We start from the raw sequence: 286,843 nt of genomic DNA, 5'->3' as shown, positions 1-286,843 counted from the left end.
AAGTATCATATGGAGATCATAAATAATAACAAACGCAAAACTGATGCTTATGTACTAAAAGTAAATTAATTAGGTAACTTGCTTGTGTTGTTATGTATTAAGATATCTAAAAATTATGAGATGAAACGATTAAAATGAATACTAAATAATTAATAGTTCTATATATAAATTTTTAAAGCTGAGCACTTTTGAGAGTCTGGTATTAATATATTAAAATGAGTACAATAACTTGCTTAGAGGCATTTTCTTGTAGAGTATTTGGTTTTTTATGAAATATGCAAAATATACACAATAATTAATATCACAAAAGAATCATAGCATATACATAAATAACTTACGGAGCAATTAACCAATTTGTATTCGAAGATGTGCAGCTGACAACATTACGCTCGGCTAACTCTACTTTATTGCCCAGGCAACATTTTAGTGTCTCTTTGAAAGTGGAAACGAAAACTGCGCCCTAAAACTGAAATGAGGCGCGAAATGCGGTGACGGATTCGCGCCTTGGGAGGAGCTAAAAATGAACGTCGTTTGACTGCTGTCGTGTACGACAAATGGATGCAAATAGTTAGTTCTTTTTATTTGGATGTTGTTATAAGAACAACTATTACTATTACTAATACTATTAGTCATGAAATATAATATTAATAAATAGTATTATTAACCTGCGCCAAATTTAGTTAGTTAATTTTTTTAACTCACACAACAACAGGGGAACAATGTTCAGTAGCTTAAGTTTTAAACGACAATGCAGTATTTTGGTGGTTTCAAGCTGTTTCCTGTTTTCGAAAATAGATTACAAACCAATTAAAAAACCATAATAAAATGTAAAATAAAGGATGAAGACTCAGCAAAATACTTGTTTTTCTAATAATTTGCTATTTTCTGAAAAAATAAATAACCAAAGATGTAAATAGCCAAAGATATTTGTATTTTTAAGTATTACACAAAAAAAACATATTTAAAGTCTAATTTGAATTTATGTATAATTGTTTTAACTTTTTTACACAGCTGTAACGCCGCGGCAAACACAGAAACCCGCCCATATCGATATGTCAAAGTGACAGCTCGCTTCAGCGGAAGCGTTCGCGATTGCCGCTCGTTAGGCATTGATGACTTTGTTAATTGTTATTTAGCACCGAATTAGATTTAAAGGTTTCACTGACGTGTGAATTGATTGCTTCAATGCTTGTTTCCTCTGCGGTATGCTAATACGAATTCTTCATGTGTTAGCTGTCGGATTGTTCGCGGTGTTTTGTTTATTTACACATTAAATGATGACACGTGTTAGAAGTATTTTCATTTTACTTTATAAGATAATGTCATTCGAAAAATATAAATCTAAGTATCCCTAACATAAGTCTTCTAATAATCTGGATTTATCAAGCCGAAACTTCCGGGTGCATACACAATTTAAATTGTAATATTGAAATCTGAACATGTTACAGCTTAACAGCGGAGTTGGGCTTAATGTATATCTATTTAAAATGTACATATGATATTACATGTTCAAAACAATACTAGATTGATTGTCATAAAAAAACTAAGAATTCAGTAACCAAGAAAAATAAATGTCGTACCAAAACTACAGCCATTAATACGTTGCTACGACAGCCGACCTTTTCGGTTCTGTAAATGACCTATTAATTTTATTATCTTCCGTTTACTAATATAACTTGTTTTAACTGGCACCATGAAAATTTTAATTACGTTTAAATGCTTAATAACGTTTTATGTTTTTAATTTAAATTTAGAACAGAAAATCTAAAACAAACACTTGTGTTGGTTCAGTAAAAGACGATTAAAATTGACAACAATTATTTTTAATTATGATTATAAACCCGCGAATTTTTAAGGTTTTCTAGTATCCTTATTTGATAAAAAATCCTTAATACAGCTTTATGGTAATCCTGGTATATTTATATGTAAAGAAAGCATTATTAAAGGTCCAATTATTCTGAATCAATGGTACGTTTCAACAAATTTTGTTGATGCCGAATACAATATCAGTATCATCGATCGAAGAACCAAAATAAATGACTAACGTATCATTAAAGTCGCCGTGTCGGCTCGGTGATGGGGTGACAACCACCCTGAATTATTTACAGAGGGGTCCTACGGAACCCCAAACTCAATGCTTAAGCACGCTACAGAACCACCTATTAACAAATTATACGTATTATCCGTCCTGAATGTACTTAGAAGATATAGGAAATTTACAGAAGTGGGTTTGATTTAACGCCTTGTGATTTTCTAGTAATATTAAAGACTTTTTTGGCATAAATGGTTTGGGTTAAGCCATAGAGAACTATGTCCAAGATTTCTCTAGGATATCGATTCGAAAATAAGGAGTTCAGTAGACGAACAAAAGTAATAGCAGATTACTCGTCATCATTTCAGAGGTAGAACGTCCTCTACTATACATGGATATTCCGCATAGATTTCCAGTAGAATCAGTCTGAAGCGGCCTACATAAAGCATCTTCCGACAACCTTAACAAGGTTCTTTGTCCACCTGCGGGTTATCGTTCAACAATGCACTTGCCGACCCACTCCATTTCAACTTGCTAATTCGCTGAGCTATTTAATATAGAAATCTGAGTAAAAGATTAAAAACATTTATTTCAAATATACTATATACTCCATATTTTCATTATTGTAACTGTCCAATATAGTTTTGCGTTGGCCACGTCTGCAATATCTAAGGGCCACACGGTCTGTACTCACATTGAACTGTAACGTTCAATTACCAACAAATACACTGACAGGAACAAGTAATTACGTTTTTAAACTCTTTCTAATTGGACCTTATAGTCAATGTAGTTTACGCCGTATCAAACATTTGAACAAACACGACATTGTTTTGTTTCTGAATTTATTGACAATTACAATATTTAATCGTCTTTCGTTCGTGGTTAAAATTGGTGGTTTTAAAGAACTGTGTAATCCTTTGCAGTTATTTTAACTAACCAAAAATAGTATTTAGTCTTGCCATAGATTCTGTAACAAAGAAAATACCAATAATTAAAAAAAATATATCTTAAATTTTTTATGTGATTATGTATAGTGAAAAAAATATGATAGCTCCATGTCCTCATCTTTAACGCACGCTTTAAAATGGTCGGGCCTTTTGTCGATGGATTTACGAACGGTTTCCATTGAAAACTTGGTCGATGCTGCCTCCAAAGATTTCTCGACTTTTGAATACTTTTTCAGGCCTCCTTCATATATAATGAAAGTATGCGGACCAAGTTAATCCAGGAAAATACACGTTTCTATATGGTTAATGACAATGTGCCAATTTCTGGTACCGTACAATTTGCTTTTATAATCTCATCAATTTGTATTTCTAATTATTATCAAACATTGCCAAAAATTAATGCCATAGAAACAATGATTGAAATTCTCATTATTAATATAAGAAACTCCGAAACATACTGAGAATCACAAAGTCACGAATTTTTTTGTAAACATTGAATGAAATATTTGTTGTCACTTATTTTATTTAAATTATATTCAGGTCGTTAAAATGTTTGTCAATGTGGTATTTCTGTCAATGTCAATTTCCTTAAACACGATTTTAATACCTATATTCTTACTTTTCTTGTCTTATGTTGTCACTGCGGGCTGGTTTCCGGAACCAAGCATAAATTGTTACTTGAACAATGTTGTAAAAAAATACATGTAAACGCTTCTTTACAATTGTCGTTTATATTAACTCTGTCCTGTGACTTTAGTATAATGAAAAGTTTTTCATCAAAACGCCCTTAGAGTACTACCAAAGTTACCGTTATTTAAGCCAGGTGCCGTAGATGATGAAATTGATTAGTCTAACTTAATATGTCGTAAACGAGTGAAGAAATATTGTTATTATACCCGCATAGTTAGGGAACCAATCGGTCCTATTAGAAATCTCAGGGAGTGGCCTATGTTCGGCTGTGGATGTTCTACGACTGAAAATATGATGACGATGATTAAAGTCACTTGAAATTTAAATTGGTAATGGCGGAAATATTGAGTTGTTAAAACAGTAAACTTATGTAAAAATTAATATGGTGTCCAAATAATGTAATGAAGCATGAACCTTTATAACTTACTAAGGTACTAGATATATTAGAAAGTTAAGATTGTCAGAGACATATTTAGATGTAGAGTTATTAATTAGTAGATATTTAGAAGTTTGGAGTGAGAATAAAGTTTAGAAAGCACTGACTTAAAATAAAAAAAATCGGACGTAAAAGACAAAGACATGCATGCTTCAACAGTAAATATTAAAAAACCTAATGTATTTAAAAGTGATACTCAAACGTTTATACCGAACTTAAACCACTTGTATTTGTTTATTTAAACATACAATTTCATAATCGATTAATGTGTGACTGTTAATTAGATAATGGCAAATTAATTGTTGAATAAATTTTTGGGAATGATCCTTTGTTACTGAGGGTGTATTTTGAAATTTTTATTTGTTTTATTAGAAGCAAAATTTTAAAATTCTGCAACACAATAATTGTTGCGATCCTAACAGTAACATTTTATTTGAGAAAAATGGCGCCAATTTGACAGAAACTAGCATCAAATTGAACTCCCCTATATTGGCATCTTTAATCTAAATTCTACCGCGATACGATAGAGCTCACAAAAAACTTAGACGGGTTATTTTTTGTGGTCACTTTTACAACACACATATACTATGATAGAACAAATAATTCACAAGATTTATAATCACTTAAAAATCCTTCTCATTGTAATGGGATCTTTTTTAAAGTTTTTGTACAGTGAAGTTCTTAAGTTTATTACATGATTATTCAGATATATTAAATGGGAGCGTATTGTAATACCGTACAGAGTTGCCCACAAGAGTTACTAAATTTTATGAAGCCTTAAGTATTGATATCAAATTGTTTTTACTTTTCAGAATATTTAGAGCCTCTTTTTTGTATATAATGTGATGGATAACATTTACACACATAATCTTAAGTAATCCATAGATTTTTATAAATTATTTAAATAGTTTTCCTTGTTATTTATTGTAAAAAGAAAGTATTTTAGTTAATATTAGGTATTTATTTATAGTTTTAAAAATCGAAAGCTTAAATGTCTCGTTTCCATTTTATCTAGTATAGTAATACTAAAGAGGTTGCAAAATAATGCTATATAGACGTAAGAAAACATGATTTATTTTTCTCAATCCGGTAGCCACAATTTCGCGCTATGACACTGACTGTTCGCCGGAAGGGGCGTGGCTTCCGGTCGCGTTCCGTTTTACCTAAATGCGTGGTGGAGGGACGACACGATCCATTAAATCGTGACCAGATAAATGAGACCTCTCGGCATCTTTAGAGAAACTAAATATAATAAATCAAATATATTACAAAGGAAGAGATGTACAAAAATATTATTATTAGCAAATATTTGTAGTAATATCATATGAAAAAAGTTATAATAAGAAATGACTGGACGATAATAAAAATGTTAAAAACTTGACATTTGTTTTTTTTTATTGGGAACAAAATATTTAAATAAACGACAATGGGAACAGATAATGAATCAAATGTGACCTCTTTTAATGTCAAGTTAGATTATTTTATTAAAATACTCCATAGTTACTTCATACAAAAAATTATAACTTTGAAATGTTTCTAATCAAATCTCCATTAATGATATAATTACTAGTCTTTTTGTAGATATTAACACGATTATATTTATTTCAAAAATACTTTTTAAGTATAAGACTCCACGATTAACACATTGTAGTTGGATCGCATATTATGTCGTTATTGATAAACCAATTCTAGAGAACTGATCGCATATCATTGTTTTTCTTACACTGGCGGTAGAATGCGGATCGCTTATAAATATATGTCTATAAGCACTGACTGCACTTTTTGTGTGTCCACAGAACTATAACGAATATATTTCTATGTTTCATATGAGTATCTTGGAAGTCGTCGCAATTTACTCGGGGTTTAAACCCGCGGTAGGAAGCGCCCGCATATAATGTTTTAATTTGTGTAGTTGAAGATTGTCGTTATTTAAATAAAATCGTTTCGCTTTGTCTTCGCTTTTTTATTTATCATGGTTCAAGAAAAACTAGTCAGGTTTAACCTTAGTGCACATAACTATAATCTTTTCTTATAGTAAAATTCCTGAATGATACTAAGACTTTATAACAATATCTATATAATAAAAATATCACTGTTTAACTGTACATACACCTGATACATATCTATAAATGTTAAAGTATATTTAGTATACAAATAAATAATGTATGGTCATTAGCTCGCATATAAATTTACCGTCCAACTTACACTGGCCGTTTTACCTTAAGCACGTAATTAATATTGTCGCGATTTATTGCGCGCAACTGAACGCCAGAAAATGGCGCGTGTGGGGACGTGGATGTCGTTGTGTTAATACTGTCTGATAATTGACTTGAATGTTTAATATTTTAATGCATCGTAATTTTAAATTTTTATTGAAAATATTCGTAATTAATCCTTCTATGACTTGCTACGAGTTTTATTCATTTGTATATTTACAATTGTTCTAATAAATCATTTTACTATTACTTTCTAAGTATCTCTCCTAAAGATATTAACCTAGTTGTTGGCGACTGACTGGGTCATTTAAAACCTCTTTATATTTTCATTTATTTTTTATACTTTTTACATTGACAGTTTGCGTCGCGATGCAGTTTTGCTTGTACCGTCATTTTCATTTACTTATTCCGTTTATACAGTCCACACGCTCGCCAACACTAATCATAGAGGGCTTTAATAAGCTACTGGGAAAGAAAATTGAAGATTTATTAGTTTCGGAGTTTTTATTTATGCACATTCAGGTAAAGTTTATTGTAGCATATCATTTTTGGAAGATCATTTTTGGAGCATGCATTCATTTGGAATTTTTAGATACAAAAGTACTTTTCATAGTAAGCCAACGCGTTCCCTTTGGTGCCTTGGCACGGACCATAGAATTTTTTTTTCATCGCACTGTAAAGAGGCCAAACTCTTAAATTTTCTCTCCTGGAGAGATTCTCGGGATTTCTCTAAGAGATTAGAAATGAGAAGATCCTTAACAAAAGTAACCGACTTAGCACACAAAGTAAACAAAACAAATTGCCGCTGGTGCCTTAAGTTTTTGGAGTAGAGATCATAGACTGCCAAACACAGCGCAGGATGTACATTCGCAAGCCGTTGGATCTTGCTAAGATCATGGGAAGATTTTAAATGCAGGCTGCTTCCAACCGATTCTATTGGAAAGCTATGGGAGATAAAATTATGATGAAAATGTAGAGAGTATAAATAAAAAGAAAAAAAAATTAGTTTATTTTCATTATTCAGCTTAATAAGTTTTAATAACGTTTAGAGTTTGGATTTGTAAGGAGAAGCGTATTGATGTTCGAAGCCGGGCGGAAACTATTGCGACAAAGTTAAGTGGCGTAACGCAGACCAATAAATCAGGAGACAGTTGGCCGCGTCTGGGGCTCCGGAATACTTTATTGTACCGCTAGACTATATATCTTTGATTATTTATTTATTCATTTTTTACAATTTGCGTAATGGCGGACCTCAAAGGTATTCTCTGTAAACCAACCCAAGGTGGTACAGAGATAGCCTGTAGTCAGGTGTATAAATATCGTAGAAAATTCAAATAATGATATCAATAAATATATACTATGTTGTATATCATAATCATCATCATATCAGTAGGCAGACATAGGCCTCCCCAAAGAGCGCCCCGATATATATATATATATATTCACTACATATACTATTACTATATTAAGTACAAGTACAACCTTAACCTTGGTTTCAAAGAACCGTGGTTTATATAACTTTAGCAGCCTGCTTACTTTTGAAATTTGAAGGGTTATGAAAGTCGGTAATTTATTAGGTATAAGCATTAAATTTTTAATGTGTCTGGTATGTCTTATAGATATACCGAGGCATATGTTTCAAATTTAACGCTTTGCATAAAAATGCAGGAGTTAATAAAATTATATTAATAAATGACAAGAGTTTTTGAAACTTTTAACAATTTGATTCCCTTATCATCACTATCATTTTAGACATAAGACGTCCAATGCTGGACATGGACGTCCACTATAAATTTCTAATAAGACCGGCTTGCCTATTAGAAGATTACAATTATTTCATATTTTCGTTGTAAATTTATTACTATTCAAGTATAAATGAGGCAACGTTGTTTAATTTTCAAGTCATTTCAAGTCGATGCGTTGGCTAGAAATAAATCAGTTTTAAGGGTTTTTCGTTCAAATATGTATACATAATTGAGGACGTAATTCTTTATCATAGCATAAGACCTGATTTTTTTTCGAGATCGAATTAGCAACGAAAAGATCCGTAGAGAACAAAAGTAAGTGAGATTGACCAGAATACATATCGCGCAGAAAGAGATGGTCGCTGGAGCCTTAACATTGTGACATGGAGACCACAGACTGGCAAGGTCAGCGTTGGACGTCCACCCAGAATGCCTTGTTAAGGTCTAATTTAGTAATTTAATTTTCCAGCGTTATCGCTAAGAGGTAATAAAGTTAGCTGTAGAACTTCTCTTCTTAATTCGATAATAACAACAGTACAAAGCTCGGGCTTCAGGTGTTCTTTCTGGCACCTTCGAATTCTTAGTCTTGCGTGTTAGCCCTAGACATGGTCTCCTCTAGAGCCGCCTGGTGTCCAATGTTTTGCCCTTGTGTTACTTCCCGCAGAAACTATCATAGCAACTCAATTTTAGCTGCTGGGCTAATTCGATAAAATAAATAGTGTATCAGTCTGAGTTATTGTAATGAGGTTTATAAATTTGCAACCCTAAGCTACTTTAAGCACAATGGACAAATAGCATTTGTTAATAACAAGGAAGAGGTTGTTTCTGTTTGACGTTATTAAATTATTTAGACTAACGTGGTCTTTCACTTGGGACCACATAGACAAGCTCGCAGTCGCTCACCGAGCTATACTTAGGATTTAGTTCAGAAATCGACTCGTAATGTAAATGGATGTATATGAAATTAAATGTCATTGCCGAATGAATTGGCAAGTTGAAGTAGCAATAGGTAGATCGCATAATGCGCAGACGTCGATTGAGACGATTAAAGTTCGGAAGTGAAGACTACGGATCGGTAAGCGTAGCGAAAGGCGTTCCTAGAAGAAGAAGCAGAAGGCCGCTTCATATTGATCCTATAGGAAAAAAGAGGCCTATATTCAGCAGTGGATGTGCCGCGACTGAAAAGTTGAATGGTGATATAACTAACTTACACTACTTTGAGGGGCTGATACAGAAGCCATTATACTACTTATTTACTAATGACTTACCACTATGTAAGGCATCAAGTTTTAATACTCCTTAATCCCTACCGAATCCAATTATACAAGTTTGTCTAACGCAGTGTCGAAAGGCAAGTTATTTACGTTCGGCGCTGACAACACACCCGTAATTAGTCGCAGTGCATGTTGTTACGTGTTCGTTGATAGATATCTTTGCTTAAAACATTTTCGAGAAGTGATACAGTATTTTTGGCTATCGATAATCTTTTTAAAATGGATCCTGATCTAAACTAATCAAATTTGGTGTACTTATCTTTGTTATGTTCTCAGGGTTGTAAAATCAAGCGTCCTTTCAGATAGTGTAGAGTCGTAGTTCTCCAGTCGTAGTTCTTCTGTTCATTTTAGATTATTACGTATATATTCACGTGTTACCAACTAGCTGAAACAAAAACCAACGACTTGCTAAAGGTTTATTAAAAGGAATATAACTAAATAATTTACTTATTGTCTCAATGAATGGTTTTTTGTTAAGCTTATAGTTCCATATACTTTATATACATGGTAAAAACAAAGATGTGCGTATCTGTCATTGACGTATAAACAGGCTTTTAATGGGTATATATATACCTTATTTGCGCTGAGTTAATGTATGACACATCCTATAAAAATCGAAATTTTCAGAAATAACAAAACAACGTTACGATTTTTTATTTAGAAAAAACGTATTCGAAATTCGAAATACAGTATGTAAAAATTTATTATTGTTTAATATCAATGCTTTTGCAATGCAATAGGCGTTTATTTGCTGTCATGATGATAATCTGACTCCTGCAGACTTTGTACTGCCAGAAATTATAGACCCGTGAGCCATTTAAGGGTGATCACTTTATACAATGTAATTGAAAATAAGTGTCAAAGTTTTAAAAACTTTTTGATCACAAATGATCTATTTATTCTCCCCTTTAAAGTTTTGTACCTATAACCTAGCAGCCTGTATGAAAAAAGACAAAGTTAATAAATGTTGTTTAATTAACATTGACACAAAAGTGGCTTCTAGAATCGACATCTAGCAAGATACAAGTACAAAAGATTGACTTTAGAAGTAACAACATGGGAAAGCCCGATAAGTAAACGAAGAACAAGGCCGCCCAATAATGAGATGGAAGGACTAAATGGTAGCGGAGAAGGATTGGAGGAAGAAGGCGAAGAACAGGAAAATCAGGAATGAGCTTGAAGAAGCCAATGGATACAGATAAGCATGGTAACGCATGATGTAGCTAATATTAAAGAAAAATATGTTTTTAATTTGTTGGAAATAAAAGCGTATTATCACATTATTTATCGTTTTATTGACGATGTTTTGTTTCCTATAAAAAGTTCCATAAATTTACATTGAGCCAATGACAATAATTGGTAAAAATAAATGTAATCATTTAAATAAGGCGTAATTAAAAATATTACGACTATTTAAGCTTTTAACATTGTGCAATAAACTCCACTTTTGAAAATAATATAAATATACATGTCGTATTTACTTTCCTTGTAAAGTATTTTTTTTAATAATTGTTATGAAAAATATTCTTCATTCGAGAACATTCTTTCAAACGACACAAGTATATCGAAAACCCTGCAATTTAAGCTATTGATACCGTCTCATTTCTATCAGAATTTTGTTGCTTTAATTTAGCAAGTGATTATGGAGAAACATAAAACTGCTTTTGAAATGTTTTCTTAAAAAAATCGTAGTTTTTGTTTTAGACCATAGATGCTCACTGCAATGGTAGGGCTGTCCCTAAGACATCTATGGGAGGATATACCATAATTGCCAAACTTAGCAGGCGGTTTGGTGATCGTAGTGTGGTATTATGATACGCTGACGATGCTGTTGACCATCGTCTAAAAACTTGTTAGTAAGCAGTGGCAATCCTAACAGAACTGTTCGTCGTTTTAGCCCATAGCCGCCCACTGCAAGGCATGGCCACCTTCAAACTTATTTATAGAATATCTCCTATCCTCGCCAATCCACCTGTCCATCGTGGCGATTGTGGTAAATGTACTATAATCACCACGATGGACAGGTGAATTGGCAATTGCAGTGTGCTCGCTCATCCTCTGGAAACTTGTCTCTGAGCAGTGAAAATCCTATATAATTAATGCAGAAAGTGTGAATAGTATTAGATTGTATCCCGAAATCAAACTCGAGACCTACCGTAAGGGCATGGGCATCGTTGGGCACCAATGCTCATTAAAAAATCTGGACTTTGTGGTAGCCACTTCGATCACCATGCAAGCAGTAGATGTATGACAAGTGGCTCCATCCTGCTGGAAAAATCATAGAGTTGTACTCATTGAGCTCTTGAAGCTTTAGTTGAAAGAAGTTATTTAAAAATATAAAACTAAACTTAAATTTACAACATCAATATATGTTATTAAATTAAAACATTGCTTACAATTCATTGAAGGCGGTTTAGATATAGTCTACCTATCCATCTAGTTTATACGTGTCAAACTATATTACGGAATGTTCTATACTGTTTGGACTTTCCTAATAATCATAATGCGATATTAAGAAATTTATTTTTTTAACAGGATAAAACACGAAAACCATTATTTTACTTTTGCAAACATAGCTTTCTAGATACATCTATTTTTTAGTCTGATACACAAAATGTTTGAAAAGCAAAACGAAATTTCCATTTGATTATAAGGGATATTCCATCTTTTCCCCAAGAGGAAGACTTAAGCAAATCGCTTTTAACAGTTTTTAAATATACAATGACATTAACAAACAAATCACATTAAAAAGCGAAACGGAAGCGCCATTCCAAATTCAAATTCTCCATTCCCCTGTGTCGAATCTCGCACTGCGTCATGTCACATCACTACTTGAACGCACTTACAGCGCGTGACTAACGCTAATGAATATGGCAAACTTAATAATAATTCATTGTAACTAGAAATAATCTTATTTTCATTAACAAAGGGCACATATTACAGCAGCTTTCTTTATTTGCGAACGTAAAATAATTTTGGGGGTTCACAACAATACCGCGCACTCGATTTTGAAATATACGCTGCCTTTTGACGGTTTTGACAGCCCTAGACGAGGGCGCGAAAACAATTGTAATTCACTAACATTATGTATTTTTTAATCGATATTATTTTTATTATTTTTTCATCAAAATGGTTTTTTTTTAATTATTTTACTAACTATCAATAATCATCGCGGATCAAATATTCCAATGCACTTTACACTTTACACTCGCTTTATTTAGCAATTGGACTTTAACGGATCCTGCGCTGCCTATACCGAGCGACTTCTAACGACTTTGACAATGTCGTCTACCTAGTGGGGACCTTCCAGCGGCTGACACTAGCTACCCGAGATCCTTTTAGCCCTAACGGCAGCATGCTTGATACATTCTCACTTATAAACTAAAAAAAAGTGTTAGCTTATGTTAAAATGCACTTTAGTAACGAAAAAAATACGGCATGCGAAGAGGCCATTGAGATGACAGACATTTATTGGTGCGGAGGTACATGCTGCAAATAGGTAATTTATCAATGAGTAACCTGTTAAAACTACTTTCAAATATCTATAAAACAACTTATGATAAAAATCCAAATATTTGAAAATAAAAAATTTATATTCACTATATACTTTAACACTAAACAATTTTATTATTCGCATAATGTTTACATTATTTACTGTCAGCGTATTTAGTTTTAATAATATTACAGAAGACAAAAAGGTATTCAAAAGTTGAATTTATAAGACAATCCTTACACGGATAGAATAATTTTAGTGCAGTATAGTTTATTGCTGCTATCAATCGTTGCATTGAACAAATGACTGCGAGGAAGGCAGTAAGGATTCACAAAGGAGCATCCTCTTAATGCTCGGTACTTGCTTGCGTGGTTAATGAATGAAAATTGCTTTAGAAAAAAATTCGTTCGCTCGAGAACTTCAGACCCTATTAAACCCAACCAATGAGAGTATGGCGCCGTGATTACTGGGAGTGACCGTACTCATTACTCACGGAGGCACGAAAAAACCAGAACAGTGTTGTCTCTTTCGTTCAATCACTACCAACATTTGAACGAGAGGGACGTCGATAATTTGATTACGAGAAGCAATTTGGCCGGATCGTTGGGCAAAGCGTTCACAGCGTGTTTTAATATTTAATTTTATGGTCATATTAACGTTGTTATGAATAACTTGATTCTATTATGTAGGATTTATGTGGGGGTGCGTTAATGGTGCAGCGTCTATTCAGAGATTAATGGATGGAAATGGGATTGCCTGGGAAATTTGTTTGTTGTTTATACACATTGGTCTTTAATACGTCGACAAATTATTTCTACATCTTGTCATTACATGTTATAATTTTAATTAGGAGGTAAAATCATGTGATTTCTGTGTCTTTTTCTTCTTAGTTACATTATTATGTCAATTTCAAATATAATTTATTTGAATGATGTAGTTTAGTACGTTCTACCATAAAGTGAACAGATGACCTTGTAAAGGTCGTCGGAAAAAGCGCGACACTGGCTGCCTCCTACCGGCCTCATTAGAAATCTATGGGGTATGCCTATGTATATATAGTATAGAAGTGGATGTCCTATGGTTGAAATGATAATGACGATAATTAAAATGACAATTTTTTTTGAGTCGAGGCAAGCATTTATCTAAAACCATTCATAAAAAATTCTTTTGATATTATAAGAGTATCGAGGGAAAATTGTACTTTTAAAATATTTGATTTTATATTTCCTAAATAATACATAGAATTAAATTCGTATTTTTGATATAATAACTATTGTTACGTAAGTTTGTGAATAAAAAAGTTATTTTATTGTTACACAAATATCACAAATATCAAGAATTAAGAATAATGTATCTTTCATACGTATATAGAAAATTAATAACATATTTGCAAATGTAACAATAACGCATACAATTGTATCAACAAAACCCTTGCAAACACTTGCCTTGAGGATTTTCCTTTCGTCTATAATGATCTATTGTTTTTATTTTATTGCCTTCAAATAATAGACATTCCGTTCGCGACGTCTATTTGGGAGGCTAATTCAAGAGGCGATTCTTAGACACGTGAGAACTAAGAACGAGACCGGACTTGGAAAAGACAAAATGTCATGTGTCAGCGTCGATACGTTAGAATCTTGTCTATTGCTGAATTTGCGATACCGTATCGAGATGAAGACGAATTTACGACTATGGTAATTGAGATAAATAATGACTTCAAACCTTAAAAGCGTCGTTTAAAATTCAAATTAAAACAGACATGTCAGGTATTACTAGCGTGATGTACCCCGATAAAATTATTTAAAAAAAATGTTTAACAAAATAAAACTGGCTGTTAAGTTATAGCTCTTTATTCAAACAAAAGTATTTAAAATAAAATACTCTCAATGTAACTTAATGACTGTATACAATGATTAGTTTTATTTTTTTATGTAAAAGGATAACTGTTAAAGAATGTCAAAGAATTTTTATCATTTATTTATTTATTCAAATTATAATCCACATAGGATCATTTATTGGAACCACTTATGTGCATCATAAGAAAAATACACAAAAATATAGATTAAATTTTCAAAAAATTAATATCACGTTTACCTTCCTTATAATAGCATATTTTAACTTAAAGTTACGAGGGTTCCAAACGCATACTGATCCGAGAAGAGACCATAACTAACTCAGCTGAGTATTTTGTGATAACCTTTATAATATTTTTATACGACAGCAGAGCAATTCATTCTCAAGCTTTCTTATCAATTAAAAAAATCCTTCACAACTTTATAGGATTTCTTACATATTTTTAACATAATTTAGAGACATTACATAAAAATGCATTTTAATACCGTATGCGGTTGCCCATAAAAGAGTTACTAATTCAGATTCATATATTTTTTAAATAAAAAATACTACAGTGAATCAGTTATTATTCATATAAGTTTTGCTATAGTAAATATTAGTAGTAATATAAAAATAAATCGTAGTAATGTAAATGAGCGGTAGAGGCATGTGAAGTAATATCATCATCATCGTGCCAGTTGATGGATGCCTTTTAGAAGGCATAGGCCTCCACAAAGATCGCCACGGCGACTGATCTTATGCTGTTCAGTGTACAGCGGATTCCCAAGTACGTCCGTATGTGCGTACTTCTCTACTTTAAGCATACCTCTATTTTAACTAATTATAAAAACACGAAATATAATCCTTATAGCTCTTTTAAGCCTGTTAAATATGTAGTTTTTTTATATTAAAACGTTCATATCAACTATCATAAGCTATGTTTAATTACGCAATGTTGAAAATATCTACAATCAATTTAAGATAGACCTCGAGGCACTAAGCGACGAGGGTGATAAAGGACAAATTGTTCTCTAACGACAAGGATGACGCATTCACATCTACTAGTTCGGTGGTAAATAACATCATAAAACATAATTTTAAGTGTTCTGAAAACCCAAAAAGAATAGTGATCAAAAAGTATTAAATAATTTGATTCTTTTAAATAATTACTTCATGAATTCAAATTTATTTAAACACCGCCCATGACTTAGGTCCTTGCTTGCTCTTGCTCTGAGATGGTATATAGTTTGCAACTCATAGTCTATTGTTTGACATATTTATTAATAGTAAAGTTCTATACGAAGTAGATGTTCCATACATCTTGACGTTATAGTTTAATTCGCCTATGATAATAAAATGCTCTTCGATATTTAAAGGTTCCAATTATTCATCTAGATGAGGATTTTGACAAGTTAAATACATGAACACTTTGATATCAATGTAAATTATGTGATTGTAAATTGTAATGTCGTTTATTGTAATTACTTTTGGGTAATTAAAAAATCCTATTACAGTGCTAAGGTTTTTAAGTCATAATAAAGCTTGGCAATGAATTGTGCTACCACTGCATGAGGTATGTTGTAAAACTGACTACAAAAAACATGTCTGTTATTGTTGGCAATTTTCAAGAGTTAGAAACAATTTGGTCAAAAATGAATTAAAAATAGTCTAAAAAATTTAGAACTGTAAACATCTAAGATCAGAATTATACTAAACGCAGCACGAAGCAATGAATTTGTAACGCTGACACTGGCAAAATATTCTGATCACCGCCAATTATCCTTGTACTTTGGCGACTAGACAGATTAACATTGTTTTCTCGCTCTAACCTAGATCAAAGCTGGCTATTATCTTTGTTACACATTACACTTAAGAAACCCTAATAACTTTCGTTTTACACGTAAAACGGCATAAGACACTTGGATACTGATGGATTTGACTCTCTACAGTTAAGAGTTACAGCACACGATAAAACGTATTTGCGATAATTAAAACTAGATCTATTATCACACGAATCTAAGTCTTAAATATAAGCTATACTTAGGTTGAATTTAACGAAACATATCAAGGACTATAAGCTGTATGAAAGGGAGTGAAACTGGTAATAGCTGTGCTATTATCCAGATAGCAATAAAGCTTATGTTCGTTCAGCAGAAGCATGGCGTTAATAAAATGAAATTGCTTTGCGACAACACCCCGTATGTGGGCGTGGCGGGTTCGGACGCCGAAGTATGCGAGTACGACACTACGATGCCGCCTCGAACGCACGCGTTGCGCGTTCCGAAAGCATACTCAGTCGCTCATCAATAAAAATCGACAGTGGGACTGTGTCCAAGTGATATTTTAAAGTTACAATATAAAACAAGACGAAAAATTAACGAAAGCAATATTTACAAGCAATAAATTAAAGTGTGTGAAATGGAATCCGACGTCGGGAAAACTCAAACTAAGAAAAAGGAACCTAGACCATTTTCTATAGAGTCTATAATAGGCAACACGGATAGAAAATCACCAGAGATAGATATAGAAAATAGTTTGTCGCAACATTCAAAAAATTCAGAAGACGAGGAACCAGAGAGGTCCGAAGAATTAAACCGAATGAGATATTATTTGAATGCGCCATTTCTACATCAAAGTGGTGTTAGCTTCCCATTTATACTGGGTTATCCGGAGCCGTGGCTTTCCAGGGTGCTAGGTTCGACTGTCTCCGCGCAGAACACTGTAACTGAAACTAGAGAAAATGTGAGAAGAGAGAGTCCATTAAGTGTAGGCAGTGAAGTTGAAAGTGATGGTGCCGAAGATAATACACAGGGTAAAATGGTTTCCTTATTTTATTATTTTGTGCATATTATCATTTTAAAATTTATTATTAATAATATCGAAACTATAAGTTTTTAATACATTTTTACATGTTAAAAGTGTACATATACCATAATTATGAGTTAAAAGTAATTTGAAATTAAAATTTGCTTTGTTTATTAGTTTATGCCAAACATGATAGCTGGAGTCACGTTGCCGCGCTTCTTTTGATCTACCATGTGTTTACTGTAACGTACAACATACAAATATGTACGTCTAAGCTAATAAATACGTGATAACGAGAGAGAGAGATAGAGAGAATGTTTTGTATTCTATATAGAAATTTATTGCCTCTAATTATATTGTACAGGACGATTGGTAAGAGGTGTAAAATCTTTAGAGAGATAAATGTATGGCTAATTTGTCAGCAAAAAGCTTTAAATTTTTTTCCCCTATTTCAATCAGCCCTGCATAAAGTAATTTTTTATTAGAATACGACAGGCGAATAACTTCTGGTAGTACAAAGTCTGCAAGTACAGATTGTAAACAATAATTAATTTCGTTATATACTAATCCGAATTTAGAAAACGTATTACGCATTATTGGATAATGAAATACATTGATTGATAGCAAATAAACTATACATTCACCCTTTTGAAGCTTTTGCACCTTACCTCTCACTTCAATTGCTGAAGAAGTTTTGGACTTCCATTCAAAAACAGTTATAATAGATTTTTCAGTATTAAATTAACACTTCTTAAAGAATTCGGAATGACCTGAACCAGGTCATAGTTATATGCATTAAGACTTCCTCACCTACTTCTCTCAATGTTTATTTTATAATCAAACGACATCATTCCAGCCGTATTGACTTAACTTTCTACTTGAATCAATGATTTTGTCCCGCCGGCAAAAGCTCGTATTAAACGATTGCTATTCAATCATACTTATTTTCACACATTTCTATACTAATATACATTTTATCACCAGTGATAGTTTTTAAAAAATGGTTCGACTTCATTAGTTCTTAATAGAAGAGGAATAGAAAACTTATAAAGTTTCTGTCAGTGTGCTCATATGGCACCCAAATAACAAATTTCTACAAGTATTATGTATCCAAACTTATCAAAACTGTTTTATGCCAAACCTCTGGCTGCTATATCATCATTTCAGTCTCAATAAGTCCACTCTAATCCAAATTCAGAATATCTTAAGCAAAGTAGATATTTACCGGAGCTTATTTTAACACTAGAAATAGTTAGCTAAGAGCCGACCAGAAACTCAACACTTGCACCTTTAAATGAACTTTAACATTTTTTTTATGTGTAAATTACAATATCTATCATGTAAATAAATCAACCGAGTTCGACATATTTCGATCAACTAAAAACTCTTGAAAGCCATTATAAAATTTATTTAATAGTTTACTTTTAATTTTAGATTTAAAACCGAGAAACGGAAGGTCTAGGATATCTCAGAGAACTTTATTATATATGCTTATTCCCATACCCGTGAAGGATTTCTGAACTTTTTGAAACTACTGCAGATAGATGTCCGACAGAGATATCCGGTTGGAATCGACTTATAGACATTAACAAGATTATCTGTCTACCTTGTGGGAGGACGTCAGAGATATTTAGCTATATCGTATTTGATACTCTAATCTTGTTGCATTTTTCTAAATTACACTATTTGACATGTAAGGTCTAACGCTCTTACTGAAACTATAGATGCATCAAATATTTTTCATACTATTTTTAACGTATCCTAATTTCTTACTTTTCAAAATGTTTTAAATTTGTCAGTAAAATTCAAAAATTTTGACGGACAGAAATACAATGGATAAATAGCGGAAGGAAATTTATATTTTTAAGATATCATGTATTTAATGATAACAACACTAGCTATGCACAAAGAGGTTTTACTGTAACATTTTACATATATTTTTTAAGTTAAATAATATATGCGAGCAAAAAGGATATTAGTGTTACCTTCTACCGTTATAATTTATTCTATCCATGAAAGAAATATAACATTTGTTTTACGAGTATGTTTAATTAATCAACTCCATTATAATCGGCATTTTTACTTTTGTAAAAAAATATGATACGCATTTTAAATTTAATTGCAGAAGAAATCTATTATTTATTAATAGATCCTCACGGAAGTAGAAGTACAGCAGAGAAGGAAGAAAACTTATTTGAGAGCAGAAACAATGGGTTCTATCAAAAATTGGCCGGGTGAGCCCCGAGAACCGTTTCTCGGGGCTGACGTCCCACGTAGCATGTTTAAGAACGCTTCCTTGCAATGCAATGACGATGACCTTTACCGCCCAGACTTCTCTCCCTATCTAACCAAATTTGAAATGATCCTGCCGATGCAGTGGTAAAGTATAAAGATTTGCGTTCGTAGGTCGTTAATGTTAATTTTAACTTTGTACATTAATCATATAGGATTGCCACTGCTTAAAGTTTCCAGAAGATGGGCAGTAGCGTTCTCTGTATACTGTGATACATATGTATACTGTGAGCCCCAACCCTCCTGCCAAGAGTGGCGTTTACGGCATACCCAGTAGATATATTTAGGTGATGCCTATACCTTGCAGTCGCCTATGGGCTGTAACGACTACCAATGCTGTTTGGTTGTATTGCGATCGAAGGGATCTATAACGTCATAAGTGCTGGTAGTAAATATAGAACAATAAATTTAACAGAATGGTTACAATGTTATTGCTTTTATGATGATAATATTACGTTACTTTCTTAATTTACAAAATAACTAAGTTGGGTCTTTACGGCCTACCGCCATCGCAACATCGCACTTGCGAATTAAAAATACTTCACACCAACCATTTTCCAATCATCTTTATATAAAAATCTTTTAACAAAGTGATACCACAATTAAACTATGGAAACTAGGTACATGCAGTTTTTCTGAAAATCGAATAAAAAAGAAACAAATGTGTGGTGAAACACTTTGCATTATATAAATGTAATACATTCACATTTATTATGCAGTGGTGTATAAAAACAACTTGAATGTACATATATTAAATAAAAAAATAGGCATTAAGGACTTTCATAATATACCTCTAACGCACCGTGCTAAAATCTAGATTTGTAAATTTATCAAAAATTATTAAATGAATTTTTTTTTTATATTATGCTAACGAAGTTGACTATAAAGAAAAATAATAGTATCTTATACGAGAAACAAAAAAATCTTTAATCTATAATATTTGTTATCTTAATCGTATATTTAAAAAATATTGTACTGTCAAAATACAGTTAGTTATAGTGTTTCTGAAAAAAGGATTAACAATTAATAATAATTATCATAATTGAGCCGCCGGGTTTTAAGGATCTAGTTGCTGGAGTGACGACAAGCGTAGCGTAGGGCATCCCCCCATAAAGTGGATGACTCCCACAGATGACCTTTTTATTCTATAGAGGAAGAACCAACCGATCCTATTGGAAATATCCTACGACTAAAATAATGACAAATTTATAACAATGATTTATGGGTATTGAATATAGTTATAGAAGTTGATCGTATTAATACCTTTTATAATAATAGTGACGAGATAAACACGCATTTTAAAACAGTAATTATTTCTTAAAATTTTTGATTTTCAATTTATCAGACTGCTATATAATTAACGGTGAAATTTGATAACATAACGTTTTGTGATGATATAGTAAAATATTCTTATATAATATACAATTTGTGCATTATTTATATAGGATTGCCACTGCCCACAAACAAGTTTCCAAATACATCACACTGCGATTGCGAACTCTCCAGCCAAATGTGTCGATTATGGTATAACCTCCCATTAATATTTTTGAGGGAGGCCTATGCCTAGCAGTGGGCGTCTGTAGGCAACAAGGTTTTCCATAACTGTAAGTTACTCTTATTAAATAGTTTGGTAGTAAAACGATGCATGTTATGGTAAAAACATAAAAGGTCATAAAATAAACCTTTATAAAATTTAATACCCAGTATGTACATATATTTAGTTTAGTGAAGTAAGTATTCAATTGATAAAAATTCTGTGTATCACAGGAATAAAATATACAGAAATATGTTGTAACATGTACAGATATGTTTCTAATAACACCATATTTTTTATTCCAATAAAATATGCATTTTAATATGTCGCAGTTACAACTCTAGCATCGAGGTATATATTTAAAAATGAATGTATGTCTGTCTCCACTCGATAGATTAAATAACCACATATCTAACAGTAGTGAAATATTGGTAAATCATTAGATATATCACCGGGAACTTTTTTGACAAATTGTTTTCTTTTTGATAGTTTATGTTTGCGGAATGCAAACTGCGTATTTGTCCAGATTTTTAATTTGATGCATAACACAGCAACGAGTGAACGAGTACACCTAGTTACCTATAACACGTCCAGTATAATTTCGACAGACGTACGTACCATAAATCTGTAATTAGTGACGGCTCCTTGAAATTATAAAAAAAATATATCACGCCACTCTAGTACCATCTGTACCGTGAAATTGTCACATTTCCGAACGGAACGGTAATGTTTGGCGGGAATCTTTACTGACAGCTGTCTTCTTTGTACAGAAACTTGACAACCAAAATCGAAAGATAATAAAAAAAATGATTATAGTATTTGTAGATATACATTGACTACACATATATACTGTATTTGTTATTGTTTAAATAATGTGTAATATACTGTCTTTAAAGGTCTGAAGATAATTATAATTTGAGTCGTGTCTTAATACGAGTATATATAACAAATATATCGGCAGTCGATTTTTTACATATTTGAAAATAATATCTTACTAATTAAAGATGAATAGAATTTGTAAGAAATTCAACAACTCCATGCCGAAACCATACCCTGAAGTTTTGACTCTCGCTATGAGGTTACCTTTACTTGTTTTAATATTATCTGGACCATATCTAATTGGGCGTATAGAAAGAGACAAGAGTGAAAAGATCGCCGGTTAAGATGTCACTTAATTATTAGGTTTTCATGTAGGCTTTATCTTACAGAAAGTGTGTGTGTAAATATCCTATTGTATTAAGCATAATAATGCATAAAATGATTTGTTGTTGAGGAATTTCTTCCTGCTTATTCTGCACTAATAAAACACCTTACGAAGCAGAGTATAGTCAAAAATATAACAGATATTAATTTTTTTTTAAATTTTGCACTACAGTTCTAATGGTCGCATTTTCATCAAATGCGTAATCGAAGGATTAAAAATAATTTAGTAAGCACTTACTATGTTTATATATAATAAAATAGTTGTTTAAATAATAAATGAGCTATGGAAAAATAGTTTGTAATGTTATTGAATCTTTATTTTGTAAAACAGTATACAGTGAAATATAAGTATTTCGTGCATATAGCACGAAATACTTATATTTCACTGTATACATACCTTATTCACTTTGTATATTTATTTTCATTATGTTACTATAATTGCGTAGCTATGTTCATAGTAGGTAATGACGTTCGTGGCTTTGTTGTTAGGTAATCACTAAATATCACCGTAGTAACTAGCCGGTCCCATTTGACGTAGGTCCTGGAATGGAATTTCTACGACTACAATGATGATATTGTGATTTGCCCGACACATATTTTTTTATTGTTTATAGGCAAAGCATTTGACTGACATATCTCGCCTGATGTTAAGCAATGATGACGTGACATGCTTGCCTAGAAGATACCGATTCACTTTAGACTTAAAGATTCCCAAGTTATAGCTAACTATAGCTAGGAAAAACGACGCCGAGAGGTTGTTCCATTTCTTGACTGTTCGCACTGTTAAAGTAGTAGCAAAACGGTTAGTATGGATTGAAGAGATTACAACCTTGTATAGATGTGAAGCAGATAGGGGAATTAATTTATGTAACTTGGTCGCATACTCTTCAAAATACAGTCTATAGAACATGAAATCTTAGTAGTCACCTACACAGTCACATTCACAACCGTACCCAGATATTTTTAAAACTCCATGTAATATACAGGTTTCGACTGTGATAAATGGACGGTATAACTACGTATATAATAGCCATGTGGCGCAATTGGCCACTTAAAAACTCAAGAACCTTAGATTAAAAAATTGAAGCACGCTGCTTCCACGCACAATCTATAATTATCAATTCATATTAAATAATTAGTTTGTATAGATTGACAAACCAGTTGAGATAAATATAATTTTGAGAATATTTTGCTTCCAGAAATCAATATTACCGAAGAGTTGTGAGACGCAAAATATACAAAAAGTTTAGTCGAGATTACATTATGACCTGAATCTTCTGGAATTTTCTAGAAACAGATACCTTTTTGTACATTTATATTTCGGATAGATTATCATTAATGAAAAACTTCATTAATTACGACTCTATAAAAAATTATGAAAAGGGTTTCAAATTAGCAAGCTTAAAAAACGGATCGACGTATTTTAAAGACTATGAAGATCTTTTGCGTTCACATTTAAAAAACTACCTGCCGCAATGAGAGATATGAGTAGAGCCGAAAATTTAGCGTTTATTCCATAAAAAATATTAAATGATGAAAATGATAAAAATGAAAATTAATAATAGAATTATTAAATGTAAGAGTTCTTTAAATAGCTTTTAAGCTACTTTCAGGTATAATTAACTTGCAGGTATCAAATTTAATTCACTACTCAAGAGAACATTGTGCACATATTTTATCTCATTACAAACCGTGATTTTCAGAGTTTTAGTTTTAGCTGTAGGGTTTCTTTTAAAAATCCTCGTGGGGGCACTCTACCCTTCTTGCAGTGAGACAACAGATCATTTCATGTTTCCATTTCCCTCGGGTGCGTATGCACAGAATGAGTAAAATGTATTATTCATATTATTTATTTGTCTAAAAATCATAATATAGGCCTACATTTAGGAGTGAATGTCCCGAGGCTGAAACATTAATGATGACGAAGAAACATTGATATAATCAATCGTAATTGTAAATGACCACAGCATACAAGATCTCACATATTTTCATCAGATAAACCAATGAAAGAAGCGTCTAAAATTAAAAATCTATGTAACTGACACAAATGTGACTTGTTTATTATTTTTAATTCGATATTAATGTAACAGAAATACATAAAAAATTATGAGTAAATACAGCTACGTATCTCACAGAGAAAAGAAAATGATACCAGTATACATTATTAAACTTAAAAAAGATTTAATTTTTTTAATCGTATAGTTTTTATTTAATTAAAGATTATTTCCTTCTTTAATATAATTTTTATACAGTGTTATTGGTAATATGTATAAAAGATTTAATGAGGTGTATGCATAACATATCATCAACGCCATCTTCATCAACAGCTGATAGACGACCATTGTAAACATAAATGTATGGTTTATTTACTGTCAAATTATGTAATTATAGGTACAGGTTTTTAAAAATAATAAATACCGTAATGATAATAGTAAGTTAAAGCGCCTTCGAAATTCGGATTACTACATATTAAAATTAATTATTCTTTACTATCCACCCCTGCAGACTCAGAGAATATAAATAGTACATCAATGTAACACATTGCATAGTGATCACTATAAAAGGTAATTGGCGAATAGGTGTAAAAGCTTTAAAGCTTTTTGGTGATAAATGTACTTATTTTTTTTTTGGTGATAACGTACTATACGACCCTTTTTAAAGTTTTTGCAAATATAACCATCCAAAACCTAATAATTCTTTATAAAAAATGTGTTTATAATTTTTTAAGTCTTTATCATTATTTTTTTCCAATTCGAAAAAGCTCTAAAATTAAAGTTAATATCATTGTTTTTCTCTATTTCATTTTATTTTCTTGTTCTCTTGATGTGGTTTACCAGGGACATCGCTGTTTATACAATATTATCATTTAACTGTATTTATTTGGTTGGATCCGGCTCTGCTTAGAATTTCTTAATTATTTTAAACATGTGGCATATTTATTACAGCTTACAATTAAAATAAATGGGTAATTTTATTAGAATAATTAATATAATTCGTTTAACTTAATAACTTCCCTCATCACTGCGTACTTCCAATGTGTGTAAGTATATATAAAAATGAAAGCGTCTGTGTCTGTAAAATACTCGTAATGTTCAAATGAAGATAAAACAAGTGTAATTTATTTTTAAATATAATTAATTGCCATCGGATCCGTCGCCGACGGCGACTTGACTTTTGAAAATCGAATTTATTGCAATGAACTCGGTTTTACTCAAAAAAACTGTTACCTTAAATATTACGGATTCCGTCTTGAAGTGGCAGTGCGAAGAAGGCACATAGCCTAAACCTCGTTTACGTAACTTTTCTCGAGGGCTTCCTAGAGACCCATGGGTTGGGTAGTCACATCACGTGTAATATTACCGGGTCCCTGAAGGATTATTGGGAGGCCGCCGAACTCTTTAGATTCCTGAGGCGGGCATAAGTGACTTGACGCAAGGGCAAATATACGTTTAGCATCCCAACTTAATGGCACCCGAGAGGGCCGAACCCTGTCTTGTCGGTTGCTATTGTCTGGCTAATTACCTCTCAGAAAAACGTTAGATTTAAATTGTCTTGTAGGTGGTATATCCGATTAACGAATCTGGAAAAAACTCGTGATTACTCGATGATATTAGAACTCTTTTAAATTTGACCATGATGGGGCCGGAAAGGTCTCACACTCGATGATACGGCCCAGTCACAGCCCTGTTGAAAATAACGAAATATTCTACGTACGTACGTACGTACGGGTCTTTGCTTATTAACAAAAAAAAATGCGTGCTTGCCTAGTCAATTCACTAGTTCTACAATTTTTTTTTCAACATTATTACAAATAAAAGTAAACTCAGAAATCAATAATATAAAATAGTTTTACCTTTCATATAATTATTGCGGTAATTATTCTAATTTTTTTGTAACAATTTCAAATTTAAAAACTATTATTGTGGTGGTTAAATACTCTTAGAATCTGTAAACTTAGTTAATAAAATTTTAATACAAAAGTCATCTTAATAACATATCCTTATTTTTACATTAGATGGGCTTCTAGTAATTTTGTAGAAGCTAGTGGTGTGTATATTTATTTTAAATATGGGGTCTTTTTTTCTTACAAATCTTTCTGCCAAAGCTGTTGCCCAACCAGTTGTTTCGTCTTACGTCGGTTATATGATCAGCCCACCGTCTCTTTGATCTGCCTACTTCTCTTTCCTGCTGCTCTCTTCCATTTTGTTCTTCGTATCAATCTTCACAACGTGATATGTGTCTGGTTATTTTTTATCTTTTGGGCATGAATGAGTAAGTGTGTCAGTTTAGTTCTTTTCTTTTGATATCGATTCCCTTTTAATTTTATGTAACCTTACCTTAGCTACGCGTCGCTACATAGTTTTTTTGTGTTTGTAATATTATTTTCAGAGCTTTTTGTAAAGTGAAAAAATGTCGATAATTATTCTCAGAGATTTCACTTTAACTATCCGAAAAAAAAATGTATTGTATTCGTGTTGAAGGCGACAGCTATTTCACGAATTGTTTTATTTAACGTTCGAGGAAATTTTGTCACTAATACGGCGTGAAAAATTTAAACAGATTCGAAACGTGACAGCCATTTTTAGCGCCGTCCGCTTATCGAAATTTACCGATAAATATCCGATTTGAACGAGACTGCGTTTTAAAAGTTTACGAACGATTTAACTTCGCCGCCTGCGATCTCGCTAGGGCTATCATAAATTTGAAATGTAGAAAGATTTAAGAACAAGGTTCTTACTATTATTTGCTGCATATTATGTACTATATATAGACATACTATATGGTGTTGTATGTTTATATGTTATATTTAGTATCATTTTTCTAGGTTTAATAAAATTAGCAGCTCTATTGTGGGCAACTGTGTACGGTATTACAATATACTAGATATCTCTGAATGTAACAAATTTAAGAAGTCTATTGAAGGAAACCTTTGAAAAAATAGTATTTACGTGACGAAAAATATAATATAATAAAAGTTACGTAAAGCATTTAAGTGATAATTAAGCTTAGGAATTGGTCTACTATTGCATTCATAGTAACCACAAAAAATCCATTTGAATTTTATTGTGCACTCTTCTTCGACCAGGGTGCGTTTGGAATCGTCATAGCTTTAAGTTGAGGGATGCATTTATAGGGGAATTCAATGTGGTTCTAGTTTTTATTAAATCGGTCTCTTCTAGTATTATTCTTATTGCCTACTCAAGTGGTCACTGTTAATTATTCTGTACTGAAAATGATATGAAAAAATAACACAGCAAATTGTGTTTTTATTTATAATTAATAAAGACATGTTTGTTCCGAGAATTGTTTTTTAGGTTGTTTATGTATCTCTGTTATTATTTTATAACTTAAATTAAGTTATATTTAATAATAGCATCCCTATGTTTTGATCAATATATTGTATCTATTCACAAATGTGTTCTAAATTCGATATTAAAAATTCAGAGCGCGGTCAAATGGCGGGAACAGAGCTTAACGCCTTTACAATTTTATTATATCCATTGGTACCAGTTTTATCATCTCTAAAATCTACGACGTAAAGGTTACTTTTGCTTAGCTGCACGGTAATATGAATGTTTTTATATCCTTACAATTCATTTGACGCATTCGATAACTGTCGATCGTCATCGAGTCGGCCATAAGATGTAAATAAATATATTTATTTACCGAAGGGACCGACTTTATGGACGTTCTTTCATGGAAATTGCACAACTGCACACTCGAATACGTAAAATTTTGACAGTACCTTTCTTGTTTAGCACTTTGTGACCGCAACTAAAATACTAATGTTGTTTGTGGCGCTATATGCTCCAACGTGAATTTAAAACCTATGGGATATAGTCAACATTTACAACAATAATTATATTTTCACATTCAAAAATAATCATCATCATCATTATATTAATCGTAATACGTCCACAATTGGACATGGAACTTCTCCATAGATTGTCGACAGGAACGATTGGTAGCAGCTTTAAGTCTCTTCCGCCAACCTTAACAAGATCGTCAGTACACCTTGTAGGTGGACGTCCCACACTGCGCTTGTCCGTAGTCTTCTTTCCAGAATCTTGACATCCTCATCAGCCATCTTTTCCGCCCTTTTCTTCATTTCTGATTCGATCTTGTTGACAGATCCCAAGAGTTTCCCATCCTATTCATGGCTGGTAGAGCAACTGTGACCTTGACAATGAGTCCCAAAGAATCAAACCCGCAACTAATTTTTCATTTAGGTATTGAACATGGTGTTTGTCCACTTTATAAACAATTTTTTAATTCAAATCGTTACTAAATTCTTGTTTTTATGTTTCGAGTATATCAATTTAACCTGTTCAGTGTTTATTTTAAATATAAATATGTGGAACTCATTCTTATTGTTAAAAATATTGAACTATTTACATTAAAATTCGTAAAAGCAATTTGTAAAAACTACATTCAGCACATACTTAGGCTTAGCAAAAATAAGATTAACCTTTGTTTTTTTTTTCAAAATTTTATAATCAATAGGTAGAATATTTGAAAAATAGGATAAGATTCTGTGACACAATTACAGTATGATGTACTTTAAATTGATCAAGACTTGGCAAGCACACGGTCATTCAACGAGCCATTAAGAGAGCTATACTTAAGAATCTGAAATGAGGAGATCCGGAAACAAATGAAAGTAACCTACAATACCCAGCGGTTTGGCGAGTTGTAGTGGCAGTGGCCAGGTCACATAGCACGCAGAACAGACGCTAAATTTCTGGATTAGAGACCACGGACCGATAAGCGTAGCGTAAGATAGTCCCATAAGGTAGAAAATTAACTTTTCAAGGTAGTCGGAAGAGGTTGAGTGCAGATCGCTTTCAACAGATTCTACTGGAAATCTGTTAAATAGGCCCGGCAAAGCATGTCCTACGGCTGAAATTAAAATAATTATGACATTTATGTTACAACTACAGTGGTTCATTACTTTTACTCGTTAAAAAAATATATCAATTATTGAATATATGGTACATCCTATAAAAAATCGGTGGTTTCATAAATAATAAACAACATAATGAAAATGTAGTAAGTAGCATTATTTATTAGCAGTATTGCAGAAGTTATTAGACTGCTGCATTCCAATAGTAAAAAAATTAATGTAACATATGTCAGAGTGATTAACTAAATCATTGGAAAAACGTTAAGAAGCTTTAAAGATTTATGCTGACAAATAAACTACACGTATATTTTTCTAAAAGGTTTTACACCTATAACCAATCCTTAAAAATAAAATACGTAACGAATATGATTTTATTTATTCCGTCCACTGCCTATTCAAAGATCGTATCTAATCGATATATACACCAGATAGTATCATTTATTCTTGATGTGTCGTTAGAACGTCGCACTATTAGCACCGACACGGACATCACGGATCAAATGGACGATAAAAAACGATGGCCGAGAGTTGCGACGTCAGCGCTCCGCCCAGTAGCTGTTTCGGCCAGGGATTGCCGGATCGAAATGCCAAAACGTCCATGCCTCAATGAGGGGTTGTCAAGGGGCGATCATTTTGAGTCCGCAATATCATCTGCTACACTAACAAAGTTTTCCTGTAAATGTAAATTTTACTGAAATTTGAAACTTTTCTTGGTTTTTGCAGAAATAATCCTTTGTAAGATATTTTTACTGCTATAGTCAGGCATATATTAAACATATATAAAACTAACATAATAGTTTTCGGGTCTGGATTTTATTTGTAACACTGCAAAACCTTTATTTCGATTTCAATATATTTATTATTGTGAGGAAGAATGTAAACTACATATATGTTGTTTTGATTTTTTGGCTCAATTTGGATATAAACTCTTGTATTATACAGATTCCGTTGGTTCAGGAGTTCATAGCGGAAGGCACTTACTCTAAAGTTTGTTTACTTAACTCAAGGGCATCCTCAAGTACCTTGACTCAAGCTCATGCCATATGACCGGATTTTTGTCTTGAATAGCAATACTTTTTGATAACGGAAATATAATTGACGTTATCATGTAATTACTATGCATATAAGTACATAATTGTTATTTTAATTTTTTAAGTATTTATTCGATTTAAATATTTTTTTTGTCTGCCGATGCTAAGATATTTACATTAATCTTACAAAGCAATACAGCCCTCTTTTGCGATCAATTAAATATTATATTTTAAAAGCTAAGTCGAGTAAGAAAAATTTGTTTGGCGAAAATATTTATATCAGTTTTATTATCACAGGTAACGATTCGGAGCCAGATCTAGAAGATTCCAGCACGGACACTCCTCGTGAAAACAGTAAAGCTAGACGACGCCGTACTGCCTTTACTTCCGAGCAACTTCTAGAATTAGAAAGGGAATTCCACGCGAAAAAGTATCTTAGTCTCACTGAAAGATCTCAAATCGCTTCAGCGTTGAAACTAAGTGAAGTTCAGGTAAAATAATTCATTTACATTTTTTTCTAACTACGTCGTATTTATTCGTCATTAGCATTTAAACTGTAGCTAAGCACTGCTTGACATGGCCTTCTCAATAGATTTGCAAAAAGACCGGTCAGGGGCGGCCTGCATTCATACATCATAATTATTATCCACAAAAATAATTTACCATTCTATTGTATCTTTGAACTTAATTATGAAAATACAATTATACACTGATGAGGGAGAGAAACATGTAAATTTTCAAGATACAACATTATCAACTAATTATTATTAATATACAATATTAATTATTAAGGATTATCAGTACTCAACACCATATTGCGACCCCTATACCGCCTGCTAAGCGTGGTCATTATGGTATATCCCTCGATAAATATCTTTGTGGAAGGCCTGTCTTGCTGACGATACATAAAATAATACACTTACACGATTAATGCACTCTTAGTTAGCCTATATTTTTATTATTTTTCTCGAATTTTTTGTTACATTTTAAAAACTGTGATGTTCCTGTAAATAAATTTATTAAAAAATTCTTTCAGGTCAAAATTTGGTTCCAAAATCGAAGAGCAAAATGGAAACGTGTAAAAGCAGGTCTTGCATCAGGCAGCCATTCTAGCGGCAAGAACGGTTCGGGTACTAAAATAGTGGTACCAATTCCAGTTCACGTAAATAGATTCGCAGTTAGAACTCAACACCATCAAATGGAAAAACAAAATGGTTTACAATTCCGTCTAGATAGAACACAACCCTTGCCTGGAAGTTTATTGCAATCCCAAACGTCAGCATTTCTAAGCGCTTCAAAAGTAAATCCAGAAAACCGACAAGATCCAGTTATTCTCAACCCCGCACTAACCCGCAATAGTATTTACGAAGCAAGCATGTCTGCGAGATTGGCGACAATGACTCAAGCAACGTCATTAAGGCATTACCCAAGCCAAAATGGCCGACACAGTTAATCATTTTCAACGAAAAAATAATTATTGAGTTTCTAATGTAAAATAAATAGTTGATTTTTAAGTATATTGCCTAAAATATAATGTAATAAGTTTATGAAGATTAAAATTGTGTGATAAATTAAAAAGCTTTTTTTATAAATCTACTAATACCAAAATATTTGAAATTAAATCAAATTATGTTATATTAGCCTTTTGGAATATTTTATTGACTCTATTTATAAAATATTCCAAAAAGGCAAAATATATTCATAAAAAATAAATCATCAAGTACAAACTGACTAAAATATAAGGAAATATTTTTGTCATAAACTCTCTTTGATATCAAACAATCGTTGTAAATCAAAGTCAGTCAATATGTAATGCCTGTTAAACAATAATGTGTTGAATAAAAAAAATAAACAATGTTACGTTACCATATGCTCTATCATTGAGATTTGTGCAATAAGACGAGGCATGTTTTTTTACTAGATTTTGAATTTAAAAAATCTTGTTTGCATTTAAATGTCTTGGATATGAAATCATTAGTAATCATTTGCCGGTAGTTCTGCTTGGCTTGATATGAAAACTGTACTTCTAACGGCAGTATTTTTTATTGCGAATCAATCTAAAAAATAGAGAATTATTTACTCCTGCAAGTACACCTTTACCGACAGCAAAAAAATATGGCGATAAAATAATTTCTATCTTTGTCCCAATATCGCATGTCAAAAATAAATAAATTTTGTTATTGTTAACCCCATACAGCTAGAAGGCGTGAACGTTCAGTAATCGTTTATTTTTGACGATCTATACAAAAACCGAAAACAGAAATAAAACTACACCATACTAACAGTTCTATTTCAAGGCGATAAGATACAAATTTGTCAAGCAGCTTACCAGCAATTTATAAACTGAAGTAGACCGCAACGATTTCTGGACTCTGGATCAAAAATAGTAAATATTTGAAACAGTACCATATGCGTTTGACGTAAACTCTACTTTCCATTGCTAAATTCATTTTATGTTTATGTCATGTATTAAATAAAAATGATCTTTTTGCTTTTCACATACGACTTAAATTTAATTGTAACTCTAACTCTATAGGGCTGTCAAAGACACTAATGCAATTGCCCTTTGACATTTGACACAATAGAAATGAACGATGGCTATTACTATTCGTTTAATTTTGAAAAAAAAGTTGTACATTCGTGTTCAGAATCAATCTAAGTGGTTAAGATTACCTAGGCAGTGAAAAAGGCCACAGGATATTCAAAAGGTCGTACAAGCTTATTGCAGGTAAATTATTAATGTAACGGACCCTGTCAAGGTCTCAATAGGGAGACATTAGTAGGTGTAAAGAGTTCTAGAATAATTACAAAAAAATCCAGATGAAGCTGGAGATACCAAAAAAAAAGAAAAGATTTGTCTATAACCAAATAAGAAAAATTACGCATTAAGGATATTGACGCATTTTTATTACACAAGAAATAATTACGTTATCAAATTTATTTATTTTAAAAAAAGTAGCCAGCAAAAAAATAAGAATTGGAAGTACAAGTAACTACGAAATTTTAAATTTTAAATTATTAATTTTAAAAAAATTTGACAGACCAAACAATCCAAAACAGAAAATAACTTTTGACAAACATTACAGCTTTTAATTTTCATATACTCAATGATAACAAGGATTAGCTTTGAGTTATTTAATATCGTAATAAAACCTTATGGTTTATTATGTGCCAATGAAACATTTAACTAAATAATTGTATCAATATTCCAATTTATTGCTACAGCCGTTAAATTTTGTTAAAATTAAATAATTGTATTTAAAACCCACCGCCGTTTATCCATCTATAATGTCTGCATTGTACGCTCACACCTCTTTGTAACAAGCTTCGTTTTGGCGCTCGACTCCGCCCACAGATTAGCGCAAAGCGAACCTATTAACGACACATCTGTCGAATCCTATGCGATGCCGCTACTCATTGTTATGCGTATAATTGGCCATAATAACAAGAGAAATGTAGATAAAGAAAACTGGTGGTAGGTTTTTAAAAGACCTTTATCTCTGTCGTTCATATATCTGCCGAAAAAAAAGTTTTATGATAGTATTAATGACTTCCAGTTCAAATGCATCGGATCAGCGTGCATACTGTAGTGCTACCGAAACCGCTGTACCGTACTTGATATTAGCGCGTCGTGGTAAATGTTTAGAAAGAAAAATTAGCGCCGCAGCCGTAAGCCTTATCGGCAGACTGATGGAATGGCGACCGATACTTCTCAGTTACAGTAGTACTATAGGCTAATGCCCCCGTAGAATGTACCATGTCATATGTCAAGGAACGATTGCACATAAAGTACTTTTAAGTTTAAGGACCCTTCCGGTCAATGAACTTAGCTCCGTTGAAGTCGTTAAAGGGTTAACAGCATCAACATTAACCAAGAATAATCATAAAGTACAAAATCTCGTTTTGTAGCACCTATCTTATAGCAAGCTATATTACTTACTGGCCTACTTGTCTCGTCACTTTAGTGTTAAAAAGGGTGCTTATTCATTATTACTTCTTACGTAGGATATCCTTTGCGAGACATGGGTCTCCCGTGTAGATTTCCAATTGGACCTTTTAGGAGCGGTCTGGATTCAGCGTCCTCCGATAACCTCAACAAGGTCCTCTGTCTACCTTGTAGGTCGACCTCCCACCCTGCGCAATCTTGGTCTCTATTCCAGAATCTTAAGGCCCCTGCGGTTGTCTGTTCTGCGCAATGTGGCCTTCATACTGCCACGTGAATTTGCGTGTGATTAGAAGCAATTTAATCTGTAAAGCAAGGATCATCGCCTTTATGATACTATGAGTTTAAAATATTTTTGACATATGTACAATATTCAATGTATATTTCAAATTAAGAAAGAAACTAACGGCAAGCTGTTGCGACTACCCGTATTAAGTTGATTAACCTTACGGGGTATCTAGAACCCAGTCTTACTGTAACTTTGAAGTGAATATGTACTGTGGACTTTTTGTAGCTAGCTTAGTTAAGATAATAATGCACAACATGAGTTCATGGAACGCTGGTGAAACGTTAAGCAAGAAAATAATAAATATATAATAATCAAGACCCTGCTTCTGAATTGATGAAAAAGTAAAGTTGCAGAAGGATAGTTTGAAAAACTAAAGAAAGAAAACGTCGCAGCTTTTCATCTGCAACGTAACACCTAAAAGTCAGAAGTGATTAGCTCCGATAACTTTGTTTTACCGGGTGTGTACTTCGCACCTATGTTTGGCCGGTGATTTTAAACATATAATGCAAATTTTGTCAAAACTAAAAAGCAATCAAAAAAGTCGTCCGGGAGTGTACTAGACTGTAATAATAAAAATAAATATCTGGAATACTGTTTGATAGCTTATACAGGCGTTGCAGCGATAACTACGTGGACGACTTCATGCAAGAGTGCCGAACTAGTATTATCACTCATATAAACATTATAACATCAAGACCACAAAATAACTTACCTTATTTATCTCGACAATTTTATGTACTTATTTGTGATGCTAAAATTATTTAATAATAGTCTTTTTTTCTAATTCTACATCTAATATTATATATTCTTATATCACATTGATAACTGTTTTCAACAGATGCCTTAAATGAAAATAAACTGTTCTAAATTCAAAAATAAAATCCCACCTAAAACTGAATAAGTCAACTTGAAATAAACTATTGTTAATAGTACGGTCTCATGTCATAAGGGTGTGGCCACACCATTTGGCCGAATGACTTTTGGGGCGCGACGACTTTGCAACATTACATGCTGGCAACTGGCAAGCTGGTATTAACAATGACTAATTGTTGTTTATCCGACTAATATTATCGACGGTGCCGTGCATTGTTGCTCTCTTTGATGTGATGTCAAATTTATGATATCATGTTTTTATGATTTTTCGCTACTAATATAAAACATTAAAAATAAACAAATGGCGGTATTGTTAATGGTACTTTTATTCTGGCTAATCAGACAAATTGATTTGTTTGTTAAAACCTTTTTAATAAATCTAAATATTAATATTTTCAAGACAGACATATCAAATATAAAAAGGATGAAAAAACGTAAAAATATAAAAGCGTTTTAAGCAGCCCAGTTAGTCGCTAACAGAATTAACGCATAGATTATTTGTCAGCAAAAACCTTCAAAACTTTACACCTTTTTCCAATATAAAATATGGAAATAGGCGTAAAGTGAAAAGTGAAATATTTTATATTCATTCATTTTTTCTTTTTGAATAAAACAAATCAATAACTTCTAGAAATACAAAGTCTGCAGGGACAGATAGTAAACAATAATTAATTTTTATATGTTGTAATAGCAATCAATTTTACACATACAGTCTCTTAAAAGTTTTGCAACTATAACCAATCAACCTGTATAGCAGCTCGTACCAAGGCTCCAGAGGGAGCTGTTGAGCTTTGTTACCAAAAACGAGGTTTAAGCGAAACGCTACGTGTGTCCTGCTTGTTATAAGAAATAAGAATATAAAATGCTTTTGCTATGTTATATTTACGTATGTAATCATTGTATGCGCATTTTACATTTATATTTTTTAACGTCATATACCCTTTGATATTGTACTAAGGTTCTTGTAGAAATAACTAAAGCCCTATTTATAATAAATAACCTGTTTCTTGTTTACAATTCCCGCGACATGAATTATGAAACGTATATAATATAAAGAACTATAGAAAAGTAATTATAATTTAGTATAAAATCAGTGCTCAGTGCAGTCAATGTTATATCATAAGTTATATCCTATATTCAAACTGTATCGCTTACTGTATAACATTATCTCTCAAACCCGCGGAATCTGTAAACGCCAAAGGGCCACAATGACTGTCGCTAAAAAAAATTAAAATTCAGAAACTGTACAGAAATCTCGACGTTATAAGAGAATGAGTTTAATCTTATTATGTTTTTTTTAAGATAAAGCGTATATAATTTCTAACGTTTTTTTTCAATCAAAGTAGTCCAAGCCAAAATTGTCATAACGAAATCGTTTCTTGTAATAGCCGCGTATTTAGGAGGCCGCGTGTCGTTTTAAATCTATTTTCGCGTTGTATTTGTGATGCTAATGCGAGACGGTGCGGTGTGTTGACGCGACGAGACGGTCTCTGTTGACTTTAGTGCCGTGCAGTCTATCGACATTTTATCGTTTTTGTTTTACGAATGATAAACATTTAACACTTGCACTGAACTTACGAGGCATTTGTCGTAAGTTTAAGGTGGTTTAAGAAAATTTATTATCTTATTTTACCTTTTTAAAAAATTGTGTAATGGCAGACTTAATGTTTTAAGCTTTCCACTCAGCCCAACTTAATAAAAAAGAAATAAATCTACGTAGATCTTTTCTCTACTGCTAAGAGCCGTTATTTCTCTAATATTCTCGTTAGTATTTTATAAATATGTTTTAGATTATGTACGCAGAAAAATAGATAAGTAAACGTAGCAAGGTATAGACAAAATCAATGAACACGGTAATACATCACAAGACAGAATAAGATAAAAATAAAAGCTATCGAAAGAAGATTCAAAATTTAAAAAATTAAAAATATCATGCCGAGACTAATGGTTCAACTGTTTGCCAGTTATATCTAATAGTAACATTGTGAACTATTTATATCTTCTTCTTCTTCTTTTTAGCCGATAGATGCCCACTGCAAGGCATAGACCTCTCCCAAAGTTCGTCACGATGACCGGTCCTGTGCTGCCTGCATCCAGTGACTTACCGCGACCTGAACTAGGTCCACTTAGTTGGGGCACTGACTTCCCGCGACCTAAATCAGGTCCACTTAGCTGGAGACCTACTCACGCCGCGTCTACCAGCCCGTGGTCGCGACTCGTGTACCTTTCGGCCCCAACTGCCATCAGTTGAACGATCGATATGATCCGCCCGCTGCCACTTCAGACGAGTGATTCTTCGAACTTCATCGGTGATCTTCGTTCTTTTGCGTATCCCCTCATTTCTGATTTGAATTCGCAGCGAAACTGCAAGAAAACCCTCTTCATTGCTCTTTATTTATAAATGGACGATAAATTAGAGTTAATAGTTGGTATCGAATAAGTGTGCCAACCTTTTTTTTTCATGAATTGTTTCGCAATAATTATGAATACAATGAAAATAAAGCAATCTAATAATTCAGTTTAAATTAACAAAAAAAACTTTTTATGTATAAAAAATACAAATATATTACTTAATTATATTTTTAATACTGTTATATTTTCAATCAGTCACAACTCTAATATGTGCATGGCATTTGATGCGTAAAATTTATACTCTTGTCGAGTGCACCCTCGCCTCGAATCTGACAGCACAAATCACAAATTCGCTTTCGCGCTATGAAGCTTGGGTTTCGCTTAACAGTCTATGACTTAAGTGAATAGAACATGTCGTATAATTTACAAAATAGACTTTATATTTTTGATGACAGATAAATAAATATTAACGTTTTTTTTTAATATTACATTCGAAATTTGAAGTTCTTTATCAATAAATATCGCGATAATTTTCCATTATTTCTTTTAGGTTATAAAATATTAATCTGTATCAGATGATTAATTGTAATACTTTAACGTGTTCTGTTAGTGTGTCGAAACATCAGTCTTTAATCTCAAAAATTTCAATAATTTTTTTTGTAATAAAACGTATGTAAGGAATACAACAATTTAAAGTGGATATAATAATACACACACATTTTATCGGGAATACAATTAGTGCATTTCAAATACAGAATAATTGTTTATATTCTCTACCGTATTGTATAATGTTTCTTTATTATTTTATTTACTTACTTTTTTCATTACTTTATTCGTAGAAGTCATTTGTCAGTTTACCAGTGTTTGTTTTCGTTGGTTGTTGTCACCTTTAAAAATTATATACCTAGTTCTGACCTCTCTGGAATATGAAACATTTTTTTATGGGAATGCGATATGTCAATATTTTCGGACAGTACTAAATCTACAGGGAGAGATAGTAATCAATAATAAATTTTAATAAGTAGTAATTCGAATTTTTAAAACAATTTATTATTATGCTATTCTATTATTTCAGAAACCGTTAATTTTTGCATAGGACGTAATAGAAATTAAGTTACAGCTTTTATATCTATAAGCAACCATCATGTATGTTTTAGTAAGTAATAAAGATATTTCAATATACATTCTTGTTGTTATGCTAATAAAACCGAAATCGTGATATTTTTTAAAGAAACTATTCTATGGCGCCAGCCAATGGATTATTTTTGACAACACAATCGAATATTTTACTAGTATTGTTTCGAGTTTTTATTAAAATCCGGTGGCTAATGTTTTTTGACGGATTTCGTTTTTAAAAAACGCTGGCGCCAATGAATACGTGCTAGAAAATTTAATGACTAAACAATTCGGGTAATAATTTAATCTTTTAATGAAAATATTGTTATTCAAATTTAAAATTATTAATGCACATTACAAAAAGCGAAAATTTTATTTGCTTAAATATATTGAGTAGTTAGAAATTAATTATTGCAGCAACGTTAAAGCTAAATTAGGTTTATGTCCTCTATTTCTTTTACTTTAAAATTCTTACCAAATCGCATAATCCGAATACATGTTTAGACTTTTCCTACGGAAAAACAATCTTTTGTATATTTTCCGTTTATATAGTAGATTCACATTTTTTCCAATCAAACTTAAAATGGATTAACCTAACCTTGAATTCTTAGTTTTATTCATGTTGCTTATATGGTTCTTCCAATAATAACTGCCCTTATAAGGATTACGAGTACAACTATATGATTTTATTAACAACAATAAAACTTTATTATATTCGAAAGCAATAAACCAATCAATTTCAAATTACGAATTCACGGTAGCACCTCTTTGAAGCACCGACTCATACTCTATGCAATATACAGCATGGTCTATGGCCCTATTTCTTTTTAATTTCTTTACAATGCCGCCGATCATGCGTTCGGGGAATAATCGACCGATGTCACGGAATGCATCACGAAATTACGTTGACAGTATTTGTTTCATTATTTAATTACGATTCTCAAGAAAATAAATTCATGTTTTTGTTCATCAATATTTATAATGAATTATGTACATAATAATAACAACGAATGATAAAATATTTATGGTTGAAAGACATTATGAAATAAATTAACCACCGTTTAAATTAAATTACGAGTGTTCTAATTTAGTTTACTTACCCTAAAACATGGGCTTCAACGTCATGTAGTAGCAATAGAAGATATCATTATTTTATGTTATTTTTTTTTTAAAGGCGGAATTTTATTGTAGCCCGAATGACATTTGCTGATCTACGCTAACGTGTAAAGAGCGCCAAGCCTAAGACCTGGGAGTGAATCTCGGTTCGGATTTCTACATATTACTTGACATTATCATTATCATCATTATTATCATTATCTTCCATTAAGTTCTCAGACACTTCCGCTCCGTAAACTCGGCTCCGATGAAGTTGTAAAAGCCCCCGGGCTAACCACAACAGCATCAATCGAGAAAAAGTTAATACATATTACTATTTCACCAAATTGAGAGATTGACACAACCTCTTAAAAACTTTCAAACTGGTTAACAGTTTTTAAGAAGTTTTTTTGTACTGTTTTCATACAGGTTAAATCAACGTTTTAGTTTTTTATATCATAATTTGAGGGAGGTATAAGTTTTTTTTGGACCGAACTCTCACTGTTGTCCAAATGACTTTTGCAGACTCCGTTTCGGGGTTTCAGCGCCTAGCCGAGCCTTTGATCTTTTTTAAGAAGCGTAAGGCATTCGCAGAAAATTAAGAGACATTACAATACGGTGTTAATGACAATCGGAATACTGGATATACTTAAGCAATACTGTTTAGTAACGAAAAAAGATCCACACATCTTTTTTCCCATAAAATACCGCAGAACTCTTTCTGATATGTGCGACAGTTATATTGAACCCTTTTTTATCGTATGGTGTTTCTTTCGTAACCAGTTACTAAGGCTAATGAAATGCTATCGATTGGGTTATACACTAAAAAAAGTGACTTATGATGTCCAACTTTCACTACAGCAGCATATTACTAGTAAAAGAAGATTTCCATTAATATATAGATTAACCACTCAAAACTAATACAGCTAAAAGAACAACTGAAATAAACAGTTTAGAAAGCATTTAATTTATGCATTTAGTTATTTATTTACAAGGTATGTACACAACATAAAATTTTATTTTCTATTAACAATAATGATATATCCTTATTCGTCGTCATCGTTTCAACCTATACTTGCCCACTGCAAGTTAGACCTCCCCTAAAAATGTCTAAGGGGCGATAGACCTAAATCGCCACGTTTGGCAGGCGAGATCGCGATCCCAGTATGTGGTATTATGGTACGCAGAGGACGCTGCTGCCTATCTTCTGGAAACTTTTTTGTAAGCAGTGGTACTCCTGTATAGTTAATGCACAAAGTATGAATTATACATAAGACTATATCGCGAGATTTGAACCCGCAACCTATGATCGCACGTCTCACTGCGGGACTATCATTGCTCATGTTATTTTATTAATTATGCTAGGATTTACATATATTTTTTATAAAACGTAAAATATAAAAAAAATATTGGAACAAAATTGTAATTAAAATCAAAGTAACACATACCGAAGATGAAAACAATTAAGAATACAAGGATCAGTACATTATTCATTATATTATACGTTTTTTCTTGATAATACCTTACCAGAATTTATTAAACAAAGTAAAGCATATTTTGATACATTCAATTAACCCATTTCCCATAAAAAAAAACCGCTTAACTTAGACGGTGACGTAATACAAGGAAGAATTTCACTTGCTTACGTTTGATGTGTAGCTCAGGGAACAACCGTTGACAGTTTGACATTAATAAATGTCAATCAGGTAGGCAAATGATATAACCAGTGTAAAATGAGCCGCATATCGTCCGTAAATAACGCCAAGGTTTATTGCAATAAGAAAGCATCAGTTGTTAGGGAGGGGTCAATATATATCGACCTATTTGAAATGACCAGCGAGTCCTTATAACGATGTTATGCTAATACAATAATTGGAATCGTCGGGCCGTCGGTCGGTACGTCAAAGTGCAGTATTCAGTGCCGATAAGAGACGATTAAACGTGATTTTGTTCATGAAGTACGCTTCTTTTCAATTCGTATTCGTGGAACGGTGTCTGGGAAACTTTATACCGATATCCATCTTTCGGCGCAGTCTTATGAACTATTAGAAAGGTTCCACGGCCTATTTAATAATGAATACTTCACGCATACAAATTGCTTCGAAATTTGACCGAGTTCTAATTGTTGTCGTCACTCCGCTCGTATCGTATTAAACTAAAATATTATTAAAATATTAAAAGGAAAACCGATGTTATTTTTTTTTTTTTTTTACTATTGGACGCCAAAATAACAATTAAAAGATAGTAAAAAAAATGTAAAAAATGTATAGATAATACAAAAATTCGATAGCTTATGCAGAGGTGGTACAACAGGCGGTCTTATCACTTGAGGGGATCACTTGACCGATGGCTAAAGATGAAAAACAGTTTAGGGTGTACATAATAAAACATACTATATAATTCAGATTATAATACACTTAGTACATAAACAAACATATAAATACAAATATACACATACATGTAAATACACACATTACGATACAAACACACACACACGCGTGTATATATTTATATATATACATTTTTATGTGTATATATATATTTATATATAAATAAATATGTATATATATTGACATATATATATGTGTGTGTGTGTGTATGTGCGTGGGTGTAATGAAACAGGTATTATACATATAAACCGGAATAAGTAATAAATGAGACAATATCTTACCATCTTTTAAAAGCTAACAGCAATATAGAGTGTCTTTTTGCCACTGGCAATGCATAACCTAACAGTGACAATAGTGAAAGATTTCACCATAAATATATTAGAGTGAACGGGTATTATCTATTATTTATTTACAATATATACAGTGTGATTGGTTGTGTTTCAGGAGTTATTTGCTTGTCGCATTTTAAACAAAAACAATGAATTAGTGTAATTTATTTTAAAGCTATCATTTTAAACAGGATGATTGTAAATAGGCATAAAAGCTTAAAAGCATTTCGCTGACATATGACCTATACCGGAAGTATATTTGAAACTTTTACAGCTATAACCAATTATTTGTGTTTAGTTTGGGTAGACTTTTACATACCACCGATATATTAATAACAGATAAAAATACTATTGTTCATACATACGCTTTATGTACGGTACTCGTCTCTTTTTATATATACTAATAATAACAATATTAACACTAAATAATTATGGAAAACAGTTAAAGAAGGAATATTTTTAAATATGGAATAATTATGAGCGGCGCCCAGGAAATAGCATTCTAACTTATAATTTTTTTTTTAATTGCGGTCCCTTCAATGACGTTCGGCATTATGCCTACTGCGTTGCGGCGGCGGTATAAAGGAGGCAGGATAGCGTGCGTTGCATCGTAATGCAGTCGCAGCGAGCGACAACTTTAATTGATTTGTCTATGCCTCTTTTTTGTTGACGTGGCCTATACTCACGTCACTTAAAATTAAACACTCAAAAAAGTTAATGAACGTGTAAAGTTTTAATTATTATTTAAATTAAATGGAACCATAAACCATCATGATGTATACATGATTCTCAGTTATCCATTACATCACTAAATACCACATCAACGCTACACAAATATAAATAGAATATTACCTACTGTATTAAACTTAACAAGTTAATGTAACTTAGCTAATTTTGAAATTATTAATTAAGTTTAGTTTATTTTCTTTATAATTTAAATTAAAGTGAGCGCCAACACAACCTAGCTTGCGTTGCATTATTTAAATTTATTATAGAAAAATACACTACATTTTTTTTGAGATAGCAAAATTAAAAAAAATACTTTCCGAGTATAATAAATATACAACGATGGAGAAAGGTATGCTCGAAGTTTAGCTACGAAATTGAATTAGAAATAAGAAGTGCCGGTGAAGAACTAACGTCACCAACAAAGGTCTAAGAATTGCTCTTCTCAAGTGGCAGTAGGCAAGGCACATCGCTCATGCAACTGATGGCCGTTGGAGCAGAAAGACTATCGAGTGGCGAACACAAGCCAGTAGATGAGGCGTGAGAAGGTGCCCCAAGAGGTGGATGCGGGCAGCGGTACGGTCATTGTGCGATCTATGGGGGAGGCCTATGCCTTGCAGTGGGCGTCCGTCGGCCGATAAGAAGAATAAACTTTAAAAGAATTGAGACCAATTATTATAGTTCATATCAATTACTTCACTTCGCTATTTTGTCAGATATCGAGGAAAACTATCTCGTTAGTCCATGTTAGTAAATGTTATTAAATTTACTTGCCAAAAGTAGACAATAGACAACTTAGTTTACCTGGATAGGAAAAAGAAATTCTTATACATATGTATATTAGTCATCTAGTTCGAATTTCATTGTCAATTCACATATACGCAAGACGATTTTGATTTTTTCCTTTCGGTAGATAAATTTAAAAAAAAAGTTACGAAATATCTACCGTTAAAATATTTATTCATTATTTAAATGAACGATTTTTTTGTAATGAACATTAAAATTTTTAGCAAACTAAGGTTTTGAAGTGTAAAAGTCTCGGGGTAACAACACCTACCCACAAAGTGGACAGAAGATTTTGTTAAGGTCGTCGGAAAGCCCTGCCTTATGTCCAATATTTACGTACTTAGGATAAACAAACAAATTATAAATTTTCTAGCAATGAATATAGGTGAAATACTAAGCAATTTGCTATAGTCATAGATCAAATCGTAAATCTGTACACAAACAATAGTTTATTTATGAATTAAGTAGATTGTGTAATTATTATTTTAGAAGCGTGACGTCAGCAATTCTGACATAACTAACATTATTACGTTAATTACAATAATATACTTCCAATACAAAAATGTTTCAGAGAATCTTCTTAATTTAAAACTGACCGTCTTCAGAGATCAACGAGACAAATCTCGTGCCGTTTGTACGTAGTTATGTTTTACCTACTAACAAGCAACTTATATTCGTTTGACTTTAATAATTAATTTTTAATAATCAAGTGTTTACAATAAACGTATGTCTGTACTGTACAGTTATAGATTTGTATATGGTATGTATATTAAGTAGTTAAAACTGTATGTGTTGATACATCTATTGTTAATATATATTATACATATTTAATATATACATATTCCATGGATTTCATCCGAATCTCTTTCATTTTACTAATCACTTGTTACTTTGAGTAAAAATATACGCTCCTTTTATACGATTATAATAAACTGAGCCATGAAATATAACTCCGGATTGCTGCCCAAGTGGTTACAAACTTTAGGGAGTGGTATTGGCAAGCGCAGAGGACGCCTAATCTAAGACCTCTTTTATGGTGAAGAGGCTCGAATACTCCCGGAGAACCTTGGCTCGTGCCGCAATATACTATTACTTCAGACCTTGATACTATAGATCCATAACCTTATCGATCGATCATCAACTTCAACATTTCAAAAGTCAAAGCTTTACTCTCACCAATATAGCGACAAGTTATTTGAGTGGTCATCAATATAAGACCTGTTTACAACTTGTCACCGCACGCAGCGTGCAACAGGAAGTGATTATAAAAAATATGTAAAGAAACGTATTTATAAGTGTTGTTAATAAGTCGTTAAAATGAGGAATGGTGTTTCCACGCCCAAATGCCGATCTGGCGCTGAGTTACCGATGCACAATAACAATAATGTATCCTAATAGATTATTTCGTAACCGAGGCCTGCATGCCGTCACGAATGTACCGTTCGCAAAACACTCTTTATTACTGTAAAAAATAATTTTATTACATACGTATTCATTTACATACTTTATTATAACTAAGTACGACAGCAACCAACAGCAAATCATAATACACGTTTTTAAATGTTTCTATAATATCATAATAATTTCAACATGTTTGCCTACTGTAAGCGTACACAGCCGTGGTCATAATCTTGCCTTATCTAATATATGTTATAGACGATAACAATAAAAAAGGCTCTCCAAATAATAAGAAAAAGCAATATATATTATTATGTACATATTTTTATAAGTAAATATACATTGTCTTGTTACATTATATTATAATGTAACAAGACAATGTGAGGTAATAAAGCTGTTTATACTTGCATCACGTTGATATTTTAAATATAAATTAATCTACTAAAGTTACTAAAAATGTCTAAAATGGTGATTATTTCATTAAATCAATTGTACCTTCTGACAATCGAGTTGTATAGTCTGTGGTTGATAATTTTAGGGAACACTTTTATTGATATTCCCAAATGTATTCTACTTTATCATTAATGGAATATATAGTAGTTGTGAAATCAATACGAGTTAGTTTTTTATTAATTTTTACATTAAGGTCTTAAACATATAGCAAATATCTTCGTTTCCGGAGGTGTGCATAGTTAACGCCGACTAAGTTATACTTTATAGGGTTAGGTATATGTTCATATTTTTATCGATATAAGTTTATTTAAAGTAACCATTTGTGTGCGTCATAGTAAGAATGCTAGACTAAATGTTCTTAATTGATATAATATGTATCATATTTTGTAAAGTTCGCAATAAAACAAAAATATTAAATAGAAATAGTAAACAAAAAAACGAGCACTGCACAACTGGGCAAAGCACATCTCTGGCATGTTGACCTACAAGATTAAGAAGAAATGCATATTACATACTTTCGTCGTATAAATAGTCGATATATTCTAGGGATGATAATATATGTTATTTTCCTATAATGTCCAAATAGAACGTGGTGATATAATTTGCATGTAATGTTACGTCGGAGTTACATGAAATAATTCCCTCAATTCCTTTATTTCATCGGGCAACAAAACCCATCCATGCACAGTTGAAATCTCTTCAACCCGCAATTAGCAATTTAATACTAATTTTATAGTATGAATAACCAAGATATGGAACAACCTAACAGTGTCGTTGGTTATTGAAAACTATAACTTGAAAATCTTCAAGTCTAGAAGAGTAAACAGGCTTCTTTAAGGCAAGAACTTAGTATTGTAAACCTAGTCATCACTGGTCGTAAGTCTTATAAAGTTTATACTTTTTTTCAGTCGATGGATGTCCACTGCGTAGGCTTTGTCTGAAGATCTCCAAGATAACCGGTCTTGCACTGGCAGTCTCTTTATTCCGTATGTTGAATTTGTTGTTTGCTGTGCAAGGCTGTTACAACTTCGTCGAATCCAGGGCTCGCCGGTCGAAGCCCTGGTTTATCCATAGAACTTTCGCGACCTTGTCTATGTCGTCGGTCAACTAGCGGGTGGACTACCCATTATTGCACTCATTAGTTAAAATAAAATTTCGCCTACTTTTAAGAAAGATTTTAATAAAAATAGTTAACTAATTTCATTTTTTTTAATATTTTTATTTTAATTGAGCAGCGAATCGTAAACCTCATGGAAACTAATAAAACTTGCGTGTTTCGTGATTTGTTTGCTGTCGGTCGACTCTAGCGCCAGCGTCCGGTGCCCTCTCACCGGCGTGAACAAATCTTTTTATTATGTTAATAACCAATACCCGCATCCATTGTCTTTGTTAAAACGGAAATTATTTAACATACATTTATCGCCTAGTTTTTTAATATTACTTCTTAATGTTTGACACAATAAATCGATATCGGTCTTGATATGAATAGTGCCATTGTCCAAATCATATTTTTACTGTGATGATTTTGATATTATGTGATAATAAGCCGGTAGAGGAGGCGTGAGTAGGCTTCCTAGAAGGTGCACCGACGACATTGTCAAAGTCGGTCATCGTATCGATCTTTTGGGAGTTATGCCTTGCAGTGGACGTCTACCGGCTGTATAAAAACATAATAAATACTATTATAATGTAGACGATGGAAAAAATAGAAAGTGTAATATAATAAACCCATTTCGCTATAATAATAATAATAATAATAGGGTTGCGTTACAAAATGGTAACTAAGTACTAAATTATGATACTGTATTCTTCATGCTTGGCAATAGTCAAACAGTATTTAGTCAGGCTTTTTAACGTTTCTATGAGTATTTTGACTTAAGTCTATAAAAAAAAATTCTTCTTAGTTTGTACGGTACTGCAATTGTATATAATGTTACACGTATAAATAAGGAAACGATTAGTATTACTCCTATTTACTCTAGTATAATTAAAATATACAATATTTGTAGTACTTTTCTCGGGGCACGTAATATATGTGTGCATATTTTTGAAGTGATTTATTTTTGTTATAATTTCTTCTAAAATAATTTTCTCGTATGCTTTATTGATTAACATTTTTTTCACAATAATGAATATTTTCAAAGAATTTAAACACACTCTTTCTACCTGTACTTAGCAGATGCCTTTTTGGAGGTAGTTATCAATTTATAAATTAAAATTAATACTTATTTAAAATATTGCTATTTGAAAATTTTAAGAAAATTTAAGAAAAATTCTCAGAAATGTGTTAAAAATATTTTTTAACGTGTTCTAATTCTTTCAACAAACAACAAACAGGATACTAATTAATAAACAATAAATTAATTAACGCCAAAACCTATTGTTGTTACTGATTAGACTGTGAACAATAATGTCCGCCAGCAAAGGCGCGAACCTTCTCAAAATGGCTGACAATTACCAGCCGGTTGCGTTCCGAATACGATCACAAATCGATTGTATGCAAAAATAAAACAATATGTGCATTAGTTGATTGGTGTCGCGAATGTGCCGAATGCGAATTACATCATTATCTATCGATTAGTAATCATATTTCAAGAAACAATTTAAGCACTAACGGATATCTGACTTAGTGGTCGCCCATGACGATAATGAAGACACGTCATTCTATGCGCACGCAATACTCTTTGTTCCATTCCTTGCGACGTAGTGAAATCCTGTCGTTAAATACAAGGAAAATAAAAAAAAATATTAGGATACATTTGCACAAACTGATATCATTATTAATTTTTTTTATATACTCGCATATTAACATAGCCTTTTGTGTTTTAAAAAATATATACGACTTCAACGAGCTATTAGAAAATAAATTAACAAGAGAGATGATCATCACTTGCCTATTTGGCTCAATGGTTGCCAGCAATTCAACTTTAAGTTACATGCGAATATATGATCTTTGACCAACACACACAAGCCTGTAGTATATTGTATATTGCCAAAGAAATATAGAGATATATTTATATAGAGACATATTCACAATAAGTATTTAAGTTAATATATTTAGAGCTAAATATTACCGTTATATATAAACCGTAAACAGTATTTAAATACATTATTTACAAATAAACATAAAATAAATTGTGCAGAAACTTTCCTTACACACTACATTCGAATGTAGAACTGTTACAGTGTAGATGTGTTTCAAAAGTTAATTATTTAAAATAATAATAACTTATTAATAAAATGAAATATGTATATATCTAAAAACTCTTACTGGCCTAATATTAAAAGACTATTATCAAAAGTAGCAATGAGGAAACATGACGCAGTGGGAGGTCTACGCCAAAACGTGCTATATACCAAGCAAAAATGACAGATAATGACATTATTTAGCAATTTTCGTGACTCTTGGAGTCAGAGCTATATGGACGTTAACATAGTATACTCTCTTAACAGAGAACACGACGTATAGAATTTCCTAATAAATTAAAAAGTGAATAAAAATAAAACCTAATTAACAGAAATGTTTAATTTTACGATGACAATTTTGGCAAAATAAACAGTAGAATCTAAGTTGATGTAAAGGGGAGCCCGTCATACAGTAACTGCCCAAGCGGTCTAAGAGCGTGGCGGCCTACCAATCCAGTGAAATAGTGGTATGTAGCGGCCTGAGCCGAGGCACCATCAAAGAGCCTTCGTGCTGAAACAGGTCTTAGGTTAGGCGCTCTCAGCGCTCTGCCGTCTTAAACCTGTGAATTCTGCAAAAGCTATTTGGGCAGCAGTATAAATCCGCTCCAAAAAATTCTTAACGATACTAACTTATAGATAAATCATGATGCTAAGTAAACTTTTGTAATTTAAAAATAGAGTAGCATCGCAATGTTGTAGGTATCTATGTTGTAGTATCACTAAAGGAACAAAACGCTTGTCTTAGAACTTTTTACATGTACTAACAAATCTATAATAAGTATGTACAATATACTTGCAGCGATTTTAACTTTTACATAAATAATAATGTTTCCAATTTTTTTTACAATTCACCGATGTAAATTTAATTTACATTTCTATTATATTCTTTCTATTTCTATTATTATATACAATAGTAAGTATTAGCAATAAACTTGAGGGACAGAGATTTAATTAAATTATTTAATAACGATGAAGTTTGAGAAATAATTATGAAACCTATAATGTGACGTGTAGGCAAATTTTTAAATAGTTTTTCGTATGTCATGGATATGGCGAGCATTGGTAGCCTAGGACTGAACGTTAAGATCGTAGCTTGTGGGTTCGATTCCCGAGATACAATCTTATATAATTCTCACTTTGTGTATTAATTATATAGGAATGCCATTGCTCTAATAAGTTTCCAGAGTATGGGCAGCAGCGTCCTCTGCGAAGAGTAATTTTAGTATATCTCCTCATAGATAGATATATTTGCCTTGCGGTGTTCCCCTATGGGTTGAAACGAAGATGTCATACGTAACGCGAACGTCCTCCTTGGAATTTACAGGTCCACCTAGCTTGAGAAACAATGTTGAAGGCGCTTTGGCTAAACCTCTTTACAGTAACAACACTCAAACACTTCCGTAGGAATATGTTGGCACGAACCGTTACACTGTATGTTTCACAGGATCAGAAGGCCTTCAAATTTTAAGATCGCTCAAACGGACGCTTCCAGTGACTAGGCGCGAGGGACTTGAACTTGAATGGTCACTCGAATTACATTTCAAAACTTTAACAGTCAAAAATTCATTATTTAACATACGGTGGATTACATCTCTTATCAACGTCAAATTGAGTCTAAAACATGTGTGGACTATGTGAAGTTTTTTCAAAAGAAAATAAAATTGCAAAATCATTCTTAGGCTCGATGGTTAGTTATAGTATATATATATATCTTATATATATCTTTATCTCGATTTACACTTACTATAAGTATAAATGTTTGTAAAAAGAGATCGAAAAGTTCGTCACACTTGCAATGGCTCTATAAAATGATTACTCTACAGTTCTTAAAAATTCGACATCAAAAGGCGACTCGCGTGCGATGCCTTGTTTCTAATGAATCGACAATATCAAGTATATACTGACACCAGTCTGCGCCGACGTCTTAATTGGAATACAGGTCTACCACTAATTAATATTCTATTCCTTTGATTTTGTGTCGTAGCCAATTGTCATCGATTAATATTAGATTTCAACTTCTGTCAAAAACTATTCGTCTTATACAATTTTTTTCCTACTTTTATGTAGATTTAATATAGCCACTATAAAAAAATTGATTTGGTAGATAATCTTGTGTTCTATATACGTAATAATTATCACAATAGTTTATTTTAGACTTAATTTTATTTTAATTTATTGTTTACTAATTAGGGGCCTAATATTTTAAATAAACGCATACCATTGAATACGCTTTGGCAAAAACTGAACACCTTAGTGTAAGTCATATTTATAGATATTTTAACTGTTTTTATTTTTCATGATTATTGCTAGCAGAGCGTGAAATAAATCTTTCTTTTATTTAGTTAAAACTAAAAGCCTAAAACTTAGATTACATACATACTTAGTATCTAATAATTATTTATATTAACATCAACTAATAGACATATTAGTCTAATATCATCAAAACGCAATAGATAAAATTCATTCATCATCAGGAAGATGATGAAAATTGTTTTTTTTTCATTTCAGCCGCAGGACGTCAACTTCTGGAAACAAGGTTTCTCTAAACAATTTCCAAAAAGACTGGTTAGAAGCGGTTTTCAATCAGCGTCTCCCGACAACTTTCTAACGCAAATTCAATGTGTATGGTGTACCATTGAACACTATAGCAAAAGTCTAATCACATTTTTTTGGGATTTGGTAACCCTTTTGCTTTATAGACTAAAACGGTAGTCGATACGACACCACTAACCACCACTAACTTTAAGATGCAATCTAAATACTTTCTGGAGATTGCCAGGTTGAAACGAAAATTTTCTTACCAGTGCGATAAAAATTTTATTTTAAATATTATATTTTAATTATTTTCTACAGTCGTCAAATAATCTTTTACTACTTTGTCCTTTTCAAAAAACTAACTAAGTTTATTCCCGTTTTCCTATCCAAAACGTTATTTTGAAATATACTTCGGAATTAAATAATCGGCAAACCTTTACATGTTAAAAAAAAGCTCGAGGCCTGTTAGCGGAAATAAGTCATAATCCTCTTTAATAACGAATTATGCCTATTATATGCAATAGGTATATATGTATGTGCAATAAAGTATGGCATTTACCATGTACGTACATGTAATAACTTTGGTATAACCTTTTTGCACCTGCCTACCAATTATCTACTTTGGTTGACTGGTATAGAATTTTAAAAAGGTTAGTAAATAAGTAAATAAACCTAAAAGTTTACTTATTAGCTTTTTAAATAAAAATTGAACAACGTACATTAGTATTTTGACGCAGCTTAGCAAAAATAGAAATCAATGAAATAGTGGATTTATTAACTACAATAAAAACCCGCTGCTATAATTGAACCTAATTGATAGCAAATTCATAAGTTATACAGGGCAGGTATTGATTTAAGCAGTTATGAACCATAAAACTGATCATTGGCGATGACCGCATTGCACGCTGAATATTAATTACCACATAAAAAGCGACAGGGATGCTCCTAACCTAAAAAATAATTGAATAATAGTTATTCAAATAAGTGTAAATACGTAAAATAATGTACATAAAAAATCGTTTTTTTACCTATCCGATGCTATGTGAGAAACCAAACTATTAAAAAAATTGTAAAGGTTTATTTGATTTAAATTACGAATATTTTTTTTTGTGTTCTGTGTTTTTCGTTACCATTCTCATCACTGTTTGAATATAAAGTTTAAATTTTTTAAGCCGTTATAACTTGGAATGCTTTTGTTCACTGGAAAGGCGGAGAGGACCATCAGGCCGCTGCTCAATATGCTGTTCCGAATCCTATCTACTCTCGATACCATAATAGCTGGAGCAATATACACTGCCGAAGACGGACACAGGTGACGTAACATAGTGCGCTATAAACCTTCCAAAAAACATCACGATCATCAGTTGTGAGGGATACGGGACATAGAAGACGAGGACTTCTTAATAGTCTTGTAAAATTAGAAAAAAAAATTATTTATTTATTTGAATTTTTGTATCATAATTATGTATCAGGTAAAATTTCATTACTCTTAAAAGTGTGACAACAAATTATGTAATTTCCAGTAGTAACTATCAAAGACTAAATAAAATATGAACCTTAGCTATTTATTTGTTATAAAAGTTTCAGATGAAATCATCGCTATGAGAATTCACCAAAATGTTAATAAAACTTCACCAACATTGATTTTCATAATTGTGACAACCCTGTAACTCTAATATTCATTTCCTAGAATAGTAGAACTGGGAAGAGAAAAAAACAGGTGTAGAATTAAACGGTATTACTAGGAACTTACCTACGTCTCCGAAAACAAAACTTTAATGACTTTTACTATAGCTGAATGTTAAATTTAACGTAGGTAATTTTGTCTATTATATAATTCCTAACGTATTGCGTACTTTTTCATAGCTTAACATTAAAAAAAATTGTTCACATAAATAAAAACTTAAAAAATAATCTATTTAAAAAAGAAATTATCTGTATATATGTCCTAACTCGGGAACGACTCGTCTAATGCGGCATTTTATTCATGTTAATGTTAAGGCACGATATAATTACAATGTTCGTAAAGTCAAAAATGGTTGAATTATGAGGAAGATAAGAACAGTTCCTTTCCAACACTCAGTTAAGAGACGCATCTGTAGTTAAGGAATTAAAAAAACGGTATTGCGTATTATTAAACATTACGATTAAAATATAATCATATTATAACAATTTTTTTTTATTTTTTCCATGTTTACGATCAACCAGCATCAGTATATTTATATGTAATGATCAGTCTGTTTAATTTTATAGATAAACCTCTTCCTAAGACGTGACATCACATTCAAGGATAAAGGTTCATTTCAGATTAAACCTAGTCTTGATCTTTTAAAACGGAATACACCCTCGTTTATGTTCATCGAACTCAGATATTTAAAAAAAAATCCTTTTGACATTCCAATCCTTACAGGACTTTTCAGTCAGTTCATAAACAGTCGGCATTTCCAAATATTCGCGGACTTCTGTATTTCTAATAAACCATGTTGCTAACTATGAATTTCAAAGCTTTTTTCTGAAAGCGTTGGAGGTTTTTTTTTTATTTGGCCCCTGCTATTGGGTGCCTCTCGTACCCCTGTTTTGTTTGGGACAGGGACTTTATTTACAAATATTTTTTTCATGGTTTTATCTTTATTCTACACTCACTTTCACTCTTCTCAATTTCTTTTATTCTTTCCTTTTATCCTTCACAATATCTTGCTATTTTTTTTTGTTCTTTCATTCCTTCTTGCTTTCATCGCCTTCCTTTCCTCATCTTTTTTACTCTTAGGTGGCTAAGTACAATTTTATTTCTAATCTTTATTTTATATCTGTAATATCAAAAGATAATGATAGAAATGTAAGCGTTGGAGGTTGTTGGTGGTATATGAAATCAGATTTTTTTTTAATGATCCATGTTAACAATAATTAAAATATTACATACATAAATATTATTTATAAATAGAATGATCATACTGAATTACAGTTTTTAATTTTTTATTAGATTTCGTGAGGTCAATAACTCTTAATATTACGTAGTCTATCGGTGTCGCTAGTAATAAATAATAATAATTTCATTTCAAAAAATGACGTAAGCAGATTACCAACCTAATTGTACTTGTAGCTTAACAGTTAGAAAAAGCTTATCACTTTAGAGAGCAGTTAAATGAAAAGAAATTGAAAAAAAAAACATTTGTAACTTTTTTGTAAATGTTTGTTCCTTCACTGATGAGCGTGTGTACTATAAAACTGATGTGTAAAACTAACAAAGTAAATAAAAATGATTGTGGTAATTTTAATGTAATATTTTAATTCTAATTTGGAACTAGTGCGAAATACGTTAACTTAAAACGACACACAATGTCTGTAAAAAAGTATAAAAACAAACACAGATATAAAAAGATTCAACGCTCTAGTCAGTCGTCAATAACCCGTATAAAACGATCACTTTGAAATATGTTACATTATGAATATACACATGAATACGACAAACTAATAACTTCTAAAATTACAAATCTGCAAGGAATGATAGTAAACAATAATTAATACGCAGTAATCTGAGATTTGAAAACAGCTTTTCTCACAATATTATCGTTATTACTTGATCATTTCTGAAACCATCGTCCTTTTAATTGGCCGTTTCATATATTAATTGACAGCAAACGATATATATATACTGACCCCTTTAAATCTTTTTTACCTATAACCAGTTATCTTGTATATAAAAAAAAATAATGCAAACACACAATCTTTAATAATAAAAGATTATTTATGGTAAACATATACAGTATTAATTCATTTTCCTCTGTTCATCGAAGAGGTAATAATTGAGCCAATAATAGCGTGTCTACCATAGACACATCCCGAGCTAGAGCTTAAACACCCATTGTATGTATTCCGTACTCAGAATTAAATCTATTGTCTTTTTGAAGGAATTAGTCTAAAGTGACGAAACATGTGAATATAGTTTTATATCAGTCACAATACATATCTGAATTCACTGACTAAGCCTTTTATTATTTATTAACGTAATATTATTCAATAAAGTACGTTTAATAATCCAATGTAATTTCTAGAGCGCTGAACACTAAAGTCAAGTTCTCCGTAATATTATCTGGAGAAAAAAAATATCTATTATTTATTTAAATAAATTATCATCTGTGGGCGTACGAAAGTAAACGACATTATAGCCCAGCGAATTGGCGAGTTGGACGGGCAGAGGATAGGTCACAGCGTGTAAAACACGTGGTCGTTGGGGCCTTAAGTTTCTGGAGTGGTGACCACAAACCGACTAATGCAGTAACGGTGGTCGGAAAACCAACAATACATAACCGGTTATTTTGGAGTAAGAAACCTATGAAGTAAACCTATGCCCAGCAGTCGACGTCGATCGACGTCAGATCGTACGAATGAAATAATGGTGATGAAGATGGCTATAGATACAAAAAAGTAAAATAAAACAATTTCCCTCGTTCTAAATAGTCGTTTTTAAATATAGCGATGGTTAAAAAATTTGAATGTTACTTCGTTTGATTCAAAACGGACAAGCAAATCTATTTAGCAGTCTAAATAGTTCTATTAAAATTAAGCGATGGTTGCCCAGCGACCTACGATTAATAATTGCTATCGTAGGTTGCGGCTTTGATTCTCGAGATACAATCTTATATAATTTCACACTTTGTGCATTAATTATATAGGATTTTCACTGCTCAGAGACAAGTTTCCAGAGGATAAGCGAGCACACTGCAATCGCCAATTCACCTGTCCATCTTGGCGATTATGGTAAATCTCCTATAGATATGTTTGGAGGTGGCCAATGCCTTGCAGTTGGCGTCTATGGGCTAAAACGACAAACAGTTCTTTTAAGAATAAGAGTAAATATTTGGAGTTATATTTATAAGATGAAATATCAACTTTTATAAAAAAAAAATTAATTAGTAATTTTAATACACGAATCACAATAAAAAGGGTGTTACTTTTGTTATACAAAAAACATAAAGAAAAATTGTAACTTATTAAAATCATTTTTAAACTCGCTAATATGTGTCTCTAAATACTTGCGTAACGGTTCATATATATATCTGAAATTTATACAAATTTACAACTACGTATCGATTCATACAGTGCTTTGCTGTCAAATTTTAAATAATAAGCGATCGTGACTAGCTGAATAGCAAAACAATACAATAAACATGCTAAACTTCCAAACAAACGTTCACTTCTATGATAGTATCATGGCTTAAAAAAAAAACAAAGACTAATAAATAATAAAGTGGAAAGTGACAAAACAATATGTAAATAACATTATTTGGCGATCGTGCATCGTCATCGTACCAATTTGTTGTTTAGACTTTGTGCCGACATATTTGGATGGTTCCTACTTAACACAGAAAATGCATAGAGAGGTCTCTTATGAATAAATATTTTTTGACGTTTATTTTAATATTAAAATACATTTTTATCATGGCAGCCGATACAGGCCTATTATAAGGCATAGATCTTCTTCAAAGATCGCCTTGATGCCCGATTTTGCGCCGTATCGGTAGTCGCATTGCACGCGCGATGTTCTTAGTCCATTTCGACTTTAGACGAACAATTCTTTGAGCACCGTCGGTGACTTTGATTCCTCTGCGGATATCAACATTTGTGGTTTTAGCTCGCAGCGAAACACGAAACTTAGCCGGAGCTATCTTACAAGGCCCATCGTAAACGCCGACGTCTATGATCCATATATCATCAGCAGAAACACAGAAAGACATTCTGGTCAAAGACCTTTGTCTTCAGACATTAAATTTAAAATTATTTATAAACTAAATTACAGTACACGCATTATTCAGTTTGCAATTTTAATTCATAGAATTACAAAAAAGTATTAAGTAATAAGATTCCTATTATTGTTTTATATAACATAGCAATTACAATGGATAAATAAATAAAGTGCTCGTAATATAAAAAAAGTCGTGTTAACTCCTCTCCTTTTTTGTTCCGCCGTGCATTTTAAAATTAGAACGCGCGAGTCATAGACAATAATGATGGTATCGTTAGCCGTTTAGCATAGTACAAGACAAGTTTGGCAACGGAGCTCTCAGTCACTTGTGTGTATATTGTGCATTCAATGTTGCATTTCCATGATGGTTAGACCGCAACGTGAATTTGTATTTATATATACGTTGTCGCGACACATTCATTGAAATTAAAATCTTATACATTTAAATTAACCACTAATGACATTGTCCAAGAATAAAAAGCTCAAGCTAAGTACTTATAAAGTAGAATTTATGAAAATCACATACTATAGCATGGTTATATCTGTATTATGACAGCTACTTTTAAAATTATCTATAAAACGTTAAGCTAGAAATTGTACGCGAGTTGCTTCTAAACAAACAGTGTCTTCATCATCATCATCATTGTTATGTTAATCGATAGACGTTTAATGCAAAGCGAAGGTCTTCCACCAAAACGATTGATCCTGCACTGCCCGTAACCAGAGACTTGAACGACGTTGCAACACCGCCACTACCGACTCGTCAGTTGCACGCAGTCTCCGCTTGAGAACCTATTAATAGCCTATTCTATTTGCCATAAAATTGTTATCAGTAGACAAAAAATAATTAATTAAATACAATTTTATTGCCACAAGTTTAAAACAAGTAGAATATACTATATTATGTAGTATATTATGTAAGATATAAATATTCTTCTGTATACATATATAAACACAGTTGTTAACAAATGCCAATTTTGTTTGTTGTAACATATTACAGAAGTTCTTAAGCTACCATTTTAAGAAATACTGATAATACAATACAGTCTGTTACTTATTAAAAATTCGTTCCTACAAAATTAAAAATGTGTTTGCTTTTCAATTTAGAAGATTATGGTGTAATTTTATACCTATAATATAAGTTTAAAAGTACAAAATTGATTCGCTTTTACGGTGACAATTATGAAACAAATCAAATTTGCTCATTACATGTTTAACAGCGGAAAATAAAATCTCTAGTAAATAAAAAAAAAAAGATAATTTGTACTGCGTCCTTAACGTCAGTTAAATTTTATGTGCCTGCCAGGTTTTGGTTTTTTTTTAATCTAGATAAGTTACTAAGATTTTATTAAGTTATTTAATGTAACGCAGTGTAGGTCCAGCTTAGAACTTGCCCATCCCATTTCTTCCCGTGGGTGTCGTACGAGGCGAAAGAGGGATCAGTTTCCAGAGAATAAGCAGTAGTGTCCTCTGCGTACCGTAATATCACATATCTATAACCAACCCTCCAGCCTTTCGAATTAATTATAGCATATCCCATAGTAAATAGATAACCATACAAAGCGAGTACCCGGCGGCCCCACTGTTCCTGGATACGGTAGCAGCCTGGGCATCAACACCGGGGCTAGGGGTGATAAGACTCCCCGACAGAGGTACGACTTCAATTACCAATAATAATTGCGCAAGACAACATATTACTTTAAGAAGTTGCGGTTTCACCAGAAGCCGTTGGAACTAGAGGAGAAGCTTAGGCCTTCGACTTAGTGTATTCGCTGGATGCGGACTGCATAAGATCGATCTTCGTGGCGATTTATGCGGGAGGCCTAAGGCCTGGCAGTGGGCATCTTTCGGCTGACACGATGACACTTACTTACTATTAATTAGAGGCATAAATAAATGCTTCATAGGTGCCATCCACACGGTAAGAAGACTGTCGAAGAGTATTTACACACTTGTCCTTTACAACTTTATTGACCCTATTTTTCACTTACTTATAGATGATTTTTAAGAAGTTAGTTTCAATTAATAAAAGTAAATATTTTTTGCAAATTTTATTCGTTTAAAAAATAGTACATCTTTAATAATTTCAATACGTTAATTTTTATCTTTTTAAACAAAATAAGCGACAGCTTTCGTTATTTAATCTTAACTGTGTAATTGATTTTTTTTTAATATAACTTCATACAGACTTTGTTTCGTTACCGCTAGAGCCATCTAGGGACCGATAGTACGAGCTAAATCTATTTTTAAAATGCAACCTTGTCTATGGTATTTGGCACGGCCACTTGAGTGAAGTTCAATTTTGACAGTTGTAATGTAACAGCGCTCATCGTATTTTTTTATATCTCCTTGCATTTCGATACAAAATATTAGTAATTCGCGAAGTGGTATTACGTGAACAAGATGAAAATACGATCCCACGCACTCCGAGAACGGTGGAATGCGGTTCGCTAGCATCGGTGAGTGTTAAAAAACTACGCGTAATGTCCTTATTTTTAACTGATTAAAAAAACTGTAGTCAATTGGCTGTTAACCTTTTAACTAAAGGCGAGAGACGCGTAATTTGACGCTGTGCCGTGTATAATTTTATTAGGATTCGCATCGCGACTGAATACATTACTCTCCGCTCGTTTCGTCCTTCGTTTCCAAGTTTTCGGCAACCTGCATCACTAAAACACCTAACCGCCGTTACTTATCGTACGTAATTGTTTCGTTATCTCTATTAGTACAAAATTCACGTTTAAACCTTTGATTGGCTTTAAACTGCTTGATAATATATTAACTGACTTTGCAGTTATTATCATTTTTTTTAGAATTTAATCAGGTATCAAGTTGATTGTGATCTATTATTCTTATTGTGTAACTTTTGGTATTTTAACGCGGACGTTGGTGTATTTTTAAATAATTATAGATTCATGGTATTGCTAAATTCATTAAGTGCATTATAGCAATATGGTGTTTTTTAATAATTTTTTTACCATGAAAGTTTGTCTCTATATTTATGCAGAATAGTTTGTTTCCACTAACTAGGAATAAAGAAGATAAAGTGTGAGTATATTTTTAGTTTTTCTGCATGGATTGCTTTTAAACTTATTTTTTGATACATCTCAAAAAAATACTATCACGGTTTTAGAACAAACCAGTTTTGATCTCTCAACAAACTTTAAAAATAAAAGCAACATATTGGCATTTCCAGTTTAGAATTAATTTTAAGCAGTTGTAATATTTAAAGATTAGAGCTATAAATGCAATATTATTAATTAACAAATATCTTAGGAACTATGTATATATCATATAACTATTATTATATCAGTATACAGAAGTGTTTGTCTGTTACAGCTATTTTTAAACATTTTTATAAATGATTAAGATGTAGATTGTTCATGCATTGCTATTTAACAAATAATTTACCACAGTAAAGTTCATTCAGCAAATAGCTTGTTTAAATGAGTTAATTGAAATATGACCTAAAATTGATATCAACAGATAAAAAGTAACTGAATATACTATTTAATATACTTAATCATTTTTAAAACTAGAACACTTGCTGTATATTGTGTATGGCATAAATATTATGTATAAATATACATACGTACATATACTCTTAACAAATCCCAATTCTATTTGTTGGAGTATATTACAGTTGTTAAAAGTGACCAGTTAAATTAAGGTTGATGATACACTAGAGTATATTAATTAATAAATATAATTAATAAAGTTTTCCATTATAAGCTCCATATTTCATACTTAATCATAAGATTTAATATTTATAGCCATTTATTAAAGAGTAAAAAAAGATTGAAATAATTTTTAATAACAGAGGAAATCATGTAAATCGAGGACAAATAACTGTTCATTTTTTTAAGAAATAAAACATTCGTCAATCTTAATGACTACGTTATTTATAAATTATAAGAAGAATGTAAACAAGTAAGACATAGTATTTAATGCCGCCCGTTTTAGAGGGAGCATACGTCCTAAAAAGGATTCAGTTAACCAAAATATATCAAACACATTACGTGTCCCGTTTAATAATAACGTTTCAGTTTGTCCAATATCATCGTTCAATTGCGCAATGGTCGGTAACGGCCTAAAGTTCGTACGAACAAATTTAACAGCATTTATTGCTTGATGCGAACGAAACGATAAAGCTGTTTATACACTGTCTTCATTTTTATTAACGTTTTTAATGTACAATAAGAAAACCGTACTGTTTACGGTTATTTAATTGCAAGAAGGTGTCCGATAAATTAACGTCTAAGCGATTTCGAGTGATCAAGTAGTGGGTAACCATAGGTATTTAACTAAAATGTGTACACGGTTGGCCGTTGGAGCCGAAATCCTCGACTGGCGACCACTGGCCGGTAGACCCGTGGTTAGGCCCCTCCACTATGAGGACCGACGACATAGACCGGTCATTGTAACGACCTTTTGGGGAGGATTTTGCCTTTCATAAGGCGTTTATCAGGTGATCAGATTATTGAACTATCAATTTTTCTTTTTATCAACATCTGTAAATATTAAACCTAAAGGTTTTACAAATAATACTTCCGCAAAGATTCTGACTGCATGCTATAATGTATTCAGGTACCCTTAAACGCTTTACTGCGATTAGTTCCATTGGAAAGCTATAGTGGTGGGTGGTGTATGCCTTACGACTGAGCCTAGTTCACGAAGTGTCAGCCTAAGCGGCCTGAATCGAGGCTTTCCAGGGAGCCCTCACTTCACTATCTTTACTGAGGTTAGGCCTAGGCATTAGCGCTCTATCGTCTCGAGCTCGCGGAATCTGCAAATGTCACTTGGCCAGTAGTATTAGCCAAAAAAAACATACGACAAAAAAGCATGACTCGCAAAAAATTAAAGATATGTAGTCATATAGTCATTTAAACCTTTTTGTAGAGCGAAAATTTAATATGTGATATAAATTTTTCAAAACAAATTTCTGGGCTTTTCACCACCTGCTCACCGATTTCAGCTTAACTTATATTTGTAAAAACTATACATATTTATTGTTACTTGCATTTATATAATTTGAAAGATATTACTTTTTAAACTCACACTTGAGTACCCAAAACGGTTCTTATTGGCTAGAGTATATTCGTATGAAATACAATAGTCGTAAGTATATGGTATCTTATTATCAGTTGTTATAGTCATAATAGTAGATAATTAACCGACAGTAATAGATTTAATTATCATTAATACAATTTATGTACACCAACTATTATATACTCTATATCAATAAATATTATATATATATAATCACCGCGCTTGGCAAGCAGGTTAGCAATCGCAGTGTGGTATTATAGTACGCAGAGGACCGCTGCAGCCTATTCTTTGAGTGTTGTGTCAACTTTTTTGTGATCAACGGCAATCCTAATAAACGCACAAATTATGAATTATATAAGATAGCAAGGGACAATCCGCGACCTACGATTGCAAGTCCTCTACCGCCAGGCTACATCTACTCAAATCCGCTTCGTTAATTGAAACTCGTGTTATTTATCTGAAGCTAGAATAAAAATAAGTACATGAACAAAAATATAAAATTTGCAAATGTTTAGCTAAAGTATTAATTGTATGAGCTCTATGAACATCGTCTTGTATGTACCGATGCAAAAACTACATACAAGTTAATAAAAGAGCTGATAAAAAGCTAGCAATAAAAATGGTTTTATTCTACTCTTTAGCCTTTTTTTCTTATATTATTTAGCCTGCAAGTTCGTCGCCAAAGTGCCTGTAGGCTAAGTCTTTCGATTTTATTTTGACAGAAACATTCATAGAGTTTTACGGCTCAGAAGCTTCCAAATTCAATAAAATATATAAAATGAATGCGGGAACCCTGGTTTCCGGAGGAGGCCTCGAGCTAGTGACAAAATTATTGGTTTAAGATTTGCATACTAAGATCTGGAATTTGGAAATCCAGGGAAACTAAATGCTAATAAAACAAATAGAGACATCCTGTCACAAACCAAAAGAAAGAGTAATTTAATTAAAAAATTGGCAATTTTGCACAAAATTGTAAAATTATATTTATAGACATGAATTAACTAAGAATTGGTTTTCGTTATTTTTACAAACTAATATTAATTTTAATCAAAATAATATAAAATCAATTGATGTAACAGTTAGAAAAATACCATTATAATATTAATACCATCATGTAATTCAGAAGCTGTTAAAAGCTTTTGTGCGTGGTGTTACCATTGTGGGACAGTTTTGCGGTAGCTACCTTAATTAAGCTGAGCTGATTTATCTCATGATTTAATTAATATCACTAACAAAATAACTGCTATCCAACGGAGATTTAGAAACACTTGTACTACTCTCTTGTAAAATAAGCTTTTTGTCTGAGAAACACTACTCTCTTGTAAAAATAAGCTTGTTGTCGTAGAGTTGCGAATTTTACATTTTTTATTTTGCATAATCTTATATACCTAGACGGCGTCCTGTAAAAGGAACTGATAAACAGTTACCAGTTACGAAAGTGACATTTCAATCATACTTTGCAAGTAAAAAAAGTAGTGGTGTGGTAACTTTTTGTAACATGGGGCCACTAATGTCTTTTCGGTTTGACTATGTTTGGTAGTGGCAAATGATATTGTAAAATATTCAAGGAAAAAAAATTTATCAACAAAAAAACGATTGAAACGTAAGAGTAAATTTCGTGCTGACCTAATTTCTTAACGTCTTCGTCCTTTCGTTTTTTTTTCTAAATTATCTAGTAACGTTTTAAAAAAAACTCTTTAACTATTTTTAGGAGTTTATTGCAATTTGTCAATAGATTAACGCCATCACTATGTTTTTTAACTTTAATCTTTGATTTTATACGTATTAAAGTTTGTTTAATTTTATTGGAGAACATACACTCGGTTTAAACATCATTCTAAATCTATCCATACAGTCAAATCTAATTTTAATTTTTGCGTGTCCTTTATATGTATTCGAGCAGTTTAATGACTTTAACAAAATAGTCTATTATCGGTATTACACAATATACAATTGTCTTCTTAAATTAAAATATTCTTGTTTATGTAGATACAAATACAGTTAAAAGAGAAAAAATTTTAGTCGATATTTATATTAAAATAATTGTAAGTACGAGTTAGCTGAATATTTTAAAATTCGCAAAAGAGCGATGACGAATAAAAGCTCTCGCTCCGAGTTTTTTGCAGATCAATACAGCGTCGAGCCCCTGCCGCGGGGATTAGAGAGTTTGATGGGTCGCACAAGTAATCATTACACTTCTTTCCTTTTCCTTTGAATTCGTAATATCTACTAACATTTTCAAATTTACGAAGTGGAAGACCAATTCATATTTATACAGGACGATTGGTTATCGATATTAACGCGTTAAAATGGGATATAACAGAATGTACTATACTTTCATTTACATTAAATATGCCATACATTCATATAGAAAATTTACTATAAATTAAGATCAATTAATGTATGGTACACCATATGAAATCAATGGTTTCAGATAATATAACGTAATGATAATATGTGAATTAAAAAATTTTTGAAAATTCTGATCACATAGATCATATTAAAATATAATTATTGTCTACTGTCAGTGCCTGCAGACTTTGTACTGCTAGAAGTTATTAGTCTGTCGCATTTCAATAGAAAATAACGTAAATACAAGCAAAAACAGTGACAATTGTTATACATTCACTCCTTTAAAACTTTTACATCTACAACTAATCACTCTGTATATTCAAAATATTTGTTATTATTACTACACTATTTCACGAATTATAATATCCTATCTGGTCTTAGCAAGTGAAATTCTTGTTTTATCAAAAACGTGTCGTATGTTACACACATTTTCCTCAACCTCAATTGATGTTTTCTCTTTGCCAATAGTTTTAAGGCAGCGATTTTTTTCCATAATCGGTTTTCCACGTGGGATATATGAAAGAGCATAGCGCATGGAAATTTTTGTACATTGAGTAATAAGTTATGAAATATGGTCTTAGGGCCTCATTGGTAATCTCATAGTCCCTCAATGAGCCACAGAGAGAGTTATGCTCGGGATTTCTCCATAAAATCGAACTAAGGATGCGGAGATCCGAAATCCGCAAGAGAAAATCCGAAGCTACTCTACTGCTAGTAGTCTTTAGAAATCCAACACAAATCTTTATTAAAAATGTCAAATTCCCATATTTGCAACAGCTTCAATTAATAATTATTTTAAAAAACAATGATATTTTCCCACGTGATCGGTACATTCGTGTTTTAATATCAGTTAAGTTTGTAAAGCAGAAATAACTCGTATGATCAGTTAATTATCTAATTCGCTCAATCAAGGCCGTTATATATTTATTGATTCCATCCAATGAACATCGTAAATGACTTTTTTTAATTTATCAGATTAAAATGTCAATCATCTTTTATTAACTTCAAAGTGGCCAGTGTTTTAAGCAATATCGGGGTACAATATGACTGCTTTCAACAACTTTAAATGACACTAATAAAGCGTTCACTTAAAACCTTACTAATACTAAACCAGCTTCACGTAGACATTTGTAATTCTTTTGAGGTACAAAACAGCAAGGTTTTAAATTGCGTATAAGGCATGAATTTAAGATGTTATTTATATTATTATCCAGGTATTCATAACATAATGGTGTTTCAACATCTAATATAAAAAAAATTGCGGCAAAATATTTTATTGATTTGTTCATATTATTATCGATATAGGATAATTTGCAATGACCACTTGTGTGTCATAGTAAGAATGCCAGAAGAGCCTAATTTCAACCTTTAAACCTTTAAAGTTCCAAACACCCTTATGTGAAAAGAGACCACAACACACTCAGACAGGTTTTACTTTTTTTTAACGTTTACAACATCCTTTATACAAAAGCTATTCATTCGCAGGCTTTATATCACTTAAAACCTTACATACTATAATAGTATTTAATTACAAGATAATTTAGAAACACTGTATGTATTGTAATAACTTTTACATTTGCCTACAAAAGAGTTACTAATTTTAAGAAACCTAGGAAAACATATATAAATATGTCAAACCTAGTAATTTCTGGGTTTGCACTATGGTTTAGTTATGACAACCGTTGACTAGTGGTTGCAAATATTTCACGGCAATTAATAACAAAAATAGTTTATTTACAATAGTAACCTAATAATAAAACTCTTGCTGAACTAATTTGTTACGTCTTCTTCCTAAAATGATACTTTGTGTCATAATGAACATTTGTTATGTCATAAGAAGAATACCATAAAAGCCTTATTAGACAGAAGCAATCATAAAATTCAGCAACCCTTTAATGGCACCTACAACCTGAAAATGTTTCTGCGAAGGTTCCTAGCTCTAGATCTTCTAAGAGAAGCATTTAAGTCAACAGAAGCTCAATCGAGTTACTTTCTCAAATACTCTTCTTAATCGGCCGTGTTAAATCAATTCATAATTAGAACTATTTATGTTTTTTAATTCTTGTATATCTTGCAAAAGTTACAATCAAAGTAGTTACTTTAAAATAATCGAAAATCTGTTTCTTTCGGAATCTGACGCGATGCTATGTGACTTTTAAATTAAACACCTTTTGCTATTAGTTTCGCAATATAGAACATTGTCTAATTTATGCAGCCGTAACAAATGTTACCAGACGGCGTACGTGTGAATTTTCGTTAGCGCCTTTATTATTACGTTCGTATAATAATTAATATCACATCAAAGTAAATATTAGAATCGATGACTGGTTTAATTTTTTCATAACATTAGATAAAAGAGTTTGTACTTATTTTTTTTTAGCTTTTGTGAATTGTAATTAGATGTTGTTTGTTGTTACAAAAATGTTTTATTATTTAGTGTAACGGTTTAACTGTCGATGTTCTTACAATTTTTCTTGATAGACTCAACACTACGAACCTGGCAGTAGATTATCGAGAAAATAGGGACCTATACTATGTATAAATAACTATCTAAATGTACATTATATCAATGTTTTGAGGATTTTAAGATGTTTAGCTAAGCCTATGCAAGAGAATAAATATTTATTTACCGCCGCTCTTTTATATCAGTCGCGATACAACACTTTCGGTTGTACTTATGTTCAAAAGTCTTCAACTATGTTTTTATCTACAATACGAAACTTATCAAAAACCTTTTTTTTAATTAAACTCAAGGTATTGAAATTAAGAAATGCTCTAAATAATTCTTTGACGTGTCAAGAGTACAATATACACGATTAATTGCACAAAAGATTACGGTGCGGTACTATGTGTTCTTCCACTGTTTACCGTCAAAACTCATGCGACAAGCTGTACACACAGCATGTTAGATTCAAATGCTGGCCGCTATGTGTAGCAATAGCGTTATAAAACTCCGTTTTAACTATAGCACTTATTTGTATCGATATCTAGTGTTCATTTTTTGCAATACGAGTTTTAACAACAAAACAGGATGGCCTTAATATATGTTAACATTTAGAAATAACAGGTTTAGACACTCGGGTTATAAAATTTACATGCGAGAATGTTTGGTCTAGAAAAAAAAAACGCGTACAATCTACTTAAACTCAAATTTTATCTAACATTTAATGAAGTTATATATAGATTACAACTTGGCCTGAACTTTATGTCGGCTTATGTTTTGATAATGATACTAGCTGTTCCCGCCCGGTTTTCTTGGCCCGAGCTGCGTTTTGTGACTATAATTTACAAAATTCATTCTTGACAATTTGTAACCTGCCATAAAATATATTCAGACCACGGTTTACTTTTACAAGCTATGGTTTGAAAAAATGTATTTTTATTTATGAACGCTCTCACAGCGGGTGTAATTTTATAAGTTCTTAGCTGATTTCTACTTGCCGGAAGAAATATACCTAAAAATTTAACCACGCTAAGCTTTATGCCAGCAGAGATATTAGAAAGAGTCAGTGGAATTCTTTAATATATACGTATATGTGTATATATATATATATATATATATATATATATATATATATATATATACAAAAAATTACAATACATGAACATGGGGGTGGAATGTATAAGTATTAAGGCCGCTCCACCCCATCCCTAGGCCGTTGATAAAGTGTTATCCATCGGTTGTGTGACACCTGTATACATAAATATGTATTTATATTTTTATTCTAATATATATGTTAGTGTATTCCAAAATTGTATTGCGCTTTTACACGACACGCTTAACCGATGAATGCTTTGTTTGACTCGATGTTTCAAATCCTGTTATCATTGTTTTGTTTAATGTATGTAAGTTTCAATGCTTCCACGTAAATATATTTTCATATTAAAACTGTTAACAATTAAACTTGAGCTGTTTAAACCGAATTACGTTTGTAAAGAGTACTCCATTTTATAATACAGTTTCTTGAAAGATGATGTTATGTTAGAATCTGGAAGACCAGGTTTTAATCACATAAGACTTTATCACCGTCATTATCATTTTAGCCGTAGAACATCTACTTCTGGACTTAGACTTCTACCATAGATTTTCCTTTGTGACCGGTTAGAAGTGGCTGTCATACATTGCGCTAACCAGTCCGTGGTTTCCAACCAACCTTTAGATCCAAGCGGCCATCTACCTGATCCGCGCTACTGGAACTGTACAAAAAATAAAGGAAGTTAAAATTTGTATAAATTATCTACTTGTTTTTTTAGTTGAGTGGTCAATTTCAGACATATGCATATATAGTGCACAAATACTTTGGTTCTCCTTTTATTGATTTTTAACGGATACAGTAATACTGTGTAAATTTTTAGGTAAGCCAACTACTATCTTATGTTTCATAGTAGCTTGAGAAAATACGGTGTAGTCGAGGATTATATATTTCAGAACCATGGAAAGGTCCCCAAAACAATATTTAAAATACAACATATTCCCTGACAATATCCATGTTAATTAAATGTACGGTGTTTATTATATATATCTCTCTAATAAAACAACATTTAATACATTACGTAAATAACAATCGAATAATTAATATTTGATATATGTACCGGTTGATTGATTATAGGCGTAAAAGTAGTAAATAAGAGAATGTACAGCTTTTTTCAGCTGAAAGACGCCCACTGCGATGCATATTCCCCCATAGATCGTCACGATGACCTATAGATGGTCTTGAATTGCCCGCATTCTGGGACTTCCCGCCACTTTAAGTAACCTTAACTGTCAATTAATGTAAAGCCTATCGATAAAACCGACGGTTTCATAAATAATAAATAACCTTATAATATTATAGAAAGAAAAATAGTTTTTACAAATCGGCTCATTGCATATTAAAATAAATTATTGTTTATTATCTGTCCATTCAGACTATGTACTGCTAGAAGTTATTGACCAGTCGTATTCCAATAATTTCACATTAAACTAGATGATTAAAATATATGTAAAAACTTTTTGTCTGAATATTTATAAGCCAAAAACTTTAAATTTTTTACACCTAGTTTTTATAACTTGCTATTCACCCGTTCAAAGCTTTCTCGCCTATAAGCAATCAATTTGCATAGTAAAATAGATTAACTAGACTTATTGACACTATCAGTATGCCACAGTAAAAAGTTATTTCTTGTAAAGATTTTTTTTTTAGTCTAATATAAACTTGTGTTAAATTATAAAAATTAATAAAACATTTCCAATGAGTATAGAGATATGCAAAGATGGAATAAATACATATAGGTTTAAATTTTGCATAAAGATTAAAATTATTATTCTACATTATCTTATACGAAAACTCGTTTGAAGTTTCTTGTTTGATTTATCTCTGTTAATTAAGTATCTTTACGGCGTCTAAAAACAAGAAGAAATTTAAAAACGATTTCGAAATGTTTCACAAAATATTTTAACGATGTTTTAACTATTAAGTAATGGTATAAAGAATTCCACTTTACGGGAACATAAAGTGTATGATATACACAATGTCACGTAATACAAACACGGCTAAGTCAATATTGCGGGGATTTTTAATGGAATCAGGCGTTACCTCGCGGAAGTCCATCCTAAGTAAGAAAAGAACCAATATTCAGCCACTTCCAACTCTGTGAGGACTCTGTGTTTGGCACACAATCGGTGTAACATAACTCCTGAAGATGCCCCGTGGAGAGGTGAAACACGTGTTGAGTAATTTGGCGGTGGCGATTGTGTGATTCGCATTGTTTGCCGCATGCACGTTTATCAGCGGGCTGGCGGGCGGTGCACTTTATTGCACGACTACCTCTGCATGTGCGGAAGTGGCTGAATATTGGTCCTTTTCTTACTTAATATTGCGGGGAGTCACGGGATGCGGGCGGCATAAGACCCCGGCCATCGTGGCGTTCCTTAGAGGAAGCCTATCTTGCAGTGGGCTTCTGTCGGCTGACATAATGATGATGATGATAAATGTAAAGGATACTTCATACTTACACACAAACACATTATCTAATAAATTCGTCTTAGTTGGGCTGTTACCATATAAGCAACTAATATTGATTTATTCGATTAGGGGGACCGGAAACTAATGGAAATTCACACGAATACATTTTTAATAAGTTTTATTTCTAATCAACAATATATTAGTATACAAATTTTCAATGCTGGAGCGGTAAAAATTAATCGGTTTTTCTGTAAAACATGTCGACAGAAACGACTTAACTTTCCGGTCCTTCTAATATTTGTGTATGTGGCTCATAAAATTGGTAATTGTTTATTCAGCAGCTACATACTGTATTACAATACACTACTAAGTAATGTGTCTTAATTAACGTGTAATAAAATTAAGAGCGACAATGTTCGCGATCGTAGGTCGCTGGTTTGATTTGTATTGATTATATAAGATTGCATTTGCTCACAAACAAGTTTCGATAGGATGAGCAGCAGCGTCTTCTGCGTGCCATAATACCACATTACGATCGCCAACCTACCTCGCCTGCCAAGCGTGGCGATTATAGAATATCCCCTCATAGATATCTTTGAGTGAGGCCTATGCCTTGCAGTGTGTCTATGGGCTGAAACTGAATGATGTGTAATTAAATAAGAATGCGTCTGCAAACGACATGCTAGAATTACATATCGTAATAATGATACAAAAATAATAGTGATACAAATTCGAGCCCAAAACGAGTCTAGCGTTCAGTTCAATTTAACTGCGTGGGTTGTGCAAAAAACTAAATGCAAACACTAAGCTGACAATTTTGCATATACATACATTCGGAATGTCGCCCGCGGAATGTCAAACGTCGATCCACTAATAAAATCAAATGAAAAAGCGTAAATACTGGTTATATGGTATACAGAGCTATTCTAGAATTATTAATATTTCTAATATAATATAAGAAATGTAACCAACTATAAAATATCAAAGGAATTAATGATTCATATTCATCTCGGTCTGATGTATGCATTGTCCGCAATTAAAATATTTTTCTCGATCATGTTGTATATCTATTTACGATCGCCCTGTATAAAGATCATTCTGTAATATTTTGTGTTATTTTATTATTTCAATTGGAATGCGACAGGCTAATAACTTCTGGCGGTACAAAGTTTGAAGGAACAGATTGTAAACAATAATTAATTTTAATGAATCCGTAGTGTAATTTATCCGAAATATTAAACACGCTTCTTGCTATATTATCGTGTTCGTGCTACGACATTGTAGTATTTTATGTACTACAATGAAAGGTCACTACGAAAGTAATATTATAAACAGATTATTAAGTATCTCACTTTGTCCATAATCTGAGAATAACAACAGATCTAGTCATTCGAAATGTTATCATGTGTCAACTGAAGCAGAGGTCCCTTCTCTTGTACCCTTGCGTCGAGATAATGTGCAACCATCTATCCAAGTTACCTTGTTGGCCACCCAAACTGATAAAATGTGTAATGGAATAGCTTGAGCCTAGATAGATAGCTGATGAATTTATTTATTGAATTAAATCTGTGATCGAATCAATATGAGGCCGATCCGTAGATGCACAAAAGTAACCGCAGTATACTAGCAAATTGACAAATTAACCCTTTTGTGAAGTGCATTTTTATAGATAATTTATATGAACAAGAAAAATATTCACAATTTCCCTTATAAAATATAAATATTCATAATATTTTCTACATTCTCTTCAAAGGTTTCATACTGTGATAATAAAAATACAAAAAGTAAATACTACATATTTATTGACAAGGAAATTATGAAAGAGTGTATTGAAAAAGAACATTATTTATTTATACACCTCCTCGCGCCAAGAGTCATCTGTCAAAAGGAGCGCTATCCCGCCGCTAGCATTTTTCACAACTAGCGGAAGGGGCGCGAGGGCGCTTCTTGGCATTAAAATGGGTAAAGTAGCAGTGAGCAGGCCACAGGCGCTGGAATTATGGATCCATGGACAGGCAAGCGTAACATCTACTCAAAGTGGACAGACGACCGATGTTAAAGTCGTCGGAAGACATTAAATGCCTAAGTGCAGCACTAGACGTGTTACGGCTGAAATGATGTCGAAAAATGTAAACTAAAGAACATTAGCGCTCTACCACCTGTACTCGGTGCAAGCACGAGAAAAAATAAAATTGGATCTCATATTCGAAATGGTACAAGAAATCTTGTCACATAGTTTTTATTCAATGTTATACCATACCATATATTTAGTGATAATAATTACTATTGACTATTGTGTCGGCACTACGACCTACCTCGGTAACGTAACCAATAAATACGCGTAACAGACACAAGCACGACCATTTTAGTCATCGGATTATTATATCTTCTGGCTTACTGTTTGTCTTATGGTGATATTAAAGTTAATATAGCGAACCGTTCAGTATGGGTTAATTCACGCGTCTGTTTTAATCGTTATATTTAAAGTAAAGATAAAAATACTTTTAAATTTAACACATATTTAGGTAGCAAATAAACTTTAAAAATAGAAAATAGTTACTGGTATTTCTTTATTTCAATATTTTCGAAATTAAATCGTATCTAAAATGACTAAAATTAGGTATCTAGAAATTTTCCTAATTTAAACGAACTAACTATTCGTTCGGACCTTGGAGAACCAGACCGGTTGAATTTTATAGCGCCGGCCACCATTAAGACGTAGCTGATTACGCCGGTTAATTATTATTTAATTTTTACACTTACCTGTTAACTTTGTGTATATTACTAATAGTAATGCTTAATTTTATAAGTATTTTACATAATTTGCCGCCAATTTGGTTCAATACTACCAATTTTGTAGCTTAAATTACATTAAAAGTCTGTATCAATAGAGCGGTATACGGCTGCGGTTAAATTCGAGAAACGCAAAGGTTAAACTGTACGTGTAAATTTGTAACATCAACAAAACTCATTAAAGACTTAGAAAAACATTTTGAGAAAATCAAAATATCCTATAAACCAAAATTTGGTTTATAATCGGTCCTGTTGGAAATCTGTGATGAGTTTATCCTCTTACTGAAGTTTGAAAACTTTGGTGCAGACTGATATGTCAACGCGGAGCGGCGCAAGTGCAATCCGGGCCCGCCGTGGGCACAAGGAGCGCTCCAAGAACTTCACCGAGCTGGAGAAGCGCACTGTCCTCGAGCTGATCGCGCGACACCGCGACGTGCTTCGGCAGGGGCGCTCTAACAACGCCACCAACCGCAGCAAACAGGTAACACATTCTGGCCAGTGATGTTTTAGTCATGCACAAACGCTTGTACTGATCACGCTTCCTATTACCGGCCACTACGGCTATGACTCACTAGTTATAACTCAGCCTAATCACTACATGGAGCATCCGCTGAAGCGATCTTAGAGCGTGACAGCCTCCGAATCCAGTGAAATTCTAATATGTAGCTGCTCCTGAACCGAGACTCTCTCTTCTGCTAGTTGCCCTCTGCGCTCTATTGTCTTTAACCCTTGGAATTCCCCTGAAACGCCGATTTGAATTCAGATGCCATCATTGAGATAGTTGATGCCATTGTGTTCGGATAGAAATTGTAAATAATCTCTGTAAATATGTAAATACACTGTCTTAGTCTCATCATAGCTCTCAATTTCCTTGCCGTCAAGAAGGAACAAATACGTGCTCGGTGCTCTACAACTCATTCCAAACCGTTAAACACGCTATTTGACCCTCGACATCTAGTTTCACCAGGTTTTTTTATGCCCCCTCCATTATTAGGGACCTCTCGTTCATCTTAGGAAGGGTAGAATTTTTAACAATTTATCCACTTCTAGTTTTTTACTTTCCTTTTTTCCGTCACAATCTCAATCATACATTACTTACTTACTTACTAGTCTTCTATACATTACCTTTCTTGCTTCTCTTTCCCTCCTAAAATATCACAGAACGTTTCCTTTTATATCACAGTACAATTTAATTATAACTTTTGGTTATATACATCCTATTTGTCTGACTAATTACATTCTTGTACAGTTTTTATAGGTTTTATACCTTTATTCACATTTTATATATTTCTGATCCTAACCGACCCTTACTGCTTTGTTTTATTTTTCTCTATTACAACCTGTACGATCTCTGTTAAATTAGGATCGTAGGGCGACGATTTTCGTCGCCCACCAGGAGCCGGTATTCCTTGCCTCAATTCTTTTCTATTTCAAAGTTTCACATGGTTTAAGGTGACTGAGACATGAAGGCACTTAGCGCAGCCTGTTATTTTATTTTCTCTACCGTATTGAGAGGCCGCCAGTCTTAGTTCGTCTTGGCGGTATTATGTAAGTAGGCCCAAAGGCCCCAAGGTAGGACCTAAGCTAGAGTTGTCACTCGTCACGCATTTAACTTTCGAGGGTGCCCATGAGGTGAAAATCATGTCTAGCGATCATGTGATCATAGAGACAATGATCGTAAGTTAAATGAACTTTCAGTTAATTAACTTGTTCCTTATTATACGTCAACAGTAATACTGTCATGATTGATAAAGACTAATTTTTAGCCAAAATTAAAAGTTTTGCATTGCATTCGTAATTTTATTCTTAGTTAATTTGTAACGTATAGGTTATTAAATTTTTGTACACTATATGTCGGCGTCACCGTATAGTGAAATCGCGTGATTGCTAAAAATCGATTAATGTAGAATATGATTTTTCGAAACTGTGTTGTATCAGATTTGTAAGATTTCACTCTTTTAAAAAACATGGCTATGGCTATTTCTTCGACATAATGCAATGAATGTTTGTAGACCAAAAAAAAAGGCTGCAACAGATGTGATTTTAATCAAATTATACCCGAAAAAATTAAGAAATATATAAATGCTACAGCATTTATATTTCTTAATACCGTGTCTGTCCGAGCCCTTTTGCCATCGTACTTATAGCGCGCAGTGTTAGCTTTTGATAAGAATCACATAATGCTCGTAATAATAGTGGATAATCCAGTGGGGACAGAGAGATTGAAACTTTACCGAGTCCAAGTGATTTATTTTAAGTTGTTATAAGTGAATAATTTAAGTTTACAAGTAAATATTTTTTTTATATAATGATAAGGCGCATTCATTATTAATCAGTTTAGTTTATAAATAAACGCTTTTTTAATTAGATTTACTTTATGTATTTATCTAATATTTATAGATGAAAGACACGACCAATATAATTAGCGAAGATTTACGGCTATCAAACGTGATCTCTTACTTCAGCCCTCATTGGCTCTCATTTCGACCGAGGAGTGGGATTGAAATTTCTCTACAAGATAGTATCAAAAATTAGAGCATCTGTGCATGATTGAAAGTAACCGAGAAAGTCCGCCAATTTGAACGGGCACAGAACTGATGGTCTCTTGGGCCTTAAAGTTCTAAAGTGGAGACAACGAACTGGCAAACGCAGTGTAGGACATCGGACGAAGCTGAATGCAAGCGGCTTCCACGCAGTTCTGTTGAAAATATATGGGAGAGGCCTATGCCCAGCTGTGGACGTCCTGAAATTACAATAATGATATTTATTTGACAGGATTTATGTCATATTAGAGCTGTCACGTTAGAGCAGCGCCTGCCCAGCGGTAGAGGATTCGAGTTCGATTCTCGGAATACAATCTAATATTATTCATACTTTGTGCATTAATTATTTGGCCACTAATTACAAACAAGTTTCTAGAGGATGGCCAGCAGCGTCCTCGGCATACCATAATACCGCACTGCGGTCGCCAACCCGGCCTGACAAGCATGGCAATTGTGATATAGCCCCCCTTAAATATCTTTGGGGCAGACCCACGTTTTGCGGTGGCCCTTTATGGGTTTAAACGACGATCTCATGTTACCAATGTGAACGAGCTGTAATATTAATTTTTTAATGCGTTAACAAGCGCATACATACTATACTGAACTGTCGTTGTTCCTATGAGCAATTGCCTGTTTTACATAATTATTCCCCAATTTTTTTAACCTTTCTTAATCTATCACAACATAATAGGATTGGATGTATATTTAACTTCAATCCAGTGAATTATAATGCTAGTATCCAAGCCGCGACTCATGAGCACATGAGCTTAGTTCCCACTAAGAGGTATAAGCGTTCAGTATTCTGTCGCCACAAATCCACATGAACTGATTGCAATGAGCACACAGACTTTATTGTTTAGATAAATCGTACATCGAAATGTGTGTTTTAAGAATAGTAAAAGAATCATAAATTACATGGAAGTCAAAGAGGTACACGTTTAGCTATCTCAGCAAGAAGTTGGTTGGCTTCTGATAACTTGTGTTGAAGTCATGCGTAAGACTACTGCTCAAGTTTTTGTATTTCAAAAAGTTTAATTTTACGCTCATATAGACAGAACGTATTACGTAAATTTAACGCCTAGATAGTTACATTTTGTTTTTAGTGAGGCCAATTTGTGCGAGATGTTTTTCATTTGTAATCATAATTAAAATACTAAATAAAGTATGTTTTTAAACAGCAGCGATTAATGATTTCAAAGACTGGTCATTACCGACTGTCATTTCATAGACCTACCAACAATGTGGAGAATCTTTTTGGTGACCATCAACGATTTTGTATTCCAGGAATCGAACCCGCCGTCCACGATCCCAAGTCACAGTCCTCCTCCGCTTAATTATCACTGCTCGCTCTTAATTTTATCACATATTAATTACGAGACTTTACATTGTAGTGTATTTTAAGTATGCAATTGCTCACAAAGTGTTACCAATTTCATGAAGCCTAAGGAAAAGTATAACAAGTTAGTAGAACAGAGTGTATTGACACATGGATTGCAATCCACGTGGATGGAAATCGCTGAACGCTTGTAACATGAGACCTCTGCTTTCCCGCTGAGTTTGCACTCAACGTCGACTGGTGCACTTTAGATGTAGGTCACAGACGGTAGTGGACCTCAAAACTGTTAACATGCTATTTTATATAATATAAATAATCATTTTAATGTTTAATGCACGTGCAAAAGTATCAAGCGTACAAAATGTCCGTTAATAATATTTAATGCTGTCTAATTTATTAGAATTTTTGTGCACAACTATACCGAATTCAGCATGGACAGAAAATTTGGCGAGTGTAAAACTCTTACCAATAAAAACTTCATAATAAACTAGTTTAGTTTTTCGTTTGTTTGAGTAAATGTAATATCAATTACTGTAATGTTTGTTCAAAATTAAAACATCATTAATCATTTCACGTTTGAAAGGATATAATCTGTGAACTGGATTTTTTTTTTACCTGTGTAGCCTTTTTTGTTACTAAGCAATTAGATAATTAGTGCTGTTTTTGCTTGCTAAAAATGGAACCGTCTTGCCAGCTTTACAATTATGTAAGTCGTAACGGTTTCAATATATTAGTGTAAGTTAGAAGTTGTCATACTGGCTTTACAAGCTTTTAAATTTTATACGGTGTCCAAAGGCTTCTGTCTTTATATAATATAGAATGTAATGATGTAAATATAGAATTTAAAAAAATAAATGATTAAACATTAACGCAGTATTCAATGTTTTATATATTATCATTTCATTGGACAACTATTGTTAGACATAGGCATTCCACATAAGTTTCCAAGATCGATCCAGATTGATCAGCCTGCATCCAATGTCTTCAGACGGCCTTATCAAGGTTGTCTGTTCCCCTAGTGGGTGGGCGACTTTTGCTGCGATTGTCGGACCGTGGTCTCCGTTCAAGAATCTTAAAGTCCTGGCAGCTTTTAATTCAGCACGCTATATAGCCTGCCGACTCTGACTTTAATTCGCAGTGCTATGTTGGTCACTTTCGTTCGTCTACTGATCTTCTGATTCTTGATTCGATTTCGTAAAGAGATCCCAAACGCAGGCTCATTGAGCAACTGTGAACCTGCCAACGAGGTCCCAAATGAGATAACGCACTGTCATCCATAGTAATAAACAGATTAGTTGTTAACCTTCGTCTTTATGCACTGAAAGATGTTGGACGAAATATATCGTAGTTTCCCTAATGCTGCCCAGACAATTTGAATGCGATTGTCCTCTTCCTCAAGTAGAACTTAATAATTAAAAATAAATGGTCGCCACTTGATACTGATCTGATGAGGTTGTTCTTATGGTTACAGCTGGTGTGGTCGACCATCTGCGAGGAGGTGAACAAACGGTGCGGCGGTGAGCGGCCTCGCACGCCCGCGCAGGTCAAGATGTGGTACGAAAACTACAAGAAAAAGTGTAAAATGCGCGCCCACGACACACAGGTGCTGAACACAATTACTATGTTATCTATAACTTGATGGAATTAAATGGTGTCTAAATAAATAGTTGGAGAAAATACTTGAGTAACTTAAGGATTAATAAGAACAAGTAAACATTGTTATAAGAAGATGTCAAAAAGAATGAAGGAAATAGTGCAAAAATAAAAGATAAATAATATATTTTAATTGTAACAAATTAAGGTCCAGGCGCTAATATCTGTGGAATAAAAAGTAAAAAAAATTATCTACGACTATTTCGAAATTTAGAGCAGCTATCATTATTTTTATCATCTAATCAGCCATAGAGCATCCAGTTTTTACATTGATTTCCAAAAGGATCGGTTAGAATGGACCTGGAACCAGGTCTTCCGGGGACTTTAACGAGGTCGCTTACTCATGGCTCGTTGAACTGTTAGCTTGCAAATGAAGCCCGCAGTTGGTGACGACTTTACTGGTATCGCACATTAGTCATTGGAATCAACATAAACTGCAATCAGTTTCTTAAAAGATACCAGTTCAAAGCATATAGCTCTGTCGGCAAAAGATTAATTTATTCTTAACGCACAGTCCGTCAATATTGTCACAATATTCCCACGCTACTAGACCAATCAAATTAAAAAAGCGGTTCGTAAATTACAGGAGACTCCAATCCTCGATCATATTTGATAGAAGTGTCGCTGGAGTTTCTTCTGCCATTTATTCTACCAGAGTTAAGGCTGTCTTTGTTGTAATGTTTGCCCGGCTATGGCAACTGATAATGTCGACGGTCGGACTTTCTAAGCGCTTTTGAATCGGAATGCTAAACGGTTATTAAGTGACAGCCCAGGCTGCGATCCCCTCCGGAGGGCCTTTCACCTTCCACCAAGAGATTGACGGCCTTACAATCCGTTAATAATGTAGTATGTGACGACCCGAGCTAAAGCTCCTGAGAGAGCCCTGGAACTTAGGTACCTATAAAAGTAATTTAAGGCAAGCGCCACCTCTTTCCTGCACAATATACTATTTGCTGTAAGTCAAGTCCAAAAACGAAACAATGCTATAAATGTTACTAGTACTTACGTAAAGACATACTAATAACGTTAACTAACGTTCTAATTTTGATTAATTGATCATTACAATACGAATTATTAATGATTTACAACTATTTAATCTATGTAAAAGAGATTTCTATCTATATACTGACTCACTTTATCTTTGGAACCATAAGGCTTAAGATACTTGAAATTTATAGAAATATTTCTTACGCTGAGTAGAGGTAAATTAAAAGAGTAAATTCCACTCGGAGGGCGTTAAGAAGCAGGCGGGGGACAGCTAGTTGTGTCTATAATAATGAATTCCATTGGGGTAACCATAAATCTAACTAATAACACTTTATCAGATAAGCATGTGCCTTTGTTCCGCTTATCTCTCATATAAAAACAATTCAGATATAATAACATCCAATTCCATGTATGGATAACAGTAGAAAACATGTCCTTGGCCATACAATGAGGAAATTTTTTATACAAATTCGTCGAAAGTAACCAAACGAACATAAAACGTCGATGTAGTTACTTGTCTCAGAAACTTATTAAAATCTATAATATTTTGATTAGGCATAGTTGTCCTTATAATCGATTAAAGGTAATCAACCGGTCCTATCAGAAATCTATGGTTCAGGATGTTTCTGATATAGATCCAGCGGTGGACGTTCTGTGGTTGAAATATTGATTTTGTGACTGCCCCAGATAAAGTAATTTAATAATAAATATTTTTGAATTTTTTGTTTGTGTAGTAGAAATAATTGTCTTTATCGTTTTCAGCAACCGGCCGCCGACGCGCCCCCGGGTATCCTCGACGGTATGCTCTGGCAGAGTATACACCCCCTCGAGCTCAAAGGTATTTTTTTCATAATTTTTATTATTAGGTCGCTGGACGCGGGCCTAACGCTGCCCGCATTGTCTGATCATTGTGGCGGTCTTTAGAGTCTGGCTATATATGCCTTGCAGTGGGCGACTAACAGCCGACATGATGGTCATTAATGTTATTTTATTCTTTACTCCTTTAGTCGTCGCTCTGTCAAGTGCTCTCAAATAAGAAGCTGGCCAAAAATACTGTTACAATTTAAAAAAAAAAACTTATTACTGTGTATAATGACTGTGTTTTAAACCCAATAGAGATATTTATTTTAAATGAGATATTTAATATTATTATATTAATGAATAAACTAACACTATAGTAATTAATGGTTTATATAAAGGATTTTTACTTATTACAATAACTATGGCTAGACTCTTTTCTCACTGTTGAAGTCGAGACTGATAAACTTTGCAGGCTGTTACAGTTTCGAAATGAGTTCAAAACAGGATGGTCCACAGACTATAGTATAGCTAGATTAGACACTACGTATACCCAATAGAGAGAAATCAATAATTTAATGGTGCACGCTCAGGCGTCCAAAGAAAAACTCGAGCATAGTTACTGTAAAAACGTTTGGGGTAAGCACCATCAAATCTCTGCCGTCACAAACCCATTAGCATAGCATATAGCATAACCATAGATACAATTAAATATATATTTACTGATGTTGTATTCTATCTTAGCTATAAGAATGCTACCAAAATCTTTTAGATTTCGCTTCAAAAATGCAATGTCATCCTAATGTTTTTTTACATACAATAAAATGAGCGTAGGCAGTTGTCTTTTCGGAATAAGTCACCAATTTTTTCGAAAATAATAGATTTCGTGCGGAATATGTCGGTTAAGACATTTATCCAGTATCAAGTTCAGCACTATAAAAACGGGCACCTCCGAAACGGGATGCTAAACATGTGACAATAGCAAAGAGTACAAGTCGAGGTTCTCTCTTCAAGACATGCAGAACATACGCCTTATAGTAAAACATTAGTGATATATTCTTAAATCTAATGCCTGACATATGATTAGCTTCATTTTAAAATATGAACTAAAAATAGTTATGGTATTTGTTTTTTTTTTTATATTTGCATAGATGAAGAGGGCGAAGCCACCACCAGCGTCGAAGGCTCCCACAGCATCAAGGACGACGACTGTGTCCCCGTCAACGTAAGTTATTCACTTCAAATTTAAAAATGTCTACACTTGATCAAATTCATCGACACATTTATACGAATTAATTTATTTATGACTGTTTGATAAAAGATACATTTTATACGATGTTAATATGTCTAAATGCCACTAGAACATGTTTTAATTTGAAATTAGCTCAAGCTAGTATCCTTATTTTTTACTTTATTTTAAAATTTTTCCTCGTTCTACACAAAATATACATAATAACATGATATAATTATTCTATTACAAAGATAATATGTTGGAGAGTAAACATTATTTTTTTAATTACTGGTAACTAGTAATGGCTCTTTGAATATGTATCTATAAGATGATGACATTTGCAATATGATAATGAGATTCAATGAACCGAAGTGTAATACATCGATTCATTAATAAGATCCATAGACGATCAAAAGTAATTAGTTAGCCAAACAGATTAGCAAGTTGAAGTAACTATCTCTGCCTGCAGACTACTCCAAGAGATTATTGGCCAATTCAAAAAGAAATTATTTTAATATTTTTCAGAATGATCACTTTTTACTTGGTGATTAGGGTGATAGGTCTGAAAGCTTTGACCTTTTTTGCTGACACCTCTTTAAAGTTTATTCACTTATAATCAATCATATTAATTTTTAACAATACATTCCGTTCTCTGCAGATGTCCAATGGACGACTATCGAGCACGAACGACAGCGACGACACGATGCCGAACGTACTCGAGCCCCAAGTGCAAATCATCCCCCAATCGTCCCCCACGCCGCCGCCCCACAAGACAATACCCAACCCCACCATCAACCCGCTCACCCTAACCTCGCACATACCGATGCTGGCGAATCCTTTACAAGCGCTGGAGCAAGCGAGAATACAGCAAAACTTCCTGCAGAAACTAAATGAACTGTCAAATACTCCATTAAATTTAAGTCATCTCGACGAGGAGAAGAGGAAGAATGGCCACGACAGGCATGAGAAGACTGAGGACCCGATCAAGCGCGACTGCGGTGCGGCCACGGAGGAGGAGAGGCTGTACTTCTCCGCTAAAAGGCAACACGCGATATGGGAGCACGAAGCCAAAATGAAAATTTTGAATATGGAACTCCGACAGAAGGAAGAGATATTCTCACTCCAGAAGCAATTGTTTCTTATCGAACTGCGATTGAAAATGGATTTTCTAGAAAAGGCGAGCGCTAAATAGCGCCATTTTTCTTAGCTTTGGGATTTCAATCTTTACCCCTTGGTAATTAATGGCCTTAAGTGACAACAGTCATAACTGTCACTGCCAGAACACCGTAGAAGGCTGTGAACAAAAGCGCCTTTTGAAGCGATTGCAATCAAATTTGTATACAGTGGTCGATATCGGGTGTTGCTGCAAATGAAAAATAAATCAACTTTTGAACCAAGTTTTTGTTCAAGTTACCACATTAGTTTAATTAAAAATATATACATATATCCACTGACAATTCTGATTCAGGCTAAAAAAATATTTCGATTATTATTTTGGCTGCAGCAAAGCTCGACTGAGAATTAATGTTTTTCACGATGTGCCATCATAATTGTTATCGATTTATTGCGTCTTTTTTTTCCCGCTTTATAACTTAAATATTAGCTTTAGTCGAAAGTCTCTGACATTTCAGTTTGTAACGGAATGTTGCCATGTATTAACGGCTTTGCACTTCGACAAAAATATTTCTGTGAAAAAATATAATATTTTGTTTTTTAAATTTTAATGTCGGAGATTTGTGAAAACTGTCATTTATTTACGTATTCTTATATCGCTTTATTAAAAAATATTTTTGTTTTCTTAAGAGAGTCAAGAGATTACTGTAGATGGAATATTTTTGGTACAATTTATTAATAGGGTCAGATTGTGTATTAATATTTATGAACTCGTGCAGAAACTTAAATAGTATTTAAGAATATTTTTTAAACAAAAAGTATTTCTTTTTTAAATACATAGTTTTTTATATACACTAGATTATTATTTCTTTGCGCAAATTGTACCAAATGTTGGTCGGAAATGTGATGAAAAGAGAGATAAGAATTATTTTTGTAATCGTTATTTTGCGTAGCTTATTTTTTTAACTTTCGTTTAGTTTTAGTGCATAAAATGTGCTTAAATATTAGTCCGCCATACATCATGGCTTGAGTTATTTTTGTAGTATTATTTTAAGTTTTCTTGATACGGCAGCTGAGCATAATTTATGTATATCAACATGTACTGCCAAATATTTTCAAGTTCGTGTAATTGTTAATTTTTTAGTACTTAGTAGGGGAGTCCCATTTATGGGGTTCGCTAAAAGATTTTTTTTTCATTTTAGAGTAGTTATATTACACCCGCTTTTTGGGTGAACGTACTTGATATATGTAAAGCTCCTGAACAAAACTGCAATTTAGTCTAAGTTTTTGATGTCGTTGTGTGGAGTAGATGTTGTTCGGGAAATGTAATGGCAGAGGAGCGGTAAATACAACACGAGACAGTAATGTGTTCGTATCTCAACACGGAGATTTGTCCAACCCATTTCCCGCCACTTTAAGCGCGTGTAGTGGGGGAATTGTCGCTATTTTTAAAGTAGCGACAGTATTGTTACGTGACTATTGTGTTTGATTTATATATCTATTGATATAAGTACTCGTAACACAATCCTTCACAAACAAACCGTCCCTTAACAAAAGTACTTGTGATAAACTTTTGCTGGTCACTCGACACAACGTCTATACCACACAACTGGAAATTATTCGAGTCAGCGACGTGCCAACAAACGCAAACCATTGTTATATAATAAATAAATAAAATTTATAGTTGTTACATACATAAGATATTACTATGAAGTAAAATACGTAAAAACGTAGTCAAATATTGTGAATAAATGGTTCGACACATTGATATTATAAATATTTTAGAATCTTAAATTGTAGTAGAAAATAAATTTACAACAGTACAAAGAGTTTATTAGCGAAAGTCATTACCTCATTCTGACAGTGTATTGTAAATAAGTAAAATAGGATTGATAGTTGTAATGGAAATTTTAGAAAACCTTTTATATGAAGACACATTTATTTTTGTCAAGTTTTGTTACCCTAAATAAAAAATAAAGCTGTGTTGTCATTAACAATACACATTGGCAATAAAATAGATAGGATGTTGAAGATTTTTAAAAAATTGCTCGAATTGTTTTTTTTTTCGTTTTATGGCAACTTTGGCAGCTTTTTTGATAAAACAATATTGTGATGTTATTTACTAAGATCTCAGTACAGGTGTAAAATAAATTTTTATCAATTAAAAAGAACCTTTTCCTAAATTGAAAAACAAATTGATTGAGTATTGAAGTGTTTTGTAAAATGTTTTTATTTCGAAACACTGTTGAGTTAATCTGATAAAATTGGATATTATTGATATTGAATAAAGAATTTATTTTCTGTTCCGATGTTTTTTATTTCCTGGCATGTTTTTTTTTACTAAAACGCACGTGTGGTATAAAAGAAGAATGAACTAAATTTAAAGTATCCCAAAGAAATTAAAAAATGCAAAAACTTTGCTAAATCCGTTGAAAAATTTGATATATAATTAATTAGCCACTTTAAATTTAATTAGTTCGATATTAAAAAAAAATTATTTGGTTGGCCTATGTCAAAATTAAAAGTCGACTAGTACCAATTTTAAAATGGATGTTCCCTAATAATATTTTTATCATACTTTTGGAATTGATTAATATGTACTAAGAAAGAACCTTTGGTTAATATACATATATATGTATTTAATACGAAAAGGTCTAATATCTATCTTTCTATGGAAAAATAGTCAGCAATTAAAAAAGCGCTGACTTCCTTCCATTGTCAAGACTTGTATTCTTTAACGCCTTGACAGTTCACCTAAAGATAGCTATATATTTAGATATATGATGCACGATGATAATTTTTTTAATTACTTAAAATACATACTATTATATAAGAAAAAGCCTCCTTCTGAACATCTGTTCACTATATTTTGTGACATCAATTGATCACCATTCTAACACTGGTGATAATGGTGAATAATTGAAATGCTCTTGTGATTTAAGGATTTTCCTAAAAATTCATAAAAGAAAAAGAAAAAACCTTCTCAGAAATGAGGAACTGTATAGTCAATTTATAGTACGTGTCGAATGAACTCATTTCTGTGTTCGAAGCCTTACAACACGAGTTTAGAAACTTGTTACATCACCGTATTCTGCACGAAACAGTGACTTTGGGATTCTAACAAAATACATTCCGAATATAGACTGGTTGGACTGCACTGGACGTCCTGCACGGCGCTTGCTAGTCCGTGGTCTCCACTCTAGAGCTCAATACTTGGTCTACGCTCCTTGTAAAATATAATCTCTGTAATAAATATAATATATATGGCATAATGTTTTCTATCCACGAATTCGGATTCAATAAATCTTTTGGTCTAACTGTTAAATTCCTTAATGGAACAGCTACTTAGATCTCTAATCGGCTACGACGTCATAGGCAATCAGGTGACTGAAGTATTTGCCGTTGACAGTGATGCCTAATCCTTGCCCGTGGACCAGGCCGTGGCGTACCTAATCACCGGTTTGTCAGTATTTGGCGTGCTGAGGATAGAATTCTTTTTCACACGCGCGCATTCCGTGCGCCAACACATGCTCTCATGAACGCATCTCGTTTTTAGCCTGCAAAAATGCTTCCCCTCGTCTTCCCCAGACCAGACTGTTACATCTGATTACCTGCTGCCCAAGGTATAGCAAGTCTGGGTATGAAACTGAAAAATGATTATTTAAAATAGTTACCAGTTAAAAAAACTGAAGTCTTTCATTTCACAATACACGAACAGCCGGCTAAGTCAATGTTAAAATAAATAAGGAATGGAAAAAATCATAAGAGAGAGTAGAGGATAGCATAGTATTAAAGAAAAAATAGTGATAGAAAATAGTTTATTTATTTATGCAGTTCGATTAATGAATAATTCAACAACACTAAAAATTAGCCATAAGAATTCCTTAAAATGATTAAATGAGAGCTCCAATCTAAAATTCCAAGGCACAGTGTGTTTTTCAGCGAAGTCTTATGTTTATTTCAGGTACAGATTGAAATACTTATTATCATCGTGATTACAGAATAAATATATGTACATTCTTCCAATAATACCAATAAATACTTTAAACGTAATATTAATTAAAATGCGGAAATATTATAATTAATATTAAAGTTAATTACACTTGTATACATAAATACAAGCGTAATCAACTTCCCACCAAAACATCTACTTTTGACATATTTAAAATAATCAATTATTCGTCACGCGCATTTTTAAAATACTTAATTGATATTTATTTTTTTTAATTTTAATGTCGTCACTAGTGTTGCATAAAATAAAAATTTAAAAGACATTTTTTAAATTTTTTATTAAAATTTGGATCCCGATATAACATGTAGATTGCTAAACATTTAGATATTTTAAAATTTACTCATAAAATAGGGAAACCAGACGAAAATAGCAGCAGTCTCACGAGGCATATACAAACAAGAAAACTTGTAAAGTTTTTCATAAATCCCTTAAGATTAGGGTGACATACATTTTAAAATTTCAAGTCCATAGATTATCTTAGTCGATATGAAATCGCTACAAACATACATTATTACATTTGTAAGAAAATAGTTGAGGTAGATAACACACAGATACACTTGCAAGAAATCTGCGAAAATTTTATATCTATTCCTTAAATATCTAATAATTGCATAAGAATAAAACAGGCTCGCTGCGCATTATAGATTTTATCTTATAATGTGAGTTTAAGTTGTAAAATATTACACCTAATACTATGAAATTGTTAATAAGAACAAATATGCGGACGTTATAATATTTATCTATGCAAAGATCATTTCTTTAGAGTCCAGTCTTAACACACAACCACCGGCTTCGCTGTTGGAATTTGTTACACTTCAACGTCGAAATAAGTCCTCAAAACCTATAGTGCGATGCCAACCTCGTAGAAAGTATCTGACATTGAACATCTCAAAGATTCATTAATATTAATTATTAATATCTAAAATTCACGCTAGAAGAAAAATATCAATTAATTAATCAAACTGTAGGAACGACGTCGACTATCGACATTAACATTTAGATAATTGGACAAGTAATACTTATATCTTATACATAAACACGATGTCAAATTTAATCAATAATGAATATAAGTTTTCTTAAGTCGCAGTATACAGTAATCCTCCTATAACAGGATATATTTAATGTGTTTTCGTATTAAGAGATTTCATTTCCCACGTATAACCAGCTTCCTCTTATAACGAAGGGGTTTCCCATTTTATATTTCTATATTGTGGAATCACTATAAATTTGTACAGGTCATAATTAATTTCTAAGGTATCTTGTGCATGTTAATTTTAAAAAATTAATAATAATTATTTAAGACTCCGTGGACGAGGACATTTTAACGAGATTCATTATATATACCGCCTTATAAAGGGTAAAGTGCGTTATATGAGAATGTCAGAATAACGCGTTTTCTTATAACGCGGTATTAATCTAATGTGCTATAGAGAGTATTATTGTAATTTACTTTGTCCCGAATAAAAGGCTCACGATTGGGAAAACTACTAAAACATCCATTGTCTTACAATTAACGTCTAATGTTTGATTTCTAAATATCCAATTCATAAAAGTATATTGATTTCCCTAAAAATAGACAAGGTAAAAAAATTATCGAACAAAAATATCAGGTAGTTTATAAACTAGAAAAAGATACCAAACGTCTGAATTGTCAAGTAAAATCTAATGTTTAACTGCTAATAAGATCGTGGACTCCACTGAGCAATGCATTAACACCGTGTAGAACGGTGAGACTGACATCCTTCTGCATAGGAATAGGCTCCTTGGCGTGCATTTTAAGGTGGCCTTTTAAAGCGGCGGCTTTCCTGAATGCTTGTCCGCAGTTGTTACAGACGAAGGGACGCTCGCCGGTGTGGCAGCGGATGTGAGAAACCAGATCTTGCCGTTGCACGAAAGCCTTATCACAGTGTGAACACTGGTAAGGTTTCTCCCCGGTGTGTATCCGGCGGTGGTTCTTCAGAGTACCAGATGCGGTGAACTTCATGGAGCAAAGGTCACAGGCATACGGCCTCTCCCCCGTGTGTATTCGGCGATGCTTCACCAACGAACTGGACGTGGTGAACCCGTTGCCGCATTCATCGCAAACGAACGGGTGAGCGCCGCTATGCTTACGATTATGTGCGACCAACTCACCTTTCGAAACAAACCTGTCAAAAAGATTCATGCCATTATACAATTTAAATTTTAAATGTTAATGTCTTTGATAACGTATTAAAATTCGACTAGTTTATTTTTTAATTATTTTTATGCGATATATTACCGACTGTAGTCACGTGATCATGGTACTTTTACACTTAAATATTATAGTAAAATTATAACAAACTATTTGACGAGAAATATTTCATGCTATGGTCAATAGAGGCGTTGCTAGAATTTCATCTTCTACCAGCTTTAACCATTTCCGTGGCACAGTACTACCGAAACCGCTGTACCGTACCTAAAAGTGCATGAGAGCAGCCGCCGCGAGCATTGACGGCAATACGATAGAACGAAGAGGCCGGTACTTCCCCGTCTCACCATGTGCATTTCCTATAAATCTCTTGGTAAATTGACGTATTTTGTAAACTAATTTCTTTTTTTGTGCATATTCAGTCAAAGGCATGGCTTCGATGGAGTCACCCTTATTATGACATTTCCCACACAAAACATCTGCTTATTGTCACCAGACTGATTGTGGATTAGCATAGAGGGAAAAAAAGATTTTTAGTTAACCAACATATTTCCGACAAGATCTAACCTAAGTTTATTGTTTTTTAGTCTTGAATGCCTAACCACATTCTCGATTGTCGATTACAATGTTTGCTTGCAAGTATTTTCCTTTAGGAAGTCAAAATTGCTCATATCCTGAATGTCATGTCCATACCAAAAATATAATATTGAAACACTACATTTCACAATTTTCATCAAAGGCATAATTAGCTTAAATAGCTTGTTTTGTTTAAGCTTTGCATTACATGGCTTTGCACCTTAATGTGTTATCTGTTCATTATTTTTCTTTCCATATCAACCATTTTTTAACTAGAAAACCAAACTAATTTGTATTCCTAATAAATATCTCAAGTTGTCAAGTAAAACAATACCGAATGAATAGTTTTCTTTTTTCCATAATGACTGAATTTTCTAGGCAAAATATATCTTGGTTTGATAGTAACCAGTTTTTTTTTTTTTTAAATCGATAATAATGGCTTATAACAAAACGCATAAAATAAGCTAATTCTATCATAATAAAAGTAAATTGGAAGCAAGAAATTTAACTTTCAAATGTCAGAAACATTTCTGTTCATGCTCAAAATTTACCAATTTTCTGTTAAAACTAAACGATAAGCAAAATTTGTGCCCTAACAGTATATTATACAAAACCAGATTAGTAGCATTGTGCCATTACTAATTCGAAAAGAAAAAATGTTTATACATAAATTAACTATATATATAGTTAATAATATAATATATGGCAGAAATTAATTAAAAAATGTTTTTACCTTTGGTCACAATTATCACACTTGAATGGTTTTAAGCCTTGATGTCGTCTCATATGCTGTGCTAAGTTATTTTTTTGACTAAATCCCTTGCCACATGCTGAGCAAAGATATGGTTTCTCACCAGTATGAATCCGTAAATGATCTCTCAATGTTGATACCATGAAAAATGCTTTATTGCAAACATGACATTGATGACGTTTCTCAATTTTATGTGCATCAAGGTGATTGTCCAAACTCTCTTGTTTAGCAAAATTCTTAGAACAATATTTGCAGGTATATCCAGTCTCTCTGGTGTGCATCGCAAGGATATGGTTATCCAAATGTGCCTGATGCTGGAACTCCCTCTTACATGTTGTACAAATATATTTTATCCCAGCTTTTATTTCATGTGTCTTCAAGTGTGAAGTGAGTGATGACTTCCTGGTAAATCTTCTCATACACAAAGAACAATGAAATACCTCTGAAGGGTCAACATTTTCAAATCTATGCTTACGTAGGTGCATTTTATATCTTTTAAGAGTATTAAATTCAATGTTACATTTTTGGCAAAACAGTTTTTCCATTGCAATATCTTTTTTCGTTTTAATGGATCTTTTTTTTTCAACATGTTTATTTGCTGAAGTGTTTCTAGCATTGATAATAATCTGTCTACAGTTATTTTTATCTAAGTGTTCTTTGTACAAAGTAAAATTATCATAATCAAGTCCACATTTACACTTAAAGGTATTTAAAGAACTTTCTCCGTCCAACAGCTCCACATCATCTTTATTATCTAACAACGGACTGGATAAGTCACCTGTGCTTTCTGTAAAATTATATTCTTCTTCATTTTGTGATTCCTTTTTCTTACCTTGAAAATCATTTGAATCATTATCACTTTGTAAAGCATTGTTAGTACATAAAGTAGTATTTTCAGGATAATTAGGAGAATCTACAATATCTTCTGTTAGCGTGACATCTTTTACTATAGGCCCATTGGTGAAACTATGACCAGATATTACGTGTGATTCGAGAAGAGGCAAATCAGAGAATTTCTTTGAACAGACACTGCATTGGTAGGGTTCCTCCATACAAAACTTATTAATGGACTCGTCTTTAATTGATTTATTCACTTGACTCTCGGAACATTCGACTTTATCTTCGGTATAAAAAGCATCGTTTAATGAGCCCTCCGATTGAATGCAGCGCTTTTTGAACTCATCAAATTTAATGATATTAGCGTGACACTCTTCACACACATGTTTTGCATATGTATCACTCACAGAAATATAAAGATTTAATATAAAAGACAAAACTTCTGCTATTGTTCTATCATCACTTTCCATTTTAGTCATTAACATTCTCATATTTTCTCCTTCAGAGAGACATATCCTACACACTATATCTACTTTATCAATGTTAACCGTAAAATCCATTTTATATTTTAAAGATAATTCAAAATTTTAATTAAATTATTAGTAAAAACAAAAAGTTACAAATCAAATACTGGACGAGACGTCAATGTCATCTACAACATTTTTTTCTACTGTTATGGCAATAGCCATAAACTTTTTGCCAAAGACAAAAGATTAATAATTTATTTTTAAGTTTATCCTTTTGAAAAATCTCAAAATTGAAATCAGTAATCCTCTGCAAAGTATCACATGGATAATGTTAAATAAGTACTTAACAAGATTTAACTTTTTACAATCGTAATGATTAATTCCGTCAAGAGATATATTTTATTGCAATAAAAATGTATTGATAGGTAAAGGTTGTACTTAATAATTTAGTTACAACTTGTACATCACATCAACTACTGTGATATACCAGTAATTGGGCCTTTCATCTTGTGGGATTCCCTCCATGTGATCTTCAAGCCAGACTACAATTTTGCTTGGAGGAACGAGCTGCACTCAACAGTAGCTGTTGGAATGTGAGAAAAAAAAATGACCAATTCAAGAACAGGACGCGGTTCGTTTGGCCCTAGAAGACTAGTTGAACAGGTGCCACGGTTCTCTAACCTCCAAATGCTTTCAGGGTATGGATGTTTTGGTAGTACCTGAAGCGGATAGGAAGTGAGCTGTCAATCATGTACCACAGTTGTGGTAGCGAAGAAAACACGGCTCAGCTCACGCTTGGGGGAGTGTACAGCTTAGGCTGAGCTGCACCGAAAACTCACCAATGTTGTGGGGAACGACCTCTCATTGTCAGCCTTCTTCAAGGCAATGGTACAGAACGGGCCATAATGTCACGAGGGTAAAGCCTTTTGCGAAAAAAAAAATGTTGCAGGAGGCTGCAAAAAAAGAACAACTGAACTCCTCATTCATACCGAGCATCTGGACATCAGAGCGGGTTATATCGCCAAGGTCTTGGCGACAGATCCGGGATGATCCACCGCACAAAAGTCCTGGCTCTATAGGTCACCGACGGTTTTAATAAAAGGAAAAAAACCTCGACGAGGGGTTTTAGTCAGTAGAAGTCCGGCATAACTCCCTCATTGCCCACGCAGCAGAGGGGTATCCCATACAGTATTTCCAAACGAGATAAAAGTTATTGCGCCTTTCATATAGGAACAAACTTCATGTTGAACTTAAATTTGAAAATGTATTCTTAATGAAAGTTGTTAAACTTTGACTTTATTTTTTGAAAGTATTAAATTCTTTAATCATGATAAATTAAATTCACTGTAACCAGTTAAAAGTATTTTAAAAATGTATTTCACATTTAGAATCAATGTTTATTATTAAATATATTTAAAAGTGTTGTGTTAAAAATAAAATGTATTGGTTTTTCAATATAATTTCATTTATTACTGGTACACTTAGTTATATAATTTAGGGAGATCTTTCAGTAGTTTATAACTCATTCATATAAACATACTGAGCAGTAATGAACACATATTTTACATCATAATACTTACATGTTAATCTAAATAAATATTATAATGGTTATGTTATGGGTGTCTGAAGTATGTTTTATGCATTTAATAAAAATTAAGTAAACCACAGCAATAAATATTTAAAAGCAGCACCGCAAATATTGCTCAGGAGTTATTACAAAAAAATTTTTGCTTCAATTATTAGATACAATTAATTATTTTGTAAACATCATTGTAATCTGACAATAAATAATAAAGATCCAAAATGTAATCATTCAACACTCCACACGCTGGCATTGTATATTTCAACTTTACAAGATAATTTTTTTAGACCTAACCTTGTGCTTTACGGGTCCTCACTTCTCATTTATCTTCCTGACTAGTCCTTTTACCACGGTTAGAATAGTGATGAACTGATTAGATGGATACAGTTCCTAAGAACGTGTTGTAAAATGTCAATCTATTTATAGCACTAGTCAACCAGAAATTATTGAGACTCGTTTTCCAAACATTTAATTTAGTATAACAAACAAAATTGGAATAAGTAAGTGCTTGTGTTTCTTATAATGCAATAAAATCTAATGTGAATATTATTCAAATTGCTATACTTCTTAATACAAATATTTTTTGGTGAAATATAATAAAATTGGAGGTAGGCATCTCATAGATCCAATGCCAGCATTCATGAGACTTATAAGGGTGCCAGCATCAGAGTGTTAATGATTGAGGTGATGATTTAGATTATCAATAGCCTTTTGTAATTGTTCTCACTGACGATGGCATTATTTTGAACTTGGTATTATTACTTGGCGCTTTGTGCTGCTGCCAATTGTTTTTTCAACTGCAACAACTTTTCGACTTCTGGTTGCCAAACACTTTTATCTTTCGTTGACGCTTTTAACTTTCTTACTTTGTCTCCCTGAAATTAATATTAATTGTTTACTATAACAATCCAATAATAAATGTCAAAAACTGACATAATGCTTTAAATTTGTAGAAGGCTTCATGTTTTAAAACAGTATATGTGGGACTCTATTCTTTGAGGGACAGATGTGCGTGTCGTTAATGGTGTAAAAGGCCAGCCCTGTAACTGCATTCGATTGTCAGTCAGACTGGGCCTCGCATACCACGAGTATTACCATTAGCATTAAGTGCAACTGCATCACAGTTTTGTATATATTGTAAAGAGCATCATTTGGACGAGTACATTTATTTGTTAAAGTCGATGTTTGTCCCCTACAATCAAATCTTTCACAATCAATATGTGACTGTATGCATGTTGAGATCCGTTTAAACTTTGGTAATTTTCACAGTATGTTGATGTCAAACTGGCAATCGAGTGCAGGCAGGTTTAGAGCCGCTACCTGTACGCCCCCTGGGACACCCACATAAGTCATTCAAACAATAATCTTTAAGTTTTAAAACACCAAGCCTCTATAAACAATTTTATTACCATTACGTTCAATATGTTTCATACTTTAAAAACATTATATTTTAAATTTATAATCGATATTTTAAAAGTATAATATTATATACAACACATTACGCATATTGTTAATTTTTTTTTACAACAAACTAGCAACCATTTTTCCTGGCTTGAATTTTAGTTAATTTAGTTTTTGGCTGCTATATAATGTGCTGGTTGAGGTATTGTAGAGGAAGTAAAATGAATTAGCGGAATATACAAGAAGGATGAAATAAGACCATTAACTTTTACATCTAATAAAAATTGAGAGAGTAAAATGAATTGCCATAACCTTTTTTACCTTTTACACTATGTAACCATTTACTTTTTGACCTGAGCATGCTTCTATATTAAGTTTTATTAATCTAACTTATTTATCTGAGTTCTTTAAATGATGTTTATAACATACCTGTACAGCGACTTCTTGCTCTAAACTCGCAACATCATTGTTACAGGCCGCCGGTGCAGATTTTGCTGCCTCCAACTGCTTCTTTAAGTCAAGCAATTTATTTACTTCGGGTTGCCATACAGTTTTGTCCTTTGTAGATGCTTTGAGTTTTCTCACTTTATCTCCCTTAAACAATAATAATTTATTTAGAATATTATTTATTCTCCTACTAATATACTGAAAATGTAATCTGTAAATAATGTATATTAATAAAATCAATTTCCAGCAATAGTTATTGATAAGATGATTATTTCCGAATTTGAAGTTAAGATTTAGGATTTGTCTGATAAAAGAATATATGTAGTTAATTAGTACATAAATAGAGTATATTTTGTAATACATTGCAATATAATAAATTTGATGATATTTAATTAGATAAAGATTATTGAACTTCCAAATAACAAACTTTCTTTTTTAGAAAAATAGATTTGTTTACAAAATCATTTTTGGGTGGGTTCTATCTATTGTGTACTCACTTGGGCTGCAACAGCGGCTTCTAGATCTGTTACAGTTGCTTTCGGAGATATCGATTTAACATCACCATTTTGCTGTAAATAATATTTTGTAAGTAAATAGTAGAAGAAAGCAATCTTATTTATAAAATTAAACATTTCCTTTATTATTTAAGTACTGGAAAATACCCACTTTGCCATGAATATTTATCAATAATAATTCAGAGGTCAAATAGCTTTAAATTTGTTGAACTTCTGGGATGCCCACGAATTGCAACATCTTTTGTGAGAGAGTCCTAGGCAAGGTCCTTTCCAACAGGCCCGGAACTTCCACATAATCTACTTAAGGGCTCAGCAGCCTCCATATACAGAGAGACTAAAGAAATTTAGGCTAAGTGCCTAAAACAAACTGCCTCTTCAAACTCACTTAATTCGTTAAGAAAAAACTCATAACAAGTATTTTTTTTACCTTGGCTCTATCACTTTGCGTGCCAGCGTATTTGGCACGAAGCTTATCCAAAACATCTTGCTCAATTTTAGCAAACAATGGCTCTGGCTTTCCAATGATATGACCCGCTGGTAAGTATTGTACTAGTGTTGGATTTCTGTGAAGTAAAATTTATTAGTTGTATTGTTAGTTCGAAAACTAATATGACTTGAAGCACGGCCGTGAGAAAAAATCTATACTCTGAAGTATTGTCATGTAAATAATTAGAATTTAAAAATTGTTAAAAACTTTTAAATTTGGAATGTCAATAGTCTCTGTTTAAATAATTAAAAATTATTTTGTTAAATTCATTCTTTATAATGTACCTTATTTTGATGTCTTTAATCCATCAATGTGAAGTCAAAAACTGGAGTGGTCATATAACTGATGTATTTTATTATTTAACTGTTTTTTAAAAAGGATATAATAACATATATACATCTTTTTTATATTATTTACATAAGCACAAGTCTATGAAAGACCAGCGTGCGATGGCTCATCTGCTATCCCTCTGGTAAAGAGGTCCGTTTGCATGCTAATTTATAAGCGCCAATAAACACTGACCATTCAGAACAATTACGGAATGAATACTTTATTTTTTTCTTTTTAAATGACGAGTGTATTTATATATAGTTATACATTCTTAATCCAGTTTAGTTAATACTTTAGTTTTATTATATGTGCAATAAATATATTAATTATTATTTTAATACTCACTCTGGATTGATCCTTAAGGATACAGTTTCCAAGTTAAGTTGCTCCCGCAGACGACGGCACGCGTGGGGCATGTAGGGCGCTAGTAACGCACATAGCAATGCAACTAACTGGCAACACAGACCTATTGCAGTGGCCCCTCGCTCCCTATCAAACAATGCAATAATATTATAAATATTACTTAAAATCAATTATTTAAAGAAATTTAATATCTTATCCATACTAATAATTAATTTCCAAAGTAAAAGCTTGCAATCATATATGTAAATTTAACAACATATATAATTTATTGTTTTAAGTCTCAAGATAAACTTTTAATATATTTAGCATTTATTCTGTTATCAAGAATTTATTCGGTGGTTAATAGTATTATTTTTAGTGTGTTATTTTTGTTAAATTTAAATAAATATGGTCGTTATGTTTGTTTAAAAAATTATATTCCATAACAGAGCTGTCGAAAATTAATTCGCCAAAAATTATTTCCAACGATTAAATCTATTAATAAGAATATGAATATGTTAAAGCAAATTAAAATGTTTTTATGGTTAAAATTGGTCCTCATTAATTTTTATAAACAGTGAACATTTGATGTAAATGAATTTGACTTACTTTTGTTCATCAGATCCCTTAAGCAACACCCATGGTTGTTCAGACTGCATGTGTTGGTTACCAATACGAGATATCGACATAACGTTTCTCAGCGCTTCCCTTAGACGACCCTTTTCCATATTTCTGACATATGCTATTTCAAACAATTGTAATACAAATTACAAACATTAATCAAAAACAATAAAATATAACCTAGGAAGTTGTACTATTGACAAAACTAGCCTTTACTGCCATATTTGATATAATAGCTTGATTTTTAAAAAGAGCCTTTCCAAGTTTTTATTTATTTGACTAAACTTATCTATCCAGGTTTGTCTTAAGTTTTTATATTGTTGTTCATATTTTATATCATATTTCGCAACCTTCCGTTTTTTTTGGGGGGCTTTTCCGATTTGATCATGAAGAAAAAAATTCTTTTATTACGTTTTAGACAATAATATTGCACTCACGCCTTTCAAGAAAAACAATAATAGCTATAATAGCTAGTTAACAGCTTACCAGTCTGACTGCGTAACAGAAGCTTACAAACAAGCATAGACGCGATGGGTTCGTTGAACAAGTCGCCGACAAGTGAATGACTTGTCGCAAAAAAACTGTTTAAGTTTAGTATGTATTACCATTTTAGTATAATTCATTTTATAACAATATATTGATGAAAAAAGTCGATAAAATTTATTGAATTTTAGAAATGCTTGGCGGGCCGCAAAATCCTGTTTAACGGAACGCGAGTAATTTATAACTGGCCAATACTAAAGACTCCATAGTTTTAAGTTATAAAAATGCACAATGTCACATCCACTACTTAATATGGGACAGACCGTAGATATTCAAGCAATTTGTGCTATTATAATTTAAAATTATATATATAAATTTAAATGTAGACAGGAAAATAATGATTAAGTAATTTTATACATTCATATAAACCTGTCTCTGTAAGTAAAAACCCAAACTCCTGATTAGACATCAAAAATTTAAGTTTGCTTATCTAGCGGCCTTATGAATAATTTTTTGAATAAAAACTTATCTACGTAAAAGAATATTAAACAAAATGTAAGAGACATTACTCACATATAACTTCTCGATTGACTAATGCAACAAGTTCGAAGTCAGCTTGAGTCAATTTAGCTTCCGGCACTTTGCCCTTAAAGGCATTTGCGCAGAAACTTAAGGAACGATGGCAGAAATTACCCAGGTTGTTCAAAAGTTCCGAGTTGTTTCTATTAGAAATAAAAGAAAATTATTCATAGCAAGTAAATTAAACAAAAATATATTAAACTATGTTCTTGTATTTTATTATAACATATTCTTTTAAATATTTAAAAACCAAGCATTTACATATACTTTTTAATCGTCGATTATCTTTACATTATATGTACTCGGCTACCGCCGACTCGGAATGCCAATCTACTATGAGGAGCCGGCTAAAAACTCAACAATTGCTGTTTTAAATGAAATTATTGATGGATAACGTATCCATAATATCAACCATGTAAATGAGTGAACAAACCAAGTTCCACACATTTCAATCAACCAAGAACTCTTGATTGCCAAAATATGATTTATTTAATAAATATACTGTTAATCTTAGATTTAAAACTAAGAAAAGGTCTGAAATATGTTGTGGAACTATATTATATATATGCGTACATCTAGACCCGTGAAAGATTTGTTGACTTTTTGAATGCGAAATTTTGGTGTTACAAGTTCATTTTTATTTCTCGTGTTTATCTTACGTGAGTCACTATTTTTTTCATAAAATTTTAAATATTGGCACCTTAATAATAATTTATTGGATAAGTATTGCAAAACAACCGTTAAAATACTAATTTCTTTAGAAAACATCTGACAGGGCTTGAGTTATAAATTTCAGTACCTGGTGCCAAGTTCAGTCCAACTGAAACTAGAGTCGGATGTTTCAGGTCGTATACTCGCCAGGTAATATCTCCAAACATCAGAAGGGATGCCAGTTTCCTGCAAAAATAATATGCATTTATTTTGCTACGAGTTAAAATAGCATTAAATTATGTTATGTGCTATATGTTTATTTATTATTAAAATGTCCATGGTGTATTTATGTGCCACCGTGAAAAACTGGCTATACCAAAATATCGACTGCAAAAATCCTCTAATTCATTTCTAATTAACGGAATCAAATTTTTTATTAAATTTCCTCGAAATGTTATTAAAGTACTTTTTTATTAAATTCAAAACACGCATTAAAAATTTGACTAAAAAGACTTATTATTGAATAAACCAATTATAGATGACAAGAATACTTGTATGAATGTCGCTAAATTATTTTGTTTCTATTTAGGCTATATCTGACATAAAGTATGTGTAAGATTAAAACCAAAAAGTACCTGTGCATCTGTGCCGAATACACCCACACCTCTCGATTTTGAAAACTTGCCCTCTTCGTAATTTAAATACTCTGCCAAATAAAAATTAAAAAAATTTAAATTATATACAATGCTACCGAAACCGCTTTACCGTGCCTAAAGAAAGCGGGGTAGACGAAATAACAGTATAAGCATCAGTTGACGCTGGATTTACGAAACAAAGCAGGCGATACTCCCCCCCCCCCCTCTCGCCGTGGGTATACCTAAGCGGTACAGCTGTCCCGGTAGCAATATTACTAAATGTTATTTTATAAGTATAATACAAGATAAGAATTTTAATAATTCCACATAATAAATACAAAGAAGAGAACGGAAAATTGGATGTAGGTTTTAAAAGAAATTTACTAAAATCAATTTTTTTGAGTCTAACTCACATAAGCATATATGTTATAATCCCATATTACCCGTGTATTCCCATCACAATGGAATTTTCGATTTAAAAACACCTTTGAAAACAATAAGCCACTACTTCAATAAAAATAATAAATAATTCTATCTCTGACAATAACTAATATAATCGTAACTATTAATGGAATCACTTTACCTTTTAATTATCAGTATTAATATGAAATATACAATAAGTTATTTCGCTCTATATAAAAATTGATACAATAAATGAGCTATTCCTATTAAGTCATTCAAGTAACATTTCTAAAGTATCATCGTTGTTCCAGCCCTAAGACGTAAGACATAGGCCTCTTCCAAAGATATCTATGAGGGATTATACCATTAACGCTAAATTTTGTAGGCGGGTTGGCGATCGCGTTGTGGTATTATAGTACTCAGAGGATGATGCTGCTCATCCTCTAGAAACTAGATGAAATGAATGAGCAGTGAAAATCCTACTTAATTATATAAGATTCTAAGCAAGTCCCAGTGCTCTACTGCTAGGCTCCACTGCTACAAGAGTTTTGAAATATATATATAACATGTAATAGAAAGCTTGAGTATTATTTGTCATTTAAATACCTGTGGCAAATATGTGATCGACCAATTTATGTCCTTCATTGACACCTATCACTGTAGCCGGGAACATTATAACATGGAACGGGACATTGTCTTTTGCCATAAACTGATACAGCTTCACCTGAGAAAATATACAGAAAATTTATTTTTACATATATATACCTTTTGGAATAAATTAAGATACCTTATTTTTTGTTTTATTGTAAATATGTAGAAATTATTTCATTATTGTGCCATTTACAGATACATTTATTTAAAAAAAACTAGAATAAACTTACGTCGTATTCTTTATCAGGCTTCCACCATTTTTCATATTGTTTTGTTGCAGTTTCAGTTATGCTCAAATACCCGATGGGAGCGTCGAACCACACATAGAAGACCTAAAAATTATTATTAAAATAAATCAATTACTAATTATTAAATTAGAATTATCATTATTGTAAAAGTATTATTAACAATATTATTGACATATAACTACGGTAAACGCTCTTTGTTTAATATGTGCCTGAAAAAACAATCCAAAATTTCAAATATTTTTTTATGGTTAGTAATTATAGCAATTTATTAATAAAATATTTATCTTAATAACCAAAAGATGACACTGCAATAAATAAAAATTGATGAGGTCATCTCTTTAAAAGCCAACGCCTAACAAAAGTAACAATGTTCTATAACAGTGGGGAGAATTATTACCTTGACTACTGTATTAAAAATATTGCAAGAGTGACCACAAAAATACTTCGTCTAAATTTGTCAGAGCATTTGCAACTTTCATAGCAACAAAAATATCATTATAGTGGAGTTCATTCTGATTTTAGTTGTTATCAAATTAGGCTCTTCTGGCAGTCTTCTCGTGATGTAAACAACAGGTCACTTTAAATAAATAACCATAAAGTAAAAATTCATTGACAAAACAAATCTTTATAATATAACAAAAATAATTACTAATAATAAATACCTTGCTGGCGTATTTTTCCAACGGTACGGGAACTCCCCACTTAAGGTCCCTGGTGACTGCACGGGCGCGCAGCGAGTCCCTCAACCATGCTCGCGCCACTGCTCTAGCAGGAGCAGACCAACCTTGTTCCGCACTATTAATCCAAGTGCGAAGCGATGGCTCCAACTGTAATTATGATCAATATTTCAACAGTCGGACTTACTGAGCTTGACTTAGCCCTTCCAAAACATTTTCAATAGACCCTGCTAGAAGCGACCCGCGTTGTGCGTCTTCCAACTACCTTAACAAGGTAGTTTGTCAACCTTGATGGTGGATATCCTGCGCTCTTCGTTAGTCACTGCTCCAGAACCTCAAGACCTCAACGGCCATGAAATCTGAGAGTTGCATGGCTTATTGCAATTCCGCTGGAGTATGTCTTTTGTTCGTCTACATAAGTCCCGATTTGATGTCGTAGAGATATCAAAAACACCTTAGTTCTCGTTGAGTGATTGTGAGCTTGCTAACAAGGCCAAGGACCCGAGTAAAATTTATAAGGTTATTATGTCTTACTCATTAACTATAACCATAATAACTATAACTTACATATATTTAATTACACTAACAGACAAATTCCATTTTAGTTAGACAAACAATAAGTGTTGTTTTTTCAGTAGCAAATCAAGCAACTAGTCTTATTGAATCTATAGGGAAGTACTACACAATGAATGCTGTTGTTAATTGAATACCCGACCTTGCTATATAATACTTTATTTATTACATTAATTATTGTGAGGCTATGTTAAAAATAGAATTTACATGAAGCAAGCGAAATTTTAATCATATAAAAAAAAACTTTAGTAAATATACTGTGAAACAAATCAATTTTTACCTGTCCAAGTTCAATGAACAGCTGTTCGCTGGGCCTCACCGTGGGCTTATGTGAACAGACTTTACATTTAGGCTCTACAAGCTCTATGGCGTTGATTAGTTTCCCGCACTTATCGCACTGATCGCCGCGTGCGCTGTCGTACAGGCAGCCAGGATGAGGACACACGCCTTCGACAAATCTGTAAAGCGTCAAGTTTTTTTTATAAACAGACGACTTTTTTCATCATTGAAAAATTGTTTGTTATTATCATTTCAAGCGATAGATAATAGGCTCCCAAAAATCGTTTGACAAGGGCCTACCCACGCTGCATAAATAAATACACATACAATTACACATTTCTATTATTTGCTAGTATAGTGCTACCGAAACCACTGTACCTCACCTTAGGTACACCTGCGGCGAGACGTGCGGAGTATCGGCCGCTGCGTTTCTTCAGACAACTTTCGTGTTGGCGGCGCTCATAATCTTCTTCTCTCGGCCCTCACTAAAGCACTTTCCTAAGGCGCGGTACAGCGGTTTCGGTAGTACTATAATATGACTTTTTAATACCACCAGAAATGTTCTACAGCTTATGAACATTATCGTACCACTAGTTTTCCCCTGCCTGTTTCGCATGACCTTAAATATTTAGAGAAATATTATAAATCACACTACCTATTTATTATTTATCATGAATATGTTCTGCCCGAGTTTTATGCCTATGAGACATACAGTTCTAAAAAAATATTTTTAATAAACGCCCTCTCAGCTCCCGCTGGTGGAATTTTATTAAATGCGTTCTTAGCTAACCCCTACTCGGCAAAAGCAATATTCTTATCAAATTTCAAATATCTAAACCTTATATTTCTAGATATATCGTGATGAATCAAATCAAGGAAAAATTTTTACAGGCATAGATATTAAAAAAAAAAGAGTATTAAAATGTATAAACAAAACAGTAGAAGACATACCGATCCGCCAAAAATCTCTCGCATTTCTCACAGTACAATTGTTCTACTGACTGTGTACTGACGAATCCATTATCCATCAGTTTAAGAAACAGCTTCTGGGCTATTCTGAAAAAAAAAATAATACATAAATATTTAGTTTAAATTAAATATCACATTTGTTATTTTTTTCGTTGTCATCGTTTATACGAGTATATAATGACGACGAATATATATATACCTTTTGCAAACGCCTACTGCAAGGCCCCAAAGATATCTATTATCGGGGTAAATACCATAATCGCCACGCTTGGCAGGCAGGTTGGCGATCGCAGTTGAAGATTTGGATGGAGTTGGAGGTATGCACTTTTTTTTTAAAAGGCACCCGCTATTGGGAACCTCTCGCTTTCCGTTATCGTATTTATGGAACAGGACTTTACAATCTTATTTATAACACAACATCCTTTAATGAAAATACCTATTTATAATATGTGTATGGTATGTACTGTGTATATGGTATGTATACACTTGTCATTGCATACGAAAATTAAAATTATCTCGCGTTTAAACCGTTACCACAACCTTCTTGGTTTTCTTCGTAACTTGGGTGCAGGCAGTGGCAATCCTATATAATGAATTCACAAAGTGTGAATTATCTAAGATTGTTTGTAGGAAATAGAATCCGCGACCTACGATCGCAAGTCTCAATCATCTAGCACTGAGCAACCAGGGCTCGCTCTATATTTATTACATGTTAATGAGAGTCATACAGTATACTGTTGTTCACAATAGAGTTGTCAATTTTATAAAGTATACACAAAAATACATCAAAAGTGGTTTCTTCATATAGTATCAATTTTAGGATACTAGCAGGAAATTGTGTATTGAAATGTATATAGTTACGTATAGGTACGTAAACGTGGCGACTGGAGACGTTGCAATGTATGTATATAGCAGGGGTGGCCAAGCTACTTAATAGCTCGTGACATTGTTCGAAATTTGAAATTTTTCACGAGTCGCAATTTAACACTCATTTAAAACAAGCAAACGATTTTTTTTTACAAAAATTTTATTTAACGAAATATATGACAAATGTACAAAATGTATATTTAAGTTGGATAAAACGGCACACGTATATAGCAGCACTCCTAATAATACTTTAGATGCCGGTTAGTTAATTATGATCAGCGTTTGGATTTTGCTAATTTTATGGTAAAATAATAATAATTATTATTTACACTAGTAATTTGTTTCCATTTCTCAAGAGCTGACATAGGATATATAAATTTTAAAATTAAAATAATTCGACAATAAATCGGAGCCAAAAATAATAGTTCAAAGAGCCACATGTAGCTCGCGAGCCACAGTTTGGCCACTCCTGGTATAGTGTCGAACAAAAGACGATCTAAGAGTGATCAAAGTGATTATTCACTTTTCGCATATATTAGCAAAAACCGTTTTTTTTTTCGCTGATTGATCGCTTCCAAAATTTTCTCTTCGTATTGTGTTTTAAATACGTTTGACCATCCGCACAAGTCGCAGAGCTTTTATATTGAACAAATCAAGTTTCAGAAAGTTTGATCTTCTTTATGAATTGACCAATCAACAAACGGCATACATAGAAGCTTCTCGAAGGTTTTTATATCTTGCAATGGATGCCTTTTGACTTTGTAGATAATTCCGGGCGCCAAGTGATAAACACAATTAATGCTATCAATGTAAAATAATATATATATACACATATATGTATATAAAATTAATGCTTTACTTAAGAAATCTTACGCATGCAAATCATTGAAAATCTATGGGTTAGGCCTATGTCCAGCAGAGGACGTCCTATGGCTATAATTATAATCATCATGATTTCTTATTTAAAAAACAACTTGCAGGACATATAATATATATATATATATATATATATATATATATATATATATATATATATATATATATATATATATATATAATAGGCTACTTTTGTAATGTTAAAAATAGAAGAATAAAAAATTACTCAGTCTGTTCCGCAGTACTGGTCCGACCGAAGTAATCAAAACCGATGTCGAACCAACGGTACACAGCATTGTGGATGTCGAAGTATTTGTCGCAGATTTCACGCGGTGTTACACCTTCTTCTAGAGCCTAAAATAAACATTTATTTGTCATTTTATTTGAAACTTTAACAAAACTTTAAAAACTGTCTTAAAAGGATGAACAGACATAGAATCCTGTAACTGGTGATTTGGCAACATAAAATTTAAAATTGTGAGCAGATTTTTAGCGTAATTTAACGTAGTGAATGTGATTATTTTTTAATGTTTTAATTTTTTAATTTAATTTAAAAAAATGACGTTAATTTTTTTTGGAAGTTAATGATTTAATTGGAGGTAGAATCACATATGAAAAATATTATAAAGTTACAATGTATTTACTTTAGTTTCAGTCGCCGTTCCGTATTCGTCTGTGCCGCATATATACAACGTGTTGTAATCGCATTGTCGACAGTATCTGAAATGTATAACAAAATATAATTTTCCTTCAGTCTGAAACACCCTTTTGTAGTACTCTTTCAATTAAATTAAGAAATATAAACAAGACGCCGGTTGACAAATCTACGAATATATTCAGACACAATTTTTAACAATATCATTATCATCATTTCAGTCACAGGACGTCCACTTCTGAACATAGGTCTCCCTCGTAATTTTCTATTAGGATGGATTGAAAGCTGCCTGTATCCAGCATCATCCGACAACCTTAACAAGATCTCAACTTGTGGGTGGAAGTGTTACGCTGTGCTTGAACATGGTCTCCACTCGAGAACTTAAAGTTGCCATCTGTTTCCCGCTATATGGTCTCAGCTCTGCCACTTTAACTTTCTAATAATAAGATACAAAAATACACATAGAGAAAATCAAAGTATGTATCTATATTGATTTCAATACGTGTCATTTAGGGTAAGCGAGCCGAGTTAGTAATGTGTAATTATTCCTATCTACATTGATTATAAGAGAAACCGTTACTGGTACATCTGTTCGTACAACTGGCACGTCTTTTTGGCAATCGTTAAGACAATCAATACATAGTATACTAACAATACCATTCCTTCTTCCGTTTTAATATTTATTTATTTACATTTTACTAAAATGATGATATTTATTGTACACTAATGAACATAAACCAGGTGGACTGATGACATAGTCAAGGTTGCGAGAAGTTGCTGAATACGGGCAGCGCAAGACTGGTGATCGTGGCTAACTTTGGTGGCTTATGTCTTGCAGTTATACCTATCGACTGACATGATACTGGTAAATAAACATAAAAAGTCATAAGTAAAAAAATGAAGTACAATAGGCGGTCTTATCGTAAAATACGATTTCTTCCAGACCACTGGTCAAAAAGCAAAAATATCGTGGGCGGTCACAAGTAATAGGTGTTGAAAATGAATTTACATATATCATCATGTCACTGCAAAGTATAGGATTCTAGATTGGTTAAGCGTCGTCTACATCCAGCGCTCTCCTGGAACCTTGTCTATGTTGTCGATCCTCCTACTTAATGGCCCACCCACGGCGCGTCTACCAGCTTGTGGTAAGAATGAAGAAACTTTCAGCCCCAATGGCCGTATTGCAAGAGCGATTTACAGATTACCAACATTAAAAACTATAAACTAATGAAAAATAATAAAAAATTAAAAAAAAAGTATAAAAATAGAAAAGATAAGAGTTAAAAAGCTGTACCGTGATATAAAGAAGTGATTTAGTGTAGTATTTTATGAGAGAAAGAGAAGGAAGGTGGTGTGTGTAAAGAGACAAGTAACAGGAGAGATATTGTGACGAAAAATAGATGACGAATAAAAGAAATTGTGAAGAATGTAAGGAGAGTAAAAAAATAAAAATAGCAAGTGAAAAAATTATTTAACACATTGAAAATACCCTGTCGCTTCCTAGATAGGGCCAAACATGTAAATAAATGAAATGCATATTACTTATAACACAAAATACTTATACAATATTAGGGAGATCGGAAAGTAATGTCGCTTTATTATGTTAAATTCACACGACCTCATTTTTAACAAGTTTTTATTTCTAATCAACAATAAATTAACCTTCGGTGTCAACAACCTTTTTGCCTTCTAGTATACAAATGACGGAGCAGTAAAAATCAATCGGTTTATCTGTAAAATATTTCTACAGAAACGATATTACTTTCAGGTCCCCCTAATATATACATAAACATATACATCTACATTATATTATATACTACTCAAAACAAAATAGGGCCCACCATCATTTTGCCCCTTAATTTATGTGCATACATGATTATTAAATTTTTACAATTAGTCGATGTTGAATTAGGGTTTTACACATTAAGTAAACACAAAATAACGTTTGAATTGTTTAATTTTATCGCAATACACTCAAATACACATTTTTAGAGAAAATGAGCACTAAGTAGACTGTCAATAAAAACTTTTATAGTCACTGTTTGTTTTTGATAAACTTGCCGGGTGCTATTCTTTAGTATCGAGTAGGACCTCCTTTGCTCCGTATGCACTCTCTGAGCCTATCTGGAACACTCTCAATCAGATGAGTGATGTTTTGGTCGGGTATTCGTTCCCAACAGAGTTTCAGCGCGTTTATGAGGTCCTGTTGGCTGTTAACATGGCTATGGGTCTCCTTAAGACTTCTTTTCAATTGATCCCATAAATGCTCAATCGGGTTGAGATCGGGACTCATTGCTGGCCAAGGTAAAACCGAGATATTGGCATCAGAAAGTGCCCTTTGAGTGACCCTAGCTGTATGCGCACGAGCGTTGTCTTGCATAAACACAAAATTATCACCTACTCTTTGTGAATATGGGATGACATAAGGTCGGATTATTTGCTCGACGTAACTGGCTGCAGTGACCGTCCCTTCGTTCAAGATCACCAGCTCTGTTTTGCCTAACAAGCTTATACCGCCCCATATCATCACACTTGGGCCCCCAAAACGATCAGTACCGTGCATGCATGGTTCAGTAAAACGTTCTCCTTCTCTTCTCCACACACGTACACGTCTGTCATCGCTAAAAAACTTAACTTTACACTCGTCTGAAAAGAGTACTGTCCTCCAATTGTCCATGGTCCAGTCCAAATGCTCACGCGCAAACCTCAAACGTGTTGCCCGGTGAGCCCTTGTTAATTTTAAACGAATAACACGCATCCTAAAATGTTGCCCGTCCTCGTGGAGTCGATTCCGAATGGTTTGACCACTAACGCGTGTGCCAGTAGATTGCCTTAGCCGGGATTGCAAGGTCCGGGCGGTTGTCGTGCGGTCCCGGCGCGCAGTCAATCGAATGTATGTACCGGTCTTCTTGAGCAGTTGTGGCTCGAATCCTTCTTGATCCAGGTCTTCTAGCCACACTACCTGTCTCCTGGAACCGCTTCCATAAGTTTCGAATAGCTCGCCGTGACACACCAAGGAGAGATGCAACCGATCTTTGAGATTCTCCCTCTTGAAGCAAAAGAACTGCCCTTGTCGAAGTTTCCACATCCATATGACGACGAGAACCTGGCATTGTAATCGGGAATAATGCCGAAACGAAAAAAACACAGCTAAACAAAGTGTGATCAAAGTATTGCGCTTAAAGCAAGACTGAGAACACAAACGATTGAAAATTTAAGAAATGGATAAATTTTGAGCACTTTACTTTTTTGTCTACCCACTTGAAATCAACAAAAAAGTTAACTTTTTAAACATCATTATGAACTAATAAACATGTGTGCTAGAAGTGGTAGTGCTTCATTCTGTCAATGATTAGTATATGAGTTATTTATAAACACGATTAGAGACAAAGTTGCGGTGGGCCCTATTTTGTTTTGAGTAGTTTATATAGTTAAAAGTTAATAGTTGAGAGACAAAATTATACACGGCATGTTAAAAAACCCGTCATTAATTAGTGTATTATTTTAATATATACACAAACCTTGCAAATATGTCCGCAGAAAGGACACAACCGATGATATTTCCCAAGTGTGGTACATTATTCACGTACGGAAGGGCTGATGTTATCAATATGTTTTTTCGATCTTTTACTGGTAAACTGTAAAACATTTAACGGGAAATTAGGTAAGATTACATAGAAAATTCAAAACCAGCAAATTTACAGTCAACACTTACACTAATTTCTCTTGCGGTAATGGTGATTGCATATTTTTAATGCCATTAATCCATCCATTCTTGGCTGCTTCAACTTCCTCGGGTGTAGCACAAACGGCTTCAGAATCATCATCGGGTGACCTGTAATCATTTTAACATTTAAACTATTTTTTTCTCATCTACGAAATTCTCATTATTCGTCGGAAAATAGATAAAAATTAAATTTTACCCTACAGGAGAGACCACGTTGACTATTTGCGGATTACCAAGTACTGATAATGTTCCAAATGGACCTTTCGCTGATCCAGCCCACTGCTTAACTGCTACCTAATCAAAAAGAAAAAAAAACAAACCTCAGCATCAAATGACATTTTACATATAATATGGGGGAGGGGGGGGGGGGGGAGACTTCTATATCTATGTCCATTTCAATACGTTCGATAGTCTGATTCATTGAAATAGTCTGTAGCAAATTTGGAATAGTTATAACATGTCTATCAGTTTCTACAGCTAGAAGAGTAGGATCATATTCGCTGTATTTGTCGAAGATCATGAATTTTGAACAGTGCGTTAACATAAAATTTTGTATTAAATTGAAAGAGGTACCAAAGCTGCTCATGAAATGTTTAAATTAATGTATAGTGTTAACGTAGTGTCTTTGAAGACTGTTTATAAGTGGTATAAGCGATTCAAAAGCGATAATGAATAGGTCGAGTCGTCCTTCGACCTCAAAAACCTATGAAAACATGCAAAGGGTAGCAAAAATGGTTCGATCAAACAGGCGATTGAAGATTCAAAAGCTGCGCTAGGAACTAAACATCTCGTATAGGTCGGTGCAAAGCATTTTAACCGATGAAATATAAATGAGACGAGTCATTGCTAAATTCGTTCCGATACTTTTGAGTCACGAACAAAAGGAAAGTCATGTGTCAGTTTGCTTGGAATTAAAGTGCAGTCTTGATGTAGGTCCGAAATCCATGAGTAAAATTATAACTAAAGATAAATATCGGGTGTATGCTTATTAGAATGAAGACTTCCTAATGGAAGAAGAGTACTTCTCCTCGCCATAACAAGGCACGTCGGTCAAAGTGAAAAGTTAAGGTCATGCTCATTGTTTTCTTTCATAGTGAGGGCATAGCGCGATCAGAGTTCGTTCCAAACGGAACAACTATAAACTCCGAATATTGCCAGGGCTTAATACAACGTTTGCGAGATAATGTACGGAGAAAGAGACCCTGAAAAGGGCCAAAAGTTTCCCACTCATTAAGGCTGATTTTTGGTGAAAAAAAAATAAGGCCGTCTGTTCACTTCCGCTTTTCTGTCCGGATTTAGCACCACGAGATAACTGGTTATTCCTTAAAATGTAAACTGTGTTGAAAGGAAACTGTTTTGACACAACTCCGGTCATGAAAGAGCTACGACAGAGCAGCAGAAGGGCCTTCCGAAAGAAACATTTCATAATGGTATAAATGCATCGCTAGCCAACGAGAGTACTTTAAATTAGTTTGATTTACATTTAATGTAAACTTAATAATTTGTTCGCAATTAAATTAGTCAGTGTATCTTTTTATCATACATCTACATACATGCTATAGTACACTAAATATACTGAATAAATTTTCATCATTAAAATTACCTGAATAGCTTTAGCCACAGCTAATTCATTGAACCAACGTAATACATGTTGATATTCAGCCACATAAGTTTGTTTAAGAGATTCTTCATAACACAAAGGATATAATGTACTCCAAATTGAAATATCTGCTGCTGATAATTTCTCCTGCGAAAATTGTAAATACAATTACTTAATAAACAGTGTTACCAATATGATATTAAACTAATTATAAAGAAGTTATATCACACACAAAATGAACTGATGCTGTGGAATAATTCTAATAAGAATCAGACAACACCAAATTGCCAATTCTCAATGCTTTTAACTTAGAACTTAGTGTCTGCCATTGTGATTTGAAATTCCACATTAAAATTTATTTAAAATCAATGTACACAGAAATAAATTTATTTCTAAAATAACTTTGACATCAATATGTTATAGCTGGAGTATAATAAACCATCTCATAATATTTGAATATGAGCTCCACTAATGAATCAACACTGCTCAACAATAATGTTTTTCATAAAATTTATAACTTTTCGCATTTAAAGAATTTTTTGAATAAGAGATGATTTTTTTAAAGATTCTTTTCTTAATATTCAACCCATCTTGAAAGAAATTACTAAGTTTATGTATCACTTTCATATCTTCAATTTTTTTTTTCAATTTGAAATCACAATTTTATATGTCTTACATACCCAATAATAGAATTCTTGAAAACTATGCATAATCTACTATATATTAAGAGACATACTTATAAATTGACACAAAGCAGAGATTTATAGTAAATTTTGCTAACATACCCCAAGAATGTACTTGTGCCTCTGTAATAATGAATTAAGCACTTGCAACAATGACTGAAGCACTTGTCGGAGGTCAGGGGCTATTGATTTGCCTCCAACAACAACAGCCACAACTGGTTGAAGTCGTGTAGCCTCCCACTCTTGCATTTGCTGACTAAAATAAAAAAAAACATTTTTAGATTATACAAATTAAAAGTAAATGCTTATATAAGAGACATTATTAATGAAACAATTAGTGTAAAAATTCTAATGTATTTTAATATTGTTACTGAGCTATTTGAATTTAGACCTAAGTCAAGCTTATCATTAAAAATAATTCATGACTAAGTAATACAAAAATCTTTTCATAATAAGCTACATTAACTGTTATATGTAAAGGTCATTTGATAACAAAAAGTTTTAAAACTTTCTCAACTATTTTGAATGAACCTGCGTGAAGTGATTACTATGAATACACTGATTTATTTTCAAAGTCTGCAGAGGCAGACAGTAAGGAACAAATAATTTTACCAAGTAGTAATCCATATTTTGGAAATGCTTTTTCTTACAATACATTACATTATTTAAAATTTCTGAAATAATTGATTCTTGGTTAGAGTGACATTAACAAATTGATTGCAAATGAGCAATATTTCATCACTCCTTTATAGCTTTTACATCTATTTATAACCAATTACATGTGTAATACTTACCATTGTCCATTTTCTGACATATCCAAAATAGGAAACAAATACTGTACAGCTGCATTACTGGAGAAGAATGTCAACTGGTCATCCACTTCCAGCAATGGCAGCACTTGTGGTCCTGTGAAAATGTTGTCTGCAATGCAAGACAAGTGCTCAGTACCAACCCCCATATGTTAGTTGCATGCATACATGTTACAAACTTAATCATTACATGTTTAATTTAAAAAAATTCTACAACTTTTGATTTAAACATTATTTATTAATAAAAATATTTAATGCTAACAAATATAATATAATACAAATATTATGTAGTGTAAAAAATGATCACGGTACATAAGTATGGGATATACTTAACATATATGCTATAGATTTATTCTGGTGAAGAGCAATTTTTAGCTACATTTAAGATGGAGACAAATCAGAGAAGTAAAAAAGAGTTAGTGATGAGGCAAATGTTTATTAATTTAGGATGAAAAACAATTATTGTTGTTATATTGTATTAGTACTTCAGTAAGCAAGTAAAAGGTACAGATAATATGCTTGTCAGTAACAATTATATTTGATTTTAATATAATCCAAAAATGTAATCATTTTCTGATTCACTGTCAGTTTCTGGTACCACGCCTCACATTAAATATAAAATTTAAGGTCTTCCTTTTTGTATATTGTAAATATTTTTTGTTACACATCCACAGAAAATATCTTCGATATATATTTTTCACTATCCACTTGTTATTTTTCATTAAAGTTTATTCAGTAGTTAATTATGTAAAACTTGATTTATTTATACCTTTTTACCAGGACCTACAATAGCGCTTTGAAACTAAGTGCTGTGTAATAATTTTAAATAGTTCAACTTGATTTTTAACTAGTTGTAATAAGTCTGAGGTTAGATTTACGGTTGTTAAAAACAATAACTTGAGCTAAATATAGTCATCAACAATGTCCTTTTAGATGAGGAAATAAAACCAGAACTTGCATTATTTATAAACAGACGTAGTAGTATATTTTATAACCAATGTAAGGTCTTTCTTACATTATTCTTTTTAATCAATTAGATTAGTAAAGAATAGACATATTCTGGTACGGACTCTGCCCGGTGAATACGGTACCCGTTATTAATTTGCATAACTATATAACTTAAAATAAATATAAGAAGTACTAACATCCAGGTAATAAAACGAAAGTATAAACTGGGAATTTATGTAAGCTTTGTAAAAAAAATTAAATGTAAAAGATTTAAATACCTTCGAAAGTGGCTTCGCATAGTTGAATTTTTTTGCCGGCTAAATTAGCAGCAATTAATAACTTTAAAGTTGCTGTATTATTTGCATTAGTATAGATCTTCATTTTCGTATGTGAATTTATTATTCTTTATTTGTTAAAAGTTAATTATTTCACACATAACCTAACCTGCAATCGGTTGGCACTTTGCAATATTGATGACATGAATCAACTTGTAGAATTGTCATTTTCGTTAATGTCATTTTGCGACTGTCATCGATATTTAATTCGCAAGTTGCAGCCGTGATTAAATCACACAAAAACAATTAAATTATTAAATTTTGATTAACATTGAAGTACTATTTAATTAAAATAAACAAATATTATTACTTAAGATGATTGCTTGCTTTTTTGAACGGACATATCCGAACGAACTAGCAAAAGGAAGTCTGAAAATTTAAAAAAGCTGAATGTGTAGCGATGACAGATCAATCGGATAATGTAATAAAACATAGCGCCAAAAGCCAAGACTCCCGGTCAACCTTCGAGCTTTACTGCCAATAAAGGCTACAGTGATCCTTTCTGCCCCCTATCCTTTCTAACCTGCAAAAACTTTAATGCTACTTGGATAGCAAGTTCAGTCTGAAAAAAAAAACAAGATGATCGATAGAATTAATTTTGAGCGAGCCTCATCGTATTTTACGATACGGAATTATTGCTCGTCCTAAAATAATTATCTTATTTCATATGATTCACAAGTTCACATCAAACATTACTATTCTTATACAACGTTTGTATGATTATTTTGAAGAAAATATTCTATTACATACTATCTAATGAACGCCCACGCAATAATTTATATGGTACGTAAATAACAGATCGTAAGTATATACGAAAATTCAAAATAAGGGTAAGAGAACACGTCAGTACCGCGTAAACAAGAGATGTAGACTGATGTAATGTTGTCATGTCAACACATCCCTACCTGGCTATCACTAACTAATAGCAAGTTGTTTGTTCCAGTTTTAACTTTCTCTAGCGAACAAAGTATATTTCGTCGCTGCTACATGAACTGGGTTGTTTGTCCCTGTTTAAAATACGTACTTCTAAAGAAACAGGGATTTCACGTGTAATGTTTAATTAGTACTGCCTCCACAATAAAATTTAGTTCTTCTCAAATCTTTTTTTATATAGTAATCTTCACCCTTAATAATATTTGAAGGATGCTTGGGGTTTAAAAAATTTCACAGATATAGGACTCTATTTTTATGGGACGGGTGTGAATGTCGTTAAGGGTGAAATGTATCTGCACTCGATTGCCAGCCCGACTAGGCTACGCGTACCACAAGTGTTGCCTTAAGTTTAACAGCATTAGAATATTGTTTGTATATTGTTAAAATGGTTCACTATATACATGAAGTACCAAAAATAATTGTTTGTAGTTTTATTCATTAAAAGCATGTTGAAATAAAAAACAAAACATGATTTCGTGAAGTTCATAATTATGATATATTTTTTTATCTAACACATTCCTACATACTTAATTAAATATATAAATGTTGTCTTGGAATAATAACTTAAAAATGCATCTATATTTCGAAATACAGATTAAATAACTCATACTTAATATTACCTTATTTCACATATACAATGTCAATATAAAAATGAATTTAATTTTATAAAAATTTGCAATTAAATTATAAATCATTTTCCTCCTGCCGGAAATTTGAAGTATGAAAATATTAAACATTATAACATCTGATACTTAATTAAGTTTTATGAATTATATTGACATAGTTGACTTAATTACAATAACTAGTTCGGAACTTAAAAATGTGATGTTTCATTTATCACTGTTATACATATCACATGTTCATTCAAAATTTGTTATACATCAGAAACTTTGTGCAAAACTATAGGTATTTAATTATTTCACTGAAATAATTCAGAGTACCAAAATTAAAATATCATTATGGTAAAAGAGGGCTAATATTTAAACCTGATGTCATAAAAAAGGCCCTAACCCGACAATTAAGCTTTAAATAAAGGTCTTTCATTGTAGCGCTGCAATTTGTTGAAATTATTAATTGATAATGCACATAAATTTAAAGAAATACAAAATGAAAACGCCTTTTTTAAAAAACGATATTTTTTCTTTTGAAGTCATTTTTTCTCAATTTATTTTAGCCGGTCTTTTTCCTGTTTCATCTTTCGTAACAAAAAAAATAATCCATTTGCATCATAAGTGAACATATAGACCCAATAGTGCCTCTATGTTTAGCATTGAAACCAAATATTAAAGAATTATCACACATACGATATTTCATATCTTTTTTTGTACACTGCTGCCCATCGTCTATAAACTTGTCTATAAGCAGTAGTAATCCTTTATAATTAATACACAAAGTGTGAATTACATAAGATTGTATCCCGGGAATTGAAACTATTCACTAGTGGTGATACCAATGGTGAATTTTTTGCACAATTTATTTTATACAACAAAAGAAATTGGTAATATGTATTGGCCTTTTTATTCCAATATGATGCAAATGAGTTTAAAACTGAACCAAAGGAGTCAATGTAAAGATTTTCTTTAGACTTTATGATTTCTGATTCCTTAGATTCCGACAAAAAAGATTGCGTGGTGGTAACATCGTAATGAACAAAGTTCAACAAACTCGACAATAATTTTTCCTTTTTCGATTCTTGGCACATTCCATCAATACATAATATACAATCTCTTCCACAAAGCGAATGGACTATAGAGATACCGATTAATTAAGTCTTAATACCAAAAGAGACAATTTTGAAAATATTTCTTCGATATTAGGATTTAACAGAGAGAACAATATGTTCAGATAAAGTTTTATACATAGCTTATTCTACTATAATTAAAAAAAAATAGGTTAAGTTAGTTAATTTAAATAAGGAATACTTAATATCTATTTGTTAACACTTTTATGCTTTGATTTATTATAAAACAGTAAAGTAAAAATGTTTATCTTTACTTATTAAGCTTAGAACTGTTAAATGACAAATGTCAGGTTGTACTCTTCAACTTAACATTACATATTTATATTGTAAAACTAACCTTTCCACATTACATTGGATTCATTCTGCAATGCAATTCTGCATTTTTAAATAATTATATACTATAGTGAGTATCACATGTGTAGCATAAACATATAATAAAATCAAGTCACACGCAATTGCAGTAAAATATTTGTAGATCTGAAGCATATGTAACATTTATGGAGATAAATGTAACATTTTATGGTTCTTACATCAAAAATTTGTACATTTCAAATCACAAAATATTGGAATCCAAAACCTTTATAAAATCATTGTTACATTTAGCACAATTTTCATTCATTCATTATCAGATAGAGATCGGATATTCTGATACATATTTACCTAAAGTTGTAGTGTTAGCTTATTATGGAGACCAGTTTCGAAAATCATTATGCGAATGAGCCAGATTAAAATTACATGCACAAAATGAGAGCAAAAATAGTTACTATCATTTATCAATTACTGATTCACTTTAGATAAAAATAAATCCGATTATTCGATCTCTGGTCATAAACATCGATTCTTACTTTACAGAACTACAGATAACAGAAAATTTCTATGAAATTTACACTATTTACTGTGAGACTTGCTAATCACCTTAGGAGTGGGAATTTCTCTTTCATAGTCCATGTGAAAGAGACGGCGATAGTTTCTCTCTGTTCTTTGCTCGTGCACACTGTGAGTTGCTTCCGGTGTTGGGAGAGCCCGACCAATCGGCGAGCGTCGGCACGGGTCGGTAAAATTTAGTCGATGTTCTGTTGAACACCGGCAGGAGTTCATTCGCTTCGTTTGACAACGCCTGGAATCATATATTGTGTCAATATGATTTTTGTCGTTTAAACGAAATGTTTTAAAACACAGTAATGATGCAAACATATGCATAATATACTGGTAATAATAAATAAATTTAAATTCAAAATATTATAAGGACTTTTTAATACTATTAATAATTTATTTTCCTAGTTTTTATTTAATCTTTAAAATTTGGATAATATTATTATATTACCTCGGAGTATGTTAATCATCATCATTATTAATTACCGACCGCTAAATGTCCACAGGAAGGCGTAGACGTCACTCAAAGACCGCAATAATGACCGTTCTTGCGGTATCCACATCCAGCGACTTTCTGAGACTTTAACTATATCGTCGGTTACCTGATAGGGGGCAAGCAGCATGTTAATGATAAATAATGAACTTACTTTTAAGTAAATAACAGCATCAGTGCCGTAACCTTCGCACGACATAAGAACCAAGTCTCCATGGAAGTAGCGAGCGTACAGCCTCGAAATCGGCAACCCGTAACCGTAACCTGGGAATGATAACAAATAATCAATTGTTTTAACAAGTTGTATATTAAGCAGTCTTTTTATGTCCGATAGGGCAACAACAATAGAATATTATATTTTTTTTTTTAAATTTCAATATTCATAATATAATTAAATATCTCATAATTATTTAAAATAATATCTGCCAATTATTTTAACGCGTATAATAAACACCTTTCATAAATCGTATTTCCATTCTGCTTCATCTGCTATAGCAGAGGCACTTTTACCTTAGAGTAATTTTTTTGTAAATATACCTACTGCGTATTTCAATGAATATTAAAGACGAATACAAACCATACCTTGAATTACATTTGTTTTTTTCCAATCGTAATGTTGATGATGCATTTATCACAGCGGCTAACGTCAATGAATATTAATAAGTGATATTATGATACTGTTTGCAGAATTAATGCGTTGTAATTCGATCGAGTAAGTTAATTATATTGAATTTGCACATTTAGATATTTTTTTAAAACACTGGCAGATATAATTCATAGACATATCCCCTTCATAGATATTCAATAGGACCGGTTGGAAACTTTGTATTATAAACAAGGATTCCGCACCTTTACTATAGATACAAATTTAAGTGTTTACTTAGTCTGAGAATTGTTACGTTTATGTAAAACATCTTTAATATTACTGTTTTTAATATTTTAAAATTATTCAAGTTATATTCCTGTTGGGATCTACCACGCCATCCGTGTGAACTTTTTGGGATCAGGGACTTCATTGTTCAATCATTTTTTCAGTCTTTTCTTTATTTATCACTCTCTTTCACGCGTCACAATATCTTTCATTCTTTACTTTTGTCCTTCACAATATCTTTCGTTTTGCTCTTTTATACCTTCTTTCTTTCCTCGCCTTTCTTCCATCATCTTCTTACTCTAAGGTGGCTAGGTGCATTTTATTTATTTTTATTCTTTAATTTTATTTTACATTTATTTTATCTTTATTTACACATTTTACTTTCTTAATTCTTTATTACACATTTCTTTTTCTATTTCTTATTATTAGTTAACAATTTATTTTGTGATAGAGTTTATTAAGTACCTTATTCTGTACAGTTTTATTTCTTTCAACCATATCACTCGCCACCCCACGAGCGAATGATTGTAACGTTGCAAGTTAACGTTCCATAATTCTTAGTTAAAATTTTAACCAAAAAAATATAATCACGAGAAACGTCTCATAAATCGCAATACAGCAAAAAATTGTTCAACCCTTAGCGGGTAACGGTACGTCTCAAGTGGCGTGGGGTCGTGGGAGCATGCTATTGGTTTAACGGATCTTTGTTTTTATAACAAAAATTCCAATGCGCCCGCGCACCAGCACACAGAGTTTACACCAGTGCTCGGAAGAAGGATCCTGGCCTCGGTCGCGTTCACTAGCTAGGTGTCGTCTCACGCACCGACGCACACTCTTTGTGTCGGTTGCGTACACCAACTATGTGTCTTCTCACGCGCCGGGGCCAATTAGAATTTACGTTATAAATTCACGCCTTGGTCCTATTCATTCTCTGGGCATCATTTAGTTCACGCCACAACCTTTACATCGCCTCGCACCCCAAAGGGGTAAGTGTTGAACAAATATTATAAAGACATCATTATTAAGTAGCGTTCATCTATAAGTTAGAGATTTACTAGATTTTGTCTGTGTCCATAGTTCCATCATTATGTATTCATTATTACTTTTTAATTTGTTTAATTGTTTAACTCTCCTATTATTGTTTTACATGCTTTACATTTTGTAACTCCGTTCTGACAGTAAACAATCACATCAACTGCTTTCGGTTTCTGCCCTTACTTCATCGCAAGCCATCTCCGGGTTTACTGTCAGCGGAGCAAATTGTACATATATAAGTATATGTATATCATAACTGTGACATTTATTCACAGGTGCAAGTTTTATGCTGCGACTTTTACACTGCGACTTTTATGCTGCGACTTTTACACTGCAAGTTTTACACTGTTGAAATTATATCACCGCGCACCGGAACCAACACATCCTGCAACCTACCGGCGCTCCCTGCTCTCGACTTGCAGCCGCCTGACCAGTCCTGGGAGATCGTGCGGCTGACCACCACCACCATCAGGGGAGTACCGAGCTACGGTGCAAAATTAGACCAGGCCTTCTGCTCACTACCCTTAATTAATTAAATACATATATATTATTCTTTTTTTGCCTTTTGTTGCCACCAACCTTTTTAATCATATGGAAATATTTCCCTTTTCAACTGCTCAAGATAGGAATGATGGGCTAAGGGTTTCGTCGCCCATCATAACGGCGATGCTCTCTATGTCTATCTTTAGCTTTGTTTCAGTCTCTAGGGCACTGCGCTTCCGTGCATGTGCGGGACAGTAGGCCACAAGGTGGGCCACTGTTTGGTCCACGCCCGGTTTTTTTTTTTTTTTTTTTATAAATACCTCCGCTATTGGGGGCCTCTCGTACCCCTATCTGATTTTTAGGACAGGGACCTTTTTTTACAAATATTTTTTCACAAAGTTTTTTATTTCCATAATCATCTGTCATTCATCTTATTATCTTTTATTCTTTTCTCTCTATCATGTTATATTTCTTTTCTTTTATGCCCTTTTACTCTACTCTTCTTTCTTTCATCCTCTTATTTTGTTTTACAAATCTTATTTACTAGGTATGTTATCACAGTTGTTTACTTATAGTTATTATTTATTTTACTTCAGTCTTTTTTGTTTTCTTTTACCTAGTTTTGTTTTTTTGTATTGCTTGTGTTATTATTGTTTTGCAATACTTGAGGAATTCGTTCCTAGTTACACTTTCGCCTATCAGGGAGGCTATTGACTCCTCCCTGATTTGAACCCCAGACCGGCACTCGAAGCCGAACCGGAGTCCCCCGAATGCGGGACACCGGGCCACAAGGTGGATCACGGTCTGGTCCACACCCGGTTCGCAGTAGCACGAGGGATCCTCCTTGAGCTTGAACCTATAAAGGTACTCAGAGAAACCCCCGTGCCCCGTGAAGAGCTGGGCCAAGACCGCGTCCACTGAGGTTTATATTGGAATTCTAGAACATTCCGATTTCTTCCTTAGCTGTCGGTTGACATTGACATTATTTTAACTTACAAAGTGTGAGGCCTGCCGTGTACCGAACACGAATCTTATAATCGTAAATCTGATCTCTAGGCTTCCACTACCACTCCTAATAATATAAGAACTGACATAAAAACTGATTACATACATAAATTTTTATAAGAATTTTTCTAATGTGTGAACATTTTTATAACTATAAGACCTTCCAAAAGCGCAAAAACCTGCACTACCGTTTACGTCGATTTTGAAGAATACATAAGGTTATTTGACAGCCAGCAGAGGTAGCGTAGATTGGCCCTCCACTAGGTGAATCGACCACAAAGTTAATCACGAGAAGTCTCTGGATGCAGGCAGCGAAAGACCTATCATCGTGGGCGATCTTTGGCCGATACCTTGCAGTGGGCGTATCGGCTGACATTAATGAACGGACTAGGTTATTTATAGCCTGTTAGTTATATATGAAATCTTACCGGCCAGAGGTACAGTATGTGAGTCGGACTTCGATGGCTGTGGCGCGGTGCTGTACATGTACTTGAAAAGATGATCCGATACACTGCGAGGAATGCCGCCACCCTTATCTGACATCTGTGAAAGCATACAAAATATATATTTAAAGTTATAATGTTCAAGTTCATATGTAAATTGGAGTCTTGTAAAAAGTATTTTTTTTTTACTGCAGAAGCAAGAACTGGTAACAAACAGTTTAAATATATTTAAAAAATCTAGGCGCTACGACAGACTGCACTCTCAAAAATTATTGACCAAAATGTGAATATAATAACTAAAAATTTCCTTTGCAATTTTTATGAAAATCCGAGTCATATCTTTTCATAACTGTTGAGTTGTTAGTAACGCAATTGTTTTAAATAGTTGCGTTGCATTTTAAGAGGTATTTTTTTTAAATTATCGAATTTCTTATTTAGATTCACTAATTTTGATAGAATCTAAAACAGATGTATAGTAACATAATTTTATGACTAGTAACCTATTTTCTTTTAACGTTTCTAATTACATCAAAATCAGTTAGATACAAAGAGTACAACCAAAGAGATTTTATAGAAAGTATATGTATACTATTCGCAAAAAAAAATTTTGCCCCAACTATAATTTAAAGACTATGCTGCGTGAAAACTGTTTTCGGTCTTTATTCGAAACAATGCAAACAGATGTAAGTGTACCACTCTATTGTTTTCTTGTTTTCAAAAACAATCGTTCCATAACAGCCTGTTCGACCGGACAAGATCATCGTTTTTCCCAGGCTTTTTACGCTCTTAATTTTTGTAGAAAACTTCTGAAGGAAACACCTAATGTGAAGATTGTCTATTGTTTTCAGAATCTTAACAATAAATCAATGTTTCGTTTTAAGCTTCGGTCAATACATCCATCTAGCACAACTCGTCGTAATATCTATATGATCGTTCAAAATATTCTTAATTTAATCCAGTTCAATGGCCAGGCTTGTCTAAATGTGCTGGTAGGTTGTTCGCTCAACAGAAGACAAACAATTTCATTAGTCACTGTTGAAAGACGTCTCTGACACGTTGGAAGTCGTAAAACCAGTTATTAACAGTGGAACAAGATGTACGTTCATCACCATTAGCTAACAGAAGTCTAATGTGATTATTATTATGAAACCGCATCGAATATCGTAAAAAATAATACAACGGAACTGTGGACGTATTAAACCCATTACGATGCTGAAACTTATGCTTATTTCTAATTAGTCGTCGATTTGTAAAAATACAAAAAATAAAAATTAATAAACAATTATTAGTGAGTTCTATTTTCGATTTTAAAGATTATAAATTACATATGAAAAAAGTTATTTTTAATATTATTATTAAAATTGGCAATACTAAAAACTTACAGTGTCACCAACGAATTTGTATCTTTAGTTACCTAAGACAGGAAATTTTTCATATCGAATTTAAATGTGCGCAAGTTACACATATCTCAATATAATAGAAAAAAGTACGGAAAACATATATAAATGATGACACTCGATCATAAACAAGTCACTTCCTAGGAAAACGACAAACGACGTAACTTATTATCGTGTATGTTTAGCGCGATATTAACAATACAGATAAACAAGTTTAAACTTAACTAAAACGTTTCGAATTTAAATGTTCCTCTACATTATATATTGACTTGTCTGTTTCCAATCACCGTGTATAAAGTGATCACTCCTGAAATAATTTTCTATTGAATTGCGACAAGCTAATTACTTCTGAGACTAAACAGTCTGCAGGGACAGATAGTAAACAATATTAAATTTTAATATATCCGTATTTTGAAAACGCTTTCCCTTACTTAAGTTAATTATTTCTTTAGCTATTGATTTTTCGATATGGTCTACCGTGTATTAGTTGACATCAAATGATCTATACACTCATTTAAGGCTTTTATAAATAACCAATCTCCCTGTATAATTGCCAATTAGACCACATTTGAGCTTTCTTGGTTAGGGCCATTTTATTAGGTATTCAACTGCTGCCAAACTCTTCATCAAGCCAAGTATATTCGAAAATTTTAGGTTATTACATTTAGAAAATTAACAAATTAATATGTATGAAAATGTATTTTCCCCAGGTGGTGTGATATATACAATGTGAATACCGGAATTAAAAACAAAATTTGTATACCTCAGACTTGACATCATAGAATTACGGTAAGGCGATATCGCAGATAATGTTAAACTATAGCTAGATTAAAAAAAATAGAAAACGTTTATTTCCGACTCTGTAAATAACTTCATAGATAGCACAGCTTGTGAATGATTTGTTTACCACCGGACTATTTCTTTATAAATTAAATAAGTCATATTATATTTTCCAAAAATACAGTAACGACGGCCAGAATATCTAATTCCATCGGATTGAATTCCATGAACGAGCCAGTCGGGGTTGACGGCGACACATCAAAAAGGTGCAGGTGGGGTAATAATGCAATAGTTATACGGACCCTATTGTGTGTCTCTCGCTTTATAATACTTTTCACTTCATTTGGCAATGAAATAGTGTACAGACTACAAAAGAGGCTCTAAGGCCGCTCTATTGTTTATTTACTTCACCTCCCCAATCAGTTTCGAACCGTTACCTGCCTGCGGTATTTAAAGACGGGGCTCGATGAAGGCTGAGTGGTTTTCGCTTATCATCTGAGCCGACAAAGAAGCCTTAGTCAACACATTAACATGGATTGAAAAGAGTTCGAGGCGTAAATACTACTTTGGTTCGTAGAGTTACAGTATAGTGTTCATGTATTTACGAAATTGTATGGGAATAGTCAGTATATGTTCGTGGCTATACATCTCGGTGCCGTGAATATATACATCTCTTGAGTACAAGTGGTATTTTAATTCGAGCGTCTCCCTGACACGTAACAATATTAAGATTCGCTAAGTTTCTTTTACAGAAAGTTCTTAGGTGTGAGGAATATCATACGAACGGAACAGACTCATCTTGACGTCAATAAGAGATGCAATAGTATATATGAATTTTGAACAAAATCAATTTCAAATATGATACAAAATGTAACGAGATTCTAATCAAAGACATTACAAAATAAATAACCTCGAGATATTAGTCTTAAACGATACCAATCAGAAGGTCGTGATGTAACCACGATGTTGAGGTGTGATATGGAATCGATATTCTCGCAATTTCTTACAATTTACAATACCATTAGCTGATTATTATGATCTACTAGCACGTCTTCGAACATATATAAAGTTTTCTTTATAACGAAGGAGACAAAGACTGTTGTTTCTTTTATAAACGCATTGTTGTATATTGTTAAAACGGCATTATAGTTTTATCTTGTGTGTCTTTAATTATATTTCAGAATTGACGGAAAGCTCACAATAATATCCTTGTTTATTATGAATAATATATTAACAAGCGATCTATTGTAGTTATTTTGTTATATTTCTTGGCTTCTTGTTTTATAATTATTTTAATTATTCTCATGCAGAAAGAAATCAAGTGTATACAAGGTGATAAGTTATACTTATAAAAGTTTTTTTTTTTAAAAAGAACTAAAGATATTGGTAACGTGTCCACACAAAGCTAAAAAGGTTTCAGAACTTTTTAATTTCATGTTACATTAATTGATTTCTTCTATTCGAGTGCGATATTCCTATAACTTCTGGCAGTAGATAGTGACAGATGGTGAACAATAATTAATTTTATTATGAAATAATCCGAATAAGAGACCCTTTTTCTTACTCTTTTATTATCATCATACTCTTATTTCTGATACCATTCATTCTTGGACCAGGCGTATCAAACATTACCAAGAACCAATCATTCGTTCATCAATCAATCATATATATACTAGCGGAGTAGTTTTAGTATTTCAATTTTAGATTATTGAAAGCATTCTAACTCGACATACAGTTTTGGAGTAAACTGTAAAGAATTATAAAAGTATCCGGAAATCGTTTTCTATTTTTTAATTGGTTTTAATCAACGTCAAAGTTACAAACGAAATAGATAAATTCATATTAAATCTCACCTTGACGGAAATGTCTTCTCTGCCATTAACCAAGTTGACTTGGATGGGAGGTGGCGCGCTTTCGTGGCTCTCCATGACAGCTCGCATTGCGTTTTTGAATAGCTCGAACAGCATATGATAGAGATGCGAAGGCACGTAAATAATAGGCATCGGTCGGTTGCTTACAACTGAAAAGATATTTTTTATTAAAAAAATTTATCTAACTTAACGTGCCATAAAGGATTCGAATAGCCCACACGAAATTGCTGTTAATTTTAAACAGTTTCATAAAAGTGATGTATTTTTTAATAGTACCGTGGTTACACAGTTCCGACAAGGTTACCGCCCTTTCACTAATTATTAATTATAAAACATGATTTTCGCGACCATGACAAATAAAAGTCACAAATGATTATTAATTATCAATGTGATAATAAGATACAACAAAAAGACAGAAAAAGCAGTAATAGTTTTTATTTATTATTATAAAAAGCTGTTTGTCTGGCATTTAATTTAGCTTTATTGATTTTATTCTTGCATCGGACTTTCACTGCTGCCTAAATAGGTTTCTGAGGGTTCGAGGCAGTGCGCAGAGGGCGCCTATTCTAAGACCTCTTTTAAGTTAGCTAAGCTCAAGGCGGGGATTAGGAAGCCACCAAGCACTTAGATCGCTTCGGTAGACACTCCCTTAAGTGACTAAACATCAAGGGCCACACGAGTAGACTTCGGCTTGAGTTGTCAGTCCTCGATAACACAGCATTTAGACACAAGGGCGCCTGAGAGAGCCGAACTTCGACTTGATCTGTTGCTCTTGCCTGGCTAATAACACTACTACCATTTAGAGAAGCATAACCGCTGGGAGAAGAAATGGTGAAAGAAACTCCAACAACCCTTCTATCCAGTGTGATGGGATTATAAAAACAAGCTCCAAGTCATTAAGCAGTAAGGTCCTTAGAGATGTAGACATGAAGCGTCACTCAAAAGGCGTTAAGCATTCCGATACATAAATGCCCGAGGGGGTTGAACTTCAGCTCGATATATTTATATAAGGATTCCTGTGTAGAAATTCTGTTCAAGAACTTTATTCATTGCGCTACGGAACCAGAATATAAAGCAAAAATTGTCGTATCGCACTTACCTAACATTGTCATGATTACCTTAACTACACATAAACTTTATGGTTAAAAATTATACATTTTCTTACCGCCATCCTGCAATAATTCAAGGTCAGGTGATGCCAAGTAATAGCGGTCGCAGAGGAAACGCGCGTTCTCGTAAGCGTCGCGTACAACAGCCGCGACATCGCACGCCGGGTCAATGGAGCCAATGTGACGACCGCCGCAACCCATACCGTTCACTGACGCTTGTTTACCACCGATCTGCTCTCCGAACAAAAGCGCTAAATAATAAAAACAACATGTTAGTCATTCGGTCGTCGCTCTGGAACAATAAGGCATAGAAATTTTAAATTTCGAAGGAATATTACTTTCGCCGTGTAGAGGTCAGTTAAGAACGCATAAAAATGTCTATATTAGCTAAGTCAAACCAAAAGGTCTCTTCTCACGTGTTCAATTAACTAACAACAAGAATGTTTACTAATGTTTCCTCCTACTGTTTCACTTCCTGTATTGCATGTCCTTAATGTATAATTTATTCTTTGTAGTTATTTTTGCACTCGTTGCGAATGCAGCGGATATCTCAAGTAGAAACTTCCGTAAATATAAAATTATCTACGCTGAATCTAAAACCATGATTGTATACACGTGTTATTTACAGTGACGATTGGTAATATGTGTTTTTGTTGTCATTTTCTATCAATTTATAAATAGTTGATGTTATCCAAAAATAAATGGTTTATATATAAAAAAAGAAAAAAAGTTTTCTAAATTCGAATTACTACATTTTTAAAATGATTATTGTTTACTATCTGTCCCTGCAGACTTTGTACTGGCCGAAGTTATTGCCCTTTCACATTCTAATAGAAAAAAAAAATAATATTACATATCGCCGAGTTATAATTTTATTGATTGGATATAAAGCTTTTATTATTAACTGATTCGAATCATCCAGTATATTGTGGAGATCTTAGAATGACGAATGTGTTTATATTATATTCCTTTAACTTGACTTTGCGTTACACTAACTTGGATTTGCGGACGATGACAAGAGCATTTTAGAGGACAAGCAAAGGTTCATTGGCATTTATAAACTAAAATATTTAACCTAATTTATGTATCTAAACATATTTTTAAAATGCTTGTCAGTCTCTGTTACGTCCATGTCCCTTATAAAATTCATAGTTGTAATCATAATCTATATAGGATGCAATACTTACTATGTTGATTGATAAGCATTCGTATCGATATTCGACTCATATAAAATCGATCCAAGAAGTACTGGATCGAGTTTTCAGTTCCGGGATCGACCTCGTGTGATTCCTTCAGCTCTAGTACGCCCTGTGCCATTGTTTGGACGACGTCGGCATGGCGGTTACGAATATGCACCAGTCTTTCGCAGAATCTGTCGAGAAAAAGTTTATTAATATTGATAAAGGAAAAAGATAATAAAATTTATTATATAGGTGAATCTATACTTTCTAATCTAACGAGATATTTAAAGTTGACAACCAAATAAACCGGTAGGCAAAATTTGCGCACGTCATCTGGTATAAGATGATGGTACGTCTTAATATTCTAATAAATTTAGTTTCACTGTTGTGTGTTTAGAAGAGTTAAAAATTAAGAAGTTAATGTTTGGCGTAGATAAAACAACTATGTTCGTTATTTTATTTTTAACGCATATCTATACCGGTAAAATAATAATACAGTTATTCATGCCTGAAATATATTTGGGAAAACGACATTTAATTTTCGATCTTCTTACTACAATATTTGATCGTAATTTACTTGTGCGCTTATGCATATTTTTTACTTTGGGTACGTGGTTTCTCTTTGGACCTCATTGGCAAGATCACGGTCGGTCAACGTGCCATGGAAAGGGCTATGTTCGGGATTCTCTACGAGAAGAAATCAGGAATGAGGAGATTCGTACACGATCGGAAGTAACAGGCATAGTCCAGCGGATTGGCAAGTTGAAGTAGCAAAGAGTGAAGCAAGCCCCTGCAAGGTGGTGACACATCAACGTCATCTTCCGCCGACCTGGTTAAGGTCCTGTTGGAAAATTTATAAAGGAGGCGTATTTCCAGCAGTGGACGTTCTATCGCTGAAATAATGATGGTGATGATGATCAAAGACTTCACACGATATTGATAAAAATAATAACGCTGGCAATTACCATGTATTTATAAAAGTTACTCACTCGCCCAAAATCGGAGGTTCCGGTTCCATCTTCTCGAACTGAATGATTTCTTCGAAAGATCGTTCGTACCATTGGTTCACCATTCCCACAGATGGCATCCGCAGTAAGTTCTCCGGTAATAATGCTATCTCCTTCATAATATTCGCAAGCCTGCAAAAACAAATCACAGATTATTAACTACGCAGACAATAGGTCTAATAGAAACAGGTTGTTTTTTTCGCAAACTCTACACAAAGGTTTAAAGTGGCTAGTTTAGACCTTGACATAATTTCGAAATTACATCGAACTCAGTTCAATTCGCGTTCCAGTTGGGCGACTTTTATCCTTATGACTACTTATAAACATCCGAACCGGTTTAGATAATTACTGTTTCTTAATGTTGCTGTTACTAATTTTTAATTAATTCAAATTTATTAATAACTGGCCTGACGCGACAGAATTGGAACGATAAATGTAATCAGCTAAAAAATAATTAATTAAAAGTACTTCAGAGCAATAATTTTGTTAATTATCTTAATAATGAACAACGATTACTTTTAATGTACTGAAACTTGCGACTCGTAGGTAGGTTCTGCTCCTGGGATACAATCTTATACAATTCACATTATGTACATAAATTTTATAAGATTGCCACTGCTCAAAAACAAATTCTTAGAGGATAAGCGGCAGCTTTCTCTGCGTACCATAATACCACACTCGATCGCCAATCCACCTGCCAAGTGTGGCTGTTATGGTATATCGCCCTATAGATATCATTGGGAGAGGCCTGGGCCTTGCAGTAGGCATCTTATGGGCTGAAACGACGACGACATTCTAACACGCTTATGTTGATTTTTTAATAATTTACACAGAATAGTTATAAGAATGCGGTGCGAATAACATCACATACGGACTGCATCCGTAGTGAGGAACTTCAGAACTTTTCTTGTTTTTATTTTACTCTGTAGTTTGTGCCGGAAAAGAAGTATACTATTTTCAAAATTCTATGCAGTTATTAATTTTATCTGTTCATAAGAAACTTTCTTCTGTCTTAAATTTGTTATGATCGAAAAAAATAGTGAAATACTTGCATCATATATAACACATTCCGCTAAACAGCGGCGATAAAAGGTTTACTACGATTGTAACCTAATTAGTAACTAGTATCTCTGGACAATATAGAGCGTATGTAGACAATGACTATTTACTTATTCGTTTGACAGTATGTGGTTAGCCGTAATAAATTACTTTTGAAAATAATTTAAAAAAACACATATTGTGCTTTGAAGAATATATATTATTTAAACAAAGAAGGGATTTAATTTTTTTAAAATTATATCGTGTCCCTTAGATATTTAAGAACGTTTTTCCAAAAGACAAGTTTTTAAAAAATACGTCTGCGAGTCGCTGTTGGCACCACCGCTATCCAATGTTTTGCTTTAATTCAGTAATCGTTTACGAGGTTACAAGAGACTGCATAAAAAATATTCATAAAGCGACAAATCTGGAGTTCGTAGTGCCTTTTAATGTCACCCCTTCACGTCTTTCGTATGACCTCTATGCTGCCTATGTGACAAGGGGGTAAACTTCTAAGAAACGCGCGACCGTAAGACGCCCTTTCGTTTGCTCGAAGCTGTCCTATTTAAAAAAAAAAAAAGAATTTTTTAGGGCACCACATTTATACTCTATAGCATTTAAAGTATTGTCCGCTTGTCGATGTGTAATGCATGATCGGGTTTTAAATTATACCGTTAATAACTAATCAATGTTTAAGTAACTCATTTATTTATAACCTTTAAGATAACATTTTAAATAAACCTACTACAGTAAATACTAAAATAGCATGTAATATTTACATAGATGTCTACTATACTGGTGTATGCTTTGAATTATTTATTTACGCAATTAACGTGGATACCTTCTGTCGTTAAAGGTTAATAGGAACATTGTTTTATTTTTAATTTTATGTGCGTTAAAGTAATGCTTTTATATTATAATAAATAAGGATCATCAATGCCATGTGAATTGATGACCTTTGATTGTTTTCAAAGATAAAAATCAGAAGTTTAAGTATCAGTACAAACTGAGTAAACACTGCATCGTTCCCGATAATCTAAGCCTTGACGGGTCTTCAAACATTGAAGGATAGATTATATCGCACTCGACGTCAATGTGTTTATTTATGTTTGCGATTGGGTATTGCGTTTCGAACTGTGTGACGAACTTGTAGATATGCACCTTATGTTATACTGCTACCAAACAACAGAGCACCTTATGTTATACTGCTACCAAAACCGCTATATCGCGCCTTAGACATGCGCGCGGCGCGACGGGCGAGCCATCGGCAGCTCCGTTCCATCAAATCACCGTCAAGGTTCGCGTGAGCGGCCATACCCTTTTTCCTCAGCCCTACCGCGCAGTCCTAATGCGCGGGATATCGTTCTCGGTAGCACACCAACGGCCTTAATTTCTCTAGTATTCAAATAATTCGATAATAGCAATCCATCGAGCAGACAACTATGAGTCAATGTGATAAACGCGTCAGTAAAGCGCCAGCTGTAGCCCCTTTTCGTGGGTCTTTGGCCCTTGCACCCCTGTCACAATACATTGACAGTTCTTTAAAGCTCGGCGATTTTTTAATCCGGTGAAATAAGTAAGGTGACAAAGTAAGTCTCGTGTTAAGTTTAACGATTTAAGCTAGGCGCTTTCAGTGCTTTATAAAGTCGGCATTTGCAGTTAATATATTTCTTAAAATACCCATAATACAGAATTAAACGAATAAAACGTGAAAAATTGAATAGAAAATGAAAAGCTCCAGATATTGAATTCTATCGTTCCGACAACTAAATTTATATGCATACATATCTACGTATAATGCGTAAAAAAATTAAAGTCATATAGAACCAATAATTTAAAAATGTCGAATATATTTGTAAATCGATAAGATTGTGCTAAAGATTAAAAAGATTAACATACTACGTTCAATATGCATTTATTTTGACATTGGTGTGTAATATTTTAAGTATTAAACACCAATCATATATCAAAAATCAAGATGATATATGTTTTTGTAATTATTGCCTAAAAACGTTTGCGGTGACACTTAAACCTGTTCCCAGTAAAAGTTATTGCTTAGTCATTTGCCAAACTGAGTGTATCCACCCATGCGAACACGATACTTCGCACGTCCACATAAATCGGATTCCTTGTACTCGTTTATCTCTTGCCTAATGACCTTAGCGATACGTAAAGATCTAGACCGAGTCGAAGATGTGTCTTTCTCATTTGAATCCTGCCACTCGAAGGTGGATATTTATAACTTTCTTCTGATCACCGAGCCACTTATTTGTATTTAAAACTCATGAGTGACACCCTAGCTTTCTCTCAACTGCCATTTGAACCACCTTCAGTTTATTCACGATTTCTTTTCTGACTTCTTTGCTGCGTTCAGTGCTGACTGTCACAGAACGGTTCTCCTTGAAGTCTAATTTTGAGAACACTGACCCGGCTTCTCATTGCTAGATAGGCTAGCTTAGCTATTACAATATCATACAGTAAAACAATATAAGTATTTTTTTTATCTTATCGTAATGCATCTGCGTCTTTGACCGGGGATGTGGTTTTTATTTATATTATACATATTACCTTCAGTTCAATCTACGTATGTATTTTATCGCTTATTTGTTTCATTGAGACCGCGCAAATACTACATACAGTTTCCTCGACATAATTGAACAGATCTCAATATAACTGGTCCTAGCCAGATAGGAACGTATGGTCGTGCATGAACAATAAAACTATTTTTTTTATTCATTTGCTCTATAATATCTAAGTGATAACATTAGTTACACACATCAATTTAAGCTTCATTACGTTAGGAATAGCTAATTGAATGAAGTGGATTTTTTTTTCAATAATATATGCGATTTTAAGTAATTGAGTCAGGTCATCAGGTGCGACTATTTAAAATTCAGTTTATTTCAATATTAAAATTAATAATTGATTATAATCTCTGCAGATTTTACACTGCCAGAAGTTATTGACCTGACGCATTTGAGTAGAAAAAAATGTAATAATGTAAAATGTAATATATTTTATATACGAAGATTGGAAATAGATTTAAAGCTTTTTGTTGACAATTTAGCTGTACATTAACCTATTTGCACTTCTAACCGATCATTCTGCACATATATAAGCGTAATCAAAAATTACAGATCGATTGAAGTGATACTGGTAATTACCCCACCACACACGTGACACTGTAACGAGTATGAAAACAATATAATCTCTTTATTCAGAAGGTGAACTACAAGTATGTTTACATTTGTACTTGGCTCAAGTAACAAAATACGCAGAGCCCAACCGAAGGCCGTTTGGTAATCGATAGCTTAACTATACACTATCAAGACAGCGAAGACTACAGACCTGTTTCAATCGCACTATATTTCTTTTAAGCAAATTCAAACGTCATGTTCAGGTCAATGGCATGAAGGAAATAAAAGCAATAACTTATAAAGAGCTACGTAGATTTTGAGTCTTATTTTTTTGACCTATCTCTCGCTGCTGCTCTAATGAAATTTAAAGATACCATGGGCTTGAGGCTGCAGGGTGCAGAGGGTACCTAGCCCAAGACCTCTTTTAAGTTAACGAATCCCGTAGGCTCTCGGGTTAGCCTCGGCACAAGTCGTTACAAACTACTATTTTACCGGATTGGGAAGCCCAACGCAAGGCCCCTACCCAAATATTACCACTATGAACATTCTTGTCTATGTCGTCAGTTGTTATTAAAATGGAGAGTAATATTGAAAAATGGTGGAGACATACCTCGTAAATCTAGGCATTATTGTCAGAGTGATACATGCGTTATATATGCGTTTTGAGAAACGCTCTGCAAAAGAGTGACATTTCAAAAAAAATGACGCATATAAATTTTTATTATTGAGTTCCATTAAATAATTCAAAGTGACAAATAGTTTACATAAATAACTTTTAGACATAATTTTGCTGCAATTTTATTTGTTATTACTTATACGACTTAAGAGATTTAAGACAGCAGAGCTGAATGATCTTAGCTTATATTTCTTCACAGTAACTAAATTCTCGGGAACCTCGACAGCGGCCGCTAAAATAGTTATTCCACTGTGTTGCAGCAGTGCTAAGTACTTGGAACGTTTAGTCGGAGGGCCGATAGAGTAAATACTCCCTTGCGTCCAGTTTAGTGTCAATAGTTTAGCGTTGAGGATTCCTATTCGAGAATACCCTAAAGGCTGAACCACAGGTCAATTCGTTGTTACTATCGAATTATCGCTTCATCTCTTATAATTAAGTAGCAAAACGTTAGCGTTCGTTAAATTTTATTCGACTTAGTTTTTTTTTATTCAATGATAGCTCATGTTGTTAAAAATCTAATGGTATATGAACGTCGCAAGGATAATAATCAAAACTCATCATTACTTTAGCCAGAAGACATACGCGCCCTAGAAGTCCTCTCCTGGACGCTTCCTCGATAAATTCACATTAAGACTGGTTGGAAGCAGCCTGCTATCCAGTGTCTACTTTGACATGGTCGTCTGTCCGTCTTATGGGTGGACAGTCCTACGATGCGTTTGAAGGTCCGTGGTCTCCATTTCAGAAGCTTAAAGCCCCAGTAGCCCTCTATTCTGCGCGCCACTTTAAATTGTCTAGAAATCCCTAGCATAGCCGTCACCATGACTTCTTGAGTGACTGTGTACTTGCCAATAAGACCCGGGACGAGTTAGACCACGTTTTACGCCTAAAATTACTTAATATCGATTTTATTTTTTCTTTTCCAATCTCTTTATAAAAACACAAATATTAAGATAATATTAAACTAATTTATTATTAATTAGTAGTGTGAGGCAAGGGTTTCAGGTTTTAACGAGTTTGGTTATTTATAACATTATTAAAATAAGTTTTGATACAAGTAAATTTTGATACCATTTTAATAAAATACATTATTAAAATGGTATCAAAACTATTATTCCTAAATTTCGCATCAATCTGCAATCAAAGAAAAAAACTTTTTAAACAAGTTATGACAAAATAAATAATACGCCAATTAGTACCTGCAAGTACCTAATAAATAAATACTTGCGATAGACTGATTTAAATAAAATCAAAATTGATCTGCATTTATTACAGATTATTTAGTGTCGGGATACAAACAGAAGTACAGTAAGTAGGTAAGTCTTATCTTAAACGACTTCATAAACCCGGTAGTCTTTGCGACAGCATTGAACATTGACCTACAAGACCTTGCGCTCCTGGCCAACTGCCAACACTCAAAACGGTAATATGACAAATAAATATTAACCTCACTGGGAGCTCCTTCCTCAAGAACAAAAATGATTTCCTCTCGCACGCGTTCAACCCTGAAACAAAAATATGTGTCATTACCATGGTTCTGTTTATACTAACAACATAGGGTTACTATAAATGACATAATTATTTCTGAAACCATTTATTGACATTACGAAGATAATAGAAGATAAAACCATCAGGAGTTTTCTTAATATTTTTGGTTTATACCTTAATTATATAGGATTGCCATTATTCAAAAACAAGTTTTCAGAGTATGCGCAGCAGCGTCCTCTGCTTGTTCCGTCCATGCGTGGCGATTATGGAATGTAGATATCATTGGGGAAGGCCTATGTCTTACAGAGAGAGAAAGGAAAATCCCGAAATCTTGAACTCTTCTTTAGAAGATTCAACATGGCAAGTGACCATTAAAACGAGAATCATGACGTCACACTCCTTAAAAAATGTTTCTGGGGTATATTATTCAATCACACTTTTATCCGACTGGAAAAATCAAAACTGCCCATATCTCGCAAATGAGTATATAAATCGATCAACACAGAGCTAATCATACGACTCGATGACTTAGAAAATCAGTGCCGAGGCATTGGATCGTCGCAATAATTGATATTCTATCTGCAGGACTCGCCAGCAACGAATGCTTAATGGATAAGGTTATTGGAGCGCAAAACTTTTCTATTAAGCTGCAAATAATGAGGCTATAAAACTTTTTTTTTTTATCTGCAACCAGATAGATTAGAGCATCTATTTAACGGGTGTGTTAACACTAGACAACGAAAGAAAGCTTTAATAGATAAAGTATTTGTTTATACTGTGTCAATATTTACAAAATTAAATATTAAACATAGGACAATAGTAATTTGGTGTGTTGTTTGTTAAGAACACAAATCTATCACTACTACACTCGAATGCTAAGCGCCAACAGAATACATAAACAAAGATCGAGTTGATTTTATAAAGTGGTAAAACTGGTTTAAAGTTTATAAATAAATTGCTAAACAAATTCAAGACCATTTCGACATATTTCTACAGCAAAAAAGATAAGAATTTGTTCTTAAAATAAAAAAACAGACAAGTGAATACTTTATTAATATGTATGTAAGTGATTTAAGAAAACAAAAAAAAAATAACTAGCAGTAAATAACAGAAAAAATAGCTAACATTTTCAGGGTTGCCATAAACCAACGTCAAGAAGAAATAGGGTGGCAAAGCAAAAAGCATATATGTTAAACATAAAAATATTAAAACAGATTAGTTGCAAAGTAAATTTTTATATATCTTTTTAATATATATGTATAACTCATATAGCAGATCAGTGCATATTAGTAATGATATGTACATTGTTGTTGTCTCAAACATCGGATAGAATACTGTAAGTGTAATGTTATTGTTATGTTATGATAATGAGGAAGTATTAAATGTGTTTGTGCGTTAATAAATAAAAAAAATATTTATTTTTGCTTTTTTCTAGCTAGACTTCGAGTTAACTTATTATTTATTAAACTTGTTAAATTTGTGTTAAATCATTCAATGACGATATACACATTCTTTAACATAAACTAAACATTTTACACTTCCTTTGATGGTATTATTAAACTGAGTTTAAAAACATCGCTAGAGGAAGTCGATCTCCGTAAATATAATAAACATGACGTATTATTAATATTTAACTCAGTGTATAAGAAAAACAAACAAATAGAGAGCAAAGTCCATCGCACGTCACATTAGAAAGCATCGGGCATGCGAATCGAGAGTGGACTTTGTACACCGGTTTCGCATATTTATAAACAAAGTCGGCCTTCACGTCTAGACAATTGCCAATAATATTTGCATACAAGCAATACTTTACGTTACAATCATTTACGAAAGAGCTTTAATAGAAGCCTTCTGAAAGACGAAGATTTCGTTGATATAGCAGACATACAACGTTTTTATTTAAAAAAATGCTGGCATTTAACAACGACTAGTATATTAGTGCCTTATTTATCTATCTATCAGCAATTCGGGTAAGATCTACATTTTAAAAAGAAATAAATGAAAAGGTAAAAAAGAGACGAGACCGTCTTCGCATTGAAAATGATTTATGGCTCATCAAACAATATGACATATTCATCATCCTGTCATCCGATAGGCGCCCACTGAACGGTATTTACATATATCTTATATATCTTTCACGTACGTACTAATTTTGGGCGGCAAGAGTTGACTCAGAGGCGATGTCCACTAAGACGGCTTTCAGAATCAGACAACTTATTAGAAATCTAATTTCTGTATCGACAGTTACGGCTTGGCATTCCATAAAGGAATAGTGAATTTTTTTTTTAAATTAGTACAACGTTCTTTCAAACGAACCATAAGTAAAAGAGACAGAAATTATTAGTAGGCCGTCTAGTAAAGAATTTTAAGGATGAGACTACATGCGAACACTTTTTAAAAAAAGATGTGCAAGTAACAATAAAAGTTTCCATTTATAGGTGGATCGACGACATAGTTAAGGAAGTTGCCAGACGCGGGCAAGCAGGACCGATCATCGTGACGATCTTTGAGGGTTTATCTATGCCAAGGAGAATAATCAGTCAATCATCATAATCGGTGGATGAAAAAGCAGCAATAACTTCTTAGTTCGTAGATTGTTTGTTAAAAGATAAAAAATGATTTCTAATGCTTTTTCTAATTAAATCAAGTACAACTGAAAGATACGGCGCACGTAATCATTAAAGATGTTTGACGTAAAGCCAAGCTCGCGTCTTCGTTGTTATGAATACTCCACTATATTTACGTATTTAGTTGCAAATATGAATTTAAAAATAAACGTTTATCACGCAACTACTAAACGTTAGCCAACATTGATTCTAGAACACTGTATGTTTATAAGTAAGGATTTAAAACCGGTAAAAGTCAATACGTTTGGATAAATTTTACTTGCAAATTAAAAAAAAAATAATGTAACATGAATACCAAAGCAAAAGAAATCATTGCATCGATACTTCACCTCGGTGTGAAAATAATCACAGGAGCTGTTATTTTGCTGAAAATATAGCACTTGATGGCCTTTGACATCTTATACACGAGGTCAAACCACAACGAATAACTAATATATAAGGAAAACGCAAGTTTATAGATAATCAAGTTTCTTCGAATAATGTGATATTTAATATTTGACGTACTTTTATTAACATGACTAAAGACTAGTAAATATTTGTCTGCAAGTAATGAGCTGACGACTGCGACCATATGAACCCTTTTCAAAGTAAATAAACAGTTACAATTTACATTACGTTGAACTCGTTAATTGACTTTCTACTATTAAGTTCATTGACTCTAAATAAATATTACTATTATATAGTTCAGTCTTTTGGTATTTTAAATTCATCAACGTCATAATATATGTAGTAGAACGTCCTCTGCCTGATAAAGCCATGTCCCCCACAAATATCTAGTAATGAAAATGACCAGCGTCCAGCGTGCAGCGTTTTAACGACATTAATAAGGTTATTATTACAAATTTTGGATGAAAGTTCTACGCTGCGCTTGCCGGTCCGAGGTTTACACTCCAAAGCCTTAAGACCCCAGCGGTCATCTTTTCTGCGCTCATATGGCTTGCGTTCTGCCACTTCATGTTGCCAATCCGAAGGGCTGTTTTGGTTTACCTTCGTTCGTCGCGTATATCTCCTCATATCTGATGAAATCCCGAACGTAGCTCTACATGGCTCATTGAGCGTCTGTGAGCTTGCCAATGGGGCCTGAAGTATTAAACCAGGCATCTGTGCCCTGAGTCATCACGTAACAAACATTGGTCGTAGACGTACGTTTTAAACCGTTGAGGTTAAAAATTAAAAATATTAAAATACGTACAAAAGTATAAAACACATAAAAGTTAATCAAGGTTGTTTACTTACAATGAATAGATACCACAATATTAGAATCCTATAGCCATAAGTAACTTTATTATAATACAGCTCATAATATTACCTGTCTTTTTCATTTGCTTATAAAATTGGAGTTAAAAGGAACTTTATTAATTGTCCAAAGAATAAATTATACCTTCATTATCACACAATCATTAATGCTTATGCGTTATTCAGTACAAATTGTGCCAGACCTACTAACTGTATTGATTTGAAAAACATACTGATTAACAATAGCAAAAATATAGAAGACAAAAAAGGTTTTTAATAGTGCCGGCAATGATTAACAATTTTCTTTTTCAACAATTAATTTAACATACAATGGATTATTCGTTTATTGTTTTCTTTTACCAGTTATTAACGTTTAGATATAAATTAGCATAATTATAGCCAGAGCTGACAATAGACAAACATTTATTTTTGATACTTTTTTATATGAAACTATTGTAAACTTATAAAATGTACAGTTGTTTACGTGTCTATTTGAAATAAATAAACAAACATTATAAAGGAATCTCTCACGTTTCGTCCTATTCGGGTATAGTGACGTTTCACAATAGTCAAATATTATTATATTACGCAAATTAAATAGTCACTCGAAATAGATTAGCACATACGTATACATTAACACTCATTTAGCACGAGACGTCATGATCAGCAGTTCAAGCGTGTCCCGCCCCCGTTTACCTTGAGCTAAAGCTAACTAGATGTCGTAGATAATATATGCATTGATTGCAGCGTTTTGAAGTGAAATTATGATAATAGCACCTACAGTTCACAACCCTTCTACTCGTTCGCATAGTGCTAAGGTATCCTCGTCATTTCTTCGACTAAAACTGGCATCGCGTTCGCGAGCATTAAAGGTAGGCCTCTGTATCCATCAAAACGAACCCCAGGAGGGCAGCAACAATAACTAATGGTATTGGTACGACACAGCGAGGATGCTAGCGAAGGTTTATCTTACCCTCGGATGTCCCTCATCAAACTACCGGGGTACATGCACATTTCAGACATCCATAAGCCACTAAAAAGATACGATCAACGACCACCGATAGGGTTTTGGTCACCACTAATGAACCTTTCGATCACGACCGTTGGCTGCACTAACAATGTACCCCACCCAGTGCTACTTCAGATGAGCAATTTTCCGAGTTACGTGGATGACATTGATTTATATGCGGATACTCTTATTTTCAAATCCGCTGCAAAAATTCGAACATAGCCCTCTCCATTGCTCGCTGTTTAGTAGGTAGGAATCCCTTTTAACTAAATTCTTGGTCCGAAGTGCAAGGTGCACAGAATATATACTCGTAGCAAAGCTATATTTAAGTGTGTTGGTAACCATTTTAGCTTCACACCAAAATTCCTTTATAAAGTAACAAACAATTCCACATTTAGTTTAACTAGATCATCGATCATCATCTTTATGCTTACATAAACAAAGGATTGTTTACGCATAAGTGTCCCATAAGGCATGACGTCAAGCACAATAAACAAAGCTTCATATCGCGGTATATAAACACTAATCGAGACTTAACAATCGATCCGCTAATCTTGAGCATGACAGAGACATCAAAGCTACGTGCGATGTTTATTGTTTATGAAATGATTTGCGGAATAAGCAATGAGGTTTTTATGGTGTATGACACACCTGATTATACTTTATTTACATGACATAACATAGCATTTTTTCATCCGTACTTTTACAAGCAAGTGAAAAGGATAGATGAGTTAGGCGTTAATATTTAAAAAAATAAGTATGTGTTTACACACAGCAACATCTTAAGCCATTTACATATTTTTTAATAATCTTCTCAATGAAGAAAAAAACCCGTTTAAGTCACTATATCTTGCGGTGTTATTGTCATTGTTTTTCGAAAAAATCAAAACAAATATCTAATGATTTTACTTCTATAACAAATCTCTCTGTATACATAAAAGATAAATCATATCGTTTTGTCCTTTACTATATGAACACAGATTAATAAAACCGACATTGTCTAGAAACGTTTCCAATACTAGTAGGAAATTAAAAATAATACATTTCACATGACGCAAACACAGGGTGCAAAACCTTCTTACAAAAAGTTCCCAAATTCTCAAAGGTCAGTGAAACGAAGTTACGAATACAATCGGAGTTTATGGCCGCTGCGAATTTTAAATATCAACACGAGCGAGCACGTCGCCGAGCACGTGAGCGCTCACGCAACCTTCACTCGATTCGTCACACTGCGGACGTGCAACCCGTCATACACATTCGAAATTCAATCCTATCAACAGGCAATTTTAGTGTCACACAAGCTGTTTCAACAAAAAACAACAAACAAAAGAATGAGTTACTTAAATTCTGTATAATCACACAGTTGAATCATTCAAAGTATTACAGATAATAATTAGTTACAGTGATTCAAATAAATATGAACAATGTTTTTAAAAATGTATTACTTTTAGTTTACTGTTTTAAAATTTTTGCTTTCGTGTTATAATAATTGACTTCTCATTGTTTATGTATACAAGTGTCTTGTTGCCAAATTGATACAGTTTACATTACATTTATTTTAAAAATTCTCTCGTTATGGATGACTCGATATTAACAAAAATAATAAGCTACTTTTCAAAGTTGCATGTGCTTATTGCTTATTGTGTTTGCGAAGGCACATCGTACAATTATGTATTACAATAAGCAAATTTCAAGTCTAAGCCTTATGGTTCCAAACAGAGTTGCGAGAGCGTTGACCTTTAAGGAATTCTTATTAAAAAAAAGCATTAAAATATTTTATTTTTGTTTATTTTCACGATAGGTAATTCGTTGAAATGAATTTAAAATAAAATTTTGATGTGAATGACTACCATTTCGATTTTTGCACTCATATAAGTACTTGCAAAATTTTTCAAATACTCAAAATTCCAGATGCATAGGTATCAAAAACTCGTTTGTTGTGTTTGCTAAGGATGTAAGATTTTAATGTCAATAAATTCTTGACCCACCCTATTTATTAATAGATAGTTTTCTTGTTTGCAGGAATCAATTTATCTCCAAGTTTAATGTTGATTATCAATAACTCATCTTAAAAAATTACTTAAATATATAAAAACAACACATGTAAAAAAATAATATAAAAAATTAATAATTGATAGGTAAATCGTTAAGAGGCCTACAAAGACATTTGATAAGACAAGAGCAATAAAGACAAAGATCTCATGATCGATTTAAACGACCTTATGCCTACAGAACGTTACAGATAAAAATAAAGTGTTTCAAGATACATATATCGCGCCACCACACGAAGTGCAAATGATTTGCAAAAATTAATGATAGTAATCTCATTTACGTTAACACAAAAAGAAATACTAAAAACAGGTATGTATATATATAACAGCGGAAACTAGGACTTAATTTTTTGTGTAATAAAAGTTCATTCTTTATTTATTTTATTTCAAATCAAAAATATTATTGTTTTTCTATGCGTAAAGAAGATAGATACAGACGATTTTACGACGGTATGTGTAAGCGATTCGTAACACAAGAGAATATTTGTGATAAGAAAATAATGAGCGAGCACAATGAATAAAACGTTTATTACGTATCGACGACCTCATAATAACTTTACCTTGACCTTATAAAACCCAATAAAAAAAAAAACAATTATACTAATAACTACAGACACAAAGCGTTCCATAAGTTATGAAACTTGAATGGAAAATACTATGGTCATCATTCCAGACATAGACGACTACTGCTAGACGTAAAAGCCTGTACCATAGATTTTTTTATTTTTTAGTTCGGATCATATCAACCCCATTGTGACCATCATAGATGTTCATCAATAAAACATTTAAGGATCTCTGTAGTGGCAAGACACCAATCAGCAAAATAACGTAGCCACTTTTGACATTCATTCCAACAAAACAGACTGAACATAGATTTCCACCAGGTTCCATTAGAAATGGCTTGCATCCACCATCCGGCGTCTTCCAATACTATATTTCGGATCAATTATTAAGCTAGCTGAGTTAAAAGTTTAAGATAAGTTTTTACGGTATTTCACACTTAAGAAAAAACGGAAAAATTTTTTTTCTTTATTATTTTTATTAAATAAATATCCCCAATTCAGAAAAATACGTTACATGTAGTTTTAAGGTACATTCCCTTTATATTCCATAACTCAAAGTAGTTTTTATATATAGAAGTATAATGCGATACATCGTACCTTTACAAGAAAGAGCAAAAAGCAAAACAACGTAAAAAAAAGATTACGCAAGAATCGTCGAAACAATCTTATCTCGTGCGCTTCGCTGGAGGTGTGTGCGTAACGAGTTACAATAACAAGTCTGATACATAATCAGTAAACAAACTGTTCGGCCTCGCTTTGATACAATGCTATCACAATTAGAACACTTATAAAATCAAATATCCTTTACAACTGAGACTAATGTTTTTGAAAGAATAATTACAAGCATAGAAGAGACTCCTTAACAACACTACGCTATTCTTTTTACAACTTTTTATAAAGCGTGATTGGTTATAGGCAGGTAATGACACTAGGAAAGTTACGTATAGTTCGTTTGCTGTCAATTAATGTATTGTACACCCCATTCGAAAAATCCTGATTTATTTATTTTATTTAAAAACGTTTTATATATTTTCGTATAACGGCGAATTAATGTCTAAAACATTTTCTGCCAGTTGACAGTTTGGATGGTGCAGAGATAAATTGATAAGGCAGGTCAAACTAGTTAATATCATAAAATATTAGAAATAGAATAAAAAGTAAAATCAAATTGAGAAGGAAGAATAAAAACATAAATATGCTAACGGCTATATAATATAATTATATTACATTACTCTTCAGATATAATAAATAATATAATGATATTAAAGTAAAAAATTGCATTTTCTAAATCTGGAATACAAAATACTAAAATAAATTATTATTTACGACTTTGTACCGACAGAAGTTATGGGCCTGTTGCAATTCAAAAGATTAAAAAAAATATTACACAATACGCCATGCATCACCCGTTTAACCTATCGCTTTGTATTATTACGTTCGGTCGTTATCTTTATATTTAAAAATACCTAAACAAGCTAATTACCAAACTGACCAAATCATTTTAATTCAATTATATTCACACTTTCTCTTCGAAAGAACGTACTGATGATAAAACTAATCATGCCACATAGAGTTGAATTTTGCTAGAACATAGTTATCAACTGGTCTTAGACCTCGAGTATTACAAGATAAAAGAAATTAAAACATGTTATGTAATTGTAGATTATTATTATCATTGGTAATAAAATATATTTTTACTGTAACTTGTTAAAGGAACTTCATAACAACTTATTTCTGAACAGCGGTCAATTAACTTTAAAATATACATACGTAACTTAGGAGATGAAAAAAATCTTTTAGTTTATTTAAATTTTACAGTTTACATAACTTCAGGAAGCTTTTACTCGAATATTCGGATGATAAAATCTTATCTATTTGTCATATTAAATAACTTAAGATTTATAACAAACATTTACTAATTTTAGTTTACAATCAACATCGCAACATACGAGATAAGAAACGGGGAACAGCTGATATTTTCGTTGACGTTTTGATTCTCAAAATAGACCCAATCGAGATGTGGTTCGCACTATCAGGCACGCCTGAATTAAAAGACCTAGCCGTGGCACCTTTTCGCCTTTGCGCTCAAAGAAGATCCTAGGCGTCACAAGAGTTTGACGGCATCGAACCCAATGAAAAAGTAATGTAACAGTCCTATCTGATGCTCCTTAGAGACCCGTCGGCCTGTGATACTGTAAAGAGGTCTAGCCTATGCACTTTAGGCTCTCTGCCATTACTTAACTAGATTAGAAGATAAATGCCAAAGGACAAACGGCACTCGTCAACGACAAAGAAAAATCAACTATGTGTCCCTTGTCGGAGCTCTCGTTTATCATCATGATTTCAACCGTAAAACGTCCATTGACAGGCCTCACAAGAATAGTTGAAGACGACCTGCATACATCGTTTTCTGATGACCTTAACAAGGCTAGCTGTCAACTTTGCGGGCCCTGCACTGCGCTTGTAGGGTCCCTACTGCATAATCATAAAACCTAGCGGCCATCTGACCTGCGCGTTATGTGGCCTATATAAAGCCACGTCAACTTATCAAGCCGTTAGGCTATTTCAGTTACTTTCGCCAGTCCTTATCTACTCTATGCTGAATCGATCTCGTAGAGAAATTCCGAGCAGCTTTTGCGTTTACTTGTAGTTACTGGGAAATTGTTTAGGCAAAGCGTGTTCAGCGCTGTGCCAAATTACACCCGGTGAAATAGTATTAATGCCAAACAACGCTAATCCGTGACAAAAATATAAATGTTTCCACTAGACTACAGGGACAATAATCGTTGTTGAGATAGACGTCGATATATGCGTAGAATGAAACAACTGGGATATATAACACACACACACACATATATATATATATATAGGGGTCTGATGATGCGTTCATTAAAAAATGCAAATGTTCAAACTATTTGCTCCACTATTTATAAAATTTTTACAGAGTAGTTTGTCGGCATTATAAAAATTATCCAGAACAGATTTTATGAAAATACACCCATAAAAGACCTCGCAAAGCAAACAAGCGACAACTTATTTATTTATAAAAGTTTTATTGAAATTTTTAAAATAATATTTAAGCAAAGAAACATTGGACATTGTTTCTTTGCTTAATTATTATTAACAATTTGAAGCAGAAGAAAGTTCAGTGTTGCCACACCAAAAGCAAAAACATATTTTTATGCTGTTGCTACATTTAGCATAATAAATAATTGTTTGTATCAAACAGTACGTACTGATTGTTATGGACGCGATACGCGTCGCACTTGTTATTGTGGACTTTGGATCCGCGACAGATGCGTAATAACTTGCGCATATGGTAAAATTTATAACGACAAGGTTTTCCGGGATCTATTTCTGTAAAAAAATAGTTCTTCAAAACACTTTCAAATATTTAACAGAATAACAACTTCCGATCTTTTCTAAAAAAATATTAGGGCGACCGGAAAGTACTATAATTTCTGTCGACGCATTTGTCAGAAAAACCCATTGATTTTTACCGCTCCGGCTTTCAAAATTTGTATACTAGATTTTTTTATAAGTTAAGTTACACATTTATTACGTCGATAGAAAATTTAAAAGTTTTTTGTTAACAAATTTTCGTGCTTATTGCTACAGTAACACTAATAAAGTTCAGAGAGTGTTTCATGAATATTCTAAAACATTCTTAGAACGTCGTTTGTTTACGTAAACATCAGAATCCATGACACAGCAGGAAGAAGGGCGTTGAGCTATTCTGATCTGCTACACACGTAATACGCCGCCCATTCATAGCCATATTTATAGTTTAACTGTTATAGAGATGGCAACGAGAATCGTAAACTTATTTTTTTTTATTAACGTTCATAAATTAAAAAAAAAGTTTGTGAAAATTATGTATCACATGTTTAATGATTGCAAAAATAAAATCATTGTGTAAGACGTACGCAGACGTAATCTATAAATTTACCATCATACGAGGGCCAAACTGAAAGTTTTTAGAACTGGCAACTTAAAAGCATTATATTAAAAAAATAAGTTTAAATTTTGAAAATAGAACTCTTTACCAATAATATTGAGTATACATTTCATTCATTTGTCATTTGTTTTACGATTTGGCGGCAAATTGAAAATTGTCTGTGCACGTCAGAATGAATTTAAGCCGAGAAAATTTTCGTGCAATGATTTTTTATGACTTTCGATGTCATATAAGTCAACAAGAAAGTTATGATAGACTTCGATTGGCTTTTCACGATGAAGCCCCATCACGAGATGGGGCTTCATCGTGAACTGTGGCACGAGCCACAGTTTACAACTGGTTTAATGAATTCAAACGTGGTCGAACTAATCTCACCGATGATTTGCGTGAGGGACGGCCTTCTACAGCGACGACTGAAGACAATATCAGTGTTGTGCGGCGTATGATAGAGACTGACAAAAGAGTGACCTATCAGCAGATTCGGACAAGTCTAGGCATAGGTATGAGTCAAGTGCACAAAATCCTCCATGAACATTTAGCGGTCAGGAAGCTTTGTGCCCGCTGGATACCGCATAATTTGACCGAGGCTCAAAAACTCCGCCGTGTTGATTGGTGCCGAGAAATGATCCAAAAATTTAACGGAGGTGACTCAAATGCTGTGTTCGACATACTAACGGGTGACGAAAGCTGGATTTACTGTTATGATCCGGAAACCAAAAGACAGTCTGCTCAGTGGGTGTTTCCTTCCGAAGAGTTGCCAACTAAAGTGAAGAGAGGTCGAAGTGTTGGAAAAAAGATGGTGGCCTCGTTCTTCGGAAAGACAGGTCATTACGCGACAGTTGTCTTAGAGGATCAGAAAACGGTTAATGCAGAGTGGTACACTAACAACTGTTTGCCACTTGTCTTGGAAAAAGTTCGAGAGAAACGACCTCGCAGCAGGATCCTCCTTCATCACGACAATGCCTCGTCGCACACCGCCAGGCAAACGATCGACTATTTGGCGACCTCAGACGTGGAATTACTGGGTCACCCGCCGTATAGCCCCGACCTCGCACCCTGCGATTTTTATTTATTCCCGAAAATAAAAGAAAAACTTCGAGGAAAACATTTTATGGACGCCGAAGAAGCAGTGGCTGCGTTTCAAAACGCCGTCGAAGAGACCCCTAAGGCCGAGTGGGCAAGGTGCTTTTCTCAATGGTTCCATCGAATGCAGCGATGTATTGATGTAAATGGACGCTATTTTGAAAAGTTATAATAAAACTAATAACTTACTAGAATGCTTAGTTTTTGATTTTCTAAGAACTTTCAGTTTGACCCTCGTATAACATGATAGTAGTAAAAAAGATTAGAAATAACTATCTCAGGTAGATTGATATGACAGCATAACGCGTAGTGATAAGGTGATAATTAATATTGGTCCTTCGAGTAATAACCCCCACTAAATACACACCACAAGCAAAAATATAACGAAGGTTTTTATAACAAAAATAAATGTAAACTTTTAAATCGTGGCGGTAAACTAGTGATTGGGGAAATTTAATAAGTCATATAACGTGGTATCAATAACCGATACGTATAGTACACCTATCCCCCGATTTACACGGTACTTGTTTTACACGTTTTCGCTTTTAAACGGTTTTCCAAAGAGGTTTTTTTTTGTATTAATAACCGATTTTATTACCATCTTTCGTAATGTAAATATTTACGCTTCAAACATCGAATCGGCACAAATAACTTCGAGTGATGGAAGTGAATTCGAACCTTCGATTTCGAAAAAAAGAATGAGAGTAAATTCTTTTTTGTTCTTCTCTTTAATGTATTGTAATTAAATAAAAAACAGTGTTTCCGTAATATGTTAAATATTTTAACTTGTCATTGCATTTTTTTTTAATTTCTGTGTACACCTATAATATTAAAAAAAAATCACAACTGTTAAATATCAAAATCATGCATTTTCTGCAAGTTTTTCGATTTACACGGTTTTGACTTGAAAATTTTTAATTTTCGATTTTCACGTTTTTCTCAGGAACGTATCTACCGTGTAAACCGAGGGATAGGTGTACGTGATAAGTTTTGACATATTGCCGAATCACTGATCACAAAAGAGATTAGTTCGACATAACAACCGATGGAACTAAAAATTGGAGACTTCGTCGTCGTTATAACCCATAGACGCCCACTGTAAGACAGGTCTCCCTCAAAGATATCTATGGAGGATATACTTGGCAGGAGGGTCGGCGATGTCAGCTTCTTGACAACTTGTTTGTGAGCAGTGGCATTGCAGTTAGCAATAAATTTCAATCGAACGACGATCGCAAGCCTGTCCTCTACCGCTGGGTTACCACTGCATGGATCCAAAACCAAAGATGTTTAAGATATTCTCAATGCAATAACATCGACATTCGTAACTTTTTATAAAAATCATAATGCTAATTGTAATTCAAAAATTCCATTCTTTAATAATGATACGGAAAATAATTAAAAGTTCGGTTGAATTACTCGGAAGTTTCGAGAATAATTTTAATAATTTGTTGTAACCACGAATTAGCTTTAAAAAGATCCTACACGGGAACAATGTAAATACTAAACAATTACATATTAATCAACTTACAAAATCAAATAACTTTTGTACCATTTATGTCGCATGTGTAAGAAAGACTGTTCTTTGTAAGAAAAGTCCAGAAATTTTTGAACGCGCAATTAGATTTAATTATTTAGTATCTTTTTTAATGAAGCATAATTTTCATCTTGTTCTTTTCTTTTATATATAATAAATAGCTTTTAAACTTGTGATTAAATTTGGCAGTGTTATTCTATTCATACAATTTTAGGTTAACGATTAGTAATGTTAAAATAAAGCCGTATCCATTTTTAATGACGGTGCTAATAGTTGTACGTTTTACGTTATATTTTGCGTTTATTTATTTAATGTTTAGGGATATCTTAAAGACTAATAAAAATTTCGCAAATTTAGATGAAACGAAAATTGTAAATATGAAATTGGCTTACTTTAGCATAGGCGCTTTTATTAAATCAGACTTAATTTATAGCTAAAATAAAATGTATTTCGGACATTCAATCTCAACAATGCTATCAAAATATTGTTTAGAATGTTTTAATTATATGAACATACTTATACTTTACGACGATTTAGTGAAGGTCGCGAGAAATCATTGGATTCGGGCAACGCAATGCAGGTAAATCGTAACGATCTTTGGGGTAGGCCTATGACTTGAGCACTGGGCGTCTATCGTCTGATATAGTAATTAATATTTTTTTTATCTTTACAAATAAATAAAATTGGAGTATCTGTAATATTAATATTTTTTACAATATGTACGGTACATATAGCAAAATTACGTGTTTTTGTTTGTCAGTCTTTAGCTAATCTTAAAAATAAATATTCTGATTTCTACGGGACTTATATTAGCAGATAGCTGAAGTAATGAGGAGTAGCTGAGGTTACTTTAAATTTCGAAAAATTCTCTTACGAATAAAAGTAAATTAACTTTTTTTTTGGTTAAATTTGTTCACGCGTACCAAGTCGCGAATAAAAAAAAAGTTCATATTTTTAAATCTATATATATAAAAATAGGCCATGTCCATGAAAATTTGCTAAAAAAATTATGCGTGAGATATCAAAACTGTCGTTTTGTTCAGATTTCAAATTAGATTCATAACACAGCAAGTAAATTTATATGGATGGTATTTTATTTACTTATATTTAAAATTATACCACCTAGTTCAAAAGTGTAACACACATTTTTTCCCTCACAAATAAAATTAAATTAAAAAAACTGAAACAACGAATGATCAAGCGCATCACTAGCTAGTCTAACCAGGATGCTCTACTCGCGTATGCAGTTACATCAACACCGATCTAATCATTTACGTCTGACATTGACCTAGACATGGCGTCGAGCCAGGTATTACTAATTTAATCGACTATGCACTTTCTTTATTAAAAAAATTAAGCTGATTTAACGCTATATAAATGCTTAGATCGTGAAGTCAATGACCTGACCTGATTTCTAGTCACATAGAAACTTGTCCACTAGACCTTATTTGAGTAAATTTAGTTTATTTTAAATCCTTTAACTTCCAGTAATTATTTAATTGTATTGATTCAATAAAATAAGTAATTTTTCACATGAAATTTATCTGTTTTTGATGTATAAAATGGTAAAACATATTTATGATAATTTTTATTTGCGTAATAGTTATAAATAAATGTGTAATGTAAATATAGACACTTTCAACAAATCCGTTTGGCAGTGACCTCGTTACCGCTGGTTCGCCAAATGTATCGAATGCTAGTATAGGCCACGTATTAATGCACCATGATTGCGCATTTCACGTTAGTACCGTTTATACAGGGACACTTAAACGTTCAAAACGTAATACTTGAAGACTTTTTGTTGATAATGTTTTGCTAGATCTCTGAACTCTTAAAATTTTATTGTAATAAACTTTCGGGATTTGAGTGGTATGTCGCGGATTAGATTCCCGAGATACAACATTATATAATTAACACTTTGTACAATCACAGGATGGCCATTGGTCACAAATAAGTTTTCATATTCCACAAATACCACACCGCGATCGCCAACTCACCTGCTAAGCTTGGCGATTAGGGTATATCCTCCATAGATATCTTTAGGGAAGGCATTGCAGTGATATATAGGTTATGGTTACGACGACACTTTGCTTGCATATTGTTAAACATAGTAGTTAAACAAACTATCTTAATTGATCTATAAAGTTTTTAATTTTGGACTAGTAAAATAATACATAAGATAATAGGAAAGCGAAATTATCGATTAAAATGCGTTAATTAACTGTTTTTGACAAAAGTAGTTTTGTTGTCGAATTTATATTATCATGTAAATATTTATATCTATCTTACACAACGTGATTGGTTACAGGTGTAGAAGCTTTAAAAGGTTTTAATAACATAATGCCTAGAAAGGGTTTTCAAACATTTGGATAACAACATATTACAATTAGTTATTTTTCATTTTAAAATTAATCTATCCTTGCAAACTGCACAGTCGAATTTTTATTAACCAATTTGTAATTTAAAGTTATTATGTTAATAAATATCATGGATCTTAAAAATGTTTATTAAATAAGCGCTAATGATTATTGTAAAGGCGAAACTTTTTACTTTCCTCGTGGGGAAATTCCTACGTTTACGTTGCGGGGGCAGACGAACAATTATGATCGGCTAAAACCCACGCTCTTCATTGATTCCTATTGTCAAATCTACAGGAACGCTTTCGTTCTACCGAATTGCCAACGGCGGTCGCCTAATGCCTCGATGTTTAAGGTGGAGCTATAGCCCTTCACACGTTATCATAAATATGCGAAAAGAGTCAGTTCGTCACAGCGGGACCAGGTCGTATCTAAACATTTCCGGTAAAAAATATATATTCGATCTATTGTTTGTATAAATGTATATGTATAAATTCTTCAATTGATAGATTTAAATTGTTTAGAGAAATTAATTAGTTGATTTTGGTGTAATTTAATACCAATACATGAAAAAATGTATACATGTGGGCAAGACCAGTCCTCGCGTTCTTGCAAAGGGCGTCTATTGGCTGACATGTTAATGATGACATGAAAGAAAAATTAAAAATAATTTATTACGTCCATGAATTACGCCACGATTGAAATAAATTTTTAAACCTCATTTTCACATTAGGAAGTCGGCGTTGCTTCTTCTGTAAGAACCACCTTCTAGTTCAGATAATTTTTTGGCGTTTACTGTTTAAGAGAGTACGAGGTGTCCATACGCTATGGGTGCTCGTATTAATCCTCCTTCCTTACTATCATTTATCTACGTTCCATGGCACTCTTCGGCCGTGACTGTTGATTTCACCAGATCAGGCACGAACTACCAAGCATCATGATTACTAAAAAGTAATGCTTCATCGATAGCATTGTTACTAATAGTAATAAATTCTTCATAATTGTGGCGAAGCTGCGATAAAAATTCAATGTCACGTTGTTCGTTCACGATAAATTCCTAAAGTACTCGAATGATCTTAGTATTTTTTTATCTAACACGTCTAATTTATGCGATCCTATTTTATTCATAACGATTATTTTTAAATACAAATTTACAGATTAAAAAAAATTGCATTCAGGTTGGAAATAATACATTTTTAGTGGCAAATGACACATTAATCATTATTCCAGTTGTAAAACGGTCACTGCTTGGACATAGACCTCCCTCACAGATTGCCAATAAGACCGATTCGAAAGGTTCTGCATCCAGCATTTTCCCTTAATATGGCCGCTTGTCCAGCTTGCGACTGAAAGATCTAAGTTGCGCTTGCCGGTCCTTGGTCTGGTCACTTCAGCTCACTACGACTACAACTTGCTAATCCACAGCGCTAGTCGGTTACTTGCTGTTGTCTACACGTCTTCTCTGTCCTAATTTGATTACGTAGAGAAATCCCAAACATAGCCCTTTCCATGGCTTATTGAGAGACAGAAAACACATTGTAGTTAAATTAAAATTGTGATGTAATAATTTTAAATTTGCTGAAAATCAACTTTATTTACTTTAACTATAAAATTTCATATCACTACACTTTGCCAAAATAAATTGTATTAACATAATGAAAATGTAAAATTTAATGTCATAAGATTTAATACTTCATATATCGACTATCCCAACCTATTATCATCATCGTTGCAGTCGTAAGAGAGCCACAGTTGGGCAAAGGCCTCTCCCGATTATTTCCAATAGAACCTTGGAAGCGGCTTGCTGGATGCCTTAAATATTATGTTCCAAACTGTACGTAAACATTATTTTTCAGATTTTAAATAACTTTTTTATGTTAAAAAGACAAACAATAAATACAGAGCAACGTTTGTAAATACGTATTTAAAAAGCAATTTTTTTTTTTAACGCAAGTCCTGCGCAATTTATATGTAAATAATATTTACTCTTCTGAAACAGGCGACCGATGCAATCACTTTTGTTTTGAAAATAACCTACTCGAGATAACCCACGTTTTTGGTGAACATTTCAGTGATTAGTAGAATGTAACATGATATTATTTGTAATACTCTATTAACTAAACGTTTTCTTTTCATAATTATTTTATTTCAACTATCGTATGCAAGTATTGTAATAAATTAATATCTATAATGGTATAGTTACCAATGGAATAGCTATTTTGATTACTAAGCTTTATTTTTTTTTGGAAGATTTTTCTTAGTTTTACTTTTACATCAACCAAATGTTACATTGTTTATCTTTTTTTTTTCAAATAAAGCATACAAAATTATGTGCTGTATTTAATGCTTACTTACGTAAAAATAATTGTAAATAAGTTTTGATTTTAAATGAGAACTGATCTTCGTTTGCCTTGAATTATATAAGCTTCATTTCCTCTATTGAATACACCAATTTGTGATAGAAAAAAAGTAGGGCCAAGAATTTTTAACGTTTTAATCTCACACCCCAAGCAAACACGACGAACGAGTTTTTAGCACCGATGCTTCTAGAATTAGCTGGCTGCAACCGTAACACATGGTTTCAGCATGATGGAGCCATTTGTCACACACCCAAGGAGTCATTGCCGGTGGTCAAACAAATGTGTGTGATAAAGCTGATTTCTAGACGAGGCAATATCCTAAGACAACCCAGGAGCCCAGGTCCTTCTTCAACACTTCTTTTTATATATAGAGTCTGTTTCTATATATAGAGTCATGCACATAAAACAACCAAAAACGCTTCGTAAACTGAAACAAAAAATCGGCATAGAGGTGTCAACGACCTCTCCAACTAACGTTTGAAAATTTCCGCAACCAGAAGAGCACAAAATTCGAAATGATAGATGACATTTTTTTAAAATAGATTTCTATTTATTACTTTTTGCAATTAAATAAATTTTAAAATATGTTCAACTTTTTAATATGAATTTTTCAAAGGGTAACCTAATTCATAGCTTAGGATACCTGTATACTTTGACTATGACTGTTCTGCCGACTAGAATTGTAGCCGTTCATTTTATGTTGGAAACTTTATTGGTGTTATGAATAATTTGTTTATATTTTTGTCTGTTTTATACAGTCAAATTTCATTAATTTGTGTCTTCTTTTATTAAAGTTATACAATAATAAATTACTATTGTCTAATTCATTGAGAGATTTAGGAACTCTGAGTGTGAGCTAGTACACTGGTGAGCAGAGATTCCCCCGGAGCCTAACTCAGAACTGACGCTATTACCATCCGATGTCTCTCGGGTTGTAAATTTGTTTTTCTTGAAAGAGACGTCCAATATTACTTTAAATAGTCTTGCAAGTAGTTTATTCGTCAAAGGGAATTCTAAGAAATAGATATCATTTCTTGTTTAGCTTTCGCATTATTCTGCAATAAGCCGTCTTTAGTGTCTATAACAATATACTGATTGATTTCTTTAGAACGATAAAGTAGAATACTTTTTAGTTATTAATAATAATTTCGATCGTTGTTTCATAAAAGAGTAAATTGGACGTGCTTTGCTTGTAAAATTATTACAGTATAATCGATACAGAATTCGATATAATTATCGATATTAGAATTTGAATGAAGTATTTGGAAAAACCTTTTTTTTATTTTTAGTGTCTATTCTTTGATATGAGTTTAATATATTCTTACAAGCCAGTAAATGCGACGGAGGTAGAATTCCTGACCTCGCCACTAGTTGGACCAACATCATAGTCACGGGATGTCGCTGGATACGAGCAGCGCATGACCGTTCATCGTGGCGAACTTTTAACTGGCTTATGCCTTGCAGTCAGCCTTGCACCTCTTAAATGGTGTGCTAAACTCACATTAATCTATTGTTCCACAAATATGGTTAATTTCTATTTAATTTAAAATAAAGCGTAAGTAAATTGAAAGAATGTATGGCCTTATAATATAGTTTAATAATAATTATACGACTTCTTTGTGAATGTAGAATAGATATTATTTATCAACGATGTAAGATTTAAAAAATAAAAAGTCAATATATATTTTTCCAAATCCTTACGATTTTTAAATTAAACTGAAAAAGTACTTCGCCTTAATATAGTTTATGAAAGAAATGAGTTTGCATGTTTTGATATAGATTTTAATTTTATCTATAAAATAGTAAAAAAAAGTTTCTCTACATTTGTCAGTAATGGTTGGCAAGATAAATATTCTCAAAGGTCTTATATGATGAAACAGTAAGCACTATTATAGTATTTGTTTACGTTATTACGCTGTAATAATTATTCAGTATCTTTATTTTCAAAACCAAAACGTGACGATGATATTATAAGGTTTTTTTTTACTATATCAAGCCTCTTTTATAAGTAAAACAATTAATTTCTTCGTTGGTAATTGCGTCGTAGATATTGCAACGGGGAATGAATATCCTTTTCCGCCGAACTATTGTTGATGGCGGAAAGTATGAGCCTTTACTAGAAATAAGGGACACTTAAAGTTAAATCACCTTTCTTAGGGACTAGGATTACATAGGAAAATAACCAAGCAGATTGCCAAGTTGAAATCGTAGTTTGCAAGACACAGCGCGCGTAATTGATGACAGCTGGGACCGGCGCAGCGAACAACTTCCAACCACCAGTTGTATTTACAAATCACTAGCTTTGTAATGGTAAAGCACAAGTAGCGCTTACACAATACATTTTTGCAGTAACATAGCCTGACAGCTGTCAATAGAGACTACTCAAATTGTTAAGTTATGTTACCAGGAGATGCTAATTGAAGATATTCTCGAGTGATACTGTAACCCTTTTTGGTAAAGAAATTCAAATAACTGTGGTGATTGCAAACTGCAAGTCTCGAAAATTTAAAATATTCCACTAACACATAACTATACAAAATAATTTCCATAAATAAAATATACCTCTCCCTTTATCAGTGAAGCTCAAAGTAGGTTGCTATGATATTGCATGTATTATTGACATAAATTGTACAATATTATGATTTGGATATATTGATGTATGTAAACTTTCATATTCTCAGCCAAAACTAAAATATGCAAATGACACCTGAAGTACAGGAAACAGTATTGTATAAATTAGACTTATAAATTGTAATATTTACACAATAAAAATGAGTGTGTTAACATAACATTGCATGTTCAATGTTAGAGGTTTGTAAAAATTGCATAATTATTCATTCTTATCATATCAGCCGGTAGATGTCCATTGCAAGGCCTGTCCCAAAGATTGCCACAAGTACTGGTCCTGCACTGCTATATCTAGCAACTTCCTACAACCTTGAATATGTTCTCAGTCCACCTAGAGAAGGGCATATCCATACAGCTCATGATCACCACTTGAAAACCAATACACCAAACTAAATACAATAGTTGCTTACTTAGACATAAACAACTTATAACAATATAATAAATATTGGATCATATATTAAAAGTACCTTTATTTGTATCTATGTGTAAAGGTATACACAGTGTAACAGTGGACAAGAATTATTTACAGATAGGAGTGGGAGCAAAGTAACAAAGATACTTTGCTTAAAACTTGTTTACATTACATTAACAGTTATTCACAAAATGTTATTTTTTAGAATCTACATAGTATTTTTAAACACCATAAAGGAGGTAAAAATTCCAGTTAGAGGAATACAATAATTAAACTTTACAACAATTGCACTATATTTCAAGGAATCATCCTGACCACAATTGGAAAAAAATAGTTGTTCTCAGATACCATATGCACTACAAGGTCATAAACATTATAATAGTCTGTTTTAAATTATAAACCAATAAAAACTAACAAATTCTTTCTAGATTTTTTTTATTTACTATGTGTTTCTAATGTTTTGAAAATGCAATATAACTGAGAGTTAATATTTTTACAATTTTCATCTTATAAATTATATCCATGGCCTTTGTTAATTATACATTGCTTAATTATTGTCAATTTAAAATAATTTAGTATGTTACCTAACAACAACAAATTTAATGTAAAGGTCATTACAATTAATTAATGGTGAGTAACAGGAACTTATCATATGATACAAAAATAACAAACAAGTATCATCAATAGAGATAAAACTAAAATAATATACTTTATAGTAGTGTTAAAATATTATTTGTAAAAATAGTATTCTTTTATACTTTCAATATTTTCTTAGCACTTAGCAAAATTATTTATAGTATTGAATACTTTTTCTTTTTATTTACATAAACTTGTTTGACCTTTTCTTGTAATATATCACATTAAAGAGAAATATTAATATTATATTTCATTGAACTATTGCGTTCTAATGTTGATAATGATTTTTTTTATTTTTATAACGATTTTATGATTTACCTATTGTTATAGTTCCATACACACAGACATTTTAAAATTAATATTTAGAAACATTATTTTTTATTTAAAATTGATTAAAGACTCATAAAACATTTAACGGTATTATGAACCGTTAATCTATTTATCTTATCTTTATTGGTCTTTGGATGATCGGCAAGGGTTTAAATGTAAATTATAATAAATGAAGATTCAAAGATGTGGTATAAAACAAATTAATATCATTGCTTGAAAAGCAAAACGAAATATTATTAAAAAATATCTAAAGGTTTTTTACTTACCGAAATCTATAAATTGCTTGATAGACAACGGTGATGGATTAAATTGAGAATAAAAGTCCAACATTTTCGTAACGTTAGTGAAAATCGTCCCCGCCAACCTCATTTTGGAAATTTGAAAATTATAAATGATTTTCGAGAAAAAAGGTAAAATATTAAAATAAAAGAATCACACTTCATAAATGTTTACTCATACACATTATGGTAAATAGTAAATAAAATCGTAACGTTATACAAATGTGCAAACGCAACCTCAGATTAAGGTCCTTTCGAAAACACTAAACACTACCGAAGATTAGGTCCGATACTGACATACTAAATAAAATAACATGTACCAACGACGATGTTAATCGATGAAGTATTCCTTTAACATCGATGTTGGTAGTATAAAATTTATGTTACAAAATCGATACAAATTAACTATTTTTTAAGTATGCAAGTTTTCGATCTGATAGAAGTAAATAAATAAATTGAATACTACTTTCAAAGCTTTACTATATTATGACATCGTTATCAAAATTACGTTTGATGGATTTATCCTCCGAATTAAGAATCCGTAAAGCATGAAAACAAAGAAATATTAAACGCCTAGTTATTAAAGAAACGTGATAAGTGAGTTTTTCTAGCATTTATAGACTTTAATGTTTCATTATTAAATCATTTTTTGTTCTAAAATTTTAGTGATTTAAAATATACTTCCCTGGGAATATTTCATAATGACATTGCTTCTATCCCTGTGACGTTTCGATAATCGAATAAAAAATTAAATACCCGTTGACGGATTATAATTAGATTTAAAAATATGCAAGATTTAAATAACAAAAAGAATAATTTTTAAAATGATTATTAATTAAATATGATATTTATTAATCTTAAGTGTCATTGTTATGCATATACAAAATAATAAATGACATTGATAACAACATTTTTTATATTTCAGGGTATTCGCAAACGGTACTGCAATTATTTGATAAGAGTAAGTGAATAAATAATTATTATATGGAAGAATAGAGCAGGAAATACTACATGCATAGTCAAGAATATTTTGTAATAAATTTATTGTGACAAGTTAAAACGTATTGATATCCATATGAGATCTCAAATAAGAATGATACTGATGGAAGTTATTTCCTACTCAAGGCCTTCTATTTTATTTGATGTTTAGCGGTTTTTTATTGTTGCCTTATATCTTTCGAGTCCACTGAGCCATCAACATGTTTCCTCCGCACAGCAATACTTTGTGAATAACACAGTATTCCAATTTAAATTGTGCATTGCTTTTGTTATTTCCAGACTAGGTATACGTTTGGTTTAATATCTAAACAGGATTTTTATTCTAAAATGTCTAGCTCTGTTATTATGGCTAACCTGTAATGTATGTTATAATGAAACCTTAATTGTAATAATGAAACCTTATTGTCTAGATTGTCACTTAAATGAATAAACCACACCAAAGTTTATGCAATCTATTGCTTGGGCAGTTGATATTTAGTTTACTTTTTAGAGTGTAGTTACGATTTGAAGAACGAATTTCTTTCTCCAAATTTATTAATATGATTTTATGGTGTTTTTTTTCCAGATGATAAACAATGTATTTGTGTATGGAACATTAAAAAGAAATGAACCAAATCACCATTGGATATCTGACCCCAAGAATGGTATCAGTAAGTTTATAAGCAATGGGAAGACAAGTGAAAAATATCCATTAATAATTGCAACTAAGTACAATATACCATTTATATTATATAAACCTGGAGTTGGGTACCAAGTACAAGGTATAAACTCTTTCCATTCTGTGTATATTCTTTTATTGGGTGATTGGTTGTAGGTGTAAAAGCTTTAAAGGGTTTTAACTTTAAAACTCATTTTTTAGGCTTTAAAGCTATTACATCCATTTCCAATCTCAATTTATAAAGTGTTCACTCTGAAATATGTTACATTAATTTGTTTTTATTAGAATGTAATGAGGTAATTTATTCTAACAATACAAAGTTGGCTAGGAACGATAACAAACAATGATTGTTTTTAATATGTACTAATCAGAATTTTAATAAAGCTATCTCTTACTATATTATCAATACATTTATTATTCATGATACCATTGATTTTTGGATAAGGTGTACAGTGCATTAACTTAACTAATCACACCTTTATAGCTTTTAAAGTTATAACTAATCACTATGTATATTGAATAAATACCAGATATCCAATCTACAATTGCTATTCATGTATTTGTTAAATCATCATATTTTTAGGAGAGGTGTATGAAGTTGATGACAACATGTTAGCCAAATTAGACATACTTGAGGACCACCCTAATTATTACATTAGAGAAATAGACAATGTGGAAATTATGAAAAGGTATGTGTATTAAATAATTAAGTATATACAAAACAAGAAACCAAGGAAAGAGTGCCCATTGGATATGTTGGCTTTGATCTTGACAAAATGTGTGATTAAATGTACTAAATAAGTAGTATTTCATTTACAAGAGCCGTTTTATAAATTTTATTACTTATTTTGATAATTGAGCAAATAAAATAAAGGATTGTATAACAATAGAATTTTCTTTGCAGTGATACTAATGAAACACAAAAAATAAAATGTTGGATTTACTTTCTAAAAAATTTTAAGGAAGAACTCTTGTCGCGACAAATGTTGGAAAATTATTCATCTTCTGGAAGTCATGGAATGCCTTACTTGGAAAGGTCAAAGAGAGAACCTAATTATGATCATTATTCAGCAGTTAAAAAATAACTTTATTAATGTTTATTAACTTTATATTCTAAATAGAATTGTTATGGATTGCTGTATATTTACCTAAAGTTTAAATATTGGCTTATTATGGAAAAGACTGAAAAATATAAATAAATAGGTAATTTTCGATTACGAAGTGTGATAGATAGCAAATTATACCTGGGCTAAAGTATAGATTCCAAAGATAGATAATTTTCTTTATGAATTTATTGGTACTTCATTAAATATGCATCTAATTATCCAATCTCTTAATGTTTTTGTTATAATAATAATCATCATGGCAGCCGATACCCGACGATACCGACGCCCACTGCGAGGTATGGCCTTCTCCAAAGATTGTTACGAGCACTGGTCTTGCGCTGTCTACATCCAACGACAGCTAGCGACTTTAAGAATGTCGTCGGTCCATGTAGTACCCTACGCATATCGCTTCTATGGTTTACGGTCAAGCTATGGTCCCCCCCTCCCTCCAGCATCCGCTTCAAACGCGCAATTTTTAGAGTTACGTCGGTAACCTCGTGAGAAGTACTAACTTCTGTAGATCTTATTTCTGATTCTATCTCACACCGAAAGGAGTTTTGCTATGAGATTGATTAAGCATTCAGGCATAGCTCTCACTCTCTCTCTCTCTCCATTGCTCTCTGGGTGACCTTGAGCGTAATATATATTTCTATATAACAATAACTTCTGAACCTAAAATAATTTTTATTATTGCAGCAATAATGAGTCTACAATAGATGATATTAATGAAGATGATGTAAAAGTAAAATAATTTGAAAAACCCGAAAATCAAATGTATTTATGTATCCTTTTTTCTAAAAAGTTTTAATAACTGTATGGTCATTGGTGAAATAACAATTATTTATTATTCAATTATTTACTACTATTAAGATTTTTGAATACACGTTCCTTGACTTTAGAATAAATAATGAATAAAGTTCTAAACATACTTACTACATTGTAGCAGGATTCTTAAACTAATTATGCAATGCCAATTGTTTATAAATACGATTTTTATGTAACATGTACAAAGTACAAAATTAGTATTAATGTTCGGGCCATAAACTTAGAGGTAATAAGAAATTATAATGTATGTAATGTTTTGTGTTATGAAATTATTTTAGTCATTTTCCATTTACAGAATCATTCCATATTTTAGAATTGTTATAATAATAAAAACTTGTTTTATTCTATTCTCCAGTTTGTTTTATTCAAAATATAAATAATTTTTTGTAATTTACCTTTAAAGGCTTTTTCGCATCACAAAAAATAATATATCTGACTCAATATGATTGATATAAGGTAACAGCTTTGTTGTAGAATGAATCAAGTCTGGGTCTGTGAAACATGTTCGAACGAAAAGTTTTGTTAAACATTCTTTTATAATCGAATAATAGCAACCAGTTAAACCGTGGTCCGACCTTGGGCACGATGAAATCACTATACAAAACGCACGTATGTCAATTGATAGACTTAGTCGATATCCCCTTTGTCACGGAGGCCCTTGCGTGTAGTCGCTACCCGAATCATCCTATTTAGGGACCTTCCTTCTATAAAACGACTTCAAAAAGCATATTTTGGCACTACCTGTTCAAATTAAATATAGGTTTTAATGTCGACAGGCAAATAATATTTGTCCATGACTACTGCTTTAAAAATGAATAAGAATATCCTTATGTAAAATGACATTTTCCTACTAATACTAATAATTATAAAGTCATTTGTTTAATAAAATAACACAATAAAAAATTGCAAATTATCTTTCATGAATAATATTAGTCTTTATATTCAGGTGTGCATAAGAAAATCGAACTTTGATTAGATCGGGTGCTATCATCAGATTATCTGTATTACGATTCCTAGAAGTTTCCTGTATAAGAACAAAGCATTGATACATCCGGTATGAAGTCGCTGTATTGAATTAAATTATGGGTTAAAAACATATACCTCTCTGGTTTCAAATTAATGGACGTACGATGTTATGTTAAAAATGGTGTGTGCACCAATTAATTTTTTTACCAAGTGAAAAAAAGTAAGACAAGAGATTGTCATTGATCGCCATAGAGTATAATCCATTTATATTTCAATCTGTCATCAACTCGTGGCTTTATACAAAAACAAGGTTATGTTAATTGTAAACATATTTAAAAATGATAACCAATTAAGTAAAGGCTAAAAATACACATAACAACAGGCCTAGTTTTTTATGTAAGCCAACGAATAAACTAAAATGCTATATAGTTTACATCTTCAGTCCTCAAAACAATAACGCTGTTTACAAATATTACTTTGTTTAATAAATAGCATGGATTTTGCAAGAAAGCAATTAGAAAAATATGGTTGGACTGCAGGTATTTATGAGTATTTTTGTGCGTTTAATGGTGAATGTAAAGTGGGATAATGATAATCATAATAAAAATATTTTGTTTTAGGTAAGGGTCTTGGAAAACATGAAAATGGTATTTCAGAAGCGCTGAAACCGAAACTTAAAAGAAGTGTTGCCGGAGTTGGTCATGATGCTGCTTCAGATTTTACAGAACATTGGTGGAAAGATTTGTATAACAAAGCGGCAGGAAATATTGAGGTAAGATATTGAATTATATTGGTAATTTTATGTTAGAGATGCTTATATATCTAACATTCAAATAATGCCTTACTTCGAAAAGTGCTGTTCTTTTAATATTACAGGTTGTAGAAGTAAATGGAAAGACAAGTAAAATAAAGCAAAAGGACAACTCTGAGTTTGAAATAACCAACAATGCCTGGAGAATAAAGAAAAAGGAAAAGGGAGAAAAATTAGAGCAAGCATATAGTGACTTTTTTGTTAAAAAAGCTATACTTGGCAATGGTGGATCTAAAGTTGAAAACATAGAGAATGACTCTGAAGAAGAAGAAAAACCCAACAATGTTATTAAAATATCTGATGAGGAATTATTTGCTGCATGTGAAGGCAGAACAGCACACAAGTAATTTTTTCATTTATTTTACATTTAAAAAGAAAATTATGTTTACGTAAGAAAAGGACCAATATTTAGTCACTTTCGCACATGCAGTGGTAGTTGTGCAACAACAAAGTGCACGGCCAGCCACAGAGTGCCTCTCTCAGGTGGCATTAATAGTGAAACATAACTCCTGAAGATACCCCGTGGAGGGGTGAAACATGTGTTGAGTGGTTTAACAGTGGCAGTTGTGTAATTCATTTTGTATGCCGCATACACATTTATTAGTGGGCTGGCTGGCGGAGGACTTTCTTGCACGACTACCACTGCATGTGCGGAAGTGGCTAAATATTGGTCCTTTTCTTACTTAGTATGGACTTCCGCAAGGTAGCGCCTGATTCAATTAAAAATCATGTTTACTTAAAATGCTTTAAATATTATTTTTAGTAAATGAAAATTATATTTAAAGCTTATTAATAAACTTCTAAAACTTCTTACTTAAAATATTTCTTAATTTAGCTCAAATGGATGTGAAAAGAGGTTGTGGGCCTGGTACATTATTTGTGCAACTAATGGCACTTGAGGCTTAATGGTTCTCAAATGGTGACCACAAGTTGGTAGATGAGGTGTCAGTAGGCCCTCCACTAACTAGGTGCACTGATGATATCATGAAGGTTGGTGAAGGTCGCTAGATGCAAGTAGAGCAAGACTGCAAGTCATTCTAGCAATTTATGAGACGGGCCTATACCTTGCATAGAGAAAGAATTTAAAAAAACTTGTTCTAATGTATTTCATAACCTGACATTTAATGTTTGGATATATAAACTAATTATAAATAAATTTAGAGTAACTATTGTTGAAGTCAATCATTGCACACAAGCATATAAAATTTGTTGTCTCACTGCCTCTTTTAAATCCCAGGATAATATCAGTACAAAATTACTCACTCATCAATCATACTAAGTATAAGAAAGTTGTTGCAAACCATCTACACATGCAATGCCTGTTCACAAGTATAGAGTAGACCATTTTCATGGCCTATGTGGATCATAAAATAGACTTGTTGGTTTTTTTAGACATTTATAAGAGAATTGTGGATAAATTAATCATAATATATTAATAACAATTAATATATTATCTTATTACAATATTAACTTTATTTTCTTGCAGAGGTGCCCGCCATGGTCTTAAGGCTTTAGGAAAATTAGCAAGGATAGAGCAACAAGAACAAATCCTTTTGAGTCAAGCCAAGTATATTGGTTATTCAACTGCAAAGAAAGAAAAGAAAAATAAGCTTTTAAATTTTGAAGATTCACAGATTAATACAAATGAAGGATTTGCAAATGAAGTTGTTTCTTCTTCTATTAAGACTAAAAAGAAAAAGAGAAGCCATTGTCAAAGTGAAAAAAATACAGAGCATGTAGAAATACCACCAAAAAGGGAAAAAAATAGTGGGTTAGAAGAATGTAGAGAAAAAAATAAGCCTAATAATAATAAAAACACATCATCTCCTGATGCTAATGATAAAAATGTATCGAATGAATCAAAAAAGAAAAAAAGTAAAACAAAGAATGTTTTTGATTCAAATACTGAAAGCTTTGATTGCAATGAAGTCAACAGGGTTCGTAAAAAAAGTAAAGAAAAGGCTGAAGGAATCATAGATGAATTTACAGATTCTAATATAAAGCATAAAAGGAAGAAAAAAAAAGTTTGATACTTTAATTGAAATTTTTTATATGTAGAACTATTTAACTATGAATAAATCATTGAGAAAAAATTGTTATTGATTTTATGTATTTAGTTTTATTGTTAATTGTTTCTTAGACCCTTTACCTTAAATATTTATTCCAATTTGGTGATACCAACTTTTGTGACTTACTGGTAATGACCTAACCTTAGAACCTAAAAGAGTTCTCATGTTTTAGTGTAAAATCCAAAGTTGTCTATGTCCGACCCTACTGTTGCATGCCGTCAATTTTATTTGCCAACAAATCATTACACTCATAATTCTTTTATCTGGTATAAGACATTGTAAGTATGAATTTAGTCAAATGTTTTTCAAAATTCTTTTAAATTTATGCTACCCAAATTGTAAAAACAATTTGGGCTAATATAGGCAATGTTTACGTGTTAAATAATTAAATGCATTGTTAAATGCATGTTTCAATAAATAGGAATAGTCCTGAGTTTGTAGCAGTACTATTATTGCATAAAAACGAAAATAATATATCGAATGTGGTGGCTGTGCGGTTCAGTTATTTACGCATTCTTACAAAAAGATATCGGACACTATTTTTGACACCTGTCAAATATATTTATTTTTCAGTGAATACTCAAAATCAGTGGAGTAAAATTTAATAATAATGTCTTTAGGCAAATACCTTGCCCTTGACAAAGTTGCTACTTTTTTCAATATTGTAAGACAGAATGGTGGAATAAGAGCATCTCTGTATAAGTTATATAGGTAAATAATTATTATGTAATTTTCACAGAGGTTGTTTTATCTTAATTTGGTAGAAATGGTAAAATCAGCGTTTTCTTTTATTTCTCCTTGCTTCCACCAAGTGATTGTTATGCTATAAAGTAATTATAGCCACTGTAAAAATAAATATTGTATCTGGAAAACCATCAGTCTTGCTGTTCCAATTGCAATTATTATTTTTACAATATATCTTATAATTTTTTTTAATACCTTTATTAATAATTGTTTACGTATTATTTCACAGACAGGATGAGCTTAAAGATGGGGTTTTGATCGGTGAAGATAAATTTGGTAACAAGTACTACGAGAATCCCCGTTATTTCTTCAGTCGCAACAGATGGGTTGAATATTCTGATAAGTTCAATATGGATTATGATGGCAGTCAGGTGATTTGTTGCTTTATGTTACTAAAATTATATTATATATAAAATGACTTATGTGGAAGTGCTTAGTTATAAGTCACTAGCAACAAACTGTAAGAGTTCTAATGTGAAATAATTATTTTTTTTAGTATGCAGTTTTACATGTTTTACTTTAAAGTTGAAAATTGTTACAAAAGTGCATCAAAAAAAATTTTTCCAGCTATATAGAAATTTAAAAGTAAACTTTTTGTTACAAGAACATAATTGTATACACTGTGCTGAATCAACATACAAAATTAATTAATTATCACACATATGTATCATAAATTAATTAGGAAACAATGTGAAATATGTTTTGTTGCAAAAGCTGTATGTGACATTAATTGTCAAGAGTCCATAAATAACAAACAATTTTAAACACTTAGAGAACTGACAGCCTCTAAATCCACAAGCCCTGAGTTTGTTGAAATTGTAAAGCCATAAATTTTAATGGTGCTGAAAATCATCAACTTATAATGAATGTTTAAATTGTTTGACCTTTGTATATAGAAACAGAAATTTAATTAATCTGTAAAACATTTGTGTTATTAATATTCTGTTGTTTTAAAATAATTACCAAATTTTTAGGTCCCGGCAGAATGGTTTGGCTGGCTTCATTACAAAACTGACTTGCCCCCTCACCAGGTGAGATTTTTATGTAACAGTCTTTTGAATTTAGTATAGAAATTTTTTTTGTACTAGTAACTTGGATGTCGAAAAAGTATAAGAATTGGAAGAGTCATTGTCTTAGTCTATGCAAGTAGGTGCTATATAATAATGGTTTTGGTATAGAGGTACCTTGAAATGTAATATGCATATAGCAACTAACTCATACTCTTATGTGCATGGTTTAGTAGGCACTTTCAAATTATTTAGTAGGTTCATTAAAAATAGTGACTTTAAACTTATTGGTGTTAATGTAATGCCCCCCTTGCAAGATTTTTTAAATACTGATTTTAAAATAACATTTTTAAACTTTCTTAACCTAATGAAAATAATTTAACAATTTACTATGTTGTATATTATAGTAACTATTATCATTCTACTATTGTAATATTTATAAATGTTTAACTACCCATGTAAAAAAACATGCACACACTACAGAAAATTTACAATGCATTTGCTTTGAATAAAATTAACTAATGCTGACTCAAACTAGAACACTGTTTTACAAATGCACTACTGCATACCATTATGATGGTTTCTACAATCTACTTGTCCGAATGGGCAAAAAAAACCTTTTGTAAAAATGAAGTGGACAGCAAAAATACAAACACCATTGATCCTTATGGATTAAAATACCTTGTCTAGTTCTTTTGGATTTTCATTTGTAAAATAATCTTTTGTTATGCTGTTTTTTTAAAATCTTTTTTAAATAGATTTTTTTTAAGTCAATTATATTTGTATTGACATTCAATAAAGATTATTTATTTATTTGTATAAAGAGACACAACAACAGCAAAATATAATGTTATTTTACATTATTTTCATATAATATAGCACAAACTTGAATATATTTTTCTATTGTAGACATACAAGGCCCCGTTTAAAATTATGTTAGACCAGTGTTTCCCAATCTTTATTGCTTTATTCCCCAACTTATCCTTTCTAAAAGTCTTACATCCTTTTCATACCATATATCATTTTTACATTAAAGTAAAAAGATTAACTCGGCTCAAGTCCATTTCGAATTGCACTAATCAAATCAAATTGCAATTAACAGCCAAATTGTCTCTGTGTTGGTAAACATTGTGTTAGATTATATCAACATACAAGAAATGAAATGAACAAAGAATTATTATCAATTGCTGTTTTACAGAATGACAGAAACCATTTTAAATTAGCTATAACCAACATTTTGTATTTTCATTTAAATGGTTGAAAAAGTCAGGAAAAAACGTACTTCATCTTCATTTTTTTTTAGTAAACAAAAGTAAAAAAAGGGTTTTATGATCATATGTAATTTTGATTCCAGGACCCAAGCCGACCTAAATATAAATGGATGGTGGAATTCACCGAAAATATGTCTGGAACCACTGGACAGTATACTCCATACAGTACAACAAGGCCCAAAATTGAGCCATGGCAACCTCCAAAGAAAAGCTCCGTTTAAAAAAATGAATTATCTGTTGTGTTTGTAAAACTAAATAGATTTGACAATTTGTCATTTTTAGTTTTAAGTAGAAAGTGAAATAAAATCATGCTTCATCTGTTATATGAGAGTTTAATTTTGTTAATTCCAAATAAATCATAAGTTATATTGTTTGAGTATAAATTATTTTGTTTGTTGCTCTTTTAAAATAATTATTTATTTTATTGTATGTTGCATAAATATTCACAAGTCATATTTCAGACCATTAAGGTCTGACATTCAGCTATTAATGGTATGTCATCATCATTCTTTCAACCACAAGAAGTCTACGGCTCGACACAGGCCTCCTCCATAGATGTATCGTCTCAATGGGATGTTATCTATAATCAAGCGACATTGCATTAATTTTGTGTGGTTGGCTTTACTCTAACCAACCCAACTTCTCAAGAAATCCTCGAAGACCTTGAATGTTACTGACGATGTCAGGGAGGTCCCCAGTTACTCCCTATAGGCTTCCAACAGGATGACTTTAAGAAGGCCATTTGTCCACTCTATGGCTGTCAGTATGTGGCCTCTACTCCAGAACCATAAGGTAGCAGGCTGCAGTACTCAGACCGCTTTGTAATTGCGATAGACAAAGATAATGCTGTACAATATGGAATCTAGTTGAATATCTCTCTCTTGTTTCTGGAGTGCCAATTTAAATACCTGGAACTTAAACGGTTTTGTAGGTAGCTGTGTACTATTGTAATAAACTCCCATGTAACCCTTATGAGCTGAACAATGAATAGTAACATAAGGACGAGAAGTTTTCACTTAAATAAAGCAGTACACTCTAGAGTTAAGACATTACAAGTTGGTTATATAGGTAATATTACATATAAGAATTATAGTAATAAACACATAAATTACGAAATTTTGGATTATATAAACCAATGTGCAGATAGAACATTAAATATATAATTGGTAATATTATTCAACTCGGGGGGGAGAATGCTTCACTCACATTATTTTTGAATTTTAGAACATTATTGCAAAAAAGGTCTTAATTTACGTCATGCATTATATGTTTAATCTGGTTGCTGGCTCTTATTAGAAATGCATTACAGCATTAATTTCATTTACACGAGGAATATTCAAAAACAATGGGTTATTATTGATATAAATTTCAAATGGTCCTTTAAGTTTTGGCCACTATGTTTAATCATACTAATTGAGGGACTTAGACCATCTGCGGGGGGACGCGAGTGTCGGTATTGCAATGTGCCTTTGGCGACTTCATCGCCCACATAATATTCAACGTTTTCTAACAGAAAAATGGACCACGATGTCCCTGGAGCTCCTGACGCGTGCTTGCAGTTGTGCTTAATCTTTTTGTGCATCTATGTAACCTTCGCCACACATTATCATTACACAGGTCAACATCAACTGTCCTGGTTTTATTACATCAGAGCAAAAGACTATATCCCACATGCCTCTCTCTTTGTCCTCCGCAAGCAATGAATGCGGCGGTGGTGGCTCTGTGGGAGATAATGCTCCTTGGAAGAAGTTCCTCTACTCCTACGACCCCTAGGAGTTTTCTCTATATATATTGTCTCATATACATATTGTTGGCGACGTATTAGGTGAAGATACTGAGAAGCAATGTGCGTTAGGTTCCGAAGCGGCTTTTCTTGGGAGTACATGGCAAGATTTTTTATCCCGTAAGATGCGACCGTTTGCGCGGCCGTTGCTAACGGAGCTGCAGATGTATGAAAGCGTTACCGAAGCCATGGGACATAGCGATGATGCAAAAACATGATATGGTGGTATTTGGAGCAAGTCCGACATAACCAGTTTATGCAAGCGCAAAGAAGAGTATACCTTCTTCACGAAAATAAAAAATGTGGTAAGGCCGGACACGATGTAGACCGCTTATAATTTGTCATAGTGGAAATCTTAGGCGGGGACGTCCTGTAGCTGAAGTGTTTTCACTGACATGGGCTATGAGACTAATTTATAGATCTCTAGAGGAGCAAAAAAGAAATATGTGGTCAGCCCATAGCGTGGATAGGTTTCAGACGCAATCAATAAAAAAAAACATATTTGCGCGAATCGTTTGGCGGATACTTTATACTCAAGTACTTGCGTGTAGGGTATCATACATCTTTTGATACTTTGTAAGATTCTCATGACGGTAATAGATATAAATTTAGTTATTTTCTTGCTTTTGTTTTCACTATAAATGTAGTGTTAAGATTAAATTAACTGTGTGTGCTTTTTGTGAATGTTATGTTAACCTTTAAGACTACGACTATTCGTAATACTACCAAGTATGGACAAGTTGCTACTTCTACTGGGCAGTGGTTATTCAGCGCGCACAACATGAACTGCTGATGCTTTAAGGTTCTAGAGTAGAGACTATTGACTGGAGCGGTAGACAAACGACCCTGTTGAAGTTGGCCTTGGCCTGTTGAAGAAGGTCTTTTTGGAAATTGACAGGGGAGGATTATATCCAGTCGTAGGCTAAAGTGATGATGTTGACTATATGTAATCAGCAAGAGAGCTTTAAAATAAATGAATACTCTGTAAGTTACTTCACATGCTTCTGAAAATTGTTATTTTGTCTGCGTTGTCGAATTGGCAAAGACAGTCTTGCATCCACGAGAGTTGAAATTATATTTTAAGAAATAATATAAAGGTGTCTGAATACTGTGTACACGTCATAGTATTATCATTAATTTAATAACAAATCTTTTGTGCCTATCTAACCTAAATAACAATGGAACTTCAAATGGAGATGGACCGGCTGTATGTTGAAATCCAGATAAAAAAGTAATGCAAAATTATAAAAGAATGTCATTCAACATGATGTCAAAAGAAGTTAAGGCCGACAACCCTGGAGCTTTAACTAAAATTTAATGCAAGACCTAAATAGGGAAAGCTCGGAAACAAGGGAAGCTACTAGAAGCCCTTCCAATAGACATACCGAGCATAGAGGTGTAGTGCGAAATTTTTTAGCCACTAACAACCATGTTATATGGGAAGTGAATGTATAGATATTTTGTCAGCAAAAGCTTCAAAACTTTTGCATCTATTTTTAATCATCTAGTATAAAGTGATCATTCTGAAATAAGGTATTTTTTTCTATTAATACGCGACAGGCCACCTTATAGGAGTCACAAAGTCTTTAGGGTATCTGTCGCTGTAAAAATAAGTAATTTTAATAATTTTGGGAATCCTTTTTGTAGTTATTTATTATTTCTGTAACTATCGATATTTGCATAGGGTGAACTGTACATTAATATACATCAAAGGAGCTGTAAATTCTCAACTTTAAAGCGCTTAGACTGATTACCGAGTACCAGTGAAACTAGTTTTAATTATTGAAAACATTTGGCGTTCCCATACCGGATTAAATTTCGGCAACGTGATAACAATCCAGAATGAGTTAATTCATATCTTATTGAGGCTTGTTATTTTATTATTTCTACATACAAACCTGTTTGAGGCTATCGGGCCTGGGCATAGGTTCTCAAAGTCTTAACAGTAAATTTTAGCCGCGTGTAACCAAAACCTTAATATTTAGTTATAAGTTTTAGTGTGACAAGGTTAATTCAAAATTGATATTACATAACATCAAAATAACGTAAATAAATTTTATTAGTTTTATATTTGTTGGATGTGTCGTTACATCTTTATGAAGAACTAGTGCAAGATGATTATTGTCATTAAAATTTTATGTGAAAACCAAAATTATACTCTGTTGTGTACGAACACATTAATATTTATTATTTATTTAAAATAACATTAATTATCATGTGTGCAGCAAACAATGAACAGAATTGGTTTTTTATTCGTGATTCATTAATTCAAAGGTATTTATTACAATACACACTTTAATAAAAAAATATCGATCTGAAGTTGGACACTCAACTCTTTTATTTATTTAAATACTAAAGATGTCATTAAATTATTTCATTCATATTGAATTGTTACATTTTCTTTCTTTTAAATTCATTAAGTTTTAATACTTCTAAAATGACATGTAAATCTTAAGTTACATAAGACAAATTTTACATTTTAGTAGTAAAGACCATATATTAGAATAAACTATGTATTATAAAATGAAATACCATCAACTTTCATAATAAGAACATATAACTTTTGATATATTTGTTATATTTGGGAACCACTGATTGCGAACAACTGCTCACAATATACCTACAACGAACAGACCGAAGGTTTGAGCTTTTGTATGTAGTTTTCGAAATAGCACTTCATTCTATTTACGATAAAGACCTTTTTTGTTTGTTGCAATATACAATTATGTTCACACTAAGACAATTATTTTAGCTGCGTCAATTTGAACTTAAAGTATAGGAACTTAAGTGTTAAAGCTGAGGGGAAGTTCCGTTAAGCCTGTATATGGACGAAACTTTTTGCTCTCACAGGTAAAAATATCTTGGACTTGACTCGCATCCAGTCTAAACGCGACGCTAAGTAACACGGCTGCTTTTCAACTTTTTTAAAAGTATATCTATCGACATGACTTCATTTATTTAGCTGAATTGATATATTGTACCATTATGTACTAAATTAAATAATTTGTAAAATAATGCTGCAAAAGTTCAGTGATTGTTCAAAGAACCACTTCGTGACATGTGTTCAATACTACAGTTCGGTTTTGTAATAGTTTAGTGTGTGCAAAACGATGTTTTAAGTTGCAAGTGTTTCACAAGCAGAAAAATTTACTAGTATTTATTTTATGGTAAGTACTACAATTTTTATATTATGTATGGCTAAAAACTTCAACAATGATCCTTAGATATATTGTTATTTCTCAGTTAAAGAACAAAGACCGACTGAGATAAACTAGTTTGGAAAGTAGGCGGTTTTAGTTTTGATTTCGTAAGGTTAACCGTTGGGACGAACAATCGGAAAGGATCTTTGCTCTTTTACTCTAAGAAAGTTTACGTGAGTATTTATAAACTACTTGCAGATATAATAATTTCGTGACATATTAAAATAATTTATAAATATATAGTATATTATTTAAGAGTTGTTAAAATTTAACGTAGCTTAAAAATGTTGCAAGACTTGCTGGAGACTAACTTTAAAGTTTTGTACGGCGTAAAAGGAACATTGTACGTTATCAGTATAGAGAAATAGAGACATTTCGAGCATTTCTTTGTTATTACTTTTCGAATGATGTGTTTAATTAAACTAATCTTTGTAGTTTTAAATAGAAAGAATAATAAGTTAATAACCGCAATAATATAAATTTAATAATAGTTAAAAGCTCTTTCTATAAAAGTTTTTGGTAAAGAATATTGATAGTAGATTCTTTTGATATTTTCCCACAGTTACACGCCGTAGTATTGTGTTAGTTAGCGTGGAACTAATTGTGGGGTCGTTGGCTTTCCGCTTTTTATGAAAAATTGTTTTGCTATTGATTTATAAACAAATTATAGATACGGCTTCTAAATTATAACTTTTGAATAAGATATTTTGTCAGAAATCCGTGAAAAGTATTTTATACGCATCATTCATTGGCGTATTTAGCAGGTATTCTCCGTGATCTTGTTTTTTAAGTTTTCTGTTGCTATTTTTATTCGTCTTAATAGATTTTTTTAAATATGTATAACTAAATATGTTTATTGTTTTGGATGAGTTGTTTATTTTTAATAGGTTTAGTTCTTCATGTTTGTTATGTTTGAAACAGATCACTAATTTTAACTGACTTTCTTGTTATTGAAATTCATTCATAATCTTCTATTTATCAATGTGAGAGCGTTAGCTACATCGTACATAATTAAAAAATAATACAATTTAAAAATAATAAAATAACAACCAGAAATTGTTAAAAATGAGATTTTATAAAACCAAAAAATAACAAATGACAAAAAGAAGAACAAATTGAAAGAAAACCTAATTATTTAATATAAATTTTAGAGAATTTTTGGTTATAACTTTTTTAAACTTTAGTGCTATTTATTTTAATTTTAAAAAATATGCAAAATAAAGCAGAGTCTTATTTTATTTATGTTTTGTTAAGTTTTAATGAGTGGTCTTAGGTTATTTGTCATTTGATATTATGTTATTATCTTATAAATACATATTTAACTCGTGTTAATAAAATACCAAAAACATAAAAGTTGCTAATGTTTTCTTAAATTCTTATGAATTTTCTTTTAATCTTTATAAGTAGATATAACTAGCGCAAACAACATTGCAATTCGAAGAAATTAGTATGAGTGTAAGTTATCAGGAGTTTTCACTGCAAAATTTTGGATGGTATTAAGGATATCGAAAAATATGCAAGAATTATCAATGTTACTAGCTAGTAGAATGTTATAAAGAAAAATCTTCTAAACATATAAAGTGACTGATAAATTGGCTGACATAATTCTAACAATTGTGGCCGTTGTCTTCATATGTAATTGACGAGAAGCTCTGACGTTAATTAAACCAGGCCAAAGTGTTGGACTAATTTAAGAGAACAATGGCCAAGTCTACAATAAAAGCCGAGAGTAATAAAATAATAATAAAAGAATAATGCAAACGGGGTTTATTCAATCTCATTGAACCCTTATTCAGTGGACGATGTAAATAGAAAGCCCGTTTAGGCTTTATTGACTGAACATTTTCTTAGGTAGATTGAATTACGATGCCCTATGAACTAAACCACGCTCATTGTATTATATATTTGTTTTAATTTTATTGTTATAAGTTCGAGTTGAATGCAAGTTTTTTTTTGTTGTCTTTCATTTAAATTATTACACGGAATAAACAATTTGTCAAATTGTTAATTCCGTCTTTACGAAATTTTAATCATCATCGTGTTTATCATTAAATATTTTAATTTCATATTTCAATACATAACTATATAACACAATTCCAAGAAATTATGTGTTTTTTGTATTTAAATTGTCCGAGATGTAAAAGAGTCTTGGTTTGGATAAAATAACAATGTCTGCAGTATTTTGAAACATGTCAGGATGCTGCAAATTAAGAAGAAATCTTTCTTTTTCTTTATAGATTTCTTAAAAGATCTTTTGTTTTCTGAATTATTCTACGACAAAGTGAAAGTCAAAATAGCTTTATAATATAAGATCATTACAATCATATATAACCGAAAGCTTAAAATTTAAGTATATGATAGTTCGTAACGATCCACTAACTGAGAAGAACTAAAAAGAAACGCAGTGGCGTTTGAAGTTTATTTTTGATAATTGTTAACAATAAAATGTTTAGAAATGAACTGCTCTAATTTTCCATAAAATTAGTACGATTCATTGCGAAACCGCATTATCCTGAACAGAGTCCAAAATTGAGTAATATATTCCTTTGACGGAGCCTATCGTTAACAAATTTTTAAAATTTACTAAGAGATAAATTTACTGCGTCATTAGGTAATTTGTTATTCAATCGTAGACATTAACTTACAGGTTGGTTATAGGTGTCAAAGGTTAAAACGGATTTGAGAAAAATCGTTTTAAAAATTCGGATTATTATTTATTCAAATTAGTTATTATAATTAATCGTTTGCGATCTGTCCCTGCAGAGTATGTACTGCCAAAAGTTATTAACCTGTTGCAATGTAATAGAAAAATACATATTTCGGAGAAATCACTTTGTACAAAATTATCGGAAATAAGCGAATAATTACTAGGAAATGAGATATTCACATTTTTAAAGCTTTCGCACCAATATACAGAGTGCAATTTGTGTATTGGCATTTTATTTGTATAATTCACATAGAGTGCGGCTTGCTGGTAAGCGAACCCGTAACTTACGATAGCAGTTCTTTACCATTAAGCTATATACCACTGGTTCTTAACGGATGTCGTTACTTGGATGTTTATGTTTTTCTTAATTTACTCGAAGAGTTTTGAGAAACTTAAAACAAATTTCCTTTAAAGATTCTTTGAAGAAAAGAATTATTGTCATAATTAAAATTAATAGTTATTCTTACAGTTGGTTTACTAATTTCTTATACAAATAATTAATATTATTAATACGCAATTTACAACTCGCAAATATTAGCTATACACTACACAAATTGTTATTCCAGCATTGTATTTCTTCGGATTCACGGTATATAAGAAATCAATAAACTACACTCGTTTTTAAAAAAAATATTGTCTTTTTTTTTCTCTTCGGTTTCGACCGTCTTATTGTGTCTATGCATTCCATTATTGCTGAAAAAAGGGTGGGGTTTTTCTGCGGCTTCTATTAATATAAAAGATGCAGTATTTTTTTTGTATAAATACGGAATGCCTTTACCTGTTCGCTCAATTGTTGAGAGTTCAATAGCATTTTTTTTAATCTACGTATAAATATTAATAAAAGATATTATTTATGATCAAATCATATAATTTCTGTAATTTGAATTTGAGTTCCTAATAATAATTAAAACCGTGAATCATCGAGTCCTATAGCCATGTGATTCTCTAGGACATAATAATCTAAGATAATTCTTAAATAGATTCAGGCGAAACTTAATATCTTTTTTTTGAACTGCAGCCGTTGGTTAAATGTAAAAAATTGTAAGTGACATTAATAAAGACATTTTAGAATGAGAATGAATGAAATGTTCAAATTATAAGAATATATAATAATTAATATACGATTGATAATGAACATACGATTTTTGTTTTTAAAATGTATTAGAGAAAGCAGCCAACATATCATCATTTCAGCCGTAGTGTCCTCTGTTGGACGCAGGCATAAATTTTCATCCAATACCAGTTGAAAGCGCCCTGCATTCAGAGTCTAACGAAGAATTCACCTAGACCGTCTGTCCACCTTGTGGGTGTATTGTCTACGATTTGCTTGCCGCTTAGTGGTCACAACTCTTGAACTTTACGGCCCCAGCAGCAGGCTATGTTACCGACCGAATTAAAATATAACTATTACAGCAGGCCTTTACATGTACTCGTACTTTTAAATCGCGCATTTTAATATTAGAAGTAAGCTCCCACCGGCTGTCGAATGCCAATCTCCAAAGTAAAGTTCGTCATAAACTCAACAGTTGTTCTTTTTAAATGAAATTTAACAATGTTTGATGTGTACTTTATAATATCAACCATTCAAACGGGTTAACTGATACTAATACATTGTAGTTGTAAATAAAGTACATTTATAAACCACGAATTTTCTTAAAGACGAAAGTGTCTGTACTATAACAAAAGTATTTTGAAAAAAGAACGCAATTGTTTTATTGTGGTTCAGCATATGATTACGATAAAACTACATGTAGCTTTATCGTGTGAAACTTTAGAAATATAAAAGAAAATTAAGCACATATAATTATGTCAAAAGGGGTTCATGTATATTTCACGTGACAATTGAAATTTCGTCTCGCAACGATTGCGCTGACATTCTCAATTGTATGTCATTTAACTTTCTCATGATGATGAAATAGCCTTCAACAATTTGAAACGAAAAATTAATATACAACACCTTTTGTATTCATGGGAAGATGGACAATTTGTGTACTTTTTAAGAAAGGAAAGTGAAATTTTTACCTGAATATATAAAGGTTATAGATATTAAAGTTTTAAAATGGTGAATGTACAGATCATTTATCAAGTGGAAGCTTTAAAATTATGGCGCCGAATTCCAGCCACTCTGTATAAAATTACCACTACGGAATATGATACATTATTTTTTTCATTATGATGCGACGGGTCAATTACTCTACTAAGTAAATTAATATTAATATGTTGTAATCCAAATGTTTTAAAAAGCTTTGTACGCAATACGTTTAAAGCTTCTACACCTGTGACAAATCACTCTGTACAATATAGATATAAATATTTATGTAATATTGTAAACCTGACAACAAAAATACCTTTGTGAAAAATTTATATAAATAAAATTACATTTTAATAAATAAAATAACATTTTCCTTACCTTTTTATGCGTCATTTTAGTAGACCAAATTGTATATGAAGTTGATCAATTAAGATATCACTAAGGTTAAGAAATGCTTAACAATATACAAGCAAAGAGTCGTCGTCGTTTCAGCTCATAGATGCCCGCTGGAAAGATATCTATGGGGATTTACTGCAATTGCCAAGCTTGGCAGGCGGGTTGGCGATCGCAGTGTGGTATTATGTAACGCTGAGGACAACGCTGCCCATGCTCTGGAAACTTGTTAGTGAGCATTAGCAATCCTATATAATTAATGCTCCAAGTGTATATTATAGAAGATTGTATCCTGGGTATCGAACCCGCTACCAACGATCGCAAGTTGCATCTCTCTGTTCTCTAGCTAAGCAAGTTGTATAATAGTATAACAACATACTAATCATTTAACAATTAAAATTTAATATTAAAAATATGAGTATAATTTTTATAGCCTATATTTTTTGTTATTTATTAAAAAATAGACTACAAGATATTTTTATTAAATTTCTAAATAGTCGTGGACCAGTGTCACGACTTTAGGTTTAAATTAAATTTTTATTTCACGGTTTTCTCTGTCGTGCAACCGTGAAACATCTTCAACCATTTTTTTAGTTGGCTATAGGCATATCAGGGACGCACGAATGAGCAGACAATTCCCTGAATTATATTTAAAATTTGCAGCCGTAAGGTTCATTGTTGTATAACATGTGAATAATAAAATTTCATACCTGAGTAGTTTGGCAAACATGTGGATAAATTTTTTTCATTGCATTTTTGGGAGCACTTGTGTGAGATCAGAGATTTGTTCCAAATTCAAAAGAATTTTTATAGATAGAATATGTTACATTTAAACAAATTCTGGTATGTTTAAATTTAGAGTGACGTTTCTTAATATTTTTTTGGTAACCTTCATAATAAATCTTAGTTTAAAATAATTTAGTCTAAAGTTTAGGAAACTTATTATAAGCGTTTTGTGTAGACGATTAGTGTTGTAAAAGCATTTTTATATTTGTTTTGTTACGGTACTGTTACACTATTGCGGTTTAATAAAATATGAGTTGAATTTGTGGTATGAATGGAGTCGATCAATTCTTAAGCCGCCAGTTAGTTGTGCTATTAACTTACCTGTACTTGTTTAACCACAAAGTCTACAGAACTGGTCTGCTGTTCAACCAGTTATGTTACATTACTGTTGTTACATAATAAAATGAGAGATATGTTGAGGAATAAAATTGTCGCTATGTCATCTGCGTTTCTAGATAATTCTATGTCTTCTTCATACATGACTTTCTGTTTTGTTCTGAATATTTAGTTTCTTCAGACGCAGTTGGTGCTAGCCCGAGGGGCTTTTTCCGCTATAAGCGATAAAGGTTATAGTTTATTTTTTTTTAAAAGCACATGGTTTCTCACTTCAGGCTTAATCGGCAAGGTCATATGCTATCAAAGAGATAGAGTTGGCTAAGCACGGGATTTCTAGAAAGATCGGTAGAAGAACGCAAATAATCGATATAGTCCAGCGGCTAGAACAGATGTCCTCTGGGACTTTAATCTTTTGTAGCAGAGGCCACACACCGGCAAGCGCAGGACATTCACCCATATGCGTTTTCAGCTCTCTGCCTTCTCAAACCCAGTGAAGCAGGGTATGCCAAGTAAGAAACAACATTCGTCAATATCAAGAGAAAAACAAAACATACAGCTTTTGAAATAAATTCTGAATTCTCATATTCCCAGAAAATTCTGTTGTATTCAATACCACTATAAAAAGTTATCTATTTTTACACGTATACCAGTAGTGATATTATTAAAATTCTGTTTGTTGTGCAAAGTATGTATCGTGAATAAAGTCTGTATTGTTTTCGGTTCATCTCAAAATTACCAAACAATAGTACAAAAGTGCTTGCCTCTCAGTCATGTTATGGTTAACAATTTCGACAAATGTTTAAAGGAATCTAATAGTTTCAACTTGTGTTTGCGTGTTAAATATTCATTACAAAGAAATGTACTTACAAAAGTTAGGGTCTCGTTTAATAGATAAAAGACTAATTACGGGAGACATTGTGTGATAATGAGAACATATTTACCAAACTGACCATTATCGTGCGTTTTGAATCAGACCACGGAATTTCACAATCTAATGTTTATAATTTAATACAGTTATTCTATATAACCATATATTTAAAGCCTATATACCACAAAGTTAATATAGATTAAAGGTTTATAAATTTATTTACATTTATGATGCGTATAATGTGGACTAACTAGTAAGTATATTCATTTTCCGATTAAATTACTTATATAACAATCATTCAACCAGATTATTGAACAATTTTCTCGAAAAATCTATGTAATTGACTTTATTTGAATACTTGATCTAATTTAAATTGTTATAGACTAATTTTTGGATCATTAATAACAAAAACATTCTTTCTTAATCTTTATTCTTTTGTTTTTAATTTCGTAATATAAATGAAATATACAATGAAAAATTTTTAATGTTTGATTCAGTCATATTTGGCGGAAACAGTTTAATGTGTAGATAAGCAAAGGAAGATTAATTCCTTCATTAAACTCACACTTGAGCAGAGCAATACTCGTTTACACGGTATTATGATTGAATGATTGCCTGCGGTCGTTGACCTTGCAATGTACACGCGGGAGTGGTTTGTCAACATGTTCCAATGTTTTGTCTTAAGGAGTGGCTTACTCCTTCCCTATTAGTTCGCTTAATGTTTTATATTTGTTTTTAATTACTTTGGTTAGTGTACATTGCTTTGAAATACATTACGTCATCACGGGATTTCGTTGCAAGTCTCCGCGTTGTCACTGCTTCATTTATTCAACATTCAAAATACATTTTTTTTCATTAACACGCATTTGCGTCATCGATTATTTTAACATTGTAAGTAATAAATCCACCAGCTCCGATTGCTGATATGCTGAGAAGAGTCGACCAGAAACTTAACAATTGCTCTTTTCAAATAAAATTTAACAAAGTTTCGTTATAATATCAACCATGTAAATTAGTAAACAAACCAAAACAAAACTACTAAAGGTTTGTGGCGTGAATCAAAGTCTTCTTAAATATTTAATGGAATCAGGCGTTACCTTGCGGAAGTCCATCCTAAAAGCCAAAAGCAAAAAAATCAAAGCCGTCTTCTTCATATTCGTAAAGTGCTATTAACATAGACATTTGTCCAATATCCCTGCAATTATAGTAAAACTAAAAAACCGCTCACTTTTGATGTGTATGTGTATACGTTTCGGTTTTTATTTTGATTCTATTTTTTATCGTACCGCAACGCAACGGTGATTATAGCGACTGTAAATATCCGTTAGTTTAAAATAAACAAGTCTATTCTATTTATCAGATACAGACATAGAAGTAAAATATTCTTTAGAAACTTTTGAATTTTTTCGAAGTATTTGCAATATCATTATAAGAGAGGACAAAATTTTGGTACTCCTAATGATAAATTTATTTCAATATGTCAATCTAATTACGTTAAATATTTCATTAATAGCTCTAATTAAATTTATATGTTGCAAAGAAAGTACAGTTTATCCAATCTCTCACGCTGTGACGCGTTTTAAAACACAACTACGTCATTATCATTTTAAGCGATAGGCGCCAACTACAAGGCCATTTCCAAATATCGCCAAGATGACCGTTCTTGAGCTGCTTGTATCCAGCGACATTGACTATGTCGGTCCACCTAGTGGGTGGCCTACTACTATCTACTACCGGCTCTTGGTCACCACTTGGGATCCTTAAACACAATATCTAATAGATGTTTCTATTGTCTGTCATTATTGGAGAAGGAATGGCTAGCAATGAGTTTATTGTCATAATAAACATACTGTTTTCAGTTACGACATAATTACAAATATGACACGGTGTACATTAGTGTTTTGACCAACTTGTTTCTTGTGACATTTTTAACACTAGCAGCTAGCTCTGACAGGTGTTTCTTCTTCTCACATCGTAACCCTCATTGCTGAAGGTCGTTACTCTCTTCATGAATGCTTTCATTGGGATGGTTTTCAAGAGTAATTGTTAAGTGGTGGGTTCCCACGTACTTTAACTCTTAGACTTTTGGGGTAATTTGACTCTTTTTGGATATTGTAGCCGCTTCATGGGTTATTGAACCGCTGCCCGATGATCTGCGTTAAAGGTTTCACGGTCGAGTTGAGTCTATCTGGCCAACTATCAGTTATCCTCTGTTTAACATTCTCTGATGGTTTTAGTAAGCTGATAGAAGATAAGAAATTAAACCACTGTATTTAGGCTTGTTTCACGGATTTAATTTAGAATTAAAAACAATTATTTGTTTTTTTTTCGATTCCCGTCAGTGTTCCTATTCGGCCTATACTGTCTAATTATTTAATAATAATTAATAATATTATTACAACTTTTATTTGTATTACACGATTTTAAAATTGATTATAAATGAAATCAATAATTCATCCGTAAAATATAGATGCATAGCTCTTTAACTTCAAAGTCGAGTGACAGCTGGCAGGATGTAGACGGTCAGCTGTGGACGCCATATTGTTTTTGCTGGGAACAATGTACTAACGTAAAATATGGTATGCGTCCAGTTTTTTTTAGTAATAATCATGTGTGACTCGACGCAATTGCTATAAGTATGTTAAAAAAAGGAATTCAATTTAGTTTTTTAATTTTTTATTGTTAGTTAGAATTCAAGTTAGTTTTAGATATTTACTCATTATGTTTTTGATACTTTAATTGTATAGGTTTATGGTGAATACATAAGACTGCGTAAAGTATGAATTACATAAGGTTGTATCCCGGGAATCAAACCCGTAACCTACGATCGCTATTTTCAGTCTTCTGCCGCTGTGCTATTACTTCACACATGGCAGTTCAACAGAAAATGTATTTTAAAGTAAAATATTTCTGAGTGTATAATATTTGTACAATATATATTTAGTTTTGATCACTTCGATGATTACTGTAATATATTAAATTACCATCTTCAAAAGAGGGTTTAAGGTATTAATCATTGTTTATTTTAATTGCAGTTCAAGCAACGTGATGTCGCTGGCGGATGTGACGTCGGCGCGAAGTTCGCCCGTTCCTGATGCGTGTCCCGAATGCGACACTAGCGCCTCCGTCACTTCCGATCTACATAAGGTACTTTAACAAATTAACATTCGTTCTAAAAATATCACCACAAGCTGTTGCAGACATTAATATACTAGATAAATCTCACGTATGAGTTATTATTGAGTAACTAGATCGTAAAATCAAGTTTTGACTTTTAGGCAGTAATTAAAAAGTGTGATCTTCAATGCGATGGTAAGTGAAAATTTCGTTACAAATGCATTTATACGTAACTTCTTACAATACAGACTACTTTAACAAACAAAAAGTATGTATTTTTTATATATTTAGTAATGATTTAAAAAAACAATATTTAAATAAAAGCGGTATTACAAAAGAGTGAGAAATAATGGATGCATATTTGCCTAAAGTTAGTTTCTGTCTAAGACATTATTGAGGGGACTTCAATGAATAATCAATAGATAAATTAATAACGTCTACTATTTGCAGTCTGTAGGTATCTATTATCTTTCCCATTGGTCATGATGAATGTTACTCGATGTAAAAGTTCTTTCCATAATAAGCTAACCTTACAACTTTTGGTAAATTTGCATCCTAATATCCAATCTCTGCTTATGACTACATCTGATGAAGATAGGATTAGAAATTTAGCATAATTTTCACCATTCTTAATAATTATGCAGTTGTTGGCTATAGTATTAAAAGCTTTAAAGGAGTAAATTAAATGGTCATTTGTGGTCAATACAAAAATCAATGGTTTCCAAATTAATAAATAATGTAATGTTAATACAGTAAGAAAAAGCTTAACTTATTCTCCATATTAAAATTACAAATTGTTTACTTTCTATCCTTGCAGACTTTGTACAGCCAGGAGTTATTTGTCAGTCGCAATCGAATAGACAAAATAAATTATTGGAACACATTTCACAGAGATCACTTTATAAAAGTTGATTGTAAAAAGGTGAAACAGCCTTAAAGCTTTTTGCTAATAAATGTGCTATAGATTCACTTCTTTGAAGCTTTTATGTCTACTGTAGTCTTGTAAACATTTCTTGTTTATATGAATATAATTTTTTAATTCGATTTGTCATAACTTTTCAGTACCAAGTAGCCTGCACATGCAAGCCGTCGACAGCTCAGTACGCATGTGCAGACGAGCCCGGACCCCCGGCCCCCGCAAAAGCCGACACTCCTCCTGCCCTCCCCCCTCGTCCGCCTACAAGCGTCCTAGCAGCAACGAACAGAAGGACCAATGGTTTGTATACGTTATTACTTGTTGTACTGAGCTTAAAGTCGTGAAATTATTGTGAACAAGGATTTACATTTCGATACAGCGTTTACTGGTTGGCGTGACCTTTGATTGTTTTTCTTTTAGGATGTCGCTTAAACTTGGCCATACTAAACATAAAGATAAATCAGTTATAAATATTCTTTAGTATTTTATACTAGAATTATTTATATAAGGGTATTTTTTGGTTCTTTGGTTTGTTCTTTGGTCGTATCCGTCTTGAATTGCCTTGATGAAATCGGTGACTATCTTTTTCTATACTGACTCGATCCATATTTTTGTACTAGTCGTTAGTTAAATGTTAAGTAAGTAATCTACATTTGCGCTTTTTTTGCGTTTCGGGGCGAAATCTTCTAAATGCACAAGATACCCTGCTTCTGAAGGAAGGTCAGGGTTATGTAGGATTCCTACCTAACCTCATAAACCACACGCGTGGTTATCTTTGCACGGTGTGAGAGAAATCTAACCTAACCAAAGCTAAAAAAATGGATGTTCTAATTATTTATCGAAACTAATTAATTTTTCCAGTTATTTATTATACAAATATCAAAACTACGTCTACTTTTCATTAATCAACAAATCCTTGATATAACGCCTTAAGCATTAGTTTTATTGCATTGGTCTAGTTCTTAGATACTTTTCACCAAAATGAATACATTACATTTATTATCGCACGGGAGTGTATCAGATCACAGTGTTATTAAATGTAAGTTAAATACCTCATTAATATTTGTAATCCAATAATTAAATCTATCCACGCCAACATTGTTATAGACACATTATCTTACAATATCAAAGTAAAACACTAATGTTGAATAAATAAAGAGAAAATAAATAAAACAGAAAATTTTAGTGAATTAGCAAAAATTGTTTATAAAATGTGAAATTAAATGTACATATTAGTTAAGGATGTTATTTATTATTAATCAGATTGTAATGCCCTGTCCCATAAATATGATAGAGCTCCAATAGCAGGGGTCTTTAAAAAAGAATCTTACAATATTATGTAACTTAATCTGAATATCTATAGTATTTTACCAATATTAACTTTAATATCATTTTAAATACATTATTTTAAGGTTAACGAGTCCAATAAGCTCTCTTTCATTTAAATTTCGACTATTTCACCGAAGTCATTAGAAGAACTTGCATGAAATTGAATTACATTGATTGAGGTTATAGCTTGTATATAAAAAACATTGACTTATCAACCAGTATGCCTTCTTTGCACAGCCAAGAGATAAATTTATAATTCTGCACAAAATAAAATTTATGTGAACACAGCGTTTTTAATTAAAACTTTGCAAAATAAAAATATCGTTATGAAGTTTCAATGCTCAATGCGGAGTGAGAAACATGTACGAAGTTTAGTATGAATAAAAATGAAAAAAGTGAAGTGTTACTTCTAAGTAAAGTTGGTAGTTATTTAATTAATGATGTTCATTTTTGTTATACGGCATATAAAAATGTTTTCTCACTCTGGCCTCATTTGCAAACTCACTGTCGGTCAACGAGCTACGGAGAAGGGTACGTTTTCTGTGGGAAATCGAATCAGAAATGGAAATTCGTTGACGAACGAAACGAACCGACATAACCGATTGGCAAGTTGAAGTGGTAGTGGACAGGTAACAGCGCGCAGAACAGATAGCCCCGGGGCCTTAAAGTTCTGGAGATTTAAGACCGGCAATCGTACCGTCTGACGTTCGCGCATTGGTTGATCGAAACGTTGTATGTAGGCCGCTTCTAAAAGGACCAGTTGGAAATCTACGGGGAAGCCCCCCATGTCCAGCAGTGAATGATGATGATTATTGTTATACGCAAGTCATATTTACTAAGGATTTTAATATACAAAACTTATCGCCTTTAAACTCAGCTAAATAACTTTTAACTTAGCTAAATAAATTAACAAATTTGGAACTGTACTTAGTTATTTTTGAAAAAAAAATAATAGCGGTAAATAATAGTTAGAGACCTTTATCCAACAACTTTTCACACGGTACTTATATGAGTTCTATAATTGTTACATATACTAATTGTAGCAGGCAGTTTTACGACATCGATTTTTTTTATATCTATAATTAGTTTAAAAAGATATAAAATAAATTCTTTATGAGGAATTTATTCCATAAGGTCTTTATTAAAATTACCTATTAATTTATATTCTTTATTGTTTCCGTTAACTCTATAACATTGTGTTTTTTTTTAAATATTGTTATTGTTCGTCTATCATACCTGTATCATTTATCAGTAAAAATTTCAGTGGATTTTGTGACCTTCCATCTTGTTATTTATATGTGTTATATACAGATTATTGTCCAAATATTTGTAGAGTAGTAGAAAAAAATGTATTAATTTAAATGAAAATAAGTCAAGAGTAAGACGTGGCGCCTTTGCTTAGAAAAGTTATGTTATTAATATACATTTATATTTACCTGGATCTTTTTAACCAAAACAATTATGGCGCATAAATTTTGAAAATCATGCGCGATTTTATCATATGCATTCGATTTTATGACCGAGTTATAACCATAACGTCAAAAGAGATGTTTTTTATATACCTAAATTGAAAACTATCTGTAACAATCAATAATTTCGGTTTGGTATTCACCATTGCACAATAGCTTCACTTTTACAAAACCGACACAATTGAAATTTGGCTATCAGTTCATACGCAGGTGTGTGTCAAAAAAAACATTACTTTGACAAAGTTAACAATAGACCTTGTACAAAGTTTCTACCTGTGCATCAAATAAAAAATCATTATTACTGCTTTTACATTTAAGAATAGGACTATTTTTGTCAATGAAGAATTGTCCGTGGGAGGACGTAGTCGTTGCTAAATTGTGTGTATAAGTCCGCGGTAAAATCCATAAGTCACATTCGGTTTCGTTTAATTTACGACCTTTTTACCTGCAGCGCTATAAAGCACGCATTGCTTCTGCGCGGCTTAGCCATTGTCAGAACACATAACCTAGTCGACACTCGTAAACGTATTAATAAAGAATGTAACCTATATTTGTATGTTAAATACTTTATATAACATTTGCTTTTCGCTCTTATAATATATCATGGAAAGTGTTATATATTGAGTGATATTAAATGAATAAAATGTAAAAACAAATATATAACATATAAATAATGGAGGGAAATTAAAGTAAATTGTGAATAGTGAATAAAAACTATATATTCAAAAAGTGAAAACGGAATAACTGTGTTCATTTGTTATCATTACATAGAGAAACAGTGTGTGTTACATATAATATATTATTTGTTTGTTTCGTTTTAAAAGGTCATTGTTCTCTATCATGTTTGTGTGTGTTGTAAATATCGATTCGTTGAATGGCGCGTATTTTGAATGTGGCGTTTCATGTTTATGATTTTTTAAATTTTGTTCAAATTAACAGTTTATATTAAAATCCTAAATTACCATGATAAAGAAAAGGACTCGAGTGTTTATAATATTTTCATAAAGTAAATTTGTGTTGAAATACATATTTTGAAAATTAAAAGGATATGCAAATGTGCAGCATTATGCAGGTTTTACAATATCAAGTGTCTACTACACCTCAATCAACAATAGCAGCAGACGTGGCCCAGCATTATGTTCCGCCACCTCCATATTTTGGTAAATTGATTCATTATAACTACAAATCAATTATATGCTTATACAAGTTTATCTTATTTATTTTGAATTTCAGTATTTGCAAAATAATTAAGGTGTACTTGAGGTAATAATTATTTTAATTCTCAGTAAAATTGACAGATTGTTCTACAATCTTTATTTTATATTAAAACCAGAACTATCAGCTTTTTTTTAGCTAAAATTATAATTTTAGATAAAAATTTTAAAACTATTCACATGAAAATCTAAAGCAAATGTTATTGTAACAGTAATAGTAGAATATACTCGTATACAATATTTTTGAAAAGCAATTGAAATTCAAAATGTTTAAAGATTCACAATCCTTATTATAAATTCCTTATGTCTGTCAAGTATATGAGTAACAAAGTTTTATTTTATCTATTTTTTAATTTGTGATAGGATATTTGAAATTGATTAATATTAATTAATTGGAAAATAAATTTTACTGCACATTTAGTGAAAATTATAATAAATATTGAATAACATATTTGTATAATATTTAAGCTTTTCATGTAAATAAAACGCATCCTGACATTATTTTATTAATAATAAACATGCTTTTTTTGATTTAAGATCACTACCCAGTAGCATTTATAGATTTAGCGGACTTAAGCAGGCAGAATGCAGAGGGCGCTTATCCTTAGTCTAGACTTTTTAAGTAGCAAAGCACTAGGGCTCCTTCGGGAGCTTCGGTGAGCCGAAGCTATATATTATCATTATTACCGGATTGGCGAGCTGCCGAACTTTTAGACAGCTGGGGTAGACGAGGTGACGCCCGCGAAGTGGTCTCAGCATGAGCTTCAGATTCAGTATATGTGCGTACTGAGAGAATTCAATAGCATTCAGAGTTAGAGGCGCCGGAGAGGGCTGAACCTCTACTTCGGTTGTTACAGGCCTTACTAACATTGCTACTGCTTTAGGAAACGTTAGCCCTAGACCTAACTCCAGAAGCGCTGCCACATATAATTATAGCAAACATTTATAATTGAGTTTAGAATAACTGTTCGTGTTCTTGTTATTTAGTAATAAGATGCTGGAAATCTTAAAATTTCATTTGTGTATAATAAGTACTAAATTCGAGGCGTAAGATTCTGTGTCTGAGCATCAGTTAGGTGGTTGGATCTTCTGCGAAAGCCCAAAAGCTCTGACAAATAGAACAATGACGTTTAGTTTTAGTATAAAATATATGCAATGACTTTTTTTTCATAATTCATTGGTGAAACTCTTGATCATATATTTTTTCCAGCCTCTGTGGGATGCAATGGAAATGACAACTCGTGTCGGCGGAGGAAGTACGCCTGGTGGTGCGTGGGTTGTGGTGCGTTGGCGGCTGCCCTCGGAGGACTTCTAGCAGCTCAGCATATTCTTCTACGAGCTTACACTGCTTCGCCTCAGCATTTAGAAACGGTGCCGGCGGCGGTACCTGCGGCTATGGTAGGCTATTACTTTAAATAGGTTTTAAGTTTTTTTATTAATGATTTTTTAAACATTTATTCGCCGTCGATATACGTCGACATATGTCTTTAACTTCAGATATCTATTGTGCGCATCTCCCGGCTCGTCAATCGAGAACCTGACATTTATAACAAACATTAACTTTGCAAACAGGTTTCAAATAATAGATTGTACAATTAAATATGTTAGAAGATATTTGTACTAATGTTCAGTTTATTAAAAATAATAGACTTTTTGTTTTGATATATGATTATATAAAACAGTAAATTATTATTTATAACGTCATATTACACATGCTGGTGTTCCATAAATCAACGTCAAGTCAAAGTGGGGTGACAGGGCACGTTAAGGATAATCCGAGAAAATTAATTTCCTTATTTTTCACACGGTTGGTTAAATTTGTTTTGACAAAATATTCAATTTTATTTTAAAGATCTTTGTTGCATGAGTTTTTATCTATCGTTTATAAGAGAGTTACGATAACTTGAAAAAAGGTTAAAATGCATAGATATGTGAACATAATAACAGAAATAAAATCTCTAAGTTGATATAGTTCATTTACTTTTTGCACGATACTATTTTTAAAAACGGGTTACATCTATGTTCTTAAATAATATCGAACCCTCTATTGCGCCTTGACTTAATTAATAGGAATCCTATATATAAAAATTCGAGCGTTGTTTCTTTTTATTAGTCGTAGAATTTCTTAGTTATTGTTTCTTAATTTTCTCTCTCTCTATTCAGTTGATTTTTTTCATGAAGATACACTTTTAAAGCAATCACTGGCAATAATTTCTGTTTGTGGCCATTTTGGTATGTTTTATACGAGTCTGGAAATGTTCGCAGCTGGCCCACTCACCTGATTTATGTTCAGCCACTGGATCGCCCTGTATTACTACATTCGAATTAAATTATAAAATTTCCACTATCTTGTTTCCAAATAAGAAATGAATTGATTGCAAATAAGAACAGTAGTTATCGTTTATAAACTGTTTAACATCTTACAGTTGGTGTTGACTGGTGTTTGTATAATGAGTTTGGCGCGCAGAAGAAATCGGTACAGCTATATGGTAAGAAAAGTATGTGTATCTCAGCTTTCTTAACTTTTTTTTTTCACTTGAATTGTTCAAAATTCCTAAAATGCTTTAGGAGAGCGAGTCCCTCTTTCTGCGAATAGACAGGTGTAGTTAATAGTTCCTCTCCATTTTTTTATTTGATGCAAATCACACTCATAAACTAACACTTCAACTCTAGGAAAGTATGATTTTTTAAGTTTAAAAATTATTTTACCAAGAAATATTATATATTATGAACAGATACAGACACATTATAACACATAAAAAATATTTACCATAAATTTTAAAAGATAGAAACGTCTAAAATTATAACTTATCATCTATCATCTCATCATATATCATATATCTCATTTTCAACACGCTTGTTGTTTAAAATAAGTTTCATAAGCCGTCACATAAAATTATAAGGTTACGTTGCTATATGTATTTCCACGATGTACTTTTATGTTTTTGTACTAAAATAAAACTGAAAAAGATTTTTCGCTACACTTCAAAAAGTTTTTATTGTATAAATTTTCTTATAAAGAATTTCTTTTCCAGATCAAAGTTGTCGGTGCATGTTGTCTGGTATGCGCATTGACATGTGTGTTGGTTACAATTACAACCACTGTTATTCATATGAACAAGTGAGTATCGCATATTTTAATTTCGTAAACAACTATTTTTTTTTGTTAATTTTTAAGAGTTTGATATGTTTGTCTATTTTACAAAGACATAGAGCGTTAAATATGATGAAGTAAAAACACCCTATGCTTTACCATCTAAATCGACACCGCTGATTATTATTTTTTCGAAGAAGTTTGAAATGTAAGATAGCATGACTTTTTGAATATGGAATGTATTCATAACCTAATCTTTAATAAACATACCAGGTGATTTTTAGATAACAATAGATATATCTGTCTAGTACTTACAAATAAAAAATTTTGATTTTAATTTTACATAATTCTATATTGTCAACAAACTAATATTCGCTAAGTGTATTCGCTAAGTACATTGCATATATTAAGCAATATAGTTCACTGTATAAGGCATAGCAATCAGAGAGAAAATATTGGGATGTGTATTTACACCAAGTTGAAGTTTACTCTTCTTATACAATGCACTTTTGTGTATCTATAAATACAAAATATGAATTAACGAGTAAAATAGATAACCATACCTAATAACTGCCATTGTGGAAACTATAAGTATATCACCTAACTGTCATTTGAAGTAGCAGCGGGCAGGCCACATGGCATGCAGAACAGATAAATAGATAGCACTACGTAAGACGTCCATCCATAAAATGGACAGACGACGGTCTTGAAAAGACGCAGTGTGCACGCTGTTTCCGATCAGTCTTATTGAGGACATGAAGGAGGCCAACCGTGAACCTCCTACGCTAGAAATTATGACGATGAATGAAATAGATGATTTGTAAATTTTTTAACTTGTGATTTCGTCAACAGGTTGCAGACGCTAAAGTTTTGCGAGTATACGAAATTAACGCGGACTTGCACCTGTTATTCCATGTCCACGGATTCACCACATAGCGGTTCAGAAGATGATGGTGGGTTATGTCTTAAAAACAATCTTGAGAAATTATTTTAAGTCAAAGTGTATAAGCGTTAAGTAAATAGTGAGATTATCTACGCCATAAACTTTAGTAGCCTTAGTAACCTTAGAAATGTTACAAGACATACTTACCAAAACTGTTTCAAGTATCGTGTAAGTATGTCTAATGTCATTTAATGTACACATTATTGGTGATAAAGTTATTTTGGAAGAAACCTTTTTTGTCTTGAAAATACACGGGGAACTCCGTTACAGTGACCTCGCAAAGGTAACATCGGACTTCTACTAAATAAAACCCTAGGTCATCTTTGTCGCCGGTTTTAAAAACTGCTCTATACCTGTACCTTATTGCCATTTAGACACGCTAGTTATTCATAGTGTGTCCCGCTACGTTCTAATTTCATCTTTTTTGGTGCAAAAAAGTCGCAGATTTTTATAATGTTATTGCTAAAGATTTCTTTTTGATCTATTGTTGTGGCTATCGCCAGTTGATTCCAACCATGCCCAGGGACATCTTCAATCGGTACTTATTGCCAATATGTACACTACACTTGTCTTCTGTTTTGTTTCTCTTCTTCTTTTAATTCTACTTTCGTACACTCAATTCTCTATTCAATTTCTTATTTGAGTTTATAATGATATGTTCTTCATTATTGGTGCAGTTAATTAAATTGTGTTTTTATCGTTAAGTATGAATCTGTCAGTTGTTATAGACCTCGGAATAAATAAATAAATATTGGTACTGATGTCGCTATATCGTAGCTGTTGCGAGTGTTGTCGGGGGACTGACGGAACTGAATGATTGACACTCAACGCCCCGTGTCGCCACACACATAACTAAGGCGCAGTAAAGCGGTTTCAGTACTAATATAATAAGATCATTTACCAGTAGTCAAGAGTGTGTGGTTTTGGTCAGGAGTTCGGTGTGTGTTCGAGGGAGTGTCTGAGTGTGGCGTGGTACATGGCGCGCTGTACTGGTGCCTGCGGGGAGTGTTCGCGCTATCGGTCAGCGCGGTGCTCGTCTGCATCTTCAGTTGCATGCTGGCTTACCAGCTGCTCAGGTAAGCTAATTTTATTATATTACTTATCAATGTGGGATTTTCAGCCTTAGGAAGACTACTGCTGAACATAGGTCTCCCTCGTAGTCTTCCAATAATAGAGGACACAAGCGGCCTGCATCCAGTGTTTCCTGACGACATTAACAAGGCCACGCGTTCACCTTGTGGGTGGACATCTTGCACTTCGCTTGTCGGTCTATTATCTCCACTGAACCTTTAAGGAGGCTACGCTTTTGTACGCTACGTAGCGCACGCACTAACACTAGCTTTTAAATCGTCTGGGCTATGACGGTTACTTTCTTTCGTTTATGGACCAATTATTACTGCTTGGATATTACAGAAAAATTTTGAATATAGCCCTCTCTAGAGCTTGTGTAAGCTTAGCTGACTCGCTTAAGATCCAAAATAGGAGGCAACGTTTCCGTGAAGAGTGTGTGTGTAAGTCATCAATGATAATACGCAATGATTGTAGATCTTCGATTATAGGCATAAAGGGATATTAGACGAGAAGTCCTAAATCTTACAGGGAGGCATTCAGATATTTAGGAAGCCAATAATTAAATACCAAAGAAGTTTATGTTCAATTATAGACAATCAATATGGAACAAAGGTACTACGTACTATTCATTTAGTTCCATGTTGAATGTAAAGATTGTTTAAAATACCTGTAAAGATTGCAAAGGAAGCATAAAGTAAGAGGAACTATGCATAGAATAGTAGTGTGCTCTTGGATATAAATTGAATTTATGATTATTTAACTCGTGAATTGTGTTGTGGTCTCTAATTGACAAGCGAACATTTACATGTAGTATGACATTGGATAGGTCGCATCACTTATCGAGTCTATAAAATGTATCAAGTTTGACATTTGAATGTTATTTACATACGATTATGTAGTATCTAAACTCATGATCGAAGGATTGTTTCTGTTAAAACAGGATTTTATGATTATATTAGCTCTAATAAATTATTAAAAGTCACCATTTTATTTATGTAATAAACATCGAAATAAATTTAAGCATATAGGTATTATATATGTAATATATAAAGACATTTAGAATTTTTATTTTAAAACTAGTTTTATATTAACATATAACATATAAAACAAAACAAATAAATGTAGAGGTGATAAAACATTAACATTTTCCGCAGAACAATAATGAAGTGTCTTAAGAACGTACAGAATAAATATATTATAATTTTTTATCATTATAACATGCTAATAATTGAAGAAAATTATTAGCAATCACGCGCACATAATCATTTTATTCAATTTCTTGTGGTGAGAAGAAAGTGCAATTTGTAGTATGCGTAGCCTGTTCTGCAACATCTTGACACTGTTCTTCAAGTCCGTTATCTCAGCTTTAACATAAACGTAGTCCATAATGTCAGGCACCTCATATGAATTACGCATTTTCCGGACATTTTCTAATTTTTCCTCCAAACCTTTCGCCTGACCTTCTATAATCACTGTTTCTTTGTTCAATAGCACCTTCTGTTTCTGTTTGCTTTTGACATTGTTAATAACTTCCATTAGGTAAATGTTTTGTTCCATTAACGCTTTTTTGTGTATACTTAGAGTTAAATTGGCGTCTCCAGTCATTTTCTTTAATTCCTCTAACTGTTGTAGTTTTTTTTCTATGATAGCCAAACATTCGTTATTTTCAATTTTAGTTTTTTCAAAATCTACAGGTCTTAGACTTTCGTTCAGTTCTGCTTTTACTTTTATTTGACCTTTTAATTTTGCATATTGAGTGTTCAATGTACTGGTTCGCAGTCTCAATTTACCTATTTTACTGTCAGTAATTTTTACCCATTCATTCATGTATCTTATCCAAATTTCGGCAGGAATTCTCTGCGCTATGCTATCCCATCCTTCAACAATAACTTCTTTATTGAAAGCAATACTCGATTTCTGTATATGGTCTTCTCTAACATCAATTTCTTCTAATTGTGCTTTTAAGAAAGCGTGTTCTTTAGCAGCTTTTTTACGCATTGCTTCTAGATTAGACACTAAGATCTCCATTTCAGCGGAAACTATTTCTGATCTTTCCAGTACATTGATTTTTGGTCCACTTCCGAACATAACTGTACCGCCTACTCTACCCGAAGAATCTCCTCTTTTAGTAGAAACTTTAGAAGGACTTGTAAGCATTCTAGAAGGTGTTGACAAAGATTCAAAGAATAATCTAGAGGTTTGTGATCGAACGTAGCTGCCGACATTAAGAGAAGAGCTACTCTGTATTTTAGCGGCATATTCTAAAGCCTGTTGTATTCCCTGCAACAACGCCGGTTCTAACCTCGTCATGCTTCTTTCAAAAACTTCATTTTCCAGAGTCAATACTCGTATTTGCAGTTTCAAATCATTTACCTGCTTAATTAACTCTTCGTCCGTCAGCTCTTCCACTTCATTTGTAATTTGACTCATAGATCTCGAGGGCAAACTTCTATTGGTATGTGATAACGCCATATTTTCCAAAATAAATCCTATAAATATCACTGTAAATGATAGAAAACAGCAACGAAGACAAGCGTTAATAAAATTATGAAAGAAACATCATTAAGTTTTCAGATTAAAATTTACTTTTACTTTCGTATTACTTCTACTTAAGGTTCAAATTTGAATGAACTATTTTATAACACAGTAAGATTTAATTTGGCCGTTTTCAAGTCTTTGACTTAGTAACTATGGCAACTACTGACATTTCTTTTCTTTTGAGGTTTTATGTACTTTCATACGATTTGATAATGTTCACCGATTTTACTACAACAGTTTTATATTTCCTACATTTCACAGGATGCTTTTGTCCTTCTAGCAATAAAAAGAGGTATGCCATACTAGACGTATATAAGTGGTGACTGTAAATGGTCATATGTGAAGAATAATATAAAAAAATAATAATCGATTAATTAAAACTAATCAAATATTCTCTATTTGTTCATAACCAGATATTGTTTGTCGCCTCTTTATTACAAACTGAAACAGTCATCTGTCTCACTTGCCCATTCGAATCCCAGGATTTTTTTGATACAAAAGTAACTTAAAATATGCCGACACTTTATTTATATAGTTTTTATTTTGACTTTGAACAGAAGCAATGTTTCAAATATTTATAAATGAATAGATAGATGCAGTGAGCTTATGGCCACTTTGTTATTATCACTAACATGTTTTATATTAAATTGTTTTCTTCCAGTCATGAACGCAAAAAGATGTATTGGGAACAGTTGGAGCTTCGATGTAGATCGTTATACCGTCCACCTACTGGTCAAGCCACGCCTGCAGCCGGCAGACCTGTACAGGTGAGGATATTTAGAATAAAAATTAATAATATACTTCAAGAAATAGATATTTTTAATGTTAAAATTAATAAGCTTGGAATAATGAATTCCATCCATAATGTCAATTACAGTTTGTATAGACTACAAGAAAGTCGTACACATTGTTTATATTTGTTAATAACATTGTTAAATACTTTACAGAATAACTGCAGTTGTTGTGCCCAATGCCACACTGCTCAACCTGCCTGGGACTTCAGTCTACAGCATCGGTTTTGGGCGCCTGGTTTGTGTTATTTCAATTTATATTTTTATTAATAAACGTTATATACACATATTTTGTAAAAATAGGTAAATTGGCAATTTACTTCTGTGACAAATAAAAATAAACAGCATTCAATGTATAAAGTAGATTACAATTAAATAACACAAATTGAATTGAATAATTTGAGTTAATATGCGTGGAAGTAACGTGTTTATCAATTTTTTTTAAGATATTGATTTATTTTTATGGGCAATGAAATGAGCAACAATTCTTTATTTTGGTATAAGTTTTTTTTTTTAACACAAATCATTTGAATCATGTACTTCGTTTAAATTTATAACTTCATGTTATCTCTCGAAATATTTCTTAATATTTTTTATTGGCTAAAAGATCGCTTCCTACATAAAAATTCATTACATATAGAAATTTTACTATTATGTGCGCAACTTAGTTCTTGCTATTAGTCAATAGATGTCTCTGGCAGTAATTGTTGGTTGTTTTCAAAATATTCAAAACGCCATTAGCCAATCTTAGACTTATGCATATGTTAGTGATATGGTTGTGTACTTTTTATTGCATTAAAATGTCTGATTTTATGCTGATGATTAATTGATCATCACTTGGGTAGACAGCTCACTAAATGGATCGACTGTGACATAGACAAGGTCACGAAAGGTCACTGGATGCGAGTAGTGCAAAACCGGTCATCGTGGCAAGAGGATCTACCGCCAAAGTTATCGCTAATGGGCTATAAGATAGTGATAATTATTATGTGTATTCCGCTCTAATCATTGGGTTAGGTTTAAGGCAGACCATTTACCATTAAACAATTTCTTTCATATCGATATTTTTGCAATAGAAAATAAATTGGTGCGCATTATTGCAGGTCGCATTGGTAATCTTTACTCGCCGAATCCAGGCGCTGCGCGGAAGACTTCCCCATGGAGCTGGTTTCCTTGGCCCAGGAGTAATAGTCAAAAGTATGTGCACAGTTAAAACTTAATTGGTTCTTATATTTACAAAGTCACTAATAACTTGACGGGTTCTTAACGTGATGAAGTAGTCAAATGCAACAGACTTCATCCCTATTATGTATGAGTAAAATTCTTGGTGGGTATTAGCAATTAACCTTTTTGTAATTTGTTTAGATCTAGACATTTAAGTACATATTAAAAAACTACGAGTTATATGATTATCATTACTATTTTTTTAAAATTTATAATAAATAATTTTTTGGAACAAATTTCCTATTGATATCTTAAGAGACAATACAACATACGAACTAAATTAAAATGCCGAGAAAAGTTATAACACAAATAGGATAATTATGAATAAGATTCAAGTTTTAATAGAACTATTTTATTGAGCAATAACAGGATTGTTTAACTAAACTAACTGGTCTTATAAAATTAACATTTTGTTTGAGTATAAAACCAATAACTGCATAAACAGATCTTTTTCTCAGCAATTGATCCTACTCTTTATAAATAGCACGTCAAAGCGTGTGATTTGATAAAAGTTTTTTCCTTTTCCAGCTCCCGTTGCCGCATGGGTGGTGTTCCGCAATCCGGCGATAGCGCTTATGGATTTTGCGAAAACGATCCGACTCCTCAGAATTCTGCTCAGCCCTATGACGAGCGTTCATATCCAACAAACTTCAACCAACCGTTTCAGCGTGGACAGAACGCAGGAAATTTCTCCCAAAACCCTGGTAATTTCGCCCAGGCTTCGGGTAATTTTACTCAAAACCCTGGTAATTTTGTTCAAAATCCGGGAAATTTTGTTCAGGGTCAGGGTAACTTTAGTCAGAGTAGTGGATTTACACAAGGTTTCCAAGAGGGTTTCGGTGAAGCTAGTGGAAGTTTTGACGCTCAGACTGGAGTATGGGGGCCACCTCCTCCATACAGTCCTCAAGGAAGAAGTGGTAGTAGGTCAGTATATTTTTGAAATTAGTCATTTATAAATTATATAATTATTGATAGATTAAATTATTATAATGTACTTTTTAGGCATCATCTTCACCATCAAGATCCTGCAGCTGCAACACTTCTTCACCACCATCACATCGATGTCCATCGCAATTCAATGCCCGCACATGAACATCCAAACATGTCGCTGCAGCCACATTCATGCGCTCGAAGTTCCTACTTAATGCACGCGAACGTACAAATGAATCCCGATTTGAATCGCATTAATCCAGAAATATCCCGGTTGAATCCAGAAATAACCCGTTTGAATCCTGAAACGAGTCGCATAAATCCGGATAATAGTCGTATTAATCCAGAACTTAGTCATTTGAATCAAATGTATCCGTCTGATGCGAATGAAATGGCTCGGCTACAAGCTGAAATGGCACATTTGGGTCCAGAACGATTTAATACGTTACGTGGGCATTTGGTTCCATACAGAGGATGCTCGAGATCCTTGGGCATGAGTGCTGGAAATCTTCACAGAGATTGTCGCGTAGATGATAATGTTGCAATAGAATGCTTACACCAGAAGAGCGCCAGTAAAGGTATCCAAGCTTATTTATTAATAATATTTTGTTGATTAATATGGCTCAGATAATTCTGATAGAAGCCACGTGAGTAGACGATCTTTAGGGGAGGCCTATGCCTTGCAGTGCGTGTCTATCGATTAAAGTGATAGTGGTGGTGATGATTATGATGATTCATATTATTATCCACATTGATGCAATGACCACTTGTGTCCTTTATGAGAAGAAGCATTCTCATCTTTTCATCAGGCTGAACTCCTCTATAATGGTATCCGATGTAACTCAAAGAATAACTCGTCGCAGGGACACGAAGCTTATGCAACGTGGCCGTTGGGGCTAGAGTGGCGGAGACCAGCCAGAAGACGCGAAGTGGATAGATCTTCCCTAATTGAACCTGTCATATAGTTAAGGTTTCGGGAACTCGCTGGTTGCGGGCAGCACAAGATGTAACAATGGGAGTCTATAAGCTAAAAATAATCATGTCCATGTCTAAAGAGAGTCTTAAACAAATTCAGACGAGTTTTTATACTTTTACAATATTCTTAATACAGTTGTAGAACAATTTATTTCCAAGATTATTTATCAAGTTTATGTTTAATAAACTTGTTAAATTTGTAACATTATACTTTAGAGAATTGACGTGGGAATGTATGGTAACTCCGTGTACAATTAACCAACAATAGATTAGTATCATAAAGATGATTTATATGTAATGTTTAATGTGTACGTCTATATCAACGTCAAGTATTGATTTTCAGTTTCAGATGAAAGTAGTGATTCGTGTCAGAAGCAAGGTAAAGAGAATTTAGGATTTCAGAACGACAAACATTCTCCAATAAGGTTGGTAATTTGTTTTCGGTACATATTAAAATTAACATTAAATTTATAATCACAACAAAGAAAAATGAAACATGATTCGTGGTTTTGCAGGTCATCAATGCAGGACTGCCGAGCGGCGAATCAAAACGCAGAGTCTGAAGTGTATTTTGCTGACGTGTCTAGCTGCTGCAATGTCTCGGTCAAGGTATATATTCTTCTTCGCTTCTTGAAGACTGATTATCGTGGTCAAGCACGTTAGAGTCCGCTACTATATTTTCTAGGCTGTTCCAGTCCGAGCCATTTTTAGTAATTCAAAATGTTTCGGTACTAGCAAGTAAATACGTATTAAGAGATAGCACAAATAGGTTTAATTTTTCATATAAGTACAAAATGTGGGCATTGAAATTAAATAGTACGGTAATTTAAAAGAACTTTCTAAATATACGAAACGATATAATTTTTTCAAATATAATGACACAAAAATTAAAAGTAAATTAAGTTACATTTATCATGAGCTGCAAATAAACCTCCAAAGAGGTGCATGTGGCCCACGAGCCGCAGTTTGGCCTTCTCTATATATCTATTAGCAGTCTCCTGGCCGCTCCACGTAGCTTGAATTGCTACTTGTGTATGTCATTTCATAATATAAGAGCTCTAGTTCTAGCTCTAGGTCTAGTTTGAATATATCAATTTTTTTTAATAAACATCACTTAAACCACCTTTTTGTGTGGAATTTAGTATAATCCGCTGTCCTTTTCTTGCCAGAAGGAACATGCTAACCAAATTACAAATCTCTAAGCACCAGGCTGCTTGGTTCCAGAGATATTAATCAGTACATAGGTCAAGGAAATCTCTTATGTATATACAGATATTTATATGTATACACGCATATATATATATATATATATATATATATAAATAATTATCAAATACATTCGTTTGCACTTGATGTAAATTAAAACAAATATATTAATTTCATACGTACACATACAATACCCGGCGATAAATATTGCACATCGACCTTTAGAAAGAGGCAATCGGCTAATTTCGGCTTTGAAGAGCGTTATCTCTGTCGCACGAAATACAAACTGTGTGTTAAACGGAGATGATGCTCTACGTAGCCGAAATTAGCCAATTGTCTCTTTCCAAAGGTCGATTTGCAATGTTTTTCGCCGGGTACAGTACGTGTTTATTATTTTAAATATAAAATTCACATTTATGTATTAGTTAAAAAAAATACTTATCTGGCGCATAAGGGATCACTATTTGTGTTGTTTATTCGTTCATTTATGCGTTACACTACGTTTAAATAGTTTTATAATGCTACTCGTACATGCTTTGAAAAATCCTGTCCTATTAAAAGTCTTCTTTGAAGTTAGTTCTGACTGAAAAAACCAAAATTCACAATCGTCCCCAAAATATTTTCTTAATGTAAAAGACCTGTGTATTAATTATTTTATTAATAGGTTTTAGTGAATAGTAATTATTTATGTTTTCAGGCCGACTGTTGCATAAATCCAAATGTCTCTGCCCTTGTTGGGACTATAGAGAATCACCCCGAATCTACGTCGGAATCCGATACCGGATCGTTCACACTTACTCGTCAGCAACGCCCACAACCACAAGTGGGATCGAAACGACGACCCAGACAAAACGACAAACATGTCAAAAACCAAGAAAAAATACGCCAAGAACATAATAGTTCAATCAGATTAACGGAACAACAAGTAGAGCAACTGAATAGCTCTATGAGATTGAGTGAACGAATGTGCGATAGAATGAACGACTCTAGAATTAGCGATAGGATCAACGACTCCAGAATTAGTGATAGAATAAATGAGTCCAGAATTAGCGACAGAATAAATGATCCCAGAATCAATGACAGAATAAATGACACCAGAATAAGTGACAGAATAAATGAGTCCAGAATAAGTGAAAGAATGAACGAGTCTAGAATAAGCGACAGAATGAATGATTCTAGAATTAGCGAAAGGATGAATGAGTCTAGAATAAGCGACAGAATGAATGATTCCAGAATTAGTGAAAGGATGAATGATTCGCGTATAAGTGACAGAATGAATGAAGCTCGTATGAGTGAGCGCCTTAGCGACTCTAGAGATCGCTTGAATGATTCTAGATTAGACAGAGAACGCTTAAATGATTCTCGATTTGACAGAATGAAGGAACCACGAGATCGACTGAACGATTCTAGGGTGGAGCGTATGGATTCTCGAGATCGTCTTAATGACTCCAGAATCGATAGAATAGATTCCAGAGATCGTTTGAATGATTCAAGAATCGATAAGATAAACGAAAGTCGCTTTGAAGATCGGAGAATGTCAGATTTAAATGCGAGTATACGTATAGAGGGAAGCCCTAAGATGCGGGCACATATCAGTCCTTTGCGTATGCCTAGAACAAGTCCTAAAAACATATCTAAGGATCATCCTAGACAATCTAGTTCAGATACAAGTAAGCCGGAATTTTTCGTCCCACCACCTCCAGCACATTCACCTTTATCTCCTAATACAGAGGAGTCTCTACTATCGGACGAGGACGATAGAAGGAAAGATATTGTTTACTCTAATGAACCTGAAACATCAAAATGTTTGGGACCAGACTCTCAATACGAACCAATAAGAGACGCAAAAGAAGAGATACTAAAGACTAACCACCATCACTGCTACAGTGACACCAATACAATGGACTCCGGCTGGCAGAGTGGCTCAGAAAAACAAGTTACAGACTAAAGGCATTGTCTTCAATAAATATAAATACCGACATTTTTTCTTAACATTAACTAGTATATATCTTTTTACACTCGTTCGATATTCTAGTTGGGTATACAACAACGACAGTTTGTAATTAATCTACAGGAGTTAATAATAATAAAAAAAAACGAATGTGTTCTATTATAAATATATTATAAATCTTTCGCCATTTTGAACATACTGTTTGAGGAATCTGTAGAATTTTTCGAAAGACGTTTTCATGAATTTACAAATTTAAAAAAAATAATGTGTCCATTCTAAAAAGAGACGTTCTAATATAAACTATTAATAAATGCAACTAATAGGAATAATAAGAAAATTGAAGATACAGATACAGTATTTATATCGTTATTAAGTACCTTTACATTTGCCGGGCGCGAGTGAAATGTAAATGTAAAACCTAATTTTTACATTTTAAGTTTCAAAGTATATTGGCTTATACTTGGAGATGAAATACGTTCGTTATCTAATCGTCCTATACCATCTCTAGTAATTTACCATTTTTATTCTAAAAAACGTTTTTCTTTGTAAATCTTAACAATAATATTTCTCTATTACTTGCGTCGTGTTAACAAAAATTATAATGTTTATTCTTAAGCATGAAACAGTTTTTTTGAATTAATAATAATTCTACCTTTAAATTCATACTCTTAAAAAATATTACTAGATACCGTTCTGGTACGAACGCATTTGATTACAAAAAAAATATCTAAACTATCAAAAATGATTTTAATATAGTTCCCTATATAAAGTCTGTAATGAGAATTATTATTCATAAACATCGTCATTTGATATAACGTAGTATATTTATGGCAATAAATTTAATTAATCGTTGTCAACGCACAGTAAAATTATTGTATACATCGGATTTCATCACCTGATGACTGAACATTTGTAACTATCTTATAATGATATAAACTTAGAATTCATAAGTTCGAAATATAAGAAACTACAAATATAAGTTGATATAAAGACCCATTTTTGAAACGTAACCTTGCTTTAGTAAAATTAGATTTATATCGTCTATAAAGATATACACAATAAAAATTATTTCGTATAAATGATTAAAAAAAAGATACGAATTACGTAAAATGTGTTATATGGTGTCCTCGCATTTGTGTAAAAAATGGGGATAATTTCATTTGACATGTAAGGTATAGTCTGCCGAAATCGCTGTACCGCGTCTTAGTTATATGTGCAGCGATACAGGGAGTAGTATCGGCCGCTCCATTAGTTCGTTGTTAATCCTCGCCACACTTTCCTAGAGCTTGGTACAACGATTTCGGTAGCGCGATATTTAAACTTTTTCTTAACCCAGCTCTGAATATATTTGAGAGTCATGTAATAATTATTTAAGAACATAACTTGGCATCGGAAACACGGTTTGCCGACCCCTGGTATAACAATGCATGTGAACTATACTTTTATATTTTTTTATTAATTGGCTATTTTAATTTTGTAAGAAAAAAAAATTGTTACCTGTTTTATCTTTTTAAAACGTAGTTGTAAGTATTTAAACAATTTTTAGCGTTAAATGCAACGAACCTTGCCATTATGATGTTAACTTGTAATTTTGTAGTTTTGTGCCAAGTAGTGATTTAGAATTCAATACAGAGATGATGATGTTATATCCTTTATCAAGCATTAACAGTTCATATTTTTATTGAATTAATCGATATAATTCGTGATCGAAGTGAAATCATTTAACAATACATCTAATATCCTTATTTCTTCACTATTGGCAACAACTTTAAAAGATTATGAAAATGGGAAATTGTATGCGTTTTATTAATTGTCGATAACTACATATTGTTTCAATATTATTTCATTGTGCTATTTGAATAGAATCTCGTGTAAAAAACGTAATTTAAGAAAATAACAAGAATTATAAAAGTGTTTTAAAATTAATAACTATTGTATTTCTTCCTATTTTTCTATTAATTAATTATTAGATAATAGTTATTATATAATAGCTTACAGAATGACTATAAATATTCTTTATATACTATGCTGTATATTCATTAAACAAATTAAATTTATTTTGTTTCAAAAAAGATAGCAGTTGATGTTTGCTTTTTAATTTGTAACTGAAATTTGATTTTTTTTCTTGAATAGATTCAATTATTTTTAGACTTATTTTTAAAAACTTTTGTACAATCTGTATCTTTATCTGTTCCATTGTTATAGTGCAAAACTTATTTTTCTAGAAATATAATTTTAAGTTACTGTTGCTTGCATAAATTGTTGCTTATGTAAATGTACATTATGTACCGAAATCGAACAAATAGCAATAAATCGTTTTTTATAAATAAACGATGATTGTCGATGTTATTAGATATGTCATGTGATGTATTATATTTTATTTTCTTATATTATTCTCATGTGTTTTTCTTGTTTAGTACGTAATAATGTTAGATTGAACAGTTATAATGATTCTATTAAAAGACTGAAATCTTAAATCTTTAATTTTATTACCTCTAACGAAAGTTTTCTGTGTTTTGCCGCAACAATCACATGTAATCTAATATTTACTTGCGGTACTGAAGGGTGGTCTCTTAATTCAGGTCTCATTGTTAAGCCCAGAGTCGCTCAACAAGCCATTGAGAAGGCTATGCTCGAGAGTTTTTACGAGATGGAATTATAAATGTGGAGATCCATAGACGAACGATTATAACCGACACAGTTCGTTGGATCGGGTAGTTATAGTAGCAATAGGCTACAAAGCTCGAAGACTAAAGTCATGCACGCAATAAATTCGTCGTTTTTCTTCTTTAAATGAACTCTCAATGCTACCCAAATAGCACTTGCAGATTCCGCGGGTATCAGGTGGCACGGCGTAGATTACGCCTGGTCTAAGATCTCTTTTAAGATAGCGAATCTCGAAGGTTCCTAGGAAGCCTCAGTTTGGCTGGTTGATATTGCCTGGCTAATATCACTAGGAGAAAAAGTGGCTGAAGAAACTAGTCGTGGTGGAGGGCCGCGCAAAGCCTTCGTCTTCTGGATATATCGCCTACAAGTCGTTATATATGTCTCGTAATGTAATGGACCTTGTTAAGTTTGTTGCAAGTCCCTGATCCAATCCGAAGTCTATAGGGAAGGCCTGTGTCCAGCTGTGAACTTCCTGTAGCTAAACTGATAATAAAGTGTCACATGTAAAGCAAATATGTTTGTGCCTTTAAACATTATGTTATTGTTATATAGTCTTTATATCTTCGTTAATTTTTAAATTTTTGTTCCGTCTGTGTTAAATTCTTCCGTATTTTGGATTTCTTAGACGCCTCTTACAGTAAGTGCGAAGGCACCATTGGAAGCTTCGGATCGGAAAGCTGGGCTCTCAGGTCAGAGGTACTAGAGGGGGCGTAACGGATATAGCCAAATACGCTTAAATATTTGATAACGATCCAATTCCTCACAGATTAATGGTTTCCAAAGTGTGATGCCAACTAGGTAATAGCTACCGACCAACTTTAAGTACGGCTTTCTCGGGAGCCCTTGAGATGGAATACTAAACGGGTATTGTTTATGGTTTATGGGTATGGTTTGTCACTGCCAAGGAAACCCTCAAGGTTCACTACCTTAAGGTTTTTGGCTTAGTATCGCCTGAGCCTTGGTACCTTGTACCCGAAAATTTACAAATGTTGTGTAGGCATTTCAAAATATAATGAAATCTAGGCTATTTATTCATGACCAGAGAAATAAAGTATCTGATTTTTTTGTTTTTAAATCATTATAAATAAAACAAGGCCGTCCATTTTTATAAGTCATTATTATTATGTTATTCTAAGCAACTTAACCTGAACGAATGCCTATAAATAACAGTGAATTACGTATAACGAAGCACCTGGATAGGAAAAGTTTGAGTAGCCACAACTAATTACAAAATTTAAGTTATAAATGTTATCGAACGTACTGGTTAAAAGAAAAATAGCCCAATTAATACAATAACCATTAAGTGGATTTAATTATATTTTATAGCAACATATGGAAAAGATCAAGCTCGACAATCCATTTTACAGTTTCAACAATATGTTATATTGATCATGTGTAGCTTGAGTATTACTAGAGTTATCCATATGCGTATTTACCTCACGTCAAAGTGTTGGCTTTTATTAGAAAGAACTTTTGTATACAAAACATCGTATGTTAAGAAAATATGGTTACTTAAAATATTCAATTAAAGTCATTGAAGTAGTCTCCATAGTTTCTTAGCTATAAGACTACATGGTAAATATTTATACGAAAATTCGTTCAGTTTGTTACATTAAATAAATTGTAACCATTTAATTTGAAACAGATTTTTTATATTCATGATAAAGAAAGAAAAATGAGCATAAATTTCTTAACGGATAAACCCATTTATTACAAAGACTAGCGGACTTAAATGCGACAGCATTAGTTTCATTACAATTTTAATAATTACGTAGGCACTACACGTTACGGTTACACTTAAATTAATATTAAATCACTTTCACTTAAACTAAATTATTTTCATATTTATTGAGTTGGTAATGTTAAGGCAGTTTGTTAATACAAGATTTTTGTGATGACAATAATAGTCGTACCAAAACAGCTGTACCGCTCCTTAGGGATGTGCACGGCGAGACGGGGGGAATATTTGCCGCTTCGTTCCATCAGTCCACCGTTAACGTTCGAAATGGCGAACATGCTCTTTTTTCACGACCGCGTCTTCGTCGAGCGGTACAGTGGTTTCGGTAACAAATAATAACGTAATACTTTAATGTTATTATTACGTCACTATTTCAGGCTAGTAAATAATTGACTCACATTATAGATTCTTAATTTTAATATGGGTTTACAATTTTAAAAGAGTCCAATTAGGTTATAAATAGTGTGCACTGTTAACTAAAAATTGATATTATAAGAGTTCGGATATTCGGATACTTATTTATCTAAAGTTGAAGTAAGTTTGGTTGAGTATTAGGGTATGAGACGGACTAATTCACCTTGTGCGAGGACAAACTATATGTACAGGCATATTTTAAGAATAATCTCTTTTGTTAAGCCATGGAAACCGTTATATTGCGCTTTCAATCCCTGCGAGGTTGGAGTCGGGAAAAAATGAGCCCATCTCCTTTCTTCCCCCGTCTCGTGGCGCGCATGTATAAGGTGCGGTACAGCGGTTTCGGTTGCACTATAGTAATTCATTCAAGCGTCCATAATTTGTCACACGAAAATTATTTCAGGCAAATATGTACACGATAATCCGATCTCTTATTTTAGCTTTGAAGTAATTTTTTATAATATGATGTTGAATTCAAAGTGAGTTTTTTAAAAAAATTAAAAAAATAAGTTTATTGCCTATGCGGTATTTTTACTATGTTTCTTATATTTTAGGTTAAGGAAGTGAAACAATGTCACAGCGATTTTTATCTACATTATTTATATGAGAGCGGATTTTGAGTCTCTTTTTAGTAGAAAGTTAAAGCTAAAGTAAATAGTAGTAGCAGACAGCTGCGCGCAATGGCGCTGGATGCGTTGTGAAGGCCTTGATCGTGCAACACTAGCCTGTTGTCTTGAGTGTGCTCTGCGACTGTGGCTGGTGTGCCGTCGATGTCACCTAACTTCTGATTTGCTACTTTTAAATTTTTCAGCAACGATAGGTATTCTGAAATTAAATATTTAAGAAGTTACATTTAGCACTAACAGATTTTCTATTGACAAAAGTTATTAGCTTGACTCATTTCAATAGTGAGAATAAAAATATGTAAACTTTTTCAGAATAATATTAATATTATACGTTTTACAAACTATTTTTTGTATTAAATATATTTAAATAAGTAATGTTTTAAATAGGAAACCAAATTTTAGCAGAACTTTTTTTTTTAAATGTGATGATATGGAATCATTTCATAATGCTAACTTATCGTCTTATTTTTCATTTTTTAGCTGTCAGATGTTTCCCAGTTAGGGATGTGTTTCATTGGAGAAATATTTGTTTTATTATTTTCCTAGTGATGAATTGTTTGAGTCGTCTTAGAGTTTCGCTCTAAGAAATTCTTTAGCGAGTCATTTTTATTGATATAATATTAAACTTTACTATTAATTAATATATTTTATTAGTCATAATATTCTCCGTAGATTTGTTCATAAATTTAAAAATTTCATTTGTGTAAAAATAATTATATATTTTGATATGAAATTTACATTGTGTTACCGTTTGTTTATCTAACTTATTGATTAAATATAAACAGTAAAACAATAAACTATACAATTCATGGCTACTTTTATATGTAATAAATGAAATCGATTTGTTATCATAATAGGTAACGTTTGTTCTTCTCCACTTCTTATCGTGAAATACCCGAATAATCAATATTACAACAAAAACATGTGAACAAGAAAAATAACGGAAATTATATACATTAAATAATTTAAGCGTAAATAAACTTTGTTATAATTATATTCCGCCCTTGTTTGTAAGAAAAATTTAATTCACTTTATAATCGTAGTGATATATGCATATCAATTTGTGTGACATACGAACCTGAATCTCGTGCAGCATTGGGATCACTCCAGTCGACTTTGATGAAGGTCGTTAGTGATACTTCATAGACTTTGTTAGAGTCGGCACTTGAAGCAACTGATCGTCGTTTTCGGCCATATCCTATAGCTCCATTACTGCATTCAATCTAGATTATGAAATTTATAATGAGTGTAATTTCTAAAAACGAACTATCGTGTTTTCTTTTCAACTAAAATATTGACTTACCCCTTGACATTTGCCAAGACAAACGGTAACTGTTCCTCGAAATTGGACGTATGTGGTGTCGGGGAATTTGAAGGCTTTAAATTTAGCAGCGAGAACATCGCCGTCGGTCGTTACGAAGTTGTCGAAGAGATATGGATCCACGGAGCAACTGTAATGGTTAACAACATTTTGTTGTTGAAAAAATATAAATTGTTAGTGAAATAATGTATTTATTGCGTTTTAACAACACTGAAATATATCTTATTCAGCCATATCTACAACAATACAGTGGAAAAGATTGCAGTCTTAAAACTCAAAATCCTTAATTTGTATTATTTTATTTAATGAGTTTCTTTTGTTTATTTTTGAGTATCTAATTTTAACAAAAATATGAATCTTTAAATAAACTATGCAGTAATAAGAATAATATAATATTTAGTATGATGTTTTTCGTATGTGTGTTTACATTGTTAATGTGCCTTAACATGTAAAATAAAATATTTTATAACGTGACGTAGTTAACGAAACAGTTCCGCCATTTTGTAAAATTTACACTTAAATTTTTGAAAAAAGAATCAATTTCTCTGCACATCCGATATTATTTTTCATATCATCTAAACACTCCTACCAATGCCATAAAACATTGAACGTTTTTCATTTCAATTCCATTTATTATTTTCATTTCAAAACCTATATCCTCGTCGATAAACTTTACCCAGCGTCAAAAATGATTTGTTGTAAAACTTAATAGACCCGTCTTAGCAAGACATAGTTTTTTCTACTCTATGTCTCTATTAGTTGAAAACGAAAATTTCTTGATGAATAAATTATGTCATGAAGTCAGTTAAGCTTACCCATTAAAAACGATGGTCTCCTGTTGCTTGCCGGTGTCAGTAACGTGCATGTAGCTAACGAGCAGCCCGTATACGGGTGCAGATGCGTTATCCAGGAAGATCTCCATTGAGAGCGGAGTGCCAGGACTGACAGATATTTCGCCAGATACCCTGGATGATAAATTTTCAATAATTTAAAAATCCATAATACTAGGTAAACGTAAATACGGAACATGTAGCTTCCAAAAAATTAGGTCATACATTTCTTGAAACATTTTCAATTCTTATTTCAACTATATCATAATCTTTATCAATATTTCAACCCAAGGATATTTACTGTTAAACATACTCTACATAGACCTTTAATCAGATCGGTAGGAAGCGCCCTGCAACCGGCATTTTCATGTTGCGCTAAAGCCCACTACCACTTTAATTTGGTAAGAGCTATATTGGTTAATTCCATCCATCTACGGATGTTTTCAACCCTGATTCGACCTTATATAACAATCACGAGCATATCTCTTTTCGTGTATCGTCAGTGCGAGCAGTGAGCTCGTGAATGAGGCTCACATTATAAAAACTTCACTAAATATTACTTAAGAGTCACATAAAGTTGATTTAAAATGAAAGTTAAATTATATTAAGCAAAATGAAATCACTCACTGTTTCCCATTTTGCTTCACAACAGCGCCTAAAACTGGTTCAGGTGCACGGCCCTCTTCGTATCGTGTGATGTTAAGAACGCTGTAATAAAAGATAAAAAAGATACACCCGGTGTAAAATATAAAATTGTTACCTTGGTACGTTGGTAAACAACACTAACACTTTCAGTATGCGTAAGTCTTGCAATTAATTAGCTGCCGTGAGCGATCGTGATTTATCAAATGGTTCTGTATGTTGGTTTTAATTAGTAATGTATTTAAGATTTTTAACGGAAATATACTCTAGAAAAACTTTTCCTCTTTAAAAGTTATGAATTCTGTGCAGTTAAAAATTAAGCATTAATGACAACAACCCCCGTAATTTACGCAGTTTTATTCGTACATGTAATGAAGTAACTTTATATTATAGAGACCTTTAAACTGTACGGAAAAAAAGACGGAAAGATCATCGACAATGTATATAATACAGGATACCCAATCATCTGGTAGTTGTAAGAAGAGCCAGTGATGATAACAATTAGTATACATTTGTTTTAAAAATGCCTGTTTGTGTTTAATGTGAAGCACTATCCACAAGTATGTGAACATTAAAAAAATCTGTTTATTTTATTAACTTGTATTTTTATGTAGCTCTGACAATTAAACTAAATTACAGAAAAGGTTATTAATATCTGCGACACAGATCTAAACTAACATATTTATTATATTTATTGTATTGTTGATTCACTAATGTGAAATGATCCTTAAGATATGGTTTTATTCTTACCCGTATTATATATCAGCGAGTAAATATTGGAATATATTATGTATTATATTTTGTATACTTGTCATATTTACCTATTTGTAGAAAGCTAATAGTTATAGAGTAGTATTACTCAATTTTGCCGGTTGCCTGGTTAGTTAGTTACTTCATCGGCACTCTAGGATATATAGAGAATACCAATAAGATATTAAGACCGCTACTACACAATGCGTGTATAAAGAAATTAATAAATATATAATTTAAACATGTTTTACATTCGTCAGGACAAGAAAAATAAAAAAATAAAAATGCGTATTTGCGTGTGCATTGTGATCAACTTTTTGAGGGAATTTAAACATAAGTTAAGTCCTCGTTAGTCAAAGTATAGTTAAGGTTGCGTTATGTTAAATAAATTAACCTAAGTGACCTCATAGCTTTAACCACAAGCAAAACCGGAACTCTGCGTTAAATATGACGGTGTCATTTGAGTTACGAGCTAAAGAAAAACATTTTATTATCATCATCATTTTAGTCGAAGGACGCCCATTGCGTCATAGGCTTCATCTACACATTTTCAATAGGTCCGGTTGAAAGCATCTTGCATACAGCATCTTCAAACAACCTCTATAAGAAAATTACTAAGTTTCATTAAATGAATAAAATCTGAATGATCAATACTTACTCCGGTTCATTAAAGTCCAAAGGAAAAGGCTCTACGGCTCTCCTTGAAACTAAATGCGGTTTGCCCGTCACCATGCACCGGACAGTCACCGTCTCGCGTCCACCGTCCGCCAGCTCTATCATAATTTTGTGATAAAACGTACGTCTACCCTGAAAATTACATAGATTCCTTTTCAATTAATTGATTATTCTTACATTAATAATGCATTAAAATCAGCAGTAATTAATAAATGAATACTTTAAAATAAAATCGTTTATGTGGAAGAGGACGTTGTTATAAAAATAATACCATGTAAAATAACCATTAGATAAAAGATATGATAAAAAAGGAGGTATTATGATCGTCATCGTCATGTTAACCCATTAACGCCCTCTGTAAGGCATAAGCCTGCCCCAGAGATCGCCACGATGACCTTGTCTCGCTCTGCCCGCATTCAGGGACATACCTCAACCTTGACTATGCCGTCGATTCACCAAGTGTTCTAGCGGAAATCTACCCATGCCGCGTCTACTGGTCCGTGGTCACCACTGGAGAAGAAGTCCCACAAAAAAATGCTGGTTTTCAATTAAAGTGTGCCATCTAATTAAAATCGCATCAGATTTTGTTTTTTTTTATATTAGAGAACGTTTTTATTTAATATCACGGTTATATCTTTCTTGCGCATAGCAAATATTGGTTTTATTTATTTATGCATATTACTCGTATAATACACATACGATAATTTACAGTGACCTCATATGTACGTCACCAAAAGATTGCCATAAAATCACAATTAAAAAATTTAATCAAATTCAGGAAGTCTATAGTAGCTTTCTTCAACTTAAACTACGATGGTAGTTAAATGTTCACTGATCTTAGAAAAGCCTGTAATAAGCTCAAAAAGTAAAAAATGATTTACTATCACGTTAAAAGATCCTTCACACTAATAGGACTTTTTATTACAAGTTTTTAGTTTTTAAATTATTAAATCTATTATGTTAGCTCGCAGATATTACACATAAAAGTTACTATTTCTATGAAGCCTAGACAAATATACACCAAGTTTATCTTTATTTCTCGTATTTGTTTTAAGGCAATAGTAAATAATATTTAAGACACTGTAATAATTTATGAACTAACATGTATTTGCATAAAGCATATGGGAATAGATTTCGTCTCCGTTTCAAATTTTATATTTTATCTTTTCCGTTTAAATCTGTTTTCATTTCAATACTGTAGTTGGTAGAGATTTTTGGTAATTAAGATTTTACAGCTATTAAGCTCTATATGTGATAATTTACCTTATCCCATATAGAGCTAATTAGGTTATTAATATTTATTTATAAATATTATTAAATTAATTAATTATTATTTATTACGTTACGGTTACTTGTTAATAAAGTTCGCCAACAAACTTTATTTTTTATTTTGTTTCAAATATTTAATTAAAACATTTAAATGATACGATGAAAAGAGGAATTTACTCACCGTTATTTGATTAATCACTCTGGTGACGCCACATTTGTGATGGTCTTGTAAGTCCAGCACGAAGGTCGCTGCATTATTTTCGAGATTCGGCAGGCATGGTTTGTAATCTAAACAAAATTATTTTTGTTCAAAAAAGTGCACCTTTTAAGGTATGTATTAATAAATAAGCAAAATAAATGTACAATTTCTAGCTATTAAAGCATTGAATAAGAAATATAAGGATTATATCAACATCCTACGATCTTTGAGCTTATATTTTAAAATAATAAAAAGCCGATCATCGGATGAAGGCGACGTTAGTCCTTAAATCGGCTCTCGGGAGATAACACCTCAATGTGGTTTAGCTCTTTATTCTTATGTAAAATTAAAAAAAAAATATTATTAAAATCGAATATTTAAATTTTGTTTTAAATGATTTTGCATTATATTGTTAATTGTTCTTAATAATAAAAAAAAACTGTCTTTGATCCCTGGTTACATTAGTTTTTTTTCAATAACGAATTTTTCTTTCACAGAACTATTGAATCTTACGATTTTTTAGATCGAAAAGCAAGCAATGTTTAATTTTTTTTTAAATTATAACTGTATTTTGTTTAAGTGTATTTGTAACTCAAGATAACTATATTTAAATATTTAAAAAAAGTATGATTTATTTCTCAAAAATTCAAATGCTTTTTTTTATAGTCATCATTTATGTGTAAGGTTTGTACGCACATACATATTGCCACGATTTAACTTCAGCTTACGTCAATTGTAAACTGAATTTATGAATTTAAGTCTGTTTTGTTTTGATTCTTACGTCCATAAATATTGCAAATCCATTCCCACGACATGGCGGCCGTCGCTAGATTTCTTCTTTCGATTCTAAACATTTATGTGATATTTATATGCGCACGCTTGATCCTATTGATGTGTCAATTCAGTATACACGCGACGAAAGATTTATCCACGTCGTAGCCGTAGTATTATTGCCTCAATAGATTTCTTCCATTCCTGGTGTATCTTTGCAATAATAAATTTACAAAAGTGCTCGCTGATATAAAGTTAAGCAATTGGCGGTGAATAGCAAACGAAAATTGCCCAGTCTCGAAGGAATCTTGCTACGATTGATTTAGCTTGCTTGTGCCTTTAAGGATGTGTGTTCTTAAGTAATTTATTGTCATTTTAAAATTGTATTTCTCGTCTTAGTATCTCCAGCTCCTTCAGTTTTCGGTAGGCGACCACTGTATGTGTTAAGCTAAGACCTCTTTGCACTGGCTAAGCTCAAGGATATTTTATTATAATTAGATGGCTCTTTATCTTCATTCACAAAGAGCTCATGTTCGTTAATTACATTAAGAAACATGTTATAAAGACTTTATTTGATTTATTTTGTCTTAATATTTAGAAATCTTTTATAATTGAGCAACATTTTAATAAATACTACGGTATATAGTATATACGCAGATGACGTTACTGCCCATCCTCTGGAGACTTGTTTGTGGGCAGTGACAATCCTGTATAATTAATGCACAAAGTGTGAATTACGTAAGATTGGATCTAGGGAATTGAACTCGCGACTTTCAATCGCAGTTTCAGTCATCTACTGTTGGGCTGCCACTGCTACAATTGTTTGATCTAAAGAATTTTGGTAAGCAATGAGGTGCGTCGCCAGATCTTTCAAGATCAAAACTGAGAGCTAACTTGAGAAACCACAAAAACGGGGTTATGATAGTAAAAATACATTTTAACATTACTAAAAATATTTGTAATCGAAAAACTAAGCTAAATGACATGAAATGGAGAATGTTTTATTATTAATTATTATCGTTAATGTTTCGGACATATTTATTAATTTATTTCTATTTTTGACCTTTAAGGATCATTTACTTCACTGGTGTCTGTCATGAGAAGAATGTTAGAGGAGCCTGATTTGACGGTAACTAGAATAAGATTATGTTCCTCTGTGGAGGCATCCATCCACTCACGAGAATTCTTCCGCGCCCTGATCTGAAGAGAACCAACAAACCCTGACGGTTTTTTATAGTGACCATTTTTACAATACTTACAATAGTAGTATAGCCATGCCTAGTTGATAAACCAACTGACATCAAGTGTGTAATTTTAATTTAGTTCTTAATGTGGTATCGTAAAATCTTGACAGAGATAGAAGGATGAAAAAAAGTAGAAAAAATGTTACTGAATTAACAATTGTATATAGGCAAGCAAGCGTGAAGAAAATCATCTATTACTTTAGCGTATTGTATGGAAACGAGTTTCGAAAAAGGTTATGCAAGCTTGACAATAACCAATAATTCTCTCAAACGAATCGGCGTAAACAAGCTACATCGCCAATGTGTATTTGCTAAAGGCAAATGTCCAGTGTAAATTGTTAACAGAAATATGTTTTCCGTATAAAGCGAGGTTTGTCTAGGTTGAGTCAATAGTTACCCTTGAGGTTGTCGAGATAGGAGATCTTTCTGTCGCCGTCCATGGGCACGGTGACTGCCATTACCTCCGGCGTGCATTGAATGAGGGATTCGGAACCTGTGGATAAACATAAATTTAATTGAAATTCTATATTCTTCGTAACGTAATACAATATTGATTAAATATGCAATTTATCACAAAGGAGATAACTAAGTCGATAATATTAGGTCAAGGAAAAAGTGTTTCCGCAAATATGGTTTTATTAATAACAATTTTTTCATATAAATCTTTTGTTTGTCTTGTGAAAATCAGCATAATACTAATCCTAGGCATGTTTAACAATCTTTCCTTAACATAAGTTTTGAATTTTAACCTCTTATTGAATTGACTAATGAATATTAACCTCAAATTTGTTCAGAGATTTTACTATCGAAACATATACCTTTTCCTAAAAAGGTCACCAACTTTATGTAAACGAAAGCTTGATGTTACAAGCTTATTATTCCTCCTAGTTTTAAAAAATGGTGGCCGCTGTTTTTTTTTTTTATTATTTGATTTATAGTGAATACAAAGGAATTCAAATAATCCGATTAGTTCCTTTTGCTAGATTTGCATGCTGTGAATTATCATGCAAATCCATATAAAAATAGTATGTTACGAAATTTGGCGAGACGTGATATTTGCAAACTCGCATGGCCAGTTCTGTGAGGCGAGCTCCGCCACTGTGACGCATTCGGTTACATCATTCTAATCTCCGGAACTATGACACATCGTTTAAATTAAGCCAAATCTCAGCCTTGCGATTATTATATCTACTGCAATTTAAAGTAATTTTTAAATTCCTTATGAATTTTGTTAGAAATAGTACGTAAAATAAACGGCTACGAAAAAAACTCACAAACATCTGGGATGGCTGCAGAATAACTATAAACACAAAGGTTCGATTCATGAAAGCCTGGTTTTGGCTACCTTTCTATACGGAGTTGAGGATCAGGTCTAGGTCCAGATGTTGAGAATTCTGAATCATCGCAAAAAGTCGTCATGGTCTATATAATAAGCAACGTTCGAATCCTCAAAGAACATAATATAAAAGAGAAGTTATTGTCTACTGTGCAAATACGAGTACTCAAGTTCTTTGGACATGTCACCCGTAACGAGGACTCAATGGGCCGTTTGCTGGTGCTAAGTAAAGCGGGAGGCAAGCTATCTTGTGGACGCTTTCTAAAAAGATAGACAGACAATAACACTGCCACTAGAAATTCAATAAATGTATGCTCTCATTCCATCAAACCCTGAGCTACATGGCGACGCATAGCGAGAGCACCAGAACCGACCACTGTGACTGAAACAGATAACTAGCAAATGCTTGAAGTATCCTACTACTAGTGTATTATTCGTTATTATGGTATGCTAGGATCGAGATTTCTTTACAAGGTTGAATCGAAAGTGAGGAGATTTGTAGATGAACGAATTTAACTGATATTACCCACCGGACTAGAAAAAAGTATTGGCAATGGGCAGGCCACATAGCATGCAAAATAGATGGCTGAAGGGACCCTTGAAGTTAAGACCACAGAGCGAAAAACGCAGTGTCAGACGTCTAACAACAAGTTGGACAGACAGAATTTGTTAAGGAGGTTGAAAGACAGTGGATGCCAGCCGCTTTCAAACGATCCTATGGCAATTCTATGGGGGAGACCTATGTCCAGCAGTGGCTGTCTTATGGCTGAAAAAAAAAGATGATGATGAGAAATATCTAAGCCAGTTACAATGTTATTGTTATCAGATGTCCTCGAATATTTATAACATGTATATACTTGTACAGTAAAGTAATTAGGACACCGCGAAAACGTGAGTACAATTTAGCGGTTATTGTATTTTAAATAAGATTACAAATATAAACATGTGCATGTATTTCTCACGTTCACTATAGTACAAAAAGTATACTTAAAAACACACAAGCAATAAGCACGAACGAAATAAGTTATACACCCGAGTTAATAATTTGCGATTTGCACGAGTATCGCATTCGGCCGTAAAAGTTACTTCAACCATTAAGTGATATAAAACAACTGGTACGATTTTATAAGCCATTGTTATTGTTGCACAGAATGTGCCGAAATAATAGGGCGGTGTTCACACGCGAAGCGTTCACAGACCGTAACGGACATCGAACCTACCCGGTCAGAACAAACCGGGAAGGTGTGCCCGAGCTCTGCTTTTATGGACTAATTGCTTTTATAATTTTCTACTGCTTATAAACTTTCCTTTGAAATAAATGTAGCAAGCATTGTTAGGTTTTTTAATTGATTTGACTTAAATTAAAAATTCTATATGGCTATAGTCAATAAATAAAATTAACGACATTGAATTTATGGATTTGGAAATAACAAATAATTTTGCCTTACGTTTCAAATTACCACGCTAATAAAGATAAATAAACACAATTAGCATATAAACATTCATAGCACTTTCTTAGCATATAAATAAACAAATTTATTTCATGACTTTTAGCTAACCTAATGAATAATAAACCTCAACAAAGTGCCCCAAACTGCTCTTGGACTGCGAGTTACGTGATTATTTTTTTATCAAAAACACTTGAAACAGAGAGTTAAAGTTTGAATCAAAGTTTTGTTTTCCGTTAAGGCTAAATTTTATTATTTTCATCTACATACTAAATTTGACGAAGAGTATATAAATCACCAGGAAAACTGGCAGATATATAATATTTTTAATCGTACGGAGTTAGAGGTAGTACACACGGGTCCTTGACGCTTATCATATTCAGAAATTAGCTAGTTATAAAAGATTTTAAATAAACACTTTTGAATCCAATTTCTTAATGAATACCTTTCTTATTTTTTGGCTTTATCTATGGCTTGCGAGGCAGAATGCTTTGCAGAAATTCAGGTAAAATAATTATCGAACATAAACCATAATCAAATAAAAAATGGACTTATAGCACATCATACCATTGTCTCTAGGCGAATTCGAGCAGAAAATAGGTTCCGAAATTACGTACTTTGCATTATGGTTAAGTATTACAAAATTACTGCATTTCACGACACAATTTAGTTTAATTAATTATTAATTTAGTTTTGATGTACTATCTTTTTTTTAAGTTATGTGTTATAATTTCCGGCTAGTTTATGAATGCCGATTAATGAAAATGTTCTGAATTAAAGGAAGTAGTTGTGCAGTCAGAGAACAAATAGAGCCGTGGACCGTAACTAGTAAGCTTCTTGAACCGTAAACGCGTGCGCATAAGAACACTTCCGCGGACATGCAATGCACTCTTAATTTATAGCCTCAAAGATCGTTGCATACAAGGTGTTCGAATTATATAAAACTATGTCATTCATTACTTACGCAATGACGTGATGCAAAGAATTTTTGTATGTTCTTTATTATTTGGTATTTATTATTATAACAGAGAAACAATTGTTTATAATACCTAACGAAATCCTCATATAGATAACGGGGTTAAAACTATAACATATTAATACAGGTTATCAGAAAATATTAATGTGAATTTTAATAAAAGTTAGTTATTTCAAGAGACACTATACTGAAATTACTGGCTTGTCGTATTCATAAAAAAATGTATTTACTTAACATATTTTCGAGTGATAATTTTATATATGATTTAAATAAATGACTAATAAATATTGGTTTAGCATTAAGTTCGCTGTTGTACATAATAAGAATAAAGTTTTTTTAACAAATAAATATAATAAATACATTTTGTTATTGATAAACACAGCTTTTAAATAACTATTTAAATTAGAAGCGTGAGAGCTGTCAAACGAACGAAGTTCAAAACGAACTGTCAAACGCGTAAAGTTCAGGTTGTCAAATGCTCCGAGTTCTAGTCATTAAATTTGTAGAAATTTATTAACTTTCTGCTCACTTTATTTACTATTTTTTCCATAAGGACCTTTTTTTATAGGCACCGTAGATATGTAATTTATACGGTATTTTTTATGAGTTATAAGAAGCTTATAAAACGTTGAATAAAGTTTTTATAACTATGTCGTGACCCAGAGAAATAGGGATTCTTATTTTATGTATAAAGATTGCAATTTGGAGACCATTTCTTTACGTGACGTAATTCACTTTATACACTGATGAAGCACCTTCAGCGCTCTACCATTTGAACCTAATGATGATGCATTATAAAGGCCAAAGAGCATGTGTAGATATTAAAAATAAACCTGATTTTATACAAATATTTGAAAGTTTTAATTTCGAAAAATGTGTTTGTTTTTCTACTTGAGTTATCTATTATACGCAACTTGTATTCAATTAAGAATTAATTTGCATGACTTGCAATTAAAATTAAATTATTGGAATGCACGGTCTGTCAGTACTAACGGATTCATTTGCGCCGACGATCACAAACATCATTTAAAATAACATGCATTTATGTAAAACTATCCGCCTGTATTTCCATGTGCGTAACGCGTAACGATCAGATAAGTTCGGACCTGTTTATATGTTGTTTAAGACCTGTCTCTTATAGCTGGACCTAACTAATTGCAAACACGTTTTAATGTAGAGCGTCATTGTGGAAAAGTTGTAAATTAACGAAGGAAAGAAAAAAACAATTTGTTTGAAACGACCAATAAAACGAACGCACTTTAATAAAAAATTTCGGAACGCCCAAATTACTACTTCAAAAAATTAATAAACTCTTTATTGGTCTGGGTGTATAAGTGTATAATAAAGTTCCACGACATATCTTAGATTTGACTTTTCTTGTTTTTAAAACTCAAATTTAAAGTAAATATTTAAATAAATCTTAATAAAGTATTCAAGTTTTTAAGTATTTATTGGTTCATATAGATGTTCATATTATAAAATATTCATCAAATATAGTTAAATTTCGGGTAGCTGGTAACTTATTGTTATTATGTTAAAATAATTGACGATTCAAAAGTGTGTGCGCCTGCTTGAAAAAAGATATTTTGAATTTGAATTTGTAACGTTTTAAGGTTTTTCAATTCTCAGGTGTTTATAAATACATAGTTGTAGATTAATTCATAATACATATGGTGTAATATTTCTTCAAGGAACTATTAACAGTAACTACGTGTGCGGGAGCAACTCGGTGATCCGAGAAAAATAACTATGAGGTTTTTACAACTTGAATCGTCATAATTTTTCCTCCTTTTTACGTAAAAATGATAAGAAGTGAAAATTGTATATTTAATAATAAGTCTGCATATTCTTTATTAAAGCTATTAGTATCATCATTCCAGTCATACGACATGCACTTCTGAAAATATCAATATTTTTAAAGTGGCCCAACAATATATTTATGATAATATTTTGTACATTTTCAATAATTATACTATTTAAAAAAAATAGGGGACGTGCATAGTTTATTTAAAGAGCACTGAAAAACTGTCTGTGTCTAAGTTTCGACTGCAAAAAGTCTCTAATTCATTTATAATTAACAGAATCAGATATTTTAATAAAATGCCGCAAAACATTATTGGACTCCCATTAACAAAATTCAAAATGCATATGAAAAATAAATTGACGGAAAACCTTATTATTCAATGAATGAATATTTAAATCATGAAAATCCTTGGCAGTGATGTCGCCCAATTATTTTGATTTCATTTAGTCTTTATCTGATAAAGTGTATATGTATAAATCTAAGTTTATGATATCAATTATCTTTTTTATCTATACTTCATATTCATTATCGAAAAGCAAAAAGCTACCTTTATCAAAAAGTATAGCATTTTAAATTTTATCAAATAATCTCAATGCTTCAAAAACATATTCAAATTTGACAGAAACAGCACATCGTAAGTATTTTTAAAAATAACAGAAAGAAAGTCAATTCAGTAGTAACAGAAATAAAGATTAGTCACCTTTCTCCATTTAATTGCGTAAAAGTGGTTTTAACCATATCGATGAAACGACTTAACTTCCTACTACAACTTCTTGGTAGCATTCTTTAACTTGATTGATGGACATAAGTGCCTGGTTGAATTATTGATACACCCCATCAATGCTTACTTGGTGATGTTTGTGGAATTATTCATTAATTTAATAAAACATATTTGTTTTAAAAACATCAAAAGAACGCTTATAGCGTTCCTTGTATATAGTTCTTATTTCTACAAAGAGTATTTTCTTATAACAAAAATGTATGATAAACGGTATAACGTAATGTATTCTATTCTATAGTAAATAATAAGTAGACTAATTGAAACACGTTTTTAAGCTACAAAGTTAACGATCGTAACACGATTGAGCTGTGAAATAAGTGATTTAACTTAACTATACTCGACCTAGATGAGTGCTAAGTATAAATCAAGTACGATCCGGGAGCGCGTGGCCGGAAAGTATAGCTATTATATTATAGATATTGCAAACAAACGAATTATATACTCGTATTTACCACTTTAAAGATTTTGCATCATTTTACAAAGGCCCTGTATGAAGTGTTCACATTTAAATTCTATTTGAATGCATTTAGTCAACTTCCGAAAGTAAAAAGTATGCAGAGACAAATAGTAAACAATAATTCATTTTAATACGAGTAAGTAGTATTTATTGTATTTGCAGAATGCTTTTTCTTATTATATAATATTTACTTCATTTGTTGTTACTGAAATCATTAATTTTTGTATAGAGTGTAGCATACAATAATTGACACCAAAAGAGCTATGAATTTACCCCCGTATAGCTCATACATGTATAATCAATCAACTGGTATAATAATATATTACTTTAATAAATTTTTGGTTGAAGAACTGATCGAAATATGTCGAGCGGTATTGAGAACACATAGCAACAAGAATTATTCTAGAGAGGCAACCGACTGTTGAGTGATCCTACTAAAGGATTCGTAAAACTCTAACAAAGGAGCTGACACTGTATACGTGAGGCCCTGTGAACTGTTCGATTCATATCATCCTGTGACAATAGACTCTATTATTTCATGAAAGGACACTACGATATTTCTCTGCCAGAAAAAAGATAAAGATTTCTATTGTAATAATGAACGAAGAGGAGTTAATATCGTGTTGAAATATTGTTAATAGTTATATTTCATATCATAAACAAGAGAGATGCATCTTAGCGTTATGTAAAATTAATTTAAAAAAAGTTTAAAATATTAGGGACATTCGATCATCATTTAAACTCAACCAGGGTATTCTTTTGAGGGCCCCTTTGCGATAGGCAGCAGTATTGCCTAAGCGATCTAACAACTCTGCGGCCTACCAGTTTAATAATAATACATGTAATGTAACAGCCTGAGGTTTGTTCGAGAGCTCTCGAGCTAAGTTACGTAAATGAGATTAAGACTTAACACCTTCCGAGCTCTGCCCCTTCAAGCCAGCGGAATTCGTAAACGCCAAAAAGGTATAGACCTAAACTGGAAAAAAAATCTATCAGATTAGGGTGCGCTACGAACCCTTTTAGTCTTCTTACTTTAAGCTATAGGATACCACTATAGAGAGGCTTATTCCGATCCAATCTGTTATATAATTCACCTTATCTGGCATTCACAACGTGATGAGGATAATGCAGCAACAACAAACTCACAAGTCATTTTATATAAACCACCTAAAGAGGAAAATGTTATAAAGAAATAAATAAGATCCAGGTATTTTATACTCAAATTGTAAAAATTAGAAATACTTGCTATTTATTAAACAAAACGGAAAACTTACCGCTGGATTAAATATTAATTGCAGAGCATAAACACATATAAAACACTATGAACGTTTTGCCGTCGTTATAATTTTGATATCTACATTTTTTTTTCAAATTCCTTCAACTTTTCTTGCCAATCATCATAAAAATAACACTGGAAATAAATGTAAAATACTCGAAAAAAGTAATTTAAAGTTCCGTAATATAGAATTTCATGCTTACAATAATTATACTAAACATTTGAGCATATTCAGGAATACTGTAAATAAGTTAGTAGCCATATTTTAGCAACGAAAATTATTTAGTGAGTGTCGGTAGTCATACGTTTAATTGTAAAGTGGGACTTGCTGACAATTAATTTTCTTTACGCGCATGCGGCGGCGCCGTTAACGTGTTGGGTTTCGCTGAAAATGGACGCCGTGGGGGAAGCGGTATAAATCAGGCGTAGGATTTTATACGACGTCCCTTTATGTGGACAGGTCCGAAGTAACTGTTTGTTCTTTTACGTCTCATGTGAAATACTGAAGCGGGATAGAGTCATTCGTAGTTTCACTACTGTACACAACTTCGTTAACGTTTCTTTCGTTATTATACGTAGTAATGGGATATTTGGATGTTTGTGTAAAAAGTTTTAAAAGTACGAATGTATAACTCATTTTTTACGCAAAAGCTAAATCTTTTACACCTGTTTCCAATCAACTTATATAAAGTGAACATTCCGAAATGAAAAAACATTAATTATTTTTGGTATTAAAATAGGGCAGGCAACTCTGCAGCGACAAGTAATAAATCAATATTATTAGGTAGTAATGCGATTTATAAAAATGATTTTTCATACTATAATATCTTTACGTTATTGATTTTTTCCGATACCATATTTGGATGTACCGTAAATTAATTACTAAATTAGAGCTATACATTCTTCCCTTTAATGATTTTACTATAACTAGTCAATCTGTATATAAATTAGATAAAAATGAACACTGAAAACTTTATGATATTATTGGCATCATATCTGGAATTATGATCATCGATCAGCTGCGGTGTAGTAAGATCATCATCATATTAAGCGTTAGATGCCCACTGCGAGATTTCAACAAAGGATCGCCACTATGATCGACCCGTAGCTGATCACACCTAGTACCTTCCTGCGACTTTTATGTAAAGTAATAATTGCGTACTTAGATACTATGACAATATTGACTGAGCTGGATATTTTTATATACAAAAAATCACGTAGTATATTGCATAAATTGTACTTTTGCTGTTTGTACCGTTCGTAATATCAATTACGTATGCAGTATGTATTTGCCTGTATCATAAAATGTATTTTCAAGTATTTTCAGTAAATGGTGGCAGTAGTAATTTTATGTGAAATAAAAGATCATCATTATCATTATGATAATCATCATATCAGCCGTTAGACGTCTACTGCAAGACGTAGGCCTCCCTCAAAGATCATCACGATGACCGGCCTTACGGTCGGTTGCACGAGCGATGTTCTCTTGCCACTAACATTTCAGACAAGCAATGCTTCGAGATAAATTTTGGTGACCTTGATTCTTCTGCGGTTGTGCACTGGCAGAAGCTATACTTGTGTTGTTTGTTCTGTTCGATATATCAATTTTGTATATTTTTGCCGATACCAAATTAATTTTTACTAAAATAATATACATACGTATATTTTTTTTAGTGAGTGATTATAATAATCTTTTAAGCAATCACAGATCCGTAAAGCTTAAACAGAAATTTTGCATCTGTAAATATAAATACTACGTTTTTGACGACGTTGACTGTGAGGATGTTAAGAAATAGTTGAAGCAAAAATATGACTGAAATTCTCAAAATCAAAATTTTCAAAAATAAAGAAAATTTCGACAATTGTTAAAAGAAGTAAAATTCTTATTAAGTACTATATTATTAAAAATTACAAACACAAATACATTGAATAACTATGAAAAGCAACTACTAATAAACATAAATCATTAACCAAATCATGTAAAAGTTTTATACGTTATAAAATATATATAGAAATTCGTTGTCTCCTATAACTTGTACCAAGTATGACTGCTACAAAGATTTTAAGTTGGCTGAGAAACTGTTAAAAGGAAATGGTTAAATCGGGAAGATTTTATTTCAAGATGCAATTGCGATTGGCTATCAGCGAGTTTATCCATCGAATTCCGTCTAACTAAATATGTATGAGAAGCTAAAATCTGAAGTCTTATTGTTTGATTATTACTACACAGGCTACAAATTTAATTGTTTGATTGCTGACTACCACATAATAATAATTTAAAACTAAATTATTAAATAAATGAATAATTAATACTTCATGTTTGATTAATGATTTTCAAAGAAAATTGTAATATTCGGATTACTATTTATGAGGTAACCAACTATTAAAATTAGTCTCCTAATGATATTAAAATAAATTTTACATTAAAAAATACTAATTTACATCATAAGGTTTAATAAAGTTATATAATATTTAATCTTAAAAGAACACAAAGATATTATTTAAGCTGTTTTTTTGTTTATTACTTAATGTTACTCATGTGGCATTTTGCGATGGTTTACGTAACGAGACGATTCGTTTTTGAACACCGGTCACGTAAGTATGGCGCTGGTTGCCGCCATCGCACCGGACGCGGCGTGCCGGACGCTCCGGCGCAGACAACTGACCGCCTCTTTGTTATTTATGCCCTATTTTATATTTTCTTTTTTATGCCAATTAGTGCTTTTTTACAGCCAGTAACATGTAGCAATAATTTTACTGGGGTCCACAGTATAAAAGATTTACGTTGCTCATTGTTTTATTTAAAACAATTTAAATTAGATTTTAGTTTTCTTAGTTCTCTTCATATGAAATGTTACTTTCGAAACTTCTGAATATTTTTTAATAGCGTAATCTCAGCTAGATTTAGCGTCCTTTTTCCTTGCGCTATCTGTAACTTTTGTCATTCTTTCGCTTTTTTGTAAGCTTCGTATATTAAGTCTCGTAATAAATTTTGATTATATGTTGAACTATATTCATTCATAATTTTGGAATGCAATAATTCTTCGTAATACTACGAATCGAGATAAATTCTATTACACGGGGTGTAAAAGTTAGAAAGTTTTACATCATCTAAATATATAATAGTTCATACTAGAAAAGATTCAGTCAATTTAACAAAAGTAAAAACTTTTAAAATTTGTACCGATATTTTCATTTTATCGCCTGATAATCGTATAAAATTATACATTTTTTTTGCATGTAATTAAAGATGTTATTAGGCGACCGAGAACATAGTTATGGTCGCAGAAAGTCTTTAGATGTGGGCATCGCAAGACCGGTCGTAGTGATCTTTGAGGGAAGCCTCCCCCCCTCCCCCCAAAGATCACTATGTATTACAGTAGATGTGTGTCAACTGATATGATGATGATCATGAATCGTGTAATCATTAATCAATCAACTTATGGAAGTTTGTTATTATCGAAATGATTTCATTTTATTTTTTACCTTAAATATTAAAGAAATAACTAAATAACATGGGAGTTGGTAGAATCCAATAACAGTAACATGACTGGACTGCGCTGGACTGCAGCCTAGTTAAAGGTAGTCAGGTGCGTGGCGTCGGCGGCGTCACTTATTATCATATTTATGGTATGCTACGTGTTTTATGACGGGTGAAAAAGTGGCGCAGGAGGTAACTGTTACGATAGAGATGCGCTTTTTGATATCGACTCTTTTCGTTATTTAATCGATAAAAAATTTACATAGAATTCACTTTCACAATCAAGCTATATTTTTTCTTCTAAATTAACTTATTTATTTTCCAAAAATTACATAAAGAATTTACTTTCCAAAACGCCTTGAAAATTTTCTGATCAAAAAATTACATTTAGCTATATGCAATTTCTTTTAAAGAAATGAGCGGATAACACGTAAGGATCTAATCGGTTGATAGTCATTTAGTATTATTTTTATAATATATTTTAGGTTCAATAATTTTTATTGTTATGTTATAAATGAATTTTAATTTTAAATGCCTGTTTTATTTCCCTATACACGCTGTCGCTTACGATGGATCTTATCAAGCCTCAAGGCCATTCAACAGGAATGAAGAGGACTATGCTAAATGTCTCGCTGCAGGAAGGAGGAAATCCGCAAGAACCATGGCCTGGTGGACTCCTTTATGTAGCTCCATAAATTTCTTGTCTGAAGTGATAGTAGGCGAGGCAAATCGTTCGAGAATTCGACTGACGAAAAGTTCTCAATTATGACAACATGCCTTGGGTAGTTCGGGTATGTCACTAAGTAAATAATTAAAGTTCGTGGGTCGACCGGTCACGCTAGCACTCTTTGGGGGAGGCCTAAGTCTTGTAGAGGCGTTCATCGGCTAATATGATGATGATGATGCACTGTTTGTTTCCAGTTAAAAGTTACGGCGTTTGAAGTTTTAAGAAACATCACTAAAAATACTTTTTATTTATCGATAAACACCGCAAGGCAATTTCTTGTAAGGATCTATATTTAAAGCACGGGTTGTAAAAATAAACCGGTTTTTAATTAAACCGTTCTTTGAGGTTTATTTTTACTTTTCGAATAAAGGCTTCGCTAGTCTGTTTTGTTCTTTATGTGCATCGGTCTCGCTTATAACTAGCTAAAGATGCTTTGATAATGTAGTTAATTTTTAAATGCTGTTGCAAATTTTTTTTCTCAACTGAACCCGATTAGAAATCGAAATAATAGGTTTGAGGGGCTGTGGATATCGTGAGAAGTAAACTTCATTAGAGTCGAAAGCCGCTTAATGTGTTTACATCGTCTAGTGCATGTTTGTATGAACAGTCACTTGTAACTCGTTAACGGTCGAGTCAATTTATGCGTAGGATTACCGGCTGTAAAGTCAAGAGGTTTTGCGGTTGGAGACCGCATGAGAAATAGCGCATGCGATGCATGGAGATCCTTAATGCCGCATTGTTGTGATTATTTGCACGAGAACCACAAATTAGCTAGTTAACCCCTCCGTAGCATTATGGAAAAGAGACAGAATTATTTCCTGTCATTTACTTACGACCGTATCCAATAATGGTATGATTATTTCGGAAGATAATGTCTAAATGGATACCAAAGCATCACACATTGTTAACTTCGTTTTGAATTACTTCGTTGTTGCTGTACTTATGTATATCAATCAACAATTATAAATTAAAATTTCGTGGGGTCTTTTTAAATAATAGGCCTGTAACAATTTCTTTAATTATTATTATTTACTTCGTTGACGGAAAATGCCTCGGTCGCCTCTTTGTTACAAGGTCATTCAAACTGCTCGCCGTCGTTGGACAAGAAACACATGACTATATGATAGACTAGGAAGTCGCAGAGTAAGTGTCAGATGAAAGGTTTGTGCAAACTAAAAACACATGTAAACGCATCCTTTATCTCCCTATCAATAATCAATGAGGTTGTGCATTTACATTTCATTAAAGGAACTTTCTGTCGTACTCACTTTTTGTATGAATATGTACTAAATGATAGGTGGTTTTTTCATCTGATTTTAATATTAAGCTAAATTGTTAAGGTAAATTTCTGCTTACCTATATAATTTACAGTAACACAAATACTTTTGTAGTAAATAGTAATATTTTAGTAAGAAGCAATTTGTATCGTAAACTTATAAAGATTATCGCTTCTGTTATTTTAACAATTTTGATATAAGCAGACAAAAAAATCCGATCAATACTGTGATTAATATCTGCAGTCTCTACCTATACTATATATACAATATGTAAATTAGTTAATGATTTTTATCTTGCTGTTCTATGTTGTTTTTACAATAAATAGTTTAAATAGTCCTCCTCAGAGGATTGGTGAGGCTATTGAGGCCTTTGTTTGCCTCCCAGAATTAAATTAGCCTTACCGTTCATATACTACAAGTATAAAAAACGACAAACGTTCTGAACGGTGATAACCTAGAGAAAAAATACATTTCTAAATAAATTACTTAATGAGCATGCAAACAATATAGTAATACACAAGATTTATTGAATTAGAATAAGAAGACTTAATATTCCAAATAAGGTTCCTTTTCGTCAAGTTGGCTCTTGAACAATGTAACAGATCTGTAAAAGGCGAGCGGATCCTGTAGTTAACTGTGTACAGATGTGGTACGGTTTAAAAATGCCGCAACACGGTGGTCATTGCATGTACTAGAGCAACATAAGTGGACCGGAGCTTGCGGGGCCCCTTTACCCACTCCGACCGGCCCTGAGGGCACGGAACAAGCGACGCGATCACACTACCTGTGAGTGATGACGGTGTTGTGTTACACGCACGTCATAATTTTTCATGTCATTTGTCACTTCATATTACTCTAACACGCTATTTCATTAAACACCTCTCGTATATAAATATAATAAATATTCGTTTATCATATTTTAGTAACAAGGCAATAGATACGTATTATTGGGTGTTCAACTCATGTCATTCGTTTAGTAACCTCATGTGGTACCTAAACATCGAATTTTATATATAGCGAGTTCTTATTAAATAGGTCAAAACTGTTTTGTGGTTGAATTTAAATTCCTTAGCTAAATCGTGATATGTCGATCTTGACAATATTTTTTAAATGGCGCCCATTTTTTTCCTAATTTATGGAAAATTTGACCGGTTAATCAGAGGAAGTTGTTTTTTTGCCATCCAAATTCATGAATTGAAAACGCTTAAACTAAATTTGTGCTACTCTTACTCACAATGAGAGCCATAAACGTTACAATTTTTTAAGTAACTGTCGATGCCTTTTTTCTTTTTTTAAGAAAAATTTAAAAAACAAACGAATTTCTTTATTAGGTTCACTTATTTTTAAGGAAAAAAGCAAGTACGAAAATTTAAATAACTTTGTTTTGAACATGAAAATGTAACTTTTCATTACAAGTGTCATTACACTAAAACTAGCCAGATAAAAATGTACAACCAAAGAGATGTAATTACAAGCTTACGATTAATATTTACGATAAGATTATTTACTTGATTTTATATATATATATATATGGACAGATGTGAATTCTAATTAGTATGTTATATTACTCAATTAGTAGATAGTTGTGAAATATAATTAGTATGACGTCAAAGAACAAAAAATAAAATAGTTTTAATATGACAACCAGCGATTTTGAAAGTGCTACAATTTACACAAATGTGATGTGTCTGTCAACAGGAAACGGAGCAAAATGATCAATCATCATGTAGTAAGTCACCACGACACGTTAACCTACAATAAGGCTTTATAGATCTGCTCTCGGGTCATTTGTTGCCTATGTGCATGAGCCTTAACAAGGCACTAGTGCATTACTCACGCCCTGTAGCGAATCGTGCGTATTTCCTAGCATTCATTTGAATCTATGGAGCGACCCTTGACCATGCTGTCGGGGATTGTAAATACTTGATTATCTTATTTGAACTCCTAGGTCTTTTATATTGTTTATAAATTAAATAAGAAAAAAATAATAAAATGTTTTTTACGTAAAAAAAAAAATTAATAAAATTTAGCATGTTCCATAATAAAACTAGTTTAACAGAATATTCGTTTCATGGTCATGCTAGCTGATAGACGCCCCCTGCAAGCCGTATACCTTGCGCTCCAGCGATTTCCTGGGACCTTGACTATTGACGTTGGTGGCTCGTTGTCGCCACTCGAGAATATTTGGCCCCAACGCTACATTCGTTTACTGGTATACTATATGATACATGAGAAGTATTTATTTTATCATTTCCAAATGCTTTTTCAATAAACTACTTAAATTTACTGCATATTAATTCAGAGACATTACATGGGAGGGTAATATAAACGCACACAATTGCCAATATAAAACTTAGTTTATGAAACCTAGAAAAAGATATAACAAGCCAGTCTTTATTTCCTGTGTTAACGCGTAGTTTTTCTTATGTTTATTGTTATTCTCATTTTCATGGGTCAGGTTGTCAAATATGTCGATTATGTACTGGCATAATATTTTCTTTACGATATTTTTCTCTGATAGAAAAATTCCTTTTTGGCTCTCATATAATATAATAGATTATCTGTCCCCCGCCCGCTTCTTGTGGTCGGCATTGATTTTTGTGGGTGTTATTTTACAATGTATATTCGTGGTAGTTTTTATTTGCCAAAAATATATTCTGGCCAATTTTCATATATATAATGGGCCTCGACAACGGAAAAATTTCATGTGTGGTTCAGAAGACAGAGCCTTGACTATCAAATCATAAGTACATTATACAATCGAGTATAGAACCCGTGACATCCTCTTGGTTCTTTTTGGTTGAATTCCAAATTAATAAGTTTTCAACGTGCATGGAATGTTTCTTAAATAGAGGTCAGAATAAATAGGATTCATTGTCTTTTTCCCCGTTCCCAAGTCTACTTAAAAGTAATTTCAGTACATATGAGTACTCTCAGTTTTTTCGCACAATTACCGGCATGTAATGTTATACTTAATTTCATAGAACAAAAGACAGATTCGTATCATGAAACTAGATTATTGTTAAACCATAATTTAACGTTACCGCCGAACGTAAACTCCCACGTTTTACGGTTTATCATACTTTACTATCAGAGCTCGTACTAGATCTTTTTTATCGGATAATTCAGTGTGCAATAAAGAAATTCTCGTGAGAAAAATAAATGAAGGATTACGCGTTTTATCATAATTTCATCATGAAATAATGGAAGTGTATTGTTACAAAAATATGTTCATCGGGGCCTTAAAAGAAAATCCTTCCTTTTTCAAACACCTATATTCTGTACAAAGATATATCTAGTATACTTAAAAAAGTTTTGTTAATTTTATTGACAACTTGTGCACGAAATGTATAAAAATATTTTCTAACATTTCTTAAACTTAGAAGATTATGATTTATTTTGAATCAGAAATAACGAGATCTGTAGCCCATGTTGCCCAGCGGATTGTAAAGTAGGAGTGGCAGTGGGCAGATCAAATAGTGCGCCGAAGTTTGGCGCCCAGATCGTAAGTTTCGCGAGTGAAGACTCCGAGCCGACAAGCATAAGGCGACGTACAGGGTGGACAAATGACTTTGTCACGGTCGTTAGAACACACTGGGTGCAAGCTCTTTCAACCGGGTCAATGGGTAATCTACGAGAGAAGCCTATGTGCTGCCATGATTGACCTGTTAAGTATTATTGGTTAAAAATCTCAAAATATGTGAGCCCTAATTTTGTTACGTTATCGATAAAACAGAATCACCATAACAGATATATAAAATTTGAGTTACGAATAAACTTTAACAGTTATTGTACACGTAAAATAATAAAGAACGTCATTTTACCTAAGTCCTTCATCCACTTTTAATTGAATGAGACGAAACCATTCTAAAAAGTAATTAAGATTACACTAAGAGTTTAATTACTAGAAAAAGAATGAAATAGACACTTGCATAAACTTCTCTCGTACTTAACCGAGTAACACGTTGTAAAATAAAACATTCCACCTTACTTTATAATCTGGAATAACCGACCAGTTTATTACATTTAAAAAAGGTATTTTTAAAGTAAATAAGAAAAAAGGAAACTTGTGTGGCTGCTATGGAGAAATATTAATGTCGTCTATAAAGAAGAATGGCGGGAACGCATTCTATATTTAAACCTGTGTCAATTTTACTTTTTTTCGTCCGGCTTCGTGATGACTGTCATTACTATAACATTTTAATTCGAATTTCGTCGAAGTGACAAATGATGCCATAGCGTTGACAGATTATAACAGTTAATTAAAGTATCTTGTTTTATTTTTCAATAATCAGTTCAAATTATGGTTCGGAAGGTTATTAAAAGTTAAAATTAAATTTGTTTATTTTTAATTACACGAAATAATGAAGACTGATAAATATGTGAAGTGTGTAATAAGTTTTTAGAATGTTTGTGTACATAAATAGCAAAAACAGTTAACTTACACAGTATAAAAGGAATATGCGATTTTAAAATGCCAGTCAAAAATACAATTTGGTATTTACTTCTACTTACTGATAACGAGACGGAATAGTAATGTTAACCCCATGGGGATTATTGACATTATTATTAATGATGATAATGTATAATTTTTTATTTTCAAATCACATATCTCCAATTATTTTTTAAGTCTGTCTTGGCACTGGATAACAGCGGTTACAGAAAATGTTAGGTCATGTATCATAATCGTTGGAAATAGTTTTTCAATTCGAGTTTACATTCAAATATGGTGTTGTACATTTCTGTCATGCAATATTAAATTAAATATAACAAATATAAATATAATTTACTATGGATCGCCTTTTACGATATTTTTTTATAAGGAATACTCATATCTTAAATCGAGAACCCATAGTTGCGTAACGAAACATTGATGTTAATATGTAGGGAGAGCGGTGACCACAATTCTGGGAATCTCGCTTATTGTTCGCCGCCCATAATTAACGCTATAGAATGAACGTCTAAGGCCGACGGGCGCTCCAAGTATTTTTTAATGATGGCGTAGTTATAAACATTTTCTTATTTCCCTCATAAACTGAGGCCACAATTCACGTATCTCGTGAAGGATATTGGCGAAATATTTTGAATTTTTTCACCACTACCACTCTCTCTAATGTTTTTCGTTTGCTATATTAGATTTTTTTTTAAATATACATATCTTAGAGATCGAATAGATGGAATAAGAAATGAGGAGATCCGGAGACTAACTAAAATAAATGGCATAGCCAATTGGATTCGCAATTTAAAGTGGCATTCGGCAGGCCACATAGCACAAAGAACAAATAGCTGCTGGGGTCTTAAGGTTAGAAATGGAGACCAGAGATCGACAAGTGCAGCGTAAGATGTTCATCCATAAGGTTGATGGGTGATAGACGGCATTGTTAATTAGCATGTTGTCGTCGGAAAATGGATTCATGACGCTTTCCCGTCTTATTTGAAATCTGTTAAGGCCCATCTTCAGCCGTGGACGTCATAGAGCAGAAATAATGATGACGATGTCGATCTTAAAGATACACAAATTTATTACAATTTTCGCCTATATTAAATTCTGTTTACTTCAGAGACTTAGATTCTGTAAAAAAACTCCTTTTTATTGTTATACAATAGACAAATAATTATACAGTGTGTAACATTTTATTTTCGGAAATCGATTCACGTCTTTTGTAGATACAAATTAAGTTATTTCAGTTTCGCTATGAACCATAATGGCTACTCATATATACTTATATAAATGTAAAGGTTATGCCAAGTATAATCTTTACAAAATGTAACTGTTATCTATATAAATAGACATTATTATTATTATTAAAAATCACATAAACGTCGATAAAATTATGGCTATTACGAGCTTACAAAAATAATTTTAAGACACAAGTTTAAAATTAGTAGTATTCGTGCCAATTCCATAATTTAAAAAAATTATAAACACAACAGTGAAAACATAACAATACATTTCTTTATAGCTTGAATATTTTAAAACGCCCTCTATTTTGCGGTGAAACTGCCGTATTCTTTTTATTTTAAAGGGAATACGTCTTAGGTGGTCTTACAACGATCTTATAAGGTTTCGCTAAAATTGAGCATCGACCGGAGATTGAAAACATTTTATTCGTAGTTTTGGTCAAAGGTAAATGGAATAAAACAGCCAATATAACCTTACTTTTTGATTTAATCTTAATATACGTAAATAGTATATTAGTACAAACAATTACGTAGCAGCTTTCGTCTTACTATTGAGTGATTATCTAACACCATTACAATAGTTGGAATCGACGAATTAAAGCTAGTTTACAGTGTGTGTACAGGATTAAACCAATTAGCTTGTTTTATATTTTGTAGTGATGCTGTTAGCATTCGATTAGATCTTTATACTATTTCTAATAAAATTTCTAATGAAATGGTATAAACAATATCTTTATCGTTTAATCCTTTAAATCGTCAATTATGAATAAACGTATTTCCGTGGATATACTTCACATAATGAAAATTTACGAATTATTATTGTCATGAAACTTTTACTCTAATGATATATAACATACAACATATCACATATAGATAAGAGTGAGGTGTTAAACTCACTTTGTTATAGTTTCCCCGAGGTACCTTAAAACTCGTTATTGTTCTTGTTACGATCTACACAGAATGACTTTAGGGTATCTTGATAGATGACCATGGGTTAGAAATTAGTTTTATTTTATGACTAACATCATCGTCAATCGAAAAAGTTGTTATTCAAGTATATTATATATAATTTATAATTGGTAAACTATATCCATTGTTTATATTCTGTTATGTACGAACAGACAGCTGCGAAGGACCACAAAATAAAAAAAATATTTGTGTACAATCTAAGTGTGGGAGTATCCATGAAGAGACTCTCAGATATGATTTAATGGCCGATTGTTTGTACAAAAACTGTCATTGTGTATAGAAAAAAAATTATAATACAATATCGCCTCAGCATATCTCTGCATATAATTTTGGCCAAGTTTAGTTCAATGGTTTCAGAGCGCCTTAAGAACGATAATTTATTTAAGTGTTTTTTATATATAACACACATATATATATGGTGTTTGGCAAAATGGGTAGCTTATTTGCTGTTTATTAACGTGTGTTAAATTTTATGCTAAAATCAATGGATTCAAAAATAATAAAGAACATAATGATAATATAGCAAGAAAAACGCTTGAAAAATTTAGTTTATTTCAAATTAAAATATTGTAATGTTATGTTTAGAATGTTTAGAACCTGTCCCGTGGTATTTAAATAGAAAATAAATAAATTAATGTAATACAAGGAAGAGCTTTCAACGATAGGATGCTTAATAAAAATCATAATCATTAAACAATGAGAAAAGACTAAGTTTAAAATTGAAGACTCAGGTGAATTTTATGGCAAATCGAAAGTGCTTGGGCTACAAGCATGGTGATTTATATCCTAGTAATTAATGATAGTTCGAGAAAGTTTTCATTGAATATTATCCAGGGCGCAAAAAGCGAGTAATATGAGTTAAAACGCTATTTAACTTTATATCGAAACTTATTATATAAATTCAAACCACTTTTCATTAAACACCACACGTAAACATACACGTCCTGTCTTGCCACATGATATGTAAGTTTATTTTTATTCTTTTAAAAACTGGTTAGGCACAGGTGACGCCTTGCAGAATTATAAACAGGGCAACAAAGTAAAAACTTAGTATATATTGTGGCTCAATGGACAGAAACCATTGTCCTCATTAGTATAACGTGCACACGTAAGGCTTACTAACGCTATGCTTTGATGCTATATGAAATTTCTCGTTATCGATGCATTAAATTATAAGTATTAAGGGAATTTGTCAATGAAATTATGAATAAAGTGATTTCCTTACTTATAAAATAGTAATAAATGAGAGGGGTGGCATCCCTTCGAAATGAGAACCAAGGTCTTGAACGAAGAATTGCACGTTTGAAGTAGCAGTGGTATGGGCACATTGGTCGTGCAGCTAATGGCCGTTTTTTTTTTATGGCCCCCGCTATTGGGGGCCTCTCGTACCCCCTATCTTTTGTGGGACAGGGGATTTACGGGCAAATTTAATTATTCACATAATTTTTTATTATTTACTTTCTCTTCTTTCATACTTCACATTGTCTTTCGCTTTTTCATGCCGCAATTCTGCTGTCTTTCCCTTTTGCTCTGTATCACCTTTCATTCTTTCCTCTTTTCTTTTTACATTTTCATAATTACATTGTTATTTTATATCACATTTTTTTGACTGTTTGGTGTCTTTTTCGCTTATCAGGGAGGCTATTGACTTCTCCCCGATTTTAACGCCAAACCGGCACTCGAAGTCGAGTCGGAGTCCCCTGAAAGCGGGACACTGGGCCACAAGGTGGATCACGGTCTGATGGCCGTTGGTACCGAAAGATTTTCGAATGGCGACCACGAGTCGGCAGACACGGCGTAGGTAGGCCTCTTAATGGCATATAGGTGGTCCAACTATATAGTTAAGTTCGCGAGAAGTTCCTGAATGCGGGCAACGCAAGATCGGTCATCGTGGCGAACTTTGAAAGAGAAGTCTTGCAGTGGGCATCTATCGGCTGACATGATAATGATGATCATAAATTACTTGCTTGTAATATTTATGAAGTGAATGGTGTATTATTATGATTATATATGTGCAGGCAGTCGTAGATCGTTACAACTAAATGATAAAGATAAAGTTGTGAAGACATTAAGTAAGTAGTATTTTTAAGTTGTGATGCAGTGGCAAATGTTATTGTACTTTACTTTGAATGCCACCGTTATTGTATTTTATTCGACGGATAAAGTTAATATAACGTTTATTCAACTGCACTTTTGATAGCAAGTGAAAGGAAGATATGATAGTAGTTGGCGTTAGCTATTCGAAATAAATGTAAGGATGTATTTACATAAGGCTGTTTTAAAGGGTACCTAAGTAATAGTTGAATATTTTTTTTAAAGAAAATTAAAAAATGTTGTCATCTTCTAATTATCTGTTTCATAATTATTTACTTTATCGATAAAAATGGAAACAATATTTTGCTTTTAAGAATAAGTTTTTGCAATCTATGTAAAGGCTTTCATTACATAAGACGAAAGGGAGCATTTGCTACTCGACTTGGTAAGTTCGCTCGCATCATGTCGCGCTCTCCTAAGACATAATACAATAATGACTTCGGTAGCCTTATAACACCCTAGTGTCTAGATAATTTGTGCATTTTTTAGTTTCAATTCTGTCAAAAGATACGTAATAACTGGGCTAGTGAAAAGATAGTATCTCAAGTCTCAAAGTAGCGACAGAAAGCGATGACGGACAGACTACGTACGCTGTATTTTTAATTAAAAAATTGCACCGCTTTGTTATGAACAGGTCTATTGGAATATAATATATGGTTGTGTATAAAAATATATTAATGTAAATATAATAGGGTTTCTATAAAATTATTACGAGTGTGTTAGAAGTTTTTGATTTTTTTTTAATCTTTTGATCCTACTTTGATAAGCTACAGAATAATTGGGATTTTATTTTTTATATTTTTTCTATGGCATTATGTAATACTAATCAATCCATCATTTGTATTTCGACTGACACTTTTCTTATATAATCTGAAATTTTTTTGCAATATTTTTCTAATTATAAGGTTCAGCGTGACACCAATTTAATGACAAAGAGCAGCAAATAACGTTACAAGAATACAAGTATTTGTAATGTTTTCTAGAAAACTATTTGAAATGGTTATCCTATATGGTGCTGATATACTGACATATATATGGTGATTTGATAGTGTACTTAGGGACAGTCGATTTGTGACTTTCGTTGTAGTGATAGACAACAGAGTGATAGAGTATGATAGGATATTTCGTGAGAATTCCTTTGCGACGTATATATTTACGTGTAGATAAAAAAATCCAAGCAATTTAGTTGCATAGCATGTCAGTTGGGAAAATGTTGATCGATAGTATTTGCATATGCGTGGTCACGATAACCCCGCGCGTTTAGTATTCAAAGGAATTATGTTCTGTGTTATGTGTGGACAGAATATATTATACTATTATTTAAATATATAATTATCGGACGGAACTAAGACATTACCCAGTACTTTTGTATACCACGCATTCCTTTATTATTATAGCGCTATAAATTTGTATATAAAAAGATAAATAGACAAAAAGCTTATTTGTGATAGTGATAGTTGTGTGATTCGCATTGTTTGCCGCATACGCATTTATCAGCGGTGCACTTTGTTGCACGAATATCACTGCATGTGCGGAATTGGCTAAATGTTGGTCCTTTTCTTACTTAGGATGGACTTTCGCAAGTTAACGCCTGATTCCATTAAAAAGGTTATTTACATGGCGGCTGATACTGGCTCACTTTAAATATGATGTTGTTTGTTGATACAAATAATATTATATTACGCAACCAATTACTATACATACAAATTACTTTAAAACTGAACGAACTTCAATTAGAATCTTCACCATCAACGAAAATTAATTTGTTGATTGCATCAAAATAAAAAGCTAGGTGGTAAAATATTTTTACGTATTATTACGATATAAAAAATTATTGGTTTTTCACCAAAAAAAAAATCCAAAAATGTAGTATTATTTTACAAATCGTGTATGACACTTTTTGCAAAATAAATGCAGTTGTTTATTTAAAAGCTTGTTATTTAAGAACCTTCATAGCAGTATTAATAAATGAAAGTTGTTCGTAATCGGCACTACAGAAAAAAAAACTTATATTAGTTTTAATTTCCGGCCATTGTTAATTTTAAAAATAACAGGTTTTATATGATCACGTATGGTCAGTTACGTGTCGTTGACATTGGTTCTATACATTTGTATAGTTCTTGTAATTTTGCGTCATCCAATTGTACGCATAAGAAGAGAAAGTATTTCGATACGGCTCTGACACAACATACATTTTGTGTACTTAGAAATAAGTTAAAAAACTGTTATCTCAAGAAAGTAGTTTAAGTTATTATTAATGAAATCCGAAATACAACTATATCTATATTTTGGCTAAGTGAATGTATAGACCTTTAGTAAAAATATACATGCGATGGAGTAAATTAAATACTTTTAGTATTTACAGTACCCCGCGATAAATATTGCACATCGACGTTAGGAAAGAGACAATCGGCTAATTTCGGCTTTGTAGTGCACTATCTCTGCCCCACACTACCTATGTGACATTTTGTCAGTCGTATTTCATGCGACAGAGATAATGCTCTATGAAGCCGGGCGAAGACAAATCTAAACACATAAAAATCATAAAAATCTTCATTGATTATAAATGGTGTAAATAACAAGATTTTGTTTAAAATATATAGATATTTTCTTTCAGGTCAATGGAAAACCCATTATATTATGGTAAATACAACCTGTCAAGTATTTTTCGATGTAATTAATTTTGTGGTGTTATTTATTCTAATTTGAAAAGGAAACAATTGATCGTTAGGAGATGAGTTGAACATCTTAACCGCCGAGTTGTAAGAATTTCATTACATTTTAATCGATGTTGTAAAACTATCCAGTAGTTCAATTAGTGGTAATAGAGAGTACGGAGAATATAAAGTTGTAATGAAACTAGTTCTTGACTATTTGGGTTAATTATTGCGCCACCTTACCCGCGTCGAGTTCCACCTCGCTAGTCTCGATAAAGTTCTACAATATCAGATGTAGTAAACCACATTCATGCGTACAATTTATCAGAAGATACTATAAAAAATTCCAGGTCCGGCTACTTTCATTGTATCACTTAATTCTTTTATTTATATATTTATTTTAAAGAAAAATAGTTATTAAAAAGGGAGATAAAAATAAAAAAAAAACTATATACTAATAGCATGTCCGTATCAACAGTAAAGAAATATAACGTAACAGAATGTTCTTAATTCAAAAAAAATAGTAAGATTTTTTAATCAGAGTATATAAATGAAAGTCGTCGTTTTTGCCCATAGACGTCCACTGCAAGGCATAGGCCTCCGTCAGAGATATCTATAGGGGATATACCATAACAACCACGCTTGGCAGGCGGTTTGGCAATCGCATTTTGGTATTATGGTATGCAGAGGACGCTACTGTTCATCCTCTGGAAACTTGTTTGTAACTAGTGGCAATCATATATACTCGTAATTAATGTACAAATTGTGAACTATAAGAATTTATCCTGGGATTCAAACCCAAGACCCATAAACTTTACGTATAAGTAAGTATACACAATGTAATTGGTTAAAGTATTTTATAATACTGTCTAAAAGTTGGACAAGCTATACCTTGTTACTGTATTCTTAAAAATATTAGTTCAGTGTTTCGTAATGAGAAACTCAATCCCATTTTTCTCGAAGAACCAACAAGAAGATAAAAACAAGTTTTGAATATTGATAAAACTTGTCTATTTGCCGCAACGACCCGATGATAAATGTGCATCTTGTGTCACATAAAAAACGAACATAGGTGTAAGAGACACGAAACGTCAACAGTTAAACGATAGTGTGAGATTACGTTTATCGTGTAATTGACAGCACTTAAAGCTGCATTGTGCACTTTGAGTTTATTATTTCTTTTAAATTATACTGCATTAATTCATTATTCATGAGCATCAGAGTTTGAGTGATGTGAGCGGCTTATTAATCAATATTTTGACATATTTGTAATGGATGATACATACTTGACTCTATCATTGGGCGTCCTCTGATGGACATAGGGCTCCCTAATAGATTTCCATTAAACATTAACAACTCTGTTAGAAGCGGCTTGCATCCAGACTTCTGACTTTAATAAGCTTGTCTGTGCTCCCTAGGTGGATGTCCTACACTTACCGTTCCATGGTCTCCACTACACAATCTTAAGGCTCTGGCGGCCATCTGTTCTGCGCTCTGTATGACCGCAAACTTACTTTCACGCAAGAGTCATGAAGCTGATTATGGCCGGGATTTCTTTACAAAATTGAATCAGAGATGAGGAGAGCCAAATACGATCAATAGTAGCCGAAATAGGGCAGCGCATTAGTAAGTTGTAGTGGCAGTAGACAGGGCACATAAAACACAGAGGAGATGGCTATTGGGGCATAAGGGTTCTGCAGTGGTGACCACGCACAGGCGAGAACATAAAAGGACATCCATCTATAATGTGAATAGACCACCTTGTTTCTTATTAGGTCGTTGGTAGACGTTAGAGGAACCCATTTCCTGCTGGTCCATTTAGAAATATAACGGGGAAGGCCTTTGTCTAACACTGGTGCGGAAGGGAAATATTTAAAAGGTTAAATAAGAGTTTTGTGTTAACTTAAACATAATTTTTCTGTTCATTACATTTTTAAAAAAGTCAATGAAAATGATCTATTTTTTTTCTGTTAATTAAGCCCAATACAAAAGCTTTTGTTTATATTTATAGGAGCGATAAAATAAATTTATTCTGAAAACGAGAGCACTAAAGTGGGATCATAAACATATAATTAAACCGAATCATTTGCGCTCTTTATTACTACGAAGAAATTTTAATAACGACTTTAATGGTAACTTCATGTTATTTATGTTACTGTATTAATTATTATTTAACGTAAGCACTAATGGAGAATTATTTTACTAACTACCATAACAGTGTTTGTGCTGTTTAGTGAAATTATTTGAGTACGTTATAGCGTGCATATTCCTTATTCAAATATAATAAATTGTATTAATTGTTTCATGCAAGAATTATGAATATTTTTTGGTTTATTATGTTTTACGGCCAAACATCGTCTTTAAAAAAATTCCTGTCTATTACTTAGTTCTTAGAGTTTATTTATTATAAATTTTCTATTTATTAGATATTTTATTTAGGGTTTTTTTTCTTACAGTTTCGATAAGGATAATGTTTTGTTATACACAACTTAAATGTGTACATCTGACATTAACACGTGCACAAGATTAATGAAGAATGTATGTATTTTATTGCTGTGATCTTTTCGTAGACAATAAAACTAAATATTCTCTTAGGGACTTTTATTATTATTTTAGCGATTGTTTTGAAAGTTATTGCCTTTATCTGTTTAGGAAATTTAATGTATTAAAACTATTCATACTTATATGAATAACAGTAAACGAAAAAATCTGTTATGTGTAACTCTTTGTACGGGTAACGTGATTCATATCAACCCACAGGTCCAAATGGCCTCATCGAATCCCAATATGGTGCTAGCTAATAACGAATTAAATATCAAAACCTCAATAATTATTTAACCGTAACTGTAGGTAGTAAGGTTGATAATTGAGTGTTCAAACGTTTGCTGAAAGCAAATTTATTGTTGCAGAATGCCCACGCGTAGCCTCTGCTCCCACTCGAGTCCAATACTTATTACGGAAAATAAATTTATGTCCGTTGTCTTTAAGAAGAACTGTGAACAGAATTGAAGTTGGTCGAGTCAGATTAACTTATCAAATTATTTATTTGTAGTCGTGTGACGTTTCGTTCGTTTACATGCGTAAATGTCTCCATTTGTTAATATCTGATGTTATCAGAAAACGTTTATTTTTAAGTATTGAGATAACTTTGATTCTTAATATATTTCTTTGATTGAACAACTATGATTTTTGTTAGTTTAAACGAAATTTCTTACATCATAGTAAAAATAACACAACATGTCTGGTGTATTGTCGTAGTGTTATAGTCGATATAGAGTTATCTAAGATTTACGAAGATCTCTCTTACATAGCAATTACGAATGTAAAAATCATTTACTCTGAAATTCAATAAACAGATATAGTTTTGGTTATCTTTTTCGATATTGTTTATTGTCTTTACGTAAATGATTGTCAATTTATAATAATTAAACATTAGTTTAGCTTTTTTGACAAAATGTGATATATATGTTGTTTGTAGATTTATCTTTAATAAATTACAAAATATCATTGCGTAACTAAGACAAAGAAATAAACTAGTATTAATCATTACATAGACAGGAAAATGTTATTTTTTAATGTTATAAAATTCAATTTTAGAATTCTTATATTACATCAGATCCCGACGAGTAATTCTAATCTATTAATGGTATTCGATCGATTCGTAATTTGGGCCTCTCGGGAAAAATCGAATCCGAGCGTTAAACGAGTCTTAACTGACAGCATAAGTCTAGGTTCTTCCTCGAACTGGTTATCATTTGTTAGACTTGGCATCTTTGTGTGTTTCAGTTCCTATATTAATTGTGGTTAAGTCTAGGGTTCAAGCTTACTTATTTAACGACAACTTAACTTAATTGTACTTTAATAATGAAGATGCAATCATTAGCCTCTATCGTTGAACTTACCAGTAGCTAACATAGGTTAGCTTAGCCGGACTGATATACTTCAAGACACTCGGGCCATACATGGAGACATGCACCCAGTCATCCTACAAAGTGTTCTGTTATGCGCCCTGAGAGTTTAACGGCCTACCAATGAACTAAATTGTAATTCTTAAGAGCTAAACATCTTAGAAAGGTTTGTAGAATAAGTACGAAGAACGCTCTGCCACACGATAAGAATGTAAATGGCAATAGCCAAACAGTACCGATGTTATATAAGCAAAGAAGTTTTAATTTGAATTGCTTATTTCATTACACGAAAAGCTAAACATTTCGTTATAACTGTCGATAAGCCTAAAGTTCGACGAGAATTCTCTCTCATCGTGGAGTAACTTAGAACTTAAAAAAAGAAATTCGAAAGAACATAGAAATTTAACAATATTTTCATAGCGCTCATAGTTAATTAAGAATTCAGTTGAAAGCATTGTTAGATGGAGTTTCTTTAGCAGCGTCGAGTGTGGTCCCCTCCGCTTCGTTCGAGGTGTTTACAAAACGACCAGTTGCTACGAAATACGTTTGCTGCTTGCTTTGTTACGTTTCGTTTTACAAATTAGAATCGTGTGTGGGCTTTAAGTGGACGAGGCCTCTCTCTGTGTAATTCTGTACACAAGCGTCGTTCACAATGAAGCTTTGTGTTGAAGCGACAAATCTCTTACGACAGACAGGATTTTATCGCGTTTTAAGCTATTTGTTCCTTCAGTAACAAGTTACTTCCAGCACTATAAGTGTACATGATATAAAGAAAATATTTAAATTAACATGTTGAAATCTTTAATCATTAATATAATCAGTCAGTTAAGTAGTGTTTATTTACGTAATGGTTTTCAGGATTTATATCTAAAGAAAAGTTAAAATTTATCGACATAACAGACGAAAAAACACGTGATCATAACTCGGCTAAAAAGTAGGTAACGATGTTATAAATACTAAAGAATACAGAATACAAGGTGGAAAATATTGTTCACTATATACTTAATAAAAGATTTAAATTTTAAACATTATTTAAGTGTTGATATTAGTCTATTTAATATTTCTTTCTTATTATTATCTCTTATTTATCATTAAAGTTTAATAAAAATTTTTGTATACACGTAAGTAGATCGTGGCCAGGCATCTATTTTTCTTACATAACTTAGTTATTAAAAATTTATTACAATGAAAATCATATAGCGTTCTGCGCAGTGGTAGTCCATCGCTAAAGGACTGATTTGCGATCGTAGATGGCGGTTTCAACATTTCGATTACAAAATTACACAATTCACATTTTGTGCATTCATTACATAGGATTGTCTCCGCCCACAAACAAGTTTCCAGAGGATGGGCAGCAGCTGCGTACCATAATACCAAACCGATATAGCAAACCCGCCTGCCAAACGTGGCGATTATAGTATAGGTATATAGTATAGGCCTACCCAAAAATATTTAAGGGGGATACCCCCGTAAATATTTTTGGGTAGGCCTATGCTTTACAGTGAACATTTTTGGGTTGAAACGATGACGAACGACGACATTTAAAATTATGAATATTATAACAGATTTTTAAGAGGTAATTCACATCATAGCTCTTGTGATGTTTAAATAATTTTACGTATGACTTTATAGGTAGAGTACCATTTAATATGAGAGTAAATAAACACATACGCTTCATTAAATGTAAAAAATTTCAATAAGATTTTAAAATTTTTTTTAATATTTAATATCAACGTTTCATTGTTCGCCTTACACCGGGCAAATTAAACATCATTAGATTTGTATCTAAAATTACACGACATTTTTAAATAACGAAACAAAGCACCGTAGATTCAATTAAGAATGCTCAGTGTATAAAAAACTTAGTTATTTAACTTGATTTAATCTAAATTTGCTCTCAGCGTGGGTTCTTTGTCTTTACGGACTATTTCATTACTTTATTTCATTTTATTATACAAAGAATTTTGTCTTTTAAATTTTTATTTTGACGATTTTAAATTATTGTTATACTCTTTTTTTAGCAAATAAATGATAAGGTTTTTGTAATATTGAAAATTAACTAAATGAGATTATTATTTAAACCGTTGAAAGCATTTTGTCCTTTTTTGATCAGGGCTGTTTGTTTAATGACATTAAAAAGGCAGTGAGAGATTTATTTGTAATAAATAACATTAAGGAGTTCACTATGCTCTTAGCCAAAATCTTTTAATATTCAGCTTAAAACTGAGCTCATTGCTGAGGGCATTCGCCAAGCTTTTAGAAGCTTCTCTCTTGCGTTGACGAGAGCTCTTTCCATGGGCCCACGAATCGAGACTTTGGCTTATACTGTCACTAGAAATGCGATTAGTATTCTTATTCAAAGGTAGAGTATATACTCTAGTCGAACTTCCATTCAATTGGCTACTATTATAGAATTTATAAAGCAAGTTCAAAATAAAATAAATGTTAATATCATTATAAAACTGTTTTTTTTTGTTAAGTGCTGAAAAGTGATAGCATGAATACATAATGAACAACACCATCTGTATAAATATATGTATGTAATATAAATAACTGGATTCCATTCGAACTGCATTGTCGCGCTTTTGGAGGGACTAATTTTGATCCTCCATTTCTGTAACTGTCGTCTTAGAACGTTGGCTATAGTCTGCAGGCGGTTGGTTATGGCGCCGGTGTCGACACCAGAAGTGCAGGTGTATTCTACATGGAATTTCGTTGGTATAGAGCCCGTATAGAATCGGTTCGAAGGCCGATCTTTGGCAACGCCCGTTAGAAACGAAGATGGTCAGGAACATACTACCTCGATGCGGTACGAAAGTCTTGCATTATGCCTACGAGATCGTTCGGCTTACCGGCATCGCATAGCTTGTACACGAGTCCATTATGTAACTCTTTGTCGAACGTTTTAGGCACATCGTGAAAGATGGCTTCTGTGTTTGATGCCTTCGCTCGCTTTGAGAGTTTGTGTTACGTGTTATGGTGCACTTGAAATGTTTTGCGAAAGACCTACAGTTCGTGGATTACACTGATATATTTCTATTTTATTATTGAGCTTTGTACATTCATTGAAATGAATAATTGGAGAATTATTTAAAATTTTACTTCCTTAAAAATGTAATAGCTCAAACTTATATTATTATTTATTAAAGATGTCTCGTTTTATTAAACAAATCTGAGCTGTTAATTTCCTTATATTTTAAAATGTGTGTGAGCACAAGTTACTGTTTTTAGGAGGAAGCTATTAAATGAAAATTGATTTGAATGTTATTCAAACAAAACATATTTTTTTTTATTTTAATTTGAAAATAATATTAATAAAAATTATTAAAATGAGTTAATGATATTGGCATAAGCATACATAAAGTAAACTGATACCTGTGTGTTCATTGAAAGCAATAATACTAAGGTATATTCTGTCATAATATTTTTTATGGTTCATAAAACACCTTTAAAGATCATGTGAAACATACATTACGCTGTTTATATTTTGTTTGTTCTACTACTATGGAAATTCAGTCTATTAATTCCTTGGAGTAACTCAATAAATTTAAAAGGTTGCATGTGTATTGTATTTTGAGGGATAGTTATTAATTTTTAAATTTAGTGATAAAATATATTGCTGTGACTCACTTCTGCTAGAAGCCGTCTAGACTACTGTAGTATCTATAATTGGCTTTAACAAAATAGTGGAAAAGCATTACTTGTGTAGCTAGGTCAAACAGAAATGGTTTAATCAACTCTATTAACCCTTTTTCATATTTTAGGACAATTGGAAAAATTATAATTACGTTATGTAAACATCGTGTTTATTTACCCATACAAACTGCAGGGTAAATTAAAACACCAGCCACTTTATTAGATTAAATTAGATTAAACAAAAATATACATTACAATGATTTACAATTTAACTTATTGACATTATATAAGGAATGCGGTGTATGAAATGAAAAATTAATTTTTGTAAGTAACCGTTGTTTGTTATTAATACATTAAATGAGGGCTTCTTAAACCTTTGTCATTCACTATACCCATTTGTGATTACGAGTTTCTTGACGACCCCATACAAATATAAAAGAAAAATAAATTGATATTTTTTGATAATTTATTTATTAAGTAACAATACACATTTACATATACATATGAAAATATTAGTTTTAGAATTCTTTTCGAAACATACAAAAATCTAAAATTAAAAATTGTATTTAAATTAGTTTAAAACCTTCAACAAATGCGCGTGTCTAGACGCTGCAAATCCACTGTATTCCGCCAACTCTAGTAACGTTATAAAATGGTATATATAAATATTTGACATTAAAATCTCTCGACCCCAGAATTTTGCTGCGCGCCCACATTTGGGGTCGCGACCCATAGGTTAAGGAGCCCTGCATTAAATCAATAAATCAGAAATGAAGAGTGGATTGGCAAATTTAAGTGGCAGTAGATAGGTCACAAAACGCACAGAACAGATGGCCGCGGGAAATTTAGTCCTGGTTTGGTGACCATGAACAGGAAGACATGGTAGGATGTCTATCCATAAAGTGGACAGATGACCTTGTTAAGATCGTCAGACGACGCTGGGTGTATACCATTCCCAACCGTTAACATTGAAAATCTATGGGGGCCTATGTCAAGGGCGGACATCTTTAAGCTGGAATAATAATGTTAATGAGCGAAATAATAAACTAAAATAAGTCTTATTTGTTTTCTTTTTATATTGTGCCGTGACATGATAATTACTTTTGATAATGTAACATAGTGAATACAATTTGTACCTACAACCAAGACCAGACAGGGTCGATGTTATTACGCAACTTTTCATTATAGCAGTGAACCATGACTGTAAAATAATTTATTGCATGTTCCCAATTAATTTTCTTATACTTATTTTAAAAATCATATACTTTTGTATTTTTCTATAATATCACTGTAACGAAAGTTTAAATTCTTTATAACATACATACATAAAATAAATTGTCCGTATCTTGATTTATTACTATTAAGAGACCCGTTTAAAATGTTTTTCTTTTTTTAATCTAGTAATTCAAGTTTAGATATAAGCTAGTACATAGCCAGGCTTGTTTACGGTTACAATAGACAATACTTCATTTTGTTTTATATTATATGAAACTAATGTAAACTTACGTATTGCTATAGGCGTGCTTATTTGAAACAAATAAATATAGAAAGGGGATTTTTTTAATTCATAAAGGAATTACTGTCACATGTCGTAAGCGCTGTTTCGAACTGAAAGAAGGCAAGTAGGATTTTATTTAATGGAATAATAACTGGTTTTGAGCAGCGCGAACCGTGTCCACTGAACGCAACCTTGTACTGCGCTGTACATCTGTTGCTTGCAAGTTTCGCCGGATACCGTTTGAGTATTTTAAAAATATTAACTTACGTTCTTCGCGAAGTGCTCTGTGCGTGAGATCCCATTGAGATATAAGGCGATATAATTAAGACATTTTTACGTTATGTTTAATTTTTTGGTTACAGTAAATCATTTTATTTAAAAAAGGTTCTTTGGAGGAGATCAATGCCTTGCAAAAGGAGTTTATCGGGTAAAATGGTGATGATGATGACGTATAGATAGTTTTTTTTTACTGAGAACTGAGTAATGGCATCCTTTACCTTATAATAAATAGGTATAGAGCCTAACGACCTCTGATTTGAGAACAGCGCAAAAAAACTAGAACCTTTTTTATTCTTAACCATGCCGCCTTGGTTGCCAATAATTGTGGCAACATTAAGAAAATTGTATTATAAAATTTTAATAATTGTATTATAATTATAAAACTTTTTGATGTGTTATATTTGATTATACAGTTATAAATAATAATTAATTCTAAAGCTACATTCACGTCTTTTAAATTTTAGAGATATTTATTAAAATACATCTGTTTATAGCCTTTAATGTTGAGGAAATTATCTCAAAAGGAACGGGCAGGTAAAAGGGTTTTTATGCTTGTCCTAAAGATATCACTTATCAGTTTCTTTTTTAAAAAAGGAATCTGTAGTGACTTCACAAGTGTTTGTCTTTACCCCGACACTCCTCTAAATCACAGCTCGTAAGTAGTTCTAAGAAACGTTACAACAAAAGCAGATTGTGCATCATAGTGAAGCATTGTTAATGTCACTTTCTTTCTCACACCGCTCTTTGTGTTTTAATTTAAGTTCAAACTTTCATTTTTGTAATATGTCAAGTGAGATGGTGAAAGTAAGTTGTTTAATTACCTTTTATTTCAGATTTGAATTGTAGGTGAATTTTTCGTTTTTAGAACAATATTTTTATTTTTTTAATATTAGCACATAGCGGGACAAATTTGTACAACCGTCGCCATTGGGGTTGGAAGGTTCTCGAATGAAGACAGGCAGCCCTCACACTAAGTGGACTAATGACATAGTTAAGGTCATGGGAAGATGCTGGATGTGAATAGCGTAAAACTGTTCATCATGGCGATCTTTGGAAGAGGTCTGTGCCTTGTGGTGGGCGTTTATCGGTGATATGATTATAACATCGTATAAGCGTTTTACCTGTCGTTGGGACACGTAGGATACGATTCAGCTAACAGGTTTTGACATAAAATGAATGGACTGTTCTTAGTGATAAGCACAACGTATATCGCGAATTGTAAACATTCGTTTACAATTCGTTTACATTTTGTACTAATAAGCACTGTTCATTGAACAGTGCTTATTAGTACAAAATAGACCGTAATAGTATTAGTATTTGTGAAAAACTTGGTTGGATAAAACACTTAATAGTAAATGGAAAAGTTTCATAAAAATCTTTAAATTTTCATCATTATCAACATTTCAACCGAGAGGCATTCACTGCTGAACATAGGCCACCCTTAGAGATTTCCAATAGACACGGTTGGTAGGGGCCTGGAACCAACATATTTTAAATATGGTTCACGATTATATATTTGTTAGTGAACTGTATATGTGTGTTTATACTAGTGAATGACATTATCTGGAGTAAAAATAATGTTAAAGCGCAAAGAAACAACAGTGAATATGAAATAAGATTAATAAGTTAACGAATGTATAAATTAAAAAAATCGGTCGTCAATTAAAAATTCTTTATACAATAAATTTATGTGAAAATATTTATTCCCAACTTTGATTTTAAAAATATTTGAATGCAATTTATCATCATTCTAGCTGCAAGAGGTCCAATGCTGGACATTGGGCACCCGCTGATATTTCTAATAGAAGTGGTTGAAAGAAATTTGTCTGAATGTTTAATTTCGTTACAATTTTATGTACTTACATAATATTTATATTCTACGCATTATCAAACTAACTTATAGTTTCATATATAATGTTTTTAAAATTTCGGTTGAGAAAATACACTAAATAAATTCAATGATAGGTGACTTATTCGCAGTAATACTTTATTATTTTTTTTATCAATAAAGTACTCCAAATTTCCGCTTCAATAAAAGTAAAATGTGGCAAAAACTTCAAACCGCAAAGCATGTTTTTTGCACGCTTCATTATGATGGTCGGTATACGTGAGTCCTTTTATGGAAAGACTAGACGCAAAAACGTCAGCTGAACTAAATGAATTGAACGTCAATGACCCATCAAAATACACCGTTAGCGAATCACAAGCATGCGAGTGCAAAGCATATTCGTAATAACTTCTTTCATTCTTATGCTGGTTAACTAGCAGAAAATACAATCTATAGAGAATATTAACGGTTCGCTATTCTTTGATTAGTTTTATTAAATTTTATCATTCAAAAAGGTTTTAAGAATTATCTCCTTATTAGAAACAAATGAATCGCTTTTTATTTTTCTTTCGTTGCCTCACTAACATTTCCAGACCCATCCATCCATCTCTTTGACAAAAATCTCTTATCTAGTAAAGAAGTTAAAAGGCTTCATCAGAATTATCGACATCACATTAGTAATTTCATCAGCAATCAGGATATGCGATGACCGCTTAGATAAACTTTTGATCACCGAAAAGGTAGATGAACGGCAATTACAAGGCTGCAGTCCCATGCGCTAGTTCGATCAGGTCCGTACTTCGTTTGTTACTACTGTTCTTTCTCAAAAAGGTCACGATCTTCAGTAGTGGTGCAGAGTGGAAGAGGGCGGCCACCCCTTACGGGAACTACCCTTAGTAAGGCGCTTCATGAAGGTCTTCCATTCAATACGCGTTCACAAGATGCCCAAGAACGTTCTTATTTTCTTTAACGAACCGATATACAAACGCCGGCTCGCTCAGTTACTGTTGACCAACTATAATTATCTAGTTATTTAAAAAAATGTTTATATTTATCAATAAATATTTCAATGTGTGCTTGTTAACTTTCAGTTAAGTTAGTGTTTAGTTCGGAATAACAACAATTCCTTGTATTGTCCACGGACAAATACCAAGACATTTCTTACTCGCACCATGCCGATATCTCTGTTCTTATCACGTTCAGAACCTAACAAGTTTTAGATTATTCGTTGACGTAGTACTTCTGTCTACATTTTACCGAGAATAAGATCTCAGAACTTACCTTTTTGTTATAATATTTGTAGATTGTATTTACGACGAATGGTACCTATGTTAGTATATTTGCTTAGTTCGTTAAAGTATGTGTGTTGTTGGTTGAAGGACAACGAACTACGTGATTTATTAAAATACTATTGAACCGCGAATATGCTTGAAAGCTATGTGCCAATTGTAATCTGTGTGTTGCTAAACGGTATTTAAATTTTGTATGGTACGAAAGACGGTCATTTTATTATATATTTAAGAAATGATTCTGTTTTTGGAGCCTTTTCTTTTAATTTAAACAATTAGGCAGGGCAATAATTATTCCGGGGAATGCAGTTACTTAAGCCATAAAACTTTATAGAATTTGTATTTACACAAGTTGTTTCCGGAAAAAAAAATTCATAAAACAATAATTTAGTAGAAATTTTTCAAGAATAATATTTCTGTTCAAAACAATTTTGTACTTTAATTCTTTTTCAAGTAATTATATGATCTTCACTAATGTCTTCCCTTGTTTAAATTTAGAATAATTCAATCAATATTATTTCATTAGATACATGTGTTTTGCTTATTTTTATGTGACGTATGATGGCAAAGAGAGGAGTAATCGCAATAGTTAGGTATTAAGCTAAATGAGACAGCAGGTAAAGTAGATCACAATATTTGCGTTACTTTGTTTAGTTTGCAAAGAACAAAATAAATTTGCTAAACTAAACAAAATTAAACGAAGATATTTATCTTCACGGTCGAATAAATCTTGCGAGAAACTCCGATCCTTTATTTTCCGAGTCATTGGAACCGTTGTTCATATGTATGTCAATTCAATAAACTTTTTTACTATTTGAACACTGTTATTTTAGTATTTGTAATATAATCAGCAATTAAGTTATTTTTAAGTAATCTAAGTTAAAAGAGGTTAAATAAAAGTATGATAGACGATTCGTCACTTGTTGCTTTAAGATCAAATAACGTGATTTTAGTAACCGAATTAATGGTATTATACGAGTACAACGTTATTGATCAAAGTATGAAATATCAAATTGTAGTCATAAAGTGTAAAATCATTTTAATAGTGTATGTATTATAAATGTTCTTCAACCGCATCCTCCCCGTCTCTCTTTTACATATCGCGGCATATTTTTTTTTTTTTTGAGGCCTCGTTTTTTGGGCTTCTCGTACTATCCGTTAGGGTATACAGGGAATATTTTACAAAATAATTTTTGTCACTGATTTTATTACTTGCATTCTCATCATTTTGCCTTCTCGATATCATTTACATGACAAATCATTTCATTCATCACCTCACTTTCATTGTCTTCTCACCATGCTTATACATCTTGTCTTCTGGTACCGCCGCACAAAAAGTTTTCATTTCTCTCTACACTTGATGATCGCTTACTATTGTTTTCTGTGATAATCAAATATCTAACTATATATCTAACTTCACGATTGGTCTCATAAGAAGGCTCATAGTCACCCAGAAAGCAATGGAGAGGACCATGATTGGAGATTCATGGCGAGATCCAATCAGAAACGGGAAGAACTGTAGAACTAAGGTCACCAACGTAGCTCGAAGAATTGATTGTAGTAACAGTGGGAAGGGTAGACGCGGTGTGGGTAGGCTCTCCATTAGATAAACCGATGACGTAGTTAAGATCGTGGGAAGTCACTGGATATAAGTAGCACAAGATTTGCCATAGTGGCGATTTTTGGTGTGACATGGCAATGAAGATGATTTGTCTGGATTCGTATTTATTGTATATGATTTACTTGTTCCAGCTTTCTTTACGTACAATAATCTTTAAACAAAAAGAAACATTCTAATCACAGTACGCAGACAGTTCTGTAGACGGAGGTTTGTGATTATTAAATGTTACGTACAAATGCCTGCGCCCATGGCGACGTACGCTTAATGATGAGGGAGAGGAGGTTGGTTGTTATGCAATTTGTGATATTTCAGATGCCGTCGCCATTGTAGGCGCCTCGAGCGAAAGGGAAATGTTTTCTTTCCTCATTAAATGCAGAGCCCTCGAGGCGAAAGTACATTCTTAGCGTTCGTAAAAATCCTTCGTAACGTATGGCGTTCTTAAATATACCTTTAATACGCATGTAAGTATAAAATATATAACTTTAGAAAAATGCAACCATCACTCTTTGTTATGTGCTTTATTCGATGTAAATGCCTTGTAGGAAGTTTTATAATTTGTTGTATAGATATATATGTTATATAAATTATAATTATAATTTCAGCCGCAGTACATCAACTGCTGGATATTTTGGCTTCCTCTATAGATTTCAAATAGGGCAGGTTGGAAGAGGCCCTGACGTCTTTTAAAGTAAAAGTTAAACAAAAAATTGTAAAAAATTACAGTATAAAGGGTTTTAAGGGGTAATGAAGCTTCGGAATGATCTTGGAATGGTCTCCTAGTTTAATTTATTGTGAGAATAAGAACAAATGAAAAACCCTTCTGAGTTTGTTTGTGTTCTTTTCGCCTTTGGAATCCTCGGTACTTTAAGTTAAATAATGCTATTATAGGACAGCTCAATGGGATTGTAGATTATATTAAATTGGGCCCTGATGACGATCATGAGATGGATGATGTATTAGTGGTCGTTGAAAATGGTCAGAAGCGTCTAAACTTGCGAGAGCACTCATTCGGTTAATTCGGTAAAAAAATAGCGTGTATACTGCAAAAGGTAAAAATAATCGTAAAACGTGTTATTTTAGGTGAACATGCTATCAACTCGGTGCTAGAAACGGATCTTTTATTGCGCCTCGGCGCGTGACAAATCTGGTGTAATTTCACAGCCTTAATTACCGATCGTTAAATTTAATATAAAAACCCACTGGCCTAAAAGACGATCGTAACGTAGTTTGCACTTAAAAAAATATTACCCTTGACGTACAGAATTACTATGTTGGGTATGCTGTAAAATAACCTAGTGGTTTTATGGAGGCCATAGTCCGTGAGTTGGCGACAATTAAGGCTTTAAGAGACATTTAAAAAGTGGATACGACTAATAAATATACTTAAACGAAAAATAGACGCCAACAGCTGTTTGAGTGCGAGTCACGGGAATTTTAAGTTTATTACTATTTTCGTTAACGTCCGAGAATTTTTTTACGGAGAGAAAAAAAAAGGCAAGCAAAACCAAAAAGCGTGTTAGGATTATATAATAAATAAACGGCGAATTAACGACGTCTCTCAGAAAATATGTAATGTTTATGTAAAACTTAGTGCTTCTCTTGCTACTTAAATATAAAAAAATGTACTTTGGCGACGTTGTGAAAGCCATGAAATAAGTACCTATTTAAACTATTTTTGTTTATTTGCACAAGATATTTTTTAAGCATTTAATAGATTATAAAAAAATAAGCACTGGTAGCCAATTAGCTAATGATACGATTTGCACTCGCACTTAGCAAGTTCATTTCCACAGACGTTCACTTCGTGTGATTTATTTACCATTGGCTCTACTCACAAATGGAGAAGAAAAACATCTAGGCGAAACATCTAACTGGCATATCTCATAGCAAAAAGTCGAAACACGTGTTATTTTTCAATACGCATTAGAAATGTGTGGTAAATGTGGTTATGGCACTTATATCCCTTTTTGGAAAGTCGTTTAAGTTTCGAAAATTATTATATGCACATTATTTATAATAACTTACGCATTCAAAAAACTTAAATTAATTTCATTTAATAATCAATATTGTGCAGAATGTGAAAAATAGTTTCTGAAATACATACATTAGTAAGTAATCATTAGTTTAAATCCTTGAAATAAGAGAATCTTACCTTTCGCTAGGACCATGTGCACGAAGGCAAAACAAAACACAAACTTTATTAGCACCATTTTCATTTAAGGTTTAATAACACTTCACTGTGGAAATAATCTGAAACAAAATATTATCATATTAATAATGTAACTTTAAAATTTGAAAGATGTATTTTAGAATCGTACGGGAATAAATATATTGTTGTTTTGCAGTCACAGTATCATTATCATTATCTCAGCCGATAGACTCTCACTGCAAGGCCTCTTCAAAAAATCGCCACAATACTCTCATTTACGCCGCCCCTATCCAGCGACTTTGACTATTACGTTGACTATAATATAGCTTTTGAATAATGTAGTACAATAATAGAATTCTGTCGTAAATATGACAGAAAATTAATATCGAGTGATAACCTGGCGGAGGTCTTTCACCTTTCCAGGAGCTTCGCGTGGGCGCACTACATTGAGCATCTGCCTCAGACACGTAAGAGGTAGGCGGTCATCCAATCTGGTAAAATAAATAAGAGACAACAGTCTAAGTTTACGAAACAGCCCTCGAGCTTATTACTATAAAAAGGTTCACCTTCAACTTCATAGGGTCAATTTGTCTAAACAAAAACTAATTATTTCATCAATCTTTCAATCTACAATTAAAAGTATATTATAATAAATTTTATTATATTAAAGAGTTTTTGTTTTGATCGAAATATATGGAAGTTGGTTTGTTCACTTATTTAAATAGTTGATGTCATAATGTATATATATTATTTATTAATTTCAGTACATAAGCTGTTGGCTGGCGTGTCTAAACAGATCAGCCAAGCTGGATAGCCTTTTATAATTCTAAAATATTTGACGATTCAAAAATGCACATAAATGACTTAATGATGAATAAAAAAATTTTGAATTTGAATATTAACGGAACACAGAAATAACAAAATGTATTATTTGATTACTGGTAGAATTTTCAAGAATATAAAATTGTCTTGTAAAGGTATGAAGATATAACAATGGTGATTGAAAGCCAGCGACTGGGAATACCTTGTAGCTTCTAAGTGGTAAAGAATTAACCTATACAGGTTTAATCAACTGGTAAGTAGAAACGACGGTTATTTAATTGTAATTACTTTCACAGAGATGACCTCCTGAGTTAGTGGTCAGGTCAATTACCTAAGGAATTATGTGAATAATGGTTAAGTCGATTAAGTTCATGTTACTATATCTATGGTTTAACAAAACATATGTATGTTTGAGGAACAACGTTTTCATTACGTGTGGTAAAAAATATATGCTATCATTAATTACTGGTGCTTCTATATATTTAATTATAAGTATTTTATATATATTTAATTTATTAACTTGTAACAACTAATGTTATATTTATAAGGTTCGTTAGTTAATCGTTTATTCTTCATTGAATGAATAAATGAGAATATTAATAATGGATATAATAAACTTGACTCTGTTTTTAATGTTTATTGAAGTTTTATTTTAAAAAACTTATTTTTTTACTATTTTAACTGGTAAAAATATATCTCAGAGATGTTTGCTCAAACATTTCAATTCGTCATGTATTATAATAAAAGTCACCATCTTAAACTAATTTTACTAAGAAGCTAAGGAGCGACAGACCATTAGTGGCGATAGAGTTTTACAACCTCATGAATAAAATTGTATTTATAATTACGATATTTATTGATAAATATTTAGTAAAACAGATCTTCACAAATATACAAGATACATAAAGCGTTTTTGCTTATATGATGAATTTGACGTAATATTAATTATATCTTTATTCATAGATTCGATAAAAATAAATCTGAAATATTTAAAATATTTATTAACTGAATTAATTTGCAATTGTTAATTTTTGTTTTAACGACCGTATAATCATTAAGACAAGTAAGAATATAAAGCTAAATATAGTTGACCTATTTTAATAAAAATACCCATTATTTTTACTAAATAACTGTATTTTATTCGTCTAACTTTGCTGTAAAGTACAGTCAGGAAGACAAACCAAAATGGCGGACAGTCATTCATCAATTTTGCATTCCCATGATTGTCATTATGAGGAATAGTAAACTTAGTGCAATCACGACTGTACATAATTCTAACGTCATTGGTAGAACAGTCATGTGTTTTTAAAACAATTACACAGGCTAAAGTGGAACACTGGGCGCATTAGAACGACTACGCTTCGGCGAATGCTTTACCAAGCGCATCCGATTCGATTCCCTAGTTATTAAATAAATTAATTACCGTTAATAATTTCAGTTGCCCTCGTATGCACTTGAGAGGTAAAAAAGTTTTTGTTTCATATTATAGTGTATAGTTTGTGAAAACATTCTTATATTTTTGATATACAGTAAATCCGACAATTCAAAGTTTTTCAGGTATTTTAATTCAATTTAAAAACAAAATATCATTGCCTCCATTTTTTTTGGTGACATAAAGCCACTGTTGCCCCATTGGTATTTAAAAATGGCATATTTGGTAGTAAAGCTTCAGTACTACCTGAGGAGTTTCAGCTCAGACCTCTACAGTATAGAGAATTTATGACGGGATTGGATTGGGTATAATATGATTATTTTTAAACATCATTCTTTTATACCTGATCTGTATTTATTCGTTTGATAATTTCCGTTGTTAAAATAACAGCTTTAATTAATAATGTTCCTTGTTTAGTCTTTACAATATCAGTGAAAAAGAAAAAAAGGGCAAATAAATCACTGTTTATTTGAGAATCCTCGGTTAAATTAAAAACAAAAATAACTGTTCTGGAATGTTCTTTTTCATTACCTCAACAGATATCAGTTTTATTACAAACAATTTTGATGACACCTCTGATGTTACATAAACTGACTCTTAGTGGAAAAGTTATAATAAAGCATGAAAGTGGTAATCAATTTTATTAAAAGTAATTTTAGTAGTCATGAGGAAGTATATTTCAATTTACACTTTATTGCACAGCAATTTGTTAACGTCTTTAATTAACACATAAATGAAATACTCTATCGCATAAAACAAATTACTTTTACATCGCAAGTAAGTGTGGAATTCCTCCGGAATTTTTGGAAAAGTTGAAACAACCCTGAATAAGCACAAATCAAGTATGACAGTACTCGATTTTAACTAGTTTCTATATTCACTATTAAGCTAATATAGATGTTTTGAATTCTGTTTTTTTTTTTTTTGGATAGCTCCTTTAGAGATTCATGACCGCCGTCGTCGTCATTTCAGACCATAGGCGCCCATTACAAGGCACGGGCTACTACCATAGATGTCTAAGGGGGGATATGTCACAATTGTTACGCTTAGCTGGCGCGTAGGCGATCGCAGTGTGGTATTATGGTACGCAGACGACGCTGCTGCCCATGCTCTAGTAACTTATTTGTGAGTAGAGGCAATCCTATGAAATTAATACACAATGGTGAATTATGTCTAGTACAGTATTCCTGGAATCGAATCCGCGACCTGGTGTGGTCGCAAGTCTCAGTCGTCTACCACTGGGCCGCCGCTGCTCGTACTTAGAGATTACAACGCAAAAACTATAGAGAAAAGTGTACTAGCATTATTTTATTACATATTATTATCTTTTTATTATACTCATATATCTATTCATAAAATGACATAAAACTTATAATTTTATGTTACTCTTTTGCCATTGTTAACTAAGTTGGCAATTATTTTATAAAATCTCAATTGTTAATTATTTAGTCTTTTTAAAGAACGATCGTTAAAAGATCGGGTGAATTTTGTTTTTATGTCGATTTAAAGGTTGGTGCCCTAAATGCAAATTAAAGAAAACTCAGTTAACAGAATTAATAAAGAAATGATTAAAAACTTTTCTCCTCTTTTTCTTCTTTTCTTTAGACGCCCACTGTAAGGTAAAGGTCTCCTTCAAAGATAGCCACGATGACCAGTATTGCGCTGCCCGCATTCAGCGAACATGACTATGTCGCCTGTCACTTAGTGGGTCGGCCGCCACCTACGCCGTGTATACTGGCTCTTGGTCCACGATAATCTTATGGTCCCAAGAGCCATAGCTAAAACACGAGCGATGTGCCACTGCCACTTCAGACGACCAATTCTTCCAGCTACGACGATGACTTTGGTTCTTCTATGGAACTCCACATTTATTAACTATACTTATGTAAATATATCATTAATAGATAAAAACACTGTTTTTTCTATAAATTGATGCTTACAAAGAATAAAAAGGTTGTTTGCTTTCAATCACGACTTTTTACTAAAAAAACGAAACGATTCCAACGTACGCAACATTAAATTACGGTTTTCTTATGATCTTCTAAATAGATTGGTCGCTTGTTAACGAGAGGCGAAAGCTTTGATGTTTTATTTAGTTAAAATCGTTTATAGACATACAGGTGGATATGTTTTGGTTATAGGTGTAGAGCTATGTATGGTACACCCTACCAAATAAATGGTTCCAGAAATAATAAATAATCTAATTACTGCTTACTAAAATATCTTTTTTGCAAATTTTGCACTGCTAGAAGTTACTGGTATTACACAGGTGATGAAAAATTGATGTAAAACTTTTCAAACATATAATTCTGTTAATTAAATTAATGTATCTCAAAATTTTATGCCTTTTATTCAATTTGGATTTGGAAAACTAAAAGCATTTCATCTTATGTCTAATTAAAATTTTATCTTCAGAGATGGTAGATAAATAAGATTTGAATTCCACGGTTGCGAGATAGTAAGCCCATCGTCGCTATAATCACTATCAGCCGATCTATCAAGTCCCTCCATCTCTACTATCGTGTCTAGAAACACGAAATTCTGCGAAATTATTCTAGTGATTTATATTTATTAACTAACATTTTAACATTTAATTCCTTAAAGAGAATATAAGAGACTTTTTAATTAAAAGTTGCAAATAAATGTCTAACAGGTTTATAAATACATTAACAGATTAAGTCACACAGGAAATAAATGAACAATAGAAGACATACAAACTTCTTGCTGTTCTAGAGATATTTATGAGAAGATCCTAGAAGAGCAGTGTACCGTGACATGTCTCCACATATTTATTGAGCAAAACATGAAGTCTTTGTACAGTAGGAGTTATGTTTATTTGTTCATAACATTAGTAACTCATTTATGAGCAGCTGTGTACGGTATAAAAATACACTCCCATTTCTCTGATTTATCATGTTATAAATGTATTATTTGTATAATATTTTTTGTAACCGTATAAAAGACTATTAAGTGATAGCTTGGAAATGTATAACTCTAGTACTGCATTAAGGATGTTTTCAAAGAGTCAACAAGAAACACTCTTTTGAGTTTGTTGGGAGATGTTCTGAAATCACGGCGTCAGGGGTTCCAAAGCCTTATAGCTTTAAGTTTAAGTTGGAGGTTACTATCAGAAGGTAGCCTTATTTGATTCTACTTTATCAAGTCGGGCTCTTCTATTATTATTTTCAACACGTTTACAAGTGGTCACAATAAATAAGCCTATGTTGATAATAATTCGATAGAATAACGATCATCACATTAGAAGAATCGTCTGAATATACATTTTTACTCAGTCGAATGTTAATGGGATTGTAGAAGAATTTACAATGTAAATTAGAAAATATCGAAGAGAGTTCCTTTAAATTGTAGAATAAAATGGTTTTAATATAAGTTGACACGAACATCGTAAAGCGATTAACTTCAGCTTTAAGTTAATAAAGGCCGTTTGGTAGATGTTTGTGAAATTGTATCCAAGTAATTCTCGATGGGGATCGTGAAAAAGCAGTTTATGCCGAGAGGACATTTTACAGCGTTGCTTTGCGAGGGCGTTAAAGCAATTCGATACGAGTAATTACCTTTTCCCTCTCAGCTTTTATGTCTCTAATAAAGAACAAATAATGCTGTGACTTCCATTAATTATCATTATCTCACGTGTATTATTGCAGGGCAATGTTTCTTTTTTAACTAAATTCACATTACAGCATTTATTGACATTTATTTCACTGATGATATAAGTGTCCGCTCACCTTTCCATTATGCAAAGAGCAGAATTTTGTGTTTTTCCTTCACATAACCAAGAAAAGCAGTGACAAATAAGAAAAACTCGCGATCACTGGAATGATACATGGACGTTGACTTTGAGGCCGCAACTTCATGCGCTGGTCCTATCAGGTCTTAACCACACTTACTACTACTGTGGCCGAAGCGATGTAAACCGTCGAAGACCTGCCGTGATGGTGGGGTGAGGTTGTTGACGCTGGGAGGAGAATTGAGTGATGATAGTAAAGTGTGAATTATAAGTAATATTTCATTAATAAAATTATAAATCAAATTAACCATCTGTATAAAGTTAGTAAATCTTTTTTGAGCAACTGCGTAAGCTTTTACAACGATCTTTCGTGTAATGTTTTTGAATTATGATATAATCAATTAAAAAAATATACCGAATAAAAAGCTTCAAAAAATTTAAGCACTGATGATTTTTAAGTGATAATAAAGCTTCGTAAAGAATACTGTATTAAATATATTCGGGAAAGTGATAACATAGAGACCTGATTGAGCTAGCCGCGGTATCTTGGTCTCTTGGTTCATGTATCTTAAGTTGAAGTATGCAATTATAGCGGAGTTCAGTTTGATTCTAGTTTCTATAAAATTTCGTTCTTCTGGCTTTTTATTTATGATGTACCCAGGTAATTGTTAATGATCTAAAGTGAATAATATAACAAATATGAATTTTATGAACAACTGTAGTACTATAAAACGGCTCACGGCACTGGAGATAACAGTGGTATATGCACATACGTCACCGTTTCCAGGTGACAGGATAATTTAAACCAGCGCTCTAACTGTTAGGCCTTACAAGGTTATATTTACGTGTACCGTTAATTGGAGATATGTAAACAAAATACTGGCCATGTTTTTGATAATGTCAATTAGTTATTTTAAGATAAAACATATATTTAGGTGTAGTATATTTCCAGAAAGTTAAAAATTTTTGAGTAGTTTTTGGATAAGTATTATTAAAATAATTTGTCAAAGCCAATCAGCACAGAACTTGCTGTCTTCAGACTGTACTGTCATAAGATGTTGAATGGTCGCATTCTAATAAAAAAATAAATTAATATAACATATTTCAGACATATTTAATTATTGATTCATTGAGAAATACATAAACTAATTTTGCTATTGTCTAGTTTCTGGGCACTTTATAAAATTTTTGTTCATAAGAACTTTGTACAAAGTAATAGGAAAATTATAAAAAAAAAATCGGTAGTCGACGACACGAGGTCGTGTTACAACGTGATTGTGAAAAATAGGAAATACGGATCCATTTTTATATAGAGTAGTTACATTTAATTTTGTATAAAAACTAGTTCTCTTACGATTTTAAAAACAAGTTATATCTACGAAACGCCCAAAAATAATGTTCATAAAATAATAAAAAAAAAACAGTTAAATCACTTTGATGGTAATGTACATTCATACATAAACAATTTTAAAGTAGCAAAGATAAATTCATATACATTAACTGGTTGATCATAAAATATAATCAACGGTGCTTTTTAACATACAAGTCCTTAGATAATGTTTATTTTAAAAATAAAACGCTAAGAACATTTATTGTTGATAAAACATTCAAAGCACTAATAAAAAGATAACTATTTAGTGCTTTATAAATTAATTACGTGGGAATAGTTTTTGTATATCGAAGGAATGAAATAAAATATTTTTAAATTTTATATAAGTTCGTTACTTTTTATATAAATTATGTTGCTTTGAATGTTCATGAAGAAGATAAGGGTTGGAAGACGAAGGATACAGGTGATTGGTGTGAAACGAAAGGGTGAATGTACAGTTCATTTGTCAGTAAAAAACTTGATAACTTTTACACCTATTTCCAATCACTGTGTATACAGTGATCACTCATATTTCATACGTATTTATCTATTGGCATGCGACTAGATGGAAAGAAGCGTAACTTCTGGAAGTAAAAAGTCTGTAGGGACAGATAATAAATAATAATGAATTTTAATTTGTAATATTAATTTTGAAAAAAAATTCTAATTTTATTTCTATTACGTTATTTTTGAAAACATTGATTTTTGGATAGGGTTACACAAATAACGTATTTATTTGACAATTACGTTCACCTTTTTGAAGTTTATACACATTTAACAGATATAATTCGAATATGTAATACATAATTCTATATAATTCGAATATAAATATAAATGCGACCAATGATTGGTTAACGAGATATCCAAACTATGAGACTTCGATTGACATTTTCTCAATCCTCTGGCGATATAGTTGAAATTTGTATAACCCTTGGCTTGGCTCATAGAGTGAATTTTTTGTATGTAGATGGCGCTCATTGCATCGAATCGAATAGAGTGGTCAACATTCATGTGTCACAAATAATTTGCATACACTGTGAGAAGATTTCAACATTCAGCTCACTGTACGAACATTGCAGTGTCATTTCAAACGTCCTTGGACTTTATTCGTGTAGGCAATACAAACGAATTGTATGTAAAGTTTTAAAATAAGAATTAAAAATTCTCATTGTTCGAAATGGTAAATTGAAGTGCGAGTTTTGTTGTTTCAACGAACTTTAAAGCTATATAATCTTAGTTATAATTAATAAAATGTCCAATGTTTAATAAATATTTAGGCAGCCGTTTCACATTGTTTCCTCTCTTTTATTTAGATATTAACTTTTAGATATTAGGCTGCATTAATTATGGCCTGCGCTGTGTACGCTTACAACATATTTAATTTTGTACTATGTTACATGAAACTAATGTAAACTTATATAACGTATTGCCGTTGGCGTGCCTATTCGAAATAAATAAATAGATATCCTTTCATACGTTTTATACAGTAAAATGACATGATATGGCTTCCTGAATTAATGTGCTAGTCATACGATTACTATATTTAGTGTTGTAAAAGATATTAATGTTCGTTAATAAAGAATATAAATGATGTGAATTGATTATAAAACGAAATTGGCCGATGTGTTAATGGTAATTTCTAATTATAATTTTATGCAGCGGCATTAAGTGGCGTTTACGTGTTTATTTAAGATTAATGACTATTCTGCATAAGCTTTTGATTTATTGTAAATTTTTCTTTCGGAAATGGATATTTATAATATGAATTATAAATTCTTAAGGTCACCAAGAAAGCGATTGAGAGGGTTATGCACGGAGTTTCGCTGCGAAATCGAATCAGAAACGAACGATCCTCGAAAGAACCAGGGTCACGGATATAGCTATAAGTATTATTCGTCTGAAATGGCAGTAGGCCGAGCACATCGCTTGTGCAACCGACGGCTGTTGGGGTAGAAAGGTTCTGTGTCTGACAACAAGCCTGTTAACGTGTGGGTGAGTAGGCACACGAAGTGGACCGACATCATAGCCTAGGCCATTGGAAAGAAGAATGTGGGCAGCGTAAGACTGATAATCGTGGCGACCTATGGGAGTGGCATATGCTTTGCAGTGAGCAGTCTATCGGATTATAAAGGTGTCTATTTTAAAGTAAAACTCTGCTACGGTTATTACAAGTTACTTTTTACAACTAAGTGACAATTAGGTGATTTGCCGAGCGACGTGTTTAATAGTATATTTTTTTTAAAAACAGTTGAGTAGCATTTTAGTTTATAAAATCACATCGTGATATAAATATTTATCTCGACCAACAATTTGGTTCTCGTGACACAAAAGCCGGGTACCTTGTCCCCGAGACTACTTGACCGTCAATTATTCTAATTTGTTGATAATTGTCACTGGATACTAAATAAACACCCTTTCACCTTGTTAAAAGCTTTACAAATAAATTGTTTCCGATAGGTAATTTATCACTTCTATTAATAAATTTTATTACGAGTCTTTATTCAATCGTGAATTCATTTTCGTCAATTTAAATAATTCCAAGATAATATTTGTGAATTCAAATCAGCCATCAAATAATATAAATGTACGATGATTTAATTTTAAGTTTATATTAAAGATGAGAAGCAATAAGCTCTTCCGCTTTTAGTTTTATCACATGAAAACTAGATGTACTGTCATTTGGATGAACTATCAAATGTATTATACATTTGGTAGCAAATATAGAGCCATCATACTCATGTTCTTGATTTTGATTCTTCTTTTTGATTTAAGCGCCTACATAAGTTCAGGTTATATGGGATTTGTACCGACTAAAACCTTACGATTTTACTAAGTCATAGCCGTAGGACCTTGGGAATGCTTACATATTCACAGCTCTCTGATAGTCGCCCACGCAGTCTTGACTTTCGGTCAAAAATCTTCCTTTCTTCCAAGGCGCACCATAACCTTGAGCGTTTTCCTTCTTGGCCTCTTAATTTAACGCGGATTCGACCTAGAGGCCAACAGAACCTAAATATCGATTACTCATAAGTGTAGGCCTTTCATAAACTTTCAGTTTGTCGCTTACGTTTTTTTTATTAAAAGTCTAAGTTGGACCAGCTTCTCCGTAAAATTTTGAATTACAAAATGGCAGTTTTCGTAGTTTCTTTAGTTTTTACTACGCTGTGACGCACCGCGGCCAAATGCCTGTAGAAGTTAAGTCCCGATTAAATAAAATGTATGAGTCTAATTTTTTTTTTACCAAAACAAGTACAAGTAATTATTTACAGTCACGAAAATTTTTGCCTATACAAAGTAGCATTTCAAGATAAATGATACTATAAATGTCGGTAGCGACGGTTGATCGTTGACCATGAAACGATTATCTTAATTGCATAAGAAACGTCTTATAAATAATACTTTGTTAAAATCATATTATTCTGTTTCGTGTTCACTACTTCTAGCAATATTTTTAATGTTCACCTTTATATTTGCCGTTTTTAACATGAAGGATAATTGTTGTGACAACATTTATATATGATTGTCGTTAAAATGATGAACACTTGAATGATTCTTAAGAGAATTAAAATCAAACATAATGGTTCTTTAGCAGAAATATGCGTTTTGCTTTAGGCCCGTTCTTTACTCTATATTTTTAAATTTTTATGTCCTTTTTTGTACAATACAGACATAATAAATCAAATAAAAATAGTGATGTCATACACATTGTTTATTACGGCTCTTGCAAAATTACTGATATGAAATAAATTATGATTTATTCATTCAACGCTAATTCTGATCATTAATGAATGTAACTTAACATATAATAGTAATCAGGGGTTAAAGAATTTAAGAAAGAGGAAAAAATATAAAAAAAAATCTAAAAGGTTGCGAATGAAATGTCACCTATGACATCACCTTCACTATGTTCGTTCAAACAAGAAAATATAATTCATATAAGCTTCATGGATTATTATTGAGAGACAAGTCTTATATTCTAAATTAAGTTAACCCTAAGTTTCTAGGAATAGTCAAATCATCAGAAAACTAGAATGACAGGGAGATTAAAGGACTGGCTATATTCCGATATTAATAATCATCTTTCACAGTCTTTTAAACATTTAAGTGTATAATTTGTGATACATTTAAAAACTCATCTTCAATATGCACATTTCACTCATAATAAATTTAACAGTAATTTTATTAACACTATATATGACACAGATATAACAGAAAGGTAAATAAGTCGAAGTTCAAAAGGGAACACATGAATAAACAAGACAAGATATGCAGCGTGGGCCCTGCACAGAGAATAACAAAACTTGTCACAGCTTACTAAGAAGGACGTAAATTTGATGACTCAATTCCCGACTACAAAGATAGATAAATGCGAAGGTATATAATAAGAGAGATCGTTATCTATGAAACTGACAAAAAAACTTAATAAAAACACTCACCGTACAGTATAAAATCCTACTCATTGGCATATAACATGAAAACTGTGTCCTTGGTTACAATGCAACCCGAAAACGGCAATTGATCAAATAAAACTGAGTCGTTTACGTGTTGGTGCTAAGTAAAACAAAATTTTTGGGTTCTACGATCGCGTGTTATCGTTTTTCAATATGTTTTATCAAGAATTCGAAATCCTGCGCGCACGCACTACCATCGCGCATGCGGTTGATGGAGCAACTGACTGGGCGCAGCCTTGTCTTGAATACCTGATGATTGATAAAGATGCGTTTACATACAAAATCAGTTAATTAATAGTTTCAATCCAATATACACATTTTTTTATATGTAAACTACAGTGAAATATTTGATATAATTGAAGATATCATTCATATAAGATATTGTAATTTATTATAATAATTTTGAGTATTATGTTGTTAAATGTATGTAAGTATGGCATTAAATATTTACTTAATATTGCAAAAAAAAATCAAAATGCTATTTATAGAGAATGTTAAACATTAGTGCTCTTATTATTATGCGAATACTTTTAACAAAAATAAGAATAAGGCATTCTTAACCTTGTCCAATACATTTTTTTTTCTAATATTTCAATATTTTATTTCGAACTTTCCGTAACAGACTCAAGTATAAAAGCATGTTCTCATTCTGTTTGTATATGGAATATTGTGAAAGCCTCCTTATAAGACAGGCAACATTGCGAAGTAAGAACTTCTGAAGGCTGCGTTAACTCTTTTATATTAATGTGTATAAAGCCTTCAATCCTAGTTTTAGCGGGTGGAAAAATGCATCATATTCATTGCAGTTAGAGACTTGTTTCGATTGACTATCGAGATGGTATGTTTAAGCTTTTTGAAAAACCAAGTTTCGTTCAGTTTTTAAGAATATTTGTGCACACTTTGTAACTCTGTTTCACTTTTTAGATTACTATACAATAAAATTTAAAGAAGTATTTCTTTAATACGTAAAACCAGATACATAATTTTGAAATTTATTTAGTAAAGCAAAAAATTATATTTGTGTGCATTTTTCGATCGTAAATAGATAATAAAACTTAACTATAAAACATTAACGAGGTATTGTTCCTTGTATTAGAAATTTGAATTAGCCCGCCAACTCAATTGCTATTATTTATAACAGAAGATATTGAATTCACATGATTGTTATGCATTGCAGGTATCAATTCCTTCGGGCTGTTGGCATAGTCGGGTAATATCTAATGCGGTTACCAATAAGATAAGACGCTTGAAGTAAAAATAATGTAAAATCTACTACACGATATTGACTTTGGATCTGAATTATAACTTGCTTATTATGATAAAATATTTTCTTCGTTTTATGTTAACAAGTGTTAAATGCCGCAAAATTTTTAAACTTATTAAGATTCTGTTTAAATGAAACAAGTTAATGATTATATTTATATGTCATATTTTTTTCTTTGTAGTCATAGGATATCCACCTGATATAGGTATTCCTCATGGATTTTAATTTGCCAATCCACTGGGTTATGCTCATCTAGGGTCTACCATTCACCTTGACAAAGTTATCTATCCAACTTGTGTGTGGACATCTTACGCTGCGCTTCCAGGCTGCTTAGCACCTAAAACTGCTGGACGCGGGGATATAAGGTTCTGTAGTCGAAAGCCACGGACTAGTAAGGTCATATAATTTAATGTAAATAATACATAATTTATTTCCATTTGAACTACGATTACATCGAATTATCATCATCATGTTCGCTGATAGATTCCCCCGGCATAGGATTCCTTTAAAATCCGCTGAAATGGCTAGTTTTGGGCTGCCTGCAATCAGTGACTTTCCAAATAATGCCACACAACCGTCATTATTCTAGTTAATACTGCAGGCAAACAGCAGGTATTTTTACTTCTGTGATACTTTTAATTTCAATAAAATATTTTAAATAAAATAACATTTCTTTGTAAGGATAGTTTTAAATAGCCTTTACATATTCGCTAAGTTAGGAATAAACGACGATAATGTATAATACTTTAGCCATTGTATAGTTGTGTCCGTTTGCCTTTGATGAAGTTTAAGATAATATCGGTGGAATAGAAAAGCAGCTGGCCGCCAGTTCAGCTTGTCGTCGTTAATAACGAGATCGTCCACTGCATGTCTTTAAGAATCGCGCCAACATTTAAACAGCCATTTAATTGCCTTAACAGCTTTTTATTGAAATTTCTCTGTTTATTTTTGGATAAGCAAGGCTTATAGGTGTTAATCTTACTTATCAAAATATTGGCGTGACCGTGATGTAAAATTGTGTATTTGTAAAATAAAATGTTTTTGTTTATTTCAAAAAGTCACGCCAAATGCAAAACATAATACTCGTATGAATGTATGTTATTTAATATTCTTTATTGTTGACGTTAGGATATATATATGCATATAATAGTTTCATAATAATAAACAAAAAAGTTCAATGGGTAGTCTTATCACACAATCTTAAAGACAGCCTTAGTATGAAAACGGTAAATGAATAAAGAATAAGCAGTAAACGTGTATAAAACATAGATATATACAAGAATGGTTTTCAATAATATGATACTCGTATAAAATTAAATATGTTTGAGTATTGTAGTTCTGGCCATAATTAAGTCATCTTAATGTTTATCTTAAGATTAGTAATTGAATAAAATTGAAAGTGAGGTATTAGAAAAGTAAGGTTATAAAATTAAGGATCTAAAATCTAATATATACAGATACCAGCTAAACCACAGTTGTCGGCGTGGTTTTATCTTCAGTTGATACACAAAAGAACATTTAAATACTCTGTAACGCTAGTTGAAGACACTATTTTTATTTCCCATCGTTATAGTGATTCGGTCATAGCGCAAGTCATGCAGTTTAATAACAGAGAAACATCTAAAATGGTTTGATTATTTAGACTTATCTCTACACAACGAGATTGGTTATAAGCGATGGTTACGGGAGAATGTATACTTCATTTGTTGTATACAATTATACAATAAGTATATAGTAAACTCTATTCCAATAATCCAATGGTTTTAAAAATGATTTATAATTTATTTTAATATGTTGTATTCGCATTACTGCATAATAAACATAATTATTGTTTACTGTTTTTCAGATTTTGTTCTGTCAGAAGTTATTGACCTTTAGCAATCTAATAGAAAACGTAATAAATGAAACATATATCAGAGTGTTCACTTTAAACAAGGTGATTGGAAGTAGGTATAAAAACATTAAAGCATTATGCAGACAAATAAACTATACGAGCACCGTATATTAGTTTTTTTTTTTATTAGGAGAGTCATTTTAAATTTGAATCGAGATGACCAGTGTACTTATTCTAGTGTTTTATTAGTTTTGGCCCGTTTAAATAAATGTGTACAAAAATGGGTCAACGAGATACAGTACAAATGAATGTTTTTATGTATTCCTACTTCTCGACTAACGCTAACTTCAACTCGCAATGAGAAAAGTTTGATTTGGTTTTTATTAGTTTTTATCTTCTTTTACTACGTTATAATCTGCTTGGTTATTTGAACATTGAACAATTTGCTTAAATTGAATAACGTTTATTTTATCTTTTGTTTTGAGATTTAAAACCTGAAATATCAAATAAATTTTTCGAGAAATGTTGATTTTGATGTTAAAAACAAAATTGTAATACAACGAAGTTTCGGAGAATCTTATATTTGATAAACAGCATAACAACGTCTGGGGAGATGTCTGAATGACGGTCTAAGAGATATATCTCCAATAAAATTTAAAAAAGTGATAAAAATATTCACCCTTAATAATTACTTTTTAAAAATCACACATTTACAACATATGTATTTATTGTACATTAATAAACTTAAAATAATTTCGCGATTAAAACGCGTTAAAACTAACATTATCTCTAGGTCATTCTATGTATGGTGCTAAGTAATATTTTCATATTCAATAGTTAAAGCTGGCCTTTATTAAATATGTAATTGTAACAACTAACATGTCAATGTTGTACTTTATTTTTTAGGCAACCGAAATAAGCAAAATTTCTCTATACGATTCAGAAAAAAAGTTGTTTTTCAAAAACATTTAATGTAATCGTGGTAACTATAAGTTACTTATGTTTCCATAACATCGGATGTATTATAGTTAGATTCATGGTTTATTATGTAACTGGGTAAATATTTTATTAAGTCCGTTATCCTAACTTTAATAAAGGGCGCATAAGTTTAGTTCAAAATAAAAACAAGCAGGCTTAAAACTGCTTTGAAAGTTGATTATGAAATAAAAAAAAACATATTGCGAATATAAAAAATAAAGAAACAAATTTCCGCCTGCATTGTGTTTTCTTCGTGTGGCTGCAAATAAAAGATGTCAAGTTGACCTTCTGGATGTATTTTAATAAACTCGGTATAAGTTCTGAGAAATAGGTGGCGTGTTATACATTTCTAAATATAGTGTGCGATGGCGATAGTCGGCACGCACGAGCTTTGACGGTAATTAAGCTCCGACGACTATCCTGCATAGAACCTACGCCGGATGGATTTACTTTGTTAAGAAGTAATTATCTAATAGACAAAACATGTCTATTTTATTACAGATATCTCGACCATTGAGTATTATACTCGTATTATTTTTGCTGGGTAAAATGATAGATATATAGTATTTAAAAATATATATTAATATATAGTTATCATATCTTTTTATATTAAAATAGTTGTCTCTCTTCCGCTACGGACATGGCTCGCACTGTCTTTTGTGGGTATGATTTTAGTAAAACCATTCTTGGTTATTTTTAACATGCCAAAACAAATATTCTGGCCAGATGTTATACATATAAGAGCCATAGATTGAAAATTTGCTTATTTTAAAATGAATGCCTCTTTAAAATCTTTAGCTGACCTCTGCTTAAAAAATATGTTTAAACCAAATTTCATATCTGTAAATTTTATGGTTGCGGAGATATCGTGATGAGTCAGTACATCGGTGGAAATATCTTGCATATATACATACATAAAATATATATTAAAATAATTGATCATTCGTTATTGCATCATTTTTTACTTTTTATTCTGACATTGCTGTTTAAATATATGAAAAAAACTAAATTGGTGTGACGTTTTGTAAAGGGATCTATCTCAAAACATGTGTAAGTGGCAGCCTTGGTGACATAATGATTTTATATGCGTTGAATCGAAAAAGTAAAAAACAAAAAACTAAAAATGTCGTATAAATTAAAAAAAGGCACAACAAGTATCATCATCATTTTAGTCACAGGACATCCACTGCAGGACATAGGCCTCACCTATAGATTTCCAATAGAACCAACGTCTTTCGACTCTTTCGTCAATTGTCCTCCTCGGGGAAATAGATGCCTGGTCCCCACATAGTCACCAGCAACTACAACTTCAAGTCACCAGTGGCCTGTGTTGTCTGTTCTGCGCGCATTTGCATCTGGCCTACCTGCTGCCATTTCAACTTCCCTACCCGCTGGGCAATGTCGATTATTTCATCAACTATAGGGATACAGAAACCCCGGTAGCGCCCCTTAGACTTACGCGCCGCGAGGTGGAGTGGAAGGGATTTGCGTGTGTTTCGGCCGCTCTGTTAGGTCTATCTGCCGTCAACTATTTTCTTGGCCCCCACTCGCCTTGCTTTCTTAAGCGCGGTACCCCGGTTTCGGTAGCACTATAACACGCAAGAACCGTTGCCTTGCGTTACTCAACCGGCAAAGAAGCTGAGCGTACAGACTATCATTACTTATTTGCGTTGTTATATCAACCGATACGAAAGTTATATGTAACATTAGTTATTATATACACCTTACGTATAAGAACGCATTTTACAACAAAGGTTTTGTTCGAGATTTTATGAAAGTAAATTATAATTGGTATTCTTTATTTTATTTATTTTAGATCGCCAAAATAAAATTACAATGTTACATGCCAGCGACAGTCAACCACCACATGAAAAATTCTTAATTTCAGAACAGTTATATAAATGAGATGTAGTTATATATGCTTTAATTTTTTACCTCGCATATAATTTTAAAAAATGAACATCACAAATAACATTGGTCGTGTCAATAAGACGGGATAATAATCTTACACACTACGTGTGGGCGTATGTAATAAATAGGGTGGTATTAGAATAAACCGGGTTAAGCTATTGAGCAGCAGAAAATCAGGATTGGCTTTACTTAATCTTCATTAATATATAGAAGACGCATAATGTGTGCTAAGTGTAGGCAACTGCTCAATTAGTTCGGATAATATATTTTTATATTGGCATTAGATCATAAAGAACGTTCTTATGGAAAGGAAATACTGCCTAAATTATAATAAAAATAACATCTTTCCCGTACAAAGAGCTGGCCAATTGTTAGCTAACAAACAAAATAAAAAAAACGTGTTAGGATGTAAATAAACAAAAATCCACTAAGTATTAATATGGAAATTTTATGGTATTATTGTATTAGTCAATTACTTGAATGTGTACGAAATCAAAAACATATTTTTATTAGTATATGTTGCTTATTATGAAGGCAATAAATTAATAAAAAAAGTCATTTTTTTAAACTTGTGTCCAATAAAGTGTTTGTTTTTAAATTAACTTGTTTACAGGGTGTTTGGTAATAAAGTTAAATAATCTATGATACACCTCGTTAAAAATCAATGGCTTTAGAAATAATTAATATCGTAATGATGATAAAATTCAAAAATTAGTTTTTAAAATTCGCTGCTGCAGACTTTGTACTGTTTGTATATTGGTAACAAAGCTTCAGAACTTTTAGACATAAAAACAATTATTACGTATACACGATTAATAATATTGCTAAAGAAATAGGTTATATTTAGGTATTATTTTTAATACAATTAGAGAGCCTAAATCAAAAGCGATTCTCAGAATATTGTAATAACTAACGATAAGACATATTTCAGACTTGAATATTAACATTAATGGCATCCAAACGTGAAAGATTTTATTTGTGAGGCGTTTAGGATTTCATTGCCTTTTCGCGTGACCAATTCTCATTGCAAGTTGATGTTTCTCGACGCAGTCGTTTGTGTGGTCGCAGGTACCTTGAAACCTTTAGTGCAAATTAATTCTATTATGAACAGGTTTCTTATTTGTATGAAGCATTATGAAATAAATCTTATGTATTCTAGTATTATATATTTTTTGAATAAGCATATCTCTTTACAGTATTTTATCTATTAAACTATACTTAGTTTCTTCATAAATACTGCTATAATTAAAAATAAACAAAATATTATTTTTGAATTTGGAATCTGTCATATTTATTAGATTTTTCTTCGTTTTATTATTTTTGCGCCAATATCTTGTGATATTAAAATGGAGTAAAGTGATAAAGAGAACTGAACCGCGGAGATTGCATTACATAAAGTAGGTATGGTGCCAAAAACGATATGGAGAATTCTCTATACGCTTGGTATTAGTCAAATATTTAAAAGGTACAAAGAAACCACATCTGTTTGTGTCAGAAAAAGATCTGGCCGTCCAAGTAATATTCATACGAAAAAGGCCAGGAAGACAATGAGGGGAAGAATTCGAAGAAATCCTGTCAGAAAGCAAAAGATTTAATCTTGGGAGATGACGATAGCATCTAAAACCATACCGCGTGCTTTAAAAGGTGACTTAGGAGTTGCAGCCTATAAAATACGCAATGGTTATTTTTTAACTGATAATTTAAAAGAGAATAGGATTGTAAAATCAAAACAACTTCGTATCTGGTTCGCAAAGGGAGATCACAGAAAAATTTTGTCTACGGATGAGAAATTATTTACAATTGGGCAATACTTTAAGAAAAAAACTGGCTGTTTTTATGCTGAAATCTCTAAAGAAGATGCCCAATTAGTCAAGATTTGGTGGGGTGTCAGCTATGAAGAAGTGACTAAGACATATTTTTGTAAAGAATGTATCAAAGCATCGGTACCAGTGTAACAAGTTACGATTATTAAGAGGTAGTTGGGCCCTTTAACAAGACCAAGTTCAATAACTAAATGGTCTTTTTAGCGAGACTTGGCGCCGGATCATAAAGCTCTATCCACCCAATCTTTATTAGAAACGAGCGTTCCGGACTTCATAAGAGCTGTGACCTGGCCGTCATCCAGTCCTTAATTTAATCCACTGGATTATGATTTATGGTCATTACATTACACACATTTATAGAGTAAGGTTTGCTCTAAACGCTATAATAATTTATATTCTTAATTTATATAATCCATACGCTTGATAGTGAAAATTTTCCCATGGAAAGAGTGCATGCTGTTATTGAGAACTCGCCTCAGCGTTTAAAGAACTGTATCGTAGCCAATGGAGATCACTTTCAATAAGCTCTATATATTTTTAAACTAACTCTGTAATGTAATAAATGTTACGTCCATTAAAAATGTTGTTTTTCATTGCAATAATATTTTTTATAAGATCAAGTATAAAAAATTATATAAATTTGGTTGACCAAATATATACAACTCACACGGAACTTTGTGGTTACGCTAACGTAAGTTACGCTTTTTAAAAAAATATCTCGGATCGAGTATATAATCATACAAACCACCTATATATAACATATTATTTAAGTACATTAAATACGGATTATATATTTAAAAATGTTTAATGTTTTTTTTACATCATAATCATTATTATATTTTTTAATTACAATTTTAGTAGAATATCGGAAAAAAAGAGTTTTATAATCTTTCTCAATATGAAAATTCAATTAAATAACGATGCGAAGCCATTTCTTGCTTGTATTCAGTACTTTAATAAAAAGAAGGATTAAATCCAGTCGAAAGTCCGAAACGAATCGAGACTTTTTATAAGTGCAGCTATACTATTAAGCATATGTAAGTTTGTCCGTCCATTTCATCCTAAAAACCTGTTCAGGTCATCGAACCCTGCCGAAAGCAGTTCGAACTGCATACACACGTCTAATTATATATAGACTTGTAATTTAACGGCGTATAATTCGATGGTATATTTTGGAGATCCGTAGTTACAGAGGAGAGACCCATTATAAATATAATCGGTCTCAAAAGACTTTATTTACAAGTAACTAATCTCTTTAGGTTACTTTTGTTGCGAAATTTCTTCGGTAATTGTGTAATAATTTTATTAAAGGTAGTTTTAAGAGTTTAGTAATTTTTTTGAATGGCAACACTACTCGACCCCGTCACTCTTTTGTGACAACTTCCGGTAATAGGATTGAGAGTGGTGGAGTTGAAACAGCGTTTTGATTATTGAGTCGGGAGCTCGGTCACTCCTTCGATAACCATCGAAGTGATAATTTGTCTAGTGGAAACTATGTTAGTTGGCCTATAAGAGTGTTAAAAATGGAATAATAGTATTTACTGTGCTGTGAATTGGAGTTTTTCTGATAGTTGTTAATTTTAAAAACTTTCTTTATCGAGGCTTTTACCAAGAATCCTCGCCTGAAAAGGCAAAACACTAAGAAACCAAAACTAGATAAATGTATTAAATTATTGAACCGAAGTAATTTTTAATCATCATATGTAATTGGCATGGACAGCTATATATTTATATATACTAGGTTTTAGATCAGGAATATAGAATAGAAGTAAGATAAAGATAAGGTAACAAAAATAAGGTAAAATATAATTTTTTGTTTTCAATTATATGATGTGACTTAGTTCGAAGAAATGCTCGTTTGAAGTGGAAGTAGGCTGGCACATCGTGCAGCCGTTGGTATTGAAAGGTTTTGAGGCAATCAAAAGCCTGAAGACGTGGCGTTGGTACGCCCCCTACTAGGTTGATCGACGACATAGTTAAGATTGCGGGAAGTAGCTTTATGTGGGTAGCGCAAGAGCGATTTTCGTGGCGATCTACACACACACACACACACACATATATACATATATATATAAATTTATATATATATATATATATATATATATATATATATATATATATATACATATGTACTACAGTAACATGTGTATATTGATATGTTTTGATAAAGTGCAGGAAGGTAAGTAGCTCAAGGGATATGATTTTTTTTATACACCGGTTTGCATGAATTTAACGGTACTTGTGGTAATTTTTAATGTTATATTCTACCACACCTTAACCGTACTGAACCTTGTAATTTTTTTTGAATAATAAACATTCACACATAAGAAATGTGTGAATCTAAATCAACATTCGATTTATGTTATTGATAATTAAATAATAATTAATTACAATTTAATGTATAATTTTACATATTAAATAATTAATCCATCTATAAATTACTTTCATATACAGAATGAGCGGTTTAAGTTATATAGAGTGAATGCGTAGCTCATTTGTTAAAAAAAACTTTTATACCTGTTTCCTAACATCTTGTATAAACTGATAACTTCAAATCATGTCATATAAATTTATTTATCTATTGGAATGCAGTAGGTGAATAACATCAGACAGTACAAAGTCTGCAGGGACAGATAGAAAACAATAAATAAATTTAATGTGTAGTAATCCGAATTCTTTAAAACTTTTTTTATTAACTATATCAATACGTAATTTATTTCTGATTTTTGGATGACATATTATTTGACGGTAAATAAGCTACATATTCACCTTATGTATTTCATTAATGAGCTAAGAAGTTCTGTCGTCTGTTGTACGTTGTTCATTACATCATTATACTTTGATTTAAGGTGCAACGTTTTTAAATAAAGAATATTTTTTTGCAAAATATGTTTGTGCGCCCTGCTACCTCTTAAACAAGTCATAATGAGAAAAAATTTCTGACAGAGAATATCTTGTCGCTCATCAATTTAACCGGAGAGAACATAACAGACTTGTTACGATGTTCTCTTGAAATTAATTTGAACAAGCTCGTTCATTATTACGGTGTGTAGCAAATTAAAAAGTTGTAGAGTTTGTTATAATAATTTTCAATTGTATATTACCGACAGAAATTTTATTTTTATTAGTAAAAAACATGGATCGTCGTCGTTTCAGCCCGTAGACGCCCAGAGAGGCCTGTCCCAAAGATAGTAGACAGCAGTATCGAGGTTGACGCGGTCTCGGCCCAGCTCTTCACGGGGCACGGGGGATTCTCTGAGTACCTCCATAGGTTCAAGCTCAAGGAGGACCCCTCGTGCTTCTGTGAATCGGGCGTGGACCAGACCGTGATCCACCTTGTGGCCCGGTGTCACGCATTCGGGGGACTCCGGCACGGCTTCGAGTGCCGGTCTGGCGTTGAAATCAGGGAGGAGACAATACCCTCCTTGATAGGCGGAAAAGAAACCATGAAAGAATTCCTCAGTTATTGCAAAAAAATTATATAATATGCAATAGAAAAAAATAAAAGTTAGGCATCAACAAACAAAAACAAAAAAGATATGTAAAAATAAATAATATTAAACTGTGATAAAAATAAAGATAAAAATGTGATACAACAAAACTAGAAATTAAGAAAATGTAAAATGAAAAGAGGATGAAAGAATGGTAAAACAGAGCAAAAGGGAAAGAAAGCAGAATTGTGGTATAAAAGAACAGAATGAAAGATTATGTGAAGAATGAAAGAGAAGAGAATGAAAATAAAATAATTAAGTGAATAAATTAAATGCTAATAAAGTCCCTATCCCACCATAAATAGGGGTACGAGAGGCCCCAAATAAGATAGTAGACGGGATGCTGTTGCCCATGTTCTGTAAACTTGTTTGTGAGCAGTGGCAATCTTATATAATTAAAGCGCAGTGTGAATTGTTTAATATTTCATCCAGTGAATCGAACCCTGCGATCGCAAGACTCAGTCTTCTCCCACTGGACGAGCACTGTTCAATATGGATCCTTCATCGCTTTTTCGAAATGCACGTATAGTATCAAAAATGATACATTTTTTATTTTTTATTTATAATCATGTCATAAAACAAATGTACGAAAAAATGTATGCACTGTACAGACACCTGTAGACAGGTAAAACAAACAGTAAGCCTCCGTGCCCATAGTAACACGATTAAAGTATTGTTCTTTCTTACATTTTCAGTTTTTCTGATAAAATTAATTCTAGTTCTCATTTTTTCTTGACGTCGGTAACCTTGGATGGGTTTATATTTTTTGAAATATCAAAAATAGGTATTACAGTAGCAACCAGAAAGAAGCCTTACCACTTTTCTGTGGCTAGTAGACGAGGCGACCAACTTGGCGGTAATATAGTGTGATTTATATAATAACTTTCTATATTTATGTCTTCATTACCTCTCTCACTCACGTCACGATTAGTATATTTTCATTTCGGTTGATAAATGCCACAGATCCGAGAAGAACAGACAATTTTTTTTACAATACAAAATGTATATTAAATTTATATAGAAAAAGGAATAACCTGGAGGCGAATACATCATTCTCGAGGTAAGTGAAAAAACATTGTAGACTACTAATACTATTGGTTTATTCGCCTGCGGAATCAAAACTCAAAACGTTTTATTTTTATTGCAAACTTCTAAAGATTTGTTACATTTCAAAGGCGATTCTTACCAATCCTCTCACGTCATAACGCTGATGGGATTAATCGAATAAAATAGTAATTAAGAATCGATTTGCATATTAAGATATATTTTATGATGTATTTATGCGTTTTATGGCAGTATTGTGGATAGCTGGAATCACTATATAAAGCTTGCCACACTTATTGCCAAAAAAAGTGTGAATAATGAAAATTAAAGTCGTATATTAATATTGTAAATATTAAGTAACGGGCATTCAAAAGAAGTTTTCGCAATCGATCACACCGCACCGCAGTGTTAAATAAAATGATAAAAAAGGCGAAGTTAATTTCAAAGATGGAATAATAGTGCAAAATATTTTTACTGTGAGCATAGAAAGTAATCAGTCTTACCTTAGACATTTTAGGTCAAACTATACTAAAATGATGAAATATAATTTAATTTGTTGACATTTGACAATTGACATTCATTTTTGGATATCGGTCACACCTGTAAATGTCTAACGACCGATTGAGAATGGCCAGCATTCAGCTTCACAAGATAACCTTAACAAATTTGTCTGTCCATCTTGTGGACGTTTTATGCCGGGCTTAGAGAGCCGTGGTCTCCATTCCATAAATTTAATGATCCGTTTGCCAATTGGCACTAATGCGCTACATTGTCTTATCACTGCTACTTGGCTATATTAGTGAATATCGTTTATCAACTGATCTCTTACGAGTGACAATCAAAGCCAAAATCGCCTTTCCGTTCTTGAAACTATTTTCTATCATTCGTTAACTGCTTTAATACCCGATTAAAAGTACACACACACACATACATATATATGTATATATATTTCTATATATGTATATATATATATATGTGTATATATATATATTTATATATATATATATATATATATATATATATATATATATATATATATATAAATATATATATATAAACAGCGTCCCGCCTACTAACTTTGGGAGAAGCCTACGCTTTAGGCGTCTACGGGCTGAAACTGCTGTTTTCTACTAATAAAAATAAAATTTCTGCCAGTAATATACAATTGAAAATTATTATTACAAACTCTACAACTTTTTAATTTACTACACACCGTAATAATGAACGAGCTTGTTCAAATTAATTTCAAGAGAACATCGTAACAAGTCGGGTTTGTTCTCTCGGGTTAAATTGATGAGCAACAAGATATTCTGTGTCAGAATTTTTTTTTTCATTATGACTTGTTTAAGAAGTAGCAGGGCGCACGAGCATTTTATGCAAAACAGTATTTTTATATATTACTTTATTAGTATATTAAAAACGTTACACATTAGATCAAAGTATAATGATGTAATGAACTAAGTAAACAGACAACAGAACTTCTTAGCTCATTACACATACCGTCAAATAATATGTCATCCAAAAATCAGAAATAAATTTCGTATTGATATAGTTAATAAAAAAAACGTTCTAAGAATTCGGATTACTGCACATTAAAATTATTTATTGTTTTCTATCCGTCCCTGCACATTTTGTACTGTCAGAAGTTAATCACATACTGCATTCCAATAGATAAATAAATTTATATGACATGTTTTGAAGTTGTCAGTTTATACAGGATGTTAGGAAAGGTGCATATAAAAGATTTTTGTTGACAAATGAGCTACACATTCACTCTTTATAACTTAAACCGCTCACCGGTATATGAAAGGATTTTTATAGATGGTTTAATTATTTCATTTGTAAAATTATACATTAAATTGTAATTAATTATAACTTCATTATCAATAACATAAATCTAATGTTGATTTAGATTCACACATTAGATATGTGATATGTTTATTAATTATAAAAAAAATTGACAAGGTTCGGTACGGTTAAGGTGTGGTGTACATAACAATAAAAATTACCACAAGTACCGTTAAATTCATGCAAACTGATGTATAAATAAAATTATATCTAATTATCTTGAGTTACACGTATATATATATATATATATATATATATATATATATATATATATATTCCAATTATAAAAACATAAACAACAGAGATAGAGTCCAGTTCGGGAAATATAAGCGTTTGAGACATTTCAGAAAAAGAAAAACTGTTCTTTTTTAAATGCTATGCGCACTGGCCTAGTTAGCAATGAAAACCTAGTGAAATACACTGAACACGTTGATAATTATATGTCGCCGTCACTGCTCACAAACTGTGAAAGAAAATATCGTGAGAAAACTGACAATCCATACAATGTAAGTAGCAGAGTGGGACCAAAAAATACGAACGATAAATAGACCAATCTGTAATTGTTCGGCATGATGGATTACGACTGTACCTTTATTTAATGGGACATTGTGTTCTGACACGGACAATATAGCGAGAATCGTTATTCATTCATTCATATTGGTAATCATTAAACATGTTTTAGTGCGTTAAATTTAACTTTCGTCATTATTTCTTGTACCCTATTTCAAATATTATCCATCCTATCACTCGTTTAGTAGTAATCCTTTTGAGTAATTTCGGCGCAACATATGCATAAACACTATGTGGTTTTCCATAAATCAACGTCAAGTCTAATTCGCGTAATGAGTCAAGGAGTGGTTAATTATAGAATAATTATTAAAAAAAAGTCGTCACATATATATATTTTCTGTTCTCTATTAATACCTTACTTTTATTATGATCTATGATCCATTTACTTAATTTTTTTATTTATATGTTACAACTACAATGACGTATATTTTCCAAAGGAACCATGTACTCGTATTCATGTATTCACATCATCGATACCTCTATTGTTATTATTAATATGTTTTAAATATAGTACGTTTATTTATGGGACAACCCATATAAACAGCAAGATATACAGAACGTAACCAAACAAAAGAAAAATATAATAGAATTCGTAAATACGTGAGTCTTGGTATGCTTTAAAAATGACTACGTCCAAAAAGGTTAAATATCTTCCACAAACAGCTTGTGTACAACAGTAAGTAATACAGTTATTACAGTAAAATTAAGTTGAACAAAACAGTACATTACATACTGAGACACCTTTAAATAAATATAGTATATTTACTTTAATTGGATGTAACGGCGACGACAATTCAGCAAATTTTTCTTCTTTCATTTAAATTTAATGTTAAATATTTCAAAAATATTTTTGCTTTGCTTATATAAATGCATGAATATTCTTATTTCTTAAACCTTGCAGAGCATAGATTCTTAATAGAGACAGCACTGATCCAAATGGGCGATTGATTATTTTTACGAGCGGTATCGGGTCCAATGGCAACTGAAGGCGTGAAATTTCTCTTTTTTATTAAATAAAAACGCTTTATTTATCCCTCTAAAATGTTTACCTTATTATTATGGTGTAAATAGGAATAAGTAATTCTGTAATAGTGACATTATTTTAATTTTAGCAGCGGTAATCTGTAAAATGAATGGGAAGCGAACGTGTTACAATTTTTTTTAAAAATTACTGTAAAAACAAAATAAATTAACGATATGTAGTTACAAGCTTTTGATTGACAATATACGGAAACAATTGTTGTTGATTTTGATAATTTTTGAGAGGGTTAGTACATCTTATTAACATTATAATTGCAAATGCTACATGCTTATCAGAAACAGTACATTAAAGTTTGAACATTTCTGTCTGTC

At 32.4% G+C, this 286,843-nt stretch overlaps 11 protein-coding genes across 16 annotated transcripts; 6 read left to right on the top strand and 5 right to left on the bottom strand.

Moving 5' to 3' along the window:
- Window positions 1-16,992: 16,992 nt before the first annotated feature.
- On the top strand, window positions 16,993-31,953 carry LOC137922891 (NK1 transcription factor-related protein 1-like). Its single transcript, XM_068765998.1, has 3 exons — window positions 16,993-17,478; window positions 30,733-30,926; window positions 31,472-31,953. Exons 1-3 carry the CDS (start codon window positions 17,085-17,087, stop codon window positions 31,886-31,888), a joined length of 1,005 nt encoding a protein of 334 aa, XP_068622099.1. The 5' UTR covers window positions 16,993-17,084; the 3' UTR covers window positions 31,889-31,953.
- A 28,003-nt stretch (window positions 31,954-59,956) lies between these two features.
- LOC137922682 (uncharacterized) lies at window positions 59,957-85,610 on the top strand. 2 transcript variants are annotated; one of them, XM_068765707.1, is made up of 6 exons: window positions 59,957-60,108; window positions 74,096-74,269; window positions 79,139-79,270; window positions 81,070-81,145; window positions 82,257-82,330; window positions 82,995-85,610. In XM_068765707.1, exons 2-6 carry the CDS (start codon window positions 74,102-74,104, stop codon window positions 83,526-83,528), a joined length of 984 nt encoding a protein of 327 aa, XP_068621808.1. In that variant the 5' UTR covers window positions 59,957-60,108; window positions 74,096-74,101; the 3' UTR covers window positions 83,529-85,610. The 2 variants fall into 2 exon arrangements, with proteins under 2 accessions (XP_068621808.1, XP_068621809.1); XM_068765708.1 differs by lacking the exon at window positions 59,957-60,108 and adding an exon at window positions 60,680-60,697.
- Window positions 85,611-87,718: 2,108 nt separating this feature from the next.
- On the bottom strand, window positions 87,719-92,331 carry LOC137923119 (zinc finger protein 436-like). Its single transcript, XM_068766282.1, has 2 exons — window positions 90,941-92,331; window positions 87,719-89,608 (listed from the first exon to the last, which is right to left on the bottom strand). The coding sequence occupies exons 1-2, from the start codon at window positions 92,284-92,286 to the stop codon at window positions 89,131-89,133; spliced, it is 1,824 nt and encodes a 607-aa protein (XP_068622383.1). The 5' UTR covers window positions 92,287-92,331; the 3' UTR covers window positions 87,719-89,130.
- A 1,411-nt stretch (window positions 92,332-93,742) lies between these two features.
- On the bottom strand, window positions 93,743-114,762 carry MetRS (methionyl-tRNA synthetase 1). The gene is made up of 23 exons (XM_068765671.1): window positions 114,581-114,762; window positions 113,340-113,466; window positions 112,648-112,801; window positions 111,866-112,009; window positions 110,459-110,556; window positions 110,251-110,370; window positions 110,057-110,173; window positions 106,522-106,597; window positions 106,104-106,231; window positions 104,117-104,221; window positions 103,167-103,344; window positions 102,299-102,463; window positions 101,619-101,720; window positions 101,344-101,461; window positions 100,336-100,406; window positions 99,849-99,946; window positions 99,044-99,192; window positions 97,976-98,108; window positions 97,370-97,513; window positions 96,635-96,770; window positions 96,190-96,261; window positions 95,675-95,839; window positions 93,743-94,719 (listed from the first exon to the last, which is right to left on the bottom strand). Exons 1-23 carry the CDS (start codon window positions 114,681-114,683, stop codon window positions 94,603-94,605), a joined length of 2,820 nt encoding a protein of 939 aa, XP_068621772.1. The 5' UTR covers window positions 114,684-114,762; the 3' UTR covers window positions 93,743-94,602.
- Window positions 114,763-116,095: 1,333 nt separating this feature from the next.
- On the bottom strand, window positions 116,096-159,540 carry Pdk (pyruvate dehydrogenase kinase). The gene is made up of 9 exons (XM_068765678.1): window positions 159,246-159,540; window positions 136,155-136,212; window positions 129,842-129,991; window positions 128,859-129,043; window positions 127,728-127,922; window positions 126,545-126,711; window positions 122,500-122,614; window positions 118,832-118,941; window positions 116,096-118,428 (listed from the first exon to the last, which is right to left on the bottom strand). The coding sequence occupies exons 1-9, from the start codon at window positions 159,346-159,348 to the stop codon at window positions 118,249-118,251; spliced, it is 1,263 nt and encodes a 420-aa protein (XP_068621779.1). The 5' UTR covers window positions 159,349-159,540; the 3' UTR covers window positions 116,096-118,248.
- Window positions 159,541-160,139: 599 nt separating this feature from the next.
- On the top strand, window positions 160,140-163,063 carry LOC137922801 (putative gamma-glutamylcyclotransferase CG2811). Of its 2 annotated transcripts, none has more exons than XR_011107543.1 (5): window positions 160,140-160,218; window positions 160,822-161,017; window positions 161,498-161,603; window positions 161,819-162,117; window positions 162,717-162,776. XR_011107543.1 is itself a non-coding variant. In XM_068765871.1 (5 exons), the coding sequence occupies exons 1-5, from the start codon at window positions 160,150-160,152 to the stop codon at window positions 162,769-162,771; spliced, it is 558 nt and encodes a 185-aa protein (XP_068621972.1). In that variant the 5' UTR covers window positions 160,140-160,149; the 3' UTR covers window positions 162,772-163,063. The 2 variants fall into 2 exon arrangements, 1 of the variants encoding a protein (XP_068621972.1); XM_068765871.1 differs by having other exon boundaries at window positions 161,819-161,950; window positions 162,717-163,063.
- Window positions 163,064-164,084: 1,021 nt separating this feature from the next.
- LOC137922785 (G patch domain-containing protein 4) lies at window positions 164,085-166,700 on the top strand. The gene is made up of 4 exons (XM_068765850.1): window positions 164,085-164,350; window positions 164,432-164,583; window positions 164,688-164,965; window positions 166,109-166,700. Exons 1-4 carry the CDS (start codon window positions 164,305-164,307, stop codon window positions 166,650-166,652), a joined length of 1,020 nt encoding a protein of 339 aa, XP_068621951.1. The 5' UTR covers window positions 164,085-164,304; the 3' UTR covers window positions 166,653-166,700.
- Window positions 166,701-167,227: 527 nt separating this feature from the next.
- Window positions 167,228-170,018, top strand: LOC137922834 (probable NADH dehydrogenase [ubiquinone] 1 alpha subcomplex subunit 12). Its single transcript, XM_068765922.1, has 4 exons — window positions 167,228-167,402; window positions 167,665-167,806; window positions 168,410-168,466; window positions 169,797-170,018. The coding sequence occupies exons 1-4, from the start codon at window positions 167,302-167,304 to the stop codon at window positions 169,932-169,934; spliced, it is 438 nt and encodes a 145-aa protein (XP_068622023.1). The 5' UTR covers window positions 167,228-167,301; the 3' UTR covers window positions 169,935-170,018.
- Window positions 170,019-174,397: 4,379 nt separating this feature from the next.
- On the top strand, window positions 174,398-207,015 carry LOC137922805 (uncharacterized). Of its 4 annotated transcripts, none has more exons than XM_068765878.1 (16): window positions 174,398-174,663; window positions 184,854-184,965; window positions 185,998-186,151; window positions 191,074-191,261; window positions 192,290-192,352; window positions 192,899-192,984; window positions 193,810-193,910; window positions 194,832-194,976; window positions 198,171-198,276; window positions 198,457-198,538; window positions 199,404-199,497; window positions 200,053-200,448; window positions 200,527-201,032; window positions 201,773-201,854; window positions 201,945-202,038; window positions 203,333-207,015. In XM_068765878.1, exons 2-16 carry the CDS (start codon window positions 184,867-184,869, stop codon window positions 204,581-204,583), a joined length of 3,447 nt encoding a protein of 1,148 aa, XP_068621979.1. In that variant the 5' UTR covers window positions 174,398-174,663; window positions 184,854-184,866; the 3' UTR covers window positions 204,584-207,015. The 4 variants fall into 4 exon arrangements, with proteins under 4 accessions (XP_068621979.1, XP_068621978.1, XP_068621977.1 ...); XM_068765877.1 differs by having other exon boundaries at window positions 192,290-192,361; window positions 194,835-194,976; XM_068765876.1 differs by having other exon boundaries at window positions 192,290-192,361.
- LOC137922934 (cilia- and flagella-associated protein 263) lies at window positions 196,220-197,443 on the bottom strand. Its single transcript, XM_068766045.1, has one exon. It carries the CDS (start codon window positions 197,441-197,443, stop codon window positions 196,220-196,222), a length of 1,224 nt encoding a protein of 407 aa, XP_068622146.1.
- A 1,797-nt stretch (window positions 207,016-208,812) lies between the features above and the next one.
- Window positions 208,813-270,921, bottom strand: qsm (Zona pelucida superfamily protein qsm). The gene is made up of 10 exons (XM_068765789.1): window positions 270,713-270,921; window positions 258,909-259,006; window positions 218,130-218,225; window positions 215,700-215,806; window positions 214,233-214,381; window positions 212,810-212,890; window positions 212,168-212,317; window positions 211,335-211,482; window positions 211,110-211,254; window positions 208,813-210,230 (listed from the first exon to the last, which is right to left on the bottom strand). Exons 2-10 carry the CDS (start codon window positions 258,970-258,972, stop codon window positions 210,034-210,036), a joined length of 1,137 nt encoding a protein of 378 aa, XP_068621890.1. The 5' UTR covers window positions 258,973-259,006; window positions 270,713-270,921; the 3' UTR covers window positions 208,813-210,033.
- Window positions 270,922-286,843: the final 15,922 nt, after the last annotated feature.

Source organism: Battus philenor, unplaced genomic scaffold (genome assembly GCF_028537555.1).
Source record: "Battus philenor isolate CCGP_79_NKW_IND1 unplaced genomic scaffold, ilBatPhil1.0.hap1 SCAF_20, whole genome shotgun sequence".
Lineage (NCBI taxonomy): Eukaryota > Metazoa > Arthropoda > Insecta > Lepidoptera > Papilionidae > Battus > Battus philenor.
Note: the sequence above shows the minus strand (reverse complement) of the source record. Positions and strands in the feature narration are given on the sequence as shown.

Coding starts and splice junctions, on each gene's coding strand:
- LOC137922891 (XM_068765998.1), top strand. CDS start 17,085: ATGGAATCCGACGTCGGGAAAACTCAAACTAAGAAAAAGGAACCTAGA. Junction 17,479..30,732: donor TGCCGAAGATAATACACAGG/GTAAAATGGTTT, acceptor TTATTATCACAG/GTAACGATTCGGAGCCAGAT. Junction 30,927..31,471: donor TGAAACTAAGTGAAGTTCAG/GTAAAATAATTC, acceptor AAATTCTTTCAG/GTCAAAATTTGGTTCCAAAA.
- LOC137922682 (XM_068765707.1), top strand. CDS start 74,102: ATGTCAACGCGGAGCGGCGCAAGTGCAATCCGGGCCCGCCGTGGGCAC. Junction 74,270..79,138: donor CCACCAACCGCAGCAAACAG/GTAACACATTCT, acceptor TTATGGTTACAG/CTGGTGTGGTCGACCATCTG. Junction 81,146..82,256: donor ACACCCCCTCGAGCTCAAAG/GTATTTTTTTCA, acceptor ATATTTGCATAG/ATGAAGAGGGCGAAGCCACC.
- LOC137923119 (XM_068766282.1), bottom strand. CDS start 92,286: ATGAGAATGTTAATGACTAAAATGGAAAGTGATGATAGAACAATAGCA. Junction 89,609..90,940: donor TGTGATAATTGTGACCAAAG/GTAAAAACATTT, acceptor TCTTTTTGACAG/GTTTGTTTCGAAAGGTGAGT.
- MetRS (XM_068765671.1), bottom strand. CDS start 114,683: ATGAAGATCTATACTAATGCAAATAATACAGCAACTTTAAAGTTATTA. Junction 110,557..111,865: donor CTGTGGCTAAAGCTATTCAG/GTAATTTTAATG, acceptor CTTTTTGATTAG/GTAGCAGTTAAGCAGTGGGC. Junction 103,345..104,116: donor GAGAGATTTTTGGCGGATCG/GTATGTCTTCTA, acceptor GACGCTTTACAG/ATTTGTCGAAGGCGTGTGTC.
- Pdk (XM_068765678.1), bottom strand. CDS start 159,348: ATGAGGTTGGCGGGGACGATTTTCACTAACGTTACGAAAATGTTGGAC. Junction 136,213..159,245: donor CAAGCAATTTATAGATTTCG/GTAAGTAAAAAA, acceptor TTTTTGTTTCAG/GGTTGAACGCGTGCGAGAGG. Junction 129,992..136,154: donor AGGAAGGAGCTCCCAGTGAG/GTTAATATTTAT, acceptor TTGTTTTTGCAG/GCTTGCGAATATTATGAAGG.
- LOC137922801 (XM_068765871.1), top strand. CDS start 160,150: ATGACATTGATAACAACATTTTTTATATTTCAGGGTATTCGCAAACGG. Junction 160,219..160,821: donor ACTGCAATTATTTGATAAGA/GTAAGTGAATAA, acceptor TTTTTTTTCCAG/ATGATAAACAATGTATTTGT. Junction 161,951..162,716: donor GGAATGCCTTACTTGGAAAG/GTCAAAGAGAGA, acceptor TTATTATTGCAG/CAATAATGAGTCTACAATAG.
- LOC137922785 (XM_068765850.1), top strand. CDS start 164,305: ATGGATTTTGCAAGAAAGCAATTAGAAAAATATGGTTGGACTGCAG. Junction 164,584..164,687: donor AAGCGGCAGGAAATATTGAG/GTAAGATATTGA, acceptor TTAATATTACAG/GTTGTAGAAGTAAATGGAAA. Junction 164,966..166,108: donor GAAGGCAGAACAGCACACAA/GTAATTTTTTCA, acceptor ATTTTCTTGCAG/AGGTGCCCGCCATGGTCTTA.
- LOC137922834 (XM_068765922.1), top strand. CDS start 167,302: ATGTCTTTAGGCAAATACCTTGCCCTTGACAAAGTTGCTACTTTTTTC. Junction 167,403..167,664: donor TCTCTGTATAAGTTATATAG/GTAAATAATTAT, acceptor ATTATTTCACAG/ACAGGATGAGCTTAAAGATG. Junction 168,467..169,796: donor CTGACTTGCCCCCTCACCAG/GTGAGATTTTTA, acceptor TTTTGATTCCAG/GACCCAAGCCGACCTAAATA.
- LOC137922805 (XM_068765876.1), top strand. CDS start 184,867: ATGTCGCTGGCGGATGTGACGTCGGCGCGAAGTTCGCCCGTTCCTGAT. Junction 192,362..192,898: donor ACAGCTATATGGTAAGAAAA/GTATGTGTATCT, acceptor TTTCTTTTCCAG/ATCAAAGTTGTCGGTGCATG. Junction 198,277..198,456: donor CAGCCGGCAGACCTGTACAG/GTGAGGATATTT, acceptor AATACTTTACAG/AATAACTGCAGTTGTTGTGC.
- LOC137922934 (XM_068766045.1), bottom strand. CDS start 197,443: ATGGCGTTATCACATACCAATAGAAGTTTGCCCTCGAGATCTATGAGT.
- qsm (XM_068765789.1), bottom strand. CDS start 258,972: ATGAAAATGGTGCTAATAAAGTTTGTGTTTTGTTTTGCCTTCGTGCAC. Junction 212,891..214,232: donor TTGGACTTTAATGAACCGGA/GTAAGTATTGAT, acceptor CTTTTATTACAG/CGTTCTTAACATCACACGAT. Junction 211,255..211,334: donor GTCTTGGCAAATGTCAAGGG/GTAAGTCAATAT, acceptor TTCATAATCTAG/ATTGAATGCAGTAATGGAGC.